We start from the raw sequence: 255131 nt of genomic DNA on the forward strand, positions 1-255131 counted from the left end.
AGTTCCCAGCCACATCTGGCCTCAGGCTGTCACACAAGGGACTGTTCCCTTGTTCCCGCATCCCAGGGTTGTTGTGGGCATTAGTGATGGTGCCTGAGGGGGTTAGCACACTGCCTGGCATATTGCATTTGAGGAAACTGAGGCCCAGAGTGGGGGGCAGCAGGGAGAGCCTGTGCTCAGCCATGCAGTCAGCAAGTGCTGAAACGGTGTCCTGAGATGAGTCTCTGGACCTTACCTGCTCCTCCTATGGCACCTGCCCTGTGTGCAGAAAACCAAAAGGCGACAAAGACAACGAGGCGGCTTGCTGTGTGACGTTAGGCAGGTCTCTCGCCCTCTCTGGGCCTTGTTTTCCCCATCAACAGCAAACGAGGTATTGGACCATGTGATCCCCAAGGGTTCTCCTGTGACACTTTGGGACCGTAATTACAAGCAGCTGAAACATCTATTGGGTTGACATTGGAGACTTTCGCCCTGATCTGTTTTGGTTTTGAGAAGATGCACGGTGTGAGGCTCTTTCCACCCTGCGCCCAGGTTCCCCTTGGACGTGCAGAGGTGAGGGCTCCGGGCACAGTGAGAGACGAGAACGCAGCGTGCGTGGCTGGGTCAGCTTGCCCCTTTGTCGTCACAGGCAGGGGGGTCCGAGGTGCAGTGGCAATGAGAGCCTGGAGGGCAGGAGGGTGAGCTGGGGCGATGTGACAACTCAACCCTGTCAATCAGACAGGGAGGGGAGGGGCTGTGTGAAGTCACCGATCAGTCCCTGAGGTGGCGGCCTAGGACGGCAGCTGGGAATAGGGCTCTGTGGTCACAGAGGCCTGAGTTTGAGTCCAGCTCTGTTTCTTGCCTCACGCCCCTGGCGAACAAAGTCCCTTCCCTTCCCCAGGCCTTAGTTTATTCCCCAGCAGAATGGGGATACGAATGACATCTCAATGAACAGAGAGGTGGCACAGGGACCAGGCACACAGTAGGCACTCTGTAAATGCTGGCTATCAGCTCTCAGCGCCACAGGGAAGGGCTGGATTCTGAATGACCAGCACAGACGACAGGACACCCCGCGGGATGGCCGGTGGGTCTCTCGAGCAAGTCACGTAATGGCAAAAATAAAGTGTGTCTATGTGCGCGCGTGGTAGGGCTGCTCTGCTAGGCTAGAAGAGAATTCAGGGCTATGACAGCCAGATGTGTGGTACTGGACAGGGTCCTGGACATTTTGGGGGACAGTTGGGGGAAATGTCACTATGGCCTGGGCATTAGAGATTAAAACACATTGACACAGATTCCATCTCAGGTAGAGGCACTAAAAACAAAACAAAACAGAACAAATGGACACAGAAAGGTGACCGCTAACAGAAAAAAGCAGGTAATGCAATAGCATTTACAATATGACCTCATTTTATTGAACAGCATGTACACACACACACATACAAATACACACAGAGGGAGAGGTGAAGCTGTTGCATGATCTCTGCATGGTAAAAACATGGCATTTGATTTTCTTATTTTTGCATACCTGTATTTTCTTTCTACAGTGTGTATACATATTGTTTTTGTATTGGTAGAAAAATTCTAATTTGAAAGCCAAAAACAAGGACCCAGACTCTGCAAGCACGTGACCTGCCACTTCCTGGCAGACAGTGGTGCTAAGAGGCAGCCAAGGAGCTTGTCCCACCTTAGCTGGAAGCCGGGAAGGGCTGGGGAAGGGAGCACAGGGGAGGGGCGAGCCACCAAGCTGGGTGCTTACCCAGAGCTCTTGCTGAGGAATGAGAATGAAACAGACCCCTCGAGAGGCAAAGGGACCGACTGGCCCGAGCACACTGGGATGGCAGGGCTGGGCGCTGAGTGTGCCTGCGGACCTGCCAGCTGCAGGTGACGGGCTGACGGCGGCCCATGGGACACGCTCTCGGGGAGAGAAGAACCCTCACCGACAGGCAGCAAGAACGTGGGTGCAACCGCAGCAGCCAGTCTTGGCTGCGAGACCCGTGCCGGACCCAGGGCTGCCCCAAGAACTTCGGGCTCTGAGGGTGGGCGTTAAACCCATGGTGGGCTGCAGAGGCTGGGAGCAGCTCCAAGTGCTGGCTTGAGAGAAACTGCTGTCCCTGGCAAAGGGGACGCTGGTGCCACGTGACCGCCTCTTTGTGGAGCAAGCTGGGAGGTGGGGAGGCCAGTTGGCAGTGGCTAGGTTTCTCCGACGTCAACTCAAGGGATCTCAACCTAGGGGCTTTGCACCGACTGGGTGGGGTGCTTCTAACCAGCTCTGTACACCTTTCTGAAGTTTCTGGGCTCTCAGAGACACCCTTATCTTTCAGTACAAGACAGTCAGAATAAGCATTTATTGAGCACTTACTATGTGTTAGGTACTGTGACAAGGGCTTTCTATGTATTTTCGTGTTCAATCACCATAAACCTATAAGGAGGGTATTGTCACCCTGCTTTCTAGATGGGAAGCGGCAGCCCCCAGAAGTGGGCTGGCTTGCCAAGGCTAATGGGTTGGCAGAGCTGAAGTAGAGCCTGGGCCATACTTTAGAATCACCTGGGAGCTTTGAAGTTCCCAGTGATGGAGTCCCATCGAGACCAGTTAAACCAGGATAGCTGGGGACACAGCCAGGCATTCCTGGGTGACTTTCAGAGGCTCCCCAGGTGATTTCACGCAGCCAAGAGTGAGAACCACTTCGGTACCCACCGAGGAGTGAGTGATGGCTGCATATGCAAATGGTCTGCAAAGGGACATCAAAGACAGGTGGCCAAAGAGCGGCTGGCACCAGGCCCATGTGGCAGCTGGGTGGAGAGGCTGTGCTGGCCAAGGGCACACAGGCAGGAGCTTCCCTGGGGCAAGAGCACTGAGTCGGGCCCTGCTCCAGGGGGGACATCCTGGCCCCAGGGAATGAGAAAGAGGGAGGGCCTCAAGGAGCAGGCAGGCTCTGGGGTCTCAGTCTCTGCCCCCCACCCCAGTTTTACAGCTGTGCCGGGCACCTATGGAAGCCCCGGGAAGCCCCCAGCCCCCTGCCCCCTGCAACCGGCGTCATCCCCGAGAACGGTGCCTCTGGCCCCGGCTGCTCACTCGAACCAAGTGGGGAGAAAAGTACGCATGCCCAGGACCTGCCCTGCCCAAGTACGTCAGGACCCCGAGGAAATAATAACCCTGCGCATGGAAGGCTATAAAATTGCAACGAACCTGCGCCTAGAGCTGAGCCCAGCAAAAGCAGGCTCTGGAATCAGACTGAGTTTGAATCCTGCCTCAGATGCTGATTAGCTCTGTGCCCTTGGACAAGTTACCCAACCTTTCTGAGCTTCCATTTCCTGACCTGTAAAATGGGGCTGAGACTAGCAAATTGCACTCTGAGGTTGGGGTAGAGATTAAGAGGTGATGTATGTACAGTACTTAGAGCAGTGCCTGGCCCCGTATTAACATTATTGCTTTATGCACTGTGTTTTTAAAGGGCAGTGCCAGGGGACCGCCATCAGCGATGCTGGGGCAGGTGTCCTTCCTCTTGCCCTCCCATCCCGGCAGTGACCCAGGCAGGGCCCAGAGAGGAGCCTGGGCACAGGGGTGGGGATCAGCCTCTACTCTCCCCCTCCCCAGACGACACCGGCTGGGAAAGGCACCAGCTGCCCCCTAGTGGCCAAGGGCAGACGCGCACTGAGCCATTTCCACCGAATCCTGAAATCCCCGTCCCCACCCCCACCTTTCTGCCCTGCCTCCCGCAGACCTGTGGCTCCCAGAGGTTCTGCTGGCAACGCCACAGTGACACGGGCTTCCATTTCACCAAGAGCCAAGCTGACTGGCAACACGAACTTCAAACAGGCACTGGGGACATGAGCACCAAGAGTCCGCCTTCCCCGCCGGGTCAGTTAATTTCAGAAAGGAATGTTTCGGTGGCGACTGCAGGTTTCTGTCACGGTTTACTAAAGTCTGTGCACTAGTGGGTGCTCGTGATTCCGGAAGGTAGGAAGCTTAACAGTTCCCTCTGGAAAAGCAGCCTGGAGCTGTGCTGCTGGCCCGAGCGCCTCGTCCTGGCAGCCGTGCCCTGGTCCCTTGCACAGCAGGGGCCATCTGGGAAAGCCGCCTCGTCACTAAGACACACACAGTGACCCAAAGCCCTTAATTCATTCCTTCAGCCACTGACGAGCTCACGGAGAAAGCGGCTGGAGAGGGCACAGGGACGGAGGAAGGCACGATGGGCTGGCGTCCGCCGGGCCGTCTTTCTAGACACGGCGTAAAGCACTCTTTACTCGAGATCCTTTTATTCCCCTGTGCCGTCTTTTCTGCAAAGCCCTGGGGTGCAGATTGGGAGAAACCGCACATTGGCCCTGCCTTCGTTCCGCTGCCCCTCGGGCTGGAGGGCAGAACGCAAAGACCCCACCTGGACAGCCGCTGGGGCCGTCCAGCTAGGCAGAAGGAAAGACGCGGAAAGTGCCGACAGCGGGCGCCACGGGATGGAGGTGCGCAAGGTGGTGCTGCCAGGGGTCAGGGAGGGCTTCCTGGAGGAGGTGGGCGTAGCCTGGCCCGGGGAGACGGGGAAGCGTCGAGGCAGAGGGAGAGAGAAGGTACACTGCTTCAGGACAGACCCCGGCATCCGACCAGGCCGGCCAGAGAGTCTGCAGGGGAGGGCGGAAGGGTCTGTGGGAGCCGCAGGGAAGCTTCCAGTGTCTCAGGTCTGAAGTCTCAGAGGCCCTCACTGGGCCCCGTCGCCTGGCTGGCTCGAGAGCAAGGAAGGCGGACCGCGCCTCCCTGGCAGCCCAGCCCCGGCAGACTCGCGTCCCCGGCGCGGGGACTGGGGCCAGGTGCGGCAGCAAAGGCATCGCAGAGGAGCTGGGCACCCGCTGGCCAGCACGGAGGCCAAATCCAGCCCCAGAATGGTCCAGAAGGGGCTTCGTGGTGGGGCGGCAGTGCCATGGGCTCATCTCAGAGGCCTCGCAGGGCTTGGCGGACGGGGCCGTCCAGGGAGGCGGCGGAGTGGACGGAGACCCCGGGGGCACCCACGCTGGTCTCCCAGCAGTCGAACCCACAGCCCGTCAGCGCCTGCTTCGTGGCCTCCACCTCGGGCCGCTCCAGACCTGGGGGAGGGAAGGCAGGTCGCCAGTGACAACTGTCCACTCCCTTCGGGAAAGTTCATCCCACTCAAAGAAAAGGCCCAGGGTCCACGTCTTCATGCGCTCCTTCCTGCCGTGACCCTCCTGAGCCAACAGGCCTCTGAGGCTCCGAGAGGCTCCCAGCAGCCCCTGCAGGCGGCGCCACGCCAAGCCCTCGTGCCCGCTCGCGCCCCGGGGTTCTGCGGAGCCACCGTTCGAAACACACGCTCGAATCACCTGGCCTTGCCGTGTAGTGACCATGCAGCCTCAGACAAGCAACTCCCCCTTCCTGAGCCTCAGTCTCCTCATCTGGGAAAGGGGATAATAATACCTACGCCTCTGGGGTTCCTGGGAGGCTTAAATGGGACAATGTGGGGGAAGCACCTGGCCCGGCACCTGGCACACTGGGCAGCGCTCACCATCGTCATGGGCCCCGAGCTAGGAACCGACAGAAGGGAACATTTGGCGCCTCCTGTATGCCAGGAATGATCCTGAGGACAGACACGGTGTGTCGGATAGTTAAACACCACCAGGAGCCCCTTGCCGGGTCTCCAGTCACCAGCGCGGGAGGTGTCTTCCCCGAGAGAGCCACATTTAGTAGCAAGATCAGCCCCTACCCTGGCCACGTCACAAGGCGGGAGAGGAAGGTGAGGCAGGCGCGGAGCGTGACAATGCCCTGGCTAGTCCCCAGGCTGGTGGGAGGTGGTGGTGACAGCCACAGCGACAGCCCACTGCAGCCCCGCCCCATCCCGGGCTCTCCAGGTGCACTTTTCTCTTTGAATCTGCGAGAGATCTAGGCCCAGACAATTACCTTGCTCCAGGCCACGCGTAAGCGCTGAGACTTGCCTGCAGGCTGCTCCCTTTCCCCAAGGGAATTCTCCGGATGGAACCATCAAAGCCCAGGCTGGCAACCCGGCCTGCCCCCCACCGACCCCCGTACCTGGCTTGAGAAGTGTGATGCCACAACCGCCGCCACCTGCACCAGTGAGCTTGCTGTGCAGTCCGTGCGCCATGGTCACCCGGCAGAGCTGGTCCAGGGAGGCGTGGCCCACTCCAAGGGCGTTCAGATGGTGCTGATTCATGTCGATGAGCTCCTGCAGGAAAAGGTGCAGGCGGTTCCGGCTCGGCCTGCCTGAGGCGGAGGCCCTCTGCCCACCTGCATGGCTGTCCTGCCCACCTGACAGCTGCTGCTCTGGGACGGCTAATGGCTTTGACCACCTGGCACACTGTCTCTCTCTCTACTGGTAAAAGAACCTCTCTTTCCTGCAGGACTTCCCATGGGGCTTGGATGGAGCTGAGCTCGTATCCTAGGCCTGGCCACAGAAGCTTCGTGGCCCAAGCTGGGCCAGTCAGTATTTTCTCTTCCTCTTTCCACTGGAGCTGCTAATGGACTAGTTGACTTCAGACACAGGCTACCAAAATGATCGGCCCTGCCACATGGCCAGAGAAGGCATGGAAGATGGAGAGATTCCTGACCACATTGCTTCAGTGCCTAGATCTGGGGTCCTCAAACTTTTTAAACAGGGGGTCAGTTCACCGTCCCTCAGACCGTTGGAGGGCCGGACTATTGTTTAAATAAACCATGAACAAATTCCTATGCACACTGCACATATCTTATTTTGAAGTAGTTTGAGGATGTCTGCCCTAGATCAAGCTATACCTGAAGCTGTTACTTCTGGTCTTCTCAGTTAGAAGCCAATAAATTCCTTTTCCACCAAAGCCTAGCTGAGATGGATTTCTGTCATTTGCAAAAGGAAGAAATAACATGCCACCCTACAGCCAGCTGCCTCAGGGACTGATTTCAGAATGAGAACTGGGCTGTAATTCCAGCAAGGTCACGAGTGGGGAAACAGCTAAATGTCTGTCTAGGTTTCTTCAGTTCTGCATAATACAACTCCTGCTCTCCAAGGACCAAACAAGACGTACATGGATGAAATAATAAACTAACAGCTCCTACTGCCCAGACATCCACTACTGACATTTCATTCACCAAACGCTCCCCACGTGCCGGGGTTCTGAGGATGAGAATCTGGCCCTGCTTCCCGCCCTTGGGAAGTTAAGAACATGGGATTTGGAGTCAGGTGGGCCTGGGTGTGTGTCCTTGAGCAAGGCCCTTTGCTGAGTTTGCTTCTTCCCTTATATCCGGGGTTGTAGTGTCACACGGCCATGAGGCTGAAACGAAGTGAGTCTTTTGTACAACGTCTGGCACGAGACAGGTGCTCTGCCAACACGGGCTGCCGCTGGTATTTTTATCCATACGTTGCCATCATCCCCGCTTTACAAAGGGGGGAAACTGAGGCTCAGAGAGGCGAGCGACTTGCCCAATGTCATGAAGCTAGTAAGGGACCACGTTGGCACCGGAAGCCAGGTCTGGCTGGCACGAAGCTCCTGTCTACGCTGCCCTTGAGAGCACTCGGCATTGCTGCCACCCACTCCCGCGGGCAGCGAGCAGGGCGCGTGGCGTGACGGCGCGACGCTCTGCCCCAAGGTGCCGAGAGTGCCCGTGCGCAGCCAGGTGCCGATCACTGAGACACTGCTGCGGGGCCCGCTTGGTTCTCGCACGTGGGGACGGCTGGCAGGGGTAGGACGCTGCCCCCCAACCCACCTCACAGCCCCCAGCACTTGTGACAAACGAGCAGACAGGCTTGATGGCCCGGTGGCAGCCCCGGGTGCCTTTCACCGGCCCGGCAGGCTGGATGTGAAAGACGCCTTCTGGGGGCCTCTCTCCGCGCCTGAGCGCCAGGTGTCACGTTGCCGAGGCAGGTTCCAGACACCTGTCACATTCTGATCCAAAATCTGTCAAGGATCAGATGACAGGTTGTGACACAGGAGAACAGCTCACTGGTTTGAGTGCAAAGCTGCCCAGGAGCTGAACCACACATTTCAGTGGCTGCCACAGCCAAAAATACACATTGTATAATCAACGTGCTGTTCCGCGGCATTCTCTGGGGGCTCAACAGGGTGTATTTTAGGCAGTGCTCTATCATTATTAATTTCCTACTCAGGGGCACTGTGTCTCCTCCTTTCTACGCAGAGAGAATTGAGAGCCAGGAAGACAAAGGCTGGGTGAGTGAGGGCAAAAGCACAGGGATTAGCTGGAGGACCTGCACCCGGCACAGTGGGCGCTCATTAAAGATCTGTTGAGAAAAGGAATAAGCCAGCCAGTCAGTCTGATCCCTGACTCAGCCACTCACTAACTGGATCACCTTGGAGGAAGTCACTCTCTTTCAGCCTCAGTTTTGGCATCTGTAAAATGGGACAAGGCACCTATTTCACAGGTAGGTTATTGGAAGGATCAAGGGAAAAATCATTTGTAAAAGGCTCGTTTAGCAGCAGCTTCCACGTGGCATAGGGGCTGCAGACTCAAACATCCACAGGGGTCAAGGAGGCACCAGGTGGCGACTGCAGCCGGCACGCAGTTACAGAGGGGCGGGGGCTCTGGTGAGATGGAGACAGCATGGCCCCTCTCGAGGGGGCCCCCTCCTGCACCTCCACTTGGCAGCCACGGCACGGCCAGGCCGGCCAGGCCTGTCTGATCGTCTCCTTCTTCAAGGGCAGCCCGATGGCTTTTTAGTGTCAGTCCAGACTCAGCAGGACAGATGGACCATGTCGGAGCTCGTGGCGCACCAGGCATCACGCTTGTGTGTCACCCACGGGACCCCGAGCGCCGTTAAGACACTCCAGTGAGGCCACACAGCAGGCAGAGGCAGAGCCGGGATCCAGACCCAGGCCGGACCAAATCCTAAGTACGAGGTCTCAGCCTCTACACTAGAATTATGCAAATGTTGGTCGCTGGTGCTCCAAGGATGAAAAAACAACTTTAGAACCTGTCTGGCCCAAAGCAGGCGGTTGATAAATAGCTGTTGGACGAACACATGCAGTTAGCACTAACAGCAGGGAGGAGGCGGCCAGGTAAGAAATTGCTCCTGGACCAATAGAGAACTCTGCTGGCAAATCTCTGTCTACCCACGTGGGCCGGAGCCCCTTCAACGTGTGACCTAGAGCCGCCTCCAGCGCTCAGCACGCGCCAGGCGCTGCCCCGAACGCCTTCCAGGGACCCTCTCCGTGGCTCGGAATCACCCGGGAAGAGGCTTTAAGACAAGACACGCTTGTGTGCACACGCTAACTCTGGGCCCGAGCCTGGGGCTCCTGACAGTGTAGACCACAGGCAGGGCCTGGCCGCCGTGTTTTGGCTCCCGGGGGATTTGAAGCGCACTCTAATTGGGGGGCCACTGTCTCAGGCAGAGGGGAGGACGGAGGAACCCCGGTTTCCCCAGATCGCGGGCTCTTACTTCCAGCACGAGGTACTGCTCCGGCGCGGGGGCCGCCGCCATCTCTCCCAGCACGCGCTCGCACTCCTGGGAGATGGCATCTATGGAGGTCAGGACAGGGGACACGATCTCCGGGAACTGGAAGAAAGGGAAGGCGTGGCCTGTGAGGCCGGGGGACGGGCAGGCGCAGGACAGCTGCCCAGCAACGTGGTGAAGGTGTCCCCACGGCCACACCCATCCTCTGGAGAAACCTACTTTCCTTCCGGCCTGGCCTTGCCCTTGCTAGCTGCCCCCACCTGCAGGAGGGGGATTCCCGCTGCAAAGCCAGCGTGTCTAATGGATCCGAGCACTGTCCTTTCAGGACTCCCTGTCCTGCCTCCTGGCCGGGGTGTGGGCATAGACAGCACCTTCTTTTCCGCCAAAACCATTTCCCCAAAGGCTCCCCACACGCACCGCCCACGATGCCCCTCCATAACCCCGCAGCCAGGGAGAGACATCGAAAATCCCAGTGGGATAGTGTCATGGCCTCGCATGAAACCTGCCCAGGAAGAGAAGCACCTTGATCAGCCTGGTCCTGACGCCAGCCACGAGGGCCTTGGTGCTGCGAGGGACCTTGGTGTTGGTCAGCAGGATCTGGAGAGCCGGTGGCCTGTGGGGGGGAAGAGGAGGCAGGTCCACACTGAGCTCCAGGGCTGGGAGCGACCCAGGACGCCACCCTGCCCTGACACAGAGGAGGACGCAGAGGCAAGTGATGCTGGGTTGGGAGGAAAGAGGAGTCCTGCCACTGGCCACGGCTGTGTCTCCACCTCAGCCCACGGGCAGATGCACACCCTCGATTGGCTGCTCATTCACTCATTCATTCCTTCAGCATCAACTGGGCACCTACTATGTCCTAGGCACAGCTTGGCCAGGGGGCAGGGGAGGGGAGGGGGAGAAAGTCCACAGTATGACGCAGAAGCCGAGAACTGGGGACGGGTAAGAACCGACCAGGACAAAAGCATGAAGGACAAGTATTTCTGGCCTGCGGAGCCCGGACATAAAAGCCCGGACGGGTGGAACATGGCACATTCGTCCCATTAGATGTTCTAAGTGGCTACGGCAGAGAGCGCAGGAGGGGCCGGGGTTTGGTTGTGTGTGCCACCTTGGGGAGCCAGAGTTTCAGAAAGACAAAGCGACAGGCCCGGGATGGACGCCAGGCTAGCTGGCAACCCCGAGGTGGCAAGTGCAGCAGGGGGGGAGGGGAGGGCGGAGCTGCCCAGGAGGCCGGCTCCCGGCACGCTGGGCCCCTTCTTGCCCTCTGTGACGGTGCCAAGGGCCGGCAGCCTGGTCTGGGGATGTGCCCGCAGAATCAGTCGCCCCCGTGGCTGCCCCGCGTAGAACAGATGTGCCCCGGCAGCCAGCCAACTCCCCAGGATGACCCCGCTGTCCTCACCTGCCCCCGACGAGCTCTATAAGCCCTCCTAAAGCCACAATCCCAATTGTCCTTGTGGTTAGCCGTCTTCCAGGGCTTGAGCCAACATTTGTCGCCCAACCTGCCCGTCCGAGAGGGCGGGGCACTGGGTGAGCTCTGGCCCGAGACGGCTGGAGACGGGCCCAGCCCTGATACCTTCATTCGCTGTCTTTGCAGTCCTCGGCTGCAAAATCCAATCGGGCTGGGAAAGGCTGCCAGAAACCTGCTTTATCTTGCCGCCCACGAGCCCATGAAATTAATATCGATTCTCAGCCCTGGAGGCCGGCACAGCTTTTTTTTTGAACTTTACAAAAGATGAACATTCTATTTGGCTTTTCTCTTCCCTTCAAAGACAAGCCATTCCTCAAAAGGGCAGTGTTCTGGGAGGCCGCATCTTGATCCACTTCGCAAACAATGCGTTTTGTTACGGAGAAGCACGCGCGCGGTCTGGGGCAAAGCTCCGCTTTGAGCCATCGGTGGGATTAGTGCGGAGTCCGCCCTCCCCGCTGCTCAGAGAACCCGCCATCTGCTCACCGAGACGCCCCGTCACCGGTGGCGAAGGCCGCTCTGCTCTGTGCTCTCGTCCGTCCCTGGCCCTGCTGTGTTTGCGAAAGGCACTCAGACCGCCTGCCCTGCTCTCCCAGCGCTGCTGTCCCCTCCCACAAAAGCAAGAGCTCCACGAAGGCCGGGCTTTGTTTTGTTCCTTGCTGAGGCCCCAGTGCCCAGCACATAGTAGGTGCTCAATTAGATTGTGGGCTGGCTGAATAAACTCGGTCAGCAAAGCGCTAAGCACCTTATAGACACTGTCTCTGATCATCACATAAATGAGGAGACGGAGGTCTCTGGAGAATGGCACACCTGAGGGCACCCAGCTGGCAGGTGGCAGAGCTGGATTCGAACCCCGGGCCTGCGAACCCCAGAGCCCCTGCCAACAACAGGCCATCCCCCCCCCCCCCGCCTCTGCCCCACCTGAAAACCCTCCGTCGTTCACCACTGCAATTCCCTCCAGCACAGGCAGGGTGCCCGAGCCATGTCGTAGCTTTCTAGCCCAGGGCCTGATCCGGCGCTCAGGGTACGAGCGGCTCTGAAGTCACCGCCTCCGCGAACGATCGCCCAGACCCGCAGCCGCATCTAGGACACCACTCGCTGTCCCCCAGAGCAGCTTCAGAACTCTCTGGATGCTCCTCTCTGATCGTGACAGTTGTGACTGCCTCCCCCCAGTAGACCGCGGGCCCCTGGGGGCAGGCCCAGGCATCTTGGGATCCCCCACGGCCTCCCCTCCGGGTCTGCATGGATGGGACAGCTGGCAGAGCCAACCTCCACCTGGGACCCGGGCTACACTGGCAGCGAGTCCTGAGCAGCCAGCACACGCTGCTCCACGGCTCCTCTGAAGAGCAGGGGTGGGCTCCGAGGGTGACACTGCCCTCCAGGGAATACTGAGCAATGTCTGGAGACAGCCGATCTCCACAAACAATGGTCCAGCCCCAGGTGTGGACAGTGCCAAGGTCGAGACAGCCTGGTGTAGAGCCTCGGAAAGGTGGGCCAGCCCCTGGAAGCCGACGGCGCTGGGACAGGGAGATCCCGAGTTGCAGACGGAGGCAGGGCACCACGGCACACCAGGCTGCTGAGTGCCAGCGGAATGGCCCAACAGGCGGCGGCAGCGGGCCAGGACCTGCTGCTCATTTGCAGGGAGGATGGCCCCGGGACGCTCACTGAGGTGGCCTGGGACAAACAACGCCACGCAACCTGATCGAGGGCTCAGGGGACAGCCAAAATCCCTGGCTCCGTCTTGCCACGTGTTGAATTCCTGCACCCGGCACTGCCGCCGTGGGCGCTGACGGAACCGAGGGTGTGGAGGTTCGACGCGTGTGATCCCCGCTGCTCCACGGGGAGGGGGGTGTAGAAACGTGTAAAACACGCTGAGCGCGGACAAACGTCGCTTCTGCTCTGAGCCCCCCCAAACCTGCCTGGCGTGCCTCCGCCATGGCGACTCTCGTGTTGCTTCATGGTGGCTTTTGTGAGCATGTGTGTCCCTGGTCCCCCATGTCCCCAGCAGACCGAGAGCTCTTGGAAACTGCGCCCAAGGTTGGTCTTTGTGTTCCTAGGGCCTAGTCCGATCTGGTTTACGAAATGAACAGACGAATGAAGGAATCCATGAGCACCCAAGGGGCTGGGGGCACAGCCACTTCCCGGGAGGTGAAAGGACACCCACATGTGACTTTCTCGCTGCCCTCCCTGAAGAGGAGACGGACGGTGCCACTGCCAGGCGCTCCTCACTGCCAGTGCACGGCCAGGGCCAGCCAGGGACGCCACCCCGTGTGGCACTGATCCTTCCTGAAGATGCAGAACGCCCACCGCACACGTGGAGGAGGCCACGTGCTGGAATGTGCCACTCTCCCCACGAATTACCTCTTTAAGGGTGAGATCTTCCCCTGCTGGTATCGGAGGGCTCCTCCTAGAGAGAAGAAGGCGCGGGTCAGAACTGTGGGGAAAGCTACAGACTTTTGCCTGTTGGCAGGGACGGGACTTTGGGCGGGGGTTCCAGGGAACAGGCTCAACATAACGAGTCATCTCAGCTCCAGCTACAAAACGTCCGGAAGGGCAAGAAGGTCGCCTCAGCTCTGCCAGGAAGCTGTCAGCAGGCCATGGGCTCATGGGTGCCTCTCTTCCCTGCAGGCCACCTGGTAAGGAGGGCCCAGGACGCAGGAGTCCTCGCCAGAGGGGGCCACTTGCGTGGTCTGTGATTTCCAAGGCGACGGCTCTGCAGGTCGACCGTGCAACCCCCGCTGGGGCTCACGGGAGCTGCAGTTCCCCCGCCCCAGTCGCACCCCCCGAGGTTCTCAGTCAGAGGGTGTGAGGTGGACCCCCAAGATTTCTCCTGTTCCCCCCCTAAAACAGGAAAATGCTATTTTCCTCAGAATCCATTGATTCTGTTCGACCTAAACCAACACAGATGTCTGGGCACCTACGACTGCAGTAAGAGCTTTAAAGATAAAAACAGAGAAAGCAAACCCGAGGCTGCACGTACCCCAGGTGCTGACGGCATTGTCCACTCCGGAGGGGTTCCCGTGAATCACTCTCTCCCCCTGGAAGGCCCACTTGTTAATCAACTCCAGATCCTGCTCGGTCCACCTGAAGACACAGAAGCCCGTCTTTACCGCGGTGGGGTGGGGGGCGCCAGGGCTCACAGCCTGTGCTGGGCGGAGGCCAAGAGGCCAAGGAGCTTGGCCCCCGAGCTCAGAAAGAACAAGGCAGCTCCGAACCTTCCCTTCCCCCTGAAACCCGCCTGGAGCAGTGGAAAGGACCGAGCTTCGGTTTCCCACAGTCCTGCCTTGCCTCTTATAAGCTGAATGCCTCTGGGTCGGCCACCTGACCTCTCTGAGCCTCTCTCCCCAGCTGGAGAACGGAAGCTCCACCCTCCTCGGAGGCTAGCTGCACGTGTGCCCAACGCTGGCGAGGCGCCTGCAAAGCGTGCGGTCAGCAGGTGGTAATTACGACAGACTCTGCGTAAGCACCCGCACCCCAACACGCTTCCCTTGAAGAAGAGTGAGTGGAGGTGCCACTGCTTCCCAGGGCCGTGCAAGGAGGTCCAAAGCACGATAGTCATAAATCCAAATTCTGGGTGCCCTGGGCACCCCGGGGGGCCAGGATGCTGCCAGCTACCTGCAGCTCTCTCCCAAGCACGTGGCCTCGCTGCATTCCATGGAGCAGGTGTGAGCTCGCAAGCGGTTCGAGTGACAGACCCAAAACACACGAGTAAGGAACAGGGGAAACAGCCCCGTCCCCGCTTTGCTCCCGGCGCTCGGCTCCTGGGGAGGGAATTCTGGGGCTTCCCTTCCCCACGAGAGGCAGAAGCCTTGGGTGGTTTAGTGACGTCTGAGAATGGCGTGTGGCTCAGTGGCAGAGAGACGGAGTACGCAGGGGTCCGCTGTGAACCCCATTCTGTCCCCGACTCACGGGGCATCCCTGAGCAATGGCTTCACCTCTGACGCTGTTTTCTCATCCGTCAAGCAGGGCTGGTAGTGTCTATCTCACAGGGGCTATGGCGAGAGGAAGAACACGCACACGTGCTCTGTATGACGCCCAGGAGATAGCACGTGCTCCCCCCTGGAGAGACCACCTGGGATCGTAGCGCCTCGATGTACTTAAAGCCCAGTCTGACCACTCCTTTGCTGTGCAGCCTTGGGCAGGTCAATTACCCTCTCTGAGTCTCTTTCCACATCTGTCAATTGAGGATTATTTTGGACCTACAACTCACAAGGTAGCCGGGAGGCTATGACTACTAATGAGTTCTCACTGGTCAACACTATGGGAAGCGTCGTGGTAGATGCCTTCTCAAATGGCCCATCTTCTGTAACTCTCTCAATAACCCTACAGGGAAGGTACGATTATTATCCTGTTTCTTACAGAAGGGGAAACTGAGGCTCAGCTGGGGAAAACAGCACCCTAAGGATCCCTAAGGATCACAGTACCACTCACTGCTACCCCAGAGCCACATCTACAGACTTGGAGCCCAAGCTCTTAACTCCTAAACTTTACCATGCCAACAAGATTCCGTCGCTCCTGCGTTCAGTATTTATTGAGCAGCTACCACGTGTCTGCGACTGAGCTCATAGCAGGGAGCCAAACAGACTTCTTGGAGCTTGGCGTCTTTTGGAGAAAGTGGAGGTCAGCGAGCAACTGTACAGTTACGCTGCAGTAGTTAAAGTGCAAAGCGATGGCACTTCTGTAAGAACAATCAATGCAGGCTGCATGGGGTACACCTCATTCTGATTGTGGGGTGCTGAGGGACAAGGGACAGTCAGCGAGGCAAGCTGGAGGGACAGCACTGCAGGCAGAGTGACCAGCTTGTGCAACACCTGAAACCAGACCAGAGCTTGCTGGCCCTTTCCAGGGACCCAAAGGCAGCAGACTGAGAAGAAATGAGCCATCAGAGTAGCAGGTGACCTAGCCCAAGGCCCAGCCTGCTCAACAAGTGCCCGTCTTCTTCCTACTCTGTGCACGATTCATTCTTCAGGGGGCTGAGGTTCAAGTCTTCAAAGGAGACCAGGCTCCAGTCCTTTCTGACTTGGAAATACCAGGGTGGGGGGCAGGGCAGGGCAGGGCAGGGCAGGGCAGGGCTTGGGGCCTGCTCTCCCCAAGGGCTCTGAGGAGTGACGGGGCCTTCAGGGGAGGCGGGAGACTGGTTTTCAGAAGCAGCCTGAGAAAGACCATCGGCTGCATGTGCTTGCGCCCACAGCCAGCCTCTGCCTTTTGAAAGGCGGAGTTGGTCGGCTGGCCCATGCACGCGTGTCTGTTCAGCGACCCAGGGCAGCCAGAGCTTCCCTGGTCTCGGTCATAACCAGCAATTAGCACACAGTGATGAGCAGCTGTGTCGAAGCCGCTCTTCTAAGTCCCCCTCGTATCACAGGCTCACCAGACAGCGAGGCTGCAGGAGGCCCCCAGGGGAGCATCTGGTCCAGCCCCTAATTCTTTTCAGCTGAGGAACTGGAGCCCCAAAGAGAAGCAGTTACACAAGGCCACCCGGCAGGTTAAAAGACTAACCTTATACTCTGGGAGGCCAAGGTGGGTGGATCATTTGAGCTCAGGAGTTCGAGAGCAGCCTAAGCAAGAGCGAGACCCTGTCTCTACTAAAAATGGAAAAAATTAGCCGGGCATGGTGGCGCATGCCTGTAGTCCCAGCTACTTGGGAGGCTGAGGCAGGAGGATCGCTTGAGCCCAGGAGTTGGAGGTTGCTGTGAGCTAGGCTGACACCACAGCACTCACTCTAGCCTGGGCAACAAAGTGAGACTCTGTCTCAAAAAAACAAAACAAAAAAAAAAAACAAAAGGCAAACCTTATTGAAATTCTTGTGTTCCCTACAGGTACACTCTCTCGTTACCGCCTCGGTCTCCCCTAAGGAACAGCAGCTCCTACTCTTCCCGCATGCAGGGCCATTCAGACGACTCTGGGGAAAGCTGCGAGACAGACCATCCACAGCCCCCAGACCCCCTGTGGCCTGGAAGGATCAAAGCAGCCCCTGGGCTCAGTGTGAATTCCATTGTGTTTGAGCCTACGTGTTTCAGACAAGGAATTAGTGGATGTGACACTGAAGCTCCGAGGGACACAGTGACCAGGGCAAGGACCCACAGCGAGTGAACGCAGACACTCGTCTCACTCACTGCCCTCTACATCCGGACTCAAGTTCTTTCTGCCACCCCTTGGGCATTTGGACCCACAGGCTGGGGCGGCAGCAGTGGTTCAGTGCAGGCGAGGAGGGCTCTGGCTCTGGATTCCCACTGCCCGGGTTCAAACCCCGCTCTGCCGTCACTCACTGTGCAGCCCTGCGCCAGCCGTGTGGCCTCTTGGGGCCTCAGTTTCCTCATCTGTGAAATGGCCATCATGGCAGCTCTGACCTCCCCGGGTGGCAGGGGGTCTCAGTGGAGAATCTACACTTGGGTCCTGTTGCACAGGACAGTGACCAGGGCGAGGACCGTGATTACCTGCTGGTGTCATCCCCGTCCCTCAGTGGGTTTGGGATGTCCCCGCAGGCCGTCAGGAGGGCAGCCGCCAGGCACACCGAGTACGCGGCGCTGGAGCCCAGGCCCGCCCCGGCGGGCAGCTGTGACCACACCACGATGTCCAGGCTCGGCAGGGCCCTGAAACACACCAGGGTGACAGATGTGACTGTCCTGAGGAGAGGTGACGTGGTGAGAGGTGCCAACGTTGAACCAGGGGCTGGACGCTGATGGGGCCTGACTCGTAGCGTTTAGCCCAGATTTCCGGAGATTTCACGACCCCAAAGGCGCCCCTACTGCAGGGCAGGAACTCATGCTGGGACACACAACTGGAAAACAGGTCCCGATTCACGCGAGTCCCTGTGTTGTCCGACTAGAGCGCCTCCTAAAAAAGCGCCCGGCAAACCGCCAACCCCCTCATCCAGCCTTCGCGCCCCGCCACACGAGGGGCTCTCCCCTGGCACAGGCTGGACCCTTTGCCCGCGACAGTCTGCCTCATGCCTCTTCCTTCCCCAGAGACATTTTCAAGACCTTACAGACGTCACTTCCACCGCGACACTTTCCCTGACTACCTTACACAGGCCATTCCTGCCTCCCCGCCCAGGGCCCCCGGCACGCGCCTGCCCTCCTCTGCCGCCTAGTCGCAGCGCGACTGTGTGTCCTCGCAGAGGCCTCTCCCACCGGACAGTGCCCCCAACCACGCGTGACACGGGGCTGCTTGTGATCACTGGGAAATTCGGCACCGCTGCACCCTACCTGTATTTCCCCCACGTGAGAACTGTCAAACTGCGTGGTCAGTCATTTTCACAAGTACTTTTCCCATTTTCCAAATATAAAAATTGTAACACTGAATGTGCCTTTTTGAATTATATGTGCCCACCCCACCTACATTGGGATGGAATGCCCCCATCCGCTGAAGGGGACATGCCCCTCTTAAGTTGAAAATCCCTGCTACAGACTGCAAGTGTCGGGCCATTTACCAACGCGCACTCAGCTTCGCGCCCGGCCACTGAACAGCGCCTGCGGCTCGAGGGAAGGGCAGCCCTTGATGTTTTTCCCTGTGGGTTCTAGGCAAAAAAAATAGTGACTACTCATTATGTGCCAGTTACAGTGCTGGGCTCATTTTCCATGTGTATCGAATCCTCTCTGTAGTTTTCTGGGGAAATTATTATCAATAATAATAGCTAACATGTATCAAGCTGCATGCCAGGCACTTTAGATAAATGAACTCATTTAACTTCCTAACTACCCAGTGAGGTCGGTACTATTCCTATACCCATTTTACAGATGAGGAAGCTGAGGCTCAGAGAGGATATGCGCCTCAAGCAAGCTAGTAAGAGGCACGGCGGGGGTGTGAGCCAACACAGTCTACCTCTCTAGCTCCTGCTCTCTGGCACAGGTGACACAACCTTTACAGTCGTGGCCCCTCTAGGAGCTGGTTTGCCCAGGGGCACGTAACCCAGATCTTATTGTAAACGGCAAAGTGAACGCAGGCTCCACTCTGCTGATCGAAGTTTCCCAGGAGCCAGTGAGATGCGTAAGGAAGGTACTGCTACAGGCAGGGCACGGGGGAGGCCACACCGAGGAGCCGAGAATGGAACTTGGCTTTGGTTCTGCTGAATCCAGGAGATCAGGGGAGGAAAGTTGGGGTTAAGCTGTAGGTGTTGGTATTAAAATGGACTGAATGAGCTTCCTGAGTCTCAGTTTCTCCAGGTGTAAGATAAGGACGGTGCCTGTCTCCTGGGGTGGCTGTGAAGGTTAAAAGCCTTGCCTGGCAGGGTGCCTGGCACACGGTGAGGAGGAGGGCTGCTGTTCTTACAAACCAATAGGGGAGCAGGTGCGCTCGCCAGCAGTGACAAGGACAGAAACCCTTCCTGTTCCTCCGTGGGAGGCGGAATCTGGACTCCTTCCCCGGGCCACGCACGCACCTCTGCTTCCGGCAGATGGACAGGTATAAGTAAAGGAAGGCCAGCACAGCCAGGCGCTCAGTGACAGCACAGTCCTCGGGGAAGCATGCCACCTCCTTCAGCTTCTCCACTTGTTCTGGGGTGGGCGCTGTGACGTCGCCTTGTCCTGTCCCACAGGCAAACAAGCAAACACAGGTGGGTGAGAGGGCACTTTTAAAAACAGAAAATCGAGCAGTCACTGGAATCAAGAACGTGGACAGACGTGAATTCACGGTCCAGACGCCACAACTAGGTGTGCTCACCAATTTCAGGCAGACTTGCGTTTAAATCCTGACTGCGCCATTTACTGGCTGTGTGGCCTTGAGCATGTGACTCAACCTCTCTGAACCTGTTTCTCTACTTTGTAAAACAGGGATAACAACAATTATTATCACTTCTCAGGGTTGCCATGAAGATAAAGCTAAATAAGGGACACAAAATTTTTAGCACAGCTCCTGGCCTTGTAGGAACTGTTTAATTAATTGTTTAAACACACACGCTGCTAGCTTAACAATTAAGGGCCAGGGTTTCACCTTCCATTGCAGGAAACCAAAATCAAAGGGAGTCTAAGTTATTCCCCAAATATTTTCCTCTCCCAAAAGATCATTAGTGAGAATAGAACACTCAAATGAAACCTGTAAACACAAGATGTTGCTTGGGCAGGAAAGGTGAGGTAGCAGGTTTTTTCCCAGTGACATGTAAGGGCTTGGGCCACTTTCCTGGGAGACAGGGAGGAGGCAGAGCCAGTCTGACCAGCTTGCCTCTACGAATCACTGCCTGAGCCTCAGGTCAAATTCTAAGGAGAATGGGAAATGGAGCTGGGTGTGCCTGGGTAGGAAACGTCAGGGCACCTATTAGGTGCCCAGTAAATACAGGTTGAATGAATTCATGGTACATCCCAGACAGCCAGGCCAGTGACGTCACTGAGAGCCCAGCTCTTTCCGAGCTCTGTGATGGAGACGAAGAGTTGTTGGGAGCCTGGCCTCTGGGGTTTAGGGACACCTGGGTCTGAATTCTTTCTGCACCACTGACAAGCTGTGTGACCTGAGCCATTTCACCTCTGAACCTTAACTTTCACAACTGTATAATGGGGATGAATAACACTGCCTACAACATGCTTATCAGCGCCTGGCACACACAAATGCCTGCTAAATGTTCACTGTGTTTCTTACTATTCGGGGGAGCAAAAGGACATTAAAAGATGGTAAATCCTTGCAACCAGTAGACAAAGTCTCCAAAGCCTCCAATTCTCTTTGTTTCCTACTGGAACAAGACTACCGAACGCTTTCCTATGGACTGCACTTGGCATCGCAGCCCTGGTGCCCACCTCCAACCCTCTGAATCCTCACAGCAGCCTCAGTCTGACGACACAACCCTGCCCACTGAGGCCCAGGGGATTAAGCGACCTGCCCAGGGCTGCACAGGGAGTGGGAGTGTTCTGAGCATGTTCCACCACACCTGCCTGCTTCCCTCCCGTGCTGCTGACTATAAATGTAGCAGCTGGTTCTCAGGGGACATTTCTGGCCTGGTTGGGCACCCAGCTTTCCATGGGTGTACCATGGAAAGCAAGTTTCAGATGCTCTGGCTGGCCAGTTTCTGATGCATGCTCCAAAGCAGTGGCTTTTAACTGAGGGTGACCTTGGAACCACCCAGGGGAACCCCTTTCACCACCACTACTAACCCTCACTAGAAGAGCAATAGCACCAGGAATCTATCTATGTAGGTAAAAATTAAAGCAACAGCCACAAAAACTTCCCAGGTCACGCCAAGGCACAATGGGGTTCAAAATAGTTGCTCTAACATGAGAATTTTTAACTCTTACTCTATGTGTATCCAACATATGGGAGTGGCTCTGGCTTATTTTGGGGAGGAGGAAGCAGGTTTTCAGGGTTCAGGTGCAATTTGGAAAAAAACCCTAGAAGATTTGTCCCACCCTGGCTAAGAAACGCTACTCCAAACAAGGAGGCATCAGCCCAGAGAGGAGACAGCAAATTGAGAATAGAAAACAAACTCCAAACTCCCAGCTCAGGCTGGGTGCGGTGGCTCACACCTGTAATCCTAGCACTCTGGGAGGCTGAGGTGGAAGGATCGCTCAAGGTCAGGAGTTCAAAACCAGCCTGAGCAAGAGCAAGACCCCATCTCTACCAAAAATAGAAAGAAATTAGCTGGACAACTAAAAATATATAGAAAAAATTAGCCAGGCATGGTGGCACATGACTGCAGTCCCAGCTACTTGGGAGGCTGAGGCAGCAGGATTGCTTGAGCCCAGGAGTTTGAGGTTGCTGTGAGCTAGGCTGACGCCACGGCACTCTAGCCCGGGCAACAGAGTGAGACTCTGTCTCAAAAAAACTCCAAAAAAACCCAAAAAACTACAGCTCAGGGGCAGGCAGCAACTCCATGTTGGAAAGAGCTGGCCTGCTTATGAGTAGCTGAAACATCCCCAATGCTATCAGAAATTAGCACAGAGACCTTTATTTATTGGCATGGAAAGATAGACCTGACACAAAGAAGAAAAAATACACATTTTTGAATGGTTTCTATGGCCTGACCTAATTTTGGTTAAAAAACAAGATATTTCCCTATCCCAATCAATCTCACTATCCATCAGAAAATAGTACAGAATGATTAATAGCAAAATGCTTAGAGTCATTATTAGGGGAGGGAAGAGGGCAACAATAGGTGATTTTCTTTTTCTTTTTACTTACTATTGCTCAGTAATGACTGTATTTTCCAATAATAAGTTTAAGTTACTTTTATGTTTAATATATTTTTTAAGAGGCAGGGTCTTGCTCTGCTGCCCAGGCTGGAGTGGCACTATCACAGCTCACTGTCCTTGAACTCTTGAGCTTAAGCAATCCTTCTGCCTCAGCCTCCCAAGTAGTTAGAACTACAGGTGTGTGCCACCACGCCCAGTTAATTTTTAATTATTTTGTAGAGACAGGGTCTTGCTATGTTGCCCAAGCTGGTCTCAAACTCCTCACCTCATGTGATCCTCTCACCTTGGCTTCCCAAAGTCCTGGGATTACAGGCATGAGCCACCATGCCTGGCCATTTTTAAAAATAATTAATTATACAAGATGCCAAAATATTCTCCTTGTTAAAACATTATAGAACATAAGGATTTTTCTGCCCACTCCCCATCTGTAGGATCCTCCCAGAGAAACTGATCACTATGGCCAGTTTGATGTCTATCCCCTGAGACCTTTTTCTATGCATTTCTACACATACTTATACATAAATATGTATGCATGCTGTTTGCTTTTTTTTTTTTTTTTTTTTTCTTTTTTGAGACAGAGTCTCACTTTGTTGCCCAGGTTACAGTGACTTGGTGTCAGCCTAGCTCACAGCAACCTCAAACTTCTAAATTTTAAAATAAATAAATAAGCAAAGCTAATTTTATGAGGTCAAGATAGAAAACACCCCTGGAATAGATGGCCTCTGGCTCCCTCGGGGACATAACTACCTGGAATAACTACCCAGCTGTTGTCCTTCCATCCTCTCTGCAGGGCCCCAGGCTCTTCCCACACCTGGGTTCTCCTCCTTGTACCTACCCAGAAAGTTTGTGTCCAGCAGCTGAAGCTTGGCTACATCCCAGACCCGCTCGACACCAATGTTTGGTAAGTGGAGGCCCACTTTCCCTTTGCTGTGGGGTTCAAGCTGGAGGAATGTTCTCAAGTTCAAGGCCACAGCCAGTGCTACCTAAAGAATAAAGGGCAAAAACAATAAGCCTGAGGGTAGGTGGCAAAGGGGCTGGTGCCAATGTGCTGGAGAGAGGGCAAACATCAGCATGCAGGCCACTCCCCCAATGGCCTTGGCAGACACTGCTAATCAACCCTGGCACACTCTCCCACTAAGCCTGGGCACAGCAACCACCAATCGATTAGGAGTTAATATCCACTTATATTTGCCTTCCCTATGTGAAATTTCAGAGGTTCTCAACACCAAGGAATTGCTTCCCCATAATCACCATGTTTTCAAAGAGAAATATAAGTTAGGAACATTAAGAATGGCAGTTAGAGTGGAAGATGGAAAAAGTATGAACTTTGGGTTCAGACAGACTTAGGCTCACTCTAAGCTCTACCAAGGAGTATGGGACCTTGGTCATGTTACCAATTCTCTCCTAAGCCTCAGCTTCTACAACTGTAAAACAGGATAATAAAAGGATGTACCTCACCAGGGTAGTTGTAAGGGTTAAATGAGGTACTGCATGGGCTAGATCATCTTTCCAACTTCTAAACATCTGAGTGTCCCAGAGATCAGTCCTCAAACTTATTTTCTTCTCCACCGAAGCTCACTTCCTAGGTGATCTCATTCCACTTGCAGGGCTTTATATATCATCTTTTTGCTACCATACTAAGTGAAACCAGAAAAGCCCTTCAGTGGGCAAAAGACCTATCTTTTCCTTGCCTGGCTGGGAAGGAACTGACTTCCTCTCTAATTTGCTCCCAAGCTATGCCTCAGAGCTTCCTTTTACCTTCTTGTAAGATTAGTGACAGGGAGAAGTGGTGCCCAATCCTCGAAGGCTCTAGGAGTTTCTTACCTTGCCATGGACCACAGCATGTTCTCCATGAAGGATGACTTTCCCCGGAGCAGACACCAGCAGAACTTCTGACAACATGGCTCCTGGGAATCCTAAAAGGGAAAGCCAAAGAGAAGAGCAAAGATTTCCAGATGTTAGAATCTGCAGGAAGAGGCCGGGCGTGGTGGCTCACACCTGTAATCCTATCACTCTAGGAGGCCAAGGCGGGAGGACTGCTGAAGGTCAGGAGTTCAAAACCAGCCTGAGAGTCTCTACTAAAAATAGAAAGAAATTAATTGGCCAACTAAAAATATATAGAAAAACTTAGCCAGGCATGGTGGCGCATGACTGTAGTCCCAGCTACTTGGGAGGCTGTGGCAGGAGAATCGCTTGAGCCCAGGAGTTAGAGGTTGCTGTGAGCTAGGCTGACGCCACAGCACTCTAGCCCAGGCAACACAGTGAGACTCTGTCTCAAAATAAGTAAATAAGTAAATTAAATAATCTGCAGGAAGAAATATTTATTTAGTTTTTCAGTAACCAGAAGAAGACTGAAGGAAGAGATCTTGGGGAATGCCTAGTTCAAGCCCATCATTATAACAAAAAAGCAGTTACTATTCAGCACTTGCTATGTACCAGAAAGGCAGCATAGTGCAGCAGTCAACTGAACACATCAGACAGACCTGGTTCAAATCCCAGCTCTTCCACTCCTGAGTAATGTCATCTTAGCTAACTCAGTTAAATGACTATGAACCTCGGTTTCTCCACGCTATACGGGGACACAATAACTATACCTACCTCAATGGGTTGTTGGGAAGGTTAAGTTAATGCAAGGGAAACACTTAGCAGTGTCTGGCACATGGTAATCACTCAATTACTGATAGCTACTTTTTACTGCCTCTGTTCTTGATTTCAGCTTTCATTACTATTTAATACTATTTCTGTTGAAGGTAGAAATTCAAATAAAATCACAGACCAGAAAGAAATCCTTCCTGGATATTTAGGCTGTTTCCAATGTGTCACAATTACAATACTAGGCTGCAGAAAACACCTGTTACGCCCCGTTTTGCACATTTATGTAATGTCTCTGCAAGTCAGAGTCCTGGAAAGTGGCTTGCAGGGTCTACATTTTTATAAATAACTCAAAACTTACACTAACCTCTTATACTAAAACCTCAATCGCAGATGAGCCAAGTACTGTCGTGATCCCCATTTCTTCAGGGAGAAAACCTAAGGCTCAGAGCGGGGAAGCCTCTCTCCCTTGTCTGAAGTTCAAAATCACTGTCAGATTCGAGGTTGCCAACCCCTCAAGACGGATTCTCAAAGTTGGGGAAACTGAGCCAGAGCAGCTGGGAGCCTGGCTCAGGGTCGTCCTGGTCTCGGACCTCGCGTCCCCCGGGCCCGCGCCCACAGCCTCTCACCTGTCGCCGCCGCCAAACCCTCTTGGCCGGAGCTGAGCAGCTCGGTTACTCTTGCGTCCCAGAGAGTCCATGCCCCAGGGAGTGGCGGCCTCTTCCGTCTAGCCAATCAGAGCGAGGGAGCTGGGAGTCCCTTTACCAATTGGCTTGAACATTGGCCAATAGGAGTTGTAGCCGGGCAGCCGCGGGTTTTCCCGCCCAGCTTCTTCCATAAGCCAATGGGAAACAAGTTCTTGGGAGTGTCCCGCCCTGGGGCGAGAGTTACGGACCAATGGAAAACGGCGGCTGAGAGGTGGCGCGGCTGGGTGTAGGTGGAGTCACCCCGGGGCCTGGACGGGAGCCTGGTGGGGTCAGCCCCCGTCGAGCGGCCTGGATCATGGCTGTGTGGGGAGTGGGAGGCCGCCTAGGCCTGCGCGGGTGTCTCGGCGCCGGCAGGCTCCTAAGTCCCCGTTTCCAGAGCCGCGGCCCTCAGGACGTGGAAGACGGGGACAGGTGAGTGTCTGGCTGGGAGAGTAATGAACACCTGCCTTGAATCGCAGTGTCGTCGCCATGGGTACGTCACACTGCTGTGAGGACACCGCGGCAACCGCCGCTGACAACCCCTCGCGGTCCTGACGTCACCATGGCAACGTGGGCACCGTGAACGCCAGAGACCGGGAATTCCTTGGACAAGTCAGAGCGAAGCCCAGCTATCATGAGTCAGGGGAGGGCATATCCCAGAGTCTGACCCCTCTCCGAAGCAGTTTACACTCCAAGACACAGATACCCCACCACGATCTGAAAATGGCTTTCCTCACACACCTTGAAACTTGTACCCCAATCCACACCTCAGAACCTAGAGAGGTACCATGGATTCATATAGTTCGTAGATCCAGCGATTTGACCTTTGAATAACCTTGTAATGTCATGTTTTAATTTTGAGGTATATATTTGTTATGCTATTATATGAAAATGCTAGTTTTTGAACCCTGTTTTGGCAAATCTTGGTTTCTGCGTATACTTGAAACCTCATAGAATGGAAGTGGCCCAGGTTTCTTTCCCTCCAAGAGGACCAGACTTGGTGGAGTAGAGGGTAAGAGTTTAGGTAGGATAGAGGTTACAGTTTGTGCTCTGGAGTAGGACAGTCTTGGCTCTTGGGCATGAATCCTAGTCCTGCCTCTTCCTTCCTTCTTGGATGCCCGAGGAAGGTGAGTCTGACTCTGTGAGCTACGGTTTCCTCAACAGTAAAAGAAACGTAATAGGTAGTACCTACCTTTGGGGCTGTGGAAAGACTCCAGAGATAATACCAGAAGATAATGCCCATAATCCATATAGCACAGTGCAGGGACTATGCCAAGTGATCGGTTCTTTTAGCAAATATTTATTGAGCATCTACCTTGTACAATGCACTGTATCAGCTACTCTGCAGATACAGATATGGGCAAGACACAAAGCTTGCCCACAAGTGCTTGCAACTAGACGAGTTGAGGGAAATGGTGAGGTGTGGTGGCTCACACCTGTAATCCTAGCTCTGGGGGAGGCTGAGGCGGGAGGATTGCTTGAGTTCAGGAGTTCAAGACCAGCCTGAGCAAAAGGGAGACCCTGTCTCTACTAAAAATGGAAAACATTAGTCTGGTGTGGTGGCATGCACCTGTAGTCCCGAGGCTAAGGCAGGAGGATCGCTTGAGCCCAGGAATTTGAGGTGGCTGTGAGCTGGGCTGATGCCACAGCACTCTAGCCTAGGCAACACAGTGAGACTCTGTCTCAAAAAAAAAAAAGAAGGGAGGGTAGGGGAAGGGGGGGGGAAGATGTCAACAAGAAATTAGGGGTAAATCCTGCCTCTGAGGCTACAAGCAGCAGTCTGGGACCCACTGAAGGAGGGTTCCCTTTGTGTATGCCATTCCAACTCATCACCTCTTGATATCTATTTCTCATTAGGTTACAGCCTTCCTTGAGGACACCCAAGATCCCAAAGATCTACACCAAAACAGGAGACAAAGGTAGGGTGGGAACAGGTGAAAAACGCAAGGAAATACTTATGGCAGACACCATTTTAAAGTTCTTTCAAATTCTTTGCAGCCATTAAAAAGTATCAATGTATATATCACATCTCAATATATATCAAAAAAATGTGACATGAAGTGAAAAACACCCAAGGTATATTAAGTGATAAAAGCAACTTGCCCATTAATCCATTTGGATAATGCATATGTGTGTTGAGACATGTGTAGAATAGTCTGAAAGGTTACACCTGAGGTTGCTCCCTGGGAGAGAGAGTGAGTTGTAAGGGAGGGGAATGAACAGAAAGGCTTTCATTATTTACATACTTTTATCCTTATTCTGTTATTTCTTATAATGAGCATGATGTTGTATAGAAAAAAGTAAGATGCAGAGGAATACGTCAGTTTGATACCATTTTTTGAAGTTTAAAACCATGCAGATCACAAGTATATATTGTGCAAGAGCAAGACCAGTCTCTACAAAAAAATAGAAAAATCAACCCAACATGGTGGCACCTAACTGTAGTCCCAGCTACTCAAGAGGCTGAGGCAGGAGGATCACTTGAGCACAGGAGTTTGAGGTTACAGAGAGTTATGATGACACCACTGCACTCTAGCCTGGATGACAGAGTGAGACCCAGAGTGTCTCAAGAAAAAAAAAAAAAAAGAAATAACAAACAGCAGATGGTATTGTTGATGCCCTCCAGCCAGACCTCCAGGGACAATCTCTAGTCAAATAAAGTTAGGTCAGTTGACTCATTAGAACAAAGCGTGGGGTGGTTCAGGAAAAGGATGCTGGAAAGGACATTAGGATCGGGCGTGTGTTGGGTGGTTTGGGGGAGGATTTAAGGAAGTGGGGGTTGCTCTGGATTTGGTGGTGTCAGGGAGCAGGGCTAATTCTATAATCAGGTATCTTAATAGTTTTTCTGTAGAAGGGAGAAGGGACAGAGAGGTGCTAAAGCTGTCATGGATAAAGATGAAGCACTTACATTAGCCAGGAAAGGGGACATTTGTTCATCTTTTGTAGTTTGGACTATGTTCTGTGCTCAGACATGATTGCAGAGTGGCCTTGTTTGGGCTTTGATCCGTCGCAGCCATAGAGTGGCCTGTCTCAAGGTGTTCTGTGAAATGGTTTGTGTTTAGCAGAATACCACCACCTACCTGTGAGTGCCAGGCCAGCACCTGGCAACGCCAAAGCCTACCTTTGTGCCAGAGTAGCTCCCGAACTGTCAGGGGCGGTTTTTCGATTTCTCAGAGGTTGGGAGAGAAAAACAGAAACTGTGACCCAGGCAGAGGTGCAGAGAGCTTTTTCTGTGAAATATTAACATAATGATAATGTGTATGTAATGTACACACGTATGTTTTATTTCTATAGCAGGATGGTTAGTATAAAATAAAAGCCTATTAGGAAAGAAGTGAGGATAGTGGTTACTCTTGGAGGGTAGCACTGAAAGAGGGTACATGGGCGCTTCTGGGGTGTTGATCGTGTTCAATTTCTTGACCTGGGTGCTGATCACGGTCAGTTAGTAGCAATTCATCAACCTGTACACTTATGAATTGAGCACTTTTCTGTGTATATGTTACACTTCAAGTTGAAAGTTTTACTAAAACAACATATCAGGAAAACAAAATCTTAATTTAGGCGGCTCAACATCTTTTCACAGGGTTTTCTAGCACCTTCACTGGAGAAAGGAGACCCAAAGATGACCAAGTGTTTGAAGCCGTGGGAACTACAGATGAATTAAGTTCAGCTATTGGGTAAGGGAGATGAGATGGCCTTGAGGTTGCATCTGAATTGGGCACCAGTACATGTGACGGTCTCATGAGTGCTGGGCATAGATATGGCGGCTGTTAGGATGGGAAAGCTGACAGCCATGCCTGCAGGTCTGATAAATGCATCTATAAGTGTACATGCTGCCAGAGAAGAGGAATACAAAAAGCAGCTAATGAAACCAGAGCAGCTCCCAATATATACTGTACCACCTCTCCAGTCTAAATATGTTGAAGAGCAGCCTGGTCATTTACAAATGGGCTTTGCTTTCATCCGTACTACAACTGGTCATTATGTTGCCTGGCGCAAGGGTGTTTATGTCTTTGTGAAAAATGGGATAATGGATACAGTACAATTTGGAAAAGATGCATATGTCTATCTGAAGAATCCACCTCAAGATTTTCTTCTGAAAATGGGAGTGATTACAGTGTCAGGATTGGTGGGCTTGGTTTCATCAAGAAAGAGTTCAAGGTTTAAGAAAATTACTTACCCTCTGGGATTGGCTGCTTTAGGAGCAACTGGTTGCTACTCAGTTCAGTCAGTAATAATTGCTAAGGTAACTGGGAAAAGGGTATATGCTACAAGCCAGCAAATATATGAAGGAGTTAAATCATTATGGACAAAAAAGCAGCAAAAAAGAGTCACTCCCTGAATCTAATGAAAAAACTAAGCTAGGAAGCTCTGCTGGAATCAAATTACCTACAAGAACAACTCATATCCTGAAACACTCAGTGCCTTTACCGTCAGAACTCAGCTCTGGAACAAAGACTAAATCAGAATCTATGTCAGGTGCTACACAGTTTATGCCCGACCCCAAGCTCATGGATCACGTGCAATCCCACCCAGAAGATGTAGATATGTATAGCACTAGAAGCTGAAGTAGACTGCACAGACTGCATAGAAACTACAAGATGTGTGAAGTTGCAAATTATGATTAAAAAATCATGTAATGAGTAACTGACACATAGATTATAACTTAAATCAAGTTTTTCAAAATCAAGTTTTTGAAAACTTGATTTCAAAATCAAGTTTTTCTCTTATATCTTCAAATGTACAGTTTGACCAACCACATAAATGATTAAAATACACTGAATGCAATCCAAATATTAAAAGATTGATGATGAGACACAGCTAGAAATATTAGGTTGCATGTGATGACTTTTAAGGGTATTTATTAAAACAAAACAAAATAAAGATGAACACCAATGAGATTAAAATCTGAAATACATATGTGTGTATACATACATATTTATACATATGCATATGTGCTCTAGCTTTTCTGAATTAATGTCAGTTAAATTAGAATGGTATGTATGTTAAAAGATGTGTTCCCCATTTTTTTTCATTTTCTAGAGCCAGAATAAAATACCTATATTTGATGGCAAAAAAAAAAAAATGAGTGCTGGGCAGTCCTGCAGTCACCCCTCAGTGAACTTGCCTCAGCCTGGAAGCACAGGCCGGTCAGCTCCCTAGGGCTGCCAGGCTACAGATACCTTTCCCTTCTGGCCCTTCCTGCTCTTGTCCCAGCTTTTGTCCCACGCCCTGTGAAGCTGCCTTCCCCCTCCTTCCCTGGCTCCATCACCTTTCAAGTGAGCCTGTGTATGCCATTGAGGTTGATATATTAAGTGAAAGAGGTGAGTCAGTATAATATACAGTACATCAAATGTGATCCCTTTTGTGAGTATTTTTTAAATAAGCCTAAATTTAAAAGGTTGACTCAAGGAATCAATCAGGATGGGTCAGGTCATGCTGTGGAAAGAAACAACCCCCAAATCTTGTGGCTTATAACACTGAAGGTGGATTTTCTGTTCCTACTTCAAGCCCCTCACAGGGTGGGCGTGTTTCTGCTCCATGTGGCCTTCACTCTGGTACCCAGGCTGGCAGGACAGCCTTTGTCTGGGCCAATACCAATCATTGTGGCAGAAGGAAAAGAGGTCATGGTGAAGCTCACAGTGGCTCTGAAGGCTTCCAGGGGAATGATACCTCCAATCTACTCACATTTCATTGGCCAGAGCCAGTCACGTGGACACACCTGACATCAGTAGGGTGGGAGAGGCAGCACATACCTGAGAACAAGAGCACAGTCCACCACGTTCAGCAAACTGGTCACAGTGTGAGCAGTGATGATCTCAAGTGCTGACTCCTGAGATCTGACCCATGGCCATGTAGTTATGGGTGCATGAGAATTCGGCAGATCTGGGTTCTAATTCTGCACCACTGCTGACTGTCTCTGGGACTTCAGGCAAATTGCCTGGCCTCTCTGAGCCTCAGTTTACTGTTCTTTCAAATGATTGTAGTAATAATATCCATCTCACTGTGTTCTTATGAGGATTAAATGAGATAATTGCATGTGTCACCCTAACAGTGCCTAGCACCAGTAATAATAATGTTAGCTATTATCATTATTATTATTCTTAAGCCCTAGCAGGCCTGACTAGGTGAGATTTTCCAGACAGATGATGGGAAGTGTGGCTAGTCTGCCAGCCGGGCAGAGTAGGCAGACCCCTGAATGTGGGGGGAAGTCCTTAGGGGGGCAGTCACAGGTGACGCAGGCAGAAGGAAGGAGGCCCATTCTAGCATGAGCTACGCAGAACCTGCTGCTCAGCAGCCATCGTCTCTCAGCTGAGGTGGGGCAGGAGGGCAGGGAAACCTCAGCTGTGGATGCTTCCATAGTCAGAGGTTGACCAGGCAGGCCCCGTGCCAGGCATTGCTCAGCAGACAGCCTTGAGCAGTCTGCCCTGCCCTCATGCAGCCACAGTCTGGGGATGCTCAGGGAGACAATAACTGGGCAGTGAGATGTGAGGGCAGCAAGGAGGGCCCTGCCACTGGCCTGGGTCACAGAGCGCCTCTCCATGAGTATCAGTGAGCAGATACTTCTGGACACTGCTGTGAGCCAGGCCTGGGGCACGCTGCCCTGCTGAGGACAGACTGCTCCAGCCTCAATAGCCCTCACAGTCCAGACTCGTGTGGCCTTCTGGATCCTTGAGTGCAGGCTTTTGGCTGAATCCAAAGTGTACAGAACAAATCCTTTTTACAAAGGGATTTTGTTTGGGGAAGTTTGGATTCGGCCGAGGGGCTGCACGTGGGCATCTGGAGGGCCACATGTGGCCGAGGCCGCAAGTCCCCACCCTGCGTGAGGCAGACATGTTTATTTGCCTCATTCTAATTGTAAGACATGCTAAGAAGATGTCTGGTTATTTTTCATTCGCCCTTTCAAATCCATTTTCCACCCTTCTCTTCACCTTTCTGCGCCTGGGAGACTGGCCTTACTGACTGCATCACCCCGATCCCCTGGTCTTCTGGCTTTCGGGTGGGTCCAGCCAAAGGGAGGCGCCTGCAGGAGATGGGAGAGTGAGCAGAGAGAGTGTCACCTGCGTGTGACCCTGTCCCACAGTGCATGTGGCTCTTGCGGCTGCTGGGCTCTGTCCTCAACTCTCTCCCTGCTGGGGGCTCCTGTCGGTGGCTCCAGGGTCAGTAGCTCCTCCTCTCCGCGCCCCTTCATCCTCCTGCCTTGGCCAGTCTTTGCCATCTCTCGCCAGTTCCTGTGACTCTGCCTGCACCTCCGTGAAGAGTCTCTTCCCCTCCTCCAGGAATCCTTCCCGTGGGCCACTGTCTGCCTCTGCCAGGACCCTGACTGGTGCAGGATGGGAATGCCGCGTTCTAAAGGAGGCCAGAGCCAGGGTCCCAACCTCCATCTGGGGCAGTTTGCTTTCCCTGCCCCACCTCACCTTACCAGGGAGCCCCTACGCAGCCTGCAAAGTCCACCTGTAGCATCACTTCCTCTAAGAAGCCCTCGTCCCCCTCGCTGAGGCCAGGTTAGCTTCTGTTGCCCTTCCAGCACTGATGTCAGTTTGCACCTTCACCTTCGGTAGCGTGCTGTCCGATTCACGCCTCCCTCGCCTGTCGGACAGAACCTGTGTCGGCTTCTGCTCACTTCTGAGTCACCTGGGCCTGGCCAGACTAGGTGTTCAAACAGGAACTGTGGACTAGAAATAATGAGCATAAGAAAAGGCATTTCAAGAAACAAATATTCCATCTAAATGGAAGGTTACAATGTTCTTATTGTCAGCAAAAAAATGACATCATGGCTATTACAGCTAAATTAGCTAAGCAGCCTACCACCTGACAATCTATTGTCTTATAGCAAGACGGGGCCTGGGGACATTATATTAGAGGCAAACTCTTTTTCCTTTTTCTTTATAGGTTTGCTATGGAATTAATCGAGGAAAAGGGCCACACCTTTGCTGAAGAGCTTCAGAAAGTGAGTGCCATGGTCTCACCTCAAGCTGGGGTCTTTCATCCCTGAGTCCTGTGAGTCCCATAAGCAGATTCACCATCCAACCATCACTTCCCCTTTTTGTCACCTGGAGTTAGTCACCATTCTTCAGTGAGTCTTAGTTTCTTCATCTGTAGAATGGGGACAGAGATAATCCTCCTTCACAGGTGAGTGGTGAGGTTTGTGCTCAGTGAGGGTTTTGCCAACACAGGAGCCCGCTGGTCGTTTGTCATGCAAGGGTCCTTTCAGCAGACCTTGGCAGGCCACCTCTGTTCCAAGCAGACCTACGCTCCTTAGATAGAGCCCAGGCCTCGGCCAGCCGAGCTTCTTGCTCCTAGGACCCCCACACGCCCCAGCTGACTTCATGTCCTCAAAGCTCCTTGTCCTTCATAGCTTAGAAAGCACTGTCCTGTTTGGTCTCTTGGCCCAACTATTACAGGTTAGAAAACTAAAGCTGTCAAGTGTAGAGAAGAGAAAACCTCACAGGGCCTAGGTGCATGGGAGAGTGGCCCAGAGCTGAGATTGTTCCTTTTGGCCAGCACAGGGGTGCCCGATACCCCTTGCTTGCACAGCCCAGCTGCCCCGGGGGAGCCTCTTCCTCCCTCAGGCTCCAAAAGAGCCGCACCACGTCCCCCCTCCAAGGGACACATTGTGCTGAGGGTTCAGACAGAGTTTGCCATTAAACGTCAGCTAACTCAACATCTGGCAGCCCCTCACACGCTAGCTCTTGCACGCTTTGCCCACGTTAGGTGGCACCTCTACACGTGAAACTACGTCATCTCTGCCCGGCAGACCTTTCTGACACCTCCTGCTGCTTCCCCAGATCCAGTGTGTGCTGCAGGACGTCGGCTCCGCCCTGGCGACTCCGCGCTCCTCGGCCAGGGAAGCTCACTTAAGTAATGCTCTGAGCCTGCCCTGGGTGTCCAGAGGGTTGCAGGGGGGTGCTCCTGGTGGTTACCACTTGGTTACCCCAGGGACCCACAGTTAGGCAGTGGCCTCACGGCAGTTTCCCTCCGGTCCCGGACTCCGCAGAGCACACCGCATTCGAGGCAGGGCCCATCCTGGAGCTCGAGCAGTGGATCGACAGATACACCAGCCAGCTGCCCCCGCTCACGGCCTTCATCCTGCCCGTAGGTGCTGGGCTTCCTGACCCTGGGGGTGGCTGCAGGCCAGGCACATTGACAGAAACCCAGGGGCTCTGGAGAAGTCCCTCTTGTTAGCTATTCACAGTGACAGAAGCTATCCCCCAGTCCCCTAAGATCCTCCAGGTCCTCGCTGGTCCTTCCCCAGCTTGCCCATTCTGGAGGGGGTGCTCAGTAGGTGCCCAGCAGGACCCCCTGGGGGCAGAACACTGCCCAGTGGAGGGGCTGGGGGCAGGGCCTGGATGTCCCTGTCTGCAGGGGGACACACTTTCCCAGCCCTGTCCCAGCCAACACCTGATTTCTCCTTTCAGTCGGGGGGCAAGAGCAGCTCTGCGTTGCATTTCTGTCGGGCCGTGTGCCGCCGAGCAGAGAGATGGTAAGAGACCCTCCTTGCGGTGGGCAGGCGGCAGGCACAGCAGGGGCGACCCTGCGCCATCCGGGTGCTCCTCGACAGACCCTGTCCAGGCATCTTCACTGTGCTAGGCGGGGACCAGGACAGACCAAGTGCCTGTTCTCAGAGCCCTGCGCTGTGGAGGGGAGACAGTGATCATGGTCAAAGGAAGTGACTAATGATGTACTTGCATGTGACTCACAGGGCCAGAGGGGTCTGCCTTTATTCTGACAGCAACAGGAAGCCACTGATGAGTTCTACACCATGGAGGGTGGTGGCACGAAAGGACCCTGCTGGCTACTGGGTGCAGAAGGGACTAGAGGAGCCTGTGTGGCTGTCGGGGGCCCAGGTGGAAGCTGTCAACAGACCAGCCACCCACTACCCCAACCCCTCCCCCAGTTCAGGATTGGAAAGAGGAGGGACCCCCAAAAGCTACTGACAACCTTTCCAAGGGAAATTTAGACGAGGAATTGCAAAATCTCCATTCACACCGCTCATAGACCAGGCTGCGCCCAGACCTACAGAGAAATAGGAGTGAAGTCTTGCTCTGACACCACAGGCGGGGCCGTGCCAGGCACTGTGTGCTCATAATTTCACTGATTCCTCATGATAACCCCAGGAGAGAGGTGGTGGCGGCCCCTACATTTACAGGAGTCAGGAAGTGGGCTCAGAGATGTGACGTTGTAGCCAGGGTCACCCAAGTGGCCATAGCAGAACCCAGACCTGAGCCCAGGTCTGTCTGGTCCAAACCCTGAGCTCTTTCCACCGGCCCACATCACAGAGGTTTTCTCCTTCAGGAAAAGCTCTTGGGCCCACATAGCTCCTAAGGGATCGTGGGTAACAGAAAGGGCTTTGGCTTCAAAAGAAAAAAGTGTCATTTGTACAAAGCCATCCATATGAGCAGTGCTCATAATAGCAAAAAATTGGAAATGACCCAAAGGTCCAGCAAAGAAGACTGGCTGGGCAGATGATGGGTTCTTAAGACACATCCCCAAGTTGCACAGGCACAGCAGTGACCAATGTGCAGACTGTCGGTGAGGTGGGGACATACGCACGGGGCACCTCGGGCGAAGGAGGTCCCTGCTGAGTGTAAAGTGCCCACAAAGGCAGCCTTGTGACACCCTGCTGGGCCACTAGCCAGTGTGTGGCCTGGGACAAGGACAAGAACCCTGAGGCCAGGTTGTGGGGAGAGGGCCTCCCAGCAAGTGTTATACAGCAGGGTGGCATGCTCGAAAGGGCTAGCAGGGGCTACCACGTCACTGTTGCCCAGGAGATGGCAGTCCGCTGACAGTCTGCACGTGGCCAGCATGGACGGCAGGGAATTCAGAATCGTGTGGAATGGGGTTGGTTTGGTCGGGTCTATTTCTCCCCTGTGAAGTTGCTCTAAGTCATACATAGAAGGGGCTTAGAGGGGCAGCCCCTTGGGAATTAAGGGTCAGCCTCCCCCTTTCTTTGTGGGCTGGAGGCCGATGTCCCCACCCAGGGAGGACCCTGGCCCTGGGCCCAGTGGCACAAAGGCTGCAGGCTGTGATGTACAGCCCGCCACCCTCAAGTCCCCCGCCATCCTCCGTCCCTCCTCGGCCAGGCCCTTGTGTGATGTGGGCAAGGAAAGGGGGATTGAGTGACCCATTTAGACCCGCTGGGGATGGATTTTGTCATCTCTAATGGTGGCTGAGTTTGTGCAGGTCCAGGCTGGGCAGTGGCGGGTGTGAAAGGCCAGCTGGGGTTTAGGCAGGTCCCGGAGCGTGTTGAGCCCCCTGACATTGTGTGACCCTGTGTTCCCTCCCTTCCCAGCGTGGTGCCTCTCGTCCAGATGGGAGAGACTGACGCCAACGTGGCCAAGTTCTTAAACAGGTACTTGGATGGAATTGGGAGACTTTCTCCCTGCAAAAAAGGTACATTTGTGAGAAGTAACCGCAGTGCAGCGGGCCCGAGGACAGCACCCAGCAGTGCCTGCGCACGCACTCTCGTTCACTTCGTGTCTGTGAGCGTCTGCTGAGTGCCAGGCACCACGCTGGCCACGGGGAGACAGTTGTGAACAAGGTGGACACCATGTCCATCCCAGGAAAGTTAGGATCTTGTTGGGAGAGGCTGCTGTAAAAACCAGGAAGAAAAACCTAAGTGTGAAAGGACAGTGCAGGAGCAAGGAACATTCCCGGAGCCTGTGCCCGAGGAAGGCCTCTTGCTGGTGACTGACCAGGAGCTCGAGGGCCCCTGTGCAGGGCCCAGGGAGCCAGGCCAGTCTAGGGAGGACTCCCTCTGCCTCGTGGTCAGCCCCACGGCTGGAGCCGCCCCAGGCCCAGAGCCTGCTCTGCCGGTCTCACTCCAGCCCCGGGTCATGCAGTAGCCAGGTGGGAAGGCCGGAGTTCACAGGCAGGCAGAGAGCTGCGGGAGCGGCAAGGGTGGGGGCTGTGTGCTGGGAAGTGGCCCAGGGTGTCCAGACCTCACAGCCGGCTCTGGCCCCTGGCTGTGGGCACTCCTCCCTCCAGGACCAGGCCTGGCTTTGATGGGTGCTGACCAGCTCCTTTCCTTCGGAGAGGGGCGTCTCCCGGGCTGGCAGGTGAGGAATGGCTCTATTTCGCCTCTGAAACCGCAACCCCAGGTGGGCTTTTCTGGTCCTATAATGAGTCGTGACCCAGGTCAGTTCATCCACCCCTCGGGGCCTCACAGAGCCAGGGAGGAACCAGCATGCTACTGTGGTCCAGGAGGGAGAAGCCCCCAAGCAGAGTCCCCTGCACTGTCCCCAAGACAGCCAGTGGCGTGGCCCTGACCACAGGGAAGGGGCCAGGAGGATGTGTGGAGCTGGCCTCAGAGGGCAGGGCGGGGCAGCATAGGGGCAAGTGCCGGGCATGAGGTGGTGACAATCGTGGGACAGCCAGAGCAGGGGGAACTCGGCTGAGTCCAGCGTGAGCACCCAAGGGCCGGCCTGATGTCTCCTCTCCCAGTTCTCTCCGCCGCTGTCCCAGCACAAGGCTGCAGATGCAGACGCCTGTCAAAGGAAAAAGCTGGAGGGGCTAGGTTCTGTCACTAGAATACTCCAGGCCGGTGCTTCTCAACCAGGACATTCAGTGACGACTAGAGACATTATCGGTGGTCACACTGGGTGGTGGCGGGAGGTGCTACTGGCATCTAGTGGGTAGAGGCCAAGGATGCTACACGGGACAGCCCCAACCACAAAGATTATCCAGAATGTCAGTAGTGGTGAAGTCGAGCACCCTGACCAGGGCCCCTGTACTGAGTACAGCCTCCTCAGCCCAGTAGGGTCAGCGTCAACCAGGTGGGCACTAGACACTCAGAATCCCGGGCCTGGCCCAGCCCTCCCAAATTAAAATCTGCATGTCGCTACGATCCCCAGGGGATGCTTGTACATACACACTCCAGTTTGGAAACACTCAAACCGGTCACTCAAAGGTACAGAAAAACGGCTGGGTATGGTGGCTCATGCCTGTATCCCTGCACTTTCGGAGGCCCAGGCAGGAGGATCGCTTGAGCCCAGGAGTTAGAGACTAGCCTGGGCCATATGGCAAGACCCTGTCTCTACAAAAAGCTTTTAAAAAATTTAGCTGTTCCTGGTGGAGCACTTCTGTTGTCCCAGCAACTCGGGAGACTGAGGTGGGAGGATCACTTGAGCCCATGAGTTCAAGGTTACAGTGAGCTATAATGGTGCCACTGCACTTCACCTGGGTGACAGAGCAAAATCTTGTCTGAAAAGAAAAGGTACAGAAACCAGCTGACAGAGGAGTCCAAAGTCACCTGCCCCACAGGGTGGGGGGAGGCAGTGGCCTCTCCCTGCAGGAACAGCCTCAGCCCTGGCACCTGCGTCGGGCCTTTGGCTCTCTCAGAAGCTGGCCGAGTGCCATCCATCAAGCCCGAGATGGCCGGGCACCCGCCATCCCCGTGTGATGCTCCTGAGGGCACATAATTTGTGTTTCCTCCTTGAAGGCTACTGTGGGAAGACCCAGTTAGCATTGATCTCCTTTCAGATCACTTTGTCTGTCTCTCTCTCTGCCCCGCCAGACTCAGCGACTACCTCTTCACGTTGGCCAGATACGCAGCCATGAAGGAGGGGAATCGAGAAAAAATCTACAAGAAAAGCGACCCATAGGACTGAGCCCGAGGCCTCTTTGAGATAACAGAAAGGGGGAGATTTGTGGACCCCTCCATGGCGATGGCGGGGAAGGGAAGAGCTTGCCCTTCCCTTGTCCTGGTTCCTGAAGGTCCCCCCAGCGGGGCAGGAAGCAGCCCTCTGTCCCGGCTCAGCTTTGTTGCCCACCCCCTGCCACTTCTCTCCAGGGACCGTGGCCCTCTGAGGATGCTGCCCCGTCCCCAGGCTTGGAGGGCAGTGGGAATGAACTCAGTATCGTCGGCAAGGACGGTAAAGTGCCACAACGAGAAGGAGCCCTGTGGATAAATGAATAAAAGTGGGAAGGCTTGAGTTGTGTGTGTGTGAGTGTGTGTGTGTGTGTGTGTGTGAGTGTGAGAGAGAGAGAGAGAGAGAGAGAGAGAGACAGAGCGAGAGCCCCCCCCCCCCCCCCGCCAGCTCGGGTTGCTCAAGGATTTGGAATGGTACCAGAGGCCCTTGGAAATGTAATTGTGATTTACCTGTGCCAAAGGGGCTTTAAATGTCACGTTTATAAAGGGGAAGGCGGACAGGATTTGGAAGTTTAGTCACCTCTGAGCCACCCATCGCTGCCAAAATGTGGGGGCTGGGTGGTGGCAGACTGACAGGTGAGGCCTCAGAACCCTGGGCTGGGGTTGAAGCGTGTGCGGGGGTATGGGCGCAGCGCAGAGGATCCCCGCTAGAAGGGACAGAGACCTGGGTGGGACCAACGCCACCGCTGGAAGGCAGCGCACAGAGCGGAGGGGCCGAGGGGGGTGAATGCGGCTTGAGAAAACGAGGTCTTCAGTTTCCGGCAAGGCTGACACCAGACCGACTTCTCTGATGTCGCACACTTGGCTGGTTTATGCCTCTGAGATCCATGCCACGGCTGTATTTTATTTCAGTTGTCACCACCGCTCCCTCCCGCTATGAAACGACACTGCCAGTGCCAGCTGTGTCCTTGGGAAGGGGATATTTATGAAGGGCAGAGAGGCAGCCCGGAGAACCTAAAGATTCCACGCTGCTAATTGCAGGAAATGAATTCCAAAGGGCAGGCGCTTGCGACCGACGGGGCGCACACGCCTGGCGCAGTCGTCATTTACTGACGGGGTGCCCGCTCAGCATGGCCACCACGCTGGGCTCGGGAAGCCCGGTCATGCTGGCCACTGTCCTTGCTGGCAAGTCGGCAAAGGTTAAAGTCTCGGCTGTGCGCGTCGTTTTGCCTTCGTTCCTGCCACCTCGCCGCTAACTTTGCAGGCAGGGCAGGCACGTGTGTGCCTTCTGGGTGCTGATGACCTCGAGCGAATGTCCTCCAGGGGGTGGCCCTGTCCAGTGCCTCCCCCTCCGTAGTCAGTGCCAGGTGTGGTACAGAGTAGGTGCTTAGTATTTGCAAACAGAACTGCACACGGGGAGATCGCGAGTGTTCGGGAGAAGCTGATGGCGGTTAACTGCCGAGCGGGCGGCCCCCGCTGCGAGAGCTCGCAGAACTGCTCCATTCTGCCTGCGCCTCCACGTCTTCCTGGACAGCGCAGGATGGACATAATAAAGCGACAGCCCCACAATCCTAGCCATGGTAAAGCACAGCCTACAAAGGACGAGGAACGCTCTCTGAGTAAATACAACGTCCTCAAGCGACAGTCTTTGAAACAAGGCCTTTGCCTGTTGCCAAGTCCTGTCCCCACCTGGCCTTCCAGGAGCGGCTGAATTACAGGCCAGACGTTAACGCTGGTTCTCAGGCCCCCGCCTCTGTATCTGTCGTCCAGTTCACCAGCAAACGCTCCCCTGAGAGATGGCCCAGGTGCAGGGCAGACGCCACATCTTGGCAGGTTTTCTCCCTCTGCTGGAAAAACTGAGAAGGCTGGCTTTGGGGCCAGGAGGATGGGTTGCGTGAAGCATTTGCTCTTCCATGGCGCATTATGAAGCTATTTTAGAGGCCAAGGCAAAAGGAAATATGTGGACCCCTCTGTACCCTGACCAAAGCGTCCTCCCATAATTGGAACCAGGTGGGAAGTTAATAAAAGTTCTATCAAAAAACCGGTCTATTGATAAAGCCTGTGTTGCCCCTTGTGTTCAGCCCTCATCGATCATTCCCATAGCGCAGTAATGTGGGGTTGTGAACCAAACAGCAGCCTCTTTTTACATAAAATCGTGGCCCCTTGTTTATCATAGTTTTTTTTTTTCATAACTTGATTTTTGAAAATATTGCATGGAAATATTTCTGGATCGCTGAGTTCGCTGGCACTCACAAAAGTGCCTCACCCAGGTGCAGCTTGGGTTCCCTGGGACACATTGCATAGCATCCTTACCAGAGGCGAGCCGGTGGTTGGATCTGAAGACAAGCCCAAGGGTGACAGTGACACCAGCCAAGTTGTAGGAGGGGCCCCTGGCCAAGCGCTCTGCAGATGTTATCTCATTTAAACCTCAGAGCAACCCTGGGAGGAGGCACTCGAGGCGACCCACTTTGCAGGTGAGGAAACTGAGGCGTAGAGAGGGGAACCGAGCTGTCCCCGGTGAGTCGGTGCCAAAACGTGGGCCCAGGCCGTGGCCTCATGACTCCCACCCTACTGCCACTTGACAGTCATGTTAATCACAACCTGGATTGCAGCGAACAACGCCAGGCACCCATAGATCCTGATGTCTCGTTTCTCAACCTACTTTCCCTTAATTTATATTTCACGGCTATTGTTAATGTGCATTTTTCACCGAGTAATTTCCACAGCCCGAACTTGTAACGCATCCCGGTGACAAACGTCCCTGGTTCCGAATCCCCCGTCAGCTGCAATTTCACCCTTGCCTCCTTCCGACAGCCCATCCAGTTTTATGATCGCTCTGTCCCAGTGATCACTACTGAACCTTTAAGAATCCAGACACATTTCAAGTTTAATTGAATAAAATTCTTTGTATAATAAATTCCGCACGAGTGATACATAGATCAGTGCCTGGGAGGATTTGTGGCTCATCCCTCCCCTACGACGGGGCCTGGGAAGTTTCTGTCAATGCCAGCCCCACACTGGAATAGACTCATCGGTGCAGTCCAGCTGGGGGCGCAGTTTCGATTTGCCTTGGCCTGTTGCTCTTCTCGTCTAGAGTCCTTGTGGAAGACAGTGCTCAAGGCCAAGTGGAGGTACGGACGGGCAGGTTGGGGAGACCCTGGAGCTTTGGTGATGTCCCTTGTGTTCTCCCACTGCATAGCATCAAAAACTTCTCAAGCCATGGTTTGTCACCTTTGGAATTCTGATGAAAGCCTTGTGCACTCTCTCCCTAGATAGACGCGCACACACATTCACCAGTTTGCTTGCAATCTTAGGAAGTCCGTGGAACCCCTAGGTCGGAATCCCTGTTCTAAGAGAACCGGTGCAACCCCTTCTTCACGACGCTGCCTTCTCCAGCAACCTCTTGGGGGCTTCAGAGAGCCCCAGTCCTGAAGTGTGAGGAGGTCCCCCTGGGCCCCTGCTGGGTCACCTCTGATGCTTGCAAGACTGTACGGGACAGTGAGGGACTGTCAGACACCTGGATTGGGCGTTGGCTGCAGGCAGACTCTGGCTTGAGACCAGTTGTCCCTTTTCGCTTCGTGACTCTGGGGAAGTCATTCCCTCTCTCTCAGACTTGCTTCTCCATCTATAAAATGGGAATAATATTTACCCCATGGGGACATTGGGAGAGTTTAATGAGGCAATATTTAAAAGGGTAGTATTGCCCCAGGACAAATGGTAGCTGCTATTATCATAATTGTTTATCATTATTGCTATTTTAATTCAAATTCCAGCTTTACACTTCCTAGCAGAGTCACTTTGAGCAAATGGTCTAACCACTCTGATCTTCAATCTTTATCTTTTATAACTGGAAATGATAATACCAGCTGCCAAGGTTTCAGGGGATACATCCACGGGCCTGCCACATGGTAGCAACCAAAAAAACAAAAAAAGTAACTATTGTTGAATCACGTTTTACCCTTCTCAAAGCACTTGCTGATAGCTCAGGCCCAGGGAAAGCCAGGGCCACTTAGCAACGCCTCTGGTTTGCTGGACTTGCTGAGTGGGCTGGGGAGACAAGTGACCTCCAGAGGTAAGTGGCCACAATCTGACAAGACCAGGGGGATGTGGCTCTAGGAACACAGTGCCAAAGTGAGAGGGAGAGTGACTAGCAGCATAATGAGGCCTGAACAGGATTGCAGAGATCACTGCACCCACTTTATGGATGAGGAAACTAAGGCCCAGAGAAGATAATATAATAAATATTAATAAAGCCTACAAATTGAGCACTGATTATGTCCAGGCATCCTAAAAACAGTTCATTTAATTCTCTCAACAGCCTATTAATATTATTATCACCCCTAACTTGCATATGAGGACACAGGCCTAGAGAGTAGAAATGACTTCCTCAAGGTCACACAGCTAGAGGAGATGGAGCAAGGCTTTACATCAGGGCTCTAAGCACCATGGGAGCATTTGCTCAACACTGAGCTATATGCTCAATCGCACCACAACTCCAGGGGTTTTTTAATGTGTCTTTTTATTTCTCAGAACCCTACGAAGTATACAGTTCCCCTCCCCATTTCACAGCCTAGGAAACTGAGGCTCAGAGGGGTGAAGTCACTTGCTTAAAGTCACACAGCATCTAAGGGGTGATGATGATCTTATAATGATGTCATTATAAACCGCTGACATTGAACTTGCTCTTCTTACATGCAGGGCTTTCTAAATCTTTTCACCACAGCTGACCTTGACAGCACCGTCCTCGTGCGCTTGGCACGGACTCCCCACCGCAGCCGTATCCAGTAGACACTGTGATCTTGGTTTCACAGGCTCGGAAACTGGGACGCAGGGAGACGGCACCCTGGCTCGTGTCACGCCACAAGGAAGAGGCCAAACTCGGATTTGAACTTGGATCTGTCTACCTCCTGCAGGTTCTGACCTCTCCATGGTGAGTCCCACTGCCCAGGTCTCCCTCTGGGTGGCAGCAGAGCCAGGACAAGGACCCTGGTCTTCAGATTCCCCTGGGGCAGCCAAATGGGCACAGCTGGTGATGGGGGCATGACTGCCAATTAAGTGGGGCAGGGATTCTCTCCGGCGGGGGAGAGCAGGGGGTACCATAAACCCGTGAGGACCCTGGTCGCCCCGGCGATGAGCAGCCTCTCAGAGGAAGGGCGGGAAGCGGGTGCCAGTTCCCATGGCACAGGACGAGGCACCTGGAGAATGCACTGGCTACCACAACGCTGTCCAGCTGACTCAGGGCCTGGGGGTCGCGAGGTGATGCAAGGTGACCTCTCCTCCCACTATCCCGATAGAAACGACTCCCAGGGAAAGCTCCCGAAGCCCCGGTCCTTTGGCCCTCGTCACTGGCCATCTGCAGAGCCCATGTCCCCCTCCAGCCAGCAGGCGCCTTTATTTATGATCACCTTGGAAGGGTCGAGCAGACATATGTTGCTAAGGGTTGTTTATTCTTGTTTATAAAATTTATGGCTTCACCTCGATTACACACTGTCAAAACAGAAAGGATTGGCCCCAAAGTCTCTTGCCGCATGACTGCCTCAGACGCGCGTACATCTGTTAACTCCGTAGGAGCTGTAGAGGGAAATAAGGCTCACGATAACTCAGCAGCTCTGTCCTGCCACGAGGTGTGAGCCGCAGGCCTTGAGAAGGGACACCCAGGCGTGCATGTGGAAAGGGAGTCGGCCGGGGTCTGTGAGTGGCCGGGCCAGGTGGCCTGGGGACCCTGCCCCGGCCCGGCCTTGGGCTTTCTCAAGGTGCTTTGAGTTGGGGGGCGGAAGAGAAGGAACTCCATTTCTACGGCCCTCGGGGGTCCAGCTGTAGGATCCCAGCAGCTGGAGAGAGTTCGGAGCCTGTGGCTCTCCACCTGCCGACTTCAGCGGGGAGAGAAAAACATTGACTCTCCACTGCTGCGGGGAGTGGAGATTGGTACGAACTTCCAGGAGGGCAATTTGGCAAAGCACATCAAAGTCCTAGGATGTGTTTACCTTACGGTCTTGCAATTCTGAGACTAAGAATTTAGAAAATAGATACATCAGTGGAGCCATAAGCGGTTTTTTTTTCAATACTTATATCGCTCATCACAATGAGAAATTGGAAACCAACATCCAACAAATAGGAGGCTAGATAACTAAATAAGAAAAATATTTGAGAGACTGTAAGAAATACCATGAAGCCACTGAAAATGATGGTGGCTACATGTTTACTACTATGGAAAAGTGTTCAATATCTATTAAGTGACAACAAAACCCCCAAATTACAAAATGTTATGGAATGGTCTAAATCCTGTAAAAGAAATACAAATGTGTGTATATATACTACAGAAAAATACGAGGATCCATTATATATGTTAATACTTATCTCAAAGTTGTAGAATTATGGGTGGTTTTAATGTTTATTTTTGTTTGCTTGGATTTTTTCTTTTGTTTTTTTAGAGACAGGGTCTCACTCTGCTGCCCAGGCTAAAGTGTAGTGGTATCATCATAGCTCACTTCAGCTTTGAACTCTTGGGCTCAAGCAATCCTCCTGTCTCAGCTTACAGAGCAGCTGAGACTACAGGTGTGCACCACCATGCACAGCTAATTTTTTAATTTTTTGTAGAGATGGGGGTCTCACTATGTTGCCCAGGCTGATCTCAAACTCCTGGCCTCAAACGATCCTCCCACCTCAGCCTCCCAAACTGCTGAGATTACAGGTGTGAGCCACCACACCCAGCCTGTTTGTCTGGATTTTCTAATTTTTCTACAATGAATTTGGGTTGATTTTGACCAAGGCTTACTTGTGTAATATAGGTGAATGAAAAAGAGAAAAGAACCTGGCAATGGGTTTCTCTGCCTGTAATAAATCATCACCCTCCCTGGGGATAGTGGGACACAAGAGACCCTCCCAAATTCTCCCCCTGACCCATGGGGAGGGCCCCGTCTGTAGCCAAAGCCAGGGGGCCCCTCCAAAGTCTAGAAGCCTCAAGAATATGCACTGTGTTCATTTTGTCTGAGGGAGCTGGCTGTCTGGAGTACAGCCTGAATGCAGACACTTGGATTCCGTTCTAGAGCCACAGAGGAGGGAAGAAAACTGATCCTGGCCCCACTGAGGTGTCCCCTGGGGGAAATCACGAGCTTGGCACCCCTCTTTCTCCTCTGTTGGATGCTGCATCTCTATCTTGCGCAGGGTTTGGGAAGAGACAAAGAACCTTCATATTTACTCTCATACAAATTTTCCTCCTGGATCATCACCCTCATTTTCCCTGAAGCAGCCAGCACCCCAGCGGGTGGAATGATGCGCCTGGTGTGCCACAGTGAGCAAGTAGCAAAACCAGCACTCAACCCCAGCCTTTGGTAGCAAAATCCAGTTTCCTTTCTCTTCTATTCTGAGGAGAGCAGGAAAGGGCTTATCCCAGGGTGAGAAAGAGATGCCAATTCCAAGTGAGTGCCTAGAGGGCTGTGTTAAAGCAGCAGCTTGAGGCTGGGTCCAGATTCCGCAGGAAGGAGTTGGGTAATCCATTATTAATGTCTGCCATGGCCTCTGCTGGGGTAGTGGAACAAGTGGCGGCATGGATCTGACATTTCTGGATTCCTGGGGCAGAGCAGACCTAAAAGGGGTGGGGATTTCAGGGGCAGCTACGGTCTTCAGGCTGCCCCAGAGTTGTCAGATTGTCTCTCCATACGAGCCCCTAAAGCTGGGATCCCAGCCCCTCAACTCCCTAAGAAAACTACCTAGCAGGAAAGGGATTTCTCAGAGCTTTGAGGCGACACATCAGGGTCATAGATCTCTGAGAACCAAATACTTATAAATCTGACTAATTAATTAGTCAGCCCTGACGAGCTCACCACCATAATTCAGAATCTGTAATTACATTTTGCATTAAAGCACGCAGATTAATGCCAGTGAGAAATGGCGTGACACCTCCCACCCCTACCCCGTCTCCCATCCAGGGACTATGGCTCCAGGAGCCACCTCCCTTGGGCTGCTTTGGTTTTTGGGTCCCTGTGGTGCCCTTCCCAGCTGGGTGAGGAGTCAGTTCCAGCTCTCTCCCATGAGGTGGCTGCAAGCATTTTTGTTCAGGGAGACATTTTTTGGTTTACAGTTTAAAGTGGCCTCCAGCCAAAGACCACCAGGAACACACTTCTAGTTGAACAAAGTCAGAGTTGTCTGTCTTTTTGCAACGAGAGAACGAGCAAACGTGTACACCATGGGGAACTATGGGGTGCCCCAGAGCAGGGTGTCTGAAAGGACTTATTGTAGGATTTGGCTTGTGTTGGGTGGTTTGGGCAAGGGTTCAAGGAAGTGGGGTTTTGCTCCGTGTTGGATGCTGCCTGGAAGCAGGGCTAATTCTATGATTGGGTGTTTTAGTAAATCTTACCTAGAAAGAGGGAAGAACAGGGTTAAAACTATAATTGAATACACTGGAGGGTCGGGTGGGCAGAGCCCGCAGCCTCGAGGAGCTGGCAGTCAGATTGGCCGTCACCCTGGCAGTCACCCGGGATGTGAGCAAGTAACTCGGTGTTCACTGTGTGCCAGGCACCACGTGCAGGACCTCATTTGACCTCAGCAACGCCACAAGGGATGAATGACCATCCCCACTTTGTAGGCGTGGAGAGGTCAGTGACTTGCTCCAGGGCACGATGAGGAAGTGGCTGAAGCTAGATTTGAATTCTAGTCTGTCTAATTCCAGAACCTGAATCCTTATACCGCCCTGGGGACAAGAACGGCCCCCAAATGGCAGGAAGCCTCGCATGGGTATTTGCCATGTGCAGCAGGGACCCCCCATTCAATTGTCTCAATTTGCTTCTGAGGATTTATTTTCCCCCATAGCATATGATCTCCCTGGGGCTCTTTGTCTTATTTTCAGCACACCAGAAATTATCTTATTGGTTTCTCGTTTGATGTCTCTCCCAAAATAAACCGAATCTCAGTGCCTAGAGCAGTGCTTGGCACATAGCAGGCGCCCAACAATATTAATTGAATGAATATGAAAGAACAACATCAGTGCCTTGCCAGGCTACTTTCTATCCTGAATTTTCTATGAATTTCCCTGAAGACTACCGTGTGCACTGAGTGAGGAAAGGTTACTACTGGTCGGGGCTGATTCATTCATGCCCAGGGCATCCTGCAGAAACCTGGCTTCGGGCTCTACCGCCAGGCCCACGGAACTGCCCCGACTCCTGTTCTGCCTGCAGCCTGGGCCTCCAGCCCTCAATATCGGCCAATAAAGGTTTATGTTTCTTGCAGCTCTAGAACCCTGATGGATAGAGACCACATCTGATGGTGGTTTGGAGGTGGGCAGTTTGCAGGTATCTAGCTTCATAGTTTGAATACCTGTGGAGACAAGCCACCTGGCTTGTTCACCAGAGGGTGAAGTTACAGCAAACCACTACAGGTGCAAGCCACTGTCCCTAGCTATACTGAGGGTTTTCTTTTCTATTTTTTTCTTTTGAGACAATCTTGCTGTTACCCAGGCTAGAGTGCAGTGGTGTCATCATAGCTCACAGCAACCTCAAACTCCTGGGCTTAAGTGATCCTCCTGCCTCAGCCTCCCAAGTAGCTGGGACTACAGCTGCATGCCATCATGCCTGGCTAATTTTTTCTATTTTTAGTAGAGATGAGGTCTAGCTCTTGCTCAGGCTGGTCTTGAACACCTGAGCTCAAGCGATCCTCCCACCTTGGCCTCAAAGAGTGCTGGGATTACAGGTGTGAGCCACCGTGCCCACCTGTATGAGGTTTTTAAACCACATGCCACCCAGACAAACGTCTTCCTTTGCTCAACGGCCACTTCCATTGCCCCATAAGAGCTAGAAAGAGGCATTCAGAGAAGGCAGCCTGGCCAGCAGCCCTGGCACAGCCAAGGAGCAGAAACCCTCGGCAGCGGGGTTTTATGCTTTCAGTGTCCCCTGCAGGCTTCCCTAGGGTAGAGAGGCAGGACACATCTTCAGAGTGGTTTCTTCTGTCCTCACTGGTGGCCTCCAGCAGGCTGGCTCTCTTGCGGACAGTCTATAAACTGACACAGACCCCGCCCCAGGGCTTTGTCTCTCCCTATGGCTCAGAAACCACCTGGATTGCCAGGCCTAAAAAAAGCACAAAGGAAATGCCACTGCCAGTCCCAGGTGGGAGAGCACAGCACCAGAGTACGCGGTGCAACACGAGGCCCAGCCAGGGCTCGGCACAGTGGGAGCCTGCAGCGAAGCCCGGCTCCCCAGGGCCTCCTGCCACTGTCAGCGGACGCCTCCTCGCAAGGACTTTGAAAAACAAAGTTAACTCCAAAGAGGATGTCAATTCAGTCCCTGGAACAAAATAATGACATTTATAATAAGCCATGAATCATCAACTGCTCACAGATGGCACAGGCGGGGGCTTCTCAGGCCATTTCTCTGCTGTTAACGGCAACGCCGCACAGTGGGTGCTGCGTGCCTGCCTCACGGGAGAGGCGGCCGCTCTCGCCCCGGGCCGTGAACCCAGGACCCCCGCACGATCTGCGAGTGCTCAGCTCGGGCTCTGGAATCAGCTGTTGAACGTGTGCTCCTGACACATGTAGCTGCCGGGATGGTCACCACGACTTCATTCTGACCCCACGCACCAAGCCTGGAAGGAACTGTGGATCCAGCTTGGGCTGTAGCACGGCCTCCTCTATGTCCCAGTCCCACACGGGACGGGGTGGTGTGGGGCACAGCAAGACACCCCAGGGCCACACAAGCCTGGAAACACCTCGGCCGGATCCCTCTGGCTGAAGGATCTTGCTTGTGTGCTGTTGTTCCACTCGGATGAGTGCAGGAGGGACGTGGCTTCCCCCAGCCCTGCATAATCCCACGGAGAGCACAGATAACCTTTCTCTGTATGATTTCTCATCGCCCTGCTGTGATTGCTGGTAGCAGAAGCCACTCTGGAAGCTTCATCAGAGTCTGATCTCCAGGGTCCTGGGCAGCCTTTTTTTTTTTTTGCAACAGAGTCTTGCTCTGTTGTCCCTGCTAGAGTGCCGTGGCACCATCATAGCTCACTGCAAACTCAAACTCCTGGGTTCAAGTGGTCCTCCTGCCTCAGCGTCTAGAGTAGCTGGGACTATAGGTACACGCCACAAGGCCCAGCTAATTTTTCTAATTTTAGCAGAGATGGGGGTCTCGCTGTTGCCCAGGCTGACCTCAAGTGATCCTCCCGCCTCGGCTTCCCAGAGCGCTAGGATTACAGGTGTGAGCCACCAACCTGGCCCCTATTTTCTTAAAGTGAAAGGCAGGAAAAGGTAGGAAGAAGACTAGTATCTAGATCAGGCATCCTCAAACTACGGCCCACGGGCCACATGCGGGTGTTTTTGCCCGTGGATATGTGCAGTGTGCATAGGAATTTGTTCATAGTTTTCTTTAAACTATAGTCTGGCCCTCCAATGGTCTGAGGGACAGTGAACTGGCCCCCTGTTTGAAAAGATCCCTGCTCTATATGCTTAGTGCTAGGAACTGAGCTGGGTACACTTTATTTTGTTATTTCACTGAATTCTCTGCACTCCGCAAAGGAGACCTCAAGACTCCTGTTTCAAAGATAAGGAAACAGATGTATAGGGAGGGGGACTCTGTGTGGTCAGAGGCAGGACTTGGCGGGTGGGGCTTGCACACACGTGGTACAAATGCGCGTGTGAAGAACACCACAAGGATACATACCCAATCCAGGGTGTCGGCTGCCTCTGGGAAGCGGGTGATAGGATGGGACCGTGGAGGGTGCTTATCTGAAACGCGTTACTTCTTAAAGCTGGAAGCAAATACGAGAGATTGTCAACAACTGTGACCTCTGGCAGGCAAGGCCAGGGTGTCTGCTACGCCACCCTTGCGTTTCCTGTCCACTGTGGAGGCCTATGTGCTCCTCAAGCCAGATGCCCAACCCTGAGCCACCCAGGCACGTGGCCGGATAAAAAACAGAACACGGCCGTCGTGTGCTAAAGTACAAATTTAATAAAGCCTTTGATCACATCTTCATAAGTTATCTACAAAAACAAAAAAACCCGCAGCTTTTTAGAGCCATCAAGAGCCATCAAGGTGCCAATGAACACCAGCTACAAAAGTACAGATTCGGTGTTTAGATAGTGCAATGTTGCCAAGTGTTGAAGAACTTAAGTGAAATTATAAACTACACCTCCTTGTCAAAAAAACAAACAGGCAAAGTTGATACTGGTGCTTATGAACCACTCTCCTCCCACTCCCACTGGCTCCAGCCCTCAGGTAATACGAATCGAGATGGGATCCATCCTCTCTGTGCAGGCGGACAGTTTTGAGGCCCCCGAGTATCTGTACGAACTTGGTCGGCGCACACACGTTCAGCAGAAATCTTCAAAGAAATCGAGTGTTTGAAAAAAGTGGCAAGGCCACTGAGTCAGAGGTCACTAACGAATCTTAAATAATAATAATAAATTCCTGTCTTTAAATTCCTTGCCATCTTCCCATCAAAGCCAAGCACACATTCTGTTCTCCAGAAGCCCAGGGGCTCTAACCTGGGTGGGACCCCCAGGAGCCAGCCGGACCCCTCTGGTGCAGGCTGCGGAGCTGGGTCTTCCCTGCTTTGCGGCCAATGGGAGGGTTCTTGCTGGACCGGGTTCTGCTGCTACGCAGAGAGCTAAGCCGGCGGCACAGAGCAGAGGAGGGACCAGGCACTCCTGGCTTCTTCGGATCTGGCTGCGATCTTAGCGGTGGGGACACAGGAAGAGCATGGTGACGCGGGAGAGGCCGGGTGGCTGTCGGTGCAGACCACAGATGGGGCCTCTGCCGCCATCACCTAGATCTGGACTGCAGCTCTCATGGCAGAGCTGAAGAACAGGGCAGAGGAGCATGATGGGTTGGAAGAAAAATGAAACAGTTAAAAAAAAACAGGGCCGGACGTGGTGGCTCACGCCTGTAATCCCAGCACTCTGGGAGGCCGAGGCGGGAGGATTGCTCGAGGTCAGGAGTTCGAAACCACCCTGAGCAAGAGCGAGACCCCATCTCTACTATAAATAGAAAGAAATTAATTGGCCAACTAATATATATAGAAAAAATTAGCTGGGCACGGTGGCGCATGCCTGTAGTCTCAGCTACTCGGGAGGCTGAGGCAGGAGGATTGCTTGAGCCCAGGAGTTTGAGGTTGCTGTGAGCTAGGCTGATGCCACGGCACTCACTCTAGCCTGGGCAACAAAGCGAGACTCTGTCTCAAAAAAAAAACCAAAAAAAAAACCAAAAGGCCAGGCGTGGTGGCGCAAGCCTGTAATCCTAGCACTCTGGGAGGCCGAGGCAGGCGGATTGCTCAAGGTCAGGAGTTCGAAACCAGCCTGACCAGGAGCGAGACCCCATCTCTACTATAAATAGAAATTAATTGGCCAACTAATATATATAGAAAAAGTTAGCCAGGCATGGTGGCGCATGCCTGTAGTCCCAGCCACTCAGGAGGCTGAGGCAGAAGGATTGCTTGAGCCCAGGAGTTTGACGTTGCTGTGAGCTAGGCTGACGCCAGGGTACTCACTCTAGCCTGGGCAACAAAGTGAGACTCTGTCTCAAAAAAAAAAACAAAACAAAAAACCAACAACAAACAAGAAACCAGCCCAGAGGGTGTGAGTCTCCTCGGCCTCGTCAGCCCATCAGTGCAAAGGGCCGCAGGTGCCCCGTACCGAGGAGGATCTTGCTTATGTACTGTACAGGCAACAAGACCCAAGATCCTTGGGATTCCACGATCTCTGGGGTAAAGCCACTGCCTGGACGGGATAGGTACCTCAGGTTGGTAGTGTTTGTGTCCTCATTAGATAAGAAGCAGGGCAAACCGGCAGGGACCAGAGGCCCCCTCTGGAACCAGCAGGCTTTGGGTGGCAGCCAGTGTGTCCCGGGAACCGGGCTGCCTTGAAGGGCCAATGGGCTTTTTCTCCCCAACCGGGATGCCAAGTGAACGCACAGGATGCTCGGCCTGCTGAGGACTCAGGAAGGGCCCCAGGGGCGCCGCAGTGTGGAACACGAGGCTTCAAGGCGGGCGGGAGCGGCACCCTGAACTTGCTGTGCTCCACGGCCCCCCAGCAGGCGGCTGGGCTTCCCGGGCAGCAGGCGGGCCCGGCAGTGTGGACGGCAGGGAGGCAGAGACTCTGCCGCGTGCATAGAGGCTTGGCAAGGCCTTACCTGAGTGAAGTTTCAGAAACGGAAGGAGAGGATCTCACGCATAGCAGGTTTCACGCGCTTAGACCCACAACATGGAAACCACCCGGACTCTTGGAGTTCCTGGGGCTTGTCCTCACGCAGTTCTCTCAGAGGGTTAAGGAAAGAAAGACTCTCGCAAAAAGACCAAACTAGCAACAAGCAGCCCCTCTGCAATCACCAGGAAAAAAGGACCAGCGCGGGCGGAATCTGGAGGTTTATTTTCCACATTCCCTTCCGTAAGCGTCACCTGGAGAATGCTATGTCGTGTTGTCTAAAGTTCTTGAGGCCACAGGGGGGTCTCATGGCTATAGAGAGGGTCTGGGGGTCGATGTCACCCGGCAAGGTGGTCACGTTCCCAGGGGCATGCCACCTCCAGGAGCTGAAGGTCCCTGGTGGCCCAGGAGCCCTGGAGGGGTGGGCCGGGGCGGGGCTAGGAGAGCTCGAAGCCCGTGTTCATGCTGATGGCGTAGCGCAGCTTCTCCCGGAGGACGCTCTTCTTGCTGTAGTTGGGCAGCTTGAGCAGGTTGAAGCAGGTGGAGGAGGTGGGCAGACGGCCGCCCGGCTCCCGCTTGCGGATGGTGAAGAAGCCCCGGAGGACGCTGCCCAGGGTGTCCCCGGTGTCCTGCAAACACACGCCATGGTCTTGGGTTGGGAGGCACCTGGTTTGGGAGCCCGGGCAGGGCCCTGGCACCTGAGGTCAACCCCCAAACTCAGGACAACTGGCCTTAAGATGGTGAGTCCTGCACAGCTAGGACTTCTTCTTGAGGCCACACGGAAATCCTGTACTAAGTGTGTGCTTGGAAGTGGGGCCTTCTGGTTAGTAGCTAATTATCGGTTAACCAACTGCCACAGAGCAGAATACTGAGAAACTATTTTAGGTGCCGAAACATTTCCGAATGCAGCCTAATATTTCCTCCCTGAACTCGCCAGTGCCGTGGCCCATGGCAGGCTACGACTTGGGTCAACTTCCCCTTCAGTGCAGAGGTTGAGATTGTCTAGTGTCCTGCGCGAGGAGGGATCAGCAGCTCGGACTGGGTGTCTGGAAAGGCAGCGACGCCCAGAGGCCACGGGGCTCACGGGGAGTAGGGCGTTTGGCTGAGCACCCACTGTGGTCAGGCTGTAACACACGGAGCTCCGTGACCCTAAGGTGCTCCTTCTGCCTTCACAGATGAGGAAGCGAAGCCACCTGCCCAGACGTACACAGCCCGCAGGTGGAGGGGCCGGCATTCAAGCTACATCTGTCCACTTCCTGAGCCCGTGTCCCCACCCCCTCCCATGCTGCCTCTTAGATCTGCAGCCCTGGTGAGACCGGCTGCTACTGAAAACGGCACGCCCCACCCCAACCCAGGCACGATCCCAAGGCAGTGGAGAGAAAGGGACCTCCAGGAGAGAGCTGAGGCCCAGAGCGGCCCGAGTCTGTGGCACCTCTGAGGGGCGGGCCAGCTCTCCTGCTGTAAGAGCTGTAGGACCCTCCTCCCCAGCTCCAAGGGACTCAGCAGACAGCCACCAGGAGGGAAGTCAAGGACCATTGCCCGAGGCCTGCTGTCCCCCACCCCGCTGTGGTACCTGATCATCCGACACTTCGACACAGCGGATGGAGAAGGGAGGCTTGAGGTAGGCGAATCCCAGGAGCGGGGGCCTGGAGCAGCTGGTCACAAACTGCAACACAAGGCCGGGTCAGAGGGGGACAGAGTGAGGCTCTCGCTCCTCCAGAAAGGGCTCCCTTGCAGCTGTGCAGAGTACTTTTGCTTCCTCTGTCACTGCATCACTCACTGCTGCTTGGCCAGCAGTGTGGGGTGACAGAGAGGTGCATCTGGCCCAAAGACTTAGACACGTCTCACATATCCTCAGGGGTGCAGCTCTCTGGGACTAAAACACATGGAAACCCAGAGACGTGGCTGGTCGTCTGTGAAAGACCGTGGGCCTGAAGAGTGTAGCAACAAGGCACACTCCCGACCGGGGCGTTGGTGTGACACACCCATAAGGCGGGTCTCCAAAAGGGCCGTCAGAGTCAGCAGGAACAGAGCAGTGACAGACACCCTTCCTTAGAGAGGGACAAGCAGTGAGAGCACAAGAGGGCGAGGCAGAAGCTGGTGGTGCCCGCTAACGTGGCACAGGAGAGAGGGAGCCCTGGCCTGGGCCGCGCACCAAGCGCATCACTCACGTTGCACTTGGCATCCTGTGGCTTCTTGGCCATGCAGGTGTGACTGCGCAGGTACGCTCACCTGGCTGCCTCGCCCGCTGGTTTACAGAGTGGTATGTGTGCAGGGCTCCTGGGGCCCCTTCTCCAAGAGACTAACCTCTCAGCTCGCTGACAAAAACCAGGCCTCTGAAGCCAGCGAGGCTAAGGAGCGGACCAAACGGCCCACGTGGGGCCTGTGGGCGGCCGGCCACACTGCCCTGCTCTTCCCCTGGCATCCTTGTGCCCATGTTATCCCCCAAATGTGCTAGCTTGTGCCTGGACATAGGCATCCGACCAACCTGGAAATCCAAGTGACAAACTCGCCCAGGGATGTCCTAAGAAGCCATTCACTGTCATCAACAATAACCAAGAACATTCTCCCTTGTCTAGAGAATACAGGAGTCTGTTCCTTGCAGCACCAAGCTGCACTCCAAATTCAGTGCCAAGTTGAGAGTTTGGGTCTTACAATAAACAGTACCACTGAAACAACAGTATTGATGGTTGTGAGATTCCTGAAACCATCCAAAGACAGTTTATGTGTTCAGGCTTCAAAAAGTTTTTAAAAAAATATTGACAAGATATTGCTATTCTGATATTTTATTTATAAAAAGCACAGCAGCAGCAGCTCATACGTAGAAAGCATCGTTGTGCTTCCACGCCGTGCTGAGCGTTCCAGGTGCACAACCTCGTCCAGTCACGCCCCCGGGCTGTGTCGGGACTGTGGCTAGTTCTAAGGACGAGGAGACACACACAGAAGTGTCTGCACAGCCCCATGCAGGCTGGCTGATGCCGCTGCAAACTGAGCTGGTCAAAGGAGAGAAGGGACTTTCACCCCCTTGGGACAGGAAGAGGGGCGGAGGGCACGGGAGCCCCCAGGTGCTCTACTCTCACTGCATGCAGGACAAGCCAGGTCACATCCCCTCCTGCGCAGGGGCTACCTTCCTGCACCTGGCTCTGGAGCTTGTCTCCAGCCACAGAAAAGGCCAGGCCCATGGCAAGGAACTGCGGGTTTGGTGACAGCTTGTCCAGAGACACAAACACACCTGCTGTGCAGGGCGGTGACTGCACGATTATGATACTGGGCACTGCTGGGAAACCTGGATGATTCTCCCAGAATCAACTTCTGGAATTATGTCTGCCTGTCCCCCCAAATCCCTGCACTCATGGGGATGACTGGGGCACTGTGTACCTGCTAGGCTGAGCGAGGACCTCCTCAGCTGAGTGACCAACCCAGGAGAGAGAAAACCCGCTGCCATTTTGCTTATGGTGACACTGGCCAGGTGGCCTCAATAGCAGAGGTCATGGCAAGACTTCAAGAAATCCCAAAGGCCAAAGGAAAATAATTTGAGGGATTAAACTTACTTCCAGAATATGGCAAAATGTTCCTGATATTCGGTCAAGTAGAAAATCAGGTGGTGAAATGATGGGTCCACTTTTACCAAAATATACATATATATACATATATATATATATACACACACATATATATATATATATATATATATACATATATATATATATAGCATGGACACAGGCAAGTGTCATCCAGAGTCCTGGGAAACACCGTTTGCTGATGTCAACAGTGAAAATCCCACTGTGAGCATGTACAGCTTTACAGACACCACAACAGCGACCTGGGTAAGAGCCACTCTATTTACCGACGTGTACGTAGGCTCCAGCCCAAGCAAGTGTGTGTATTTCACTGGGACGTTGTGTTTGTATGTTTTACACTATTGAGAAAAAGGGTGCACAAAAGTAGCCCCTAGTGAGCAGGAATGTTGACAGCTTAAAGTTCTTCTTGTTTAAAACTTTCCTTATCTGTATTTTCCCAAAGCAAGATAGTAAATATTATTTACTAATCTAATGAAAAGAATGAGAGAGAGACGCTAGCAAGGCGAGCATGGGCGAAGGGGAGGATGGACTGCTGTGGCCGCCAGGCAGGCATGCCGGGCAGGGCCTGTCCCTGCAGCCAGGGGCACGAGGCAGGTCGGCCTTGCCCTTTGGCCCTCACTGACTACGGCTGGCCTGCAGGGAGGCCTGCCTAGGGGAGAAGATGTGCTGATGACGTGAGGTCGTCTTGATAATTCCATTTTATCCAGTGTAAATTATTACACTAACCGGCCTCCTAGGCGTATGAGAATACACAAACGCATGCACGGAGGTCACAAACACACTACCTTCAGAAACATGGCTCTTTCCTCGGGCGTGAAGTCGGAGGCCAGAATATCCCAGAGCCAGATGATGACTCTGTGGCTTCCATGAAAACCGCCGTAGTACACCGTGTGCCTCCTGAAAACAAGCCGACAAGAGGCTCAGCACCACCCGACGGGCGCTTAGGGGGGCACAGGCAGGCATGGACATTTAGGTAAGTGACAGTCAACTCTTGACAGGCCTGGGCAACGCTCCTAACTTCTCTTAAAGCCACAAGTGCATGCCTTAACTACCCCATCTCCCTGGAAGCTGAATGGGCAGAGTGTTCGAGAGCTGGCCCTGCTGTTCCCAAAGAGAAGCCAGCACGAGACCTGTGATCCCCACCTCCTGGAACCTCGGAGAGGCCCAGTCCTCAGGACCTGCGTCCACTTCTCAGCTTCTAAGGAGACAAGTGATTGAGCTTTTCCTCCAAAGCAGTTGGCCAGTGCTCTGGGGGGAGGAGGACATCTGGAGGGCCCCTGAAACAACTGTCTGAACGGAACCCAGCAAGGGGGCAGCTGGCTTTCTAGGAGGCCTGAGAATTCCACCCTATCCCCCTCCCTCACCACCCGCCCCTTACTTTAAATCTTCCAGATCCATCTCAGCATTGTCGCCAGAGATGAGACGCTGTAGCTCAGGGGTTGAGAACATTCGGATCCACTCGGGTTTGATGATGGAACGGAATCCACTAATGAGGGCAGCTGTCTGGTTTTTGATTTGAGTGTGCATGCGGAAATGCGCCATCAGATGGATGTAGCTAATTCTGTTGCCAACAAGGAAGAGAAAACAATGGAAATTAACAGGTCGGCGCAGCCTGTTAGCAATGGGCTGAAAGATGAGTCTAGTCATTTCTGAACCATTTTATTAAAAACACAAATAGCACAAGAGCATGTTGCCAGAACAATGACAATGAGGACGAGGATGACAGCGTTCCTGTGTGCCACTGTGAATGTGTTAAGCCTTCAAGGCCATTACCTCATTCCCTCCTCCCAAAAAACCCATGGGTCATACACTGGAATAGCCCCCACCGTGTCAAGAATCAAAGTGAGACGTTCTCCAGGTCAGAAGAGGACCCTTCTTAGCCCAAAGGGTGCTTTTTAGACTTTCATTTAACCTCATCCTTTCTGGACATAAGCCAATCAAGATATAATTCAGTCTTCCAATAAGCTCTAAAGTAGAGAAAAGTTGCTTCATGTCAGAACTTTAATCAAAACCTTGCTAATCTAGACCAAGAGTCTAAAATCACGAAGGGGCGGCCCTGCCGCAGGATGCTTACACAGATGCGCCGGGTTGGTTATGCGTGGGTTCCACTGGGAGCTCGGAGCAACTGACAGCTCCAAGCAGAGTCTGCTTTTATGAACACGATGACCTCACCCACAACTGTTCAATATAACGCGATCCTTCTGAGCAGCTTAAATGCATTCCAATGAGGTTGTTAGCATTGCTGATTTCTTTTTTTTTCTTTTTTTCTCTTATTTTCTTTTTTTAATTATTTTTTTTCTTTTTTCTTTAAGATGTAAAGGTCATTGGAAAGCATCTCTGATTTCTTAGCAAATCATTTATTCGGATATTAAAGAATAAGAACTTGAGCCCAGCCCAGGTACAACCCTCACAGATTACACGTTAGTACAGTACAAATAAATCCGTTTTACCCCACAATGCTCAGGTCCAAGTTAGTGACCTTAAACATATTCCTATTTTAAAAAATTATCCAGCAGCAAATCTGTACATGAATACAGTCAAATATTTTTCTATTGCTACTCCTTCCATGTGCTCTTTGAAGCAAGTTTTGTGTGTGTGTGGGGGGGGAAAGTGACAGAGGGAGGGAGCGAGAGTGTATAGGAAACGTCCAACACTCAGGAGGTGCAAGATCAAAGTCACTCCTAAGGGGCAGGACACTGGCACTGCGAGGCCCTTTAAGTTAGTCTGTCGAACTCAATACCCTGTCTTTACCCTGGGGTTTTACACTACAAAAGTGCAAGAGTTTGTCGAGTGAGTGTCCACAGAGGAGGTCTCAAGGCGCGAATCTCTAGCGCAGTCTGTACTGACCACCTTCTCCAGCCGCTACACACAGCGGCCAATATGCATCGGGAGAGAATGGCTTCCTACCACCACTCCCAAGCCACGACAGCTGACAAAATGGGGCCTCTCTGGGGCTGGCAGGACTCATGACACAAGTCACGTATCCAATGATGGTGACTACCACTGCTGGCATTTATTAAGCCACTCCTTGGAGCCCAACATTCTGGAAGGTGTGTTACACACCTTACCTCATGTGCAGCCCTCCAAAGGAATGGTCACAGGTCGCATGGCGGTCAGGACCGGGACTCACCCCTGCTCTCTGACCTGAACTGGGCCCTCTCTACTCCCCCAGGCAGCTCCTCCCAACCCGTGCTTGGTTCCTTCTAAGTTTTCAAACTAGCACCCGTGGCCAAGGGGCAAGGCTGGCATAATTCAACCATGATGGAAACAGGGTCTATTCTTCTATTTTGATAGTTTCAATAAAAAACTTCCCAAGCATGCAGACTGACCGCACCGCCTGAGCTGAGAGGAACACGATGCTTAGGAACACTGGACTGTGACGTGCATCTGATCCAAGTGACTCGCCAGGTGGGACTGAGCCCTCACCTGTCGCTAAAGAGACTGATGTTTCGATTAGCAGTTCAGATGCCCAGCTGAGCCTGGTGGCAGAAAATTGACAGACTGACAGAAAGGCTAATGTCTACTCCTCATGCCAGGTTCTACTGTTTTAATTAGTTGACAATAGGGCTGGGTAGAGACAGTGCATTGAGGGGTTTTGCTTCTAGGGACCAAAAGGTTGACATTTCTGATAGATTCCTAAAAGCCCGTTATCCGTGACAAGGGCTGCCGGGCCTCAGAGTCTCTCCAATTCCCCATGTCTAAGTACCTCTGTCTGGGGCATTTGAATTCATCACTGTGTCGTCTCCAGAACAGTGTTTGATACAACTGCCACATGCTATCATTCCAAAATGATCTGCCTCTCCAAGGTGTCTTTCCACCTCCGTGCCCTCTGGGTTTGGTTCAGCGTGCCCGAATGGCTCGGAGCCCATCTGTCTGCATCTAGAGCCATCGTTAAATTCCTAAGAACACGGCGGCCCGGGTGCCTCTGACCTTAGAAGTGCTACTGCGAAAAATAAATTGTCAATTCTGATTTTGCAAATCGAATTTAATATAATTCTGGCCTATGAACTGTAACCAGTAAATTCCATTATGATATTTATGGCCTCTTTCGACTTCCATCTATCTTAATAAATTCTCAACATAAGCCTAGAGAGCCAGAATGAAGTCTTTTCAAGTGGTGACCTTAAAAATCTAATTGCTATACTCACTTATTTTCATTTGTAACAGGAATGGTCTTCCCTCCAGGAATCAGTTCATGGCAAACAAGCTGGGGGAGAAGGAGGGGAGTAATTACTAGAGATGATTCTAATGGGGAAATAAAGCTTCCCGAAGATGAAGGGGCCTGCCCCAAACGTTCGCAATGACGATGGGATTAAGATGGTATGTGTTTGGGAACATTCACTTTTCACAGAGTCAAGGCTGAAATATCAACAAGCAGACCCTGTGATGAACATGAAAGGGTTTTGTCTTATCTGATCCGTGTTCTAACATTTGTATTAAGGCTTCAGGATGTCGTGGAAGGGGATGTGTGGCCATTTAGGAGCACAGCAGTACAGTTACATGAACGTTGGTATATCCACACCCTGGAATACTGTGCAGCTAGTTAAAAATACGATGAAAATGTGTATTTGTTGAAAAAGTAAAAAAAAAAAAGCAGATTATATAACTACATGTGTGGGATGGTATCATTTCTGCAAAAAACAATTATATACATGCCGGGGGAAGAGTCTGGAAGGACATAGGCATCACACTGCCAGGGGTACTCTCTAGGCACTGGCATTGTGTGGCTTTCACTTTCATCTTTATGCTCATATTATAGCGGAAGTTTTTGTTAGAAGTTTTATTATTTTTATAGTAGGGAGAGAAAAGTCAGTATGTTAGGAGGGAGGCTCAAAATCTGATTAATGATTTAAAAAGTCTATAAAATCAACTGCGCTCCTCAACTTCAAGAACACTTCTGTAGGTCACCTAAAAATCAAAGTTTACATCATGTTAAAGCTCATTTTAATAGAAATTCTATTAATATGTTATAACTCTATGGATGTAGAGAGGAAAAACAGTAACGCCCAGTCCCGCTGCTACAACACCCAGGGTGGCACCAGAGGACTGTAAAGCTGAAAGGGCACTGAGGGGGTCACCCAGCCTGATGTTTCCCATAGAGGGTTCCAGGGAACACCTTGTCTGTGAGCTATTATTTCGAGAACCATTCTGTGTGATGTTCCTTCTTTGAAAGAAGAATTCTGAATCAGAGGAGCTGGGGACACTTGAAGTCAACAAAACAGTATTCAGTGTCCTTCTCACAGCCCTTATGTGCCAGCCTGCTTGCCGGCCTTCCAGGGGGATAGGCCACGCAGGGCTGCCAGTGGTGTTTACGGACTGGTCCACCAGGGATTCACATTTGGCAAATGGGACTTTTTGGGGATAAGGAAAATGTGGCTCAGGGAGACTGAGTGACCTCTTAGAGGTGAGCCAGGCTGAGCCCAAGCCAGCTAAGAAGCTCCTGGTGTGGTTTGTCCCAAGCAGCCCTCGGACCACTCGCACACAAGAGCCTCGTGCAGGGGCCTCCACGGGAGGCATCTGGAAGGGTGGAGGCGAGTTAGGGAAAGGGCAAATGCCCTGGGCGGATGAGCAGCTGCCCCAATTCCAGGGCTGCGCTTCCCGCTCTGCGCTTCACAAGCAAGAACAAGGACAGGGTTCTGCTGGAGGCACTTCTTGGGTGGCTTCTTCTCCTCTCTAAATCATAATCCTCCGTTTGTAGCGGCTAATCCTCACCATGGTAACGGAGAGCAATGTTACGAATGGGGAATTATGCGATCGAATGTGATATGAGCAAAGCGGGGTCTCTGCGGGAGCTCTGAGGGGCGAGCAGGCAGCGGCTGGGCCAGCTTGGAAGGTGAGGGCGGTGCCCTCCCTCTGCACGGGGAGAGGAAGAGGGTGGGCCAGGGGATGCGGAAGGGGATGAGAGAGCAGACAGGCAGACAGACCCATCCTCCCCTCTTGGACCTGTCTCCCAGCAAAACATCAAGAGCAGGCCGCTCTCAGGAAGCCCACACTTGGCAGGAGGGGAAGGAGCCCTCAGCCAGCGAGGCCGGCTTACCTGGCCCATGACGTCCTCATCGTAAGACAGAGTCAGGCCCAAGTCGGCAATGTCCCCATCGTAGCGCTAATGCAACAGAGAAGGGGAAAACATCGGGGCTGAGGAAGACTACCTCCTTGAAGCATTTCACTCTCCCCAGCCCCTGCCCTGGAGGAGCTGCTTTGGCAGCGTTAGTAACCATGGCTGCCGTATGGCTTGAAACAAAGGAGAAGACCACTCGTCCCCTAGAGGAAGGAGGCTGTGCAGATCAGTCCCGAGACAGCCCACAAGAGGACGTGGGGGCCTGTGGCGGCTACAGGGAGAGCAGGAAGAAAATGGAAGGTGAGACCCGGGGACGTGAGTTCATGCCGGTGCTCGGCTTGACTCACCCACCATTCCGCACTCACCTTGATGGAAGTGAGGTTTTTGTAGAACTCCGAGTCCAGAGAAGGAAGTTCGTCCACAGAGCTGTAGAAGATGCTATGGTGGTGCCCAAGCAGCTGGCTCAGGAAGAAGGACGCGAAGGGCACGTCCACCACGATTCCCTGTAGAGGAACAGGGAATTCCTGCCATTCCTCGCTCTAGGATCCCCGACTCAGTGACTGGATCGGGGCGGCTCAGGCTACAGACATGGCCCCGAGATGCCGCCGGCCCCTCCTAAGCGTTCGATGTGGACAGCAAGTCTCCCCTCCTTTCCCACAGTCGAGTGCTTCCCAGGGACAGCACGGCGGAGTGGCTATGGGCACAGGCTTTGGAGCCACACTGCTCAGGGACCCAGTCCCATCTCGGCTGCTGCCAGGCCACAGGCCATCCATCAGCTTTCTCAACTGCCACCGGGGAACAGCACCAGCCGCTCAGTTATGAAGACCGAATGAGTGCAGTACTGACCCTCCTAGGCTCAGTGCAGCCGCAGGGGATGTGAAGACGTGTGCCATGCCATGGGCACGAGCGCAGGGGACAGGCCCTCACCTGGAGGCAGGGCGGGGAAGCTTCCAGGAGGAAGAGCTACCTAAGTGAGAGCTGAAGGAGCACCAGGTCCTGGTACGAGGCCCGCAGGCGTGTTCGGGGTGGAAGGTGGATGTGTCCGTCTGCGGCACAGAGTGTGAGGGAGGCCTGGGAGGAGGCAGGGCCCGTAGACCCCGCTGCAGTCTGGATTCTATCCCGAGGGCTCTAAGCAGGGAAATGGACTGGAGGGAGGAAGACAGGAGACAGGGACACAGCTAGGCAGCTGTGGCATAATGCCAGGGGACACATCGACAGACTATACAAGGGCAGTGGCCGAAAGGGACAGTCACTCAGACTTGACGGTGGCCGTACAATTGTTGCCGGAGGTAAAGGACAGGAAGGTGGCGGAAGTGAGGCCCAGGAAATGGGGAGGACGTTGAGAAAAGCCAGGAAGCCATGCCTTCCGGGGGCGCAGACACCCTGGGACTCCCCACAGCTAGGCGTTTAAAGGGAAAATATGGCACACCCCCAGGTAGGACCTAATGGGACTTTTAATTTTTTTTAATGGGAATCGACTGACAAATCGTCTCCATTTTGCAGATGAGGAAGCAGAGGCACAGAGAATGAGCCCAGGGCCCCCAAGAGAACTCTGGTGGGCCCCCGATTTCATCACAGCCAGAGACTGAGGCCTGCGTACAGAGGCTGTTTCCAGAGTAGTCTGCCCGAGAGACCTGCCTCTCTCAGCCTGTCCGGCACGCTGCTTCTCCAGGGCTCCGGGGCTGTGCGAGGAGTGCTGCCCAGGTGGCTCACGCCCCTGCCCGGGCTCGGAGCTCAGCAGAGCCTGGGCCCTGGGGAAGGTCCTTGCAGCTCTGCAGCCCACTGTGAAGGCCACCCAGGCTGGCCACTGATGGGCTTGTGGTGTAGCTTTGTGTCCTTCCTGGGAGGACTCTCAACGCCACTTCAGGTGACCCTATCTCAGCCCTCAATGGACAGGGGGCAGGAGCTGTGTGGGCCTCACCCAGAGCCCACGGAAGCCCACACTGGCCTGACCCCATGAGACCTCGGAGTGGACACTTAGACACCTTTCCTCTGAATAACAGAAAGGATGACAGCTCTGAGCTACCTCGGATGGCCAGGTGCCAGGCCTCATAGGCGGGGTTGATACGTATCACCTCGTTTATCATCACCGGCAAGGCGGCTTTTACTATCCCCACTTTACTGTTGAGAGAACAGGGGCTTAAAAAGTAAAGCGACTCAAATACACACGGCCACACAGCAGGCCAGGGAGGAGCTGGTCGTGACCAGCTGCCATGGGCTACGTCCCACCTTCTTTGGTCTGTAGGCCAACTCCGCAGTGCCTTGAGCTGGGAGGCAGTAGCTCAAATAACACAAGATTTTAAAATCATCAAACTCCACAAAATGCTGCTCTCCTACCATGGGGACCAGGATCGCCTCCACGTGGCGATCTAGCTCTGTACACTGCTCCTCACACCTCAGGGATAGAGACGGCTGGCCTAGGACTCAGGCCAGCCTGGGTTCAAATTCTACCCACTTAACTAGCAACAGGACTCTGCACGAGTGAGTGTTCAAAGCCTCAGTTCTTGAAATAAGCAGAACAGCAGCAGTTACGGCACAGAACTGTCGAGAGGATTCAATGAGATGACACATGCCGACTGCCTAGGACTTGTGTCCCACAGATCTTGGTGCTGGCCCCTCTTTCCTCAATCGTATTCTAATGACGGTTTGATGACACAGGTGGCCCAATCACATAAGTGTATATGCAGGAGCCCACGGTGGCCCTACTGCTTTATTTCGCATTGCTCCTTAACGTGCCTACCTCATACACAGCCTTCCCCAGCATCTTCCCCACGAACTCGAAGAGCTGCAGGTAATTCTCGTGGATGTAGGACGTGGGTGAGGGGTACAGCCTCTCATCCCCGCTGGTCGTCTGCGAGGCAAAAAGACGGGGAGAGGCGGAGATGAGTAAGCGCGGCTCTCACTTCTCATCTGTCACCTCGAATTTGGCTCCTGTCAACCCCGTTCTCTCTCCCCTGAAATACCGTGAAGAGATTGAGCGCCGGGTCGAACACCCGCTTGATGATCTCTTCCAAGAACTCCTTGAAAACGCCGTCCTGATCGATCCCGGCCTCGTCCACCCCGAGGTCGTTGACAAACTTCACACGGATCACGCCCTTCATGGCGTGCTGGGACAGCTGCCGGAGCTGCTCGTAGCCGTCCTGCCAGGAGCAGAATTACAGCCCATTAGAAACCAAGGCCTCCTGCATAATTCAGGGCTCCCTCCTCAAGGTTCCCTCCTCCCCCGGGCGACACTTTCCCACCGTGACTGCTAAATGTGCAAGTCAGGACACGTGGGTACATGACAAGGACAGTTCTCATCTGCTTCCGAATGAGAGCCTATTAAAAGGAAAGATCTGTCTTGGGGATGTGACAGTCTCAGTCTTTGGCAAGAGGAGACTGACCTCAAGAGGATGCAGAGCAGTGAGCTGGGGAGTTGGACAAAATGAGTCATGACAAGCTCTTGGCCATCAGACAAAGGACGGAACAAGCTGGCGCAAGATGGCGTGCGTGCTCTCTCTATGCTAAGAGTATCTTTTAGCTCATGGTAAAAAACAAACAAACAAACATCAACCTTAGGGAACACTATAAAATGAAAAAAAGTAACCCCACATCTCAAGTTCTTGTGCCTTTCCCCAGATCACAAAGAACCTTCGACTTGCTGAGGAATTTAGGTTCTATCTCGGGGCAATGGGAGCCACAGAAGAGTTCAGACAGGGAGCAACACATCTGGCTTTCTGGCTAGGAAAGATCTTTCTATCGGCAGCAGAGCAGAAGGATGGCAAGAGCCAAGGCAGGAAGCAGAGAGACCAGGGTGCAGGAGTGACGCCAGGCTCTGGCCCGTGGCCAGCTCTCTGTGGATGCAGCCATTCAGTTTATCTTCCTTACCCAGAACTCAGCACCCATGGCCCCTGGAACACAACTTTAGAGTTCTCCTACTACATTATCTTGCTTAGTTTGTCTTCATTCTCATCTGTCGATGTGTTTCTGGCACCTAATGTATTCCTGGTATTTGGGATGCTGAGGTTTTTGTTTTGGAGCAGTGACTATAAAAAACAGTGCTAAAGAGGACACGGCCCAACGCGAGAGGCCCCATCGCCAGGTGAAACTGATGTCTTTATGTACTGTCACAGAATGAGTCACAATCAATCTTACTATCCCACCGTGGCCACACCGCATTTCTCCCTTTTGGCTACAACTGCAGCGCTGTCACTTGTTTTGCTGGTGTTAAACAGACCATCTCCGTAGCATCCTCTCGATACCAGTCTGGTCACCTTGTCATAAAGCAAATGAGCAATGTGCCAGCAAGGCGAGACCCGTTCTGGGGATCCCTTGCTGCCTCCCTGCCATGCTCACTTAGTGGTCCAAGCGACTGTCCTATGGCGCCTGTGAATCTCATTCAGGGGTAGGCTCCAAAGCTGGTGAGCATGGGAAAAATGACCTCTGAAGTCCCCTAAGTCACCTGTAGGAACAGGAACATGGCTCTGTGTCCATAAACCTGGAAAGTACTTTTTATGCACATAAAGTCCGAGAACGAGTAAGTTAGATGGAAGAAAAAAAAAGGGGGGAGAAACAGGAAGTCATCATGCAGCTGTCGCAGCATTTAAACCACTCTGTCTCAATTTAAGGCAATTCCTTTGGCACCAGAGGAGGACGAGTGGAGAATTCCAAGTGCTCCTTTTGCTGCGGGACTTCCCCATTCTGCTTCAGGCTTGTGCTGCCCACCATCGCACACAGCAGGACACGGCCTGCGGTCACGCGGGCCAGACAGCAGGCACGGCGGACGTGAAAGCACTCAGCGTGGCTTCAGCAACGTTTGCTGGACTCAGACCTCAGCCTTGCTCTATGAGCTCCACATCAGCCTCTTGCAAGAGTCGGAGGGGAATCTGCTGCCTGCCTCTCCCGATGCACTCCCTGCCCTCTGGGAACTCGTGTGGCTGTGCCAGGATTGTGGTCCAGCCCTCCCCTTCCCTACCACGCTTCAGTGTGCCAACACGGAGAACGGGAAGCTGGGACAGGCCCGCCTCTGTCGCTGACACCCAATCAGTGCTGACTGAGAACCAGACTTCTCCGGCCTCAGTTCTGGCTTTGACAGGGAAGGAGAAAGGGGTGGATGAGAGTACGTTTGAGGGTCCTTCCAGTTCTGAAATGCTACAGTTGCAGCCCAAATTAACTTAATTCTCTGGGAGGGAGAGCCTTCCTGCAGGACTTTAGACTCACACCTGGAAGCCTGGTACAGAAGCACAGCCTTCAATTCAAACCATAGGGAAGGAAACGGGATAAAAGCCCAGGATAGTACCCTTCTCATATCAGCCTGTGGATGCCCCCTTGTGTCCAAATCCAGCCAAGGCCAACTGGGCTCTCATGTTCTCACAACCAAACACCAGACCATGAGAACCACCAGGGTAACTGAATAAAGGACCTTTTCCCCTTTTCTAACAGAAAGTAAAGAAGAAAATGGACTTCCCTAAAACCTTAGACGGATATTGCTCCTTTGCTGTCCCCAAGGAAGTGTTTTGAAAAGTAGGCCTAGTATGAGCCAGGCGCAGTGGCTCATACCTGTAATCCCAGCCACTTTTGGAGGCAGAGACAGGAGGACTTGAGGCCAAGACTTCAAGATCAGCCTGGGCAACACAGCAAGATCCTATCACTAAAAAATTTTTTAAAAATTAGTTGGGGCCGGGCGTGGTGGCTCACGCCTGTAATCCTAGCACTCTGGGAGGCCAAGGTGGGCGACGGATTGCTCAAGGTCAGGAGTTCAAAACCAGCCTGAGTGAGACCCCATCTCTACTAAAAATAGAAAGAAATTAACTGACCAACTAAAAATTTATATACAAAAAATTAGCTGGGTGTGGTGGCGCACGCCTGTAGTCCCAGCTACTCGGGAGGCTGAGGCAGGAGGATTGTTTGAGCCCAGGAGTTGGAGGTTGCTGTGAGCTAGACTGACGCTACAGCACTCTAGCCTGGGTAACAGAGTGAGACTCTGTCTCAAAAAAAAAAAATAGTTGGGTGTGGTGGCGCATGCCTGTAGTCCCAGCTATTTGGGAGGCTGAGGTAGAAGGATCACTTGAGCCCAGGAGTTCAAGGTTGTAGTGAGCTATGAGATCATGTCACTGCACTCCAGCCTGAACAGGGTGAGACTCTTATCTCTAAAAGAAAAAAAATGGATGTCAAGTGAATTTCTCACAAGTAATGACACTTGAGGAGGGCGTCAGTGGATTCTGCCACTGTCAGGAGACACCACAGTCCATCCCCCGCCCCCCAGACTCTTCTGGTGGGTGGGAGCTGGCCACATCTGAGTGGTATGATCAGCTGTGGGACTGGAGATTTTGAGAGACAGGGGAGGTGCATCCAGGTCCAATGAGGAAAGGGCTGGAGAATGGAGTTTCTAGAACACAATCGGGCTTTTCTGTTCTGAGTCAAAAGCAGAAATTGCAAACTGGTGGCCCATAGATTGAATTCAGTGGAAAGACGGGTGTCACCTGACCTTCTAGGCACTTTGCAAAATTTAAATAGTTCCCAACATGGAAGATCTGGGGATTTCACACAAAACTCTAAATTTTGGGCTTCTTTTAAAGACTCACCGCATTATGGAGCACATATCTCCACATGGCAAGTCAGGAGGAGCTGGGAGAGGGGGCTCCTTGCTCACCCGCCTTCTTCACTGCTCTCCCGGGTGTCAGCTGTCATGTGTCAACTCACGGGGCTGTTCTTAAGTAGAGGTACACAGACTGAGAGGGTGACGTTTCAAGAAAATCGGGGGAGAGCAGCGGAGTAGACTGCTATGTTTAGCACTCGAATAAAATGCTCCTGCTGCAGGATGTACTCAGCCCGCTTGACTCACTCACGTGGCCTGCAGGGTCCTGTGGGCACATAAATTCCTCATGCCCACCTTGAAGACTGTCAGAAACATCAACTGGTCAACACACGCTGCATGTTCAGCAGTTCTTGGGATCGATCACCAGCGGCCAGGGGAAACTCAAAGGAGTTCCCTGGTAAGCAGTGACACAAACTCTGCGCTAATGCACCACAGGAGAGGAGGAAGAGGAGTGGGGACAAAGGGCTGTGGCAGTGGGTGTGGCTATGCTGCTACATGCTGTGTCATGGGATTCCACAGCTGTCGGACGCTGCAGAATATACCAGTGAGAAACTGTGGCTGGAATGTGACAAACGTCTAAAGACCCAACGGGGCAAACAGTCACAACAAGCCTCTCCTGGGCATGGGGCCTGTGGCTCAGACACCAGCTCCACTGCTGGTAGGACCAGCACGCAGGGGCAGGCTGTGCACTGTACAACCCTAGGAGGCACATTTATGACAACCATGTTCTAGCAAGTCAGAGTCATGTTCGAACAGAATCAATACACTGTGACAATTTTCTGACACATGAGGACAGGGTACCTATCTCTAAATTATGTGACAATGTTATATAGCGGGAACCCCAGACTATGGGTTTGTCTAAGGTGGGCCACTTCACTTGTATCTCGTGTTTCCGTCTACAAAGAACTTCTGGCTCTACGATAAATGCATTCCTGGCGCAGTAAACATAATACCAGCTCCACTTGTACTAAATTCACTGGGACCAGTGGAGTTTGCACAGACACAAGGAAGTCAGTGAGGCCACCACAGCTGGCAGCTCCTGCCCTCGCAAGGGCCCTACCGGGTTTGGAAGGAAAACTCCAAGGGTCTCCAGCACTGAGGACACAGTTAGCCAAGCAGCTATTCAGAGCAGTTGGCAGGACAAATGACCCCCTTCCTGCTCCCAGAGCCTTGATTTCAGAGTTATTAGATCACGGAGTGACAAGAACAGGTCAGAGAAGCCGGCTAGATGGCTGCGGCTGGGGCAGGCCGTCCGAGGCGGGCGGCTTTGGCCCTATTGTTGCGGAGCCCGAGCCTGCCAGCCCGGGAGCTGTCAGCTCCAGCTTGGCTCTACCACAAGAAGGTGGTTGATCATTTTGAAAATCCTAGAAATGTGGGATCCCTTGACAAGACATCTAAAAATGTTGGAACTGGACTGGTGGGGGCTCCAGCATGTGGTGATGTTGAAATTACAGATCCAAGTGGACGAAAAGGGAAGATTGTGGATGCCAGGTTTAAAACATTCGGCTGCGGCTCCGCAATCGCCTCCAGCTCATTAGCCACTGAGTGGGGGAAAGGGAAAACGGTGGAGGAAGCCCTGACCATCAAAAACACAGACATCGCCGAGGAACTCTGCCTGCCTCCCGTGAAACTGCACTGCTCCATGCTGGCTGAAGATGCAATCAAGGCCGCCCTGGCTGACTACAAACTGAAACAGGAACCCAAGAAAGGAGAGGCAGAGAAGAAATGAGCCCTCGCAAAGCCTTCACGTCATGTCAGCTGTTTGCCCACCTGCCGCGCAGTCACCTTAGACGTTCAGAAGCCCCTGCCACTACATAAAAGAGCTTTGAGATACGCACAAGGTTTGCTCTTCACATTGTGTCTCTAATGAGAGCAAAATACACAGTTTAATTGTTCTGAATCCTGCGATTTCTTTCAGCCCACATTTATTGCCTTAACCCAGTTTATGGATATTTTGAATTGTGTATGTGGCCGCAGAACTGAAATCAATAACGAAGTCTCAAGTTTTGATAGCCTGTGAAGTGCATAAATATCTTAATTTTACCTGAATCGATTTTGGGGAAATTACTAGTAGAATGCCTTGGTGTGATTCTTTGACAGAACCAGCTATTGTACATAAAACAGATGTGCTTATATATATTATAATAAATAAAAATATAAGACGATGAAAAAAAAAAAAAAAAGAACAGGTCAGAGGCAACAGGTCATCACTGAACGGCCTACATTTTACAGAGCACACTTCTCTTTGTGGCCGAATTCCGTAGACCGCACACTCACCTCCAGCATCCGGGACCGGCGGATAGTGATGTGAGTGACATGAGGGGAGGCCGAGCTGGTTTCCACGAGACCCAGTTTCTCTTTCTCCTTGGTAACCATGTTTCGGAACAGGAGAACTCTCTGGAAAGAGCAAAGGTGGGACCAGAAACAGGCTCAACAACAAGATGATTCCATAAAAGCACTCCACAAAGTTACTGAGTTACTGAAATCTAAGTCACGTGAGATCCAACCGGAATGGGATGCCTTGCTATGTACGGTGGGAGGGACACACGAGTGCTGCCTCTGAGAACAGCAAACATTTCCCAAACACTGTAGGGAATGAGAAATATAGCCGAATACACGCCAAGGAAGAAATGTTCCAGAAAGAGTGGTCTGGCTGCAGCTACAGTCTAGCTAGAATATTCAGGAGAAAATCATTCTCCTCATTCAGTCAATAATCCACCGTAAAAACCTGGCGGCAGAACAGGCTACAGAGGCTGCTTTATATAGCTGTGCCTACTTTAAAGGAAATCAATATTATGCATCTAAAAAACAAAAATAGTTCAAAGATAATTTTTCCCACTGTCAGAAATTTTAAAAATGATCTCACAGTATAAAGATTCTGACCTTTTTATCTGTCTTCTCTATGCCTTCAAGCCCTTCAGTCACACCAGTGATATTTCTTAATTATTGCTTGAAAAGAACCTTTTCTTCTTATTCTTAAGATTCTGCTAAGTCCCTTTAGGAGGGCAAAACCCTTTTTGCCCCACCCTGGGTTTGAAAACCACCACCCTGATAGCATTCGAATAAAGTCGGCCAGGCCGGGCGCGGTGGCTCACGTCTGTAATCCTGGTACTCTGGGAGGCCGAGGCAGGAGGATTGTTTGAGCTCAGGAGTTCAAGACCAGCCTGAACAAGAGCAAGACCCCGTCTCTACTAAAAATAGAAAGAAATTAGCTGGACAACTAAAAACATATATAGAAAAATTAGCCGGGCATGGTGGCACATGCCTGTAGTCCCAGTTACTAGGGAGGCTGAAGCAGGAGGATCACTTGAGCCCAGGAGTTGGAGGTTACTGTGAGCTAGGCTGATGCCACGGCACTCTAGCCCAGGTAACAGAGTGAGACTGTCTCAGAAAAAAAAAAAAGTCAGCCAAATGAATATATAAATCCAGCTGTTTTTTTAAAAAATGGGACTCTCCCCCAAAGTCAAGAGCTTTATTAAATACAAATAAGAACAGTAATAATAACAATAGTAACAGGGTTAACTATACATGGGGCCGGCCTAGTGCATTTTCATTTAATCGTAGCAGAAGCAGCCACTGCCAACGGCCTCCTGAGGAGGGGATGCAGCCAGTGGAGGAACCGTGGCTTGGTGCGGCGTCTCAAGGTGGCTGGCTTACCAGCCCGGAAACAAGGACAGTACAAACGCTCAGGGGGTCCCAGGGCCACACTCGAGGGAGACAGTGGACTAAAGGCCCAGCAATGGAAGCTCCTGCCGCTCCCTTTTGCCGCAGGCAAGACCTTCGGTAACAGGTACTTAAGCCTCGTGGGGCCGTGTGGTACGCAACACGACCGCTTCCTGTGACCCCAAATCTTTAGCATGATCGTCTGAACAAGGGGTGCTGTTCTGCAGCACATGAGGTGGAAGAGGAGATTCACATCAAGGTCAATCCAGTGTGGAGTGGGGACAGCAGAAGACACAGAAGCGGAACTGCAGAGACAGGGGTGACCACGGGGCGCCTGGACGGGGCTCTGGGTCTCCAGGGTGTGTGGAAGAGGGTTCGGGGCAACCTTAGCCAGCTTCCAAGGACTGGGAGACCTCAGCGAACGTAGTGGACATCTGGATGAGGATCACCGTCCCCGTCTTGAAACAGAGGAAATGGACTTGCCCAAGTCACAGAGCTAGTGGCCCCAGAGGGGCCGGAGTCAAATCCAGATCCCACACAGGGACCACAACACTACACAGCCCTTGCTCACCCCAGTCAGGGGATGAGTCGCAAATCAATGGGTAAAAGCAATGTAAGAGAACAGAGAATGAGCCAGGCCAGGCTGAGGCTTTTAAAGAAAGGCATTCTAAGCCCCCACTGGAGTGAGACCAAGATCAACGGAGAGATGCAGATGGTGGATGGCATAATGTATCAATGAGAGAGAGATCCTATTACTCTACTGTGCGCACCAACAAGAACATTTCAGTGGCAGAAAGCAGCACACACGCCATTAAGGGACATGACGCCTGAGATGGGAGGAGAAAACAGGACAGCCCTGAACACTATGAACATGCCAAGCTTCCAACATTCCCCCAGGACCTGCCGGCACAATCACAGGGAGCAGGACAGTGGCCAGGGGATGAGGAAGGCCCTATTTCCATAAAATGCCAGGGGAGGTATTTTATGAGCCCAGGACAAATAGCCCAGATGGAAATCTTAAACAAAATTCCCCAAAGAAAAACATGGTGAGGATGAACATACAGCCTGGAAGTCATTCCAGTCTATCTCACTGGTTCCCAAAGTTTCTTATTTGTGGCACCCCTAGTGTCTCAGTAACTTTGTTCATGGCACTCGTAGGCCAAAAGAAATCCTTAAGAGTTCTGTTTCCTAAGTAGTTAGGTCTTAACAACTTAGAGTATTTATGTCCTAAGAACTTAATAGCTATGTTTTACAAATGCATATACACTGAAATATAAAATACTTTTCATTCTTAAAACTTAGCTTTGCAAATAGAACATCACTGAAAAGAATATAGTGCAATCAAACATTGAGACCATGAACTATCTTTAACTAACTAGTAGTTCGCACAGTGTTTTCACTATGCTCCTCTCAAAAATTTAAAATATCCTGAGGCAACCTCAGGCGCCACAGCATGCTGTTTGTGAAGTGCAGATGTACAGAGTCAGTTCCCGACTGTGTGTTATCGGGGTGCTATGGTCAAAGGCGGGATTCACAGACACACAGGTCCAAAACAAGGTGCCATGTTTTAAATCAGACGCTACCGAACTGCATGAGGCCCAGGAGGGGAGGGGCTGGACACGACTTTGAACGAGGACTTGCTGGAGGCCCTATGAATGCTACACTTGGCAAACAGGAGACTCAGAAGGCCAAGAGGCGCTGACTGCAGGTCTCAGAAGATTTATCTCACACATTAGAGAGACCACTTTTAAGGGCTGTTCAAGGACCAAAGGGTAGAAGTTAAATAAAAGCAGAGCAGCTTAAGATGAGGAAGAATGTTCTATCACTTGGAAGAGGAAAGCCATAGGACGGCTTGCTCTGCAAAGCAGTTTCCATATGAAGCAAGGTTGGGGCACTGTGGTAGGGGCTCTCTCCAGGAGGGCACATTTGCTCAAGTAGTCTCCCTTCACTGCCGAGAGTCTGCCAGGTGCAATAGGGTTTAAACAGCCACATCACTGCTGCAAGGGAAAGAATGGCTATGGTAAGTATTAAAGTCAAGGTCAAGGCCAGGTGCGGTGGCTCATGCCTGTAATCCTAGCACTCTGGGAGGCCCAGGCGGGAGGATCGCTCAAGGTCAGAAGTTCGAGATCAGCCTGAGCAAGAGCGAGACCCCATCTCTACTAAAAATAGAAAGAAATTAATTGGCCAACTAAAAATATATAGAAAAAATTAGCCGGGCATGGTGGCGCATGCCTGTAGTCCCAGCTACTTGGGAGACTGAGGCAGCAGGATTGCTTGAGCCCAGGAGTTTGAGGTTGCTGTGAGCTAGGCTGACACCACGGCACTCTAGCCCAGGCAACAGAGTGACACTGTCTCAAGAAAAACAAACAAACGAACAAACAACATCAGAGAGCAGTGAGGGGATTAAGTATCTCTGAAAAGTGAGATGAGATTTACAAAAATGTGATTTATGCACTTTCCTAAAAATGTCTATCTTGTAATAAACAAAACAAACAAAAAACCCTAAAAAACAAAAACCAAGAAAGAAAAGAAAATAGAACAGGAAGAAAAGGAAAGGGCACAACCTAGCTAGGGGTCCTCAAACTACAGCCCACGGACCACATACGGCCCACCAAGGACATTTCTCCGGCCTGCCAAATGTTTTTGCTGCCGCTGCCTGTCCTGCTTGGCAGCTGACTGGTCCGAGGCCCACAGTGCGCATGTGTGGAATGTGCGCCGCACTCTCCAACAGCCCTCCAATCATCTGAGGGACAGTGAACTGGCCCCGTTTAAAAAGTTTGAGGACCCCTGACCTAGACTCTCAGGAACCTCTTCTGAGAGGACCACAGTATTGTCATGGCATCCGACGGACATTTCTGGAGCCTGCTACCCACCGGGGTTGTGAACGAAGCACTCCCACATTTCCTGGTTGCTCCTGTCACAGCACCTGACCCTTCCCAAGTCACTCACGTCCCCTGGGGATGTGATGCCATGCTCTCCTGGTCTCCCTCCTTCCCTCCTCGTATAGGCCCTTTGAGCGATGGGTCCTGCAGGGCTGCTGCACTTCTCCCTGCCTCACCCACACCCTCGAGACGTGGGTGCTATCCCCACGTAGCATCTATCCTCTTCTCCTGAGCTCCAGGCCTTTAGGTTCTACCTCCTTAAAAATGCCGACTGGGTCATCTTTCTACTCCCGCGACCCCACCAGTCGAGGCCGGCCTTCTTTAACACCCTCTGCCTCCAGCCAGTCTCCACACTGCAGCCAGAGGCTCTTCCTCAAGTCCGGCTCTGGCCAGGTGCCTCCGAAGCTTGAAACCCGATCCGATAATGGCTTTGGATAAAGTCCAAGCTCCAAATCTTGGTTTCTAAGGCCCTTCTGGCTCCATCTACAAACCTCCTCGCTTCTCGACGCCATCCTTACACTCTCCCTCGCTGTAGTCTGGCTCTGCAATAGCACTTGTTCTCTCTCACTTGGGCCTTTCAGCCTGTCCGCCTGTGCCTGCAGAGCCCTCTCCTCGCCCCCACTCCCCTCGCTCCAGCTGGGCCAGGTCCCCGTGCCTGGGCCTCCACGGCATCCGTCCCACGCCACCAGAACCGCCAGCTCACATCGCCTTCCCTAGACCTGTGGCCCCAGTGCTGAGCCTAACACCTGCCACAGGGTAAGAGCGAACTCTGTTTCCGTCTGCTGAATGAAGGATCTCATGTTGTCCTTTCCAGTTGCTATAGTGAAGATGGGAAGTCAGGAACCACGTGCTGGAACAGAAATGCCCACCGGGAACCCGAATGCAACTCACGTTTTTGTGTGGAATGACATGAGGGATATACTGCAGGATCAACTGCGCCCGTTTCCGGTCCTTGTCCAGTTCCTGGAAGAGCACGCTGGGTTTGAGATCCCTTCAGAAGAAAGACATGGGTTTGGGATAATTCAAACAAGAAAACCACGTTCTAGTGCAGGGTTGGGAAACTATAGCATGTGGGCCAAATCCAACCTGCTGCTGCCTGTTTTTGTAAAGTTGGATTGGAACACAACCATACTCATCCATATTCATGTACGTATCTGTGTCTCATGGCTGCTTTTGTGCTAGAGGCAGAGCCGAGTAGCTGCAACAGACCCTGCCTGCTCCGCAAAGCCGAAAACCATCTGGCCCTTTAACAGGGAAAGTGTGCCAGTCCCTGCTCTAACGCCACAGCTCCAACAGCTGCATGGGAGTTGACTTATTGTTGATAACATGCTGACGTGCTCCTCTGTTTAGCTGTAGTAGGAGGATTTCCCCACCCTAGTCTCCAAAAAACCTAAAAGCAGGTTTTTGGGTTTTTTTTCTGAGATAGAGTCTCACTCTGTTGCCCAGGCTAGAGTGCCGTGGCGTCAGCCTAGCTCACAGCAACCTCAAACTCCTGGGCTCAAGCGATCCTCCTGCCTCAGCTTCGTGAGTGGCTAGGACTTACAGGCGTGCACCACCATGCCCAGCTAATTTATATATATATATATATATATATATATATATATATTTAGTTTGCCAATTCATTTCTTTCTATTTATAGTAGAGGCGGGGTCTTGCTCTTGCTCAGGCTGGTTTTGAATGCCTGACCTTGAGCAATCTGCCGACCTCGGCCTCCCAGAGTGCTAGGATTACAGGCGTGAGCCACCGCACACAGCCTAAAAGCAGTTTTTTACCCTGGTAATTCTGCCGATAAAAACTGCCATTTAACTATCATACTTTGTTGCTCAGCTCAGCTGAAAGACCTACTCTTCCCAGCCTGGATAAGAAACGTCTGCTAAATATAAGCTGGCTTGTGTCGCCATTAATTAGCTCTAATCGTATTTTGTGTAAATCTCTCTCAACATAAGCGACTGCCAGGTTGCAGCAGAAGTGTCCTTACGGTGCTTTGCAGGAACAGCGGCTCTCTCTTTTTTTTTCCTGAGACAGAATCTCACTCTGTTGCCTGGGCTATAGTGCCCAGGCGTCAGCCTAGCTCACAGCAACCTCCAACTCCCGGGCTCAAGCGATCCTCCTGCCTCAGCCTCCCAAGTAGCTGGGACTACAGGCATGAGTCACCATCCCTGGCTAATTTTTTCTATATATGTTTTAGTTGGCCAATTAATTTCTTTCTATTTTTAGTAGAGACGGGTCTCGTTTTTACTCAGGCTGGTTTCAAACTCCTGAACTTGAGCAATCCTCCCGCCTAAGCCTCCCAGAGTGCTAGGATTACAGGCGTGAGCCACCACGCCTGGCAACGTGGCTTTCTTTACACATCAACAGATGAGATGAAGGAGAGGGAAAAAGTCCCCTCCGCCCTAGAACACGAGCACTGGGCACGCGGGCAACTCTGCCATGGGCGGCGTGACAGGCCAGACTCGGGCTTCAGGAGCCGGTCCCCACTCCTGGCGCTCACTTTCGCAGCCAGTGGTCCTCGGGGGCGAAGCGTCGCCGGCAGTCCCGCTCGTACAGCACCATCAGCCACCCGTGCACAGACTGGAAGAGCTCCAAGGTCTCACCCTTGGCAGTCTCTGTGGGGCAAACAAACAGGGGAGTCACACTCGGGGCAGCGTCAGAAGCAGAGAGGAGTGGGAGGACAGTCGTCATCAAGTCCTTGGTCTCCCTCACTCTGAATTTCCTGTGGTACCAGAGGAATTAAGAGGCACCCTGGTTATGTGCCAAGTGTCTGCGGGGCCGAGAATCTCTCAGACGCCATCGCCCATGCCGCCTCCCGCTAGTGTGGCACGTAAAGGCCCTGTTCAATCTGAGGAGCTTTGTACGGAGCAACTGGAAGCGCCTCAGAAGGGACCCTCATTGGAAGTGTGAACGGGCACATGTTTTATCTTCATGGAAATCAACTTGAAGAATCAAAAGGAGATGCAGAGCAAAATTAATCATCACTAATATTCCCTGACACATACATGCCAGTCCTGAAGGACACCCGGCAGAGTGAGACTTTATCACCACTCTACTGTCTTAAGACGTCAGGGAGTGAAGAAATCAGACTTCCGATGATGTGAATGAATGTGGGTCTTCCATTAACTTTAACAGACAATAAAGCAAAGAATCAGTGGATGGGACGAACTCCCTGGCCTCCTGGGTGCAGCGTCAATCAAATGAAGGCAGACACCTTTACCTTACCTACGATTCCATCCCAGATCATCTTAAACACGAAGGAGTTCAGAAAAGAGGAGATGGTGACCAGCTCTTCCAGTTTGAATGAAATTTGTTCTTCGTAAACCTCAATGTCATCAAGGATCCTAAATCAGACAGAAAACTATTCAGAACATCCCACTGAGAAAAAAACAAGATCTGTCCTGCTTAATAGACAACATAAACAAGACTAAGAAATAGGCTCTTTTAGAGATACTTAACATAAAACATACAAATAAAACGATACGATGTCTAAGATTTGCTTCGAAATAAACTAGGCGAGGACAGCAGGTGGGGGTTTAGATGAAGCAAAACTGGCTGTGAGTTGGTTTGTTAAAGCTGGTGATGGCATATGAGAGTCTGTTATATTAATATCATTCTTTGTACTTTGTATGAATTTGAAATGGTCCATAGTAAAAAAGTTAAAAATAGAATTAAGAAAAAAAGCAGCTCTACTCTATATTTTTCTTTATTTTATTTTGAGACAGAGTCTCACTCTGTTGCCTGGGCTAGATTGCCGTGGTGTCAGCCTAGCTCACAGCAACCTCAAACTCCTGGGCTCAAGTGATCCTCCTGCCTCAGTCTCCAAAGTAGCGGGGACTACAGGCATGTGCCACCATGCCTGGCTAATTTTTTCTATATATTTTTAGTTGGCCAATTAATTTCTATTTCTAGTAGAGACAGGGTCTCACTCTTGCTCAGGCTGGTTTTGAACTCCTGACCTTGAGTGATCCTCCCGCCTCAGCCTCCCAGAGTGCTAGGATTACAGGCGTGAGCCACCACACCTGGCCTATTTTTCTTATTCATAAGTCTCTAACTGTGACACTTTCCCCATTCATGCCTAAATATCAAGGAATCTTGACCAAGAGTGTGTTTATTGAAATAAACTGTGGAATCTTATTCCACATCTAGGACAGACACTAGTGACACTTGGTAGGAACTTGATAAGTATTTGTGAGTGAACAAACGAATGTTTGAAAGGGCATGTGAATAAAAGAACCATTTAAGATACAACTATAACTGAAAAGTTCCTAAAACCGCTCCACGCACTAGAACACGCCTTACTCCTGGCCTCCCCGTCACCCAGCCGTCACCAGCAGCTCCGGACTCCTGCTCCCACCCCAACTAATCAGTGAGCCCCTTTCTCTGTGATTCTCACCCCATCTGCCACCCACAAGTCCCTGATCCCCTCCTGCTAATAATGTCTTCTAGCCTCAACATAATTGCCTGAGGTCCATTCTATAATTAAGTTTTCAACAACCTTTTGGGAAAAAGTGAAATTAAAGGAATTCTGAATACACAAGTAGACACATAAGCTTAAAAAACAAAGGAAGTGAATGGGACTAACGTTTGGATAATTTCCCACTCTGTGCCAGGCACTGTACTAAGTACTTGACATTCCTTTTCTGTTTTACTCTCTATCAGATTGGTAATATTATCTCCATTCTAACGGGGAAACTGAGACCGGAGAGGTTAAGCAATGTGCTCAGGGTCAGCTTGATAATAACAGCAGCCAGCAAGTACTGAGCTCTTCCTATGTTCCAGGGACTGTACTAAGCACTTTGCATCATCACTTTTAATCACTGAAAGGTAGGTGCTGTTGTTACTTCCAGTTCTAGAACAGGAAACTGAGTCTCAGAGGGGCTGAATCCCTTGATCCCTTGCCCACGTGTCTCAGGAACTGGTTCAGCAAGGGTTTGCAGCCTGGCTGTCTGACTCTGGAAATTCCCAGGAATCGACCTAGCACTGCAAGGAAATGGCTGAGCTGTGATTTCAACCCCCTCCAGGAGACCCCAAAGCCCACACTCCACGGTGCTGACGCAGCTCCCCTGAAAAGACAGGTACTAACAACTGCTGAACACCTGTGCTGTGCCACCCACCCTGTAAGAGTTTCCTTGTCTGATTCTTATAATGCCCTTCCACACAGGTCCAAATGTATGCAGTAATCACATCAGCAATTCCTTCCTTCCTGACACTGTAATTTGGTCTCTCTGAATCCTAGGAAAGGGATTCAGCCCCACAGCAGTCCACCTACGTGATGAGGTGCCGGGAACAGTCACAAAACAGCATCAGCATGGCCAAGAGCTGCTTGGACTCCTCGGTGTCGTTGTTCAGGCATTCCAGGAAGAGCCTCAAGCCTCCGTGGGGCCCCAGCTCACAGATAAACGCCCACAGTTTGGGCAGCAGGTCATCAAGGTAAGTGAGACCTTGAGAAGGATAGAAAAACACAAGCTTCAGGTGGGGGCTCCATTGTTATCCAGTGGGAAAACAAAACACTTAAGGCTGTAAGTGAACATTTAACATGTGCTCGAGAAGAAGGTGGGATCAGCCAGAAAAGCATGATCACCAAGAGAACAGCAAAGATAGTAACAGCTACCACTTAACGGGTGCTTCCTCTGTGCCCAAGACTCCTCTGAGTACTCTGCATGTGTTGTCTCCTTGCCACCTTGGGAAGCCCAGTGTCATCTCCGTTTTATAAGGGAGGAAACTAAAGCACAGAAGTTAAATAAATGGCCCCACATCACACAGCCTGTAAGTGTCAAAGTCAGGAAAAGAACTCAGGACTGTCTGACTTAATATTTATGTTTTCAATCAGCGATATGTACATTTTTTCTGGATAGAGCTAAAGAGTAAATATTTTTCTGCACTATGGGCCAGAGGTCTCTGCTATTAAAAAAAAATTAAATTTAGCAGAGTTTAATTGAGCAAAAAACAATTCGCCAGTCCAGCAGCCCTCAGAGCCAGAGGAGGTCCGGAGAGCTCCGGTTAGCATCCTGGCCAGGCAGCACTCCCGAAGCGAGGTGCAGAGACGGCTGGACGGGCTACAGCTTAGCATTGCCTCATTTGAACATGGTGTGATCAGAAAGCAGCCTGTGCTGCTGTAATTGGTAGAGACTCAGCTGTTTGTTACAAAAATACTGAACACTCCTAAATCAGGCTTTCAGTTAGTTTATTTTTTTTTTTTATTTTCTTTTTGAGACAGTCTTGCTTTGTTGTCCAGGCCAGAGTGAGTGCCGTGGCATCAGCCTAGCTCACAGCAACCTCAAACGTCTGAACTCAAGCAATCCTACTGCCTCAGCCTCCCGAGTAGCTGGGACTACAGGCATGCGCCACCATGCCCGGCTAATTTTTTTTCTGTATATATTAGTTGGCCAATTAATTTCTTTATATTTATAGTAGAGACGGGGTCTTACTCAGGCTAGTTTCGAACTCCTGACCTTGAGCAATCTGCCCGCCTCGGCCTCCCAGAGTGCTAGGATTACAGGCGTGAGCCACCGTGCCCGGCCACTTTCAGTTAGTTTATATACTAAGTTAATTTGCAGTTCCTAACATAAGGACTCAAAGTACAAAGGCATTCTCGGGCCACATTTAACTGAACATTGTCACAACTACACAATGCTACCACTGGGACACGAAAACAGCCACAGAAAGTACATAAAAGAACATGTTTGGCTGTGTGGCAATAGAAGTTTCTTACAAAAACAGGAGCGGGCTGGATGTGGCCCACAGGCAGTAGTTTGCTGACCCTGTCTTAAACCATCTTGCAGGCTTGCCACATTTAGCCAAGCTCCCGCTCATCTATTATTCTACTTATTTTAAACATGGAAATGCAGTGAGTGACCGTAGCACAGATGCTCTGAAATACCACACAAAAATGGAACCTTGGGGAAGCAAAGGTGACACAGAGGACATGCAAAGTCTGCTTCCTGGCGGCCACAGGGACTCAGACATACAGGCTATATCCTTCGGCTGGTGCTCCCAGAGTGTCCTCAGAGGCCGCTGGACACCTCCGCCTGCATGCCCCATAGGCACCTTACACTGTCACAGCCACGGCACAACAGAGTCCCCACGGGCCCTGCCCCCAGCTGATGCTCCCTAGCTAAGAACACAGTGCCGCCATCCACAGAGGTGGTTTGGCCGAAAATCTGGTATCTTTGAAACCTTTGGTCCTCACACCTCCAAACCCAATCTGCCAGTGAGATCCTTCCTCTAAAGCACCCCAAAGTCCTCCCACTTGCACTGCCATCGCTACTGCTCCAGGCCAGTGACTCGCAACTGGGAAGGATTTTGCTGCCCAGCGGGCGTCTGGCCACACTTGGCTGTTGCAACTGGGTGAGAAGATGCATCTGTGAGGAGGGGCCAGGGGCTGCTAAACATCCTGCAGTGCACGAGACAGCCCCCGGCAACAAAGAATTATCTGAGAATCCCTGCTCTAGTCCAAGCCGATCACGCTCACGTTCACAGAGTGAATCTCCTTTTCGCTTGCTTATTGCTGGTCTCCCTAACCTAGAATCAATCACCTTGAGAACACAGACCTCGGCTGTCTTGTTCAACTCTCCTCAGTACCTGGCACATACAGGTACTCTGAATATTTGAAGAATGGATATGTAAGTGTGAAAGTGAGAAGAAGTGTGATTTATGCTTTTTTTTTTTTTTTAGACAGAGTCTCACTCTGTCACTGTGGTTAGAGTGCTGTGGTGTCAGCCTAGCTCATAGCAACCTCCAACTCCTGGGCTCAAGCAATACTCCTGTCTCAGCCTCCTGAGTAGCTGGGATGACAGGTGTGCACCACCAAATCCAGCTAATTTTTTCTATTCTTAGTAGAGACAGGGTATTGCTCTTGCTCAGGCTGGTCTCGAACTCCTGACCTCAAGTGATCTTCCTACTTCAGCCTCCCAGAGTGCTAGGATTACAGGTGTAAGCCACCATGTCCAGCCTTTTCTAGTTTTCTGTTCAGGAAAAATAACTTTTTAAAAGTACATTGTATCTCACACTTTCATTTTTCTCAAAAAAAAAAAAAAAAGTACATTGTACTTCATAATTGATTAAGAGCAACAAAATGGAAGTGCTATGACTGAGGTTTAACTTGAACTATTTAACCAAGGTGTACCAATCTCTAAGAAGAACAGCTCAAAAACACCCTGCCTCAAAAATCTGTTTTCTGAGTCAAAGAAATCAGAAAAAAGCAAATAACTTCTTTTAAGACCAACTGCCCAATTTGAGAGACAGAAGACGCCGCCCCGTGGCTGCGAACCTGTGAGTATCTGCAGCCGGATCTGGGTCAGCGTTGTCAGTGAGGTCTGGTAGAGGACACAGATGTTGCAGACCTTCTGGACTTCTGCAGAGTCAACGCGTTTACCCCCGACAGGCCTGAGAATATTCCGGACTGATGTAGACTTTTGAAACGCACGTTTTAGGAGATCTGGCACGGAGAAAAGCAGAAATGCGAGCAGAAGTTCAGCCATATGCCAAATGCCACCCTGGAAGGGGAAGAGCATTTCCACACAGTTCCAGATTTACAGCCAGGGCCAGACAGTGGGGCGGCTGCTCTGACTCAAGAATTTCTTTCGGATAAGTCAGCAAAACATTAACAATAGGTTTTTAGGTGGAATTCAAAGCCCTCTTCACAATATCTAAAACTTTCTCAAAACAAGCGAGGCATAGTAAAATCTTACATAGGATTCTTGTACTCTATCACCTGATTTCAGATCCCACAAAGGTAAAAGTTCTGTGTGTGGGGGTGCCTATATTAGGAGAGGACTATAATCAGGGGAGGAGCATACTAGCAGAGGGGGACAAAGGTAGGGGCCCTGGCTGAGTCTCCATTTGCTGTGCTTTTAGAAGGAAGTAAGGCCTGCCAACCTCCATCACCGATCCTTGGTTTTGAAGGGTATTCTAAACTTTTGTTTTAAACCTTCCCATTTATATCCTACTGGATTTACATTTGCTGGGCCTTTCCTCACTGCTAGCTCCGAGACAGAGTTTTGCAATGCACTGAGGAGTAGAAGAAAAGCCATTCTAAATCTAAAAATCTGCCACGGGCAGGTAACTCTACTGAATTATGTTAGTGGCATTTCCTTAACTTTCATCAGAATGGGCAAGAAAAACGTTTCCATGGATCCCCTCCCTAATCCTGCAACGGGGATGCAGCTGAAGGAGCAGCCCTTTGCTAAAGAGCCCCCCGTGGGAGACTTATTTTAAGATTAAGAACTCAGAAAAGCTCTACTTCCCCAAAGGAATGAGAAGGAAGAAAGGGGTCCAAAACTCCCTTTTCATTTTGGCTCCTAGAAAGTTCACAGCCAAACTGAACTTCAGAGATAGCCACAGTGGCCCTCGTGGAAGCTCTATCTGTGGACGTTCTTCTGTACACATGATCTCGATTTTGTTCACCTATTTATATGTCCCTGGTCCTTGTTCTCTATGGCTGTGGATTTTCTGTCACTGTTTGGCTAAATGGGAACTTTTCTAAGCAGCCTCAGAATCTTTGCGGAAGAAGTTAGAGCGTCCCACAGCGTGGGACACCCGCGCGGGGAGAACCGGGAGCTGCACTTCAGCCGGGCAGACGCCCGGGGCCAGGCCCACTCCGCCACTCACTCTTCACTGGAAGCACATTCTGCGGGGACGGTGGGGGCACGGGGGCTGCTGGCTCCTGGTTCTCCAGGAGCTTCTTGCTCAGGATGTCGCTGAAGAAGATCCGGATGAGGGGCACCCCCCACAGAAACTGCAGCTGTCTGGTGATCAAGTGCATCGACTCGTTGAGGCTAGGAGAGAGCAGAGGAGACCGGGCTGTCAGCTCCCACCTAACGCAAGGCCAGGGACAGCTGCCCAGCGCCTAATGGACCCTTCCCTTGGAGGTGCAGCCAGGGCCTGCCTCTCAACATGGCAAAGAAGATTAAAAAAAAAGCGGAACCAACAAATTATCACTAGGGTATACTGAAGGCACAGACCCTTTATCTTGTCTGCCAGCAGCATTTCTGCTCACCCAGGTCCCCAGGTGTAGTGCCCCCTTCCATGACGGTTTTCTCAGAGACACCAGCCATCACCAAGCTGACAAAGGCCACCTCGTGCCTGCCACAATGCCTCTTCCTCACAGCTGGCCTACAGGTGTGGCCCCCACATCCAGATGGCTTGACAGCTCCCTCAGTGCTTCCTTGCCTCCGGGGCTCCTCTCTCCGTGGTGCCCCAGCACCACTCACGTTCTGGAAATCTGCCGTCGTGCCCTTCCTGCTCAAGACCCTGCACTGGAACCCGCACCCATCTTCACGGTGCTAACAGCCACCGCCACTGAGCGAGGCCAGGCCTCCTCCTAGGCCTCTGCATGCATCGTCTCGTTCGGTCCTTCAAGGCAGCTCCGCCAGAGGACTACAAAATCATCCCCACGCTTCATACAAGGAAAGCGAGGGGAGGGGAGGTGTCCAAAGTCCCTTGAAGAGGAGGCAGTGGGGCTGGGGCTGGGCCCGGGCTGTCCACTAGGGTGCGTTCTGCTTCCCCTGCCTCCCAGCCACCCCATCCTCTTCAGCCTGGGCGTCACGCTGGGCGGCTCATCCTCTGGCAATGAGTCTTTTAATTGGGGAGGACCCAAAGATGTCACTCAGATACAAATAAAAACAGAACAAGTTCAGGGATTTCCTTCCCTGGATTTCAGTTTCCTGCCTCGAGGGCACCTACCAGGCAGATATCTGAACCAGAAAACAGCTGGGCATCACAGCTGGGAGCTTTAGACGTGGTCTAGAAGCCACGTCATCCAGCCTTGAGTGCACATTTCCAATCTTCAACGCTGCCTTGCTTGAACTCTGTTCTTCCAGTCTAGTTTTTTATTTTTTTTTTATTATTTTTTTTTGAGACAGAGTCTCACTTTGTTGCCTGGGCTAAAGTGCCGTGGCGTAGGCCTAGCTCACAGCAACCTCAAACTCCTGGGCTCAAGCGATCCTCCTGCCTCAGCCTCCCAAGTAGCTGGGACTACAGGCATGCACCACCATGCCCAGCTAATTTTTTCTATATATTTTTAGTTGGCCAATTAATTTTCTATTTTTAGTAGAGACGGGGGTCTTGCTCTTGCTCAGGCTGGTCTCGAGGTCCTGAACTTGAGCAATCCTCTCGCCTTGGCCTCCCAGAATGCTAGGATTTCAGGCATGAGCCACTGCGCCCAGCCATGTTTTTGATTCTTAATTAAAATTTTTTTTCTTTTTCTTTTTTTTTTTTTGAGACAGAGTCTCACTTTGTTGCCCAGGTTAGAGTGAGTGCTGTGGCATCAGCCTAGCTCACAACAACCTCAATCTTCTGGGCTCAAGCGATCCTACTGCCTCAGCATCCCTAGTAGCTGGGACTACAGGCATGCGCCACCATGCCCGGCTAATTTTTTGTATATATTTTTAGTTGGTCAATTAATTTCTTTCTATTTTTAGTAGAGACGGTATCTCGCTCAGGCTGGTTTCAAACTCCTGACCTCAAGCAATCCGCTCACCTCGGCCTCCCAGAGTGCTAGGATTACAGGTGTGAGCCACTGCGCCCGGCCTTAATTAAAATTTTCTTAATTTACATTCTACCTCTTGAAAAGGATCTGGGGTGACTTCTACTCCCTTTGACTCGTTTGTCTTGTTTTGGCATCTCTGAACAAGGAAAAGTCTAGTCAATCAATAAAAGTGATGGCAAAGAAGAAAAAATACCAATGGACAAGGCTCACAATATAATGAAAAAAAAAACCCAAAATAATATGATTTCAATTTTGTAAAAAATAATTGATATTTTATATACAAAAAGACTAAAAGGATGTTTCCTCAGCTGATCTTTGGGTAGGAGGATTATGGGTTGGCTTTTATTCTCTTTGGGCCTATATTTTATACAATGAACACATTACTTTTGCGATAAGAAACAAAACAGCAGAAACCCGAAGAAAGAAAGAAGGAAGAAGGGGGAGACAGTGAGGAGAGAGGCAGGAGGAGGCAGGAAAGATAGTGACCTGCCCCAGGACTCACCCATAATCCACAGATTGGGAGAACCAGCCGAGGACAGGGTGCCAGTGGGTCAGGTTGGACTTCTTCTGGGACACATACTTTTGACAGTAGCACAGCATCTGGGTGAGCAAACTCACAAACCCATCCATCTCCTCCTCCAACACTCTGGGGCTGAGGGAGCCCAAGTGTAGGAGGTTGCCTATGAGGACAGAAGGCCAAGTGTGAGGGGCCCAGACAGACACGCTTCAGCGCCTCCCAGCCCTGCTCTCTGCCTGGAGCTCAGGCGGCCACATGGTACGTGTGGGAGAAATTCCACGTGCACCTTTGGGGCCGGAAGCCGCCATGGGGTGCAGGGTAAGAAACAGGCTGACCTGACTTCAAATCCTGGTTCTGCCACAGGCAAGCTGCACCACGGCCCTCCACCCACCTCTCAAATTTGTTTCTTTATCTATAAGATTAGAACACTGTTCCCCACTCTAATGTGAGGATTATATGAATCAACATGTAAAATGTCAGGCACACACAAGTATATGATATTTAGTATTACAGCTCAATATTATGTTGATATTTAAAAATCAAGGGGTGGCCAGGTGTGGTGGCTCACGCCTGTAATCAATCCTAGCACTCTGGGAAGCTAAGGCGGGAGGATCACTTGAGGTCAGGAGTTCAAGACCAGTGTCAGCAAGAGAGAGACCCCGTGTCTCTATTAATAATAGAAAAAAAGTTAGCCAGACGTGGTGGCACATGCCTATACTCCCAGCTACTCGGGATGCTGAGGCAGGAGGATGGCTTGAGCCCCGGGGTTTAAGGTTGCTGTGAGCTAGGCTGACACTATGGCACTCTAGCCTGGGCAACAGAGCAAAACTCTGTCTCAAAAAAAAAAAAAATCAAGAGTCAATATTAAGAAATGACCCTTTGAAGAATATATGAATGTCCTGGGAAATCACTGTTATTCAATGTTCACCAAAGTTATTTAATATCCTGTGTGTGAAGACTCTTACCATAAACTCTTAAAATTTAGCCCCAAGAAGATTTTTCTATCTAAAATAAATTTCTTCCTGTGAGGCAATGAGAATTATGTGCCTCCACTGTTTCCAAGTGCTTGTGTCTGCAAACCCTTTCTTTATCTATAATTAAAACACTATACAACGGCGAAGCAGGCGCTACTCTGCTCTAAGCCCCACCCAACTACTCCCTCCCTCTCCCTTGAGAAAAGAATTATCCAGGCAACTCACCACACTTTCATTTTTTTCCTACGCTGCCAGGAAGCTAAGGGCTGAAATCCAACGTTCATTTATAGTCACTTAACTAGCTTGCCAGCCTGGTATATTTTCAATGTGGTTTTTAATTTACATGTCTATTTTATTCTTTGGATCCTTTTTTTTTTTTTTTTTTTTTTTTTTTAAGATAAGGCCTATCAGCTGAAACCTTTTTTTTTTTTAATGTAAGCACTTCCAGTTGTAACTAAAAACAACTCACGATCTCTAGAAGAGTGAAAAGCAAAACACTCGAGCTTTCCCTGATGGCCAGGACACAATCACATTGCAGCCACTGATACTCACCCATCAGACAAAGTGTGTGGCATCCTTCTAAACTTTCACATATGTCACGGCAGCGATCCTGGTCTCTTAAAAATACGATGAATTTACGAAGCATATCGTGAGATTCTAAAATAGTGAGGCGCTGCAAACAATTACAGACTGTTAGAGCAGAAACTGATGGGAAGAGTTTCCTGCTACAGTGTCACTTGGTCACTTGCAGATGACACCCTACTGATGCAGAACATGGTACCAATCCCCAAGAGGAAAACAGACAAAGAGGAGAACCTGCTTCTTTGGGCTACTAACTTGTTCAGAAGAAAAATCAGGAGAAGGAGTGGGAAACAGAAAACATTTTACATTCTAATTTCTATAAAAGAAAAGCACAAACAGAACTGGTGGTTTGGGGGTAACTCACAGAGCCCACTTACCTCGGGGGTCACTGTGCTGAGATGAGTCACAAGGGCAGGAACAGACATGACGTGGAGGAGGAACGGCCGGAGCAGATTGTCTGAAAATTGTGCAGCAATCACAGGGCTAGACACAGATAGAGGAGCTTATTCAGACAGGTCTTCGTGTGCACCCGGAACAAAACAACGACCCTAACAGTACTCTCAAATCCTATATATTTCTATATACTTTTAGTTGGCCAATTAATTTTCTATTTTTAGTAGAGACGGGGTCTTGCTCTTGCTCAGGCTGGTCTCGAGCTCCTGACCTTGAGCAATCCTCAAATTATGCTTCACAAGACTTCTGGGAAAACTAAAGGCTGAAAATGGGGACACATCATAGGGAAACAGTTAAGTCAATGACATTCTAGTCACAGGATGCAAGACTGTGCATCTATGAAAAATCAGTTTTGAAGTTTTATTGACATGAGAAAATGTTCATGCTTTAATACATTTTTTTTAAAAAAGCAGGATAAAAAACTAGATGCCTGGGAGAGGAGGAAGGGGCTTTTGATGGGGAGAGAGGAAAAAGAGGGGTTTCTGGAGTATTGGTATGATTGATTTCTCGATTGGGTGGTGCTTACCCAGGTATGTTTGCTCTGTGGTAACTCACCAATAACTCATACGTTAACCAAGCAGTCTATGTAAAAATGTATATAGTATGATACTAACATTTAAAAATATATATATGAACACAAATATGTATACTTTTTTTTTTTTTTTGAGACAGGGTTATCCAGACTGGAGTACAGTAGCACAATCATAGCTCACTGCAGCCTCGAACTCCTGGGCTCGAGTAATACTCCTGCCATAGGCTCCTGATCAGCTAGGACTACAGGCACACACCGCCACGCCCAGGTAATTTAAAAAAATTTTTTGTAGAGACAAGTGTCTCACTATGTTGTCCATGGGTGGTCTCAAACTCCTGGTCTTCCAAAGTGCTGAGATTACAAGTATGAGCCACTGCACCCAGCTGTATAAATTTTTAAAAAGACTAAGAAGACATTAAAAAATGTTAACAATATATCACTGAGACACATCTGTACACCACTGTAAAATGGTGCAGGTGCTTTGAAAAATAGTTTGGTAATCACTCAACATATCTCTGATAAATTTTCTTCTTCCTTATATTTTTCTGTTTTACTTAGGCTTTCTATAATAAGCATGCATTACTTCCATAATCAGGAAAAGATAAACATTAAAATAAGAAAATGAGGCCAGGTGCAGTGGCTCACGCCTGTAATCCTAGCACTCTGGGAGGCCGAGGCGGGAGGATCACTCAAGGTCAGGAGTTCGAAACCAGCCTGAGCAAGAGCAAGAGTGAGACCTCGTCTCTACTAAAAATAGAAAGAAATTAATTGGACAACTAAAAGTATATATAAAAAATTAGCCGGGCATGGTGGCGCATGCCTGTAGTCCCAGCTACTGGGGAGGCTGAGGCAGAAGGATTGCTTAAGCCCAGGACTTTGAGGTTGCTATGAGCTAGGCTAACACCACGGCACTCTAGCCAGGGCAACAGAGTGAGACTCTGACTCCAAAAAAAAAAAATAAATAAAAAAATAAGATAATGACCTCTATCTCACACCATACACAAAAATGAACTCAAAAGGGATCACCACAGACCTAAATGCTAGCTTTCTTTCTTTTTTTTTGAGACAGAGTCTTACTCTGTTGCCCAGGCTGGAGTGAGTGCTGTGGCGTTAGCCTAGCTCACAGCAACCTCAAATTCCTGGGCTTGAGCAATCCTGCTGCCTCAGCCTCCCCAGTAGCTGGGACTACAGGCATGCACCACCATGCCCAGCTAATTATGTATATATATATATATATATATATATATATATATATTAGTTGGCCAATTAATTTCTTTCTATTTATAGTAGAGACAGGGTCTCACTCAGGCTGGTCTCGAATTCCTGATCTGGAGCAATCCGCCCGCCTTGGCCTCCCAGAATGCTAGGATTATAGGCGTGAGCCATTGCGCCCGGCCCTAAATGCTAGCTTTCTAACTAAAACCACAAAATTCTCAGAAGAAAACACAACAAATATTTGTGACCTTAAGTCAGGCAATGATTTTTTAGATATTACACTAAAAGCACAAGCGACAAAAAGAAAAATAGATAAATTGTAGTTCATCAAAATTAAAAACTTTTGTGATTCAAAAGACACCATCAAGAAAGTGAAAAGACAACTCACAGAATGGGAGGAAATATTTGCAAATCATATATCCGATGAGGGACTTGTATCCAGAACATAAAAAGAACTCATACAGCTCAATAATCAAACACAAAAAACAGGCAAAGGATCTAAATAGACATTTCTCCAGCAAAGATATACAAATGGTTAATAAACACATGAAAATATGGTCAACATTATTTGCCACCAGAGAATTACAAATCAAAAATGACAGCAAGATACCCCCTCACACCCACTAAAATGGCTATAATCAAAAAGACTTAACAAGTGTTGGCAAGGATACAGACAAATTGGAAATACATTACTGGTGGGAATATAAAATGGTGCAGGCACTTTGGGAAATAGTTTGTCAATTCTTCAAAAAGTTAGAGTTACCACATGACCCAGCAATTCTATTCCTAGGAATATACTCAAGAGAAATGAAAACATGTTCATGCCAAAACTTGTACATAAATGATCATAGCAGCATATTAATAATAAAAAGTAGAAACAACTCAAATGTGTTATATCCACACTGACTATTATTTGGCCATAAAAAAGAATGAAGTCCTGATTCATGCTATAACATGCATGGACCATGAACATATTATGCAAAGTACAAAAAGCCAGTATTAAAAAACCCACATATTACATAATTCCATTTATGTGAAATGTCCAGAAAAGGAAAATCCAAAGGGATAGAAAGTAGATTAGTTATTGCCAGGGGTTTTGGGGAGAGGGGAAAGTAGAGTGAATGCTAATAGGTACAAAGTTTCTTTTTAGGGTGATGAAAATGTTCTGGAATTAGATAGTGGTGATGGCTGCACAACTCTGAATACACTAAACACCACTGAACCATACACATTAAATGACTGAAACATATAGATGTTAATTATACTTCAATAAAGATGTTATTTAAAAAAAATCAGAAGTCACGTGGAGGAAAAAATCATGAGAACAACTTAAGGGGGGAAAATGATTTCTTCCAGCTAATGTGCTCCAATACCAATGAGCAGCTGTGGTACTGGGCTATCAGAATTCATATTCTAAACGTTCACTTCTAAGAGTACCATTTTCGTACAAGAACATTTTATAAGACTGAAATGCTCAAAATATCAGTGTTAACAACTGTGGCTAGTGGTTATTCGAAAGCACAGTCTAGACCAGGGGCCCAAATTTGGTCCACTGCCTATTTTTGTAAATAAAATTTTACTGGAATACGGCCATGCTCACTTATTTATGTGCGGTCTATGATTGCTTTCAGGGCACAATGGCAGAGCAGCTGTGAGAGAGGCTGTATGGGCCACAGAGCTGAAAATGTTTATTATCGGGACCTTTACAGAAAAAGTCTACCAAACCATGCTCTAGACCATTAGCTTCTGAACAGGTGTTCCATGGAAAATGGTTTTGTGGACTATTAAGAGACATGTTCCACCATCCAAAAACAAGGCAGGAGTATTCCATTCTCAGATATGTTTAGACCAACACTGGGTTAAACAGACCCAGGGGTCTTGCTACCATTGCAGGACTTCTCAGAGCCTTCAGCCCTAAAGTGTGTAGTGGATTAGCAGAAGCAGGCAGAGCAGGCAGCTTTTACCAAGCTGGTTTGACCCTGACACCCTCCCTTCTAGGAGCTCTCACTAACATCTCCCCAGGTTAGTGTTCCCCTCAACACTTTAAGAATGTTCTGGACCCATTAACAAGCACAGTTTTTAATATCTGGCAGTTCTCAGAAGTACAGGTACAATTTCTATAAGGAAATATTTAGCTTCTTATGTACTTTATTTCTCCAAACTGACTAAGTGAAGGCAAATATCACATCCTCTGGAAGCCTCCAAATTCTAACATTTTACACTTGTGCTTATAACACTATTCCCTTAATCCTTTTATCCTGCCCTTTGCTGGGCCTCATCCAGCTCTTAAGTGTCCTTTATTTTACCAATTAAAACCTCTAAAGGAAAAATGATTGCATCTTGGCCACTGGCAGAATGAAAGTAATTCCTTTTAAATAGTGTCATTCCACAGACCACACTGTAAAAATATTCAAGGTTATAGACTGAGGACTAAGAAGTTGGAGCAGTCACAAATGCATCACTTTTGCTAAGAACAATACTTCCCGTAAATTCTGACAAAGTGGGCAAGTCCATACCCAATGCCAGTAAAAGAGAAAAGAAAACCAAGAGTAGGAAGCACTCCGAAACATGCCAACGCCTCAGCTGTGGTTTCTTACCGCAATGCCAGAGAAAATGCTGCCGTTAAAGTGCCTTTGGACAGACAAGGACGGGGTCTCGCCAGGCCACGGGTCAACAACACCTGAAAAGGACATTTTAACTGGTCAGGGGACGACACCAACTTTGTATTCATTTGTACATGAGAAAGGAGAAAAAAAGTAAAATGAGTGCTTCAGGTAAAAAATTGCATTGGAATGTTTTTAAAAAAGGAAGGGGCAAAAAGTATTGGGTATGGAGGTTCATTCTACCATTCTCTCCCTATTGTAAATATTATGTTAAAAATTTAAAATAATAAAGTTATTAATGAAAAAAATTAACAGCTAATAAAAAGAACTTAAAATTTCAAGCTACCATATTATTTCAGAAGCAGGCCAGTGATAGTGCTGGGAGAAACTATTGATAATACCACCTTTTGCCACCACACCATCTCACAGGGTTGTGGTGAGGGGACAATGAATCCCAATCAGGAAGTAGCCCCTCACAATGCCAGGTAGAAAGAAGGGCTAAATCAAGATCACTTCTCAGTCTCCTTCCTTCTGGGGCTTGACCCATTCCTTCTCTGGAATGTACCATGCTTTAATAAACTTTGGCACTTTGTTTGCAAAAAAAAGAGATTACTTCTGGAACTCAAGAATTCCGTAGTCACATATCACTGAATAGCAGTATGTTCTGAGAAATGGTAATTTTTGTCATTGTGCAAACATCATGGAGTGTCCTACACAAACCTTGATGGTATAGCCTACCACACACCTAGGCTACATGGTATGACCTATTGCTAAGCTAAAAACCTATACAGCATGTTACTGTACCAAATACCGTATGCAATTATAACTCAATGGAAAGCATTTGTGTACCTAAACATATCTAAACAGAGAAAAGGTACAGTAAAAATATGGTATGATAATCTTAAGGGATCACCATTGCACATGTGGTCTGTTATTGACTGAAATATCATTATGTGGCACGACTGCACTTTTAAATAGCAATTAGGCTTCTAACAATTCCCTGGAGGTATGAAGTGGCCACAATAAGGTGTAGAATGGACAGAGGCTGTTTTAGGACACAGAGCTAGGACACTAGCCAAGAAGGAACCTGAGGGAACAAGCCCTGAGGCCTCCTTCCCCAGTTTAAATTTCAAGAGACTGGATTACCCTTACAGTAAAAAATGTAGAGCATTAAAGGGATCCCAGTGTCATTGTCCTCCTTTATCTGACTCATAAGTGACCCTAGCCACGGGGAGGGAGGAGAACACACGGAGACCAAACGCTTCCTGGGAAAAGTGTTTCAGGGAGGGGGTCACCAGATATGCCGAAACCAAATGCAAAAATCCAAGTTCAAGTGTTGGAGAATGGGGAGGTCACATGTTAGGGGACGGGGTCACAGACCTGCATCACAGAGTAAAATCCACGCTGGTTGAGATGTCCCATGATGTTTGCACAAATGTGGTTCATGGCCGGTCGAAGACTCTCACCTAAATGAAGAAAAGAATTTGAGAAAAAAATTTCTTGCCATCATGTGACCTGTTCATGTGGGACAGAAAAATGACACCTCACGCTCAAGGCAGCAGGAAATGAGATACTCCCTGGCTTGCCTTCCTTTTCCCTTAGGTCTAGAACCATAGTGCCAGGAAGTTCGGCATATCTGGAATTCTGTCTCTCCTGGAAGGCCTGGCTTGGGTGTTGCCTCTTGGGTGAAGGGTCCTCCTGTCCCCCGGGCCTCCAGCTCCTGTAGCACCTTTCTAACTCCCTCCTAGGGCTCCTTGTGGTTGTCTCCTCTCCCCACTGGGACATGGGCTTCCTGGCAGAGCCTGGAACTCAACAACTTCCAGAGTCCAGGATAATAAAAATAAACCTTTCTCGCTGACCCGGAGGCCTTGGCACATGCAGTTTCCTCTGCTTTCAGTTTTATCCTTCCTCTTTGCTCTGTGAACTCCAGCTCTCCCTGTAGTTCGTAGCTCAGACATCGCTTCTTCAGGAAAGCCTGAGCCCTGGGGCTAGCAAAGCCTCCCCGCCCACTGAACGCATCATTTCTCTCATATTCTTCCTTCTGAGCACTGACCACACTAACATCATTTTATATTAATATAGACACACGAGCAACTTCTATTTAATGTTTGCTTCCCCAGCAGACTCTAAGTTCTGTGAGGAAGGGAGTGTCTAGAGTCCCTGGAGGGCAGTGACCTTTCTGTTTCGCTCCTCACTGTATCTCGGGTGCTGAGCACAGTGCCTGGCACACACAGTCGCTATTGGTTGAACGTATGAATGAAATGACGCTATGAAATACATAAGGCTAAGGATGCTTTTCAGGGAAGGAGGCAGCTTTATGGAGCAAATGTTATGGGCAAAAGTGAATGTTATCACTTAGAGGCTGAGGCACTCTTTTACAAACAATAGAAAACAGAACCATGCCTTCAAATGTAGGTTCAAAGGGGAAAGTTTGACACACGATATTGAATGTATTTGGGACGCTACAATGCAGTCCGATGGCATATGCCAAAAGCATCTTCATCTGTCCAGTCTCAGGGCCTTCCCTGAGGTTTGTGGAGGCAAAAATGCTTTTTATGAAGAAGAAAAGGTGGCTAGGTGCTGTGGCTCACGCATGTAATCCTAGCTCTCTGGGAGGCTGATGTGGGAGGATCGCTTGAGCTCAGGAGTTCAAGACCAGCTTGAGCAAGAGACGCTGTCTCTACTAAAAATAAAAAAAAATTATCCAGGCATGGTGGCGCATGCCTGTAGTCCCAGCTACTTGGGAGGCTGAGGCAGGAGGATGGATTGCTTGAGCCTAGGAGTTTGAGGTTGCTGTGAGCTACGATGACACCACTGCATTCTAGCCTGGGCAACAAGAGCTCCATCTCAAAAAAAAAAAAAAAAAAAAAAAGGAATGAAGATTTCCCCAAGCTCTCTACAGAAATACCAGTTAGGAAAGATTTTGAAACAAGTCCCACAGACCTTTCCCCCGGAGAATTTTCCATGTTGAAGTGTCTGTGAAGGTGACAAGCATCGTGAGGCACAGCGTGATGAGTCGAGAGTCTTGTAAGATTTCAGGCTGGAAACAGTAGGAGAGTTTATTAACACAGTTGTCCTCTGAGTCCAGATAGTGAAGTATCCACTTTCCAACTACTCCTAAGTACACTCAGACTGGAATAAATGAGTCAGGAATATGATTCTGCATACTTTTTTTCCTCAGGGAATGATCACTTTATGAGTTACATGACAAGAATTTTGGCACATTAGTGCTTGACCATGGAATCAAATATCCCTGGGAATGGAGAATTCTTGTAAAACGAGAAGACCAGGCTGGCACACCATATGTACATATGTCTGTGTATCTGAACTCTGCAGCAAACAGAGCAGAAATACAACTGAGCATAACAGGGACTGTGGGCTCAGACTTCCGGCTTCACCACTACTAGCTGTTGTGATCTTGGGCAAGTTTCTTAACCTCTGTGCCTTGGTCTCCTCATCTGCTGCCTAGCAGCAGTAACATTGCTTTCCTCAAAGGATTGTCATGAGGAACAGATTAATGCATACGAAGCACCAAGAACAGTACCTGGCACATAGATAACTCCACGTAATGCTGGCTTTTGTTGTAATTATGATAGTTCATTTTATAATTACGATTATTTTGCAAGAGTTAGTCAGGCAAAAGACCTGACTGCTTTCTAGGCTCATATCCTACAGCATGTGCCCCTGGAAGGAACCCTGGAGACCACAGATTTTAAAACCCTAAGCTCACAGAGAACAAGAGAGGGGAAGTCATATGTTCAAGGCCACGTGGGAAATCAGCAGCAAAATTAGGACTACATTTCAGATTTTCCTTGCTCCAGATCCAGTCCTCTTTTCTCCTAATGTCTGTTTCTCCACATAAATTTTGTTTTTCAAAATAGAAGAATCTCTTCTCAAAAAGAAATCTGTTGTAGAACACAGATACAGAAAGCAGATAAGAGGATCAGTCTGGCTCCCGTTAAGGTAGGGGAATAACCTGTCCGCTTGACCCTAAAAGCACTTTGGTAGAATCCCAGGGCTCCAAGGCATAGGTGTAAGGACCACTGCTCTGAGCCATAACCCTCACCTGACAAGTCAGGTGTGGCCTGTCACTGGCTTGCTGCCTTGACTGGGTCGTGGCCAAGAGCCATTCATGAGTGCTCCCAGAGGAATGGCTGGGACCGGATTGCTGGGGGCTCTGGGGTCATGTGCTCTGTCACTCAGCTGCTCCCTCAGTCCTTGCCAAAAACCTGTCCCCCTATGTGCGAAGTGGAAGTGGCTGTTGTTTGTGTCTGCTCACACCTTTGTCCGTCTTCTCAGAACACAGGGTGGGCACAGGCCCAGGCTGGACAGTGTCGGTATCCCACCCTCTCGCCACTGTGACCGTTCAGAGATGAGCCCAGGATTCCATCGGGCCTTTAAGAACTCTCCTGGATTTTTTAATTAAAGTGGGGGAGATTTCCCTTTTCTCTTTTGTCCAGACAGAGTAAGAATGTGAGGTCAGAACTGTTGGCTGCAATGATTACAGCAGGGGAGGCCACGATGACCCCGAAAGGGACCAGACGTGATAGAAAAGAATGAGGAAGAATCGAGAAGCCCCGGCTCTAGTCATTGCCAGATGCCGAGTTACAGAACATATTCTACAGTAAAATGTTCTCATTCTTGGTTAGCCTGTATGTGGAACTAGCTGTGCTCATGCTGGGTTTGTGTATGTAGCAGAGGCCTGACTAGTACTGACCATAAAGTATTCATTACATCAAATACATGGGAAGGGAGATGACAACTTCTCTGGCATGGAGGCTGTGGCGAGTGCAGTCTATGTTCAACATGCTGCACACCAACGACGGGCTCATGCTGAAAATAGCATCAAACTTCCTCTCTCTTAGAACAGGGGCTCTTTACTAGACTCTGACTGATAGATCTCCAAAGGTATATAAGGGAATGACAGAGACTCTGAAAATATAGACTAAAGGCCCCAGATGAGAAAGACATACACACACACACACACACACACACACACACGCTCGCTTTTTGTTATTTTTTACCTTGAGCTGCTCAAGAAACTCACAGCAATACCACAGAATGGCCTTGATCTGTTTGATCCACAGGAAGGTGAGATCCTTAGAAAGAGCCAGGGACACGTACCACACCTGCAGTGGGAAAAAGAAGAATGTCATGGGCAGGTACAGCATACTGCATATGCCCTAACTCCTGGAACTGGGCTGATTAGCCAGGTCCAGCACCAGATAAGGAAGTGGATGAACGGATGAATACACAGGAAACAAAGCTTAATACTAAATCCAAACAGCCTAGTAAGGGAATTTACTGTCTGTATAAGAGACAAGAGCAGAACACAGCCTTCTGGATCAGGAAACTAAGGAACCATCTGCACTGTATTAATGCTTTCCATCCATTACTAATTTGCATATGTGTGTAAATTAGTCCTAAGATGCAACAAGAACTTGCAGAGCCCAATAGGCTGGCTGTTAAGAGCTTGTGGGAGACCTTCCAGCTCCCATCCCACTCACCTTAGGTTCGTTCTCAGCATCCATGCTGCTCAGGATGCTACGGCACAACTTTTCCAATCTCTAGAAAAAGACAGAATGGGGGTTACAAATTCCAACAACTCATCTAACAGCAGGGAAGAGAAGGGAACAAACATTCTGTGGGCACCTGGCAAGTGCAGGGATTTTGCCAGTGATTCATACATGACCATATTAATTGCCGTCTTATAGGCGTGGAAACTGAAGATCAGAAAGGCAAAAGAAGGGTTCTCAAACTGGGGGCCCACATGCTGGATGAACCCTACAGATACATTTTAGAAATTGGCATATTTCACATAAAAATCCAGATTGGGGCTTCTTTTGAAAAACGAAATCAATCTGGCACACTGGGCTTGGATTGCTGCTGTCTAGCTGCAGTCTCCTAAACTGTGCTACCCTGTTTGGCCATTTTGCAAGCTCCACGGATACTGACTTTTGCCTCACTGACATCAGCCAGACTGTTGTATCATCACTTTTATCCTGAAATGCAAAAGGAAGAAAAGTGGAAACTAGAAAACGGGTTTACGTTTTGGCTAGATCAGTCCTGGATCCACCCTTAAAAGCAGCATGATCCCTACCATACTGAGCCGCAGTTTCCTCCTCTGTATGATGATGGTCACTTTCTCCAAGCTGTCTGTCCTCAGCTGTAATCACCTGTTCACTGCCTGTACCCTCCCCTCTCCTGCTGGGCTGCGAGCTCCATAAGGATAGAGACCTTGCCCGTCTGGTTTCCTTTCAGGGCCCCAGACTGTGAGGCTTAGTGATAGCAAATGTATAATAGCTGGCAATATGGACACATGCCTCAGTTGTATGGTTTGTACCATGACAGACAACTAGCTTCCTGGAATTGTATTTTCCAGGCTGATCATTCTAAACCCAAAGGGGCAAACTGGCATGTTTTGTTTGGTTTGCAAGATATAAAGCAAATTTCAAATGAGTTGCCAACTTTTACACATTAGAACATTGAGCATCAAGACCCAGATCTCCAGCATCTCTTTAAAAAAATAAAAAAATAATCAGAGTATGGGTCCACCACCAGCTGGGGCCAACTAGCAGCTGCTTCCCCTTTAGATGGGGTGGCCCACAGACCCCGTCACTTCCCTTGATGTCGCCACCACTGCTGTTTGTCAGTTACCGTTTACAATTCATATTTTGCATTTTATGTTTTGTCTCATATATGGCTTCTTTCACTCATTCACCTACCCTGCTGGCTCTTGTAGGCACCTGAGTCCTTTGTGACAGTCATACTTTGTGACAGTCAATGTGAAAAGATTCTCGGAAGCACTGGGCATCATCCCTCCCCAACAGGTCCCAAGAAAACAAAAGGGACAGATGTTGGGGTGACAGTACCTACCTCATAGAATTGCTATAAGAACAAAATGAGTTAATATTTATAAAATACTTACAAAAAGACCTGGCATATGGATGTACTATGTATGTTATTGTTATTTTACCTCATTATCCTCTTTGATTTTGAATAAAAACAGCAGTTTCCTGGCGACCTTAAAAATACAAAGTGCACTTCTTTTACTGGACCCAGAATCGTCTGTTTTAAAAAACTCATCAATCTCTCTCCTAGGAAGGGAAAGATTAAAAAAAAAAGGACAGTGTTAATTAAGAACCTGTAGCACCTAGAAGGCTTTTCAAGCACTCCAAGAGAAAATTTGTTTTCTATTAAGGGGGAGGCAGAGAAAAATGCACTGGAGAAATCCCGGCACCTACCTGATGTCTCTCTGCAGTCGCCTCCGACAAAGAAAACTCCGGACATGGGCCTGAATCTCGAGAGCTGCCCGCTCCCGCTCCTTCTGCACAAGCCTTTCTTCTCGTGCCTGCCGGGCTCTGTCAATGAACCACGCTCTCGATGTCTGAGATACGGTGAACATGTTTGCAAACTTGCACAAACCCTGCAATGACAACGGATGAGTAGCCCTTGCAGATCGTTGTATGGAAAACACACATAGAAAGGGGCTCGAGAGCAAAGGGTGGGCAGGGGCCTGGGCAGCAGCAGAAAGATACTAAGGGCCCTCCTGCACCCTCCAAGGTGCTAACAGCTCTCCTGGCACAAGTCTCAACTTCCTACTGGCTCCTTTCATGTAACTCACCAAGACCAGGGAGATGCTATATACTGTATTACATAATTACATCTTTTTAAAAAAATTTAAAAATTTTCTTTAGAGACAGGGCCTTGCCCTGTCACCCAGGCTAGAGTGCAGTGGCATAATCATAGTTCACTGCAGCCTCCTGCCTCAGTCTCCCAAGTAGCTGGGACTTCAGGGGCATGCCACCATGTCCAGCTAATCTTTCTTAAAAAAATTGTTTGTAGAGATGAATTCACACTATGTTACCCAAGCTGGTCTTGAACTTTGGGCCTTAAGTGATCCTCCCACCTCAATGTCCCAGAGTGCTAGGATTACAGGCATGAGTTACTATGCCCAGGCTAAGTATGTCCTCTTATGAGAAAGAGCACAGTGCCTGGCATAGGGTTAGGACTGGCTCCGCAGAGGTGTAACAAATGAACAAAGCATGACTCAATCCCACTGATAAAGCTCTAATTCAAATGTTCCCAAATATTTGAATTTTCTGGTGTAGTCCACGATATTTCAGAAGTCAGCATCAAGCAGTTAACTTTTGTCAAATATGGACTTGTGGGAAAAATCAAATATGATTACTGTTACCATTATTTTTATTCATCTACTGAATAAATATTTACTGGTGCCTACTTTGTGCCCAGCACAAAAATAAGGGGGCCATTTAACCTTAACAAAGCAAAAGGTATATAATTCAAAATGCAAGACAGTCCATTAAATTGAATGTGTTTGGTTTTATGTATAACCTATTCTGTTGTCCTTACTATTTCCATTCTGCCAAGGACTGCTGAATACTTTATAGCAGCAGAACTACTCCTGTCCACTGACAGACACTCTTCTGGAGACAGGCTCTAAATTATACATCCCATTTTAATCTGAATCATCGGTTACTGTCTTTTCCCAAAGGGATGGCTTTGGCTAGCAGCCTAGAGCATGCGCGCACTGATGGATGGAGCCTCTCACACTCAGATGATTTCTTTAGATGCTTGGTAACTTCAGCATTCTATGAAAAATGCACAATCAGCCCAGCTGTCAAAAACACTGAAACGAATTATTCAGAAATCCTGACTTCTGGTAAACAATCTCTTTACCAGGTTGAAACATCATCCTGAATAAAAAGTTTGTGCTAGGCTCCTGCCACATGAAGTTATCAAGGACCTCTGAAGCCCCTTCTCAACAATGATTCACACCCGTCAAATATCAGGGCTTTGCCAACATGTGAGTCTATCATCAGTAATTCTTGAAACAAATTAACGGAGCCCACCTGACCACAGAAGGGAGCATACACAGATTGGAGAAAATCAGATGTAGTGACTCATGCCTGCAATCCCAGCAACTAGGGAAGGCTGAGGCCAGGCATTCAAGAACAGCCTGGGCAACATAGCAAGACCCCCATCTCTAAAAAAAATAAGAAAAAAATCAGGTGGGCATGGTGGTGCATGCCTGTAGTCCCAGCTACTTGGGAGGCTAAAGTGAGAGGATTGCTCGAGCTTAGGAGCTGGAGGCTTCAGTGAGCTATGATTGTGCCACTGTACTCCAACCAGGATGACAAAGCAAGACCCCCCATCTCTAAAAAAAAAAAAAAAATTGGAGAGTAAAAGGTAGTGGTCTTCTGAACCATTCACTCTTCTGACCCCAGCAGTGGAAGTCTGGAGAGCTCACCTGAGAACCTGCCTGTGTTGCACAAATGCCAGGTAACCATTAGTGATCTTGTGCAGGACTCACAGCTGAAGATGGCTTCTCACTTTCGAGTAGCTTGTTTCTGGCAGAAGCAGAAGAAAAAATTCCAGATTGAGTGTTAAGTTTCATAGGTGTGGCATCATATATCTTCCTCACTGAGTAAAAGTCATAAATAAAATGCCATTTTTTAAAAATGCCACTTGTATCCTCTTTTGTTAGTGTCTGGTCTAAATGTTAGACTATTTCTCCTCAGTCCTCACAATTTAAAAGGTATAGGTTGAAAACAATCCCAAAGAAGTTGTTTGAATTAAAGCTGTGTTGGTAAGCAAAAATAAAACTTAGAGGTGATGGAATGTTAAAAAGCCACTGAAAATTACATTTGACATTTTTAATGATAAGGATAAATGTTTATGCCTTAGAAGTGAAAAAAGGGGCTGCCTATGAACCAGTATGATCCCAACTACCTAAAGGAAAAGAAAAATGCATGTGCACAAATAGATACAAAACTGGGATGAAATATACCAACATGTTAAGAGTGGTTGTTTTGAGATAGTGTAAATTGTGGGACATTTTTCTTAACTGGTCTCTATTTTCTAAATTTTCCCCAGAAAGCACATGATGAAGCAGCACAGCACAGTGAGAGGTACACGGGCTTTGGAGTCAGAGTGGAAGCCAGTCCCTAGCTCTGCCACATACTGCAGGGAGAGAGTCTCTGTCTTTATCTGTTAATCAGCTTAGAGGCTGTTCATGAGGACTAAGTAAGATAATGAGATCAAGTACATATGCGGGTGCTGACAGCACACAGCCAGTAAGTCTAACCGATGTATTATTTTTATAGACACAAGAATTTTTTTAAAAAGACGATTCAGCAGAGGCTCCCATCTGTACAGGTACTGAGGTTCTTCAAGTAGGAAATAATGCTGGTACCCTGACATTCGTCACTCATTAAATTTTTTCCTATCCTGGAGTGCACTGAGATCCGTAAGTTCTCTTTGTTAAACTGTAGAATCCCTGGCCCTGTTTTGACTGGGTAATAGCTTCAAGCTCCTGAGAGCTGCAAAACAGCAGGGCCCAAGCCATGCACACAATATGTTCTCTCCATAACATGTAGACACTCCCTCATTGTCAGGGGCCACACAGGGATCAGGAAAAGACGGAAAAATAAAGTTACATGCGACCTGTGCCCAAGTACCTGAAACACTATCTCAAAACTTGCACTTCTCCCAGGGGGCCTACCAGGATAAGATCCTTATCTTTAAGATTATCATCCTCTCAGCAATGGTATTTGTTGGTTTCTGTTTATAGCATAGAATAGCCTATGCTCCACAGTTTTTCTCATTCTTTCCTACATAACTCCTCCACCTGCATAGTGTGTACTACAGTTCAAATAAAACACATAAGCAAGTATTTACTAAGTACTCATTCTGCTAAATGCCATGAAGAATCAAAGGAAAGGCTGTGGGTAGCAGAAAAACCCTTGGATCAGAGAAAGCCCTTGGGTTCTTTCTAGTCCTGAATCCACGTGTCATTTAGCCAAGCTACTTACCCTCTCTAGGCCTCAGCTTCCTTACCCATAAATTGACGATAGTAATAGTACCTACATTGTAGGGTTGCTAAAAGGATGAAATGAAACATTTACTCTTCTTGTACTTCAATTTAGTCATCACAACATTGTGATTAAGATTATGGGAAAATATTGACAAGGGATATCTGAAAGCTTATAGCATGAGAGTGAGCTTTACACTGTATTGTCCTTCAAGAAGTGTATAATCCAATAGGGGAACAAGAATTATAGATAGAAAGGTAAGAAAACAAGAGGTTGGCGATAACCAAGATCATCTGAAAAGGAAAATAAGTTGAGTACCCACTATGTGTCACATGCTAAGTGATCTCATTTAATGACAGAAACCCTACGAGACCACTTACTATCTCCTCTAGTCCAATTTAGACCATTAGTAAGTGGCAGAGCCAAGATTTTTAATACTAATGGACAGGATTTAGACTTCTCTTCAGCCCTATGTTCCCAGGAGACCTGCTCAAAATCAGTCTTTCCTGGATGAGGCCAATGTCAAAGAGAATTACAAAAGCACACAACAGTACAGAGAGTATTGTCCAAAGGTAAAGCGACATAAATACCAACTGCTGACTGAACCCAAGAGGACTCCCCTCCTACAGTGGGAAGAGGTGGGCCGCCAGGTTTAATGACCACAACCATTAAGGGCAGAGCATGTGTTAGATACTGTACAGACAACTAACTCCATGTTTTCAGCAGCTCTGTCAAGTCTCAGTAATCTATGTTTTATCTAAAGAATAGGCAACAGGACTTAGAGAGACTGTAATTATAGCTATCATTTATTGAAAGCTACAGCCTATCTAGGTGGGTGCTATTATCAATCCCATCTTCACATGGGGAAAATGAAAGGTAGACACAAGACTAGTTGGAGGTCACTGGCCTCCTGAATTTGAACCCACGTCGAACTCCAAAGCAATTATTTATTGGTAATTAAAAAAGACAAGATCCAGGGCTTCCCCCATCCACAGAACGGCAAAGCAAAGAGGAGCTGTTCATGGGGCTAAGCTGGAGTCAAACTACAACCAAATTTTTCTTTATTCCGGGCTGAGTGTCAGGCAGGGTACTTAAACGTAGTATACAACACCCTCTGTGAAACCAGCTAATTACTCCATTTTACAGAGGAGGAAACTTAGGCTCAGAGAGGTGAGGGAACTCACCCAAGGTCACACAGCGAGCGAATAGGATTAGAACTCCAGTTTGGGTGACTCCCGAGGCCCGGCGTCTTTCCTCGGCATCAACAACCACAATAACAAATCCTTTGCGCCCAGCATTAGTCCATTTGTAAAGGCTTATCGCCCCAAGGGTGAGAAGAAGTGGAAAGGGCCACGGAGAGACACCCTGGAGCACGAACACCAGCCCCCAGCACCTGCCCCTCCGACCTGTCCAGAAGGGACTCGGCCCCAGAGCCACCTCCCTCAAAGTCCCCGGCCCCACCACCCGGAGAACAGATGACCCTGTCCCCACTCGCTACCGCAGGCCGTAGACCTTTATCCGCTCGAGGCCCCGGTACTCGGAGTCGGGGCCGCAGCTGCAGCCGTCTTAGCCCAAAACCCCCGAGCAGACCCGGGGCAGCGGCTGAAGCCAGACCGCCATCTTGCCCCGGGGTGTTCACTCTCAGAACTCCGCTTGGAAGCAAGCATCTAGTTCTGGGAAACGACAGTTCCGTAGAGTTTCTTCGCCCGGGAAGGAAAATTTCCCTGCACCATGTTCTCCCTCTGGCGGCTAAAAAAGCGGAGAAAAATAAATGCCTGATTCAGCCGAGAGCAGCTGGAAACCATCCTGGCCAGGGAGGTTGGAAGGAAAGCAGCTGATATCTACGGGCACAGCGGACGCTTTAAAGAAGGGCCCTCTGCGGGGCGGAAGTGGGGTGAGGCAGAGGAAGTTTCCGCCCCGGCTCCGCCTCCGCCCCCGGCTCGCGTGAGCTGGGTGTTTCCTGCCTCTCACAGTCCGGGTTTGGAGACTCCGGCGTCCTCCGACTTTTCATGGTAAGGAGGGCGGTGCCCACCGGCGGGGGACTCTGGGCGGCCGAGGGAGCTGGGCAGCAGCAGAGTATCAGGGGAAGGGACCGAACGGAGGGGGTGTGTTGAGGGGCAGTCGCGATAGTGGAGAGGCAATTAGGGGATTGGATGGGGGCAAGGCCGGGGATGGGGGAAGGGCTTTGGGTGGAGAACTGGGGGGGGGGGGTCTTTGACAGTTGGGAATCCGGGAAAGGGCATTTGGGCTTGGGGAGAAGATTTGAGTGTGGGTGAGTGGGAGGTCCCTGAGTCTTGGGTGCTTATTGGAGATCGGAGTTGGTGATTATGAGAACAAAGAGATGTCATTGAAAATGGACATTTGGGCTGAAAAATGAGGATTTGGAGGATTGCGAAGGAGAATGGGTAGGTTGTGAAAAGGTGAAGTGGGATTCCCTGGGGCGGAGCGTTTGGGGTTTTGAAAGTTGTGGATGTGGTAGCTGTATTTCGTGGAAGTGGGGAAGGGGCTCCCAGGTGCGTCTGAACACAACGCGGAAGGGAGGAAAGAAATAGAGGGAGCTAACAGGAGGATTTGCGTTCGTGCTTGGAATTCCGGGGAGGGATGCCAGCGGGCTGAGGTCAGGTACCTTAGCTCCTAGGTACATATCTAGTCACTTCCGCTAAGGCCCGAGGTGGCCAAGTCTAAGGAGTGAGGATGTCTCACATGCTGTCAGCTGTGGGAAGGTTTCTGTGCGCTTGGGATCCTCAATGGTCTGTTGGTTGAAAAGCTCTTTGTTCCTGGGTGGGGATGACCACAGATCATCCCAGATCTTCTTTCTTCTTATTTGCTTGTTTGTCACTTCCCGGGAAAGTTCCGTCGTTAGGGAAGGTCAGTCCCAACAATACTGAAGAAAAATGAGTCAACCTGTATCTGACTGGTCTGCTCCATTTTGTGCAAAATAAGGACCACCTGAAGGGTGGAAGGTGGTATAAACCAGTAGTTCTCAAACCGTGGTCCCAGAGCATTAGTGTCACCTGGGAACTTAATAAAAATAATCAAGCTGGGAGCAGTGCACCTATAGTCCCAGTTACTTGAGAGGCTGAGGCTGGAGGATGACTTGAGCCCAGGAGTTTCAGGCCAGCCTGGGCAACATAGTGAAACAGACCCCATCTCTTTAGGAAAAACAAAAATTGTAAAAGATCCTATTTTCAAGCTGTACCGTAGACTATAGTATCATACAGTCAGGGGGTGGGACCTCCATCTGTAGGGGTTTAGACTAATGATTTCTTGATTTGGTCTATGTAATGGATATGAGAGTTGGACTCAGGGCCTTAGAGTGGGAAAGGGGCTTAATTTTTAGGGGAGAAAATTCTTAATTTTCTCCCCTAAAAAGTGAAAGTGATGATAAATATCTTCTTATTAGATTGTTGAGAGAAATAGGCCAATAGTTTGTGAGCTGAACACAAGAAGAGAATGTCATTTGTTGAGACACTCGGAATTAGCAGTAGCTGTCTTAAAAACAAATTTTGGATGCAAAATAATGCTATAATTTATATGGCTGGTGTGATTTAGTTTGGTTGAAATGAAACAGACTTTTTTGAGTTGTAGAAATGTCCTCAGTTTGGGGAAAAACCCTAGTCTCACTGCAGTGTTTTTAAAAACTTCTCTGCTGTAGGAAGCCCCTGAGCTGATGTTTTTGCCAGTAATTCTTAGATCAGCCAGGTTAAACAAACACTGTAGGTCAGTGGCATTGAGCCCCGAATCACCTGAAGAGCTTTTTGAATACTAGTGACTTACCAGCCACCCTTCCCTGTCTCCAAGATTTTGATTAACTGGTCTGGGGTATAGCCCAGACAGTCATGAGTGTTTTTTCTTAAGCACACCCCAGTGATTCCAGTAGCCAGGACTGGGAGCCCCTGGTCTTAAAGCTTGAGGGACAGATGGGGAAACTACACAAAGGAACAAGTGCCAATTCCCTGAGGGTTATTTTGAAGATTATGGCTTTAATACTCCATTTTACAAGTTAGGAAACCGGGACTTGGGTTAAATTGCTTGAACATCTTGCAGGAAGTGGTGGAACTGGATTGTAGTCCTGGTTTGCCAGACTCTCAGTCTAGTTTTCCTTACACACTTGTGCACACACACACAAATGAGACAATTTTATAAAGAAGTGTATGGAAAATGTAGGGTCAGAGATTTGGTGCCCTGTACTTGTCTGGGTCTCCTTTCAAGTCAAAAATTTTCCCCCTCAACTGATGTTTTCAAATATGCATACAGTTGCTTCCTGTCTGTGGCTCTGAAGCTGTGAAGTGGGAGCTTGCTTTTTCTCATAGTGCTTTGGTTTGTTTTTCTGTATAGGTCAGTCAGGAATTCACTGGACCAAAACCACGGAGTTAATTAAGCCTAATTAAGGGGTATAATACTTTTAGGAGAGTGTGGTGTTATCTTGGCTGACATTAAAATCACCTGGGGGAGTTATAAACTTCTCTTGCATCAGCCACACCCCAGATCAATTACATCAGAATTTTCACAGGTAAGACCCAAGCATCAGTACTTTTAAGCTTCCCAGGCGACCAGAATGTGCTCTCAAGTGTCCAGCCAGTATCTATCTATCCATTTATTTATTTTTTAGAGACAGGATCTTGCTTTATTGCCCAGGCTGGGGTGTGGTGGCACAGTCACTGCAGCTTTAAACTCCTGGGCTCAAGTGATCCTCCTGTATCAGCCTCCTGAGTAGCTGGGACTGTAGGCATGCACCATCATGCCTAGCTGATTGTTCTTACTGATTTTTTATGTAGAGACGGGGGTCTTAGTATTTTATCTAGGCTGATCTCGAACTGTTGGCCTCAAGCTATTCTCCTGCCTTTCAAAGTGCTAGGATTACAGGCATAAGCTACCATCCCTGGCTGGCCTCGAGCCACTGGTTATTTAATAAAAGCAGCAACAGTATATTCAGGGGAGATGGGAAGGAGGGAAGCCTAGACTTACACATCTAACTGGAATAAACTTCTGGTTGAATAAAATCTGTAACCAGTATCTCAAGTATGAATTATCTCTCTACCTCCCCAACTTCATTAATAATGAAATCAAACCTTTGAAACAAATCAAAAAGCAGGATCTCAGTAGAGACAGCTGGGAGAGGTTTATTGTCACCTGCTTTGTGCCCTCAGTGCACTGTGCCTTGGGCTCAGGGATGTGAACACAGCCAAAACTTTTTCTCCAAGGGCCTCTGCTGGTCTTGGGTTGACTGACGTTTGGGCTCCAGAAAGATTGAGACCTTTTTTTTTGCCTAGTCTTCAGTCTCATGCTAGATCAGTATGGTTGTTTCTGCCTTTGTCTCTTAGTAATTCAGTCTGTCATTAGAGCTGGAATAGTTTCCAAAGAGGAGGAGATAATTTGAGACTTTGAGAGCATTCTCAAATTATCGTTATTTGTTTTTTTTTTTTTTTTTTTTTTTTTTTTTTTTCAAAGAGTTACCTGCATAGTATAAATTATCGTTATTTGAATGTTTCCTCTGAGCCAGGGGCTGGGGCAGAGTACCACGCCGGAGGCAGGGGTGTTGTCCCCGTTTGGTGGATGGGACTAGGTTCAGATATCTTGCCTAACACTCACAGCTACTAAGTGGCAGGGCTAGGGACTTAAACCTAGATCTGATTCCTACACCCTTACCCACACATTACCTGCTTTCTTTTTTCAGGGCTTTTTGTACTTTTTAAAGGAGAGAGATGGGACTGTCCTTTCTCAACTTAGTATGTCATAGCCCTAAATATACCACTCATGATGGGCTCCAGGCCAGCCAGGACTTGCCCATGTCATTCAGTTGCTCCCTTACTGACTCACCTCCTGGCTTTCAGAAATGACCGACCCTCTCTGGGGCGTGGTATTTGAATCCACAAAATGAAATTGCCTTGCAACATTGTTTGGATTTTAAAAAGTAATGTGGTGGTAGAAATTCGGCTTCAAAGGGTCAGGGAGGGTCTTCTGGATCCATGAAATGGTTTCTGCCTTGCTTGGAGGTGGGCTGCCCGGGTGCATGGATTAACCAAAACTCATCAACCTGTATACTTAACATGTACTTATTATGTGCAGATTACCTTTAAAAAGTACTAGAAAGCCATAAAAAGTACAGTCATGCCACACAGTGATGTTTCAGTCAATGATGGACCACATATACTGTGGTGGTCCCATGAGATTATAATAACAACTAAAATTCCTGTCACCTGGTTGTGACATCGTGATGTAGCAACACATTACATATGTGTTTGTGCTGATGATGATGGTGTAAGCAAACCTGCGCTGCCTATCATATAAAAGTATAGCACATATAATATGTGCAGTGTATAATACTTGATAGTGAAAATAAATGACTGCTACTGGTATGTGTATTTCTATACTATATTTTATCATTATTTTAGAGTGTATTCCTTGTACTTATTTTTTTAAAAAGTTAACTGTCAAACAGCCTCAGGCAGGTCTTCCAGGAGGTATTCCAGAAGCAGGCATTGTCACCATAAGAGATAACAGGTCCATGCATGTTTTTGCCCCTGAAGACCTTCCAGTGGGACAAGGTGTGGCGCTGGAAAACAGGGATACTGATCATCCTGACGCTGTACAGGCTGAGGCTAGTGTGTGTGTCTCTTAGTTTTTAACAAAAAAAAATTTAAAAATAGGAAAAAGCTTATAGAATAAAGATATAAAAGAAGATATTTTTGAACAGCTGCAAAAATGTGTGTTTTAAGCTAAGTGTTATTACAATATAGTCAAAAAGTTGAAAATTAAAGTTTATAGTAAAGTTACAGTAAGCTAAGTTTATTGACGAAATAATTTTTTTTCATAAATTTAGTGTAGCCTGAGTGTACAGTGTTTAAAAGTCTACAGTAGTGTACGATAATCTTGTAGGCTTTTATATTCACTCACCACTTGATGATTCACCCAGAGCAACTTTTAGTCTTGTAAGTGCCTTTCATGATACATTCTCTATACAGGTGTGACATTTTTATCTTTTATACAGTAATTATACTACACCTTCTCTGTTTAGCTAAATCTAGATATACAGACTTACCATTGTGTTACGATTGCCGACAGTATTCAGTACAGTAACATGCTGTACCGGTTTGTAGCCTGGGAGCAATAGGCCACACCACGTAGCCTGTGCGCATAGTGGGGTATCCAGGTTTGTGTAAGTTCACTCTATGATGTTCCCACAATGAAAAATTGCCTGATGACACATGTCTCAGACTGTTCTCTGTTAAGCTGCACATGACTGTGCATGAGGTATACTTTATGTACTTTTTTGTCTGTTTCATAGTAGGTGTGTTACAAAATGCTAGACCATTTTCCCATAAACATATTTATTGTGTAAATTTTGGTCTGAAAAGGGTGCTTAAAGTATTTCCATTTTGGGGTAAATTTCCTTAACAAATCCCCCCACCTCCCAAAAAAATGATTAAAGTATTTTCCCCCCTTCCAGATCTTCAAAGTTTTTGGAAATTCTTTATTTCTATAAGCCCCTTCTTTGATCCCATGTAGAAAGGGTTTTTCTGGGGGCAATGGTGGGCGATAACCATGGGGGGGGCAGTTTTGGGGACTGATTTCAAAGGAAAGCTAGAAGGGCAGGAAACCACCTCCTCCTGGCCTCTTTTCCTTTGTATCAGGCCACAGAGACCTCAGTGAGCTAAGCCTGAGCTTTTGAAAACTTTTCCTGTGATGTTTTTACTTGCTGAAGCAGGAACAGTTTCTTGAGAAAACACTTCTTTCCAGGAGGCCCCCTGTAGGGCCCTGATCCAAGTTCCCCAGCAGTCTGCTCAGGGCAGTCTGCTCACGAGGTGGGAGGTTGAGACAGGGGCTTGGACAGAAGAGTCAGATAACCTCAAATTGAATATTGCCCTGACTTTCGCTAAGTCATTACCTCTGCTATTGTGGGCTGCTGCCCTTTTGTCCCTGTCCCATTTAAAATGTGTTTTATGGATTATGATTGTAATACATAGTCATTGTGGAAAATCTGGAGAAGATAGAAAGGCATGAAAAATTTAAAAATAATCCTTCTTCAGTTTCAGGGACCTGTTCAATAAGTTCTGTGTGGTCAGTGTCCTCTAGCCAAAACCACAGCAAGCATATCTGCAGTCAGGCAGAGTTGGGTTTACTTCCTTGTCCCATTGAGGGAAAATGGTGGGAAGTCTCAGAAAGGATTTGGGCTTATGTTGGGTGATTTGGAGGAGGGTTCAGCGAAGTGGGGCTTTGCTGTGTTGAATGCTGCCCGGAAACAGGGCTAATTCTGTGACTGGGTGTCCACGATTCGTGTGTTGAAGGCAGGAAGAATGGAATGAGGCTAAAGCTTCAGTTGGTGAAGAAACGGCAGTAATTCAAGTTAGCCAGGGCAGGGGAATGCTGCGTCATTTTTGTGTGTTGGATAATGTTTGTGTTTTTGTCTGTGTTCAGACACGATTATTTTTTGTCTTGTTGCAACATGGCCACAGAGTGGCCTCGTCTGATGGGGGGTGGGCTGTGACTTTTTTCATGTTCAGTGAGAACGCTGCGGCCTAGCTGTGGGGCCAGGCCAGCTTCTGGCTGTCAGGCTGCTGTTCTCGATCAGTGCCATGACCCACATTCAGCAAAGACCTGCCCATTCTTGGACATCTTTTCCAGCTCTACAATTTTACCTATTCATTCAAGAAATGTTGCACTCTGGGAGGCCAAGGCTGGTGGATCACTCAAGGTCGGGAGTTCGAAACCAGCCTGAACAAGAGCGAGACCCCATCTCTACTAAAAATAGAAAGAAATTAATTGGCCAACTAAAAATATATAGAAAGAATTACCTGGGCATGGTGGTGCATGCCCGTAGTCTCAGCTACTTGGGAGGCTGAGGCAGGAGGATCACTTGAGCCAGGGGTTTGAGGTTGCTGTGAGTTAGGCTGACACCATGCACTCTAGCCTGGGCAACAGAGTGAGACTCTGTCTTAAAAAAAAAAAAAAAAGAAAGAAAGAAAAAAGAAATGTTTTCTCTGCACTAATGTGCCAGACAGCAGTCTCCTTTCCCAGCCCTGCTGAAATCAGACATCACATCGGTCTCTTTGACTTGGGACGCACGCGAGGGTTGGTGGTGCTGTCTGGCAGACACTCATAGGATCTTGCTATTTGGGGCACTAGTATAAGACGTATAATTTTGCAATAACTTGCTTTCTAGAATTTCTGTTTATTGTCCTCAGAAACACTTTCCCCCCATAGGAAGTTTTAGGAGTGCGGTCTAGGATCCCACTCGATTTATAAAAGCTTATTTTTGGACTGTTTTAAGATGCAGCCAGGGTGTTTGTTAATATAGGATTTGGGCACAGAGGAAGTCCTTATAAAAGAGTTAGTGGCAAACTTGTGCCTACAGGGTTAGTGGGTGAGATCAGTATATGAGGCTCTCTGGGTGGGGTTTGGGACAAACTGGGATTCATGCCCTTCTCGAGGGGGCAGCTAATACCCCAGCTTCCACTAGTTGTCCTGCTGGCCCAGTTGGCCTCTGATTTTAAGAGAAGTCAAAACTCTAGATTCTTTTGTGAGCTTTCCTGAGTTAACATTGGAAGCAAACTTTAAGTTTTAAATGCAGTATGTACTTGGATCAAGCAAAACACATCTGGAGGCCAGAATCGGCCCACAGGCTGAAAGAGGTCAGGCAGGCTTGATGTCATGACCCTGTGTCTTCTCCCCTGGCAGGAAGAGATGTCAGGAGAAAGTGTGGTGAGCTCAGCAGTGCCAGCGGCTGCTACCCGCACCACTTCCTTCAAGGGCACGAGCCCCAGCTCCAAATACGTGAAGCTGAACGTGGGTGGAGCCCTCTACTATACCACCATGCAGACTCTCACCAAGCAGGACACCATGCTGAAGGCCATGTTCAGTGGGCGCATGGAAGTGCTCACCGACAGTGAAGGTAAGCCCACCCTGCCGGTGCCTGCCTCTGGCCGTGCGTTTGACGCCGCACCAGGCACTGGGGACATGCTTGTGGTTGAAGGCTTCAGTCCGGAAGACCAACACTGAATGGGCAGTTGTACACACAGGCACAGACTTGCACTTGTGCTCAGTGTTACCATGGTGTGCAGGGAGTCTTAACAGTAGGTAGCAGGGAGACAGGATCTAGTCTGGGGGATGTGGTCAGAGAGGCTTATCTGAGGAGGTGACATTTAAGCCAAGACCTGAAGATGAGTAGGAAGCAGTCAGACAGGGACTCCTGCCGTCTTGACTTCGTTGTTGATTTGCTGTGTGACTTTGAGAGAGTCACTTCCCCGCTCCAGGCTTTGGCTTCCTTACCTATAACATGGAGACTGGACTAGCTGCCCTAGTTAGTCCCTTCCAGTTCTCTCTGCAGTGATTCTGTGACTTCAGAGTGAAGCTCAAGCCTGGGCATAGCGTTTTCTCTAGACCCTTGTCATCTTAGGATGGGGCCCTGACAAAGGATCCCAGAGCTGGATTCGTGTCCCAGCTCCCCATTTAGTATCTGGTTATCCTAAGCAAGTGGCTTTACCTTTTTTTTTTTTTTTTTTTGAGACAGAGTCTCACTCTGTTGCCCAGGCTAGAGTGCCGTGGTGTCAGCCTAGCTCACAGCATCTTCAAACTCCTGGGCTCAAGCAATCCTCCTGCCTCAGCCTCCCGAGTAGCTGGGACTACAGGCATGCGCCACCATGCCCAGCTAATTCTTTCTATATATTTTTGGTTGGCCAATTAATTTCTTTCTATTTTTAGTAGAGATGGGGTCTCACTCTTGCTCAGGCTGGTTTTGGACTCCTGACCTTGAGCGATCTTCCTGCCTCAGCCTCCCAGAGTGCTAGGATTATAGGCGTGAGCCACCACGCCTGGCCTGGTTTTACCTTTTGATGTCTCATTTTCTTTATCTCGTAAAAGTGGCACAGTGATACCCACCTTGTGGGGCTGTTGGTACATAGTAAGTATTTGATAAAATATATTCAGTGCATATTTATTTCCTTGTGAAAAGTTATATTAGTAAAAGGCAAAGAATTGTTTAAAGTGGTCTTGCCATAATTACTTCCTACCCATGGCAAGGGGGAGTACATCTTTACCTGGCTGGGCTTACGGAGAGGTCGCATGAGGTTTTAAAATATCCCCATCCTGCAGTCCTTAGCCTGAGACTACTTAAGACTATGCCAGAGCACAGCCTGGATTGGCCCTACTGGATCTGTTTCTGAGACTGGCCTTCTGTGCTAATACCCCGCCTTTCTAGGGACATTGACGCGGGAGGGTGGGTGAGTTTTGACACAAGCAGGTAGGATTAGGGAACCTAAGTCTATTGTGCCACAGTTTGTCCTCTGATCTTAAGAGGGCTGAGGCTTGGGCTGCCACCTGGGTAGGACATCTCCTGCCGTGTCCTGAGAGGGCCACACTGCAAGCTGCGTCTCCTGCCGTGTCCTGAGAGGGCCACACTGCAGGCTGCGTCTCCTGCCGTGTCCTGAGAGGGCCACACTGCAGGCTGCGTCTCCTGCCGTGTCCTGGGGAGGCCACACTGCAGGCTGTGTCTCCTGCCATGTCCTGGGGAGGCCGCACTGCAGGCTGCGTCTCCTGCCGTGTCCTGGGGAGGCCGTACTGCAGGGCTCAGGTTCCACTTTCCTGGGCTTCCCGTGAGCTCAGGTTTCTGGTCAAGTAGCAGTGATGTGAGGTTGGAGCCCCAGAGCTGCCATCTGTGTCTCACCCAGAAAACACTTGGCTTTTTATGAGTGGGAGGGTCCCCTTTGCTGTGCCACACCCCACATTGCCCAGGAGTATTTGTGGAAATCAAGACAATAGCACCCCAGCTGCACAAGGAAACCGGCATTATCTGAGAACCCAGGATTGTTGTGGTTTTTCTTCCGTCCTACCCAGTCTTGGGGGGTGGGGTGCTCAGGAAAAGCAGCTGAGTTGTTTGAAAGCTAAGTGGAAGCCTCTTCTAGAAAGCCCTTGCCTTGGTGGCTTAATGCTGTATCACAAGGGACAGAGTCCTCAAGCTCTCTGACCCCCATCTGGACAAAGTGTGTAAGTGGCACCAGCAGGATTGCTCACATTCTAAATGCTTCCTAAGAGATTAAGAGCTGTCCTTTGCCCACGCTGCTGGAAAAGGCCAGCTTCTCTGGGGACACAGTGTCATCTCTAACACTCCAAACCTCAACTTGTTTCACATCGCTAGAGCCCCAGCCCCTTCGTATCATTAGGAAGAGTTCACAGTATGGCATTTTGTGGGTGTTATTTAATCCTCACCATAACCCCTTAAGGGGTGGCTACTATTGTTACTATGCCAAGGGAAGAATCCACACCTGGAAGAGGTGAAATGCTTTTTCAAAAACTGCAAGGCTAGAAAAGGTGAAGCCCCTGACCCCAGAGCTGTTGGCTTTTACCATCTTTCCATGGCTTGATGCCAGCTCAGCTACCAGGCCAGATCACTTGAGTGTGGCAACCTACGGTTCAACCCCCAGCTTCACCAAAGCTTATGAGGGGGGCCTGTGAAGGGCCTGGGCTGTTAGGCTGGGTATCTAGTCTTCGAGCCATCATCTGTGCCAGCAGGGCAGTCCTTTTAGCCCTTGGAAAGAACACTGCACAGCCTGACCCACTGCTCACCTGCTGCTGCAAGTACACCCTTGGGTCTGTCAGTTGGGGTAGACTTCCTGCGTGTTACAGCTTCACCCTGGCCTTTGGGCTGGGAGCCTGTCAGCTGCAGTGAAGTTTGCTGCAAACAGGCAGAACTGCAAGCGCAGCTCAAGGAGGTAAGTGAAACCAGCGGTAGCTCTTGCTGGTTAAAGAACAGGGGCTTTAAAAGTACTCAACAGTGTATGTATCGTGTTGCTAGACATCTCTGAAGGATGCCCAAGGACGTGATTGCTTCAGGAGAGGGGACGCAGGGTCAAGAGTGGGTGGAATAGTCTCCCTTTCCTTCCATGCCTTCTGCCTGCCTGTGTTTTGTACCATGTGCGTGTCATTGCTAAACAGAGAAGAACTTGGGTGTTGGAGTCAGCCAGACCTGAGTCTGAGTCCTGGCTGTGCCACATGTCAACAGTCAGCATTTATGGAGCTATTTCTGTATATCAGGCATTGTGCTAATGTTGGCTTATTTGCCATTTACTGGTAATGTGACATTGGGCAGGTGACTTTTTCTCCGAGTCTCTTTCCTCATTTCCCAGTTGTGAATGATACTGCTTTGCAGAGTTGTTACTGGAATTAAATGAGGACATTAGAAAGCCCATTAGTGCCTGATATAGCGAGAGAACTCAATAAATGGAAACTGTGAATTATGGCTACAGTCCTGTCCGCGGTGTGGTGTAGAGATGGCGGAAGAGGCACGTCAGAGAGAGAGGCTGCCGCCTCGGTCTTCAGGGGTGAGTGTGGGGCAGTTCCATATCCCCCGCTGCCTCCCACAGGGTGGCTTTTCCACAAAGACAAGGACACTGGCAGTGAGCAGGCCTTTCCCAGACCTCTCCCCAGAAAGATTCAGTTCTTACGGTACTAGAATTTTTTACCTGAGCCTTTGTTAACATTGTCATTGGTCTGTGGAGTTAGCAAGCACCTTTTGTAGTAAGAGTTCCATTTAGCATTGGCCTGTAGTTGTCTGTTTCATCCCTGTTGCCTGATACGGTATTCACTCCCCACCCCCACCTTGTGGTTGATGATCTCTTTGCTCATGGTTTTGGAATTAGGGAGTGTATACTCTAGATTGAAGAAAGAGAGTCATTCATCTTATCAGCACGTTCTCTGGAAAACTCAGAAGCCAGTGTAATTCATGGGAAAACTGCAGTACCTGGGAGTTTCCTGAAAATCTCTGGCCCTTCTGCCTTAAATGATGATGCTCTCTTGGAAAATTCCGAAGTACCTGGATTGCTCCCCTGTGCCACCACTCAGACCAGGCACAAAGCATGACCTGCACTGATGGTCCTCTCTCCCTTCCACAGGTAACCATTAGCCTGCCTTTGGGGTCACCAGGTGACTCTCAACCTTGGCTACACAGTACGTCACTGAGGAGTTCAGTACTAATGCCTGGGTCCCAGTAGAGATAGCCAGGGATAATTGGGCCAGGTGTGGCTGGGACACCTGGACTTGGAAGAACTCTCCAGGTGATCCTGTGATTGAGCCAGGGTCGAGAACCACAGGTGTTGATCTTTCCAGGTGTTACTTTTACCACAACTATTTATGTCCTCAATGTGCTGTTGATGTGTTTTTATTTAAATGGTGCTATATTGTGTGGGTCTGTTTTGCTCTTGCTTGCCCTGCATTCTGCTTGTGAGATCAAGCCATGAGTAAATAGCCCTAGATGAAACATGTCATAGTAGTGGAGTGCTTGCTGCATTCTAGAAACACACTGCCGTTGAGGGAGCCATATGCTGTGGGCGCTTATGTGGATTGTTCCAGTGTTCACCGTCAGGAATGTTGCCGTCCTTGAACACGCTCCCTGTGCGCGTGTGGTTTCTCCAGGGACTTGCCTCCCAGCCCTCACCACATCGTGGCACACGTAGACAGTCATGTTTTTACTTTGGTACATGAGGTGGCTCTGGACTCCCCAGGCCCCACCCAGCTGTCGTGGGGGCTACATCATTAAGATCTCCCACTGTTGGAGCACTGCCCTGGAGTTTATTCTCAGGAGGAGAGTTGGGCATGGCACCTTTGGCTTCGTTAGATATTGCCAGAGTCCTCCCTCGAGTGGTTGTGACAATTTACACTCCCTGCAGCAGCCTGGATTTTTGCCAACACTTGGCACTGTCTAAACTTTTAATGATTGCCACTCAGCATGCCATGGCATGCTGCTGTCATATTCAGCATTGCCTAATTTCTAGTGTGTTGATGTTGAGCATCTTTTTATTGGTCACTTGGTTTTCATCTTTTAACTGCTTGGTTGCATCTTAATTACACATTCTCTTTTTTCTTACTGCTTTGTAAAAGTATTTTCTGGATCCCATTTCTTTGTAGTTCTGTGCTGCAAGTATCTGCTCCCAGTCTTGACTTGTCTTTACTTTTTTAATGATATCTTTTGCTATCTCAGTGTTTTTACATTTAGATCATTGATCTACCTCAGTGGTGCTCAACCATGGGTGACTTTCTGGCCCCCAGGGGACATTTGGCAATATCCAGAGACATCTTTGGTTGTCACATCTTGGGGGTGGGGTGCTACTGGCATCCAGTGGGTAGAGGCCAGGGATGCCGCTAATACCCTACAACGTACAGGACAGTTTCCCCATAACAAAGAATTATCTGGTCCAAAATGTCAGTGATGCTGAGGTTGGAGACCCTGCCCTAGGGATTCTGATTCAGGAATGAGGCAGGTTTCTAGAATCTGAATTTGTAACAAGTACCTCGGGTGGTTTTTTGATCAGGCAAGTTTGGGAGCCACAAAAATAATCTAAGTGTGGCAAGGAAACATCAGTGAGGGCTCCCCGGAGGAGGTGGGTGAAGGGAAAAGAGAAGTTGGACATCCCTGGAGAGAGGAAGCACGTGGCATACCCACAGGGTGGGGAGGAGGCGAGCCTGGTGGCTCAATCCCTGTGACCCCCTGAGCAGCCTTCTGTTTTGGTACCCTGAAAGCCACACACGTTCCCTCCTGTGGGCTGGAGCGTGCTACCTGTGGACACTGCTGCCGCTCTGTTCTGCAGCAGACGTGATGAGCTGTGTGAAGGGCTCATTGTCAGGGACCCACAGCTCCTTCCGAGTGCTGTCAGTAGACCTAGCATCGTACTGTGCGTCTTCTGTACGTTCTCCCATCGTATTTTTATGCCAACCCTGTGAGATACCATTAGTAGCAGAGGAAACTGCTGGACAGAGAGGTTAAGTGAAGAAGCACCAATGTCATCTAACAAGTAGGTGGCCGAGCCAACACAGGCCTTTCCTCGTAGTCACTGTGCGATGCTGAGAGACGTCCCAGAGCCCGGTCCAGAGCCTTCCAGTCTGTCCTCTCCAGCCTTGCCTAACGGGTGGTCAGATCCCAGGCTGCCCTGACTTGGACAGCCTTCCTGCATAGCCCTCGTCCTCCATGGCAGCAGGGAAGACACCCCCACAAGCAAGGAGCTGCTTGACTTCCATTTGCTTTTCTACACACTAGGCTCTTGAGCTGACTTTCCAGAGGGAAAAGCTTCCTGCTTTGAAAGCAACCCAAGTATTTAAAGTCAGAATGCTAATTGAAACCTCATGGAGAGAGTGCGGGCCTATTTGCCCTTATTTGTCCAAAGTATGATTCCTTCTCTGCAAGCATTTCCTGATAGCATTCTTGAGCTGGAGCCCAGTGTCACGGTCTGCCTGTTCGTTTCTGGAAACTCTAGGCTGTCACTTGGATAATTGATTTCAGGGCCCTCGCTCTATCTACACAGCTGAGTTTTCTGTACATCAAAAGCAGAATGTGGACGTTTTCTTCCCTGAGCTGCTGTTTCTCTTAAAGCCTGGGGTTCTACTTACCTTTTCAGTTCCAATGAAGAGAGTTTTCCTATGAGTTCCTTTTCTTTGAGGTCTAGTCCTGCCTTCCCCACTTAGGAATGTCACTTGACCTCTCCAAGACTCTACTTTTATCTGTAGAAAATGCAGAGGAATGAGCCTCCCACAGAAAAAGTGTTGGGAAAGACTACAGTTTTTCCACACCTTGTCAGCTTTTTGGGAAAAAAGGTACTTGGTCGAGTAACGGGCTGCAAACTGGTAGCCTGCAGGCCCATCTCAGCTGTGGATATATTTTGTTTGCCCTGTGGTAGATGGATGAGGGGTGTGTGTGTGTGTGTGTGTGTGTGTGTGTGTGTTTAATTAGTTTACCATTCTTTAAAAATCAGGAGAGTCACAGAAAAATCTGGATTTCTGGCCTCGCTTGGAACAAGAGCTCATGCAGCCCTGGGCTCACATTCCTGTCTGGCCACTCGTGGCTGGAGCAGGAAGAGCCCACCCCTCTTGGGGCAAGGCACATGCCCCGTGTCAGGCAGCAGGGCCTCAGCCCAGCCCACCTGCACTCATTTATGCTGCTTGCTGGCCCCTGTGGGCATCTGAGTTGTGTAAGATATTGACTCCATATTTTGTTATCTCCAATGTAGAAGTGGGTGGGGTGACATCTGGAGGTCACTGTCGGGGTGGTGTGATTTACCAGCCCTGTGAAAGCCTCTTCCTTTCTTGAAAGTAGGGTTTGACTCCAGGCTGCACATTCTGCCCCAGTGGGAACTGTTCTCCCACTGTGCTCAGGAAAACATACCGTGTGGAAGTACAAGGTGGAAGGCTCTGGAGGGTGGAGTCCAGCCCTTTAACAAAAGGCCCAGGAACTTGAGGCTGAGTAGTTTCAGGAAGGGAACATGGAAATGGCCTTCATATCAGATTTTCCTGGTAATCATTGCAAAAAATGCCAATAGTGCACTAAAACCATGAGAGGATACTTGGAAGGGCTGGATTTAGGGGGCAAGGGATGGAGGGAGGTGGGCAGACTTGGACCTTGGAGTATGGAAAAGATGCATTTGCTGCTCTTGACTTTTATTGGCCTCTGACACCATCCAGAGTCTGAGTAGGGCCCAGGGCAGGGCACAGTTGGGTTAGGAGTGGAAGTGTTGGTCTCTTCTCCCAAACTAGGAGCAAAAGGAGGAGGAAAATGGGCTTCAGTTGGCTAATTCCAGTTTAAACTTCCGCACTGCCCTGTGTACTGGTGTTTTCTCACTTGTAATGTGGGGCAGGAGCCTCGCGGAAGCCCCTGGCCTGAGGTCACCCTGCTGGTCTGGAGGCCAGGACTTAACCCTTTTATCTGTCTGGCTCTCTTTTTAATGTTTCACATCTTCAATTGAGAGAGATTTGGTGTTTGCTCCATTTCTAACTCCCTTTTCCTTACCTCCTCCTCTTCCCAGGCTCTAGTCCTGTCTCCTCCAAATACCACTCCCAGGGACATTTGCATTTCAGTAGAGTAGTGTTTTTTTTTTTTTTTTTAATTTTTTTTAAGGTTGGTTAAGTGAAGCAGTGGGATTGGAGAAGGAACAAAGGAATCTTTAACTGGTTGTGATCAATTAGTTGTAAATACCGCTGTACTCAGACCAACCAGTAGAGGAGTTTTACTTTTATTTATTTTTATTTTTTATTTATTTTTTTTGAGACAGAGTTCACTCTGTTGCCTGGTCTAGAGTGCCATGGCGTCAGCCTAGCTCACAGCAGCCTCAAACTCCTGGGCTCAAGCAATCCTCCTGCTTCAGCCTCCCGAGTAGCTGGGACTACAGGCATGAGCCATTATGCCTGGCTAATTTTTTCTAGACATGTATTTTTAGTTGTCTGGCTAATTTCTTTCTATTTTTTTTAGTAGAGACGGGGTCTCACTCTTGCTCAGGCTGGTCTCAAACTCCTGACCTCGAGCTATCCTCCTGCCTCGGCCTCCCAGAGAGCTAGGATTACAAGCGTGAGCCACCGTGCCCAGCCTAGTAGAGGAGTTTTTCTCTGTGGTCCCATTCTCCCTTGGCAGCTGGAGGGAGCCGGAAGACAGCCCAGCTGTGCTCAGTGCCTCCCACAAGAGGAGCACCCATGTGTAACAAGCCCCTCTGTCCTCCTCCTCTTCCCCCCTGCAGGCTGGATCCTCATCGACCGGTGCGGAAAGCACTTTGGTACGATACTCAACTACCTTCGAGACGGGGCAGTCCCTTTGCCCGAGAGCCGCCGGGAGATCGAGGAGCTGCTAGCAGAGGCCAAGTACTACCTGGTCCAGGGCCTGGTGGAAGAGTGCCAGGCAGCCCTACAAGTAGGCATCACCTTTCTTCCCCTGTGGGTGGGGAGGCACCAGGCCTACTTGCCTTCCTCGTCCTTCTGCAGAATTTCCTGTCTTACTGAGATGGAAGAGTTAATGAGTTAGCCCTGGAGCCAGTCCCCTTCAGTCAGAGTGACCACCGAGAGGCGGTCCTCTCATGAACAGGCCACCTAACTGCTCTCTAACTTACTTCAGTCCCATGGTGTCGAGTCTTCTCATGTATGTTGCAACCCTTCAGTGAGCCACAGGGTATAAAACTTGATCAGTGTTCCGGACCCATCTGGGGACTTATTTTGGCCCCACAAGTCACTGTTGGGAGCCCAGCATAATTTTTACAAACACCCCTTCCTTCTTAGCTGGATTGGAGCAGGACTGTTGGAGTCAGGTCTAATGATAGTAAAATCCCACAAAACCGAAACGCTTCTAGGCATAGCCAGCAGCCTTTTATTTCAAGCAAAGTTACAACATGACAGAGAATCCTTTTGGGTTGTCCTGCTGGTCTGTGTGCATGAGCTACATGTCTGTGTCCAGCCCTCCCCTGGAGCAGTACCCATAATGCCTAGCTCCCTGAGGCACTGTTGCCACACACCACCTCTACCCGGAGTTCGTGACTCATGTCAGTCTAGCTGATTGTTGCAGCATTTACGTTATTACTGTCAGTTCATTTTTATGTTTTGTTAAAGCAATGCATGAATATCATTTAAGAAGTCAAATAGTACTGCAAGGTTGATGTCAAAAACACCACCATGCCCCCTCCCGCCTCCCCTCACCCTTGAGGGTAGCCTCTTTGGATTCTTTCAGTAATTTTTCTATTTACATTTCTACATAATTTGCCTATGTTGCTATTTACTGACTTTTCAGTTCTCATCATTGTCCACTGGCATTACTATAGAAAATTAGAATTTAGCCCACACACTATACCACTCCCAATTGCCACCAAGCTTGTACTTATTTCTTCTCCTGTTCTCCCAATACGGTTTATCACAGTTTTGATTAAAACTCAGAGTTTACATTATGAGGTCTAAATATGGCTAACAGTTAAGCCACAGAGTATACAATGATTATTTTCTTTCTTATGTAGCATTCAGCTTGCCAGGGTTAGTGATTGCCTCATTGTTTGTTTGCTTGGTTTTCTGAGTATATATTCCTAATGTAGTCCCACATTCTCAGACAGTCTCCTGTCAGTACGTTCAGACACATCAGGGATCCTCCGTTTCATCTTTGTCTTGGAGACCTGCCCCCTGGCTACTGTTTTTGTTAGTCTGAGGTTAGACCTTCAGGCCTAACTGCCAGATTCTCCTTCCTCCTCTCAGTTTATCTCGCTTCATCTTTCTGTTCTACTTTCTCAGAGTTTTGGTGGTTTTTTTTGTTTTTTTTTTTCAACGTTTGAACCTTCTATGGGATTTTTCATTTCTGCTGTCATCTTTCTAATTTCTAAGAGCCTTTTCTTGTTCTGTGAAAGCTCTCTTTTATATAGCATGCTGATCGTGTTTCATAGGATGCTGCATCTGCTCTCATCTGTCTGACGATACTATTTGAAGTTCTCTTTGTTCTCTCTTCATTGTCTGATTCCTTCTTTCTTTTTTTCTCTTTGTTTTGATTTCGCTCTCATGTTTGAGAGGCTTTCCCTGTACAATCTGATGATCCTTGGCTGTCCGTTGAAAGAGTAAGACACTGAGAAGCTATCTGTGCGTGGGCAGTCTTTAGTGTCCCGTGGGCTTCATTGTTGAACGATGAGGCTGTTTCAGTGGGAACCCCAGTGATCAGAATCTATAAGTCATTTTGGAGGGCAGCTGGTTTCCCTGTAGAGAAATCTTCTACTTTCCTCCTGCCTGGTGGGAGGAAGCCCAACTGTGACTGCCTTTTGGGATCTAGTAGGGGAAGAGGTGGGTGGTGCTCACCATTTAGCGTGGAGATCTTTACTAAATCCCCCCGTTTTCAGAACAGCAGCTCAGCCCTGACCTCTGCTCCACAAACTGCTCCAGGAAAGTGGACTTTTCTTCTGCCAGAGTGGGGAAGGGGATGGATCCTCGGGGTCTAACTGGAGCTTCTGCCAACTGGCAAACAGTCCTCTGCTCTTACCGCGTGCCCGCCAGCTCTCAGCGCTGTTCTCGGGGGTGTCCAGGCGGCTTTCCCATCTGCCCACTCGAGTCTCAGCTTTCTCTCTTTGGTCACTCACCTGTGACCTGCTTTCCACCCTTGAGTTTTTGACCTCTTTTTTTTTTTTTCCATTCTTTTCTCCATTCTTTTTCTCTTACAAGCTTATACCTTTTTAAAATTCTGACCTTCTTCCATTCTTTTTCTCTTATAAGCTTATACCTTTTTAAAATTCCTCTGCAGTCATGGTAGCGGGATTTTAGGAACTTTTGATTAAATCGTCTTTCAGCTGCTACGTTGAGGGCTATTTCTGAATGGCTTCCTGGGCCGTGGAAAATGTGTCATCATTGTTAGTATTTACTGAGCACCTTGGCATGTAACGGCTGTAGCGAGGAGCAGACTTACTGGAAAAGTCATCTCCCAGTCTTCTCCCATCTGATTCATTTGTGTTAAGAATCCTCCTGTCTTCCCAGCCACAACTGCCCCTCACCAGAGCCTGTCTTTGCTCAGCAAGCTAGCTTAAAAAATGCAATGCCGGACAGGCCTCCTGGGCTGAAAGCATGTTTTGTTCCAGCAGAACAAAGATACTTATGAGCCTTTCTGCAAGGTTCCTGTGATCACTTCATCCAAGGAAGAACAAAAACTTATAGCGACTTCAAATAAGGTATGTTGGAGGCACCCTTGTGGAATTTCTTTTGCTACCAGAAGTAGAGATGCTTCTGAATAAGTTTTGAAATAAAAGTGTGTGTAATTGCCTGAGCAAGGCCCGAGAAAGGGTTCTGGATGGGAAGCTACAACTCATCTTGTGTTCCCCCCTGCTTTTGGGTCACGTTGTTCCCGTCTCCAGCTAGCAAGCTCAGCTTGTCTGCCTCTGCTGCCTCAGGGCAGGGCCTTGCCCTGTGGGAAGCCACTGGTTCATTGCACCTGCGTGCCAAGTAACTCTCTTTTTCCTTTTTTAAAACAATCCACAGCCAGCCGTGAAGTTGCTCTACAACAGAAGTAACAACAAATACTCATATACCAGGTAAGGCGTCAGCTAGTAAAGACATCTGCGCTCCTAAGAAAACCTCCACTTATACCAGCCAGGCCCCGCTCCTCTTGTTCTGTTTAGATGAGGATGACCCCTCTGTACCTCTGGAGTGCCTGGGTGGATGGACAGATAAGTAGAACTTAGGTAATTCATACATACCATGACATTCACCTGTTCAAAGTATTCAATTCAGTGTTTTTAGTATATTCACAAAGTTGTGCAGCCATGAACACTAATTCTAGAACATATTTAACATCCCAGAAAGAAACTCTCTACTCATTAGCATTCACTCCCCATTTCCCCCTAACCACTTGCCCTCCACCCCGCCAGCCCTAGGCAACCACTAATCTTCTTCCTATCTCTATGAATTTGTCTATTCTGGACAATTCATATGAATGAAATGTGTGGCCATGTGGCCTTTTGTGACTGGCTTCCATCACCTAACATATTGTCTTCAAAGTTTATCCACGTTGTAGCGTGAATCAATACTTCATTTCTGTTTACGGCAGAATAACATTCCATTGTATGGATAGACCACATTTGGTTTATCCCTTCATCATTTGATGGATATTCAGGTTGTTTCCACTTATTGGCTATTGTGTATAATGCTGCCATCAACATTCATGTACAAATTTTTGTGTGGATGCATGTTTTCATTTCTCTTGGGTAGACAAACATAGGAGTAGCATGCTGGGTGATATGGCAACTCTAGGTTTAGTTGTTTGAGGACCTGCCAAACTGTTTTCCAAAGTGGCTGCACCATTTTACATTCCCACCAGCAATATATGTGGGTTTCAAGAATGCTTGTTGGCTCTTGGGAACATGTAGCTCTAAGGTTAGCTTCTAACCTTGTCGGCTTCCCTCGAACAAATGTGGCTCCTGACTGAAGTGGCTCTGGATCCATTTTTATGTCTGGAGAATTTGAGGGGGGGTAGGGGCATTTAATGAGGGTACTCCAGATCCTTACAAAGATCTATGATAAAAAGTCTCCTTTGAGCAGTGCCATTTTCCTCCTTGTGTGGGCTGGTGAGTCTCTGTCCTCCACCTGGCACTGTGCCCAGAGGCCCGGTGGTTCAGCATTCTCTCTCTGGCTGTCGCAGAGCTGACACTCAAGCACATAGGGCAGGATCACAGGCTTAGGGGCCAGAGCTGTCTTTTGAGGGGCCTGGCTCTGCCACTTCCTAGTTTTTGGCCTTGGGCAATTACTTAATTTCTCTGACCCTCACTTTGCTGCTTTAATCAATAGTAATTATGGTGCTTTTCTCATGGGATTATTGTAAGATTGAAATGAGATAGTGGAGAGAGAAGTTGGACCCAGTAGGGCCCTGCACATAGAAGAGCCCAAAAAGGGTGGCTGTTTTTAGCAGCTGTGGTCACCTTATCAAATGCTCTTTTACAGCAATTCTGACGACAATATGTTGAAAAACATCGAACTGTTTGATAAGCTGTCTCTACGTTTTAACGGAAGGGTCCTGTTCATAAAGGATGTTATTGGGGATGAAATCTGCTGCTGGTCCTTTTATGGACAGGGCCGCAAGATTGCTGAAGTCTGTTGTACCTCCATCGTCTATGCCACTGAGAAGAAACAGACCAAGGTAAGAGCCTTGAGAGGACAGTTCTGAGTGGCTGTTATGACATATGTCCTTGTTGAACTTGCTTTAACTTGAACAAAATAAACTGAAAGAGGGAAAGACATTTAAAATGCTTTTCGTTGCCTTATGGTTGCTTATCGTTAAAATATTCCTTATCTTTTAGGCCTTGGCAAGATCCAAATGTAGGTCTTGGAGAAACAATGGCATTTCCCTTCTGAAGCTCAGCAAGTAGACAGTCACACTACACCCAGATTCCTTTGCCATAAACATAGGTCTAGATTTGCTCTTATACCCGTGGGTGTACGCTGCTGCCAGCGTTTCCTCCGCCTGACATCAATGCCGTTCCTCACCTTCCTCCACGTGACATCATTGCCCACCAGCATGGCCTCGTGTGGTCTCATCAGAGGAACTGTGCTGCCTTCAAGATCTTGACCTCGGCTTTCTAGTCATGTCTTGGTATCTGTCTGTCGTCCTCTTACCCACTGCCCTAGGGCTTCATTCCCCTTTCTCCCAGGGCCCGGTTCAAGTTCCTTAGCTCCTAATCTTGTTGACTTCTTTGGCTTCCTGATTGAACTGGACTCTGGACCCATTTTTATGTCATCCTCTCCAAACCAGCAGGCTTGACCTCTCCCTTGACTTCTGCCACCTTGCCATTCCCCAAGGCTAGATGACACCACAAAGTACTCCTGGAGGTCTGGCCCACTGTTCACTGAACTTCACTCTCTTTAGGTGGTCTGCTTGCCTGCCCTCCTTGGGATATGTGAGGTTTTCTTTCTTTCTTTCTTTCTTTTTTCTCTTTTTTTCTTTTTTTTTTTTTTTTTTTTTTTTTACTTTTAATCACAATATACACCTTGTCATTTCTTTTTCAGCCTATCTAAGAGAAACGTGGTAATCTGATTACCAGTGACATGCAGCAAGACTGTCACGCCTCTGGTCCTCCTTATACAGTCTGCTCAGGTTATTATCGTGCCCCACAGCTTTAGGAGGGACAGAGTTCTGCATGGGTCTGGAGCTGGCTGCAAGCAAAAAGCAAATGAGAAAAAATCAGATCATAAAGTAGAAATCGGAGTCTTTTCTCTTTAACTTATGATTGAAAATTTAAGTCATACACCCAATTTATTTTTATTTTTTTGCAGAGACCAGGTCTTGCTATGTTGCCCAGACTGGTTTTGAACTGCTGGCTATAAGCAGTCCTCCCACTTGGGCCTCCCAAAGTGCTGGGATTACAGACGTGAGCCTAATACACAGAATTAGAGTAGGGCAATGATCTTCCATGTACCCGTCACTCAGCTTCAAGGGCCATCAACTCAGGGCCACTCCTGCTCAATCTGTTCCCCCTCGCCAGCATTCACAGGATTCATTTGACAACATATTTTATTCATAAGTATTCAGAATCTATCCTAAACGGATATATATATTGTTTTAAGATATCCAAGAAGGGGAAAATACTGAGGCTCTTCTTTTTTCCCCAAAGATACCAGGGAAACCAGACTCACTTGCTTCCCTTATCCTATTAGCAAGGCACATCATGCCTCTTTTCTCTTATGAGCTTTTTTTTTTAAGGGTTGTGAATTCCTCCATTAACTAGATCCCCCTTTTGTTCATGGTTTGGTTTTTGTAATATACCTGAGTTGCCTCTGCCCTTGGGTATTAAAAGGTAGTCATCATACTGATTAAGCTTTAATATTAAGACTGCTCATTTTTAGAGCTTAACAGGGAGCAAGGGGATTTAGATACCATGTGGTCTGATTTTGAGATTAGCAGATGGGTTTCAGAGCGAGCCTGTACCAACGTTTGTGAAGCTGGTTAGTGGCAGAGCCAGCATGGGAGGCCAAAGGCCCCCTTTCTGTGGCTCCTTTTGCTCTGCTGTTTGTCCCTAAGGGTTTCTTCCTTTCTCCAGGAGAAGCCTGTGACTGGCTTATGCAGGGAGTTGATGTTGGAGACAGCTGCCGGGGTAGGAACAGGAGCCCAAGCTGCTGGGAGCTGTGCTTCAGGGCTGACACTCGCGTGTTGTTTTCTCAAGTCACTATGCTGATGTCCCATTTGAGTTTGGGGGCTTTTTTCCTTTTTTTTTTTTTTTTTTTGGTAATAATTGGTATCTTTGCTTTCTTGATACAACATTTCCAGTGCTTTACTAATTCTTTTAGTATCATTTAGCTGTCTTTTGTGGTTCATTTGGAAAGGGTGTGACTTTCTGAAATTAAAGTTTAAGCAGGTGTTTCATACATATCAATACGTTGTCCGTTTGATTCCTGATTCTGATTTGCTGGGGAGTAGATGGTAAGGAAGCATAGAATTCTACCCTTCAGTGATCTTTTTTCTTTGTGTTGCAGATTGTATCACTGCTATTGTCTCTTCTGTCATCTCTACTCAGTTATTGAGCCCTTCCAGTGATTTGGGTTTTTGTTTTTATGTTTGTCTCCATTATTGTATTTTTCAGTTCTAAAGTGTTCGTTTGTTTCTTCCTTTTATCTTCTGTCTCATTGTTAAGACTTTTATGTTTCCATTTGCTCTAAGAGCATCTTTATAATAACAGCTTTCAGGACTTTGTTAGATAATTCCAACATCTTGTGTCATTTTGGCACTGGCATCTGCTGATTTCCTTTTCCCACAGGAGTTGAGATTTTCCTGGTTCTTCATATGCCAAGAAAGTTTGAATCGTATCCTGGGCATTGTGGATGTTATGTTACACAGGACTCTAGGCCTTGTTTAAATCCTAGGGAGAATGTTGATATTTTAGTTTCAGCAGGCAGTTGACCCAGTTAGGTTCAGACTGAAAGTTCTACCAGGCTTCTGTGGGTTGTAGTTCCAGTGACAGTTCAGTTTCAGAGCTTTGAGATCTGTCCCACCTGTGTACTGCACCGTGGCCAGTCTGTCATGGGCAGTGTCTGTCCCAACGTTCGGTTAACTGTCCCTGCTATTTAGGGGCAGAGCCTGCAGCTGGGGGCGAGTCTAGGAGTTCACGCACAACTTGGCAGGCTGCTTTGTCAAGTGCCCCTTCCTTTGCAGTCTCCTCAGTACTTTAATCTTCCCCGGGGCTCTCCTTTTTTGGTTGTCTGGCCAGAAAGCTGGTTCTTTAGTTACTCTGCTCTGCTACCACTTCCTGTGGTCGTGCTTCTCTGAGACCAAGCAGCATGAAGATGGGGGTGGGAAGAGCTGTAGGGAGTCAGCCTATCCTCTTGAGACCACGGCTCTTGTCAGAAAGGAAGGCTCCCGTCCTCCGCTTTGACACCTGTGGTCTCTGGTTGCCGCCATAGCCACTGCTGCCATGGATCGCTCGGGGCTGCGGGCAAGAAAACAGAGAAAATCAGGAGATTTCCCCTCACACTTGCGTGTTTGACTCTATTGGATCCTCTGGTCACCAGAGACCTTTTGGAGCCTTCTCTGTCCTGGTGCCCATTTCTGGGTTTCAGGCTGGATTGATGCTGGCAGGGGTAAGCTCACTGCTGGTATGGTATTACTTCAAATTCTGGTCTCTTCCCCCAGTTTGCCTGCAAGCTGTGTCTAAGATCTCTGTTTACTGCTCACAGTCCTTGGTTAGCTGCTGTGTGCATCTGTCCTGGCTTTGTAGTGTCAGTGAGGAAGACAGGGTAGAGGGTGCTTACTCCATTTCTCCTGGAACCAGAACCTCAGGGTCTGGCCCTTTAAAGCAGAGTCTAGTCTATGAGTCAGACGTGTGGGGCCCACTTGTGTGGCCCTTCTCCTGTTGACAATGTCTTAACCCTGAAGGGCAACAGGCAGACATAAGAAGGATCATGTCCATTTCATGAGGGTCTCTAGGCAGTCCCTGTTCAGAAAGAATGCCTTTACAGGCCCCTTTAAAGTGTGGAAGGACTCGTGAGCAAGGTTGCAGCCCTGTTAGATAGCCACATACTGGAAATGCCCTAAATGTCCATCACAGTGAAATGCAATTAACCATTGCATTGTTGCATTCTTTATAATTCTCCGATGTGGAATGATCTCTAAGCTAAGCTAGGGACAGGAAGGTATAAGCTGAACGACAGTAATCCCAGCTATTTGGGAGGCTGAGGCAGAAGGATTGCTTGTGGCCAGGATTTCGAGACCAGCCTGGGCAATATAGTGAGACCCTGTCAATTAAAAAAAGAAAGTGGGCCGGGCACTGTGGCTCATGCCTATAATCCTAGCACTCTGGGAAGCTGAGGCGGGCGGATTGCTCTAGGTCAGGAGTTCGAAACCAGCCTGAGCAAGAGCGAGACTCCGTCTCTACTATAAATAGAAAGAAATTAGGCTGGGCGAGGTGGCTCATGCCTGTAATCCTAGCACTCTGGGAGGCTGAGGCAGGAGGATCGCTTGAGCCCAGGAGATTGAGGTTGTTGTGAGCTAGGCTGACACCATGGCACTCACTCTAGCCTGAGCAACAAAGTGAGACTCTGTCTCAAAGAAAAAGCAATTAATTGGCCAACTAATATATAGAGAAAAAACTAGCCTGGCATGGTGGTGCACGCCTGTAGTCCCAGCTACTTGGGAGGCTGAGGCAGGAGGATTGCTTGAGCCCAGGAGTGTGAGGTTGCTGTGAGCTAGGCTGACGCCACAGGACTCACGGTAGCCTGGGCAACAAAGCGAGACTCTGTCTCCAAGAAAAAAAGAAGAAAGTGCATAAGTATATGTAGTGGGCCACCTGTGTTTTTAAAAGTCTGTGAATATATGTGTGTATATATATATGTGCATATCTACACATATTTACATCCATAGAATCCTTCGGGGAAGGTAGGATGAGAAGCATTGCCTATTTCCCTGTGTGTACCCTCGGTCTCCTGTAAATTTAGGGCCATGTGTAAGAGTTGCCTATTGAAAATAACAACTAATTTAAAAATGATGATGACAGTCTTCAGTGGAATTCCAGGGACCTGATACAGCCGGATGGCCCTGCCCGGAAGTACAGGTGGCAGGGCTGGTGGGCTGTGTATCATGCTAACTTACCCATCCTATATTTTTTACAAATATAGGTTGAGTTCCCTGAAGCCCGGATTTATGAAGAGACCCTGAACATTTTGCTGTACGAGGCCCAGGATGGCCGGGGACCTGACAATGCGCTCCTGGAGGCCACAGGCGGGGCAGCCGGGCGCTCCCACCACCTGGATGAGGACGAGGAGCGGGAACGGGAGCGCATCGAGCGTGTGCGGCGGATCCACATCAAGCGCCCGGATGACCGGGCCCACCTCCACCAGTGAGCAGGCGAGCCGGCCCAGCCACCCTCTCGTGCCGCCCCTCCCTCCCCGCCATGCCACACTCGGATCCCACGCGGGCTCCCGGGCACCTTCCACTCCCCCTGGAGCCTGGAGAGCCTTTTGTAACAAGCCAGATACTTATTTTGATACTTCTGGAGAAGGTGAATTGATTGTCTCGACCCAGGTCTGTGCAGCCCTATTGTCGAGCAAGCTGTGTCTAAGGTCTCTACTTTTCATGAGAATCCGCGAACGTTTGGAGCCAGGCTTTCTTGGTTCTCAGAGGGAAAGAATGAATGAGCATGAAGCGTTTGTGAGAACTTTTGTTTGCAGTATTTATTTTTGTGGGTGTTGACGATGAATTTGGGCATTTGGGTGACACTCTCTTAAGGATTCAGTTTGACAGTTCCAGGAGGAGTTGTCGTTGGTGGCTACCAGGGGTGTCTGAGCTACCTATTTCATATATCATAACCCTCCAGCCCTAGCAGATAGGCTCCTGGTTCCGGTGTGTTTTGCCCCAGCACAATATCCACTGCTTTGCTAGAAGGCCATTCTACCACGTGGTTTTGTGCTTAGACCTTGGTGATAATTGCAGCTTGTAGCAGTGGAAATGTGACCTCATAAACCTCTGAGTTGCCATTAGTAGTGTAGCTTTGGGTGCAAATCTTCCTTTAAGGGGCAGGCCTTTTGCTGCCTTGACTGGTCTCTGATTGAGTGCTGGCTGGGACTCTACGTGCCTTCCTAGGAGCAAAGTGTTCTCTGGCAGTATTTAGTCTGCTCCTGGCTCCTTCAGTTGCTCTCCTTGTTGACCTATTCAGTTCCAGGAAGGCCATCTGACCCCGTGACTGGCGTAGCTCACAAACTACTTCTCCAAGAGATCGGTGCCTTCCCCTTGAAGCTGGGCTTCCTACTGCAAGTGGATGCCCTGCCCTTTGCTTAGCAATTCAGTGTGGCCCAAACTTTGTCCTCCCCCTGCATCTAAGCAGGGACACCCCCACAATGCCAGCCCCCAGGGAGCTTCCCTGCTATAAACACAGTCGTCACCTGGAGAGCCCCTTCTTGTCTTTGCCTCTGATTCCTACACAGAGAGTGGCCAGCAGTGTACAGGTTGAGAGAACGTGCAGATACCTTTGGCTCTGGTTTGTGTCGATGTTCCCGTTTGTGTAAAGGGATGTGTGCGACTGCTGACGGGGGAACGTGTGCTCGTGGGGCACAGGTGGCCTGCGCTGGAGTGTGGCTGGCTGCCTGGTGCTCATGTAGGGTGGATGTTCAGTTACCTACCTCCTAGCTCCTCTGCGCCTGCAAAGGAACAGAAGCGAGTCGTGACTGATAGGGGTTGTTGAGACTAGACTAGGTAGAGTAGTTACAAGGAGATGTGCATGTGTGTTAGGTGATGGATGGATTTGTCTGCTTATCAAGGGAATCGTTAGTTTTATACCAAAGGTATTAACACGGGCAGCCTTTGACACATGTATTCCAAAAAACGAGTTTATATTTTGAAATGGTTTTTACAGCTTAGACTTTGTACGTACTGCCCTGCCTATGACAGCTGTATGCCTTTATTTTGTATCCAGCAGCAAAGCCTACAATAAAACTGTAAAACAATCATGACTGAACGTAAAAATCATGCATCGGGTAGACACTTCTTAAACTGTTGTGTGGGAAACTTTTGTATTAGGCCATTTGGATTTTATTAAGTGCTATGAAAAGAGGGCTTACAAAATAATGTTTCATAAATATTTTATACTGTTTAAGTTTTAAATACCAACCCTTTTGGGTTGCACTTTTTTAGAACGTTAAAGTGAATGTCAGTTCTGATATTTTCTGTAGGAATGGAAAAGCCATTGTATAAATTGTTTTTTAAATGTTTATGTGAAGAAGTTTGTGGAACGATCTGTTTTATTTTGGCTTCTATGCCTTATGACCTAATGTTTCTGGCAGCTCTAACTTCACTTTTCTTCCAACTTTGCACCTGTAGTTTTGAACCTTTGCCTCTTTGGAATATGAACAGGTTCGTAAAACATTCCGTGGTGAGCGATACTGTTAGCTGCATATAGCCATGAGCTGACAGACGTGCTGGCTGGTCCAAGCGCTTATCAAATATCTTCTGTCATATGGAACTGATTTTTCTTATGTTGGCACTAAGGGCAAAAGTCAATATTTGTAATTTAAGAATGATCCAAGTGAAACACTGGCCTAAAATTTGGCAAAAAGAGTAAGGTTTTATTACATTGCAACAGCTTACAATTTAAAAAGCAGCAGCAGCTTTTAGTCTGTTGTAATCAACTTTTTTTTATATATATGTCATCTGATTGTGGTGACTGGGAGATTGTACCCAAGACAATTCCTTACCTGTCGTCTTCTGTCACTTTCCTGTGGTGGATTAGCTGGCGGATCCCCGTGCAGGTACCCCAGCCCCTGTTCAGGTGTATTTGCTGTACCTCACAGCAGCTATTCAGGACAGACGTGTGAACAGCACCCAGCCCTTCCTCTCTAGTATGTGCTGTCTTTAGGGCTCCACCCAATGTCACTGTAACACATTTAAGTGTCGTTAATTAACCTTTCTGTCTCTTTGTGCTATGAAAAGATGCTGTAAGTTTTAGAAGTAGTCACTGTGTGTTGTACAAGCATTTGTGGACATATGTAAAATAAAAGTCATATAATGCTTCTATTTCAATCTGTTCTCTGGGTCTTTTCAGGAATGCCCAGCGACACTGAGCCACGGAAAGTGCGGTTTACAGCAAGGCAGAGCCCCTACCTTACCACCTTAAAAGTTGCTCAGCGTGGAAAGGAAAGATGAGTCATTTTTCTGTAGCGTATGAATTTAAACACAGAAAGGAAGTCTTGGGTCAAAGGTGCTCCCACTTGTGCAAAAGCAGAATGAATCAGCTGGTGTTACCACTGATTTAATAGTGGGGGGTGGGGACTCATCTCACCATCTGGGACCTTAATCCAATTCTTTGACACTTTTTTTTTTGAGACGGTTTCACTGTGTTGCCTGGGCTAGAGTGAGTGCCGTGGCATCAGCCTAGCTCACAGCAACCTCAAACTTCTGGGCTCAAGCGATCCTCCTGCCTCAGCCTCCCGAGTAGCTGGGACTACAGGCGTGCGCCACCATGCCCGGCTCATTTTTCTATATATATTAGTTGTCCAATTAATTTCTTTCTATTTTTAGTAGAGACAGGGTCTTGCTCTTGCTCAGGCTGGTTTTGAACTCCTGACCTCGAGCAATCCACCATCCTCGGCCTCCCAGAGTGCCAGTACTACAGGCATGAGCCACCGTGCCCAGCCCAATTCCTTGACACTTCTGAGTTCCATTTATTTAAAGCAAAACTTGAATTTTGTAGGTTTATGAAATTGTGGCCATAGGGGTTCTCAGTAAAGGCAAACAGTCACAAAATTGTTTGCTGAGCACTTCATAACAGGTTTATTGTTATGCATTTATATCATACTTTACAAATTTTTATTTTACAATAATTTGTATTCATTTATTTTCCATCCTGCTTGTTCCAGTTCAGGGTCTCGGGTGGCCTGAGCCCAACTCGGGGCACAAGGCAGGAACTCACGCTGGCCAGGATTCCACCCCACTGCAGAGCACGCTCACACCGGGACCACGGAGCTGTGCCAGTGCACGTCCTGGGGCTGAGAGAGGAAACCCTCCCAGACGTGGGGAGAATGCGCAAACTCCACACCCCTGGCCAGGCATTTTTTGTCATCAAGGTTATAATGACATAATGTTATTGGAGAACCTGCTGCTATATATAATATTTCATTGTGTCTTGGGGCAGCTTGACAAAGGTGGAGTTTCTTGCCCACTCCATAATGATGTGCTGAAGTGCCCATCAAGTGTAGGTACGACTGGGGATGTTGAAAACCACCCCCTCGGGTGGCCTGCGATTGCTCCTAGAGGACGACATTTTAACATAGGGCAGCAGGAGTTAGGCTCTGGCGTAACATGCCCCTCAGTTCTTCAGGTGCGATTCTCTCCCCAGTGCTGCTGGGATCTCTCCTTCAGGGCTAACTGGATCAAATTCTGCTTCCTTGGTACTTTCCTCAGTTGGAGCAAAAACGATGACGGTAGAGGTCAGACGTCATTCTCTATCAGGACTTCCTCCGGACCGACACCTGAGAGAGAGGTACGATTCAGTCTAGAGACCTGTCGGCTCCCTTCGCTGGGAAGGAAAGCGGTTATCACCATGAACAAGGTGGGTCTGGATGGGGCTGTGAGAGGCCCACCTCAAGACACACCAGAGTCAGAAAGTGGCTCACTGAATCCCACTAGCATCTTCAGCTGGGGCCAGCCAGGGAGAAAGAGACACTGCGACTCCAAAGGAGAGCATGTAAACTGGAAAATCACCTTGTAGTTTATATCCCAAGTGATCCTTATTTTCCCTGCCCCTGAAGGAGTTGGGACGATTATGTTGTAAAAGATACTATACTATTTACATTCATAAAATGATTTTATAGGTAAATAGGCTAAGTTTAAATGTATAGGAGACTATTCCATGTTGATAGACCATTTTTAATTGGTTTGTATCAATAATTCTCAGCATAAATATACATCTTAAAGGTTCAGCTCCTCCTGCTTTTAACATGTCATTTCCCAGCAACATTGGGTCAAAACCCGCTCTGCATACTACCTTCCAGCCAGGACTGTGGGGACCCTCGGCCCAGGGAGGACAAAAGTTCCTGAGTGCTCAGTTTCTTCACTAGCTGGCAGTGGATCCCCTACCTCCATGCTCATTAGGCCTGGGGACCTCTTACACATGCCGGAGCCCTGGGCACACCCCCAGCCACTAAGTCATTGTATTTGGGGGTGGGGCAGAGACAGGTGTGAGAGCCATGGTAAGAAGGCATAAGGCCTTCTCCATCCACTGAAAGGTTGGACTTTGACATTTTAAAACTGAAATATTCAAAATCATCTCCTGGTTCACTGACAACTAGTGTTTCTGTCACCCTTAGTAGAGTACAGTGGCATCATCATTACAGCCTGCAACTATTGGACTCAAGTGATCCTGTCTCAGCCTGCTGAGTAGCTGGGACTACAGGTGTACACCACCACACCCAGCTATTTTTTTCTTTTTCCCATTTTTTTGTAGAGATATGGGGTCTTGCTGTGTTGCCCAGAGTGGTCTCAAACTCCTGGCCTTAAGCAGTCCTCCCACCTTGGCTTTCTAAAGTGCTGGGATTACAGGTGTTAGCCACTGCACCCAGCCCTTTTTTCCCCTTTTCATTCAGTGTTTACCTCTGGGACCAATTCCTATCTTGCAGAATCAGGATGGGGAGAAATGAATTAGCTTCTGATTCTAGTCAATCTACAGGACTGAAGTTCAATGTTCTCACCTAAACTTGTTTAACCTTCCTCTCTAGGCACAACTACTTACCACTGTTAACCGTCCATTTTTATCTTTATAGACTTGTTCTTCCGGTCCAGTGTCGAAAGCTATTGTGCCTTCTTTTCCAGGGCTAATATAAAACTGTAAACTTAAAAGACACAAAGTGACAAATTACTAACATATTCTGTTCTCTTCCAACACCCTTAAAGTCTGCAAAAGAAATTCACTTATGAAACTTCAGTAGTTTCAGGATCAGATTCCTGATTTATTGCATGTTTGAGCAATGCAAAGAAGAAAACCCATTTTTATAGCTGGGCAACTGATATGTGCCATGCTGACACTCATGGGACAAAATAGTCCCTCGGAGGGACAGCAAAACACACACTTTTCAGTTTTTGCTTGATGAGCAAATTTGTAACAGCAAAAGTATGAGGAAAAAGAAACAGAAGAGAGCCCGCCCTTGAAGCATCAAGCCTGAGCCTTGGAAATCTGTACCCTGTCACTGACAAGCTCCGCAGCTTCGGGCCTACTGGTTGACCTCCCTGTGCTCCACTTGGCCTTGCCCATGAAAGAGGAAAGCTGGCACCTACGTCAGAATTGTTGAGAGAATCAAACAAGAGTAGATGCTGTGCCAGGTGTTTTCCTTTTATATCCTAATCCACCGGCACCTATGAAGCTGTGGCCCAAACAACTGTCCCCCACAGCAAGGGTGTGACCTGCTCTGGCTTAGAGGTCCACCTTTTACATAGTGACAGCTTCCCTCGGGAACACAGCTACCTCCTTTGAAAACTCTATGGGGAGATTTTCGCTTCCTGAGGTCAAGGAGTGATCACTGACATCTTCACTTCCCGGGAGCCCAAGAGCATAGGGATGAAGACAGAAAAAAGTTCTTTATGGGAGACCACAAGGGGACACCACTCCAGGTTCGCCCCCACCCCTTGCTGGAAGGTGGTGCTCACTTGTTTTGGAGGGAAGGGGCAGGTGTGGGTGAAGGGATTAGCATTTGCATCTTCCCTCATCTGTTAACAACCATTTTAAGGCTGAATGACTTCCTGGGCTGAAGATGAGGCCACCTACCTTCCTTGAACGACATTCACAATGTTCTCCTTCTTAGCCAGCATGACGAGTTTAGTGACTGCTTCAAAGACGTGTTCACACTGTAAAATGGCATCCCCCTGCGGTAGAGAGGTGGTGAGGTGTGGTTTCAGTATTAGCGGTTTACAAGAAACACACGCTCAGATGCTGAGGTTTCAGAGCCGTCAACTTAACATTGGGCCGTGTGCTGTTTTTCCCCCCTTTTAGCAGAGACTGGTGGCTGTCAGTTACCTTTTGCTTGTTGTCCTCGGGGGAAACGTGAATGACTAAGAATCCATCGCTCAGATTGCTGGTGGAGATACCTTAAGACAGAGTTAGAGGCCAGGAAGTGAACAGTGGGACATGAATACAGAAAGAAGAGATGTGCCCAGGCGCTCCCTGACCTCGTGCTTTCCTCTCCTAGCTGGGCTGAGTGGGATGAAGGGCATACTCCACAGAGCAGCCTGCTGTTGGGCTGTGATCTGAGGAAAAAGGTCATTACAGAAGAGGACTGCTGGCCAACCTGAAGGGCGCTGTTCATACTTGCGTCAGAAGAATAGGCCACACTGTGCAACATCAGGCTTACCTGGGCACCTTATGCTTGGGTCTCCCATTCAAGAGCTTCGCCACTGGTCTTTCCATTGTTGAGTCAACTCTGAACTGTTTTAAAGATCGCACGCTTCTTACCTTTGAGGGCCGAGTACTCTATTTTCTGCTTGATTTTGGCAAGTTCCACCACGTAAGCTGCTTTGTGAGTAAGGATGAGTTGCCGCTGCCGTGCCTTGAAGCCTTTCCTGTCGTATTTGATCACTGGGATACCGTACTGCAAGGAGGTTACCGTCATCGCAAGGGGAAGGTTACCCCGAGTGCTTGCTGCTCAGAGTCCAGCAAAGTTACTCCAAGCTCTCAGGCTCAAACAGGTTTTGCATAAACAGATTTTTGTCCTGCACCCTGGCTCTCAGGGGGGAGGGAAGGGAGGTTTGGATGTAGCTGTACCCTCCTGCATTGCCCTCTGAGAAAGTCAAGGCTAAGCCCGGCCTCCCGGGGCTATTCTCAGAGGTCAGAGGAATGAAAACCTTCACAACCAGAGAGTCTTCCAGGCAAATCGCACAGGCTCCTATCCCTCCAGGGAACCAAAAGGGGCAGAGAAGCCGCCGGAGCACATGGTAAAGGCAAATATTCACCTGCTGCCATGTGCCAGGCCGAAGCCCATTGACTCATTCCTCCCTTCAGGGACCCTGTCATCTATGTTCACAGGACATCAGAGGTAACCTGCTCAGGAGCTCACAGCCACCGAGCCACAGATACGGGAGGTTTCAGGGCTAAGTTCATGGCTACATTTCATTCAGTTTTGTAAGAAAGCAAACAAAGATGGTTTCCAGGGTGACAGAAGGACCAACCATAAGAACAGCAATGGGTCTCTAAGCATCATGCATCCCCCATGTCACAACTGAGAGCCCCGGCCCACCCAGCTGTACCCCTGCATTTAAATAGTGCTTCTAGACACTCTATGGAAAACACACCCCATTCTCAGACCTCATAAGGGAGTTGTGTTTGTGGCTGAGGACACGCTGCCTTACCTGGATTTTCTCATTGCTAATGAGTTGAAGCACTTTGGGGTTAATGTCGCCGACATCTAGGGAGGAACGAGAACACCATGAACCATCACTAAATACTAACCCTTGGGAAAGTCACTGGGATCTGCTTTTGTATGTTCCTCTGTGCCGAGCTCTCAGCTGAAGAAAGAGCTGTCAGGAAATGCTAGAGCCAAACATCTTCCCTTGACTTTAAGAATTGGGAGGCCAAGTACACAGAAAAAGTACTTACCTATCCGACTGTCGGCAAAGGGTTGCTTCAAACTTTCCGCATAGCCTTCCTTCTTTCCCCTGAATAGTTCACTCGTAACCACCTTCTGCTCCATCTGTAATACATAATTGAAGGCATGAAAATGGTCTCCCTGGGGCTCTGTGGGATAGGGGAGCTTTAGACCCTCTATTATGTATTTTGTTGGCTAAGCTGTAGGGGAACACATTACTGGCTTTGGCCAAAGTGCCGTACAAATTATACCCATAGGGCCTGGGGTTGACAACTCTGTTGGTCCCTTTACTTGCACTGGTTTCCTGAAAGCGGGAGTTTTCAGGACTTCGGCGATGGGCAGGCTAGAGCCTGCTGTCGTTGTGAGTAAAGTTTTATTGGAACACAGCCACGCCACCCATTTACAGGTTGTCTGGGGCTGCAACCGATCATGTGGCCCACAATGCCCAAAATATTTACACTGTAGCCCTTTACAGAAAAGTCATGCAGATTTAGACCCTCAGCAGAAAGGGGTCCTGCATCTTTTACAGTACAGGAGCCATCTGGATTGTTCCCATGGGAACAGGAGCCATGCTGATTATAACAACAGCTGACATTCAGTGAGGGCTCTCTGCTATGTGGTCATGCTCACGGCATCTGTGAGGCCTGCGGCTAGCATGGCCCTGGGCTTAGAGGTGAAACAATGAATGAGGCCTTCTGACGCAGTGCGGGACCAGCCCTGGCCGCCCCCCACCCCAGGGTCCTGCCTCCCTGCAGATAGCACTTCCCTACCATGGCTCTCCGCTCGGCCGAGATCCCCCGGCAGTACTTCCGCACCAGGTTCCTCGTGCACATTTTCCTGAGCAGATCTGACGCCTGTGTGGAAAACACACCACTTTTCCACCTGCCTCACTCACACCCTGTCTCGGGCTATGACAACCAAGATAGAACTTTTTAAAACACAGTTGAACTCAGATTTAAAGTACAGCGTTAATGGGAGGCCAAGCCGGGCGGATTGCTCGAGGTCGGGAGTTTGAAACTAGCCTGAATGAGACCTCATCTCTACTAAAAATATATATACAAAAAATTAGCCGGGCATGGTGGCACATGCCTGAAGTCCCAGCCACTTGGGAGGCTGAGGCAGAAGGATTGCTTGAGTCCAGGAGACTGAGGGTGCTGTGAGCTAGGCTGATGCCACGACACTCACTCCAGCCTGGGCAACAAAGTGAGACACTGTCTCAAAAAAATAAATAAATATAGTGTTAATATTTCATAGTCAAAGCCACTAACCTTCCCATCTTGCTCTAACTTCTCCCTAGTGCTTAACTAGTGGTTCTCGAATGTGTTTATGAGTCACCTGAGGTGTTGGCTATTAACAAGGTTCTCATGTGAATCCAGAGCAGGACCCAGGAACCTTATAACAGACCGGACTCTACGTTCCAGCCGCAAGGGGTCCCCGGATCATCTTTTGAGAAACACTGTCGTAGGAAGGCTACATCAAGAATAGAAACCATTCGAAACCAGATCTCCACTAGCTTTATAATGCCATTAAGGAGATCACAAATTCTAAGGAGTTAAATGTCTTGTACAACATCCTTGCAAAGAAGTGCTTTGCTAAGGCAGCTCTTTCAAGCCAAAGGGAGGCGGCATGAATACATGCAAGAGGCCAGCTCCATCTGTGCCCACATCACAACATCTGTCCTTACATTCGCCAAGATGCCAGGGGGCCTCAGCCAGCTCTTGTCCAGGACGTTCTTTGGAACATGGTACCGAAGATTCAAGATGTAATTCTTCCGCACAAACACTATGAACTCCTCATTGTCAGGACAAAGGGGTTTATTGCGATTGATGAATCCCTTGATAAACCTAAAAAGGAAAGTGTTTTGTTAGTTTCTTTGGCCCGTTTCTTCACTGAGATGTATGTTCTATCCTCATTGGTTTGATTCAAAGGAGGCCAAATGGTAGAGATTGTTTAAGTGACCACACAGGCCAGTCTGCCCCAAAGGTAGGATCTATTTCACCCACACTGCTTATTATTTTGAGCAGCTTGAATTAGTTGCCAATTTAGAAAAAAATTGGGAGGTATTCCATAAACACTAGATTTCAGCTTTCCTCAAATGATCTGGTAGTATTTGCCCACAGAAGCAGTCAACTAGAACAGAGTAATTTCTGCCCCCTTTGAGATGTCCTGAGTGTACCAGTTTGCCACAGTCTCTACCTTGCCCTAGTGTCTTATCCCAGCTCATGGGACTTACTCAACCTTCACCTGCCCGGCCTCAGAAAGCACTTGACTTTGTGATTTTTGAGCTAGGCTGAGACAAATGACAAATGTACACAGTTGTGATTGCCATCAATTCTGGAGCTCGGAGCAAAGACATGGGACTGAATTCCTAAGGGCATCCTGGCGGGAAGGTCTCTTTTCTACACCAATCAAAAAATCGTCACAAACTCATCCACGACCATCCTTTGCAGCACACCAGCGTCGAGTTGGTCCTCCTCCTTGTACTGGAGAACTTACTTTCTGATAATCTGCACAGCCCACTTCCTCCTCTTGGCCTCTCTCCGAGCCAGGGCTCCGCGCCAGTACGTTTCCAGTACAGTGGCTGAAAGAGGTCACTGCTGGCATTAGAAGGTGAGCACAATCACATTTAAAGACAAAAGGCTTCTCTGGAAGCATTCACCTGCTCAACAAACAGCCGAATGCCCACTCAGCACCCAGCTAGCCCCAGAGATGCAAAGTCGGATGAACGTGGTCAGTTCTTACCTGGGGGCGCCCAGATGGACAACTGAACCAGGGACACAGAAAAGACAGGGTACTGTGGGAAGCTTCCAGAAATGCCCCCAAATTATAGGAGGGGGTCAGTTTCCTGGTGCCTTTTTCAGGGAGAGGGGTGGTACTTGTGATATTGTAGATTAGTGTTTTGATTTAGTTGTCTACATTTAAATATCGAGATAAACTGGGGCACACAAAAACTAGATGCTGGCCGGGTACAGTGGCTCACGCCTGTAATCCTAGCACTCCGGGAGGCCGAGGTGGGAGGATTGCTTGAGGTCAAGAGTTTGAGACCAGCCTGAACAAGAACGAGACCCTATCTCAACTAAAAATAGAAGGAAATTAGCCAGGCATGGCGGTGCATGCCTATAGTCCCAGCTACTCAGGAGGCTGATGCAGGAGGATCGCTTGAGCCCAGGAGGAGTTTGAGGTTGCTGTGAGCTATGATGATGCCATGGTACTCTAGCCCTGGCAACAGAGCAAGACTGTCTCAAAAAACTAGATTCTGGCTTGTCTCCCAATTTTTAAATGCTTCAGATTTTTTCAGTCATTCAAAATTTTAAAATGCTTTTCTCTTATTCCTCAGAGCAGTATTTTTTCTATACAAAAACAAGCAACTGTAAACAAGAAATGTCCATCAACAGAACAGCTCAGGGCCTGCCGCTGGTTTATGTAAATCAAGCTCTATTGCAACACAGCCGCACCCATTTTTTGAGCTACTTCTGCGCTGCAGTGGCAGACTTGAGCAGCTGTGACAGAGACCATATGACCCACAAGTCTAATATATTTACTATTATGCCAACCTCTGCTAGAGTGAAGTACTATGCAACAATGAAAAGGAATACATCTATACCCATCTGGTTGAATTTCAAAAACAATTTGTAGAGTACAAAAATGTCACAAAGATGCCAACAATATAATTTTGTTAAGTCCAACACATGCCAAACTATAAATATATTATTTAGAGATACATCCATAGATGGTAAAACCATAAAGAACAAGTCTTTGTGGTTATGATAACATTCAAGAGAGTAGTTACTTCCAAGAAATCTTTGTGGCGGGGGGAGGGCCAAGGGTGTTGTGTGCAAACGTGACTGGCAAGTGACAAAAGGGAGGGGCTTCAAGAGCACTTGAAAACCTTTTCTGGAAATCTTTTAAAGGTGCTCTGTTGTGGATCAAATAAAACATGCCTGGGTGGTTGGGTACAGAGGTTCATTCCTATAATCCCAGCAGTTGGGGAGGCAGATGTGGGAGGATCGCTTGAGTCCAGGAGTTTGAGACCAGCCTGGGCAACATAATGAGACCCTATTTCTACCAAAAACAGAACAATTAGCTGGGTGTGGTAGTGTCTCGGGAGGCTGAGGCAGGAGGATCACTTGAACCCAGGAGTTTGAGACTGCAGTGAGTACTCTAGCCTGGGAGACAGAGCGAGACCCTGTCTCAAAAACAAAAAAACAAAAAGCCATGCCTGTGGAACAAATACAGGCCATGGCATTAGACTCTCCGTTGAATCAGGTGATGAGAAGGGGCCCCTGAATTGGGCCCCGAGGCCGCCCCATGCCAAGGTTTCCAGGACAGGCAAGGGAGAGAACTGGCAAGTGGATAAGGAGGGAAAGGCTATGATTCTGGCTCTGCAGCCTGGCGAGTTTCTGTTTGATTCTTACCTGCTCGTCTTTTTCTCATGTATTCCCTCCTTCCTTGGCAGCCTTTGTAGGTGGCTTGAATTCTCGCAACTTAAAAGAAAACTTTTGGTGAAATGGCTTTTCATTTGTGCATCATCTTTGAGGTTGTGACCTCCAGGAGGGGACGTCAGAAGGGGGCCTTAAAGGCCCGTGATGTCGTGACAACACGGGAAGCCCATTCAGCACAGCAGAAGCGAGAGCCGGCTGGTTACGCAGAGCCTGGCTCCCAGCCGCTGCCCGGTAACCGGGCTTTCCTTTGGCCTTTCTCTTTCCTTCCCCCAGCGTAGGGGACACCCCAGTGGTGAGAACCCCCAGTTCCATGACAGGCGTTACATTTCATCCTCACACCCCGCCCCATAAGGTAGGTTCCATCAGAACTTTTGACAAATGGGCAGTTTTAGTGAACACACTTGCCAAGATCAAGGCAAGGCAGCTACTGAGGAGGAGTGTGGACCCAGGTCTGAGTGACCACAAAACCCACACTCGCCCTGGGCTTCTCTATCCTGCACCCCGCCCTCCATACAAGTGACTAAAGTCCCCCCAGAGGCCAAGCTCATCAAGGGCCTCACAGAGCAGCAGCATCTTGTCCCCCGGCAGCTGGTTAGAGACGCTGACTCAGGACCCCGAGACCCGTCTGAGCCAGCACCTGCCCTTCAACCAGATCCCCAGCGGTCAGTGCCCACAGCCGTGGGGGTCACATCACAAGACCAAGCCTTGACGCCAGCCAGACCCCACATAGAAACCCCAGCTCTGCTGCTGCTTACTAGCTGTGTGGGCTTCAGCAAGTTACCAGCATCTCTGTGCCTCAGTTTTCCCAAATGTAAATTGCAGGTGACAATACCTACCCTCATAGGCTTGTTCTGAGACTAAAAGGAGATCAAGGTATAAAGCACTTAGTGTGCACCTGGCACACAGCAAGCCTTCAGATCACTCAAACATGGTCCCTCTTGACAGATCAGTTGTGATTTCGAGGGATAAGCCCCCTCTGTCCAGTCATTTTGACTTTTAAAATTTTTACATTTCCACCTCCCCTGCCCCCCGCCGTCAATCCAACTTTTCGCATTTTACCATTCACAACACACACCCTGGCTGCAGGCTTTGCAGCTGTACCTTCCAACATCAGATACTAACACAAATGAAGTTTTTAAAACCTTCATTTCAGGGGGGGAATGGTCTCCCAAGGATTTAGGTCCTGACGGTACACAACAGAGTCTGATGCAAACTAGAACTGAGATGGCACTACTACCTTTTCGTTTCTGCCTGCATCTGTGGCTGCCCATCCCCCAACATTCGTGAAGGCATAAATTCACCTGTATCTTATCGTAATCCCACCTCTTGTTCCTGGCTTCCAAAGCGAATGCTCCTGACATTCTGTCGGACACCCATGTTTAAGATGCATCCCCGAGCTAAGCTTGTTCATTTCACATTCTACTGAAACCAGGGCAGAGAACTCGTACCTAATTGATGTTTACTAAATTCAAAGGCATCTTCGGTCGCAAACAGAGTCCTGGGGAAACGAATGAATATTTTGGTCCTAGAAGGGAAAAGAAATGTTTTCATTATTAATTGGTCAGTCGCCATCCGTAGTGAGTGGAACAGTGTCCCCTGCCCCCCGCTGCAAATTCCCTTCTACACACAACCTCGGCACGTGATCTTATTTGGAAATGGGATCTTTGCACAGATGTGATTAAGGTAAGGAGGGACATGAGATTGTACTGAATTAGGGTGGGACCTAAACCCAATGAGAGTGTCCTTAGAAGAGACAAAAGGACACACAGAAAGACAAGGAAAGGCCATGTGAGGATGGAGGCAGAGACTGCAGTGATATGGCCACAAAAGCCAAGGCACCACCAAGGAGCTAGAAGAGACCAGGAAGGATCCTGCCATCGGGGCTCTAAAAGGCAGCACATCCCTGCCAAATCCTGAACTATGACAGCATAAACTTCTGTGGTTTTAAGCCAGCCAGTTTGTGGCCATTTGCCACGCAGCCCTAGAAAATGAATACACCATAACTTGAAGTTGCTTCCAGTTATGTTCCTGGGCTTTAAATGGTGAGACAAAGAATAGGTACCCAAGCTTAAAAGAAGATCCCATTAACCGACCAGCAGAAAGAAATTATAATACCAATACTGATCTGGGATCGCCGGCCCCTGCCCTCCGCAGTTCCCAGGGCAGCCACCAGGGGCAGCAGTGTGTCATGCCACGTGACCCCACAGCCCCATCCCAAATTATGGAATGTGAGACAGACACAGACCACCTCTGACCCCCACACCCCCTGCCTCTCTCAGGATGTGCTGAACCCGATTCCCCTCAGGGGTTTGGATTAAGTAACTGATTCTCAGAACAGGAGCCTAAAGACAGAGGCCAAGGTGGCCACAGACAGCCGCATACAGGAGGTTGGAGGTGGCAGTGAGGGCCCTCTGCGAGACTCTAAGGCAGAGATCTCTGAAGCGGGGAGACTCTACGGCCTGGGAGCAGATCCTCTTCATGCTTGGGCACTGTTCCTCACAACCACATTGACCCTGACCACAACGACTAACAGAACAGGCTCAAACTGTCCCAACCCACCCCACCGAGCTGTGCCCGAAAGCTTCCAACGTGGACGAAAATCCTCTGCTCACAGGCAACTACGACCCTATAGTTAGGATACCCGGAGTTCTAGAACGCTGCTCTCCGGGATGCTAGAGATGATTTCACATCCAATAGGTCCCTGCGTCACCTCTGGCAGGTCATGCATACATTTGAACGACAAAAGAATCTAAGCACACAGAGAAAACGTGGTCCAGCCTGGTCCCCTCTTCATTTTGCAAACAAGAAGGCTGAGTCAGGTTTAGAACCAGGGCTCCCTTTGTAACTTCATCTCTGACGGGCAACCCTACGAGACCTTCCAACCATCAGGGCTGCATTTAAATTGCACAGAAGCATCTGCTTGTCCACCTACATAAATGCCAAGGAGATGGGTCTCCATGCTCTGGGTGGATACAGATCAATGAGGGAAACACTTCGCTGGCACGGAGAGAGACCATCTATCTGGCAGTGTGTGGCAGTCACTTACCTCCCTAACTTGTATTCCTCGGGTCTGTAGCCGATGTATTTGATGAGCCGTTCCACGCCCTCTGCTGGGGGCCCGCGCCAGTGCGGCCAGGTGTCAGGGCACAGGGACTTGTACCTGTACCAGGGGAGGAGAGGGACATCTAGAAGCCACGGTGGTATCTTACTGTAGCCCTCCCCCTGCCCCAGAGCTCCGCTTAGCTCCGCCGCGGCGTGTCAGCCACTCCGCACATGTTACCATCTCATCACTCGAACTTTCTCGAATTCAAAGATTCGCGCTTGGCAAGAAATAAGAGAAACTGTTTCAGTAGAGTGGGCGGGTTGGCTTGTCTTCACAGAGCAACGACATCATCAGACACAGCCCAGGTGACTCAATTCCACCCCTAGGGATCTACCCAAGGGTTGTGAAACCCGGGCCCACACAAAAACGTGCAGTCGAATGTTCGTAGCAGTATGATCCGTAATAGCCAAAAGGTTGAAACGACACGAATGTCCATCAATGGACAACGGAAGACAGAGACAAATGCAGTCCGGCACTATGCTTGGGAAGTGACGAGGGATTTTTTTCCCCAAGGGTCATTTTGGCTCTGATGACGACTTAAGAACCTATGGGCCAAGATGAAAAGCAACACAACTGGACCAGCTGGTCTGGAACCAGACTGCCTGGCCCAGCTCAGGAGCTGCAGACATCATTTCACCTTCTTACCTGTGCAAGGTGACCTTTATTATTTATTTATTTTAAGAGACGGGATTTCTGTCACCCGGGCTGGAGTGCAGTGGTGCAATCACAGCTCACTGCAGCCTCAAACTCCCCTGCTCAAGTGATCCTCCCACCTCGGCCTCCCGAGTAGCTGGGACTGCAGGTGCATGCCACTACGCCTGGCTGGTTGTCGTGAGGTTTAAATGAGATGATACAACAAGTATTTGGTACACTCCGAGACGCAACCATCATTAGCTATGGTGTTCCCATTACACTTCCCCACCCCTGCTTGTAATATTTTAAAATTGCAATATTTTAAATCAAATTTTAAACTGTTAAAAACATTTTTATTCTTCTGGAATTGTACTTTATGAGCGCGTCCTTTAAAAGCATCGAGTGTCCCACGTTCTTTCTCGAACCCTGATCACCTCCCCTCTGTGCCGTCACAAACACCAGGGCGCAAGATTCAAGCCAAGACACGGCCTCCAGGACTCAGGGAGAGCTGGAGAACTCAGGGCCTCGGCCCTCCAGGGAACGGAGCACTCTCAGGCCCTGCTTCTGCCTGCGTGGACCGCACCCAACACCGGCACGCCCAGTCACCCAGCTGCAGCTACACAGATGATGGGGAGCAGCTCTCGGTGCCTGCAGGCTGCGGGGACTTTTCAGCTCTAAGATACGGTTGCTCCCTGGCCAAGGGAAGTGGTGCCAGGCCGGGCAGAGCCAGTGAGGGCATCTCCAGCCCAGGCCCGTGGCCCGCCCTGCCCTCTGCCCCTGGCGCCCGAGCTGCTGCCATGCCAGCCTCTCAGCCCCCACCTCAGGCTTTCCCGCCTGGACTGATGTTCCCTGAATGCTGGGGACTGAAGTGAATGTTTGTGTCCCCACAAAACCCACATGTTAAAATCTACCCCCCGATGGGATGGTGGTGTTAGGAAGGGGGGCCTTTGGGAGGTGATTGGGTCATGAAGGTGGAGTCCTCATGAATGAGATTAGTGCCCTTGGGGAAGAGGCCTGGGGGAGCCCGTCTGCCTCTCCACCACGTGCAGACACAGCGAGAAGTGCTAGGCCGGGCTCGGTGGCTCACGCCTGTAATCCTAGCACTCTGGGAGGCCAAGGCAGGAGGATTGCTCAAGGTCAGGAGTTCAAAACCAGCCTGAGTGAGACCCCATATTTACTATTAAAAACTAGAAATTAATTGGCCAACTAATATATATAGAAAAAATTAGCCAGACATGGTGGCACATGCCTTTAGTCCCAGCTACTCAGGAGGATTGCTCGAGCCAAGGAGATTGAGGTTGCTGTGAGCTAGGCTGATGCCACGGCACTCACTCTAGCCTGGGCAACAAAGCGAGACTCTGTCTCAAAAAAATAAATAAAAGAGAGAAGTGCTGCCCAGGAGCCAGGAAGCCGGCCCTCGCCTGACACCAAATCTGCCAGCACCTTGATCTTGGACTTCCCAGCCCCCAGAACTGCAGGAAGTAAATGTCTGGTGTTTTATAAGCCACCCAGTCTACAGTGTTTTTTTTTTCTTCTTTTTCCACAGCAGCTGAACAAACTAAGACACTGAACACCCTCGTGGCTTGCTCCATAACTCAGAGGCCTTCCCTGCCCCCCTTCCCTGGTGAGGGAGCCCCACCACTCTCCCCTACCCAGATTCATTTTTCTTCAAAGAACAAATCCCCACCTGACCTTACACAGTACCCCCGGTATCCTCCTGGGACTGGTCCCAGGACCCCTAAGGACAGCAAAGTCCACTGAAGCTCAAGTCCGTTATATAAAATGGCTCAACATCTACAACCTCCTGTATACTTTAAGTCATCACTGAATTACTTGTAATACTGAATACAATGTAAATGCTATGTAAATAGTTATAATGTATTTGTTTTTGAGACAGAGTTTCACTTTGTTGCCCAGGCTAGATTGAGTGCCATGGCCTCAGCCTAGCTCACAGCAACCTCAAACTCCTGGGCTCAAGCGATCCTCCTGCCTCAGCCTCCTGAGTAGCTGGGACTACAGGCATGTGCCACCATGCCCGGCTAATTTTTTCTATATATATTAGTTGGCCCATTAATTTCTTTCTATGTATAGTAGAGACGGGGTCTCGCTCTTGCTCAGGCTGGTTTTGAACTCCTGACCTCCAGCAATCCGCCCGCCTCGGCCTCCCAGAGAGCTAGGATTACAGGCGAGCCACCGCGCCCGGCCAGGTTACATTTAATTCTTTCCGCAGTTCTCCGAAGTTGGTTCTAGTATGATCCTCCCATTTTGCAGATGGGGAAACTGGGGCTCGGTAACTATAATGTATTTTTATTGTTGTCATTCTTGGTGTTTATTGGTTTTGTTCCCCCCAAATATTTTTGATCCACTGTTGATTGAAACTGCGGATGCAGAACATGTAGATAAGGGGGGCTGACTGCGATCTCTGTTACTACTCATCTCCCCGCTAGAAAGCAAACTCCGTGGGGTCAGGGGCAGGGTCTGTCCTGTTCTCTGCCGTGACTCCAGCACTAGGACAGTGCCGGCTCAGAGCAGCTGCTCTCTGGCACTTACAGAAAGCACGAATGAGCCTCCCACAGCAGCAAAAGTAGAAAATAAGATGTGTGAAGTTCAAAGACACGCAGGAAGAAGGAAACATCGTGTGTGTGTGTGTGTGTGTGTGTGTGTGTGTGTGTTTGCGGGCTTGGGGGGGGGGGTCGTGGCTGGTGCTTCCTGCCATCTTCACCAGAAATTGGATTCAGAAAACTGGATGGAATGAGGGTGAATGGATGACAAGTAGCCGGGGGCAAGGACAGTACATGGGGAGAGGGGAGGGGGGAGCAAATAGTCCAGCAATTCTTCAAATGATTAAACTCAAAAAAGCCTGATGTTAGCTTGAACCGTATGAAATTGCCACCGATATTCAACTGTTCTGACCCTCTGAAATGACTGTTTTATTATGGTTATCTTGACAGTGTGTTGCTATTTTAGTGGCATAAATTCACACACAGCCCGTCACCAAAGAAATGTTGTTGTACAAGCAACTTGGGGGTGCAATGAGTCCTTATAAACTCCCCGAGCACAGACTATATCTATTTATAATCTACCCAAGATAGTCGTACTGCAAGCACAATTTAATCCTCACGTTACATAAAAGGAATAGGCCCCAGCTATAAGAGACAGAATGAAGATTACAACCCAAGTTTGTGTGGTTCCAAAGCTCGTGCATCTGCCACTAACCTGCTGTTCTTGACAGCCTGTGAGGCTAAGGCACTAAACCCACCCGGACGGTCCCAAATGGAGAATCAGCCCAGCTAAGTCCCCATGGGGCACTGTCCACGCCTGCCCCCTGGTGGCAGGTCTGTGTACTCAGTTTTTGCCATTCATTAATGGAAACAAGTTAGGGGTGAGTGACATGGATAGAAGACAGTAGAAGCTGGGTTTTTTATGTTCTCTGAAATGTTAGTGGTTTTTGCTGCCACGACAACAGCAGATAAGAACCAAATAGCATTCCCTAAGGGATGCCACCTTATGTACCACCAAATCCCAGAGACTCGCAGGTAGCAGGCGTTACTGGCTTCAGACCAACAAAGCACACTTTACCTCTGCAAGAAATGTTCATATTTCCGCCGGTACGCAAAGCCAGCCCGCCTCACCCGCAGGTGCTCCATCAGCCCCAGGTACTTGATCTGGTGCCTTATGAGGAAGTCATCAAACTTGCCTTTGGAGGAACAGGAGGAAAAAAATGACAGTAAAGGACCCTGTGGCTTCATTTCAGCCAAGCCTGAGAGGCTACAAGCTAAAGATCTGTGGGCTGGATCGGACCACAGACACATTTTATTAGGCTTGAATTGTGTAGTTTTTTTTTTTTTTAATAGGTCAATTTTATGGGAAAATCTAGATTTCTGGTGTCTTTTGAAAAATCATGAGATCTAGCCATCCTGGGCCCAGGGTCCCACATGGGAACAGCTGGCTGGACGGGAGTGGTGCTGCTGCCCCTTTAGACAGGATGTTCCCTTGTCTCCAGTTTGCCGCAGTCCCCTCCAATCCCTATTGCCTCACACTCTGTCCTCATCACCCCTTTGCTATATTCCTGCCTGGCCTCTGTAAGCCTCTGACTGTACAACTTCAGTACAGACCATGTGGCAAGTGCTTAGAAAATTACACCTGCCTGGCTCCGCTGCGTTGCTCCTGAAACTGACCACGCACCGACCAATTCCTTTACCTTCCGTCATTTAAAAGGGAAAACGATTCACGCACAGAGGACAACAAGCGAACCTGTGGTGTATTTTAGGGCCCCAACCCCCTGCCATCTTGGTCTGCCCTTCCGGCGATACATATATTGCCCCTGCCATTCCTCGCCTTCTCCCCGAGCTCAGTGTTCAGGATGATTCAAAACTCACTGGGTTCTTTTCTGTCGTTGGGCTTGATACAACGGATGTACGAGGGTTCCTTAGAGATGAGAATTTCTAGAAGGCTGCTCAGACTGTTTTTAAACTGAGTCCCCACCTGCAGAGAGAGAAGACTGATTAGAGCACGAGGCTCCAGCCCTTCAGAGCCGAACTCTTGAAAGACTGTCTTCCTTGCTATTGTTTTACCTGTTAAGAGGCAGCTTTGGCTGCACTGACCTGAGAAGCCCAGCTCGGGCTGGCCACGCAGCAGAAGCTGGACAAGCATCTGTTCAGAATGTTCCACTTGCTCAGCAAACACACGCCTTGTAGGGACCAGGGCCACAGCTGAGCCTGTCACTCTCTGCCACCTTCCCTTGTGCTTCCTTGTTGCCATGCTTCCGTCATGACACTGGCGCTATTGTAAGTTCTTTACTTATTTCCCTACGCCCTCCCTCCCACTAGATTGTAAGCCCCTTGAGGGCAGGGACCTTGCTAAATCCCTGTGCCCAGCACAGTGCCTGACACACAGGTGTTCAATGAATGTCTGCAAATGAATTAGCTGGGGCTAAACTCGAAAAGTATATATTTGATAGAATCTGCTAGAGAGTGATATTTCCAGAAGAAGGGGTGAGTGGATTAAAAAGTACAGGTCATCACCCCATCCCCCACCCCCCAGTGATTTCTGCTCCCTTTCCAATTCTGCACAAACATTTGTCGCACTCACCGTTGGCGGCCTCCTCCGGTTTTCTAGCTCGGCCACCAGGAAGCATTCCCTCAGGATGCTGTTCTTGGACTTGCACAGCACCTGTGGGTGCAGAGAAATGAGCACCACATTTGCCGGTTCAGAAGTCACTTAGGAGCCTCCAGGAAGGCTCGAGAAGTCTCCCTGAGGTGACAGAACCAACCACCTGCTTCTTGGGCACCTGAAGACATTCTTTTTTTTATTATTAATTTTATTTTCTCATATTATGGGGGTACAAATATTGTTAGGGTTACATATATTGCCCCTGCCATTCCCTGCGTTACCAAAACATCAAGTGTGTCCTACCCCCAGGTTGAAGACATTCTTAACACAGAAAAATGGGAAAAAAATACATGAAGCTGGGGGCAGTGGCTCATGCCTGTAATCCTGGCACTTTGGGAGGCCAAGGTGAGAAGATTGCTTAAGGCCAGGAGTTCGAGACCAGCCTGAACAAAAGTGGGACCCGTCTCCACAAAAAAAAAAAAAAAAAAAAAAGAAAAAGAAAGAAAAGAAAAGAAAAAGTAGCTGGGCGTGGCTGTGCTCACCTGTAGTGAGAGCGGTTGGCTGTCAGGAGACTCAGCTGGTGGCATGGGACAAGAACGCCAGCTTTTGTACTGTTTGGATTTCCCCCGTGCACACATTTTCACAATAATCTCTATTACCAAAAGTCCTTCATTTTTTTTTTTTTTTTTTGAGACAGAGTCTCGCTTTGTTGCCCAGGCTAGAGTGAGTGCCGTGGCGTCAGCCTAGCTCACAGCAACCTCAAACTCCTGGGCTCGAGCGATCCTTCTGCCTCAGCCTCCCGAGTAGCTGGGACTACAGGCATGTGCCACCACGCCCGGCTAATTTTTTATATATATATCAGTTGGCCAATTAATTTCTTTCTATTTATAGTAGAGACCGGGTCTCGCTCTTGCTCAGGCTGATTTCGAACTCCTGACCTAGAGCAATCCGCCCGCCTCGGCCTCCCAGAGAGCTAGGATTACAGGCGTGAGCCACAGCGCCTGGCCAAGTCCTTCATTTTTTAAGACTATAAATTCTCTATGAAAACCTTTTCCCCCCAAATACATAAAATGGAATATGATCCGGTCTTAAAAAGGAATTCCGTCACAAGCTACAACATGGATCGACCTTGAGGACATGATACTAAGTGACATAAGCCAGACTCAGAAGGACAAACACACTATGATTCCATTTATATGAAGTGCCTAGAGTGGTCAACTTCCTAGACACAGAAAGTAGAACAGTGGGGGGCAGGGGAAGGGAAATGGGGAGTGGTTGTTTAGTGGATATGGAGTTTCAGTTTTTCAAGATGAAAAGAGTTACAAGGATTAATTACACAACAATATGAATAAAATCAAGGCTATTGAATTGTACACTTAAAATGATTTAAATGGTAAACTTTATGTTATGTATATTTTGCCACAATGAAATTTCTTTTTTTTTCTGGCTGGGCACGGGCGGCTCATGCCTGTAATCCCAACATATTGGGAGGCTAAGGCAGGAAGATCATTTGACGCCGGGAATTCAAGACCAGCCTGGGCAACATAGCGCGAGACTCTGTCTCTACAGAAAAGTAGAAAAATTAGCCAGGTATGATGGCACATGCCTGTGGTCCAGCTACTTGGGAGGCTGAGGCGGGAGGATCGCTTGTGCTCAGGAGTTGGAGGCTACAGTGAGCTCTGATCACAGCACTGCACTCCAGCCTGAGTAGCAAAGCAAGATACTGTTTTTTGCTTAACCTACCCCAACTCGAAATTTACAGGGACATGGAAGGGTAATTTGTAGGTAGGAAAGAAAATATTTGGAAGTTCTCTATCTTGGTATCAAAAAGAGTTCAAGGCCAGGTACAGTGGCTCACGCCTGTAATCCTAGCACTCTGGGAGGCCGAGGCGGGCGGATTGCTCAAGGTCAGGAGTTCGAAACCAGCCTGAGCAAGAGCGAGACCCGGTCTCTACTATACATAGAAAGAAATTAATTGGCCAACTAATATATATAGAAAAAATTAGCCAGGCATGGTGGCGCATGCCTGTAGTCCCAGCTACTCGGGAGGCTGAGGCAGGAGGATCGCTCGAGCCCAGGAGTTTGAGGTTGCTGTGAGCTAGGCTGACACCACAGCACTCACTCTAGCCTGGGCAACAAAGCGAGACCCTGTCTCAAAAAAAAAGTAAAAAATAAATATAAAAAATAAACTCAGCTAATTAAATAAAATCCAATTTTGTATAAAACACTTAACTATTTCAATACAAAATAAAGGCTCTAAAAATCCAATGTCTCTCTGATGGGTGAGATATATGGAAAGGGACTAGGAATTTCATTGGCAGCCCCAGGGGCTGATCCCAGGTCCCACCCTACCTTGTGACATGACCTTGTACAAGTCGGGACCTCTCTGGGTCCCAGTTCCCACATCCTCAGGTCATGGTTCTCCTCGCACTGGAATAAAATCTCAGCTTCTCCCGGTGGACCGCAGCCTGCTGAGCTCTAAGCCCCCTCTCTTAACACTATCCCTCATTCAGGCCACAGGGCCTTTGCACATGCTGGTCCTACTACTTGGAATAACTCCTGACCTTTCTATGGTCAAATCATCCCCATTCAGGTTTCAGCTCAAAGTCACACCCATAGAGATATTTCTGTGGATTGCCTAAATTAAAAATGTCCCCCTTGATCACAGTTCCTTGTTTATCCTTTTCATAGCACTTTTCACTGAAAGATAACTTACTTGTGTATGTATTTATTCTCTGCCTCCCACCCCAACTGTAAGCCCTTCAGGAAGCAGCACTGTGTCTTAGTCACTTTTGAAGTCCAGAGCTGGCAGCCAGGAGGGGCACCCACACACTTGAATGATTTGTTGAGTGACGTGTCCACACAGATGATCTTAAACGTCTATTCTGGCCATAGCATGCTGAGATTCTAACATAATGTGTGGAAAAGGAAAAATCCAGAGGGCAAAATCTACCCCAAAATTAATGTCAAGGGTGCTATTTTCAAAACCATCAGAAACACATATGGTTAAAGTTTTGGACTTACTTCTTTCAGATGTCTGTAAAGGAGATCATTGTTTTTTTCCAAGAATCCTGTAAAACATTGAGTAAAACATTTTTGAATCAATGGCTTTGCTTCGAAATGCAATTCCATCCCAACTGATTGCAAGGGGAAATGCCTAACAACAATTTCTTAGGATCAGATCAGAGTCTCTCAACCTGGGCACTATAGGCATTTGGGGATGGATCGTTCTTTGTGGTGGGGGCTTGTCCCGGGCATTGTAGGATGCTGAGTGACGTCCCTGGCCCCTACTCACACTAGATTGTCAGTTGCACTCTGCCCAGTTGTGACAACCAAATATATCTTTAGATATTGCCAAATATCCCGGGCAGGTAACATCATCCCTGATTGAGAACCACAAGTCAGAACTGACTTCATGGCACACATGCTATACTTGATGCTGATGAGCTCTCGTGTACATGTGTCAACTTTACACTAAGTATTATGCATGTGCCCCAATCCAATAGCCAAGAAATGCAGATACAATTAATACACAGGAACGGTGGAGAGGACGCTGAGCCTTAAGGGCAGCCAGCTGAGATTGTAAGAATGGATGAGAAAATGCCCATCACTGAGCAAAAGCAAACTCAAGCAGCATGGCCAGTGGTACCCCACGGCATCTTTATGCAAAGGAAGACGTGTCATTTCTAATTTTAAAACTTGTCTTGTATGTTTACTTAAAACCTAATTAGTTAATAATTATATTAGGAACAAAATAGCATTATGAGGTCAAAATCAGCTTTTAAAAAAAGAAGACATGCATCAAAAATGCCTAAGAAAAAATGGCAGTGTAGAAGCCAGCTGGCTTCACTCCCCACCCCACAGAACACTAAATATACAGTGCTCAGATTATCACCAGCAATGACCCAGAAATCAAATGTGAGGATGAGGCAGTTCCTGGAACCACAGCAAAGTAAAACAACTCAGAGCAGACGGTGAGAGATTTGGACACCTTCCCCCTCCGATCTGCCTGGCACCAACTGTGTAGATAATTTCCCCTGACTTATTATGGTTTCTACACTGAAAACTGTGAGATCAAGGGGGACCTGGCAGGTGACTTGTCTCAGGAGGCATCATGGGTGCCTGAAAGGAGAAATATCCCTGAGGACAGGCAGAGACAAAGCGGGGAGGTGGGACCCCACTCCCCAGCCCAGGAAACTCTGCTTTGTAACTCAGTCAAAAGAGACGCCAGATCGGAATGGCTGTTCAGCAGCACTACGCTGTAGGAAGTGCAGCCCACAGACCCCTGGGCGTGAACCCATAGCCAGCCTTCCCACACTGCTGGGATATCCATCCCCTTAGAACCTCTCCTGAATGCTAGGACAGGCAGCATTCCTATCATTACCGGAGCCAAGGCAAACCTGGACTTAAGGCGCCATCTAGTGCCAAAAACGAGGCAGCAGCCAAATCGAAAAAAAAAGACATTCAACAGGTAAATTACAAAGAATCTCGAAGCAGACATACCCAATACAAATAAAAACAAGCCAGAGAAGACTGGAATAGATAACTAATCCTTCAATGCAAAGATGTAGATGTACATCCACAAGAAACAACACCAAACGGGAAACCATGAATCTCTTCCCCTGCCTCGCAAATGGACAAAGCAAGGAATCAGAGACACACTCTAACGAGATGGCAACATGTGAACTCTCTGACAAGGAATTTAAAATAGCAGTTTTAAGGAAACTCAGTGAATTCCAAGATAACACAGAAAAGCAATCCAGAAGTTTATGAGAATAGCTGGGCACGGTGACTCATGCCTGTAATCCTAGCACTCTGGGAGGCCAAGGTGGGTGGATTGCTCAAGGTCAGGAGTTCAAAACCAGCCTGAGCAAGAGCGAGACCCCATCTCTACTATAAATAGAAAGAAATTAATTGGACAACTAAAAATATATAGAAAAAATTAGCCGGGCATGGTGGCGCATGCCTGTAGTCCCAGCTACCTGGGAGGCTGAGGCAAGAGGATCGCTTGAGCCCAGGAGTTGGAAGTTGCTGTGAGCTAGGCTGATGCCATGGCACTCTAGCCCAGGCAACAGAGTGAGACTCTGTCCAAAAATAAAAAAAAAAGGAGTTGAGCCCGAGAAAGGGGTAGAAAGCTTATTCAAAGAAATAACAACAGAATAACAGAAAGATTTCCCAAACTTAAGAAAGAAATATCTAGGTACAGAAATGTCAGAGAACACCAGACAGATTCAACCTAAATAAGACTATCTTAAGGCAGATACTACTAAAACTCTCAGAGGTCAAAGACAAAAAGAAGATCCTAAAAGCAGCAAGAGAAAAGCAAACAACATATAAAGGAATGCCAATTTGTCTGGCAACAGACTTCTCAATGGAAACCACACAGGCCAGGAGGGAGAGGTATAAAATTCTCAAATATCAAATACAGAACACTATATCTCAGCAAAGCTCTCCTTCAAATATGAAAGGGAGACAAAGATTTTTCCTAACAAAAGCTAAGAGAATTCGCTACCACCAGACCCAACTAACAAGAAATACTAAAGGGAGATATTCAACCTGAAAGAAAAAACCCCACTAATATGTAAAAAGAAAACATTTTAAGATATAAAACCCACTGGTAAAATTAAGTACAAAGATAACCACAGAAAACTCCAATACTGTAATTGTGGTGCAGGCTTCATAACTCTAATATGAAGCCTAAAAGATAAATCTATCAAAAACAATAATAGCTATGGCAATCTGTTAAGAGATAGGCAATATAAAAATATGTAAATTGAGGCAACAAAAAGTCAAAATGTGTGTGTCTGGGGAGATGGAATTAAAATGTAGAGGGTTTATTTTTGGTAGTTTTTTTCTTAGTTTGTTTTACTCTTTTTTTGTGTGACCTAAGAAAAATTATCTCTTTAAAATAATTTTTTATATCTATAAGATTTTTTTTTAAGTCCCATGGTAAACACAATGCAAAAACCTATAATAGGAACACTAAAAATAAAAAGCATACTACCAGGGAAGATCACTTAACCACAAAGGAAAACAGTAAGAAAGGAAGAGAGGAGTTATCAAACTACCAGAAAACAAGAAACAAAATGGCAGTAGTATGTCCTTATCCATAATGACATTGAATGTAACTGGACTCAACTCTCCAATTATAAAAGATATAGAGTAGCTGAACAGATAAAGAAACAAGACCCAAATATATGCTGCCTACAAGAAACTCAATTCACCTATAAAGACACACAGAACAAAAGTGGGGAGGTGGAAAAAGACATTCTATGCAAATGAAAACCAAAAAAGAGCAGGAGTAGCTATACTTATATCAGATAAAACAGACTACATATCAAAGACTATAAAAAGAGACAAAGAAAGTCACTGTATAATGCTAAAGGGGTCAGTTCAGCAAGAGGTATAACAATTATAAATGTCTACGTACCAACACTAGAACTCCCAAGTATATAAAACAAACATTAATAGATCTAAATGGAGAGTTAGACTGCAGTACAGTAATAGTAGGGTACTTCAACACCCAATTCTCAGTAATGGACAGATCATCAATATGGAAAAATCAACAAAGAAATGTGAGAGTTAAACTACACTTTAGTCTAAAGCAGGCATCCTCAAACTACGGCCTGCAGGCCACATGTGGGTATTTTTGCCCATTTGTTTTTTTACTTCAAAATAAGATATGTGCAGTGTGCATAGGAATTTGCTCAAACTACAGTCTGGCCCTCCAATGGTCTGAGGGACAGTGAACTGGCTCCCTGTTTTAAAAAGTTTGAGGACCCCTGGCCTAAAGAGACCTAACTGACATTTACAGAACATTTCACCCAACTGCAGAATACACATTCTTTTCGTCAGCACACAGAACATTCTCCAGAAAAGACCATATCTTAGACCACAAAACAAGTTTCAACAACTTTGAAAGTGTAGAAATCATATCAAGTATCTTTTCTGACCATAATGAAATAAAACTAGAAATCAGTAATAAGAGGAATCTCAGAAGCTACACAAACACATGGAAATTAAATAACATGCTCCTGAACAATCAATGGGTCAATGAAAAAATTAAAAAGGAAATGAAAAAATTTCTGAAATAAAAATGGAAATACAACATACCAAAAAATCTATAGGATATGGCAAAACACTACTAAGAGGGAAATTTATAGCAATAATTAGAAGGAACCCTAATTAGAAGGAAAAAAACAAATATCAGAGAATAAATGAAATTGAGACTAAAAATATAATACAGAAGATCAATGTAAAGCTGGCTTTTTGAAAAGAAATAAAATCAACAAACCTTTAGCTAGACTAAGAAAAAAAGAGAAAAGACCCAATAAATCTAAGCAGGAGAATGAAACTAGACCCCATCTTTCACCATATACAAATATAAAATCAAAATGGATTAAAGACTTAAATCTAAAACTTGAAACTATAAAATTACTATTACTAGAAGAAAACATTGGGGAAATGCCCCAGGACATTGGTCTTGGCAAAAATTTTTTTGTGTAAGAACCTTAAAAGCACAGGCAACAAAAGCAAAAATAGACAAATGTGATTATAGAATATCAAGCTAAAAAGTTTCTGCACAACAAAGAAATCAATCAACAAAGTGAAAAGACAACCCACAGAATGGGAGAAAGGATTTACAAACTATCCATTTGACAAAGGATTAATAAACAGAATATATAAGGAGCTCAAATAGCTCAACAACAGAAAAATCCAAATAAATAATTTTTTTAAACAGGCAAAAGCTCTGAATAGACACTTCTCAAAAGAAGACATACAAATGGCCAATAGGCATATGAAAAAATGCTCAACATCTCTAATCATCAGGGAAATGCAAATCAAAACCACAATGAGATATCACTTAACCCCAGTAAGAATGGCCTTTATCAAAAAGTCTCCAAACAATAAATGCTGGCGTGGATGCGGACAGAGAGGAACCCTCCTACACTGCTGGTGGGACTGCAAACTAGTTCAACCTCTGTGGAAAGCAATATGGAGATACCTTAAAAGCGATACAAGTGAATCTACCATTTGATCCAGCAATCTCATTGCGGGGCATCTACCCAAAAGATCCAATGACACTCTACAAAAAAGACACCTGCACTCGAATGTTTATAGCAGCACAATTCATAATTGTAAGGCTGTGGAAACAGCCCAAGTGCCCATCAATCCAAGAATGGATTAATAAAATGTGGTACATGTATACCATGGAGTACTATTCAGCTCTAAGAAAGAATGGTGATATAGCACATCTTATATTTTCCTGGTTAGAGCTGGAACCCATACTACTAAGTGAAGTATCCCAAGAATGGGAAAACAAGCACCACATATACTCACCAGCAGACTGGTATTAACTGAGCAGCACCTAAGTGGACACATAGGTACTACAGTAATAGGGTATTGGGCAGGGGGGAGGGGGAGGGGGCGGGTATATACATACATAATGAGTGAGATGTGCACCATCTGGGGGATGGTCATGCTGGAGACTCAGACTTGTGGGGGGAGGGGGGAATGGGCATTTATTGAGACCTTGAAATCTGTACCCCCATAATATGCCGAAATAAAAAAATAAAAAGATAAAAAAACCCTATAATCAGACACCATCTCACCCCAGTTAGATGGCTATTATCGAAAAGACAAAAAAATAAGAAATTCAGGCATGCTCACAGTAGCATGATTTATAATAGCTAAAAAGTGTAAACACCCCAAATGCCCAACAGTGAATGCTTGAGGAATAGGTAAACAACATATGGCATGTGTCCACATAACAGATTATTATTTGGCAACCAAAAGGAACGAAAACACGGATAAACCTTGAAAATACGATGCTAGGTCAAAGAAGCCAGACACAAAAGGCCACGTGCTGTGTGACTCCAGTTAGACAAAGTGTCAAGAATAGACAAATCTATAGAGACAGACAGTAGATTCGCTTGTTACCTAGGACCGCAGGAGATGGGGCAATGGAGGGAAACGGGGAGTGAGTGGGGATGAGCAGAGGGTTTCTTTTTGGGGTGATGAAATGTTCTAAAGTAGACTATGGTGGTGTTTGCACAACTCTATGCCAAAAATCATTGGGTTGTACGCTTTAAATGGGCGAAATGTATGACATGTGAGTTATGTCTCAACACAGTGGTCATTTATGTAAATAAATCAAATGAGAAAGACTTTTTCAAATGGCTTGGCTGTGAGGCAAGGACACGTTTGGGATGGCCGGGCTGCAGAGTTTCCCCAGGGGCCTCTGTGCTGTCTTCAGGACACCCGCCTGGCTGCAGCCCTCAGCCACTCACCCTTGGTGCAGTACGTGACCTCGCCCGCGTAGTGGAGGAGGCGGAACTCCATCCAGCCGATCCTCTTCCGGCCTTTCGGACCGGCCAGCTTACGGCTGCGGGACACAGACAGACACGAGCTGAGCCTCTCTGCTCCACCGCAACCAAACTGCACCCAAATCAGACTCTCCCTTCCCATACGCCCTGGGGACGCGTCATGACACGCAGGCGCTGCGGATCTGTGCCAGCTCACTCTGCATTTCTAGCTGATAACTAAGAACCCTTTTAGTTTTGCTACCTTAACATTTTCTATGATGATGACAGACCAACATACTCATGAAACACCACTTTTCAGATTCGGGAGATGCCTGAGTTTTTAAATAACTTCTTTTTTTTTTTCTTAAATGTATCATATATATTGACAGCACATATACCCTAAGTGTACAGCTCAATGCATTTTCAAAAACTAAACACGCCCGTGTAACAAGCACCCTGATCAAGAAGTAGAGTTTGACCAGTCCCTGAGAACTCCCACGCTGAGCCCTTGCCAACAGCCAACAGCAAAAGTTAACTTTAGTAATTATATGTTTTACAGAGATGGAATTATATATATATATAGTATGCAATCTTTTGGGTCTGACTTCTCTTGTTCATACTTGTGTGATTTATCCACGTCAGTGAGTGTAGTTACAGATTATTCATTTGCACGGTAACATATTATTCCACTTGTGAATGTATCCCATTTTTCCATTCTTGATTCATTTGCTTATGCAATTTCATTTACTTATCCTTTCAGTATTCTACAATAGGGCTTATGAAGCCACACCCCTCATTGCGTGTTTACCACGGCCAGAAATTGCAGTAGGCAATTTATGGAGTCATTTACAAAGCTGTGTGGTAGATATATCAACACTCCCATCTTGTAGAAGGGGGAAACGGAAATATAGTTGTTTGCCCAAGTCATGTGTCCAGTAAGAGGCCATGGTGGGATTTCAAACTAGGTCTTCATGACCCCAGAGCATATGATCTTAAGCTCCCTCCTCCTTGTCTCAAAGACTAAAGGTCTAGTTGACCTTCTAGGATGCTCAACTCTACATCTTGATCTGCATGGTGGTTACATGGGCTCATACAAATATAAACATTCATTAGCTTGTACATTTCAGATTTATATACATCACTGTATTTTACACCCAATTTTTTTTTTTTTTTTTTTTTTGAGACAGAGTCTCACTTGTCTCACTTCTGTTGCTCAGGCTAGAGTGCCATGGCGTCAGCTTAGCTCACAGCAACCTCAGACTCCTGGGCTCAAGCAATCCTCCTGCCTCAGCCTCCCAAGTAGCTGGGACTACAGGCATGTGCCACCATGCCTGGCAAATTTGTTTATATATACATATATATATATATATATATATACATATATATATATATATATATTTTTTTTTAGCCAATTACTTTCTTTCTATTTATAGTAGAGACGGGGTCTTGCTTTTGCTCAGACTGGTCTAGAACTCCTGACCTCGAGCAATCCACCCACCTCGGCCTCCCAGAGTGCTAGGATTATAGGCGTGAGCCACCGCGCCCGGCCTGCACCCAAATTTTAAAAGACAGACTCTTTCATGCATATGGAAATGTCCAAAATGCAATGATCATTGACTAAAGGAAGATACAAAATCTTTTAAAAAAAATTCCCCTTACAATTTGACTTTGATTTCTACTAACAAAGGCATTCACATATGTGAGTTGGTGTATCATGATGACATTTTTACGTATGAAGCAGCAGTCATACTCTTGAGGAACGTGATCCACATGCTAAAGTAGATATATGATCATCTCCCCCCAAGCAACAGCTTGCCAAATAAAGTGCGTACGTTTCGAAGTGTGCGTGTTTGCCCACTTTCTCTTCCAATTTCTCCAGGAAACTCAAGTCTGTAGCAGGACCAGGACGAATGCATTCTTCATCCTTCGAAAGACAAAGAGAAGCCTCAATCCAAACACGGCACACAGAACCACGTTTTCCCTTCTACAAGATGGACTATTAATATTCCTACCACACAGCTTTGTAAACGACCAAACTGCCTAGTGCAATTTCTGGCCATGGTAAAGACTCAGTATATGGTAGGGGCTTTATCAGATCTGTTGTAGAATACTGAAAGGAGAGGTAAATGACATGCACAAGCAAAGGAATCGAGAACAGAATTCATCAATTTCACGTTTAAACGCTTTCACCAGCTGTAATAGAAAGTACTAGACCTAAAATATGTCGCTTCACACAAGTTCAGGTGAACATTCTGGGGGAAGAAAGGGGCTTACCCATCACATGCTCAGCTGCTCAGATTTGATAAGGGGACCGTTAAACCAGAGTAACTGGAAATTCCATGACCGGTCCCACCTACCTGACCCGTTTTTTGTTTTTTTGAGACAAAGTCTCACTCTGTTGCCCGGGCTACAGTGCCGTAGTTCAGCCTAGCTCACAGCAACCTCAAACTCCTGGGCTCAAGCGATCCTCCTGCCTCAGCCTCCCAAGTAGCTGGGACTACAGGCATGCACCACCATGCCTGGCTGATTTTTTCCATATATTTTTAGTTGTCCAGCTAATTTCTTTCTTTCTTTTTTTTTTTTTTTTTTTAGTAGAGACAGGGCCTCGCTCTTGCTCAGGCTGGTTTCAAACTCCTGAACTTGAGTGATCCTCCCGCCTCAGCCTCCCAGAGTGCTAGGATTACAGGCGTGAGCCACTGCGCCCGGCCATCCACCTGACCCATTTTGAAAGTCTGCCCAAGGATACTCCATAGCTGTCATGATCAGCTTAATTAACTGCATTGTCTCATTTTCTTAATTAATCTCATTTTCTCTAAACCAGTCATCGCTGACCAAGATCACAGTGTGTACAGACCCTTCTGAGTAGGAGCAAAGCCCTCGTGGAAAAAAAGTTATAAAACCAGCTGAGTCTAAAACCTTTCAAGCTGTGTCATTTTGTGTCCTATTTGTGGTCCTCAAGAATAACACCATTTAACTGATGATCTTAAACAATGACAGGCGAGGCGGGGCACAGTGGCTCCTGCCTGTGATTCCAGAACTTTGTGAGACCCAGCTGGGAGGATCTCTTGAGGCCAGGAGTTCAAGACCAACCTTAGCAAGAGCAAGACCCTGTTCTCTACAAATAATAGAAAAAATTAGCCGGGCATGGTGGTGCACGCCTGTAGTCCCAGCTATCCAGGAGGCTGAGGCAAGAGGATCGCTTGAGCCCAGGAGTTCAAGGCTATAGTGAGTTGTGATGATGCCACTGCACTCTAGCCTGGGCAACAGAGACCCTGCCTCGAAAAATAATAATTAGAAATTCAAAAATAAAAATAAATGATGGATAAATGAATCCTGTGGTTTTTATTAAAACAAGAACAACAACAAATGCCTGGGGTTTCCAAGGAAGAATTAAAGTTAAAAAAAAAACAAAAAACAATAGCAACAAAAAATCCTAGTTTAAGGTTGGTGAGACAACTTTTTTTTTTTTTTTTTGAGACAGAGTCTCGCTTTCTTGCCCAGGCTACAGTGAGTGCCGTGGCGTCATCCTAGCTCACAGCAACCTCAAACTCCTGGGCTCAAGCGATCCTCCTGCCTCAGCCTCCCGAGTAGCTGGGACTACAGGCACGCGCCACCATGCCCGGCTGATTTTTATATTATATATATTAGTTGGCCAATTAATTTCTTTCTATTTTTATGGTAGAGACGGGGTCTCGCTCAGGCTGGTTTTGAACTCCCGACCTTGAGCAATCCGCCCGCCTCGGCCTCCCAGAGTGCTAGGATTACAGGCGTGAGCCACCGCGCCCGGCCTAAGGTTGGGTGAGACAACTTTTTTGAACATTTCTATGCTTTCTCATTCCATATGGAAAACCAAACAGAAGCAAGCACTTGTTCCTGAATACTTGCAAATACTAGTCCAGCAATCCACGTGAAGACTGAACATGGACTAACTAGCTTATGATAGTGCATGCTTCCTGGAACGTGGTTCCCTAGGGGTCCACGTGGTGTCCCTTTGCCCCCTTCAGGTCTTTACTCGAATGTCGCTTTCTCAGTGAGTCCCCCACCCCCAGTCTTGCCTGAAATTGACCTCCACCCCCAGCAGCCCAATCTTCCTCTTCTGCTTTCCCTCCGTGGCACAATCCATATATTTTGTCCATTAAGTGCTTGTTTGAGGTAAGTGCTATTACTGCACACCTTTAAAGATGATGAAATTGGAGCTCAGAGAGGTTAAGACACTTGCCTAACATCACACAGCTAGTAAGCAGTAGGTCTGGGATTTGAATCCAGCTGGTGCCTATATTCCTGGCAACTACAATCACTGCCTAAATGTCCCTGCTATGCTTTAAACTGATAAGAACAGATATTACACTTGATCTTAGCCAAAAGGCTGAGAAGCGATCCTGCTATGCTTTAGAATGCTGGAGCCACAGAGCATCTGGTGGCAGGATTGGAGGCCGGGAGGGTAAAGGGGACCAAGTATTCTTACTAAAAGGGAAGCAGGCCGGGCGCAGTGGCTCACAGCTGTAATCCTAGTACTCTGGGAGGCCGAGGCGGGCGAATTGCTCGAGGTCAGGAGTTCGAAACCAGCCTGAGCAAGAGCGAGACCCCGTCTCTACTATAAATAGAAAGAAATTAATTGGCCAACTGATATATATATAAAAAATTAGCCGGGCATGGTGGCGCATGCCTGTAGTCCCAGCTACGCGGGAGGCTGAGGCAGAAGGATCACTCGAGCCCAGGAGTTTGAGGTTGCTGTGAGCTAGGCTGACGCCACGGCACTCACTCTAGCCTGGGCAACAAAGCGAGACTCTGTCTCAAAAAAAAATTAAAAAAAAAAAAAAAAGGAAGCAGTCATGCAGATGATCCCAAAAGACAAGGAAATACTTCCTCATTTGCCTTTAGAATTTATTTTAAGAACTGATGTGTGAATTTGATCAATTATGGATCCGAGGACACTGCCATTCTCATAAGTTGCAAAAGTTCAGAAAACAAGGTCACGATCCCATCCCAAGGAATGTCAACTCAGGATCACTGGATACCCCCTTGTGTCGCCTGGCTTCCTGCTCAGGGGCTAAGCATGACAGCAGCCCATCCCCAGGTGCCACCAAACACCCACCCAAGCTCAAGCCCCAGTTCTGTGTCCGGGGAAGCCGCACGTGTCCGCTGTCCTTTCAAAGGTCTTTCCTTGCCGCCTCCCTGATGGGCTGTAATTTAGGCCTAAGAGTCTAAAGGAGAGGGAAAAACTCAGGCTAAAGCTTCAAGCACAAGTTCAACAAAAGAGCTCAACTTGCACCTTTCAATAATCAAGCAGATTCCACGCTCAGCCCCCGCCCCTTTTTTTTTTTTGAGACAGAGTCTCGCTTTGTTGTCCAGGCTAGAGTGAGTGCCGTGGCGTCAGCCTAGCTCACAGCAACCTCAAACGCCTGGGCTCAAGCGATCCTCCTGCCTCAGCCTCCCGAGTAGCTGGGACTACAGGCATGCACCACCATGCCCGGCTAATTTTTTCCTCTATATATTAGTTGGCCATTTAATTTCTATTTATAGTAGAGATGGGGTCTCGCTCTTGCTCAGGCTGGTTTCGAACTCCTGACCTTGAGCAATCCGCCCGCCTCAGCCTCCCAGAGTGCTAGGATTACAGGCATGAGTCACCTTGCCCGGCCACGCTCAGCCCTTTTTAAGCCCAGGAAAAAGTTCTTCCACGTGTTGTAAATGCCAGAGGAATGGGCTCTAATTCAATGTTACTTTTCTCACCAGAATGGATATGATTCCTTTGTGTCTCTCTTCTACCAAATCGCAGATGATCTTGTTGTTGAAATATTGAATCGGCTCCCACTAAAATGACAAAAGAAAAATGAATTCTCCAAGTAGTATTTAGACGAGCAGAAAATAAATGGGTTTTAAACCGGTTTTCCAAAGTTTTTTTTTTCAAAATCTGTTTATATCTAACCTTAAAAAAAAATCATACTTTCTGGAAAGCAAAATGACTTCCCAGGAAATAAGCAATGAGGGACTGAAAAATAATTCTTAGTACTAATCAGGAAAATCTTCAATAAAATAATATAATAATAATATTTCAAATAAATGTCTTTAGCCTGACCAAGAAATCAAATGAGAAAACATTGCAATGTTTACCTCTATGCCTTCCATTTCATATTCTGCCTGTTCAGCTTTGAGCGTTCTCTCTATTAGCAGCTGTTGGAGTTTCTCATTGCAGTAATTTATACAGAACTGTTCAAAACTAGAAACGCAAAAGGCTTCAGTGACTAAGGTTATACATACACACAGATACATTTTTTAAAAATCTTATTTACTTATTTTTACAGATGCTTTTTAAAAAAGAAAAAGCACAGTCCCTACAAGTAAAATGATTTGCTAAATAGGTCAGAAAAGTCAAGTTAAAATTATGTTTGCGTTTTTTACGGTTATTCTACCTCTAGGGCAGTCTGTGAATTAGGGGCTATGCAAATCTGGAGAATTTCTGGGGATGCGGAAAATCAATTCCAATAACCTGAGCCATGGCTGAAACTTTAAAAAGGGGCAAAAGATAGGTAGGTCATTATGACAAAACTCACCCATTCTTGTCGAAGACTTCAAACCCATAGATGTCCAGCAATCCAATCACGGTTTTCCTGGTGAAATCCTACTCAAAATGATACACGCCATCTTTTACTGGGTGATATGCAAAATCCTATAGGTGTCCCCCCCAGACTGGGTCTTGGCTCCAAAGACCCAGTCTTTGCATGCCCTGTCTCTCTCTTCAACTCCCAGAAGCACCTTTAAGTGGGAATGACCCTCCCAGCCCACTCCTCGGTCTGCCGCCTGCCAGGATCTCATGTGTTCACACCCATCGCCTGGGCAGCCAGCCCTTTCCCCTCTGTCCTTTAGCTGCCAGCCTCCCAAGCCACGTTGAATCCAAAAGCAAAAAGGAAACAGGCCTACAGGCAGCCAAGGTCATGCAAAGCCAGGTGAGAGCACAGGTGCTACGGGTACCATTTTACAGAGGACCACATGCTGTCAGGCCAGGATGGTTAATTATAGGTAACACACTTTTTTTTTTTTTTTTAAATGAACACAGTTCAATATTCTGCGTGAGTGTTCTGTGTTGCTGTCTCCCCATCCATCTTTTTGCGACACCCACAGACCCCATGCCTAGTATCATTTAATTTCTAGCTTTGAATAAATCCCCTTTTTATTTAAATAATTCCACTTCAAAAGGGAACATGACCTAAGTGAGTTTAAAGGACTAGTTATATTCTTCTTTTTAATTTAATTTAATTTTATTTGAGACAGAGTCTCGGTCTGTCACCCAGGGAGAACACAGTGGCCCGATCATAGCTCACTGCAGCCTCAAACTCCTGGGCTCCTAAGCAATCCTCCCGGTCAGCCTCCTGAGTAGCTGGGACTACAGGTGTGTGCCACAACGCCCAGCTAATTTTTCTATTTTTTTTTTTTTTGTAGAGATGAGGGTCTCGCTGTTGCTCAGGCTAGTCTCGAACTCCTGGCCTTAAGCGATCCTCCCGCCTTGGCCTCCCAAAGTGCTAAGATTACAGGCATGAGCCACCATGCCTGGCTAATATGCTTTTTCTTACACACATTAAAATATACTACTGTTAAAATAAACAAGTTTCTGTGTACACTGGAAGCCATCTGGCATGCAAGCACTGTGTGCACCACACTTGGGGACATGCTGAGAAAGTCATTTGGCACGTGCTCCTGTATGCAGATATTAGAAATGGGAAAGACACTGTCCCTGCCCGGGAGGAGCTCACAGTCTGTTCTCACGAATTCTTTAAAGAAACCATGAGGCTGGCGGGGCGCCGTGGCTCACGCCTGTAATCCCAGCACTCTGGGAGGCCAAGGCGGCGGATTGCTCAAGGTCAGGAGTTCAAAACCAGCCTGAACAAGAGCAAGACCCCATCTCTACTATAAATAGAAAGAAATTAACTGGCCAACTAATATATATAGAAAAAAGTTAACCGAGCATGGTGGCACATGCCTGTAGTCCCAGCTACTTGGGAGGTTGAGGCAGGAGGATCACTTGAGCCCAGGAGTCTGAGGTTGCTGTGAGCTAGGCTGACGCCACGGCACTCACTCTAGCCTGGGCAACAAAGCGAGACTCTGTCTCAGAAAACAAAAAAAAAAACAACAACAACAAAAAGAAGCCATGAGGCTTACAAAACGTCACCCCATTAGTGAGAGCAAGTCATCCAAAATGTGTCGACCAACCTTGTTCACTAAGGAGGAGTTAATTTTGTTGACCAGCCAAGTAAAGGTGCGTCCATATACAGCCTTTGCCATTGCATCTCTTGCGTAGACAGAAAGTTCTAGCGTCAGTGGGCATATCACCTGGAAAGAATTACAAGGTATTATAGCATTATAGATTTACCAAAAGCACCTCAGTTTCCAAACTAGTCTTTAATGACAATGCCTGCTGGGGCAGGAGGCCACAGCTATGTCCTCTTGTTTGCACAGTGGCTATTTCTTGAGCCATCCACGGTTCCCAGCACCGAGCTGGGCTGCTGAGACACAGCGGTGAGCAAGACACACACAGGCCCGGCCTTGGGGGCTCACAGTTGAGCTGGGGGGAGGGGTGGGGAGGGGTGGAGTGACAGTGGAGGAGTTGCACAAGGAAGAGTCACATTGCAAGTTGAGAGTGACAAGTGCCACAAGGAGATACACAGGACGCTTTGAGGTAGAGGTGGGATGATCACAGAAGGCCCCTTGAGGAAGTGATCGAAGGATCCTGGGGACAAAAGGATGATGAGGAGTTAACTAGAAGACACGTAGGGAACAGTGTTCCGGCAGAAGGAACAGCATGTGCAAAGACCCTATGGAGGGAGGACACAGGAGTATAGGGCATGGAGGTGGGGGGGCAGGAAGGATGAGGCAGGAGACCCTGGCAGGAGCTGGGCCACACAGGGCCTGCGGAGCTAGGCTCCAGGGTTTGGCTTCCCCCAGGGCCACCATGCCGCTGTTCTCAGAGGGAGGCAGCCATTTCCACCTGGGGCCATTTTTACCTCCTCAGTTTTGGCTTCAATCTTTCTGTGGGTGAGAGCTTCCAGAAGGACTGACGGGTGGACCCCCAGGAGCTGAATAAAAAGAATCCAAAGTGCCATTCAGTGACCGGGTTCTACCTGCTGAGTTATAAAGAGCTCACGGGGTGTCCAGGCCCAGAGCCGTCCACCCTGATGGGTGACCAGGGTCACGGTGCCTTAGCGCAGGACAGATGGCATCAGCTCTCTCAACCAATGGGCTCTCTCCCCTGCCCCCACCTCCCTACTGAGCTCTCTAAACCTCCCAGCAGCTGCTCAGCCCTCTGGGCCTGACTGTGGGTGCCCACTGCCTGGCTCCCCTCCCCGCCCCCTGCCCCGCCCTCTGTCCCCTCCAAAAGAGGAACATCACCTTGGCGATCCACTTGATCTCGTGGGTGTCTGGGATGGTGGCACAGCCTTGGTCGTCTTCTTCAAAACCAACGTTCCCCAGGTGGAGGACACTGGCGATGATTCCAAAGAGATTCTGGGAACATGGGAAGCGGTCAGGACAGAGGACCCGGAGAGAGAATAGTGGCCACCTAACGGATGCATGTCACCAGCAGGGACACCCGACTCCCCGACCTGAGCTCACAGGACCAAACCCTCCTCCTTCCCCCAGAACTCGGCCCTCTTATCCACTTCAGGTTTTAGGGGCAGGGGCTAAAGAGCCCCAGGGGAAGGCGGGGGAGATGCCCCATATCCAGCATTTTCCATGTGAAAGACCACTTTCATCTTCGCATAACGACAAAAAAAAAAAAAAAATACATCAATTGATTTTTCCCAAAATAAACCACTTTTATAAAATAATTTAGAAAATAAACCCTGCCAATAAACCCATTTAATTTTCAAATGTCATGGTCTCAGGTTTTTTTTTTTTTTTAACTACATTCTATCTTACCTTGGAAGTGTGGCCAAAAAAAAAAAAAAAAAAAAACCAACCCTACATTCTAGTCCTTGAAAGCTTAATAGTTTAACAATCAAAAGAAAAAAAAAGAAAAAATGGACAAAAAAGATGTAAAATCAAAATATTTATAAATCCCACAATTTGCTCCAATTCATGCCAAAATATAAGCTTAAATAAAGGAGAATCTTATAATTCCATGAGATCTAAATTGTTGAGATTGGACTTAATTTAAAGGAAGAAGGACATCTCTCTCCTCCTCATACACAGCATCAGGAAAATTCAGGGTTGCCGGATCGAATAACAGGGTGCCCAGTTCACATTTGAATTTCAAATAAGCAATGACTAATTTCTTGGTTTAAGTTTGTCCACATGCAATATTGGGGACACACTTCTAACTAAAAAAAAAAATTCTTCGTTGTTTATCTGTAACTGATATGGAATGAGGCATCCTGTATTTTTATTTGCTGCATGTGGCAATCCTACTATGTGCACACTAAGAAACAGGGATTGTTTCCTCAATCACAGAGCAATTCTGCCTCTAGGGCCCATACATACCTCAAGGTCACCTTCAGTAAAATCAATGACAGCAAAGGCATTGGAAACAGTTTTCCAGTCGTTCTTGTCATTAATGGACGACTCTTTGGCACAATGACCCTGTTGGCAGACAATTGGATCACTTAACGGCATTGTTATAAGGACAATTAATCATGGACACATCGATTCCTCTCTATGAAGATGCAGAAGCCAATTCTATAAGGCACTGAATTTTTTTAAAAAGGTACATAGGTTTTACTTTAATTGTCTAACACATAATGATTTGCCAACTACTGCTTTTTTCAAATTTATGTGGAATTTTATTTTAAAATCTCTGTCCTGGGAAAACTCTCAAAGGTAACTGTTAGTTGTGTATCTTTGTGTGTGTGTTTTGAAACATAGTTTTTCTTGTCATTTTTTGCTAAATACACTGAAGCTGTTTGTCTCAATAAATATCTGCCGAAACACGCAGGCAAAAGACAGCACTTAAATCCCGAAAACAATCTTGACTCACTTAGAAATCTCCAGGAAACACTTCATCGTAGGACCAGATGGAAAGAGACTCTCACTTAAGGAAATAAAAGTTTGGCATTTAGAGAAACACGGATTGGATGGAAGGGATCGCAGCAAAGATATAAAGAGACTTTCCCTACTAGCTCTAGAATTTGTCTTTGAAATAAGTAACAGCTCGACCAGTTTAAAGAGAAAACATACTAGGCAAGTGTTTTTTTAATACTCCTTAAAAAATTTCTTTGTGGCTTAGGGAAATCAGAAGTGTCAAACCATGAAAACATTTCCCTAGTGAACTGGCTAACTATAAAACTGACAACCTTACAAATATCCCTTCCCGAACAAAAACACACACAACACAAAAATATCCCTTCCCACGCACACAAAAATCTCTCTTCCCACAAAAAAACATACAGCAACATCTGTTCCTGCCCCGCCGCCAATGGTAGGGTCTACACAAGTCACTCCTCCTTAGATACTTGTTGGCTTGGAAGCAGTACAAGTATACCTCAAAGAGAAACCATAAGTTTCCCAAAGAAATCATGGGAGATCATGAAATGGATCAAAATAATACTGGCAAATTGCTAGAACTATTTCCAAGGCCCCTGAGGGCATAAGGATCTGGCTGAATTTATGTGGCCAGAAAAAAATCTATAAGAATAAAGACGTGTCTCATTTGGATGATGGTTATGCTAAAAGCCCAGACTTGACTACTACACAATATATCCACATAGCAAAACTGCACTGTGCCCCTTAAATTCTCTCTCTCTCTCTGTCTCTCTCTCTCTCTAGAGGTCTCTCTATCTCACTCTCACACACACACACAAATCAAGACGTCACTGCGCCTAGGAGTTCAAGGCTACAGTGAGCTATGATCATGTCACTACACCCTAGCCTAGGCAACAGGGCAAGACCCTCCCTCAATAAAAAAAGACATGACATATTCCAAGAGAGAATGATTGGACTATCAAAGGGTTAGAGATCTCCTTGGGAAAATGAAAGAAGCTCTCAAGTTTTTTTACATATTGACCCTCTCTGACCATACTATGATAATCTAAACATGATGTGACCACACAGCTTTGTTGGAAAAATTAGTGCCTCAAAGAGTAAAAAATAAAATTTGATTTATTCTTTGTCCTAAGAATTCAGAGTTTGCTAAATATAAAATGAGACAATGGCCGGGTGCAGAGGCACATGCCTGTATTCCTAGCACTCTGGGAGGCCAAGATGGGAGGACTGGTTGAGGTCAGGAGTTCAAGACCAGCCTGAGCAACAATGAGACCCCCGGTCTCTGCTAAAAATAGAAAAAATTAGCCAGGCGTGGTGGCCCATGCCTGTAGTCCCAGCTACTCGGGAGGCTGAGGCAGGAGGATCGCTTGAGACCAGGAGGTTGAGGTTGCAACGAGCTATGACGACACCACGACACTCTAGCCTGGCGACGGAGTGAGACTCTGTCTCAATCAGCCCATAAAATGAGATTATGAGATTTTTTTGAGATTCTTTTATCTTCATTATTTAACTTCATTTTTCGAGGTGAGCTTCAGTCAAGCCTTTTTTTCTTCCATGATTTCTAGGAAGAGTTGGCCATTTTATGCGATTCACTTTATTTATTTATTTATTTATTTTTTGAGACAGAGTCTCACTTTGTTGCCCAGGCTAGAGTGAGTGCCGTGGCATCAGCCTAGCTCACAGCAACCTCAAACTCCTGGGCTCAAGCAATATTCCTGCCTCAGCCTCCCGAGTAGCTGGGACTACAGGCATGTGCCACTATGCCCGGCTAATTTTTTCTATATATATTAGTTGGCCAGTTAATTTCTTTCTATTTATAGTAGAGACAGGGTCTTGCTCTTGCCCAGGCTGGTTTCAAACTCCTGAGCTCCAGCGATCTGCCCGCCTCAGCTTCCCAGAGTGCTAGGATTACAGGGGTGATATGCAATTCACTTTAGAAGACCTTGTTCTCTCTCTCCATTGATGCCCCAACCTGTGCTGAGCAAGCAACTTGAGTTCAAAGCCAGATCCAGTGAGAAGAGAAAAAATTTAAAAAGTCTTGGGGCCAAAAAGGTGCTAGTGACATCAAATATTGATAAGAACTACACAATCTGGGCATGCTAGAACCCTAATGGAGTTTGCAGAAAAACCAATGCTACAAAGTTAAATTTTGGCACTCAATTTTCTTTTCTTCTTCTTTTCTTCCTCTTTTTTTTTTTTTTTTTTTTTTTTTTTTGAGACAGAGTGTTACTGTGTTGCCCAGGCTAGAGTGAGTGCCGTGGTGTCAGCCTAGCTCACAGCAACCTCTAAGTCCTGGGCTCAAGTGACCCTCCTGCCTCAGCCTCCTGAGTAGCTGGGACTACAGGCATGTGCCACCACGCCCGGCTAATTTTTCTATATATTTTTAGTTGGCCAATTAATTTGTTTCTAATTTTTTTTTAGTAGAGACGGGGGTCTCGCTGTTGCTCAGGCTGGTTTTGAACTCCTGACCTTGAGCAATCCACCCACCTCCGCCTCCCAGAGTGCTAGGATTACAGGCGTGAGCCACCACGCCCAGTCTGGACCCTAGCACTGCTTGTAGGGATGGAATGGCCCGAACTCTTTCTGTCAAGGCAGTCTGTTCATTTGGTAGCTAACAGTTCTGAAGATGGAAGGCAGGAAGGTGGGCAAACATCTTTTCAAAAGTAGACTGAAAGCAAAATGAAGTAGCATAGGTTACGGACACAGATGGACTGTTTCTATTAATATCACATCTAGACCGGCAACTCTCACCTTAGCTGTGCATTAAATCACTACAAGACCATTTACAACAACTCTGATGCCTGTGTCTCAGCCTAGACCAACTCAATCTGAAGCTCTGGAGGGCAGGGCGCAGGCACTTGTGTTTTTAGGGAACTCCTTGAGTGATTCTAATCTTAGCCAGGGCATTGATTACTTTGCCAAGATGATACAGCTACGAGGAGATGGATTAGCTTGCTTGTGGGAAGAGTTAAGAAATCAGCCGGTGGGATACATCCCAAAATGGTAATAGAGGCCGGGTGCGGTGGCTCACACCTGTAATCCTAGCATTCTGGGAGGCCGAGGCGGGTGGATTGCTCAAGGTCACGAGTTCGAAACCAGCCTGAGCAAGAGCGAGACCCCGTCTCTACTATAAATAGAAAGAAATTAATTGGCCAACTAACATATTTATAGAAAAAATTAGCCGGGCATGGTGGCGCATGCCTGTAGTCCCAGCTACTCGGGAGGCTGAGGCAGGAGGATGGCTTGAGCCCAGGAGTTTGAGGTTGCTGTGAGCTAGGCTGACGCCACGGCACTCACTCTAGCCTGGGCAACAAAGCGAGACCCTGTCTCAAAAAAAAAAAAAGAAAAAAGAAAACCAAAATGGTAATGAAAGTTCTCGAACATCCTAGAGCAGCCCCCACAAACGCCCCTGACCCCCTCCTCCCAAGGGTCACCCAAGCCAGCTGCTGATCCCGCCAACCTGCGAGAGGTATCTGTACAGCCGCGGGTCCCGTTCAAGCCCCAGGTAAGCAAGGCGCTCCTCTTCGCCGCCCGCGAGCAGCTGGTAGAAGATGTGGAAATTCCGCTCCCCCTGGTTTTGATAGACGACGCGGGACTTTTCTATCAAGTAACTGATGATGTGCCCACCCACGGGAACGCCCTTCAAAACAGAACAAAAGATGCAGCGATGACAAACAACCAAGCCACCGCTCTCTTCCCGGTAGCTTCTGATGAACAGAAGAGCTTACTTTGCATGAAGTCCAATCTATGAATCTGCTCTGATTAGTGTTTGCTGGGTTCTGCTTCAAAAGATTTTTGCCTATCCCAAGATCATGAAGATATTTTTTCTATGTTTTTATCTAAAAGCATGAGTGTTTTACCAATTAGGACTACGATCCATCATTATTTAATTGTATGTAGGGAGTGGGGTCAAAGGTCTTTATATTGGTATCCATTTGATCAGCACCATTTATTGGAAAGACAGTCTCAACCCTAACTGAATCACAGTGGTGTTTCTGTCATACGTCAGGTGACTGTATAAGTGAGGATCTTTCTGGAATCTATTCTAGTCCTTTAGCTTTGCTATCTATCCTTGTGTCAATATCACATTGTGTCATTATTATTTTTAATGTATCCAATAAGAGATTTTTATTCCTGAACCTATACAGAATTCTTGCAAATCTATAAGGAAAAACAGACAATCCAATTAAAATAGGCAAAAGACTTCAATGAAAAAGAAGACCTTTGAGTGGCCAAGAAGCAAAACTTCATTAATTATCAGGGAGATATTAATACAAACTTAAATCACAGTGAAAAACCACTCTACCCCACCAGACTTTCTAAAACTAAAAGGACACATGTTGGCAAGGGTGGCCAGCAACCGGCACTGCCATTCTTTACCCTGACATTGGTGGTAAGAACCCAACAATTCCACTTTTGGGGTCTATACCCAACATAAACTAGCGCTTGTATCTACTAAAGAGCACAAGCTATGTGCGCAATGTTCTAATAGTCCCACCTTGCAAACCACCCAAATGTCCATCAACAGGAGAACAAATAAATTGTGATATAGTCAGAGAATCAAAAAATGCACAAAAGTCACATGCAATGACCTGGATGAATCTCACAGATACAGTGTGGCTGGAAAGAAGCCAGACAAAACATGGAACATACTATATCATTCCATTTATATGAAGTTCAATGACCAGCAAAACAGATCTGGGATCACAAAAGTCAGAACAGTGGGCCAGGGGAAGTGGGCCAGTGTTGGGGAAGGACAGAAAAACCTCTGGATGCCTTTTCAGTCCATGTTGAACTTCAGTAAAAGGCTTTAAAATATACATTGTGGTTACATTTCTTTCCAAGTCTATTCATGCTCCACCAGAGATCCACATATCAGCCTCTGGGGAATACAGAGCCAATCTGTCCTCATTGCTGTACTCAGTGCTCAGATACCTATTGTCTTCTGGTCTGTCCTTTGACCTCTTGGAATTATATGTCCTTGAGAATTTTGTCTGCCCTCCCTTATTGTATTAGCTCCATTTAAATTCCGTGTACAAGCCAACTAACCCATTCGTTTACCTATCATCTGTGGTTGCTTTCCTGCCACAACGGAAGAGTTCAGCAGTTGCAGTTGTACGGCTATATGGCCCACTAAGCCTAAAATATTTGCTCTCTGGCCTTATCTGAAAAAGTTTGCTGACTCCTGCCACTTAAGCAGGCATGCCTAAACAATAGACTGTTTACTTGTGACTTGCTTTCAAGCTTTATAAAAATGGGATCATACTGGCACACGGTATATTCTCAAGACCCACTCATCCACTTTAGGTGTTGCTATAGTTCATTGGCCCTCACTGTGGTGTATACCTCATTAGTGAACATACCACGATTTAGCCATTCTCCTATCGATGGACGTTCAGTTCTCTGCAGATGTGTTGGTTGTGTTCGGTGCCTTTACCATCATGAGCAGTTCTGTTGTCAGCCTGCTTACATGTCTATAGGGGTACCTCTGGGAGTCGAAGGGCTACACCTTAGGTCACGTGATTTCAACTTCTCAAAATAGTACCATAATCATTGCTGCAAACTACTGTTTTCCAAATGGGCTGCACCAATGAGCACCCTACCAGCAATGTATAAGAATTCGTAATGATCCGTATCTTTCTCAACATCTGGTATTATATCAGACTTCTTCATTTCTGCCTGATTAGTACTAATCCTGGATTTTTTAACTGTTGAGCCAATAAAAGCCCTTCCTTCCTTAAGGGGCCTTGGGTAGGATTCCATCACTGGCAAAAGAAGGGACCCCGTGAACCAGTAACAAGAACTATAGGAACTTCAGTGTACCTGGAAGTCAAACTGTATGTCCATGTATTTTCCAAATCTGCTGGAGTTGTCATTCCGGAGTGTTTTGGCATTTCCAAAAGCCTTGGAATACAAAGTGTCATTCACTGTCATTTAAGCTCATCATGCTCGTCAAATTTCTGACCCCAAATTACATGCTTATTATGCAAATGGAGGAGAGAGGGAGGAGCCAGGGAGCAAAGCCACACTTTAGCTTCTCAGAAGGAATCACTACCTACAGAGAATTTAATGCCAAATGCTAGATTTGGACCCAGGGAAAATAAGGGAAAATATCTTATCCCTAGAATCCAATCTAAGAATATATTAGATATATCCTAGGGAGAGGTCCATAGGACCCCAGGCCCTCACTGTTCTAGAAAGTACTGTTGATAGCCCCCATCACCAGACCCCCTTTTTTTTTTGAGACAGAGTCTCACTTTGTTGCCCATGTTAGAGTGAGTGCCGTGGCGTCAGCCTAGCTCACAGCAACCTCAAACTCCAGGGCTCAAGCGATCCTGCTGCCTCAGCCTCCCGAGTAGCTGGGACTACAGGCATGTGCCACCATGCCCGGCTAATTTTTTCTATATATATTAGTTGGCCAATTAATTTCTTTCTATTTTTTTTTTAATTTCTTTCTATTTTTAGTAGAGACTGGGTCTCGCTCTTGCTCAGGCTGGTTTCGAACTCCTGACCTGGAGCAATTCGCCTGCCTCGGCCTCCCAGAGTGCTAGGATTACAGGCGTGAGCCACCGCGCCCGGCCACCAGACCCCTTCTTATATCAGATTGTTTAGCTCAAAGGGTCTACTGGGAAAAGTCCTTCAACCACAAATATCTTCTTTTACAGAAAGGGCCACAAAAACCCAGGAGAAAACGACTTGTTCACTATCAGCCAGCAAGTCAGTGAATCGTAATAGAAATAATAATAACCGAAATGATTTTGATCATAAGAAAAATCTTAAAAAATAATAAAGTATTATTTTAGTGCTTACTAATTCTGTGGTGTGTCTTTCATGCATTCATTTCATTTAATCTTCAAAGCCTCTTAAGAGGCAGGTACTATGAGCAGACCCATTCTACAGATGGAAAAACAGGCTCCGGGATTTGGAGGGACTTGCTGAAGCTTGCTGGTGCTTGGCCATGCTGGAATTAGTAACCAAGCCTGCCAGACTTACTTTCAGGTCACACCGTTAACCATGACACTACTAATGAGACCCCTCTTCTTAACAGTGACCTGCCCATTTTGACCGACATGCCCAGGCAGAGGATTCTTCTTACCTAGTGACCCTCCCTGTTACAGCCCCGCCACTGGTCCTCAGAGATGGCTTACCTCCAGCACTGGATTGGAGAGCAGCAGTCTGTCCCGGGCTATTTGCAGTGACTGGGTCATCGGACAGATCATCGCAAAATACTGGAGAATCTTTTTGGAGGCCTCCGTTTTCCCTGCCCCGCTCTCTCCAGAAATGAGGATAAAGTGGTTATTTAGTTCAGAGCACATCATTCGGTAAGCGTTGTCAGCTATGGCATAGCTGGAGAAGGAGCCAGACAGAAACAACAACAAAAAAATGATTTTCTGAGATAGGGTCTTGCTCTGTTGCCCAGGTTAGAGTACAGTGGCATCAGCCTAGCTCACAGCAACCTCAAACTCCTGGGCTCAAATGATCCTCCTGCCTCAGCCTCCGGAGTAGCTAGGACTACAGTTGTGCGCCACCATGCCTGGCTAATTTTTCTATTTTTTGTAGAGACGGGGTCTCGCTCTTGCTCAGGCTGGTCTCGAACTCCTGGCTTCAAGCAATCTTTTTGCCTTGGCCTCCCAAAGTGCTGGGATTACAGGTGTGAGCCACCACACATGGCCACAAATTGGTTTTAATGCTACTTCCCTTGGCTCTGACACCCAGCAGAGAAAGACAAAACACCCCACCTCTAGGAAACCCCACCCAGGCTACCGTAGATCAAGGACACTGGGCTTAGACAGGTATCAACCCCCAACCGTGACCCACTGACTGATCAAATATCACGTATACTAGATATCAAAACTCAAATAGAAGAGTTAAAGTGAAAATTTTGAGTAGTAATTAAAATATTTTTCAAAATTTACAACAATCTTTTCTTAAATGCATCAATATTTCTTATAAGAATGAGCCAGATACTAAACTACATCCCCAAGAGACATTCCATTAACTGTAGGTAGAAATAACATTTTGTCTAAATATTAAATAATCTCATAAATATAACAAGATCTCATGTTTTCTTTTTCCCTCAAAACCTAGAGTACTAGGAATGCAGTGGTAGGAAAACAAAGAGATTAAAAAACTTCTGTGATATCTTTAGAACAAGAGGTATTAATAAAACTATTATAAGGGTTTCATCTTCAAGATCAGAAACAAAAGCATGAAAGTCTCCCAAGAGTATAATCTTAGTGTGTGGCAGACTTTGAAAGCTATTTCAGCTTTCAAAATATGGTGATGATGCAGAAAGGTTTATAAATGTCTTAGGAGGCAGAATAGCTAAGTCACCGAGACAAATGAAGGGAGAACCTATATCTTAGCCCAGAAGTCAACCAAGGAGGAGAACTAGGAAATTCAGCAAAGCTTGAGTCATGTAGACTGGGCAGGAAATTAATCATCTTAAGCTTCTACAGTCCTGGTAAGTTTCCATCAATGGGCGGGTTTCCATCAATGGGCGGGTTTCCATCATGGGCTGCCATGACACTCAGGCACCAGTAGATGGCACTACAGCGACCCCTTTCCCAGAGAAGACACCTCTCTGGCCATACTTCGCAGGGACACAAAGATTCCCCTTGTCATATTTAAGCTGAGATTCCATAAGACCTATCGTTTTCTACTGCTCTGAAAGACATTTCACGAGAAGGCATGAGCTTAAGTTCAGAACCTCATGAACATGCATCAAAGATGTGGATGGATGGATGGATGGATGGATGGATGGATGGACGGACGGACGGACGATGGGAAGGAGGGTTAGGAGGTGGGGGAAAAAGGAAAAGAGAAAGGAAGGGGGGAAAATAGAAAACTACTACTAGCGAGGACCCCGTGGATGCTACTTACACATGTGGTGGCAGCTCAAAGAAATTGACCCCTTGATAAAGTTCCATCTGGCTCACGGTGTAGATTCCCAGCTCCTGGTATGGATTCACCGACACAAGGAGGGTCCCGATGTATGTCTAGAGACATGGACCAAAGCACAAGTGAGGGATTCCAGGGTGCAAAGGAAGCTCTGACTTAGGTGGGACAAAGGCAATATATGTAACCTAAAACACTGGTACCCCCATAATGTGCTGAAATAAAAATTAATTAAAAACACACTATGATCCCCATTCAGTGCTGAGGCTGCAACATGATGAATCAGGCTGTGCTGGAAGCTTAGGTACTTCGGACAGAGGGAGGGAAGACAAACCACCAAAGAATCAAGACAGCTTCAATGAGAGACCGTGGTAAGAAAGGTGCACGGGGGGCAATGAGGGTGTCGATGACTAAGACAGGCCAGCCATATTCGCTAGTGGGCACAGAGAAGGCTTCTTTAAAAGGAGGTGACATCTGAGCCAAGACTTGGCCAAGTGTGACAGGCTGGCCTCGTGGGAGGCCAGTGTGGCTGAAGCCTGTGAGTGAGGGAAGAATGGAAAACGATAAGAGAACACCCAAGAGGAAGCAGGTTTGGATCACACAGGCCCTGGGGGCTGCCACAAGAAAATGGGGCTTTATTCCAAATGCAACAATGGCAGAGACACTGTGCTCCCCTAGGGAAATGAAATACCTGTCCTGAACTGGGACATGAATGGATGGCTTTAAGAGAGGAGCACAGTGACCTGATTTATGCTTCACAAAGGTCTCTCTGGCCATTGAGCGAAAGCGGGTTGAGTATACCCACCAGCCTTCTAAAACTGGGCAAAATACTCCCACTACTGGCTTATATATATTTCCCTAGATTTCAACATTACACCCTATTCATATTCAAGTTTTTCAAATACTCACATTTGCAATGTAACCACTAACATAAGACTTCCTGGAGTATAATTATGAATAAACAAAGAGCTCCAAGCTCTCGTATAGGAGAAATAAATATTTGGGCCCATCTGAAAATACATCTGAAATTTTCAGATTCTGAGTTTGTTGTTGTTTCAAATACAGGACATAACCTGCTTTAAGATTATGCTAAAATTGTTTTCACTAATGGTTCCAATTCCCAGGACAAAAAAATCAAACAGAGAAACTGGAACAGAGAACAAGATTTTGATTAAAATTCTGCATTGCTTCAATCAGGAGAAATCTGGTCTTCCAGGGTGGAAGACAGTTTCTGAAAATTTTCAGTTCAAATCAGAAACATCTCACTTAATCTTGAGGATCTTATCTCATCTTTACTTCTGCATACCATGGTATTTCTCCTCTGCTTACATAGAAAATTAGTTTAATTTTTTTTCTATTTCTACAAGTAAGGGTGATAATTCTGAAAGTTATGCTCCAGGATATAAACTCTAAGAAACACCCTGCTTGTTTCTTCTGGTAACCTTAGTTTCAACATATAAGTCACAGTCACCATTACAAATAAAATAGCTAGATGACAAATATTTTTAAACTGCTTCTGATTGTCTACTTTACTCTTAGCAGACCAAATACAATCTCAAAAAAAAAAATTGAATAATTTTAATAACACCCTGTGACACACACAGAGACACAAGAGGTTTGACCTGGAGGATACAACTGAAAATTGACCAATCCAATCAGGGTGTGGTGATAAATGGACAATTTAGTCAAAACTGGCTATTATTAGAGGCGACAAGATCAATCTGAGAAGTGTTTGGGAAAGATTCATGGGATGTGGTTGGTGGACCTCTTGTTTTTCCCAGCTTGGTATTTTGCTCCCCTCCTCTTCCCATAGAGTTGTGGAGAGCACCCTTTCCTGACTTTCAGTCCACAGGGCACTCACTCCCAAGGGGCAGGCCTGGGGACCCAGCCTGGCCAATCAGAATAGTCCTCATTCCTAGCCACGGGGATAGGTTCTGAGATAGGCACACCCCCCAGCATCAGCCAATCAGAGTCGAGCAACGTCAGCACTGCGCGACATTGACTAGACCTGCTCCGTTCTCAGTAGCAACGCTAAGCTGCTGAAATGTCAGCCTGGATCTGAGAGCGGCCATCTTGTCACCCTGCAAAGAGAGGCTGCCTGAGAAGAGAACTGATGCAAAAGAAAGCAGAGCAGAGAGAAGGAGAAAGAGTCCTTAAGGCATCCTCCGGAAACCTAGATCTATTCCTGGACTCCTAAGTTACACATGTCCCTAAGTTAACTAAGTTATCTGTGTAACTCCTAAGTTACACAGATCCCCTTTGGTGGTTTAGGCCAGTTGCAGTTGGGTCTCTGTCTCTGGCAGCCACAAAAGCCTTAGCACAAAGGATCAAAATTGCATCTGCTAGCGGTCCCCTGACACCTCCCTTTAAAGGCTAACCGAATAGTGATACTCTGCACAGTCATCAAAGCTGTGAAGGCAGGAAGGGAACGACCACTCCGGGAAAACAGCTGAGAAATGGGTCAAGTTACGTATATGAGATTCTCGCTGAAACGCTTGCGAAGGTTGTCCACAAAAGCAGTTTCGCTGGTGTATGCGTCCAACAGCACAAAATCCTGCACCCCGACCTTGTCCCGGGCAGTGAGCGTCCCCTCCATGTGCAGACGAATGTGCTTCCGCCTCACTTCTTCTTTCTACAGGAAACAGAACATTCCTTAGCAGCTCATTTATTCGATAACATCTGTTACACATCTAACACGTGGAAATAACAAGATGCTAAACCCTGGGACAGTAAACAGGCTTAAATGATGCTGCGTTCATTTAGAGTTGACAATCCGGTCAGGGGTACAAGATGGTAAGAATGAAAGCATGGATGACAATAAAGCAACAGCATCTAACAGGAACCGAGCATTTATTGTGTCTGGCACTATTGGAAATGCTTGACTTTTATTATCTCATATAATCTGGATGCCGACTCTCTGAAGCAAGCACTATTAGCATGCTCATTCTACAGATGAGAAAACTGAGGCATATGGATGTTATAAACCGTGCCCAAGATCTGCCAAAGGGCAGAGCCAGAATATGAAACTCCGCAGCCTGACTTAGAGCTCACTTTCCTGACTACCATGCATTCAGTAAGTGTTAATGGTCTAAACTCTGGGTAATTCCAACGTGAGTGATGAGGAGTTTGGGTCAGAAAGGGAATTTCTTGTTACAGAGGAGTATTCAAGGAAGGACAAACTCAGGTGTTCCTCCCTAAGGCTGGTCTTTAGAGCTCGCTGGAGAAGGTGTGGTCACGGCTACTGGGTGGCAGAGAATCTCACCAGGTTACTAGGGCCAGAGCTGTTCCACGGTCACCGGGCACAGGCACTTCTGGGAATCAACCCTCCAGGACTCAGGCAAGCTGAGGCCACATGACAATTGTGTTTCTGGAGTGCTGGCGAGAGTAGGCAGGTGCAAAGCCTGGAGTATGTGATTGCAAAATGGTCTGTGTTGCAAAATCGTCACCAGGCTTGTGGCCAGAGCTGTGAGGTCACCAAGGGACTGTGCTCTGGGTACACAGTTAGGTTACGTCCCACTCATGGATCACTGTGCCCCAGTCAGAAAAACAAGAAAAAAGCAAAACATAGCGAAGGGAAGCAGGAAGAGTACCCCCCTGCTGTTGCAATCATACTCTAGCGCCCTCTAGTGACAAAAGTTGATATCGTGCTCACTTCAAGGAGTAATGCAGGGAAGACCAGCTCACTGGACGGCAGGTGTCGCAGGGTGAATTCAGATCTGAGATGCCATACATTGAAAACTAGCACATACGGATATGCAGAGATCCCAGAATAGCCAAAACAACCTTGCAAAAGAAACACACAGCTAGAGGACTCACACTTCACTTTAAGTAATCCAGACTGTATATCAATCGATTTTTGGCAAAGGTACTGCAACAGTTCAGTGAAGAAATGGAAAATCTTTTCAACCAATGGTTCAGGAACAACCAGATAGCCACAAGGAAAAAAGTTGCATTTCAGTCCCCATCTTATGCTACACATATATATTTTAAACTCAAGATGGATCTTAGGCCTAAGGTAAATGTAAAATCTGTAAAGCTTCTTAGAAGAAAGCAAGGGATTATATTTATAAGCAGAGGAAGGCAAGATTTCTTAGGACACAGAAAGAAATAATTATAAAAAGAAAAAAATAAGAGACTAGATTCCATGAAATATAAAACTTCTTATCAGAAGACACTGTTTAGAAAATGAATAGACGAAGCACAGACTGGAAGAAAATATTCACAAGATATATAGCTACAAAGAATCTGTATAGGGAATAAATAGCACCTACAACCCCAAAATAAAAAGAAAAACCCAATAATAACAAACACTGGTGAGGATGTGGAGTGGACAAAATTTTCTTACATCTCCAAGAGGAATGACAAGGGATACGATCACACTGGGGAAAGATCTGACAGTTTCTAATGAAGTTAACCATGCCTTTAGCCTTTGATGGAGCAATTCCATTCCTCAGTATTTACACAAGAGAGATGTAAACATATGTCCACCAAAAGACTTGAACATGAAATTCAACTCATGCTCAACTTTATTCAGAGTGGCCCCAAACTGGAAACAATCCAAATAGCCATCAAGTGCAGAATGGCTGGGGTACATCTGTACAATAGAAGGAGCACAGCCGTAAAAGAGAAATAATGGGTGCATGTGAGAGCATGGATGTCTCTCGCAGACATTATGCGGAGTGAAAGAACCCAGACACAAAAGAGTACATCCTGTATGATTCCATTTATGTGGCATTCTAGGACAAGCAAAACTAATCCACAGTGAAAAATCAGAACAATTGTTGCCTAGTTGGGTAGTTGTCGGGCCAAGGACATTTTGGGAGTGATGGAAATGCTCTATATTTGATAGGGCCGTGAGTTACATGGGTGTATCTATTTGTCAAGACAAATTGTTAAAATTTTGTGCATTTCAACCAATTGGGCATTTTATTTTTTAAAAAGAATCACAAAAAATAATTGAGTGGGAAAAGGGTGGAGAGTAGCTGGAAGTACAAAGGAAAACAGAATGGCAAAATGTTAGTTGTTGAAGCCAGGTGGTGGGTATGGAGGATTTATGCATTTATTACTGATGCATAATGGGTGTACATCATTTTGGGGTACATGTAAACATTTGTAGAATTTGTAAAGATCAAATCGGTATACTTCAGATATTCATCACCTTAAATATTTGTCTTTTCTTTATGCTAGAACCAAATTCTTCCCTTCTAGCTATTTTGAGATGTACAATAGATTATTGTAAACTATAGTCGTCCTACTGATCTAGCAAACACTAGGTCTTATTTCTTCCATGAAATAAGAAGATATTTGTACCCATGCATCAACTTCTCTTCAGAGGGGGGCCTATTATACTATTCTGTTTACTTTGTATAAATTTGAAATTTTCCATAATAAAAAGTTAAAAACAAAACAATCAGGCCAGGCACGGCGGCTCACGCCTGTAATCCTAGCACTCTGGGAGGCCAAGGCAGGCGGATTGCTCAAGGTCAGGAGTTCGAAACCAGCCTGAGCAAGAGCGAGACCTCGTCTCTACTAAAAATAGCAAGACATTAATTGGACAACTAATATATATAGAAAAAATTGGCCGGGCATGGTGGTGCATGCCTATAGTCCCAGCTACTCGGGAGGCTGAGGCAGAAGGATTGTTTGAGCCTAGGAGATTGAGGTTGCTGTGAGCTAGGCTGACACCATGGCACTCACTCTAGCCTGGGCAACAAATGTCTCAAAAAAAAAAAAAAAAAAAAAAAAAAAAAAAAAAAAAAACCAGAATGGCCAGCAGATGTCTCCCTACACTAGCCTAATGAGGCTAAAAGAATTGCCAGCAACCTAAGATTGAAAACAATACATTTAGATCAATCAATATTTTCATGATTCCAAATATATATATATATATATATATATATATATATTAATAGAGACAGGGTCTCGCTCAGGCTGGTCTTGAACTCATGAGTTCAAATGATCCACCCGCCTCGGCCTCCCAGAGTGTTAGGATTACAGGCATGAGCCACTGTGCCCAGCCCCAAATATTCTTAAGTTTGGGTTTTGTTTTGTTTTTGTAATAAGAGAAACAATATAGCACAATGATTAGCACAAGGACTTCGGAACATGAGCCTGTCCAGGTTCAAACCCCATCTTTATCACTTCCTGGTAGTATAACCTTGGGACAATCTCTTAATCTCTCCAAGTTCCAAATTTCTGTTTCATCTCTATAAAATGCAATAATCATCATACCTACTTCATAGGGTCGTTAGTTTGACCAGGACCATGCAAAGCACGTAGAAGTTTGCCAGGCACAATGTAAGTTTTGTGTGTACTTGACTTCTGTCTTTGTTAGTATGAATAATATGATGATTAGAAATGGGAACACAGTAAAACCAAAAATCTGATTCGTAGTCAATGAGCTCCTATTAAATGGGGGGGGGGGAGACTGGGGTCTGAGATAACATCTGGGGCTGCACCTGGAAATATTACCGCGCCTGGAGCATGCGGAGATTAACAGAACTCCTCTCTCAGCCTGGCCTGTGGGCTGTGAGGGCACTGTGCTCATGAGAACGAGCCTGCGGCCAGCCCAGGAGCATGTGTGACTTGCAGCCCAAAGAGATTTGGCGAAACCTCATAGATGAAGAAACATGACAATGAGTGTTAACTTGCAAAGCTCAAAGCCCCCTCCATCTGCTTCAGACTGGAGTTTTGTTAGTCGCATTATTTCAGTTCTAATGCCTGGATTCTTTTTATCTAACTCATTTCCAGGTATCTTTTAAAGGGCATGGGAAAACTAGAGTGTCCCAATGAGATTGACGTGGGTGATTAAAGGGACGAATATCAGGACATAAAAGAAAGGTAGTCAAGAAATGGCAGCAGTTCATCCTTGACCAAAAATACGATTAAGAAACGTATCCAGAAGAGAATAATAAATCCAGAAATCATTAAATAAGAGGGAGGAAACTAAAGAGAGATTCAATTATACCTAAGAAAATTAAATTACATCAAATTAAGTTACACCTAAGGAAAAAAAACTATCTTTGTGGCAATAAATGGAGCAGAAATCACAGCAGGGACAGTGACTGCCTCAGGCTGCCAGGTGATGGGGACAGGGTTAGAATGGCCATCTCAGGTGTGTAGTCAGATACTGCCTGGCTCCAGCTGGTTGGAACCAGCCATGAATAAAGAACCCTTGAGATCAGATCTTTCTGTTATATTATTTAAGACAACTCAGGAACTTGGAATTCTGTGTGAAGTCCTGTGACACATGTTTAGCCTTGGAAGACACTAGTTTAGTATCTCTGCAGCACATACTAAAAACTAAAGCAAGCCACTCATTGTCTTGCATGGTTTAGACATGTCACTTATCCGAAGGCAAGGGATTTGAGCAGGTGCTCCCACCAGGATCATTATTTTGGAAGTATCATATACCCATTGATGATCTGACCCTGTCATCGTCTACGTAATCTAATGCTTGACACAGTATTTGGCCAGGGTCAGGGGACAACAGGGATGGCACAACATGTGTAAAGATGGTGAGATGCCACGGTAGAGACCAAAAGTCCTGCCTGTTATTCCGTGGGCAAGCCCCCTTGCAGCTAGGTGGAGTCACTTGGCTACTTCTGGCCAACTGGTTGTAAGTAGAAGTGACATTTGTGCAAGATCCTTCCAATGGGTTATTAGGACCCTTTCAATGTGGTAATGACTGAGATGGTCTCTTGTTGAATGGATGAGTCACAAAATCAAAACAGCCTGGATACCTGAGACATCACATGGAAGAGAGACATCCTGAAGAGTCATCCAGACCCACAGTAGTCTTTGTCTAAACAAGAAATAAACTCTTGTTATGGCAAACTTCTGAATTTGGGGGGATGTTTGTTATGATAGCTGAAGGCTACTTATCCTGACTAATACAGATGCAGAACAGAACGTTTCCAGTGGGGGGACAGCTGTTTGAATGTGAGCCACAGTTCTTGCATGTTAAATTCAGCCAACTATTTTGACTACTAGCCTAAAGCTCTTGAAGAATAGAAACCCTAAAGCTCTAGAAGAAGAAAAGGGGCATTTTTTTTAAGGGGAGAAGAGGGTGGGTGGATAATAAGTCCTGGAGCTGTAGTTTTTGAATTTTATTGGCAGCTTCAGAATCCTTTGTTCAACGGAAATGTTGTAAGCAACCTCAAAATATAAAATTGAGGGAAACAGAGCCTTTCTAATTGAAGTAGGGGGTGAGCATCTCGCTGGGTTGCCCCATGAGAATGTGGGAGGGGGTCTGGGGAGCCCCTGGGGCAGAGGACAGTTTGTAAACCACTGCATGGACCCTGGATCTTTGTCCCCCAAGCATTGTCATTTGAGTACTTCCTTTACATTGATGACATTATCTGTGTACCACTAGTGCTGTTTTTTACTTTATCTTTTCCTTTAAATATATTTTCCCATAAATATATACAGTTAAATATTTTATTATGAAAACTTTTCATACACAAAATTAACAAAAGTACAACACACCCAATGTACCCATTACCTAGCTTCTACAGATAGGAACGTATGGCCTCTCTCATTTCAACTGTGTTCTAGCACTCCCCCATGCTAGATTATTTCGAGGTAAATCACAAACATCCTATCACTTTATCTAGAAATAAATATTTCAGTATGTAGCGCTCCTAAAGATAAGAACTCTTTAAGATTATATATGCACATAGATATACCTATATATAATCACAGCATAATTATCATACATAAAGAATATTACAACAATTCCTTACCATTATCAGCCCCAGCCAATCTTTAAATTCGTCTAATGATCTGATATATCTTTTACAGTTGGTTTACTCAAATCAGGATCAAAACAAGGTCCACACATTGCATTTAGCAAATGTCTCTCTCAAGTCTCTTTTGTTCTATAGGTTCCAATTCCCTTCCTTTCTTGCCATTTATTTGTGGAGGAAATTGACCAATTTGTCCCATAGAATTTCCCATATTCTGGATTTTGTTTATTGCATTCTTATTGGTCCATTTAACATGTCCCCCTTTCTACAGCATTGCCTGCGAACTGGTCATTTGATTTAGAGGCCTGATCAGATCCAGGGCTGATTTGTTTTGGCAAAAAGAGTCCATAGGCAGTGCCGTGCACTTTTAGCAGGAGACACACGAGGGCTGACTGCCTTTTCAGGATGTGTGTGTCTCTGATGCATACCGCCTAAATCCACATCCTTTATTTCCCCCTTTTTTTAAAAGACAAGGTCTTGCTCTGTCGCCTAGGCTGGAGTACAATGGTGTCATCATAGCTCACTGTAACCTCAGACTCCTGGGCTCAAGTGATCCTCCTGCCTCAGCCTCCTGGGTAGCTGGGACTACAGGCATGCGCCACCATGCCCAGCCAGACAGAAGCAATTTTTCATTGACTTTATACACGATACACACACAATAATCTCAAAATAACAATACCAACGCTGTGACCAACATAATTACTGAAAACAGTTTAAAATTTTTTGAATTTTTAATCCTCAGGGTATACTTCATTGCAGTTGTATAGATATATGACTATGTTTTTAGATTCCCTTGAAATAGTTGATCTCTATGTGTCTATACCAGCAAACACACACATTTAGGTTTATTTTTTTCATTTTTCTCTTTTTGGGAGAATTGACTTTTAAATTTAATTTTGTTTTATAATTATGTAAAATATTTAATGGCTCCAAAGAATAAAATAAGGCATATTCAAAGAACTAACTCCTATTCCTGTCCCTTCCGCCCTATTCCCTCCCTTCTTCTGTAAATAACCATTTTTAAAATGCTAACATTGTTTCTTTTTAAAATATAAGCAAATATACACATAGATTTATCTCCTTCCATTCTTAGGCAAATGTTTGCAAACTCTACATGCTATTTTTTCACCTTGTCTTCTCACTGGGAAATCTATTCTGGAAATCCACACTTTTGAGTTCTTTAGAGAGACATTCCATTCCTCCTTACTTTTTAGAATTGCAAAGTACTCCACTATTTGCACTTACTGTACAGGAGTTTATTCAAATAGTCCCATAGCAAGGATCTTAACTAGCCTCTCTCTGACAGAAGAAACTGAAAACAATCTCAAAAAACTCAGTAGGACACAGAAAATCTAAACACCACAATTAACTAACACATGTAGGACACTGCACTTAACAACTGGAAAATACGCATTTTAGTTAGCACGTGGAATGTTTGCAAAAATTGACATTATCCTGGGCCGTAAAGCAAACCTCCAATTTCAAAGGATTTGACTTATACAAAGCTGAATTTGATCAAGCCCTTAAGCCAATGCCATCCAACACAACCTTCCAACACGATGGAATGTTCTATAGCTTTGCTGTCTCATACAGGAGCCACTAGCCACATGTGGTCTGTGAGCACTTAAAATAGGATGAGTGAGACTGAGGAACTGAAAATTTTATTTTATTTTAATTAATTTAATTTTAAACAACCATAGGTGGCCAGTGACTACTGCTTAGGTAATACAGCTCAGATGTGACTTGTCGTATGAAAGACGATAAGGAATGAAACACACTTTAAATAACGCTGCAGTACACAATCACCTAAATTCAGACTGGGAAATGCTACAGGACAAACTGTCTAGTTTCTTCAACATTTGTTGAAGAAAACTGCAAGGGAACCTATATTTTAAAAGAGATGAAACAGGCAAATGCCACGATGAGACAGATACCATTTCATACCCACTAAGGTGACTTCAATGACAAAGTCAGAGAATGGCAAGTGTTGGTGAGAAAGTAGAAACATTGGAACTCTTACCCATTGCTGGTAGAAATAGAAAATCAAGCAGCCACTTTGGAAAACAATCTGGTAGTTCCTCCAAAGGTTAAGCAGAGTAACCGTATGACCCAGCAGTTCTGCTCTTTGGTATATACCCAAAAGAAATGGAAACATGTTTTATACCCAAAAGAAATGGAAACATGTTCATGAAATGGTGATCATTGCACAGCTCTGTGAATACACTAAAAACCATTGAACTGTACACTTTTATATAGGTGAATTATATGTCATGTGAATTATCTCTCAATAAAGCTGTTTATTATTAAAAAAGAGATTAAAAGAGTTATCAATAATCACGATGTATAGATCTTATATGGATCCTGATTCAAGCAAAGCATCTATTTTAAAAGTTTTGATGTGATCTTAAAAATTTGAACAGTGACTAAATATCAAATTATATTAAGGAGTTATTCTTAATTTGAGTGATAGTATAATAGTAAACATAGAAGCTTGCCTTTTAAAGTCAGGAGAAAGACATGGGTGCCCTTTATCATCCTGTTTAATATTTTTCTGGGGGTACTAGCCAATGCAATTAGATAAGAGGAGGAAATAAGAAACACAAACAGTGGAGAAGAAAAGGTAAAGGTATTTGCAGACTCTGGGAGGTCAAGGCAGGTGGATTGTTTGAGCTCGGGAGTTTGAGGCCAGCCTGAGCAAGAGCGAGATCCCATCTCAACTAAAAAATTAGAAACAAATTAGCTGGACAACTAAAAATATATAGAAAAAATTAGCCGGACTTGGTGGTGCATGCCTGTAGTCCCAGCTACTTGGGAGGCTAAGGCAGCAGGATTGCTTGAGCCCAGGAGTTTGAAGTAGGCTAACGCCATAGCGCCCAGGTGACAGAGTGAAACTCTGTCTCCAATTTAAAAAAAAAAAAAAAAAAAAGAGTATTTGTAGACTACTGTTTGCCTGAAAAATCGAAGAAAATAAATCAAAATTATACATGACATATGAATTTAGGCTGAATAAAAAATTAATAAATAGAAACCAACAGCTCTAATGTAACCAAATAATTACAAATAATTATTAGTTAGAAGATGCAACAGAAGAAGGAACTCCACTTAAAATATCAACAAAAAGATGAAATATAGAATAAGCTTATCAAAAAATGGGCTAGATCTCTATAAAAATAATTTTAACACACTCCTGAGAACACAGAAGATTTGAACAAATGGAAGGATATACCATGTTCTCAAATAGGAGATTCAATATCATAAAAATATCAATTCACTTAAGTTCAAGTATAACATAAATAAAAAAATCCCATTTAAAATACTGCCACAGGCCAGGCATGGTGGCTCACTCCTGTAATCCTAGCACTCTGGGAGGCCGAGGTGGGTGGATTGCTCGCGGTCAGGAGTTCAAAACCAGCCTGAGCAAGAGCGAGACCCCATCTCTACTATAAATAGAAAGAAATTAATTGGCCAACTAATATATATATATACAAAAAATTAGCCGGGCATGGTGGCGAATGCCTGTAGTCCCAGCTACTTGGGAGGCTGAGGCAGGAGGATTGCTTGAGCCCAGGAGTTTGAGGTTGCTGTGAGCTAGACTGACGCCACGGCACTCACTCTAGCCTGGGCAACAAAGTGAGACCCTGTCTCAAAAAAAATAATAAAATAAAAATAAAATACTGCCACAATTTCTTACATAGTAAACAAACTGGATCTAAAGTTCATATAAAAAAATAAGAATATCTAAAAAATATATGAAAGAAACAAAAAGATTAATGAGAAGGTACTGGCCTTAGCAGATATTAAAACATAAATTCAATAGTGTACATTAATTCAGTAGTATATGTTTGCATGTGAACAGATAAGAAATTCAGTGTAGGTGAACAGATAGGATAGTTTGTCCCAGGCATATAGGCAAATTTAGTAAATGATTATGGTAGTGTTTCAAAGTCAAGGTAAGAAAATGAATTAACAAATGGCATTATACAATTGTCAAAGCTCAGAGAAATGTCATCCAAAAAGTGTGAATTTTGCTGTATGTAAATTATATGTTTATTACCCTAACTTGCAAAACTGGTGTTAGGATGCTGGATAGTTCTATTTTTTTAAAAAAATAGTTGGACATCTATATAATACTTTATACCAAAACTACTTCTGGAGGGATCAAAGATTTAAATATTAAAGAATAAAATTATAAAAGCAAAGTACCAGAAGAAAACATGGATAAAGAATTGCCTAAGTATAACACAAAATTCAGAAGTCACAAAATAATAGATTGCTCAATTCAACCATGTTAGAAAATATTGCTACTTAGAAAAAAACATCATAAGCCGAGTTAAAGGACAAAACAATTTGGGGGGAAAATTATAATTCACGTCTCAGACAAATAATTTCCTTAATATATAAAGAGCTTCTATAAATCAATAAGAAAAAGTCCAACATCCCTCTCACACACAAAATGAACAAAGACTGAAAACAACAATTCACAGAAAAGAAAACACAAATTTGTCTTTTAAACATATGAATATGATACTAAATTTCACTCAAAAGAGAAATTCTATGAAGCAGGAATAAAAATTAAAAGAAACTGTTAATGTCCCAAAAAATGCACTGAGACACTATTTCATTTTTGGCAATCTGATGGGCAAAGATTGAGAATACACTCTTGGAGAGAAGGTGTGTATGTTACAGGACCTCTATGAAATGAAATTGGAAAATATATTTCCAAAATTAGGTATGCATTCTTTGACGTGGTAATTTCATTTCTAGACATTTATCCTCTAGATGTGCTCTCACATTGGCGAAATGATTAAGCAACCCAAATATCCACCAGTAGGAAACAGGGAAATGAAATTATGATCCATGCATCCAATGGAACACTATAGAGGCACGGAATCTACTGAATAGATTGACACCATTTGTAAGAAAAACAAAATACATGCTCATACAGACATACCTATAAAGTCATGATTATTTCCCTGCAAAGATGCCCAAGAAATTGGTAACAATGGTTGCTTCTGGAAGGCTTAAGTTTCACTGCATACCTGTTTGTACTTTTAAAATTTTATAATTTGTATTTGTGCTACCCATGTAAAAAAAATAAAATTTATAAAATAAACAAATCTCCCCACTATTCTGTATCTCTGCACCCTATTTGTTTCTTTATAACATTTTTCACAATTTGCAGTTGTTAAACTGCAGTTATTCTAATTACTCGATGCCTTGATCTTAGGCCGACCCTTTCTAGAAGCCTCTCAAGAGTAAATCTTGATCGTTGTTGTGTCCCCAGCTTCTAGCTCAAGTCTTGCCACACACTAGCTGCTCGGAAGATTTGTTAAATGAGTGAATTAAGATTTTATTCCAATTCTGTGCCTTGTATAGATGTGAAATAATCTAGAGAATTCAAAGAGGAGACATTCTAGCTAAACTCATTGGTCTGAGAGAGCTCACAGGTTAAAGAAAGAGAATTGACCCTGGTTTTACCCAAATGTATTCCCCCTGTCAACAAGGTGTGATATTAAAATGGGCAACAGCCCTTTCTATTTATTGAATTTGTACTGGGAATGGTGCATGGTACCTGGGCAGTTTACAAATCTCTGTCTCATGTCACACGACAACGCAGTAGTTAGATGGCATTTTCCTTACTTTGTAAAAGTAGAAACAGAGAAGTGACAGGGGGGACGCTGTGAAAAGGGCTCAGAATTTGGATCAACCTAAAGCCTGGCCCCACCAGTGTGCAGCTCTGAGGTTTTGACCAATGTCGCTTCTGTCTTTGAAGCTTGGCATGGCAGAGTGCCAGGAATTGCCTTCCCACCTGCGACCCCTTCTCCCAGGGAACCTTCCCCCCTTCCTCACTCCTTCCCGCCGAGCTGGGCGCACGTGGCCCAGGGCATGGCACAACCCTCGCCTCAGCTGGGGAGGAGAACAGACCTAAGCTGGCGAGATAGAATCCGACCCAGGAATCTGAGCTAGGGAGCCTGTGACGTTTCATCTACTTTTTCGTGAGTTACAAAGTCATGAAAACTCAATGCTGCCGGCCATATTGGCCAATGTATAGGCAAGGACATCACTTTGCAGTCCCTGGGACAGAAAGACAGACACACCCAGACATCAATTGCCCGGCAACGTCCTGATTCACACGAGATCTGGCCATACTTCTCACATTGCGACATACATGTGCACATGTGTGTGCGAGATGGAAACTTTAAAATATTAACATTAATTCTCATATAGTTTGTAAGTGTCAAACAGTCCAAAAAGATATAAAAAGCAAAAGCCTCTCTCATCTCTTTAAACATCAGTCCTTTGCCCCAAATTTGCTATTGTTCAGTGTACATCCTTCTGGAAAATTCATGCCTAGATCTGGTTTTTAGATTTACCCAGACAGCATCACGTAATACACAGCATACTGTGTCTTGCTTTTTTCTTACTTAATAATATATCCTCGCCATCTTCTTTTATCAGCAAGAACTACCTTATTTTTTTTAATGATTGCATACTATCCCATTGTTTTGCAATTCTCTGCCAAACATTTAGTAAGCTTGTTAGTTTGTTTGTTTTAAAGAAACAAGGTCTTGCTCTTCTGCCAAGTCTGGAGCGTGGTGGTGCGATCACAGCTCACAGCAGCCTCGAACTCCTAGGCTCAAACAATCCCCTTGCCTCAGCCTCCCAAGTAGCTGGGACTACTGGTACATGCCACCACACCCAGCTAATTTTTAAAATTCTTTCTGTAGAGGCGGGGGGTCTCCTTACATTGCCCAGGCTGGTCTCGAACTCCTGGCCTCCAGAGATTCTCCCACCTCTGCTTCCCAAAGTGCTGAGATTACCAGCGTGAGCCACTGCCCCCGGCCTATTGATCTCTTATATGCCAGTGCCGTTCTAGGTGTTTGCTTGGGATACATCAATGAACAAGCCAGAAAAATATTCCTGTCCTTGAGGGGTTGACAGTCCTACAAACGAATATTCAGTTTATTTGTAGTTGTGTCCCAAACCATCTCATCTCATAGTGGGCATCCTTCTGCTTGTAACTTGGCCTCTTCTGTGAGGGAGCTGATAAGGAGGCATTTGGAGAGGAGCAATTCCTGGGTCAAAAGACGGTTTGGAGACCTTGCTTAGCAAACATGCATCAAAAGATCATTATAGGCCAGGCGCAGTGGCTCAAGCCTGTAATCCTAGCACTCTGGGAGGCCGAGGCGGGCGGATTGCTCGAGGTCGGGAGTTCGAAACCAGCCTGAGCAAGAGCAAGACCCCGTCTCTACTATAAATAGAAAGAAATTAATTGGCCAACTAATATATATATATATAATTAGCCAGGCGTGGTGGTGCATGCCTGTAGTCCCAGCTACTCGAGAGGCTGAGGCAGAAGGATTGCTTGAGCCCAGGAGTTTGAGGTTGCTGTGAGCTAGGCTGACGCCACGGCACTCACTCTAGCCTGTGCAACAAAGTGAGACTCTGTCTCAAAAAAAAAAAAAAAAAAAAAAAAAAGATCATTATAACTTCCCTGTCGAAAAACTGGGTATGAAAATGCAATTCTCCCCCTTCCCCAAATCTCTCCAGAGATCTAGAACATCTTTTTGTAGGTTTATTGGGTTTTTTAAATTTCTTCTATGATTTGCCCACTCATATTCTTCCTGGGAGTCTAATAGAGAACTTATTTCTGTTTTTTATTTGAACAATCTCTCTGTAAAGTTAGGAAATTAGCCCTTTGCCATGCACTGTGAATATTTTTTGCCAATTTGTAATGTGTCTTTTGCCTTATGGAACTTTTCCTGCAGAGAAATATTGGATGAAGTTAACTCTGTAGAAAGAAATTTTCTTCCTCCCCCAGAAGTAGATTATAAAATAACATTTTATAATAAGATACCTTATTTTTATAATATTTCATAATATATTATAATTTATACTGATATTTTATTAATGATATATTAATTAATAATGATTTGATAACATTAAATTATACTATATTTTATATGGTATAATAATTTTACAATATTTTATAATAAGATACCTATACTCAGATAAGGTTGAATGGCCCTTATCTGAAATATTTGGAACCAGAAGTAGTTTGGATTTTGGATTATGTACACTATACTTCCCAGCTGGTCATCCCAAACCTGAAAATCCGAAATCCAAAATGCTCCAGTGAGCGTTTCCTTGAGCATCACGTAGCCACTCAAAAAAAAATCGGATTTGGGAGCACTCTGGATTTTTGGATGTGGGATGCTCACAACCTATAGGAACAATAATGAGAAGTGACATAGTTCGTGTAGCTGATAAGAGGCAAAGCTGGGATTCAACCCACATCTATCACCCACCCCCCCACCCATCCTGCTCACCCCTACTCAGTTTGGCTTCTCACATATAAAACGCACGCATTTTGCCTATATTCGTTTCACTGCTCAGTATTGCACTCTGTCGCTTTGAATTTATACTTAGGTTTACTTGCATGTTAAGGAGAGTCATTGATTTGTCCTGCATAGGGAGCTTCCAGTTCCTTGGCAAGGAGATCGTTCTGGAAGTTCAGAAGGATGCACACATTCTGTAGCTTTGCTCATCCTGGTTAAACCGTAAATAAAACCCACAGCTACAATGGTTTCAAGCTGGTTCTAGAGCTGTTTCAAGGATTTCCATGTGGTTAGACTTCAGGGATACTGAGAGACCCCCAACTTCTCCAAGCCTTCCCCCATCTTGCACAAACTGTAGTATTGGCTAAAAATTCCCACCCACCCCCTAGCCCCAATCCCTTCGCTTTGGCCTACTTAGATTAAAGTTGGTGGGACACTGGTTTAGGAAATTTTGGCAAAAAGAAAGGAAGCAAATGGAAAAGGAAAAAGCCTGAGAAGTTCAGGGAAGGCAGGTGCGGGTGGTCTGAGTGGTGGGGTGCTCACAGAAGCTTCTCATCCCCCCTGTCACCACAAATGCATCCTGCATGTTGGCATCAGGACTGTGGTCTTGCTTAGGCTGACTGTCTCATTTAATTTTCCCAACCCCCCGTGGAATGGGTGCTATCTCTATTTTTCAAAGGAGAATGCTGAGGCTTAACTATCCAAGGTCCACAGGTGGCAAGTGAGGAAGGCAGAATTCAAACCCATGGCTGGACTCCTCACGCCTCTCCCACCTCCACCGAGACTGTTAGTGCCCAAGGGCAACAGTCCCAGATGGAAGAAAGGGACCGAGAAGAAAATCCAAAGCCATTCTTCTAAACAGATGCTTGATCTGCTTCGGTTTTGCCTAGATAACTGCACTCTGCTTGGGAAGTACTTTCAGTTTCACAACATTGAACTTGACTTGTGCTGAGCTGGATATTTTGATATTGTCGATTCAGTTGCTGGAGTCCTGGCCGAAGATTACCCACCAGTGCTCAGTATCAGTAACAACCAAATGTATGCAAATTAAATCGACAATAGTACCATGTTATTACCATAAAAGGACAAGTAAGGAAAAGAATAATATACAATACTGGTGAGGCAGTGGTGAAATTGTGACCTGAACACACTGCAAGTAGCATTGTAGACTTTGATTATCCCTTTGAAAGACATTGTCATACGTAAGGAATTAAACATCATGATACCATTTGGTCCAGGAATGCCATTCCTTGGGATTTCTACTAAGGAAATATTTTGAACAATTATAAAAATTATTTGTTTCTATGCTGTTATCTAAAATGGTGATTTACATTAAATTTATAATAAGATTGATAACAGTAATACCTATGAAGATTATGTAGCTAATGTTTTCTCCCTTTTGAAGGAGAACAGCAGAATACAAATATATATGTACACTATGACTACTTAATATGTACACACCTGTATGCTTATGGACAGATGGGACAAGTGGCAGGAAGCATAGGTACCGGATTGTCACACAGTTCCCACTAATGACCGACTGTCCTCCCCCCTGACTTCTCAGACACTGATTCCAAGAGTATTTTTATTTTTTTTCCTGTTGCAGTGCTAGATATCTGTTTTTGTTCTCTCAGCTCCATCCCTTCTCCTCTGACTTCCCCTAGAGGAGCATTATTTTGCAGGTGGGACCATCCAACAAGATGTTCCTGCCTCTATAGCCCAGAGGAAGGTGGAGGACACAGCTCAGACCTCTGGACTCCTCCCTCCAGGATTGGAGATCTCCACTGCAGGGGCATGAAAAAGGAAGATGGTTTGCCTTGGTTTTGCTTACCTAGGGACTAGGTAAGCATGGGAGATGCACCCCAGGGAGTACTCTGTGTTTGTCAGGAGTACAAACGAAATGCACTCACAGCATCTGGGAAAGATATTAAATGCATTATGAAGGCAAAAGAAACAAATTTATCATTTAACCAGCATGCAAGTAATGCACATGCCAAACAAAGCTACAAGTTGCACATAGATACAGGCATATTAAAGCGTGTCTAGCAAATGCACTGGGTGGGGAAGAGAATCTCCAATTGGGAAAGTGACTAGGAAAGAGATCAAAGAAGCAAAACAAATCAGAAGAGAGGCTTTGCAAAGACCCAAATGACAACGTGCTGTGAACTAGGGACTCTCCATCTTCATTCCCTGCATCCAAGGTCAAGAGAAAAGAAATACGTGATTCCTTGACATCTTAGGTTGGTTCTGTTGCTGGCAACCCATGGAAAGGATGGGGTTCTGGACATGCTACGCCAAAATATGACACCTTAGCATTTCAGAAAACAGCAGAAGCAGGCTGCAGAAACCAGAAAACATTCTCCATAAAACCTAGCCGATCTTCCTCTGAAAGTAGGTCACACAAGACCCTCATTCCAGAGTGTTCTTCTCTGTACCCAGAGGAAAGCAATGGCCTCATCTCTGAAGATACAGAAACACCAAGAAGAATCTGAACAAACCGGCCTTGCTACCTTCCCCTGGGTTTATTACCATTAGATCAAACCCGCTTTTGTCCAATCATATGTCTACACAGCTGTCTACTCTTCATCAAACCTAAGCATAAAAATACACAGTTTTTCTTGTTTGTCTCCTCATTTCTGAAGGGCCCCCATGGCATATACAACTTATGTTCAATAAATTTGTATGTTTTTCTCTTGTTAATGCATCTTTTGTTAAAGGTGTCTCAAAATCATGAACCTTGTGACGGGTGAGGAAAAGAGATTACCTTTTCTTCCCCCCCTACAAAACAGAATGTAGTGGACAGAATTTTCAATAATAAAATTTAAATTCAGAAGAAAAAAAAGATTATCTTTTGGCTCAAACTAGAGCTCAAATTGTAAAACAATAAAGTTGATTACAGGGACAGACACATAGCTCATGTCTATGTTCCCCAACATTTATTTGGTGACTTGTAGTTTATGGGTAAAAGCTCTTATTTTTGTTAACAGAATCACCAAGCCTTTGGGTGGCTGAGTAGTAAGTACTACTGGATGCCTGCTCTTTCCAAACTTAGAAAGCAATTTGTCCCCAATCCAAAATCAATTATTAATGATTGCCCTGGGTCCATGTTTCAGCTACGATTTTTGCTGTGTCCAAATCTCACCCTTTCTATTATTGACTCAATTGTTTTCTTTGCATTAGCTACCTCAGGGCTCCTTTTGTCTTGTTCTAAGGAATAGTATCTGCACAGTGAAAGCAGAGTTTGCTCATCATTATTCCTGGTACACGTTAAAGCATAACTGTGCTCATCTCTGTACCAGTCAGAACCATCTAGATGCTTTTGCTTTGTGAAACTAGTCTGATTTTTTAAAAAAAAGAATGTTTTTTTTGTTTGTTTGTTTGTTCTTTGGTAAATGCTTAAATGATTCAAAAACAAGTCATGAAAATCCAAATAACAATTATCTTTAGTGGATATGAAGGAATTTGAATGGAAAAGGCACATGGGGGATTTTTGGGTGCTAGAACATTCCGTTGTGACCCAGATGGTTGTTACATGGGTGTGTGCTTTATAATAATTCCTTAAGATGTACATTTATTTTATACATTTCTCAGTATATGGGTTATATCCCACAATAAAAAGCCTTTTAAAAAATCACATCATAATTCCATTGTGTTTTCACTCAAAGAAAATAATATAAGACATCAGTCCTGGTGAGAAAGTCCACACTTTCATTTTTCCTTTTTTTTTTTTTTTTTTTTTTTTTTTATAAAATTGTAGTTGGGGAAGTCAGGTAGGTGAGAAGCTTTATTTTATTTGGAAAATCCACTAGACTTAAGCAGATAGCAGGTAAATAGCAAAACCAAAAGAGAATGACTTAATTGGCAGGAGTTGAGTTCATATGTCGGGAAGGAGAATATATATCAATACTCTCTTACACCTTCAAAAAGCGTAGATAATAGTATCTATTTCTCCACTAACACAGAATCCTGTTGATTGTCTCACGTCTAAAGCTTAAAAACCAACAAGGATTTCAGGCACAGTCTTGCAAGCAAGACCTATATATGCTGACATCTCTAATTCACAGACGAGACATGCTTAGCTGTTTTTTTTCTTCGTACTGTACACTTCCATTGGATTACTCTCAGAGAAGGAGCAAGATTGTAGATTTTTTGGCTCTGGTTCACGCATCCTCCATGAGGACCAAGGAGACTTTTTCCAGGAAAAAAAATGCACCTGCTGTCTTCCCCCGCCAAGGCAGATAACCGAGGAGTTAGGAAACAGTATGTTTCACAAAAGTTTAGCCTACGATCATCAGAAAGCCACAGCTACTCTTGTCTTCAGCCTCTCCAACATCATCAGTGAAGTCGGAGAGAGAAAGAGAAAGAAGAGAGACAAAGGTGGGCTGGCCCCTGGCTATGGTGTTTGTCCAACTGGCAACAAAACAGCAACGAAACCCCACAGCTCACGACTGCACACCAATTCAAGAAGCACCAGAAACTCGCATTAATATTGTCACAAACCGATTAGAGCTGGTACACAAACTCAAAGTTCCCGTTGGCACTTAGAGAGACGTTGAAGGACCACTCAAATCCCAATAGTTTCCCCTAGAAAAACCCATTGGGAAATTCTTAATAAGTTTATAACAAGATGACATCTGAAATTCCCTGTAGTCTCATATTTATCCAACATACATCTGGGGGAGGGTGTGGGGGTTGGAGAAAAAAAAGAAGTGTAGCCAAGAGAAAGTGTGAACCACCCACTCCTGGGCCCTCTTGTTCCTTTCCAAGGAGTAGGCCCCAAGAGTCTTGTAAAGGCTGACCATCCGGCCTCCGGAACAGGACAGAGGTCGGGGGGAGCCGCTTGGGTTTCCCAAATCAAAAGGGGGTAAAGTAAGTGAGAAAATCTCCCGAGTTCAAACATTCCTTTAAAACCCGCAACTTTTAAATACGCGCAGTGTTTCATGGCTGCCATCTTGAAAAACATTCGTTTGCCAAAGGCGCCCTTTGATTCCCATTTGGGATGGAAACGCTTGCAGATAATCCATTGAAACAGGCCCGGCACAAAGGCCTCTTTGCAACAATCATGGTGCTTGTGAAGGACAACATTTTTGTGCGCAAAATAAAACATTTTAATGCGCTACAATCCATTACACATATAGCCCTCCATTTCCTTTCAGTAATTATTCATTAGAAAACATTTAACGTCACTGCGGATTTCACACTGGGCAGTCCACACACAAAGAACAAGAGATGGCCCATTTAGAAGGGGCTGGGGCCTTCTTTTCTAATCTGAGAAACTCCAAGGAGGTGGGGCCCTCGGGACACAACAGGCCGGCTAAATTGTGCGGTTAACGGTCAAAGCCCCCCTGCCTACTTTGACACTCATTTAAAGATGACAGGGAACAATAGAGATTTGTTCTGTGCAACCCTTTCTGGTCACGCCGTCCACATCGGCTCCGCACATGAAACTGCCCGATGTTTCATTCCACCTGCCATCTCCCTCCCGCCTCCGTCCAGTCCCTCTCCCGCGACTTCCCTCGTCCCCACTTTAACACAAAGAGACAGGTAAAGAATATCGTTAGAAAGGGTCCATTCAGCATGTCATCTTCCATAACACAATCGCCTGTCAGGTTCCCCACGAGCTACGAGGCGCTCCGATGTCTGGGTTGAGGCCAGGAATCCGGCCCCACGGTTAGGTTAGTTAGCCAGCGGGACAGCTCCTCGGCCACCTCCCGCCCTCCCGTCGTGGAAGGCCATCTCCCGGGCACAGACACTGAAAACCATCTTTAATGACAACAGCTCGAAGCATGGGCTATATCAGCAAGGGACCCCATGCCAGCTCTCGATGGGCTGCGTGTACGTTGTCTCAATGTCCACTCTGAAAAATTTTACTAAAAATGTATACCGAAAGACCCCAAAGCCTAAATTCATAGGAAAGGTTGGGGAATACTTATCTTAGAGCTATTTTTTTCAAAGCTTCTCCAGGGGGTAAAATAGTCTAACATCACAAGATCCTTCCCAAAAGTTGTGGGGGGCAGGGAAAAAATTCTTGAAAGCCTTGCCAGATTATATGAGATCTGTAATCGTATAGGAATATGTGCAGACCTCAAACACTTTTAGCATCATTTCTAGTCTCCACGCTGCACATTACACACCACTAGTGATGCTTCCAGAATGCATCGATCAGAAACCAGTGAGCAGAAAGAGGAGTCGGCTTTCACAGACTCTGAAACATGACTCACATCATGGTATTGTTATTTTTCCTACTATAATGATCCCGATGTTTGCATGTTAAACCCAATTCTGATTATTATGATGTATTACTAAAAACTGCCTCTGGCCATAGAGTCAAACAGCAAGAACATGCTAGATAAGATCAGAGGGTGATTATGTAAAAAGCAAAATTCATACTGAAGCCAGTCATGGAAGCTCAGCCAGTGGTCAAGGAAATTAAACTAAAACAGTTTTGGTATAATCCTAGATTAAGGATTAGCAAATTGCAGGCCAGATCTAGCCCACTGCCTGTTTTTGAACGGTCCTTGAGCTCAGAATAGCTTTTACATTTTTAAATGGCTGGGGGGGAAAAAAAAGAGAGAACAATACTATTTGATGGCATAAGAAAATTATATGAAATTCAAATTTCAGAGTCCCTCAATAAAGTTTTATTGGAATACAGCCACACTTATTTATGTACGTCTGTGGCTGCTCTCGTGCTACAAGCAGAGATGAGTAGTGGCCACAGGGGCTATATGCCCCACAAAGCCTAAAATATTTATCATCTGGCCCCTTGCAGAAAAACTGTGCCAATCCCTGCTCTATGTCCTGTTTACACACAGTTCTCTTTTACTTAGGAACCAGATTTCTGAATCAATGGCATTTTAAAATTGCATATACCAAGAGAAGCGAAGTGGAATTTCAAACATAACCCTTTTCAAATAAATGTTTAACGGTTTATAATACATCCCTCAAGCCTGGGGTTGGGATGCTTCTAAATTAAGATCTTTATTCCTTCCCGCAGCTCTACTTTCTCGAAGAACCTAACAATATTGAAAAATAACGTGATTTAAAACCAGAGTTGAGACCTCAGCTTTCCTGGCTCACCGTTGCTTCCCGGCTCGCCAAACGCAAACCAAAAGTTAACACTGCCAAGAGCCGGCGAGCAGGTTCTCGAATCATCTGTTCATTGGGTCTAATTCTCAGGGAAGCCCTTCAAAAGGTGCTGTCCCCAATTCTGAATCACAGTACTCAGTGGCTACTAAAATTGAAACCAAACATACATCAAGAGAGAAAGCATGGTCTGATCTTTTTATTCAAGGGATCTTCGCTAGGAAACTGACCAGGATCAAACTTGAGTGATAATAGAATTATAACATTGCAAGTTTTTACGTGTCTGATTTACTCAACACCGACAGCTCTGCAGTTGAAGGATTATCTGTTGGCGTTTTATAATCCAGCGGCAGCCTGTTAATCACCATGAATGAGTATAATTATGAATATCAGCAAACAGAGTAATGCTTCCAAATTACCTTAGGGATTAGATAGTCTCCTAGTACAAATGAGAGCAGTTCATGGAATCTTAATTGGTCCATGGGGAGTTACAGGTGGAAGGAAAAACATTTGCAGTTACATGGCTGTATTTTTCATCACAAATAGAGGATTAAGAAACATTGAATGCAAGGCCTAGTCCTCTCACACTACTTCCTCATAATAAATGTTAGGAAAAAAAAAATCTTTGGATGTTTATAGCAGTTTTAAATGGAGGATAGCTATTCTCATCACAATTTAGCCTTCCCTGAAGTCCATGGAAGTTTCTTGAAGTTGTTTACCTAACAGAATTTATAGACCAACTTGTACAAAAGAGATTTTCTTGCCATGGGGGAATCGTCCTTCCATCCTCAGCCATAGTTCCCTAGAACAAAAGATATTTCATGTTCTGGGAGCCTTGCAAACTGTCAGCAGATATAGGATATTGATAATTAAACCTATTTGGGTCAAAAAATGCAAAAATTTTCTCAGTTTTTTTTTTTTAAATCCCAGTCCAGGCCGGGCACGGTGGCTCACGCCTGTAATCCTAGCACTCTGGGAGGCAGAGGGGGGCCGGATTGCTCGAGGTCAGGAGTTCGAAACCAGCCTGAGCAAGAGCGAGACCCCGTCTCTACTATAAATAGAAAGAAATTAATTGGCCAACTAATATATATATAAAAAATTAGCCGGGCATGGTGGCGCATGCCTGTAGTCCCAGCTACTCGGGAGGCTGAGGCAGGAGGATCGCTTGAGCCCAGGAGATTGAGGTTGCTGTGAGCTAGGCTGACGCCACGGCACTCACTCTAGCCTGGACAACAAAGTGAGACTCTGTCTCAAAAAAAAAAAAAAAAAAAAAAAACAAAAAACCCAGTCCAAGTCCCTTTGGGTTAATGAGGAAATTAATGGACTTTACACACTAGACAACTTTTAACTAGGCTTTTAAATTAATTATTTACTATCGCCAAATGGGTGTTTAAGCAACACTTGGGTGAAAATGGCTGACTTGTGGCACATTTAGAAATCACTTTAACCTAAGGCTGTGGTTCTTAAACCTATAAGAAAATCTCCTGGTGACTCATAGAAAATACACAGAGGGTAGACCTGGCATCTGCACGTTTTACAGACACCCTTAGTCACTCCTATGAAGGCATCTCAGGTCCATACCTATTAATCCTCCAACTGTGGTCCATGGATGTAGTTCCAGCAGCCCCTGGGAACTTGCTGGAAATGCAAAATCTCAGAATCAGAAACTGCATTTTCACAAGATTCCCCAGGTGATCATTTTCACTTTAGTGTTTGAAAAAAACGTGTGTATAAATAAAACCCAGATCAGAGATCTAGGGAAAATTGAAAAGTTAAGGAAAATTGAATGTAAGGAGAATTGTCACTTTTCTGAGACAGTGTGAATGCAAAAAGCTCCTCTTGAAGTTGAAGACAAACCAGAGTCAGAAAACTCCATCCAATGCTGTGGGGTTGAAAAAAGGGGTTCACAGAGGAAGAAGGAAGGGACCAAGACCACTGGGAAGGGCATCTGCCGGCTCCAGGGACCAGGAACTCGGGGCTTAGTGGCTGTACAAATCGCAAGAGCAACTTTTCTTCCTTTACCCACAACTAGACCTTGTTTGAGATTTTCCAATCCTCCTTCCTCCATCCCAAATGCCAGCCATCTCAAATCTATAAAAGTACAGGCTAGATAGACACGGAAACCAAAAAGATACTGCTAGTCTTTAAGATTCCTCTTCCTAAAGAAAATTTTTTCTACTCCAGATTTTTTGCTAAAAAGCGAAATGTACAAGCTCTTTTGCTAGAAACTGGATTTGCTTCCTGGAAATATACAATCTGCAAAGGGCAGACTTCCTGGGCACTTACCCCGGCCTGATACCTGGGTATCAAGGAGTGAGATCTGTATGGCTTGTTATGGGAAGGGAGAAGGAAGAGGAAAAAAAAAGAGAGAGAGAGAGAGAGAGAGAAAGAGAAAACAAATGAGCACCCACTGGGGACAAATCTGCAAGAAATAAAGACAGATATGTACATTTTAAAAATTGGACTTTTTGTTATTTTGCTATTATACTGAATGATTTGTCTATGATAAAATAGAGAGATGAGAATGAGAAGTGTACTTATTCAATAAGTACCTATTAAAAGCCTCCCCCCCCCCATGGACACAACTCTTTAAAATAGTATTTTTTTGTCTGATTATAAAAGAATCACCCTTTCATTTTGGACACTCCGGAAAAATGCAATAAGGAGAATAAAAATGATCTATAATCCCACTGCTCAGAAATTACCATCGTTTTCTTTTTTTTTTTTTTTTTTTTTTTTTTTAGTCAAAGTCCTTGAACTTGTACATCGTTTTCATTTGGAAAATTCCTTCTGGTCCTCTCTACCCCTGTGCATGTGGGTCTGTGTAAATAATACTAGAATAACATTTTATATATGGTTTTATGTCATTTTTAAAAATAACATGATTAATCCTCACAAATTAAGAATGACCCTTATCAAATATCACATAGTATGAAATCAAACATTTCAAACATCCAATATTACAAGATTAGAAATGAAAACTCAAGCAACGGTTTATTTCCAAGTAAATTCCGTGTAGACCACAATGGTATTATTGTTTATATGTCTTTTGGCCAAGTACCCTTGATTATAGTATTGATACTAAGGACTTGAATTATTTTTCATCAATAAATGTCACCACTTAAAAATTCTATTGAATGTGACATTATGAGCAGAGCCAGGCTTTTGAGACAAGGGTTCTACCCAATAAAAGGGAAAAAAATCCTTCATCTTCCGAACCGTATTGAGGGTAACTTCGTGTTCCCCTCACTAGTGAAAAAGTCAAATTCTGACACAAAGAAAGAGAACAAAGCTCACTTGACAGAATCCTGAATATCTAGAAAACAATACAGAAGGGAAAATAGAGTTTCATGTCCTCCAGATGACAGTGATTGAAAAAAAAAAAAATACAGTAATTTGAACTCGAATCTCAGACCACCATGGAATGGCCCACATTAGATAGTGCTTGAATCGAGCAGATATCAAATGAAATAATTTCATGGCACCTGCTAAAATACTGTTGGAAATGGTTACCCTAGAATCCGTATTGTCAGATTAAGATGCAAATGATCACATTGGAAATTTGAATGATTCTAACAGATAGTGAGATGACCAGGATCACGATCATAATTATGGGAGCTTTCTTCTTCTTTTTCAAGTAAGCCAGCACCTGAACAACCAATCGGCAAATACTTTCTGAGCATCTACTTTGTGGGAGGCATTAAGGAAGGGACCCAATTCCCAGGAACTTACAGTCTTCAGAAATTGAGCACATTTACAGGAGCAATAAACAAGGCAACAGCTTTGAACTCACCCTAACTTTTTAAATGGCTTTTAAGCAGATACCAATAAAAATATGGTTAATTAGGAAGTTGCTTAAAATATTGCCATAGATTCCCATGGTGAAAATGTGTGTGATTTGGCTTTTCTTCAAGGTTTTATAATGTCAAATACTTTTTTAGTCAAAAGATAAGGTAAGATAGTGGAGGTCGATTGGAGGAAAGTGTTCACATTTCCACCTTGCATAAGTTTTCATAGTAGTAATATAAAAATATACCAGCCTGGTTTAGATTCCCCTTAGCTTTAAAAATCAGTCTTACTAAAATCAGCTGCAAAATTAAAAATGAAGGTATCACAAATAAGACCCGAGACACAGCTTTTCTAACCCGGTTATATGCTGAACTTGACATATTACCTGGGTATCACTTCACCCATCTCCTAGTAAACCTGCCTAACTAACCAAACATGAAATGAGTTTATTAAAGGCTTAATGAGGTTAATTAATTAGCACTTAAAACATTCAGGGTAAAAATACTTACTCCTGACTGTGATGGCTGTTCCATAAGTCTACAGATGTGACAAAATGGCATGGCACCATATACACACATTGTACATATGTTATTTGTATTGGTTTAGATCATGTACCCTGATTATGTAAGATGTAACCACTGAGGGCTACTAGGTAAAGGATACCTGGGACCTCTCTGTACTGTTTTTGTAACTTCTTGTGAGTCTATAGTTATTTTAAGATAAATAGTTTTTATTTCAAAATATTAAGGGGGTACAAATGGTATTGTTATATGGATACACTGTACAATGCTAACGTCAGCACTTTCTGTGTGCCTGTCACCTGGACAGTTCATTGCACTTGATATATAAGTTTTTCTCTCTCATCCTACTCCCCTCTCCCCCCTTCCTAGTCCTTTAAGTCTCTTTGTGCCTGGGTATATCCATCATTTAGCTGTCACTTCTAAGTGAGAACATGTCATATTTGTTTTTCCACTCCTGAGATAATTCACTTAGGATAAGGGACTTCGGTTCCATCCAAGTTGCTGCAAAAGACACTATTTCATTCCTTTTTATGGCTCAGTAGTACTCCACGGAAGTGGGAAAATGGCAAAAAAAAAAAAATGAAAATATGCTCAACATCACTACTCATCAGGGAAATGGAAATTATAACCACAATGAGATACAACCTTACTCTTGTCAGAATGGCCATTATTAGAAAATAATAATAAAAAAAAAACAACAGATGCTGGCATGGATGCAGAGAGAAAGGAATGCTTATACACTGTTGGTGGGACTGCAAACTAGTACAACCTCTATGGAAAACAGTATGGAGATTACTCAAAGAATGAAAAGTAGACCTCCCATTCAATCCAGCAATCCCACTACTGGGTATCTACCCAAAGGAAAAGAAATCATTTTTATCAAAAAGCCATCTGCACTCAAATGTTTATTGCAGCACAATTCACAATTGCAAAGATCTGGAATCAACCTAAGTGCATTTTGACTCTTTGATGGGATATAAAGTCACAAAAATATATTTGAACCATGGCAAAGTATGCATTTGAAACATGGTGGAAAACACCTTCTACAAACATGGAACATGGATATATGCTATGAGTCTCCTCCTCACTGACAGGGGAGCTTCCTGATTTCTGACCAAGTCCCTAAAAACCAACTACCTTGAGGAAAAGAGGCAACTGCCCAGCTGATTTGCATAAAGTGAGCTTTTGAATGAATCACCCGTGAACTAAATATGTCAATCAAAAGGCATGAAGCAAGTGCTCAGTTAACATCAGCATCATTATTTATGTTGCTTTAATTCTTCTTTTTGCTTTGTTCATCACACTCAGCTTGCTCTGAGGCGATTTCTGAATGGCTCTCTCTCTGTAATATTTCTAAGTAAGGTTTTTTTAAAAAAGCTTTGTAATTTAAAATAATGATAGACTCACAAGAAGTTGCAGAAATAATACAGAGAAATTCCATGTACCCTTCATCCAGCTTCCCCCAAAGACAACACAACTCTCATGCTAAGAAACTGACAGTGGTAATTCAGACATTATTTGGATTTCACCAGTTTTTACATGCATGTATTTCTATGTAATTATATCACATGTGTAGATTCATGTAACTACCATGGCAATCAAGACAAGAAACTGCACCCTTATTCCCAAAGACACATCATCATTCTTTATAGTCAGATGTCCCATCCACCATTTCCCTAACTCCTGACAATCAGTAATCCATTCTCCATCTCTGTAATCATGTCATTTTGAGAATGATACATTATAGAACCTGTATTTATATATAAATGGAATCATACAGTATATAACCTTTGGATGTTATCTTTTCCCCCCTACTCAGCCTAATGCCCTTGAGATCTATCTGAGTTGCTGGGTATATCAATTGTTTGCTCTTTTTTATTCTGGACTAGTACTCCCTGTAAATAACACTTTACCAAGGGGATCTGGGAATTCATGCATAAGGAAGAAGAGTTTCCTTCATTTTATTTAAAAAGGTATAATTGGCCAGGCTCGGTGGCTCACACCTGTAATCCTACCACTCTGGGAGGCCAAGGTGGGAGGATCACTCAATGTCAGGAGTTTGAAACCAGCCTGAGCAAGAGTGAGACCCCGTCTCTACTAAAAATAGAAAGAAATTAATTGGGCAACTAAAAATATATTTAAAAAATTAGCCGGGCATGGTGGCACCTGTAGTCCCAGCTACTCAGGAGGCTGAGGCAGGAGGATTGCTTAAGCCCAGGAGTTTGAGGTTGCTGTGAGCTAGGCTGACGCCATGGCACTCACTCTAGCCTGGGCAACAAAGCAAGACTCTGTCTCAAAAAATAAATAAATAAAATAAAAACGTATAACTATGTGTAGATAAATATGCATGTTTACCTCCATGTAAATTTCATAGAGCCATGACAATAAAAAATAGCACATGTGACCTTGCATGAAGACAGGCCCACCTGTCACCTTTCCTCTGCAGGACCTTTCACAAAGCAAATACTCCTGTCTACCAATCAGCTGAATTATTTTCTCTCCGTGAATCGTGCTTCCTAGAGTTAGCATTTTGGGATCCAAGGCAGCAGTGGCAAGTAAAACCAGGACCTTCCTCTGGGCCTGCAAATACGTTTTGGTCCAGGACAGTGCCATTGGGAGTTACCAGTTGCCAAGGTGATGGAACTCGGTGCTATAGAAATGGATAATTGACTGAATGGATCGATGACAAGCTGTAGCTAGAGTTTCTTCATGGTGCCCGAGGCTTCTGTGAACGGCTACTAAATTATTCTACCTCCATACAGAAATGTCTCTGCAACCTTTTCGGCTGTCTAGAGAAGGAGAAACAGTCCTTCAACACATAGTGTTTTCTAGACAACACATGAGATGGTTAGGCTGACAAAACTCAGGGAAAAATAAAATGTCCTTGCACGTCTTTCTGCTTATAATTAACTCCTGGGAAAAGGCAATAGGTTTGAAATTCAAATTCTGTCTTCCATCTCCCTAGGAGTGCTTTTCCAGGATCAACCTGACAATGACAACAGCTCAGTTTTAGCTTCTTAAAGTGATCATTACCCGGGACCATTTGGGGTTACTGCATTTATAAAGTAAACACAGGCTATCTGGGATAAAGGAGAAAATGCATTGATACGAATGATCTTAATGCACAGGGCAATTATTGCCTACAATTTCCTTCAACCTGAGGTCACCATATATTATGTAAGGTTCTGCCCGCGCTGTCTGACCCAGCAGCCGCTAGCCACATGTGGCTATTTACATTCATGAAAATTCAGTAAAATTTGAAATTCAGTTCCCCAGCCACACTGGCCACCGTTCAAGCACTTGGTAGTCACATGTGGCCTGTGGCTGCCACACTGGACAGCACTCACAGAGACCATTTTTTGTCATTGCAGAGTGTTTTACTGCATAGAGCACACTGTTTTAGACTCATCTGAAATGAACGGGAAACACTCCACACTTTGGTTCTAAATGATCACACTTCCCCCAACCAACAAAAGGGAGGCATCTACTTGATCAGCTTAAGTACAAATTTTCACCAAATAAATTCAGGTCTTATCCATGAGCCTATCGGATCTTTCTCCGGGGCTACTGGAGGCCTAGCGTTACTGTCATTTAAACGGCTCCTGGTAGCAGAGAAGTCACCTTCAAGGGTTCAAGCCACGTTACCTTGGATTCCATCGTGCATGGAGAGCGAGCAGGGCCGTTAACAACTATTCCACTTGAGCCATTCAAAACTTGCTTCCCACAGCCTGATGGTCCCGCAGCTCATGACACTCGGGGACAGGTAGGAGGCGATTCTAGCTCGCTGGGTGGAGCCGAGTTAATAATTCACGGTGGGAGGCAGAGACTGCATCTCATGGCTGCCTACCTGTGGGCACACGGGGCCATTTCGGAGCGATAAGATCTGGAAACCGGACCTTGAGATTACATTACAGCCACTGCTGATCTTTGATTAGTCACTTACGCTCCTGACCAGTCACTGACTATTCACATAAAGGCAGGATGCTCAGTGAGAACTATTTTCCATTGATAGAAAATAAAAATTCTCCCAACCTCTTAGCCTAGCTCCAAGCTCTGTGAACTCCCATTGGAATCACCTCCTGGCTCTGTTTGCAAAACTCTACAGCGTCAAACTGCAGGGAATCAAGTTGACTGGGCAACTTCACGGTTTATATCAATAATACAGAGACTCTGGTCTTCCCCAGACTTCCTTTATTTTCATTTATTTTTTTTTTTCAGATGCAAAAGGAATGCACGGGTGCTAGCTCCTCGTTAAGTGACAAGGTTGTAGACACTGGAGGTGGCTCAGTTACAACTGCCTTTACCGTGTGGCTGAGAATTCACTCCCTTCCAGGTCTGGACCTCATGGTATGTTTATACAACTATATTCTTTTGCTTTGCAAGACCCCCTACGCCTCACCCATCAAACTGTGTAAGCCACATGCCCCCAGACCTGAGCCCCTTGCTACAATAGGGTCATGGCCAAAAGCAGGGACCAAGGAGTCAGTGCTGGGTTCGTTTGTACTCCCAACGGCACTCCTTATTGGATGTAGGAACTGTGGGTGAGTGACTCACCCCTTGGGCCTCAGTTTCCTGACCTGCAAAACTCGCAAGGATTATGGTACTACTGCCCCAGGTTGTTACCAGGATTTAATACATAGAAAGCACTAGAAAGGGTACCCAACACCAGGGGAACCCACTAAATGGTAGCTCCTAATCCATTATGATCTTGCTGTGTTTCCTTCCAGACCTTTCTATGTATGGCCATGCCTGGATATGCACCCTTAACAAATACACAGAATTGCCTTAATGTGTAGGGGTGTGATCATATATCTACATTTATGTGCATATATCATGTGCTGTATAAAGTTCTGCAAATTAGTTTTTTCACTCAATGATACAGCTTGCGATTTTGTCATTTCGGTGTATACCAGGCTTTCGCTAGATCAACTAGTGTTTAAAATCTTAACATGCACATGCGCTAGAAGGAAACAGCTAACAGCTATGCAATATATCAACCCTTGATGTTTGCAATATGATACAAATTTCTGCACATTCCCTGTCTTATAAAATAATCAGTGGATCTTAGCCCTGGTGACACGGTAGAATCAAACAGGAACTGATGCCCAAGTCCCCATGGGTCAGATATCATTTATCTGGGATGATGCCTGGGCACTGGGGTTTTTATTTTTATTTTAATTTTTTTAGAGACAAGTTCTCACTCTTTCACCCAAGCTGGAGTGCAGCAGCACGATCATGGCTCACTGCAGCCTCAAACTCCTGAGCTCAAGCGATCCTCCTGCCTCAGCCTCCCTAAGTGCTAGGATTACAGGTGTGAGCCACTGGCCCAGCCATGCACTAGAGTGTTTAAAAGCTTCCCAGGGGATCCAAAAATGCAGCCAGGTCTGAGGGCCACTGCTCTAGAGAGAGTTGTAAAATAAAGAAGCAGAACAAGAAGCTACAAGAAACAAGTCTGTGACTTTCATATCCTGGACTGCCCCATGTACCAGGTAAGCGTTGAACAACTGACAACAAATAGTTATGGTTCGCAATCCGAGAGGCTGTGTTCGATTATTAAAATGGGCACTTCGGTCCTCAGGTTCTGTCACCAAATTGGCTGCCCCCAGATAGAACAAAAAGGCAGAGGCCCTTCTCTTCTGAGCTGGGACACCCATCGTCTCCTGCCCTTGGACATGAGAACTGCACATTCTCCGGCTTTCAGACTCTGAGACTTACATCAGTGACTCCCAGGTTTTGAGACCTTTGGACTTGAACTGAGCTATGCAACTGGCTTCCCGGGTGCTCCAACTTGCACACACCTTGCACTGGGACTTCCTCAGCCTCCATAATTGTGTGAGCCAATTCCTCTACTAAATCCTGTCTGTCTGTCTCTCTCTCCACATATAACCAGAGAAGCCCCTAATATAATCCCTGATTGACAAGAGCAAGGAGATGCCTATAATTCTTTGGACGCTAATTTTTAATCAGTTGATTTGCAAATAATCCTGTTTTTTATAATACGTAATACAATATATCACTGATTTGGTTACAAAGGGAAAACCAGAAATATCAATTATATTGGCAACGTTTTATCTTTTCACATGGTGATGGGTTCTTTGGTGAATCATTCACCTGATAAAGTATTTTGTATTGTGTTAAGCACTGGGGATACAGCAGTGAACAAGGAAGATAAAATGATTTTTATATAATTCTTTATATCTTTTTGTACATCTAAAATACATATTTTAATTGAAATATAATTCACATATAACATAAAATTCACTTTTTTAAATTTTATTATTGTTTTTGAGACAGAGTCTCACTCTCTTGCCCGGGCTAGAGTGCTGTGGCGTCAGCCTAGCTCACAGCAACCTCAAACTCCTGGGCTCAAGAAATCCTCCTGCCTCAGCCTCCCAAATAGCTGGGTCTACAGGCATACACCACTATGCCTGGCTACTTTTTTCTATATATTTTTAGTTGTCCAATTAATTTCTTTCTATTTTTAGTAGAGACAGGGTCTCGCTCTTGCTCAGGCTGGTTTCAAACTCTTGAGCTCAAGCGATCCTCCTGCCTTGGCCTCCCAGAGTGCTAGGATTACAGGTGTGAGCCACCACGCCTGGCCCCAAATTCACCATTTAAAGTATACAATGCAGTAGTTGTTTGGTACAGTTGTCCCTTAGTATCCATAGGGGATTGGTTTCAGGACCTCCTGAAGATACCAAAATCTGCAAATGCTCAAGTCCCTGATATAAAGTGACGTGATATTTGCACATAACTTATGCACATCCTCTGGTACACTTTAAATCATCTCTAAATTACTTACGATATCTCATACAATGTGAATGCTATGTAAATAGTTGCTTAGGGAATAATGACAAGGGTAAACGTCTGTAAGTATTCAGTGCAGACACAATTTTTTTCCCCGGAATATTTCGATCTGAGGTTGGTTGAATCCATGGATGCAGAGCCCATAGATACAGAGTATGTGCAATCACCACCATTTCCTAATTCCAGAACATTCGTATGACCTTAAAAAAGAAATCCTATATCCATTATCCACAACTTTCTGTTTTCCCCACCCCAAGTCCTGGAAACCACTAATCTACTTTCTGTCTCTATAGATTTGCCTATTACGGACATTTCTTATAAATGGAATCATATAATATGTGACTTTTTGTGACTGCCTTTCACTTAGCATGATGTTTTCAAGGTTTACCCATGTTAAAGCATGTGTCAGTACTTCATTTGTATTGTCACACAATTTCCTTTGCATGGATATACAGATATACTACATTTGTTTATCCATTCGTCAACTGAGAGACATTGAATTGTTTCTACTTTTTAAAAAAATTATCATTTGAATTTCTTTAATCCTTCCTTCTCCCCTCTTTTGTCTTCTCTCCTCTTCCCCCCTTTTTGCATTGTTGATTTTTTTCTAATTTATTTGTAAGAGCTCTTTATATCTTAAGGCAATTTGTCTTTTGTCATGTGTTGCAAAGAACCACCCCAGTTTGTTTCTTATTCTTTCACATTTAGGATTTTTCAAAATTTATTTTAATTTGTACATAGCTCGGTTTTGTTTGAAGTTTTTTCCTCAATGGTTTCTAGGTTATAATTTTGCTTCTTAAGACCTTTGTCCTTCAAGTACTCTATGAAGCCATAAGGTGCTATGAACAAACAATTCTTTTGTGGAAAAATATAAAAGATTTTGAAAGTCTTTTGTAAACCTGAGCATCATGACAGTAACGCTATTATCTCCCACAAGAAGACAAAGTTTCCTCCAATTCACTTCAAGAAATAAGGGAAGGCTATAGGGTACAAAGACTAAGAATTCTGGAATCCAACAAGCTGGGTGTGAGGTCTGTCTCCACCACCTTGTGGCTCAATGGCTTTGGGAAAATGTCTGAATTCTGCCAAGCCTCAGTTTTTATATCTGTAAAATGGGGGCAAGTGATATTCCCTTCTTCATAGGGTTGTCTCTGGATTAAATGAGGTAGATAATTAACCCATGAGCCCAGCACAATACTTGGCTCATCAGAAACCCGCTAAGTGGAAGTGGGGTGATGTCGGTTACTCCCATTTATTAAGCAACTACTACACAGGAGGCAGGAGACAGAAAAACACCCATGCAGGAGCATAAAATGCAACATGAGGGGCTGAGAAAAGAATCCAAGTAAACAGCATTCCAGGCCCAGAGAAACAAATGAGCAAAGTGCTTGCTCTCAGGATGTAAGACCCATTTGGAGCCTTCATGTGGGAGGGGATATTTGAGCTGGTCCCTGAATGATGAGGTAGGAAATGCTTTACAGGCAAAAGGAACTAAAAAATTGGCAGAAAAAAAAAATCAGCAAATGCTTAGATTTGAGTACAGAGTGCCTAGAAGCAAGTGGTTGGCTAGTCTGCTGTGGTCCTCTGTAAGGTCTTTTGAGGACAGAAAATACTTTCTTTTCTCTTGATTTCATGTTGCAAACAGCAAGGACTTCATGTGGCATGCTCCCCTTTCTTTTAGGGATAGAACTCTTCCCTAACTGTTAGCCAGGCACATGGCTGCCCAGCTAGAAACTACATTTCCCAGCCTCCCTCAGAGTCAGGAGTGACCACGTGACTCAGTTCTCACCAATGGAACACGAACAGAGTGATAAGTGCACATTCTGCATCTCTTTCCTTAAAAAGAAATTGTTTGGCCTCTACCCCCTCATTTTCCCCTTATGGGCTAGGGGCACCTGGTGGTAAGTGGCATTGACCAGGCAGAGGAGGACAGCCCTAGGAGATGACAGAGAAACAAAATGGAAGAAACCTGGGTTCCTAGATAGCCGTGTAGAACAAGGACAGGTACTGACACTGGGCTACTCACCTACCACACAACTCTCATGGGAGAAGGAAATAGCTTCTATCTTCTTTGAGGCTTTGCCTTTTGGGGTCTCTGTTTCAGTAGCTTAGCCCATACCCTAATTTACATACTAAGCAAATGCTGCCAATTCTAGATTCATATGTCAGGCCTTAGGAGATTGTTTTCTATGACCAACTTCAGTTAATTAAGATTTAAATGGGGTTGGGAAAAGCTCGAGTCTCTCACCCAGGTAAATAATAACCAAGTTGGATTGGGATTCACAATCCTTAGAGAGATCATTCACTCATTCCTTTCCTTGGCATTTATTAAATCTCATGGGCATATATCCTCTGGTTTACTAGAATGTACTACCCAGAAAGATGAATCACGAATATATGATTTAAGGAAAGGGTTAAACAAGAGAAAGGCGACATGTCTCTACTTTATATGACACGCACTGAAAGAGTTCATGGAGCAGTAGGGGAAATGGCCTGAGTCCAGCAGGCTAGATGGAGGAGGACCTTGTGGAAAAGGGGAATTTTGAACCTGGTCTTTGAGGCGGGGATGATGAAAATGAAGACGTAGGCATAGAAATCCAAGGAAACACAAAACCCAAGGGAAAAAGTACATCAGTGACTTAGAAGGATGCAAAAGGGATCAGGATATGCCACCCCAAAATATGCCACTTTGGGCCAGGCGTGGTGGCTCACGCCTGTAATCCTAGCACTCTGGGAGGCCGAGGTGGGAAGACTGCTCGAGGTCAGGAGTTCGAAACCAGCCTGAGCGAGACCCCGTCTCTACTAAGAATAGAAAGAAGTTAATTGACCAACTAAATATATATATAGAAAAAATTAGCCGGGCATGGTGGCGCATGCCTGTAGTCCCAGCTACTGAAGAGGCTGAGGCAAGAGGATTGCTTGATCCCAGGAGATTGAGGTTGCTGTGAGCTAAGCTGATGCCACGGCACTCATTTTAGCCTGGGCAACAAAGTGAGACTCTGTCTCAAAATATATATATATATATATATATATATATATATATATACACACACACACACACACACACACACACACACACACACACACATACATATGTGTGTGTGTGTGCATAGATATATGCCACTTTGGTATATTGCTTATTTTGAATGGAGGACAATTGAAAAACAGTAGATGCAAGAAGAACTCTCTGCCCCTCCCCCTTTCTGCCTAAAAGCAAGGAATAAAGTTTCCTCCTCCTCTGTACCAGGATGAACAGAGCAAACCTTATCACCAGAGATGGAGAATCAGAACCAAGATGAGTCTGCACAAATGAAGCTTACTAAAATTATACTTATCTTCCATTCATTTCCCCCATATCCATAATTTAATCACCCTTTATTAGAATAAAATAGTATATAAGCTCCCAAGTTTAACCACCACTTTGGGTTTTCACTTCTTTTGTCTGAAGCCCTAATGCATCAATCAAAACTGTATGCCTTCTCTCCTGTTAATCTTTTGTCAGTTTAATTTGCAGGCCCCAATAACAGAACTTAAGAGAATAGAGGAAAGCTTTTTCCTCCCCTTCATACAATAAATGGAATGCTTAGCTGAACTGGGCAGTCATATTGGAAAATACAAGAGATGAGACTCAAAACATTTGGGACATTTGATGGAAGAATTTGAACGTGAGACTGAGTATAGAAGAATATTGTTTATCTGGGACCCTAAATGCCAGAAGCTTCCAAGCAATAAGAGTATTATAAAGGGAATTTTAAGTGATCATTGTTTTAAATATCATGTCATTGCTGAAACTGAAGGATGATTTCATAGTTGGTGTGCGGTGACGATACGACCTACTAAACATGAGATGGCCAGCTAGGGAGGTCACAGAAACTCAATCCCTGTGACACAGACATGGCTTGGGGGATCTTAAAAGACTTCCACAATGAGTTCACAGCTGCCTGTCATCCTCATACACATTGTGCCTTCCCTTATTTGTTCATATGTTTTGGTGGGTCACAGCACTGAATTGTATCAGTGCCAATGGTACTACACACAAAATAGGTTTTCCTCTTCTGATCATTAAGCTGTTCTTAGAGAGAGAGAGAGAAAAAGAAGAAGAATCTAAACTCCAGAAATACTGTTAACCAGCAACAGAATAATAACCTACTGTGTTTAAATATGATGTGGCATTTATAATGCTTAGCAGTTAGCATTCCATTGTAAATGTTCTGGCATAGGTTACAGAAACCCACAGACTAGCGGAAGCAAAGGGACATTATTTATTATCAACACAAAGGCATGTGTGATGGGCTCCAACAGTAGATTCAAGATAAACCGGACAGGAGCTAGCAAGGTCTCAGCAGGCAGGATGGGCATTTTTTTCTTTTTTCTTTTTTTTTTTTTAAGAGATGGGGTATTACTATGTTTCCCAGGCTGGTCTCAAACTCTTGACCTCCAGCAATCCTCCCATTTCAGCCTCCCAAGTAGCTGGGATTCCATGTACATAGTCAGAATAGGCATTCTTGCAGCTCCTCGCTGGCACTACAGTCTCTTGTTTCTGCTTCTTGCTTCACACCCCTTTCACGATCTCTCTGCAGTGCAGACTGGCTTTTTCCAAGCACATTCTAGAAGGCGCTGCTGCTATCTTGCACCCGGCAACCAACAGAGACTGACTGGCTACACTGAGTCCCAAGGCCGCACTGTGAGAGGAAGAATCAGATTGGCCCGGCTGTGGTCACATGGCCACCCACCGTCCAATCAGCCACGGGCCAGGAGTGCAGGCGGAAGACGACAGTCCCGGAAGCTGTTCTCCCCACTTCCTGCAGGTGGGGAGGGCAGCTTGCAGAGAGGGGCCTGGAAAGGTGGCTGCTCGGAGTCCCAAAAAAGGTGCTGGGTGTTACTCATGCTGCGCTGTAACACCTTCCGTTCTGTGAATTTCTGTAGTTTATTGGAATCTCACTTACTCCCCCACCCGAATCGCAGACTTCCTCTGAACAAGAATATGGACTCACTGTTTGTTTTTACTCCTACTCGACACCTTCCAGCGGTCAAGGGAGGCCTGGGCCGCTCGCGTTTTGACATTTCGGGTCGTGCAAAGCACGAAGCAATGCCCAAAGCAGGAGCATCATCGTATCTCCTCTGCCACAGACAACATAACATGGGGGTGGGAGACTTTGCCTCTTGCAACTGACAATCTTTTTGTTTTTGGTTATTAATGATATTTTACTGGTGACAAAAGACCTTTAAAACAAACAGACCAAGAATCGGAAGTTACGTTGCCTTGTGCAGATGCTCCTGGGTTTATAAGACTGAGTGACCGTCGCTGAAGGTGGAGGACACAGCGAACCGCAGAGGCAAAGCGTCCCGACCCGATGGGCGGGCGGGCGGGCGGGCACAGGGTCACAGGGGAAAGCCCCCACATCTGTGCCTCTAGATGGCTACTAAAAGAGGAGGAAACCGAAAGCCCTACGGCAGTGGCAATACATAAGTCTTTGCTGGGAGGAAGGTGGCCTGTGCGTCCCCACCTGCCCCGTGTAGAAGCTGGAATCTGGGGGCTTTGGGACGGGGAGACTGGGAGGTGGGTCACTAGGGATGGACACCCCAACCCGCGGTGTGCAAGGATCTGGGGCGACTCTCATGAGTAAAGAGCAGATCCAGGCAGAGGTCTCCTCTGCCAACCAACGGCCCAACTGACAGTCTTAATGAACCCAAATGGAGTTCCAGAGGATACAGTAGCAGGGGTTGGAAGGGAGGCAAGGTGGCAAGATGGACTGAGGAGTGAGGAAGAAGGAATGGGCAAGATAGAGAAGGGTCTAGGTAACTGGAGGAGGGTTTCTTTGGGGCTTGGGATGGACAAAGAGAAGTCAAAATAAAAGACATGAGACAACATCAAGAGAGAGTGAAATGGAGTCACATAAGAGTCAGGGAACATTGCTGCTTCACTTAGAGCTTTTACAAATTAAGAAGATTGCAGAAGAAATGATGATGTGCCTTGAAAACCTAAGAGAAACCATGTAAAAACCCTTACAACTAATGACCGAGCTCAGCAGAGTGGCTGAATACAAGATAAATACATAAAACAATATTTACATTGATTTTCTAATGTTAAATGGGAAGATAACCTTATCTACGTAGGCAATAAAAATATCTAGCACTGACATTAAAAGGAAATTCATAGGAGCCTTTTAAAGAAAGATACAAAACTTTACTAAGACAAATGTGATATTTTGTTTATTCCGTACAAGAAAAGGCATTTAGGCTGGGCGTGGTGGCTCACACCTGTAATCCTAGCACTCTGGGAGGCCAAGGTGGGAGGATTGCTCGAGGTCAGGAGTTTGAGAACAGCCTGAGCAAGAGTGAGACCCTGTCTCTACTGAAAATAGAAAGAAATTATCTGGACAACTAAAAACATATATAGAAAAAATTAGCTGGGCAAAGTGACGCATGCCCATAGTCCCAGCCACTCAGGAGGCTGAGGCAAGAGCTTCAACATTAAAATGTGGCTTCAACATTACTGTTGGAAAGACTGAATATTGTAAGGATGTGAATTACTCCCTAGTCAATATTTACATAGATTTAATGCGATGCCAATTCATAGATCAATGCATTTTTTTAAAATTGGCAAAATATTATCAGGTTTTTGAAAAAATAAACAGATGATAATAGCTAAGAAAAAAGATTATGCTTGAGGGGGGATTTGTCCTACCAAGGTACTAACACATACTGTAGAGCTATAATTGTTCCATAAGGTTGCACAACGCTATGTTAAAAACTGTTGAACTGTACAAGTTAAAGTGGGGAATTATATGGTGTGTAAATTGGACACTGACTGCAACTGATAATGAGAGGCTGATACCAAGCGATGAGTCTTACACCAGGGTGAGGCAGGTACTAAATGTTCTTTCTTTCTCTTTCTTTCTCTCTCTCTCTCTCTTTCTTTCGACAGAGTCTTTCTCTGTTACCCAGGCTAGAGTGCCGTGGCATCAGCCTAGCTCACAGCAACCTCAAACTCCTGGGCTCAAGCAATCCTTCTGCCTCAGCCTCCTGAGTGGCTGGGACTATGGGCATGCACCACTGTGCCCAGCTAACTTTTTCTATATATGCTTTTAGTTGTCCAGATAATTTCTTTCTATTTTTAATAGAGACAGGGTCTCACTCTTGCTCAGGCTGTTCTCAAACTCCTGACCTCAAGCGATCCTCCCACCTTGGCCTCCCAGAGTGCTAGGATTACAGGCATGAACCACCACGCCCAGCCTAAATGCCTTTTCTTGTACAGATGGTGTAAATAGTCAACATGAGCCCAGAGAGGCCAGGTACGATGTCCATGTGCCATCATTCATCCATCTACCCTTCAACAAACATTTCTCGAGGGCCTAATATATGCTATATACTAGGAATGCAGCAATAAGCAAGACAGATGGAATGTCTGGCCTCAGGAAGCTCACAGCCCAGCAGGGCCAGGACTACAGTGAAGCGAATGAGACTCTCAGCTTGGGGTGCAAAATTTAAGGGGCCATCAAAAAACTCAGTAATTGTATTTGTCAGCTTGGGCTGCTATAACAAAATATCACAAACAAGGTAACTTAAAAAAATAGAAATTAATTTTCTTGCAGTTCTGGAGGCTGGAAAGTTCAAGTTCAAGGTGCTGGCTGATTCACTGTCTAGTGAGGGCTCTTTTGCTGGCTTGCAGATGGCCTCCTTCTTGCTAGGTCTTCACATGGCCTTCCTTGGTACATGCAGGGCGTGGGGCATAGGCGTTCTCTGATATCTCCTCTTTTAAGGACACTAATGCTATTGGATTAGGGCCTCACACTTATGATCTCATTTAACTTTACCACCTATGGGCCCTATCTCATATTGGGGGTTGGTGCTTTAACATACGAATGGGAGGGGCATAGTTCGGTCTATAACAGTAAGCAAGATAATATTTTAATGCAATGTTTTGAAAAAGGAAAATTAATGCCAAAAATCCATGATGAGATGCTATCAAGAAAGTGAAAGGCCAACCCTCTTTTCTGGAAGAAAATATTTACATATCATACAAATCATATAAGAGACTTGAACTATTCAGCCACTAAGAAAAATGAAATCATGTCTTTTGGCTCAACAAGGATGGAACTGGAGGTCATTTTCTTAAGCGAAACAAGCCAGACACAGAAAGACAAATATTGCATGTTCTCACTCAGAAGCGGGTGCTAAAAAATGTGTAACATGCACATAGAGACTGGAATGACAGACAATGAGATTCGGAAGAGTCAAGAGTGGGGAGTAAGGATGGATGATGAGACATTAGTTGGTGGTACAGTGTACATTATTTGGGTGGTGGATACTTTTGTTTGTTTTTTGTTTTTTGGGTGGTGGATACTCTTAAAAGCCTTGATTTGACCACTAAGCAACCTATACATGTAAAAAAAAAAGCCACACACACATGAACCCCATAAATTGGTACAAATTAAAAAGAAATTTAAATAAAAGAGACTTGAATCCAGAATATATAAAGAACTCTTGCAACCAATAACAAAAAGGAAAATAACCCAATTTTAAAATGGCAAAGGATTTGCCAAAGAAGATATAAAAGGTGATGTTAAGCACATGAAAAGGTGTTCAATACCATTAGTCATTAGGGAAATGCAAATCGAAACCACAATGAGATACCACTTGATACCCACTAGGATGGCTAGAATCAAAAGGTCAGATAATAATAAGAGTTGATGAGGATGTAGAGAAATTGGGAGCCTTGTACACTGCTGTGAGGAATGCAAAATGGTGCAACCACTTTGGAAAACAGTCCGGCAGTTCCTCAAAGGATTAAACACAGAGTTTGCACATGACCCAGCTACTCCACTCCTATGTTCTGAAGAGAATCAGAAACATATGTCCATGTAAAAACTTACACATGAATATTCCCAGCAGCGTTAGTTATAACAGCCAAAAAGTGGAAACTACCCAAATGTCCATCAGCTGACAAATGGACAAATAAAATGGGATGTATTCATAGAATGGATTACCCAGCCATGAAAAGGAATGAAGGATTGACACCTACGACAACTTGGATGGACCCTGAAGACATTATTGCTCAGTGAAAGAACCCAGACACAAAAGGCCACATCGTTTATGATTCCACTTATATAAAATGTCCAGAACAGGCAAGTTCACAGAAACAGAAATCTGTAGAGACAGAAGGTAAATCAGTGGTTGCCAGGGACTGAGGGGAGAAAGGGTAACTGCTAATAGGTAGAGGGTTTCTTCCAGGGGTAGCAAAAATGGTCTGGAATTGTGGTGGTAGTTGAACAACTTCGTGAATATACTGAAACCCACTGAATTGTACATTTTAAAAGAGCAAATGTTGCAATATGTGAATTATCTCAATAAAGCTATTAAAAAACAATAAAACAACAAACAGGGAAGAAGAAATTGACCAGAGAACTAACAAGAATACTAAATATAAGAAGAGGGAGAAATGTCTATAAATGAAACAGAGACTTACAGATACGTGGCCAAGGTAACATCCTGTTAAAAATCAAGAGGAAGCCTGAGCTGGTTAAAAGGTGTAGAAGCTTCTACCGGTGAATCCAATAGATTTGGTTCTGGCTTTGCTAGTTATTACTCTTTCTAAGCCTTATTTTCTTATCTGCAAAAACGTGGATAATATTAATACTATCTATTGCCCCAGGTTGGTAGGAGGAATGCTTAGGCAGGCCCTCTTTGACTTACGATGGGGCTATGTCTAGATAAATCCATCGTAAGTTGAAAGTATCCTAAGTCAAACATGCATTTTCTACGTATGATGTTTTCAATTTACAATGGGTTTATCTTGATGCAACCGCACGGTAAGTTGAGGAGAGTGCTGAATGTCTGTCACTTTAGTACCATCGTAAAGGCAGAAAATCGTAAGTCAACCCATGGTAAGTTGGGGACCAGCATGCAAGCAGGTCCCTCCACACAGTAGGACCTCAGCTCACGTTGGCCACAGTCACACCCATCTAGGTGCCTCCAGTTGCAGTCTCAGTTCATCTCTTGGAAACAAAGCAATGAATGAGCAACTAGACTGAACAGGCGAAAGTTGAAAGAGAAAGTGCATGAGAGAAGAGCAGTGGCTGCGGAGAAAACTAGCAAACGAACAAACGGGAAGAGAAGGCAATGGATAAGCAAATAGGTGCGTGAGTCATTAGGGTGACAGGATGTGGCATTGGGTCACTAAGGCCTCTAGGTACCATCTGAACTTTTTTTAAAAAACATTTTCTTTTTTAATTAATAAGAGCAAAGAAAACCTTCATTGAATCAAGAACATAATACAAATTATGGTGATCTGCATATAAAAACCAAATTTGGCCTTTGGGGAGCATTTATATTTAAAAATATGCATTAGGTCAAGAAGTGATGTTCTTGCAAAAAAGAAAAAAAAAAAAAAAAAATATGCATTAGGCTGGGTGCGATGGCTCACACTTATAATCCTAGCACTTTAGGAGGCCAAGGTAGGAGGATTGCTTGAGATCAGGAGTTTAAGACCAGCCTGAGTAAGAGTGAGATCCTATCTCTACAAAAAATGGAAACTTAGCCAGGTGTGGAGGTACATGCCTGTAGTCCCAGCTACTCGGGAGGCTGAGGCGGGAGGATCACTTGAGCCCAGGAGTTTGAGGCTGCAGTGAGCTATGATGACACCATTGCACCCTGGCTGCTCTGCGGAGGGGCTAGAAGGCAGGACCCCTTCATGCAAAATGCCACAAGCCTGGCATGAAACAAAATTATCAATGGGCAGAAGGGCATGAGAGAAGAGCTGTCCTTTCCCTGGTTCCTGGGCTCTGGCCACTCTTCAAGGATTCTGGCTGTCTGGTGGACAAACCATCTTTAACCACAGAACTCTTGCCATTTCCAGATACTACACGTTTTTTCCAAGTAAGCTGACCAGATAGCTGTAACTTACACTTGGAGGTTGGCTTAAAACAGACCGAGGTTCGTGAAAATCCTACTGCCCTTCATTAATAATAGCAAATCCTAACACCGCACTCATTCTGTGCCAGGCACTGTGCTTTACACATTTTAAGTCATTTACTCCTTACAACAACGCACGAGATAGAGCCTGTTTGTTTTCCTGTGATCAAGTTAAGGAAACAAAAGCACAGAGGAGTTAGACAATTTACCCGAAGGGACACAGCCCAGAAGACATAGCGCCACATCTGCCAAATGCACTGCAGACCGAAAGATTGCAGGACTCTCAGACAAGAGAGGATGGCAGAAAAAGCCCTACCAGGTTGAGCTGTTTGTGTGCTGCAGAATCACACTAAACACAAAAGCCTTAAGAACAAATCAAACCAAAGCTACTCATCTCCAGCGGCAGTACAGGGGCCACGTTTTGAAATTGAGGGCGAGGGGGAAAGTAACTGCAAGGATCGACCCCTGACATATCGATCGATCGTTTCACGGTCCCTGGAAGGACCCCCCCGGCCTTTCTCTCTTTTCTGAAAGGTCTAAAAAGTAGCCCTCAGGAAGCAAGTAAAAGCCGCTCCCAAAGTCCTCCTTCCAGGGTGGTCTTCTTTTCTTGCAAGAAGCTCTTGGCTCCGAGGAGGGTCCGGACTTTGTGCCTGAATGTTTGGCAAAAGCATCTGGGGGTCTCAGAGCCCTGCCACCCTGCGTGTTCTCACTCGCTCAAGGGACACGGCCCATGTGAATCGCAGAACTTCTGTCTCGAGTGGAAACAAGTCCTCAAAAAGCCCGGAAGGCATTTGAGCTTGTCAAAGAAGGGTCCGTGTGTATATGGGGGGAAAGAGGAGGGTGGTCAAAATAAGAATCGTTTGCTATCTTGGATTGTTTAAATATTAGGAAAGTTGAGACAACCAAAAAGTCTAAAAAAATATTGATAGTGAAGACAGACACTGCCATGGATTTTCTAAAATAGATTTCCCTCTTCTGGGGCTGATTGACGATTTAGCAACACCAGGATAACAATAAAGAAACAAAAAAGCATAGGATAAGCGAAGGATTGCCTATTTTATAGTAAATTAGGAAAATTAGCAAAAATGAGCCCCTTGAAATAAGGAAAATTTATCCATGGCTTAAGGCCCTGCCCAAATCAGCATTTAAATGATCCTAAAGTGAGCAGTCTGGCAAGTTACTGAGTATTATCATATTCATTAATTTTGAAAGAAAAATCAACACGACTGCTCCCCAGATGCTACAAACCCCTCTGACATAAACACGCACAGTCCCAATTCAGTGATTATTTTTAGTCTACTCCCCCAAGACTATGACTATAAAGTTAGGTGGGGGGAAAAAAAGGGGGTAGAAAAAAGAGTGTGATTTCCTGGAGATCCCTCAATGCAATTTCACTTTGAACTTTGCAAAGCAAATATCCAGGCATGATCTGCATGAAACTGGGTGGTGTTTCGTTCTAGAACGATGGGCCCCAATTAAAAATAATGAGGCCTGTCTCCAGCCGCCAGACCCAATTAGAGATAATGAGGACTGATGGCTCCTGAAATAGATTCATTTTTCTCTGATAGACGAATTGGGACAGGGTCTTGGTAGGGGTCACTGGGATAGGCCTGGCAACAAAGCATGGGTCACTCAAGCTTACGAGCCTTTACGAATGCAGTTATTAAATAAGGAAGTAGGAAGTTCCTCGGCTCCCAAAGCACTGGAGTAACCCTGCAAGACATGTACCCATCAGGCACATTCAGGTATGCATTGTTATCCAAACGGCGTGCCTGTTGCTAATAAAAACTTTTAAGCAATGCCCATATCATTTAAATGATTACTTAAAAAATACTGCAAAAGCATAGCCAACTTCATGTAAATATGTATGTGTGCATATGTATGTGCTTACATGTGTGTATATTTACGTGTGTGTGTGTATGTATACTTATTTGGAATAATTTTAGATTTACAGAAAAGTTGCAAAGACAATGTGGACAGTTGCCCTATACCCTTTACTCAGCTTTCCTCTAACCTTAACATCTTACCTAACCTGGTACACTGGTTACAACCAAGAGAAAGGAAACTAAATGAAATTAACATTTCCGTGACTAGACTCCCAGTTTGATTCAGATTTCGCCAGTTTTACCACAAATGTTTGCGTTTTGCCCCATGATCCAGGACACCACCCTGCCGTCTGAAATTACCATGTTCATTCGCTTGTTTACTAAGTCATTGTCTGACTCCTCCCCCATAAATTCCTCGAGAGCAGCGAGAACACTGTCCCGTCCACAGCTGCACCCCCGGCGGTTAGCCTTGGTCACAACGTGGAATTCTAGGAACCAAGGAATACTATCGCCCAAGTGTGTGGGAGGCTCCATTGTGAAGGCCTTGGCACAACAGCCGGCATATAATTGGCACATGGTATCTGAGGTCGGATTGCTTTTAAGGAGGGGGAGCACAGCATCGTGGTAAGAAGTTGCCCTGGCAGGTGCTTAATTATTATTAGTGGAATGAATGAAAGGAAAAGGCCGTTTTTCAGTGAAGGCAGGAACCAAAAGATCTGCAGACAGATCCCACTTTTTGAGCTATTTTCAACCAGCTGCATTTAAACTTTCTTTGAATCATTTTGAGGCAGGAGGAACAACCAAAGACCAGCTCACATTCCCTAAGTCATCCCAAATTCATTTTAGCACTCATTGCAATGACTGATTAATCTATTCTCTCCATAGCCTTCCTTGGAAAGGTCCTCTCCCTCTCTGTGCCCTAAGTCCAAGGGAAAGAAGGCAACCCTCTCTAAGGCAGGGGTAAGCCAATTTTTCTGGAAAGAGCTAGACAGGAAATATTTTAGGTTTTCCAGGCCATAAAGGGCGTCGTTGTCACTACTTAACTTTGCTATTATGGCTGAAAAGCAGCTGGGGACGAAATGTACACAAGTGAATATAGCTGTGTTCCAGTTAAATTTTATTTACAAGAACAAGCAGTGGCCGGGCGCGGTGGCTCACTCCTGTAATCCTAGCTCTCTGGGAGGCCGAGGCGGGCGGATTGCTCGAGGTCGGGAGTTCGAAACCAGCCTGAGCAAGAGCGAGACCCCGTCTCTACTATAAATAGAAAGAAACTAATTGGCCAACTAATATATATATAGAAAAAATTAGCCAGGCATGGTGGCTCATGCCTATAGTCCCAGCTACTTGGGAGGCTGAGACAGAAGGATCGCTTGAGCCCAGGAGTTTGAGGTTGCTGTGAGCTAGGCTGACGCCACGGCACTCACTCTAGCCTGGACAACAAGCGAGACTCTGTCTCAAAAAAAAAAAAAAAAAAAAAAAAGAACAAGCAGTGGTCGGCAGGCTGCTTTCCAACCTAGGATACACCCACCATACAAATTGTGCATGTATACATAGCGTAAGGCAACACATGGGACAGAACAGGGACAAGGCTAAACATACCATCCAATGAACAGAGTTTGTACATACAAAGAAAGGAGGTTTCTAAAAGCAGAAACTGATTTGAAAAAAAAAAGGTGATTTTTATTGTACTGAGAATGAGTGTAGCATAATACTGTTAAGAACAAAAGATCCATCACCTCATATAGTTAGCATTTTTTGAACGTGGTGAGAAGATTTAAGATCTACTCTCATAGCAAATTTCAAGGATACGTTAATTAGCTTAATTATGATAATCATTCCACAGTGTATACATAGTATATCAAACCATCAGATCGTATACCTCGAATATACACAATTGTGTGTGTCAATTACATCTCAATAAAGCTGAAAAAAAAAGAAATGCTTATGCTGTACTATTTAGTGAAAAATATAGGAGAAAAACATGTCCCAGCAAAACATGTAGGCAAGAAAACAACATTGGAAGACAATCCATTTTTGAGCTGTTATTTTTATAATTTCACTCTTATTTTAGATTCATTTATTAAAGAACATGAAATGCAAGGGGAATAAAAAGAATAAAAATTCCAGAGCCAGCACTACCACATCCTAGCTCTGCGACCTGTTTTGTAACCCCATGGTGTCTCAGTTTCCTCATTTGTTTAAAAGGGATACCATAATAGTAGCATTGCTCTCATAGGATTGTTGTAGAGATTAAGAATTAATGCGGCTGCTTCACAACAATGTGCATTTACTAAATGCCACTGAATTGTTCCATTTAAAATATTTAATTTTATGTTATGTCAATTTAAAAAAAACCAACTAAGGTCAATCATATATGCATGTTACAAACTCTAGTGATTATTTTCAGAATTTTACCCAGAAACCTGCAGCATCTTGACAATAGGGATGTACCTACAAATGGGACCTTTTAGATACCACTGATCCTTCTTTCAAGCTTTAAATAATTCTAAGTGATACATCAATCAATGCACTAGATCTAAGATATTTTTGAAAGTCTAGAAAAAAGAGTTAATGTATAGAAAGCATTTAGAGCAACACCCAGCACAGAGCAAACACTCAATAAATGCTAACTATTACTATGGCTATTGGTAAGCGACAAAATGACCAAAACTTTAAAGCTAAATTGAATTTTAGAAGCAAGTAAGCACCTTATTTGTTTTGGAGACATCATATCAGAGCATCATGGGTACTCTTCTTCTTTTATAAAATGACTACAGAGCCTGGGACCACACTCCATTGTAGCATGGAGGAAGAGTTCCCTCCTCATCCTCCCTGTCTGGGAGGGATGGCATGTTCCCAAGGCTGGAGATGGGAGAAGAGAGACCAAGAAGGGGTGACCAGATAGAAGCTGGGGCAGGAGGATGAAGCAGGAATCCAGAAACATATAAACTGTGGGGCCCTGGGCACTCAGACAGTGATAGAATCACTCACCTGGGGGGGCGAGGAGAACACCTGGACAGGTACAGACAGGTAAGCAGGTTGTGCCCAAGGTGTGATCAGCCTATTCAGGTAAGGACCACTGCACACTGACAGGGCCTCAGATAGCTTTCTTGGGCCACAGAAATGCTTTCTACACCAGACTTTTACCCAGTAATGAAGAATAGTTATCAAGGATGCAATGGTCTCATGTAAGCCTTAAATAAATTAGAACAGAGGCTTTCTCAGATAAGGTGATATATGTGGAAAGAAATCAGTATTAACTCACCATCTTCACACCTGGCTCCCTGGGCAAGATCTTAAACTTTGCTAGAATGATAATTTTAACATCTAAGAGATGTATTGAAGAAGTGTTGTAGTTCATCAAAAGTATCTCAATCATGGGGTGGGGGGAGAGTTTAAAAAATAAGTTTGGCAGATTGCATTGTCCAGAGATGGTCACAGCAGTACTTCCATCCCGCTTGCTTGCTCATCTAGATCTTGCCATTGCCCTAAAGAAATGTGGAGTCTGATTCCCTGCCTTGACTGTAGGTGGGCTTGTGACTCGCTTGTGACCAACAGAATGTGGCAGAAAGGACACCATGTGGCTTCGGGGGCTAGGGCAAAGACAGCTGCCAGCACAGCATCTGGCTGCTCTGAGGCGGCCATGCTGTGAGGAAGCCCAGCTACGTGGACAGGCCACACGTGGGCATTCTAGCCACAGGCTTAGTCTTCCCATCCCCCGAGTACAGGGGCCAGGCATGAGAGCGAGTGAGTCTTTGCATGATTTGAGCTCAATAATCGGGTCAGTCCCACCCCAGCCTTCGAGTTGTCCCAGCTGAGGCTCCAGGCCACCCAGGACCGAAGACAAGCCAGGTCCCTTATACATTTTCTCAACTCCTTACCCGCAGAATCAGTGAGAATATAAGCGTGGTTTTATGAAGGATGAGTGTGGGTGTCATATTACTCCACAATATAACTGAAACAATGAGGAAGAGACTCTTAACCGATGCCGTGAACTGAGTCCCAAGGTTATTTATTGCGTTCCACACCCTGCTGAACACACTGATGCCACCAGGCACACCGGACTCTCAAAAACAGATCTTCTAGAACCTTCCTACCTAAGGTCCAAGGATTAGCAGAGCCAGCACAGTCTGGGAGCACTTAGAACTGGACAATCTCAGGCCCCTCCAAGACGTACTAAATCAGAATCTGCCTTTTTTTTAGACAGAGTCTCACACTGTTGCCTGGGCTAGAGTGCCGTGGTGTCAGCCTAGCTCGCAGCAACCTCAAACTCCTGGGCTCAGGTGATCCTCCTGCCTCAGCCTCCCGAGTAGCTGGGACTACAGGCATGCACCACCATGCCAGGCTAATTTTTGCTATATATTTTTGGTTGCTCTGGTAATTTCTTTCTATTTTTAATAGAGATGGAGTCTTGTTCTTGCTTAGGCTGGTTTTGAACTCCTGACCTTGAGTGATTCTCCCGCCTCGGCCTCCCAGAGTGCTAGGATTACAGGCGTGAGCCACTGTGCCCAGCCCAGAATAAGACCCCAGGTGACTTATATGCACTGTAAAGCTAGAGACACAGGGCTCTCTAGAACATACCGCAGTTCTGTCACTACCAGCTGAGCTCAATGCTTAACGAGAGTCACTTGTGTTTGTTTCCAAACCTATTTGCGCCTATGACACTTGCTATCATAATTAAGTAATCCATTTCAACCCAGATAAACCAATGCAATTTGAGTGTGTGGCTATCTCTCAATACGTCTTACAAAGAGAAGATGGCCCATGGGTTAATTTCCATTAAGTTAGGTAAGGGGAAGAAACCGTAAAAGATTTGAGAAGAAAATCTAGAAGGATTCTGTACTCAGATTGCTTTGCAAGTGTCGTTAGGTCCTCATTCCACAATAAAGAAACTGACCCTGGGAACTCCAGACAATCCACTATGGGGTATAGTTAAAGCAAGAACAGTGTGTGCTTTTGTCCCACATTCAAAGCCAAAACAAATAAACTAACTATGACCCTAATCAAAAGATCTGTATATCAACATGCATGAATATGTTTAAGTTACAATACTCAACATTAATTTTTATTTCGGCATATTATGGGGGTACAGATTTTAAGGTTTCAATAAATGCCCTTCCCCCCTCCCCCCCCAAGTCTGAGTTTCCAGCATGACCATCCCCCAGATGGTGCACATCTCACTCATTATGTATGTATATACCCGCCCCCCCCACCTCCCCAATACCCTATTACTGTAGTACCTATGTGTCCACTTAGGTGCTGCTCAGTTAATACCAGTTTGCTGGTGAGTATATGTGGTGCTTGTTTTCCCATTCTTGGGATACTTCACTTAGTAGTATGGGTTCCAGCTCTAACCAGGAAAATATAAGATGTGCTATGTCACCATTGTTTCTTAGAGCTGAATAGTACTCCATGGTATACATATACCACATTTTATTAATCCATTCTTGGATTGATGGGCACTTGGGCTGTTTCCACAGCCTTACAATTATGAATTGTGCTGCTATAAATATTCGAGTGCAGGTGTCTTTTTTTGTAGAGTGTCATTGGATCTTTTGGGTAGATGCCCAGTAATGGGATTGCTGGATCAAATGGTAGATTCACTTGTATCGCTTTACGGTATCTCCATATTGCTTTCCACAGAAGTTGAACTAGTTTGCAGTCCCACCAGCAGTGTAGGAGTGTTCCTCTCTCTCCACATCCACGCCAGCACGATACTCAACATTTTATTTGCGTATTTGAAAATGCATGGTAGACACTACGGAGTGCTGACTCAGAGACCAGTTAGGGCCCTCTCCTTCTTTCTGGCTGGAATTGTAAAGCGCTGGGTTTTCCAGGCTCCCTTGCAGCTAGGGGAGGCATCGTGGCTCAGTTCCAGCCAAAGAGCTGCACGCGGGAGCGTGCAGGAGGGGCTTCCAGGGAATCTTTGCAAAGAAGACACACCCAATGTACGCGTAGGTGTTTCATGCAGCAATAAGCATTTTTAAACAATGTATCTGGTTCTCTGCTTAGAACTGCTTACCACACTCCAAGTATAGAGCCACAGGGGTCAACCCCTTCATTTCCCCAAGGATACGTAGGTTGACTCCAGCTCACTGTGACCCCAAACAACAGCCTGATGAACCTCTTCAAACGTGTCCCCTTTGGCACCTATGTATGCTCAGCTTGTCAGCGGTGCATGCCCAGAGGCGAGACTATCAGATCAAAAAGGCAAGTGTGTGCATAATTACACTGTGTTCTGTAAAATTCTAGAAGGGTTGTAGCCATCCGGTGCTTGTCCCTTCAGCAGTACATCATAGTTTCTCTCTGTCTCTACTTGTCTGCACCCTTGTCATTATTCATACTTGGCATTTTCAGGTGGTACAATCTTTGCCAATCTGATGGCTGCAAAGCAGTATTGCATCGTTTAATTTTGCATTAATCTGATTTTTCGTGAGGTTATAGAGAACGATTAACCACAAATGTTTATGAGCTGGGCAGTTTCCCACTCTGGAAGTGGTCCAGCCATGTGAATACCTGACACATTCGTTTCTACTGGGTATCCTATGTTTGCTGTGGATTTGCAGACTTTCCTTGAATATGCTGGATCTTCACCAGAAACCCTGGTTGGTTTAGACATTGCAAGGATCTTTGAGTCTGTCACCTCTTTGTTGTGCAGCATCCTTAGTTGAACATAAATTTTTATGTAGACAGATTCATCCACTTTTGCCCTTAGTTGGTGTCTTGGGGGTCTTGCCTAACAAGTCCTTCCCGACATTCTCCTGTATTATATATTATTTCAGATTTATATCTATATTAGTCCTTTGCATTTGGTCTTCTAAATCCTGCTAGAGTTTACCTTTGTATATGGAATGAGGCAAGAATTCAATTTATTTTTCTTCACATACAGAAGCAGTTTTTTTGAACTCCATCTTTAAATAGTACATCCTTGTCTCATATACACAAGTCCCTTTCTGAGTCTCTCATCTCTTCTCCTCCACTATTTGTTCAGGAGGTAGTGCTGTTCTGCTTTATGTCCAAAGAGCATGAATAATTTTGATTGGGATTTTATCAAATTTTTAAATCAAAGAGAACTGACATTTTTACAATGTTAAATTATCCTATCTCAATCCTTAGGGAAATGCAAATCAAAACAACAATAAGATGCCACTTCACACCCATTAGGATGGCTATTGTAAACAGACACACACACACACACACACACAGAGAAAACAGCAAGTATTGGTGAAGACAGAGAAGCTGGGCCCCTCGTGCATTCCTGGTGGGAATATAAAGTGATTTGGAAAACCAATATGGCAGCTCCTCAAAAAATTAAAAACACAATTGCTGTATGATCCAATAATTCCATTTCTTGGTATATATCCAAAAGAATTGAAAGCAGAGGCTCAAACAGATATTTGTACACCCATGGTCATAGCAGCAGTATTCACAATAGTGAGAAGGCAGAAACAATTAGTGTCTGTCAATAGATGAATGGATAAACAAAATGTGGTATATCCATACAATGGAATATTATTCAGCCTTAAAAAGGAAGACAATTCTGGCACATGCTACAACATGGATGTACCTTGAAGACATCATGCTAAGTGAAATAAGCTAGATTCAAAGAGACAAATACTATAGGATCCAATTTATATGAAGTACCTAGAATAGTCACATTCAGAGAGACAGAAAGTAGAATGCTTTCCAGGGGTTAGGGGGAGTTTGTGTTCAGTTTACAGAGTTTCCGTTTGGGAAGATGAGAAAGTTCTGGAGCTGGATGGCGGAGACGGTTGCACGACAACATGAATGCACTTTATACCAACAGAACTGTATGCTTCAAAATGGTTAAGGTGGTAAATGTTATGTTTATATACATTTCACCCCAATAAAAAGTCATCCCAGCCATGAACTATTATATCTCTACCCATTTATTCCTCCATTCATTCTCATCTTTTCAGACTTTTATAAGTTTTTAATGTCTCTCCACAAAAGTCTCTTGCAGTCTTCATTTGGCTAATTTCTATTTATGGTTTAAGTTTTGTTGCTGTTGTGAAGTTGTATCCTTCGAGTCCCGAGATGTGGTTTTCTTTTTATCAGCCAAAGTTGTACAGACATCTTCCCCTTCCTCTCCCCATCTCCACCCTGCAGGCCCCTCTCCCAGCAGGACTGCAACCCTTTCTTGCTGTTCTATTTCCCAGACCAGAGAGAAGCTGGTGGGCAAACAAGGTCCTGGTGATTTAACACGCGGATTTGTAAAACACCAACAAGGCATGAGATAGAACACCAAAGAATGACTTCCCACCAGCCCGAACAACCGGAGGGAGGGAATTTTTTGGAAAGGAAAACAGGTAGTGGGTTCTCCCTTTGACCAGACCAGTAGGGCTCTCGCTTAACATCAGGTCTAGGGAGCTGTCTTCTCACCATCACACCCCGCCTGGTGCTACCGTGTCTACTTTTGCATCTCGAATGTCTTGGAAGACAGGAAAAGGAGGAAGTCTTTTCATTTGGCAATTCTGAGATCTAGACGTTTGAGTATTAGCAGCTAGTGTTTATCTCGCTAAGGAGAGAGAGTAGACATGCAGTAGATAATCCAGAAACCCTTTTCATGTGCTTACAGCTACGTGCACATTTGTTCAGTCCCTCCACCCTTGAGCCCAGTAGCCCTTGGCTTCCATCTGCTTGGCCGCTGCCTTGGGTCCAGGTGGGTGGGGACGACAACAAGATGTCGAGAGTTGGGAGAATATTGCTAACTGGGATTGTTTTCAGCTGCTGGGGGCTCAGCTATGTTTCGAGAGAGATAGCAGAAGAGCTCTAAGACTAGGATGTTTGTTATGATCTGTAAATGCAGGTGGGTAAGCTCAATTCACATGTTATTCTGCTTTTTGTCTCTCTTAGTTTTCTTCTGACTTGGGGTGTTGGGAGCAGGCACCGAGAGGCAGTTTGGCTAACAGTTACTGGCCTGGCCAATGGCAGGTTGACTGTGTTGTTCACCACCATCAGGCACATTTATGGCCTGGAAGGGACTTTTGGATCATACACCTACAAATAGATGTATTGGGAGATAATACCACGAATAAGTTAAAGCCAACTGTCTAGCTTGGTGGTGCCAGTGGAACCTTCCGTGATGGTGTTAATTAATGTTGTCGTATGTCTGTTGTCCAACATGGTAGCCATGAGCCTTAGGTGACCACTGAGTACTCGATATGTGGCTAATGACTGAGAAACTGAAATTTAAAATTTCATTTTAATAAATTTAATATTTACATAACCCCATAGTGTTCATGGCTATCATATTGGACAATGAAGTAGCCAATTTTGTAATTTAGAAAAAAATGCCTTTTTTTCCCTCCCTCGTCTTATTACTAGGATATAGGCCAGTGGTTCCAAGCTGGGGACAATTTTCCCTGTGAACCCCAGGGAACATGTAGCATTGTCTAAACATATTAATTGTTTTAGTTGCCATGATGACGGAATGAGGGTGCTACTAACATCTAGTGGGTAGAGACCAAGGGTGCTGCCAAACATCCTACAATGACGAGGAAGCCCCCCAAATAATCATCCAGCCCAAATATCAATATCGCCAATATTGCCAAGGCTGAGAACCATGCCATAGGCCTTTTTCATGGTAAGCAAAGGTTTTCCTAACTTGTATAATTGTTACATTGATTTCCTTGATTTAAACATTTTTTTTAAAATTGTGGTTAAAAAAAAAACACCTTAACCATTTTTAAGTGTACAGTTTAGATGTATTAAGTACATTTACATTATTGTGCAACAGATCTCCTAGAATTTTTCATCTTGCAAATCTGAAACTCTCACCCCTTAAAAAAAAAAAAAAAACAACTCTCCTTTTCCTCCTCCCTCAGCCCCTGGCTTACTGTAACCTCAAACTCCTGGCTTCAAGTCATCCTCCAGCCTCTGCCTTCAAAGTGCTGGGACTACAGGAGCGAGCCACTGTGCCCTGCTGGGTTATGGATTTTTAGAAAGACTAGCATTGAGGTGAAGTGTCCCTGTGCCTTCTTGTGACATCCTATGGGTGGTGCATGAGATCCACATGACATCATTGGTGATAGTAACTTTCATCACTTGGTTAAGGTCACGTGCACCAGACTACTCCACCATGAAGTTACTCTATCCCTCTCCATACTCTCTTCTTTGGAGTTGAGTCACTAAGACCAGCCCAGCGGGAAAGGGCTAGGGGACAATGAACCTCCAACACTTGGAAGACAGCAGCTACATATATTATTTGGGATTGTTCTGTAAAGAATAGGTCTCTTTTCCTCCACATAATTATTTCTTCAATCCTTTGTTGCTACATACAGATACTTTATACTTTGAGTTATAACCCAAATTTGTTCAGCTTTGGCCATTCCTTGCTGTTTTAAACAGTGTACCAATAACTACATATTTTGCATTTGATACTTTCAAGTATGTTTCAAATCTGATAGAAACAGACTTTTTCCAATGAATGAGTCCCGCCACAAAGTCAGTATTACTAATGTCATTGATCATGGTGGCAATAAACGTTACAACTGATCATTCTGGACAAGATGTTATCCAACCCAGCACCCCAGAGACCCAGCTGAAATAAGGACCAGTTGCAGGGCGCCTCTAGAATTATCCTGAAAGGCTTATAAGCTTCCTGTCAAGACAGGGCTGTACAACCCTTCTGGGAGGGTCATCCATTGGTCCAATAGGGAGGACGTTGTCATTAATACTCAGCTGGTCCAATGTTGCCCCAAATCCCTGAGTTCAGGGTTAAGCAATGACTCTAGTGTGGAGAGTATGTGTCTAGAAGAAAACAAAGCCATTTCCTTTTTTTTTTTTTTTTTTTTGAGACAGAGTCTCGCTTTGTTGTCCAGGCTCGAGTGAGTGCCGTGGTGTCAGCCTAGCTCACAGCAACCTCAATCTCCTGGGCTCAAGCAATCCTGCTGCCTCAGCCTCCCGAGTAGTTGGGACTATAGGCATGTACCACCATGCCCGGCTAATTTTTTCTATATATATGAGTTGGCCAATTAATTTATTTGTATTTATAGTAGAGACGGGGTCTCGCTCTTGCTCAGGCTGGTTTCGAACTCCTGACCTCGAGCAATCCGCCCGCCTCTGCCTCCCAGAGTGCTAGGATTATAGGCGTGAGCCGCCGCGCCCGGCCACAAAGCTGTTTCTTTAGCCAGACATAGACATTCAGCCACAAAAATCACTTGTACTTACATACCACTTGCTGCGACTAAAAAAGAAAAAAAAAAATTAAAAAAAAAGAAAAAAAAAATCACTTGTACTATCATTTTACCCTGAGCTCTATATCAGAAATCTGAGTGGAAAAAGAATATTTGCAATCAACAACATTTCATTTGGATCAAGGGGTTCTTGTTTGTTTCTCAAAAGACAAGCCCTGAAAAGCTATGGGAAGTATGTCATATTCTTTTTAGGATTCCATATTTTCCATTTTCCTTTGAGACAATGTATTCTCTCGAATGCAAAGTTATTCCTAACTTTTGCATCTGAAGTCAAACCAGAGATTAGGAAGGAGAACTTATTTTGGTGTATATAGAAGTTGCACATGAATCTAAATGACCATTGACATGCCTATTGCCATTTTAAAATTTAGTGAACAGTTATTTAAAATTAAATAGATTATACATTGTCTAAAAGACAACAGCCTTACTTGGCTATTTGGAGGTCCCCAGCATTGACTGGCAGGTCACTACTGTAAAATGATCTGTATTCAACATGGTGTGTACAAGTGTGCCATTTTCATTCTCAACGACAAGCATGTCAGAGTTTTCAGTCAGTGGCTCAGCCCAATGACAGTTTCGAAACCAGGGCCATTGTACTTAGGAGTCCTTTTCATTTCGAGGGCAGATTAATTTTTGAGGCAATCAACCCATCCCAGCTCATGCAATGCATGAGGACTTTCTTCCTGATTAGTGAACAGCAGGTATTGGTTTTGATAATGAGCTCTCGGCTGGGCACATCTACCAAATTCTCACTGCCTGCTCCACTGTGAAGTTGCTCTTTAAACAAATTCTAATGGGATTCAAAAGAATTAAAGCTAAGCACGCTGAAAGAGCACGTCTGTGTAAGCGCTTGGTAGGTTTCAAAGCACACACAACGGACTGCAGGATTTCACATTTGCAAGGTGATGAAACAGACATTCTTAGGGACTCGAGTGTCCCAAACAAGTCAGGCGCTAGGACCTCCACTGTATTCGCTGGGCCTAAGTTGTGGAGGTCTTTTTGTCCGTTACACCCATGCATGTAATCAGCAATTGTTCCTATTGTAAATCCCAGATTCACCATCTGTATGCTCCAAAAGGCTAGTGGATTGTTAATACCCAGTCCCTATGGGATTAATCTGCAATTTCACACTAAATGATTTTTAAGTATAATTTGGCACAATGATACAACATTGCCGTTTCTAAAACAAACAGCTGGGAATGTTACGTTGTAATCAAAAGAGTAAAGTGTTCACTCGTTTACGTGCAACTATGTTTTATGTTCACTTCAGTTTAGACACAAATGGGAAGAGATGAAAAACCTCCAGTCTAGAACCTTGGGAATGGGCTGTTAGTAAGCGAACACACTGCTTTTTGTTACTGGGGAACATGATCTGGACACACAATAGTGATAAGACTGAGAGAAAGTTCTCTGAGTAGTTCTTTAAAACCATTCAGGGCTGTTCAGTGTTTGCAGGATGAAGCTGCTTGGGATGAAAGGTACGAGTCTGGATTCTCTGCTGAGCAACAAACTATTCTATTACAGGTCCTTTTGTGGACAAAGGAGGACTGCCCGTCCAAACCCAAATTCATTCTGTGATATTAAAAAAAGCTGGCTTGAAGCACGCAGAGAAACCATGCCTTTTCATATCTTAGTTTACTACACAAAAGGTATTATTCCAATCAAAAGTTATCTATATGAATTTCAAAATACCTTATCCAGATTAAAAAAAAAAAACATCCTCATATAGCCATCTAATCTTTGACAAAGCAGACAAAAACGTACACTGCAGAAAAGAATCCTTATTCAATAAATGGTGCTGGGAAAATTGGCCAGCCACATGCAGAACACTGAAACAGAAGACTCCCAAAAATCAACTCACGGTAGATAACAGACTTAAACCTAAGGTGTGAAACTATAAGAATTCTAGAAGAAAATGTTGGAAAAACTCTTATAAAACTTGGCCTAGGCAAAGAATTTATGAAGAAGACCTCAAAGGCAATCACAGCAACAACAGAAATAAATAAATGGGACCTGATCAAATTAACCACTTCGGTGCCAGCGTCGACTATAGTCGACAGCCACAGATGAACGCACACAGAGACTTTAGCTGACAGCCGTGATATGACTTTTCTAATTTTTCATTTATCAAAATAAAATTGTGAACATTTAAAAATAACGTAATGAAAACATATATGTATATGTTACCTATTCTGATATTTACATTACAAGTAAAGCTGCCTGTAAAATAAAACAAGCTTTCAGTGCTTTCAAGCTTTCCTCATCACACAAGAGCAAAACAGATTCGTCTTCAATGCACAGCACAAACTATCATGCAGACTATGAGTGCCGGCTGTGGGCAAGGTTTCCCAGCCAGTGAGCATGGTACCGAAGTGGTTAAAAAGCGTGTGCATAGCCAAGGAAACTATCATGAGAGCAAACAGACAACCTACAGAATAGGAGAAAATATTCACATGCTACACATCTGATCAAGGGCTAATAACTAGAATCTATATAGAACTCAGGAAAGTCAGCAAGAAAAAAAATCAAACAACCCTATCAAAAAGTAGGCAAAGGACATGAACAGAAACTTTTCAAAAGAAGATAGACTAAGGGCCAACAAACATATGAAAAAATGCTCAACATCTCTAGTCATGAGGGAAGTGCAAATCAAAACCACAATGAGATATTACTTACCTGCAGTGAGAATGGCCTTTATCAAAAAGTCCCCAAACAATAAATGTTGGCGTGGATACGGAGAGGAACACTCACACACTGCCGGGGGGACTGCAAACTAGTACCACCTCTATGGAAAGTAACATGGAGAGACCTCAAACAGCTACAAGTAGAATTACCATTTGATCCAGCAATCCCATTGCTGGGCATCTACCCAAAAGACATTCTGCAAAAAAGACATCTGCACTCAAATGTTTATAGCACCACAATTTACAGCTGCAAAGATGTGGAAACAACCCAAGTGTCCATCAATACATGAGTGGATTAATAAAACGTAGTATATGTATACCATGGAGTTCTGCTCAGCCACAAAAACAATGGTGATATAGCATCTCTTATATTATGCTGGCTAGAGCCCATTCTACTAAGTGAATTATCCCAAGAATGGAAAAACAAGCGCCACATGTACTCACCATCAGATTGGTATTCACTGATCAACACTTAAATGAACTTACAGTAATAACATTCATTGGGTGTCAGGCAGGTGGGAGGGGGAGGAGGGGATGGGTATATTCATACCTAATGGGTGCAGTGCACACTGTCTGGGCCAGGGGTCCTCAAACTTTTTAAACAGGGGGCCAGTTCACTGTCCCTCAGACCACTGGAGGGCCGGACTACAGTTTTAAAAAAACTATGAACAAATTCCTATGCACACTGCACATATCTCATTTTGAAAGGAAAAAACAAACGGGCAAAAACACCCACATGTGGCCCACGGGCTGTAGTTTGAGGACGCTTGGTCTGGGGGATGGATACACTTGAAACTCTTACTCAGGTTGGGCAAAGACAATATATGTAACTTAAACATTTTTACCCCATAATATGCTGAAATTAAAAAAAAAATTAAATAAAAAAATACATCATTCAAAAGAGTACATATACTTAAACTCAAATCTAACCAAAGCAAGAATATCAAACATTGGGACATTTTCATCTGCTTTATTAAGAATAAAGCCTTTCCCTTAGATTGAGATGAATATAGCACTTTTATTTACCTGAACTTTCAGTGGTGGATTCAGATGTTTCTTTTTATGGAATGCATGGCTGAGTTCTTAGATCCAGGCACTCAGAGTTAGAAAGTAGTCTGCATGTTCAGTTTGCTCAATTCCAATTTTTTAAAATTATAAGCTGCCCCCAAACTAAATGTGGGCCTCTGCATACTCATGCTGGGGGAGCAGGGATTTCCTGGGATGCAGCTTCACCCTCGTTAGCGGGACCTGCCTTGCTCGAAGTCATACGTAAGAAGAAGACGCCTAAAACGTCCTGCGTGACCACTTGGAGCAGAAAAGAGCGAGGGTCCCACATCTGTCCCCTCCCCGTGCCCGACAGTGCCAGGCAGAACAGACGGGGCGGGCACGTCCCCGAGAGATTTCCTTCTCTGTCATGCGGGTGCAATAACACCCACCTCCCAGCACCGCCAGGAGGACTGAGCAAGAGGTACAGAGCACCTAGCACATGTTGGGCATGTAAACAAGTTGTTTACAAAGGACAGCCTGGTATTAGCTACTGACAATCTTTCTGAGGTTTTGCTAGCAACATGGGCACAAAAGAATAAAACAAACAAAAAAACCACATTTTACCTCTGTCTTCACTCTATTATAATAAGGACCAGGACCAACGAAAAACACGTTCGAAGACAAACTGCAAAGACCTGGGCCTTGCGCGTGGGCCATAAGGACTGGGGGGCCCGTGGTTTATTGGAGACCATGTGACCACCCCTCTAACAGAAGGCAGCTGCGCTCAGTCCCCAGCTGGTGGCTACCTACAGAGATCGTGGGCCTAGCGTGGCGAACTTTTCAGATTTGTCAAGAAAAGATGGAAGTCCCAACTTGAAGGATTTTAAAATGCTAGCATGTAATTCAATATTTTTTTAAAAAAAGAAAGCTTGTGAGCCCCCCCCCCGCAAAAAAAAAAAAATCCTGTTTCTGGCTGAATGTGGCCTACAGAACTCTGGTTCAAGATCTCTGATAAAACCCCGTAGAAAAACAGATAGAAAATGAAATATAAAATAAATAGAGTAATCAGACGTAGGCTCAGATTAGATGCAAAATTATACATAAATACACCCATAACACAGGTCTTAGGGGCTAGAGCAGTAAGTCCTATACAATATAAGAAAATAACATTGTAAGAGATACACAAAGTGGTCCGATTAAATCCATTATAGAATTCAGGGGCAAGACGGCTCTTCTCCAGGTGTGATTGCTAAATTGGATTTTCTGATGGCAAACGAAGGTAAGGGCTCAGATTTGAGTATGACGATGGATTCAAGGCAGAAGACAAAAACCCTCAATTGCTTTTCTTTTTTTAAAATACATTAAACAACATTATCTTGGAGCACACGAGCTAAATTCTCCTGGGGTGCAGAAAAAAGGCTATGTTAAATCTTTCATATCACTAGCACCATTTCGTAAATCCACATTGCTTTAAAAAGTTGAGATCGAGTCCCAAAGTAACTTAATTGGTTGCTTACCTTTTCCAAGAGCATCTTAGTTACAGAAGAAGGAGAAGAGCCTTTATTTAATTTTATTTTTGAGACAGAGTCTCACTTTGTTGCCCGGGCTAGAGTGCCGTGGCGTCAGCCTAGCTCACAGCAACCTCGAATTCCTGGACTCAAGCGATCCTCCTGCCTCAGCCTCCCGAGTAGCTGGGACCACAGGCATGCGCCACCACGCCCTGCTAATTTTTGCTGTATATTTTTAGCTGTCCAAGTAATTTCTTTCTATTTTCAGTAGAGACAGCGTCTCACTCTTGCTCAGGCTGGTCTGGAGCTCCTGACCTTGAGCGATCCTCCCGCCTTGGCCTCCAAGAGTGCTAGGATTACAGGCCAGAGAAGAGCCTTTAGACATACAAAAATCACCTGGAAACACAGCCCTTGTTTGTTGAGCATTCACTTCTATCAGGTGCTATCTTTTTTTTTTTTTTTTTTTTTGAGACAGAGTCTCGCTTTGTTGCCCAGGCTAGAGTGAGTGTCGTGGCATCAGCCTAGCTCACAGCAACCTCAGACTCCTGGGCTCAAGCGATCCTCCTGCCTCAGCCTCCCGAGTAGCTGGGACTACAGGCATGTGCCACCATGCCCGGCTAATTTTTTGTATATATTTTTAGTTGGCCAATTAATTTCTTTCCATTTATAGTAGAGACGGGGTCTCGCTCTTGCTCAGGCTGGTTTTGAACTCCTGACCTCAAGCAATCCGCCCGCCTCGGCCTCCCAGAGTGCTAGGATTACAGGCGTGAGCCACCGCGCCCGGCCTATCAGGTGCTATCTTTAAGCCTCAAAGAGCTCTGAACTATGAGTTAGTTACTCCTTTTTTAGAGATGGGGAAATGACAGTGCGGGGGACAACTTGCCCAAAGCCACTCAGCCAGGGAGAGTCAGCGTTGAGACTTGAGCCCGCATCAGCCTCACAACCAGGCCACCACGAAGCCCTTTTCCTAGAGGTCTGTCACTACATTTAAAGAATCTGGGGATAAGGGGTTCTGAACAAATACTCTAATTTATATGGATTTGCTATTTTAAAATGACATGGATGATTCACTTTCCAAAAGTAAAATACGCTTACGGTTAAGATTATGCCAAACCATGTGTTATGTCTGATGATTCAGAAGGTATCTCAGGACTTTTTCAGCACCTAGAGAATATTAATTAGTAGTATAATGATGTAGATAGATATTCAGTCATTCTAGCCAAGAGATGGCCCAGATGTTAATTTTTTTTTTTTTTACTGTAGGAGCCCAATTTAATCTCTAGATTGTTTTGTGCTTTTAAACTTAAGCCAAACAGAATAACTGCCCAACAGGTTCAGTCATTCCCAAGAATACATTCAATGAAATTGACACAGCGTTATTTTAAGTTTTTTCCAAAGCATTTATTTTTGCACTCTTCTGTGTGTAAATATAATATTTGCGAAAGCAGCAGACTCTTCACTGTCTATATTCAACAGAAAATTTGCTATTTATGTACATGGACGTGGCACTGAACTTCAAGGATGGGACGTAGAATACTATGGAATTTTGACATTGGGTGGACCTCACAGATCTAGTTCCCTGTTTCTGGCTTGTGAATTCTCTTTACCTTTGCTTCAACAGCTCAGTTGAAGGTACTTTCTATTATCAGAGTAGACATGCTGACCCAGGAGTGCTCTAATTGCTAGAAAGTTTTTCCTTATACTGATTAAAATAAGCCCTGGAACCTACAACCTAGTGATCTTCACTCCTTTTGCAGAGTTGCAGAGAAAAAGACCTCTGGTGTTTGTTCTCTTGATTCTCAAAAGAAATTCTCAAAAGAATAAAAACACTCAAATGAAAAAAAAATGTTCATAAAGAAATGCCTGGATGTATTGACAACAAAAACAACAAAATTAAAGAAGGGAAAGCATTAAAATTAAATTAAAAGGAAGGAGGGGGAAAATTAAAATAACAAAACAAAAAAAACTACAACTTGCCCAGTGCACGGTGGGTTGCATTCTTTAACTGACTTAATTTTATTAGCTACTGTCCATCTATCTGAGAAGTTGAGCAGAACAGTGATTGAACTAGATCTGGACAGAGACAGCAGGTTATCAGAAAGGCACAAAGACATACCGTTCCTTTCCTGGAAACATCCAAGGGTTTAGCATCCTTTTATTAAATAAGATGTAGGACAACAATTATAAACGGCAGTTCCTCGACAATCACGTTCCCAAACAGAACGATAATACACACATCAGTCATGCTAACAGAAGCAAAAGAGATCACCAACCAGTGTACCTTTCATGGTCTCCCACAGGAAAAAAAAAATTCTGAGCTCCTGCCTGCAAAAGCTGTTTTGAGACATTACTCGGTGGCTTTGCAGTGCTATGGAACTATACATCTTATGAAATCAGAATCAGAAATTAGTGGCACGAACTTTGGAGCGGGGATACTGGATAAACTTTCCATTAAGAACTTTCTTATAAGAAAAAAAAATAACACATTTAGTTTTTAGCCACTGTCAAAACAAGGGAAAAATGCCTAAAAATCTCTGGAGGACTTACTAAATGCTATGGCTCTGGGGGTTGATCTAGCTTAATGAAAAAAGAGCTTGGTATTTCTGCTTTGCAGACATGCCCTGAAGTTCACTAGATCAAGCCATTGGTCAGGGTTGAAGAAAGAGAAATGATTGTTTATTGCTACAAATCATATGTTCCTGACTTCGCTCCCCTTTCCTCCTCACCACTGGGAAAATCATAACAATAATCAAAGCAGCCCAGCGCAGTGGCTCACATCTGTAATCTTAGTACCCTGGGAGGCCGAGGTGGGAGGATCACTTGAAGTCAGAAGACCAGCCTGAGCAAGAGCAAGACTCTGTCTCTATTTAAAAAAAAAAATACAAAAATTAGCGGGGCATGGTGGCTCGCACCTGTAATCCCAGCTACCTGGGAGGCTGAGGCAGGAGAGTCCCTTGAGCCCAGGTGTTGGAGGTTGCCGTGAGCTGTGATGATACCACTGCACTCTAGGCCAGGCGATAGAACAAGACCATGCCTCAAAAAATAAAAAATAAAAAAATTTTTTTTTGAGACAGAGTCTCGCTTTGTTGCCCAGGCTAGAGTGAGTGCCGTGGCGTCAGCCTAGCCCACAGCAACCTCAAACTGCTGGGCTCAAGTGATCCTCCTGCCTCAGCCTCCCCAGTAGCTGGGACTACAGGCATGCACCACCATGCCTGGCTAATTTTGTCTATATATGTATTAGTTGGCCAATTAATTTCTTTCTATTTATAGTAGAGACGGGGTCTCGCTCTTGCTCAGGCTGGTTTAGAACTCCTGACCTGGAGCGATCCGCCCGCCTCGGCCTCCCAGAGTGCTAGGATTACAGGCGTGAGCCACCACGCCCGGCCAAAATTAAAAAAAAATTTTTTTTAAATCCTCTCCTTACCCCAAAGCAAATGATAAAGTGTAATAAAGCTATGGAGACAGGTACACTTCACATTCTTTTATTTAAAAAAAGAAAAAAGAGTATGGGCCACCTTTAGCTCAGTCCAGATATCACCTAGTTCAGGTGCCTCAACTTGCTGGACCATAGAATCAATCACCTAAGACACTTGTTAAGGATTCCTAAACTCTTGCCTTTCATGGTTCTGTCGCCCCAGGTGTCTTTCAATTGAGACATACCATACATTTATAAAAGGGAAAAATATATTAATCTAATAAAAGGATTTAAGTTCCCTGGATTTTCTGAATAACTCTAGCAGGTGTTTGAGTGGCAGTATTTACACCGACCAGTCCTGAAGCAGTGAACTCAAAAATCTCAATTCTTTACTAAAATCATCTCCCAGAACATCTCTCTCCCTCCCCCACCTTTTGTCTTTTAATCTAAGACCCTTGCTTTTCTTTGCTGTAGTGCATGAGTCCACAGAACGCACAGACTGGATGCCCTTTATTTAAAAAAGCTTTACTGAATCCATCAGTTTCCAAAAGAGAGAACCTTTTTCCCCAACCTCTCTAAAGATATAACGTTATATCTTAATAAAAAGGACTGTTTCCCCAAAAGGAAGTGATCAAGTCACTCGCGTTTATTTGCAACTCCAATGAGGATTAACAGAAATAAACCCAAATGCTTTGAAAGCTCACGACCTCACTGGTGAATTAATGATAGGATATTCGGGGACATTCAAAGCAACATAAACGACGTAAACCACTTATAAGACCAGTCAAAAAAAACAACTGGGAAATATATGCAGGTAGGAGGGAGATTTTTGGAAACTGAGCAAGTTTCGCGACCATCACTGATCTTCACTAACATCTGTAAAGCGCATGGTTTTGTCCCCACCCCTAGAGCACGCAAGCTGATCTATGTACTCCTGGCGGACAGGACAGGAGGAAGGGCGTCCAGGTGTTATAAGAAAACCATTCGAGAGGAGGACGTGGACCCGCGCCAGGCCACAGCCGACCTGATGGAAAACTGAAATCCAGGAAGACCCAGCCCAGGGAGCCCCGGGTTCCTCCTGAACTCAAGCAGCGGGGAGGTGGGGGGCGGGGGGGGAAGGCTTCCCAGGGACAGGTGCGGGGACACGGGGACACGGTTCCCCTGCCCGCAGCCGGGTAGATGACGCCAGGAGAGCCCCCCCAAGTACCCGGGCGCGACGGGCTAGACGGGGGTGGCGCGTGCACCCGCGGGCGCGGGCTGGAGCGGCTCACCGGCCGTGCGCCCCCCGCCCAGCCACGGCCGCCGGGAGCTTCGGGTCCCCAGATGCAAAAAGGGGGCCCCCCAGCTCCTAAGCGGCCTGCGTGGAGAAGAGACGAGGAGGCGGCGTCAATACATAAGTAAACGGAAGGTGGGGGTGGCTGTGCCGCGGACTGCGGCTACGGCGACAAATTGCTGCAACGGAGGCGCAAGAGCTGGGGCGCGGGAAATGCAAACTTTCTCAGGTCGCCGAACCAGCTCGAGCCTCTAAGGGGACCGCGGAGACCTTTGTCCGCGCTCGGCCCCGCCCGCCGCCCGCGGCCCGCGGTCCGCGCCACCTTTCCCGCGGCGGGCGCGGGGCGGGGCGCGCGGCGGGGAAGGCGGGAGCGCGGGCGCACCGGCGGGCCGCGGCCCCAACGGCTCTGGTCGCGGCGCGGGGCCCCGAGCGCCGCAGCCTCCCCCGCCGCTGTCGTCGTCGCGGTCGTCGCGGCGGCCCCGGCGCGCTCGCCCCGGGTGGGCCCACCCTCCGCGCCGGGCAGGGGCGCGGCGTGCGGACCCAGCCTCGCAGCGGCGCGCGGCCGGCACCCCCTTCGCGGGCCCCGCAGGTGGAGGCGCCCGGCGACAGCGCCCCCCGCTCCGCAGTCCCCTCCCGCCGCGCGCCGCGCGCCAGCCCGCGCGGGCGCAACTTTCTTAAAGGGACAGGTGGCCCCGATCCATGTCCACCTGGGACCTGGTGTCTGCCTCCTGGCCCGTTCCCACTTTGGGGAAGAGCTGAGGTTGCGACAGATCTCTCCGCCCGCCCGGCCGCCCGCCTCCTTTGCCCCCGGCCGGTGACTGACTGCACGTTTCAATGCACCCAGCATCCTTTTGCAACTTAATTCTTTTGGCCTGAATCGCCCTCCCACTGCTCCTCAACGCATGCTCGCGGGCATGCAGTCGCTGCCACTGTTGGCAAAGTTGGAAGAGGGGTGTCCCTACCCCGTGCCCCCCGCACCTCCCCCTACACAACCCCCCCCCCCCATCCCCGGGCCGCGCAAGGCTCGCTGCTGCTGGGATACGCCCGCTGCAATCCCCTTGACCCTGCCCTGTAACTGACCCTTGGGGAAAAGCCCCCCGCACGGCTACTGCGCATGCTCTGAGCTGGACAGCTCCAGAGAGGGAAATTTAAAAACGATTGGAGCTGCGACGGCGGCCAAATTGCTGAAGGCGAGGGGCGAGCGCCAGGGAGCCCCCTCCGGAACCCCCGCCCGCCCCCGGAGCGCCGGCGGCGGCGGCCCCTCGAGGACCGGCTCCAGGTACCGCCTTGCAGCGTGGGCTCCGCTCCCTCCTCCCGGGGCGCCCTGCGTTGCTCTTCCAGGGTGCAGCCCCGGGCGCAGCAGCTGCCGGGCGCCTCCCTCTGCTCCCCTTTTCCCCTTCCCCGGGATGCCTCAAGGACTCTGGGGACGGAACTGAGAGTCTTTGATGGGTTTACTCTGTTAGTTTCAGTTTGAAAAACTTAGAGGACACAAAGTGATTTTTGGTTTTGGTTTTTTTAAGGCTGCGTTTGTGTGTGGCAGGGGCTGGGGCGAGGGGTGCGTTGGTTTCCCGGCACGGGCTTCCGGCATTTCTGAAGGCATTTCCAGGGCGGGAGGCTTTTGGGGGTGATTATTCCCTTTGCAAGTGGGAACTTGTTTCCCCCTGAGAAGCATACACGACACATCAGCTGCCCTTTTTTGGTTTGTGTTTTGCTTTCAAAGTGGTCATGACTGAACCAAGATTGAAAATATAAGGCTTGGAAGGGAATACGGTTTTTCTGATTCCTATTGTGTGAATCCACATTTTCCAAGGCTTGACATTTGGATTCTAGAGCCTTCCTTCTGCCCTTCCCCCATTCATTTGAAAGAACCTGGAATTTCA

The 255131-nt window shown here is 46.8% G+C and overlaps 5 protein-coding genes and 3 pseudogenes across 14 annotated transcripts; 4 read left to right on the top strand and 4 right to left on the bottom strand.

The window, feature by feature from the left end:
* Positions 1-1368: 1368 nt before the first annotated feature.
* On the bottom strand, positions 1369-25258 carry MVK (mevalonate kinase). Of its 3 annotated transcripts, none has more exons than XM_012756512.3 (11): positions 25166-25257; positions 23769-23860; positions 22780-22927; positions 19211-19355; positions 17268-17423; positions 13814-13917; positions 13195-13240; positions 9894-9984; positions 9357-9473; positions 6005-6158; positions 1369-5049 (listed from the first exon to the last, which is right to left on the bottom strand). In XM_012756512.3, the coding sequence occupies exons 2-11, from the start codon at positions 23844-23846 to the stop codon at positions 4898-4900; spliced, it is 1191 nt and encodes a 396-aa protein (XP_012611966.1). In that variant the 5' UTR covers positions 23847-23860; positions 25166-25257; the 3' UTR covers positions 1369-4897. The 3 variants fall into 3 exon arrangements, with proteins under 3 accessions (XP_012611966.1, XP_075852744.1, XP_012611970.1); XM_075996629.1 differs by lacking the exon at positions 25166-25257 and adding an exon at positions 24904-25145; XM_012756516.3 differs by lacking the exon at positions 17268-17423 and having other exon boundaries at positions 25166-25258.
* Positions 25259-25481: 223 nt separating this feature from the next.
* Positions 25482-39156, top strand: MMAB (metabolism of cobalamin associated B). Of its 4 annotated transcripts, none has more exons than XM_075996630.1 (10): positions 25482-25654; positions 27080-27141; positions 28806-28899; positions 33116-33173; positions 34012-34084; positions 34195-34318; positions 34642-34706; positions 35992-36064; positions 36516-36575; positions 38739-39156. In XM_075996630.1, exons 1-10 carry the CDS (start codon positions 25539-25541, stop codon positions 38824-38826), a joined length of 813 nt encoding a protein of 270 aa, XP_075852745.1. In that variant the 5' UTR covers positions 25482-25538; the 3' UTR covers positions 38827-39156. The 4 variants fall into 4 exon arrangements, with proteins under 4 accessions (XP_075852745.1, XP_075852746.1, XP_075852747.1 ...); XM_075996631.1 differs by having other exon boundaries at positions 34221-34318; XM_075996632.1 differs by lacking the exon at positions 35992-36064.
* LOC105866889 (MICOS complex subunit MIC27 pseudogene) lies at positions 28907-31898 on the top strand (annotated as a pseudogene).
* Positions 39157-51123: 11967 nt separating the features above from the next.
* On the bottom strand, positions 51124-106540 carry UBE3B (ubiquitin protein ligase E3B). Of its 3 annotated transcripts, none has more exons than XM_012756505.3 (28): positions 106379-106540; positions 103317-103416; positions 101290-101471; positions 101022-101142; positions 99553-99612; positions 99070-99174; positions 96989-97085; positions 95426-95511; positions 94040-94122; positions 89620-89725; positions 89213-89333; positions 87672-87849; positions 85291-85457; positions 83951-84118; positions 80951-81122; positions 78904-79022; positions 78179-78293; positions 76579-76678; positions 71420-71539; positions 65529-65705; positions 65306-65416; positions 62931-63068; positions 62545-62610; positions 60656-60714; positions 57886-58068; positions 57293-57404; positions 54500-54592; positions 51124-53555 (listed from the first exon to the last, which is right to left on the bottom strand). In XM_012756505.3, the coding sequence occupies exons 3-28, from the start codon at positions 101448-101450 to the stop codon at positions 53364-53366; spliced, it is 3210 nt and encodes a 1069-aa protein (XP_012611959.2). In that variant the 5' UTR covers positions 101451-101471; positions 103317-103416; positions 106379-106540; the 3' UTR covers positions 51124-53363. The 3 variants fall into 3 exon arrangements, with proteins under 3 accessions (XP_012611959.2, XP_012611958.2, XP_075852743.1); XM_012756504.3 differs by having other exon boundaries at positions 106065-106540; XM_075996628.1 differs by lacking the exons at positions 51124-53555; positions 54500-54592; positions 57293-57404; positions 57886-58068 and adding an exon at positions 58151-58474 and having other exon boundaries at positions 106065-106540.
* Positions 70207-71067, top strand: LOC105866891 (iron-sulfur cluster assembly enzyme ISCU pseudogene; annotated as a pseudogene).
* A 236-nt stretch (positions 106541-106776) lies between the features above and the next one.
* On the top strand, positions 106777-136120 carry KCTD10 (potassium channel tetramerization domain containing 10). Of its 3 annotated transcripts, none has more exons than XM_020283035.2 (7): positions 106777-106892; positions 114559-114772; positions 123369-123538; positions 126216-126305; positions 126613-126665; positions 128071-128266; positions 133231-136120. In XM_020283035.2, the coding sequence occupies exons 1-7, from the start codon at positions 106890-106892 to the stop codon at positions 133453-133455; spliced, it is 951 nt and encodes a 316-aa protein (XP_020138624.1). In that variant the 5' UTR covers positions 106777-106889; the 3' UTR covers positions 133456-136120. The 3 variants fall into 3 exon arrangements, with proteins under 3 accessions (XP_020138624.1, XP_012611974.1, XP_012611973.2); XM_012756520.2 differs by having other exon boundaries at positions 126219-126305; XM_012756519.3 differs by lacking the exon at positions 106777-106892 and adding an exon at positions 107141-107285.
* A 744-nt stretch (positions 136121-136864) lies between these two features.
* Positions 136865-224829, bottom strand: MYO1H (myosin IH). The gene is made up of 33 exons (XM_075996815.1): positions 224755-224829; positions 224159-224227; positions 186607-186768; positions 184122-184237; positions 182387-182585; positions 181062-181142; positions 178699-178878; positions 174741-174839; positions 173652-173765; positions 173267-173338; positions 172476-172595; positions 170822-170889; positions 170382-170487; positions 170001-170081; positions 166103-166194; positions 164256-164350; positions 157990-158036; positions 154945-155025; positions 154233-154338; positions 153433-153550; positions 149164-149277; positions 147566-147642; positions 146091-146159; positions 144172-144256; positions 143360-143519; positions 142446-142529; positions 141687-141780; positions 141440-141495; positions 140547-140682; positions 140112-140182; positions 139863-139960; positions 138834-138933; positions 136865-137574 (listed from the first exon to the last, which is right to left on the bottom strand). The coding sequence occupies exons 1-33, from the start codon at positions 224827-224829 to the stop codon at positions 137551-137553; spliced, it is 3249 nt and encodes a 1082-aa protein (XP_075852930.1). The 3' UTR covers positions 136865-137550.
* LOC142863769 (uncharacterized) lies at positions 168513-168648 on the bottom strand (annotated as a pseudogene).
* Positions 224830-255131: the final 30302 nt, after the last annotated feature.

This window comes from Microcebus murinus, chromosome 22 (assembly GCF_040939455.1).
Source record: "Microcebus murinus isolate Inina chromosome 22, M.murinus_Inina_mat1.0, whole genome shotgun sequence".
Taxonomy (NCBI): Eukaryota; Metazoa; Chordata; class Mammalia; order Primates; family Cheirogaleidae; genus Microcebus; species Microcebus murinus.

What these genes read in the sequence shown, in the direction of transcription:
- MYO1H (XM_075996815.1), bottom strand. Translation starts at nt 224,829, where the DNA reads ATGTGGGGGCTTTCCCCTGTGACCCTGTGCCCGCCCGCCCGCCCGCCC. An exon ending in ACCGGAGGAGGCCGCCAACG is followed by an intron (nt 154,339 to 154,944) that starts GTGAGTGCGACA and finishes CTCTCTCTGCAG; the next exon opens with GTGGGGACTCAGTTTAAAAA. An exon ending in CATGAGAAAAAGACGAGCAG is followed by an intron (nt 144,257 to 146,090) that starts GTAAGAATCAAA and finishes GACCTCTTTCAG; the next exon opens with CCACTGTACTGGAAACGTAC.
- UBE3B (XM_012756505.3), bottom strand. Translation starts at nt 101,450, where the DNA reads ATGTTCACCGTATCTCAGACATCGAGAGCGTGGTTCATTGACAGAGCC. An exon ending in CCACACACTTTGTCTGATGG is followed by an intron (nt 87,850 to 89,212) that starts GTGAGTATCAGT and finishes CTGTCCTCATAG; the next exon opens with GCAACCTCCTACACTTGGGC. An exon ending in CCGGCTGCAGATACTCACAG is followed by an intron (nt 81,123 to 83,950) that starts GTTCGCAGCCAC and finishes ATCCTTCTCAAG; the next exon opens with GTCTCACTTACCTTGATGAC.
- MVK (XM_012756512.3), bottom strand. Translation starts at nt 23,846, where the DNA reads ATGTTGTCAGAAGTTCTGCTGGTGTCTGCTCCGGGGAAAGTCATCCTT. An exon ending in GCTGGACACAAACTTTCTGG is followed by an intron (nt 19,356 to 22,779) that starts GTAGGTACAAGG and finishes CCTGTGGGACAG; the next exon opens with GACAAGGCGACGTCACAGCG. An exon ending in TCAGGACCAGGCTGATCAAG is followed by an intron (nt 9,474 to 9,893) that starts GTGCTTCTCTTC and finishes CCTTTCTTCCAG; the next exon opens with TTCCCGGAGATCGTGTCCCC.
- MMAB (XM_075996630.1), top strand. Translation starts at nt 25,539, where the DNA reads ATGGCTGTGTGGGGAGTGGGAGGCCGCCTAGGCCTGCGCGGGTGTCTC. An exon ending in GACGTGGAAGACGGGGACAG is followed by an intron (nt 25,655 to 27,079) that starts GTGAGTGTCTGG and finishes ATTTCTCATTAG; the next exon opens with GTTACAGCCTTCCTTGAGGA. An exon ending in TTGCTGAAGAGCTTCAGAAA is followed by an intron (nt 33,174 to 34,011) that starts GTGAGTGCCATG and finishes CTGCTTCCCCAG; the next exon opens with ATCCAGTGTGTGCTGCAGGA.
- KCTD10 (XM_020283035.2), top strand. An exon ending in AACAAATACTCATATACCAG is followed by an intron (nt 126,666 to 128,070) that starts GTAAGGCGTCAG and finishes GCTCTTTTACAG; the next exon opens with CAATTCTGACGACAATATGT. An exon ending in CTGAGAAGAAACAGACCAAG is followed by an intron (nt 128,267 to 133,230) that starts GTAAGAGCCTTG and finishes TTACAAATATAG; the next exon opens with GTTGAGTTCCCTGAAGCCCG.